The sequence below is a fragment of the Marmota monax genome, unplaced genomic scaffold, assembly GCF_021218885.2.
Source record: "Marmota monax isolate L192 unplaced genomic scaffold, Marmota_monax_Labrador192_F-V1.1 WCK01_AAM20220418_F8-fsc00223, whole genome shotgun sequence".
NCBI classification, from domain to species: Eukaryota; Metazoa; Chordata; class Mammalia; order Rodentia; family Sciuridae; genus Marmota; species Marmota monax.
This window is the reverse complement of record NW_026692990.1, coordinates 1,716,893-1,960,685: the sequence shown is the minus strand read 5'-3', so window position 1 is coordinate 1,960,685 and position 243,793 is coordinate 1,716,893. Positions and strand designations below refer to the sequence as shown.

The 243,793-nt window shown below is 37.9% G+C and overlaps 1 protein-coding gene and 1 non-coding gene across 16 annotated transcripts; one reads left to right on the top strand and one right to left on the bottom strand.

Moving 5' to 3' along the window:
- Window positions 1-388: 388 nt before the first annotated feature.
- Window positions 389-152,846, bottom strand: Huwe1 (HECT, UBA and WWE domain containing E3 ubiquitin protein ligase 1). Of its 15 annotated transcripts, XM_046452543.2 has the most exons (86): window positions 152,732-152,846; window positions 152,428-152,526; window positions 146,606-146,741; window positions 141,730-141,808; window positions 109,144-109,212; window positions 102,925-103,023; window positions 102,022-102,228; window positions 100,004-100,156; window positions 88,178-88,240; window positions 86,201-86,278; window positions 85,416-85,463; window positions 85,265-85,333; window positions 84,555-84,654; window positions 83,128-83,228; window positions 82,811-82,961; window positions 82,545-82,672; window positions 81,980-82,120; window positions 81,663-81,768; window positions 79,775-79,930; window positions 79,158-79,259; window positions 78,597-78,677; window positions 71,351-71,457; window positions 70,932-71,109; window positions 70,205-70,296; window positions 69,307-69,518; window positions 64,335-64,392; window positions 63,175-63,351; window positions 59,909-60,154; window positions 58,494-58,627; window positions 57,980-58,074; window positions 56,135-56,326; window positions 53,736-53,952; window positions 53,005-53,127; window positions 52,198-52,435; window positions 51,343-51,573; window positions 50,297-50,419; window positions 49,367-49,462; window positions 48,765-49,034; window positions 47,520-47,672; window positions 45,713-45,840; window positions 45,428-45,509; window positions 44,657-44,833; window positions 43,943-44,102; window positions 43,279-43,637; window positions 41,231-41,426; window positions 39,901-40,068; window positions 38,396-38,541; window positions 37,937-38,003; window positions 36,651-36,868; window positions 32,933-33,144; window positions 32,301-32,483; window positions 29,064-29,236; window positions 28,560-28,708; window positions 27,739-27,814; window positions 26,824-26,922; window positions 26,112-26,245; window positions 25,752-25,920; window positions 24,169-24,397; window positions 23,363-23,541; window positions 22,984-23,073; window positions 22,663-22,817; window positions 21,194-21,239; window positions 19,178-19,465; window positions 18,076-18,331; window positions 17,752-17,882; window positions 16,600-16,814; window positions 16,235-16,523; window positions 15,990-16,092; window positions 14,695-15,241; window positions 13,486-14,083; window positions 12,690-12,811; window positions 12,416-12,572; window positions 10,973-11,105; window positions 10,510-10,712; window positions 9,800-9,927; window positions 8,470-8,566; window positions 6,879-7,037; window positions 5,858-6,103; window positions 5,344-5,461; window positions 4,585-4,725; window positions 3,608-3,895; window positions 3,381-3,486; window positions 2,765-2,882; window positions 2,156-2,337; window positions 1,568-1,758; window positions 389-1,020 (listed from the first exon to the last, which is right to left on the bottom strand). In XM_046452543.2, exons 5-86 carry the CDS (start codon window positions 109,186-109,188, stop codon window positions 918-920), a joined length of 13,284 nt encoding a protein of 4,427 aa, XP_046308499.1. In that variant the 5' UTR covers window positions 109,189-109,212; window positions 141,730-141,808; window positions 146,606-146,741; window positions 152,428-152,526; window positions 152,732-152,846; the 3' UTR covers window positions 389-917. The 15 variants fall into 15 exon arrangements, with proteins under 15 accessions (XP_046308499.1, XP_046308497.1, XP_046308501.1 ...); XM_046452541.2 differs by lacking the exon at window positions 141,730-141,808; XM_046452545.2 differs by lacking the exon at window positions 141,730-141,808 and having other exon boundaries at window positions 6,879-7,034.
- Window positions 134,722-134,825, top strand: LOC124098068 (U6 spliceosomal RNA). The gene has a single exon (XR_006853462.1). It is a non-coding gene; the product is annotated as a U6 spliceosomal RNA (small nuclear RNA).
- Window positions 152,847-243,793: the final 90,947 nt, after the last annotated feature.

Genomic DNA, 243,793 nt, shown 5'->3' with positions numbered 1-243,793 from the left:
ACTATTATAAAGGCTCACCAAATAATAAAACCCTTGGGTCTCTGTAAGTTTTGTACAACCTGCTGCAGTTTGTTCTCCTTGAACTAGATGAGGCTTCTTCTGCCACTGTGATCTCTCTCACCATCACTATATCTAAGAACAGATCCCATTGTGAAAAGAAAAAAAAAAACAGACTCATCCCTCCCCAAATTCCTGGTGGCTGATGTTCTCTCCTAACTGTAGGGAAACCAACTTTGAAGGAGGAAGTTGAGCCAGTGGTGGAGGCAGGTGGGCAAGCTGGTAGGGCAGAGATGGTTTTCTGGAGAGTCCATTTGGATCTTTTCTCCAGATGTCTTAATATGTGCTTAAAGAGTTTTTTTAAGTTTGAAAAAAACTCCATTGTGAAAAGTGAGTTATGAAGAGTGCTCTTTATTTGAAACCTCCACAACACAGACGCCAATCTTGTCTCGCATTGAATCATTAGCTGTGCACATCAACACATTCCAAGCACAAATTAAGAAATGCAAACAGAACAAAAAAATATATATATATATAATTTTTCCCCTATCCAAAGGTTTCAAGTCTCAATGCAGCAAATCCTTCTGAACACAGAATCTGAGGAGCACACTGTTCAAACAGTTGGGACAAACAGGTCCCTGCAAAGGCTACTGCCTTTGTTAACACATGGGGTGGGGGTCATGGACGGCATGGAAAGGGGAGAGAGGAGGTGAGGAAAGGAGAGAGGAAGAAAAGAGAATGAGCAGGAAAAGGGGAACAGGTATGCATTGGGGAAGATGGGGTAGCTGGGACACACACATGGTGAGTTGGTGGATTTCATTTATTGGTTTTTGACATTTTCTTTCTGGTTCTTTTTAAATTTCCCCCCTCCCCAGGTCCAACAATGGTAGAAAAACCCCACAGAGGTGGGCAGGGCCTAATTAGGCCAGCCCAAAGCCTTCAGAGCACTCCTGGATGGCCAATAGTAGCATGTGGCGGAGCTTCTCAAAGCTCTCATAGGCAGGCAGGTCCAGCTGATTAAAACTAGGGGAAAAAAGATCAGTTTATAAGGAATGATATTCACTAAATCCCTGTGTTTCTACTGGCCCATCTTCCCTGAGGGAACCTACCCTACTTACTCTTCACTTCTTGCTAACTCTTTGATTTTGTCCTAGCCTGGTCTTCCTCTTTCTAATATGACTCCAATACAGGTTATTAGGCACCAGAAATATAAATCAGACCCTTTCACTCCTCCTTAAAACCTCTAAGGAGATATTCAGGGTCACTAGTGATCTGACCTCTGCCCAGTTCTTTATCCCTGCAACTCCTCCTTACTCCAGTCATGCAGAGCTCCAGAATGTACTATTCCCTCCTGTGTGTTCACCTACCAATGTCAAATACCCTACTATGAGTCTAGCCCATCCTCTCTTCTCAAACTATCACCTTCTCTGCAGAATCACCAAATTGTGAGTTACCTAAGGTCCAGAACTGGGCCAGACTTGTGTTCCCAGCCTTGGGTAGGGGCATGAAAGTCTGAGTCTGCAACTTCAATGTGGATGCTGAAAAAGAGAAATCAAACCTTCCCTCTTACCATGTGTGAGCTGAAGGCAGGCGATCTGTGGACCTGTCATCTCGATGGATCTGAAACTTCTGAATGCCGTTCATGCCTTCAAGGGCAGCAAAACCTTGCAGGGGCACCTTGGAAGTACCGGTGACAAACTGGAGGAACTTGGCACGGTCAGCTTGGTCAAAAGAACGCAATGCTCTCCAGAACCACTGGATCTGCAGGATTGGAGAGAAGCTAGTATTAGAAAAGAACTCCTAGGGTTGTGGTTGTGGCTCAGTGGCAGAATGTTTGCCTACCACAAATGAGACACTGGGTTCAATTCTCAGCATCACATTAAAAAAAAAGAAAAAAAGAAAAAGAAAACGAACTCCTAGAAGGTAGAGGAATGGAATTTGGAAAATAGAACTGGACTTGGAATCTTAGTCAAATCCCCTCCATGGGATTAGATTTAGTTCCTTCATTCATAAAACAGACATAATTATCACCTGAAAATACTCTCTTGAAGAATGAAAAATTAGGTACAGGTACATTGCCACTGACAACTCCCTTCTTCCAAGTGTACTGGTTTAGGGTAAGAGAAGCACGTGGAGAGGGATGCCAGCAGCAGCTCACCTGAATAGAGTTGGACTGGTACTTGTGGTACTCAGTGTTGGACTTCAAATCATCAATGTCAATGGTGGGCAGTCCTGATATGAGCAGTTCTAATTCCTGCTCAGTGAAGATAGAAATGAGGCGCTTTGGAATGATCTCATAGAAGCCTTCTAAGAAAGCTGCCAGCTGTTTGCGGATGGCTCCTAGAGAGAGAATAAAAAAGTCACATAGCTTATGAACTCACACAATTACTAAAGATCAGAGATCATCATTCTGGCTTCCGATGCTATTAGCATGCTGGTGGGTCTTGGCTGCTGCACCTACCACTCTGTTTTTAGGTCCCTATAAGAGTGAATAAAATTAGCTGGGGATACAGCTCAGTTGGCAGAGTGCTTACTTTGCATGCACAAGGCCCTGGGTTCAATCCCCAGTACCACAAAAACAAAACAAAGCAAGAAAGAGTGAATAAAGTTAAACATTTTTGGTCAGGGTTTTGTCTCCCTTTGCCCAAGACATTTGTGGTTGTGTCATAGGAGACGAGAACAAAAACAACAACAAAAATTTAAAAGGAATGAGAGCTGACCTTTTCCCATACTGAGGAACTGGAGGTTTAAAGGACATTTTTCCTACCTGTCATTCTCATCTGGCACACCAGGTGAACATATTCCTTCTTATTTTCCTCTGTTACCAAGATGTTGGCCCCATTGGGTTTGAGGTCACGAACTTCACAGACTCCAAACTCTTGGACCTGGAATACCCCAAAACACCAGCCATAAACATCAGGATTGGGCTAGGATGTAACTAACACAGAGACTAGGGAACACATTGTCAAACTGCTTGCCATGTCCTGGGCAAAGATGAGGCAAGTCCATAGCAAAATGACTTTTCTTAAAAACTTATTAGCTCGTAACTTCCCTTGATACAGAAAGGCTAAGGGCAGGAATGAAGGAAATTATTATGTATTTTTTCTACAGTGTACTATATTCAGGGATAAAGAATTATATTGAGGCATTTTTAAAAGGGAAAAACTAACTAGGAAACATTTTGGATTATTTTATTAATTCTGGTTTTTCTGTCTGTGATACAAATACCCACTACTGTCAGCCTAACTGGGCACAGGGTATTGGGCTTTATGGAGATGTGTCCTTAGAACTGTGAGAGATTGCCCAGTGACAATGCCAAGGTGATCTCAACATGGTCTCCTGGACTGGCTGGGATGTGCTATGGTCACAATCTCCTGACCTACCTCAGTGCTGAAAGTGAGGTCGTAGCCAAGTGTGGAGACATCATTTTCCAGCAGATAAACTAGTCCCTGGTAGAAGTGGTAATCTTCACTCTCCATATCCGTGTATCTAGAAAAACACAAACAGGGTTATGGGTTGGTGGTGGGAGAAGCAGCACAGGGATGGGATAAAAGTAAAGGACCTGACCCCGAGAGCTGAAGAAAGTATTAGGATTGCACCATTCCCTCACCTGACAGACTTGCCCAAGATGTGTTTGTAGAAGGATCGAGTAAAGTAGCACTCCAAGAGGCGGTTATCATATACAGCTTTGGCCACAATGCGTCCAACAAACTTGAAGTAGCTGAGGTGGTTGGGGTTGCAGTGGGAAGATGGATTGATGGTGTAGGTGACTCGATCACCAGGTGAGGTACGGAACAAGGCATACATAGGATTAAACATCTCTCGAGAGATAATCATATACCACTCTCGCAGGAGCCCCCCAGCATCCTGCCCTTCTTCTCCTTCAAATACTATATACCTGCATAAAAGAGCAGAAACAAGAACTGTGCAGAAAGCCCAGGACAGATGCATCTATTTGCATAGCATTATATGTGCAAGGGAGAGGGTGTGAAACAATCTGGGGAGTGTGGTGTCAGATGAAGAGGTGACCAGAGATTGCCAGGAGAACTCTGGGAAGACCCTCCGACCCTGTGTGATTACATGGATGGTAGATCCAGGTCATAAGAGAAGAATTATCACATAACTCATCTCTCATCTCACTAGCTCCTGTGACACTTGGTATTACAGAATACCAATCTCTGGGGTGGTCTAAGTGGCTTCAGAATCACCAGTGAGCAGTTACCCACTTGGTGGAAGCCATTCTTGCATATAGTCTTCCCAACCCAAGGTACCATTTGCTTAGCAGGCTCCCCATTCCTAGTGTAACAATGGTGAAAGCTCTCACTGCAAAACCTCAGGTGTATCCTTACAAACACCAATGACTTTCCAGTCTGTTTAAGAATTGTGCAGTTCAGCCAAAGGGCCAATCAGCAGGCCAGACCCAGAAGATGGAAGATGATTCAGTGAGATACTATAAGTCAGATTCCTATTGGGGAGGACAGGAATTCCCTAATTGCCCTAAAGTTGAGGCCAGAATAAGTCACTGTCACTGTGTAGAAAGAGCCCTGCCCACACCAATCTGGTCTGTTCTCTGTTCTGGGCTCTTACAATCGATTCTTCATTTCTTCAGGGGATTTGCGATGAAGCTCACGATAGGAATCTTCAAACACATGATCACGGCGGACATGCACAGCCATGTCTTCTTTCCGCAGCCCCTCATCCAAACGTTCCAGCTCTTGGCGGAAATATCTTGGGAGGTAGGAAAGGAAGGAAAATAGGATTTGGGGTGGCAAATTTCCATTTGTTTGATCAGAATGAAAAACCCCAAATGGCACTCTCTCCATCCTCCAAACACTCTAATTTCTGCTCCCATGTCCAGTAGGTGGGAGAAGTAAGTCATCTGTTATTTGGTTGAATTTTTTTCCTATCTCCACTGAACAAGGGCTCACTGAGATTATAGCATGGGATCTCTGTAGCAAGAAGGTAAGGATGTGAATATGCGTATGAAGGAGGAGAGGCACAGGGATGATTCCAGAGGCACCGTCCAAATGTGTACTACAGCCATATGCACCCTAGCACAACTCCAAAGAATGGTATGGGACTTTAGAAAATCATGTGGTTAAAAAGTCATGTGGCTCTCACTTCACTGATGAAGAATGGAGATGGGTGGGGGAGGAATGGAGAAGGCCAGGGAACATTTAGGGTACAATGAGCATCACAGCCGAGTCTCTTCCCTGCCCACCAGCACCATTTCATATGCTACCAGCAAGAGAAACTTCTGGGCCTAGGAGAAACTTTAGCTCCTTTCTGGGAGAGGAGATACACATTGGGGAGTTCCTCTCCCCCACCAAACTCCAGGGCACATACTTGCGCTTGACATCAAAGTCGAGGACACGAATGTAATCTACCAGGACAGCGAAAGGCCCATCGGCAAGGTGGGTGGTGGACTGCCGTAGGATTTGGTTTAACACAGTGCGGTGAGTCTCTGAGGGGAAAAACAATAACAGGATCAGTATATCATGAGTCTCAGAAAGGTGCAAAACAGTCCATCAGCAAGCAACTCTCATTTTAGGGGTCACAATTAGGAACCAGACAATGCCAGGGGCCAGTCCTGAGGTATGAACATCAATTTGAGCATTTCTATACCAGCCTGACTTGCCATGGATTCAGGATAAACTCTCCCCTCAGAGTAACATATAAGAGCTTCCAGACCAGATCCCTACTGAACTCTCTAGGGTCAATTTCTCCCATATACAAGATACAAACACATGCACACATTCCCTCTCTGCTGAACAGGCTAAGCATAAAATATATAAAACAACCCTGCATATAATAAAGCCTTTTGAATTTGGGGTGGTGGTGGTCTGAGAGTTCCCTGTACCTGCAAAGCGAAGGAACTTCTGTGTGTCAGGGGGTAGGCTTGAGGAGATGTGCATAGATGAGGGCTCCCGGGAGAAGAATGGGTCAAGGGAAGAAGGGGTGGCTGGGGTTAAGGGAGCAGGGGAGAGTGGAGGAGGTTCATCCTTGATGTGTGCCAGCTGGCTCTCACGGGTGTCCCGGACAGGAGGCTTGCTCTCCCGCTCTGTGGCATGAACCAGAAAGAAGGCCTCGACGGCAGGCTGTAGTACTGGGGGCAGAAATGAGAAGGAGGTGATGCTTTATTTTACAAACTTCAATATATAAGCTCTTTCACCTTTGTAAACAAACCATAAAAATATAGTATGGATGAGGAAATAAAAAAAACTTGCAGCGAAATATAATGATAGAATAAAGTCACAGAGGCCAGACAAGGTGGTGCACACCTGTAATCCCAGCAGCTCGGGAGGCTGAGACAGGAGAATCATGAATTCAAAGCCAGCCTCAGCAACAGTGAGGTGCTAAGTAACTCAGAGAGACCCTGTCTCTAAATAAAGTACAAAACAGGGGGTATGGCTCAGTGTTCGAGTACCCCTGAGTTCAATCCCTGGTACCCCCCATCCCGGCCTGCAAAAGAATAAAGCCACAGTGGAAGTCAGCGTTTTATTGAGGGAAAAAAAAAAAGGGATAGGCAACCAGTTATAAAGATTCCTCTGATTTAAAAAGTAAGAGACCCCAGCTCTTAAGAGAGAAATCAAATCATTTTTTTGGGGGTATGCTGAGGATCAAACCCAAGGCCTTGCATGTACTAGGTAAGCACATGCTCTATCACTAAGCTACACCCTCCGCCCCAAGAGATAAGGCAATCTTTTCATGATACTGAGAGCCAGAGGGGAAAAAAGCAACTCTCCTTTGAAAACACAGGGAAACTGAGAGAAAGGACTAACTTGAAAGAAAGAAGCTTAAGCTGACAGAAAGGATCCCAGATCAGACTGGAGGGTGAGGGGGGTGGGGATGATGACCTGGGCCCTCAGAACACAACTCACCTAGCACCGCATGCTGGTCATGAGATTCCTCCAGTTCCTTTAAACACTCCCCCAGCATGTCCCACAGCTCATCCAGGCTCAGCTGCTCACTGAGCAGGGGTAACTCAGGTGGCCTCTCCTCTTTTTCCTTCTCTCCCTGTGGGGTTCCATCTGAGGCTACTGGGCACACAGAAGATAGAGTTAGAAGGCCTTTGAGGTGCCTCTCCAACTTAAGAGTTGTTTCCCAGCCCAAATGCACAGGCTACTAGACAGATCAAGTAGACTGGACTGTTGGCCACAGAGTACTGCTCACTGAGCAACATCTTAAAGCAAGGTCTAGTCCTGCACTGGATGGCATTTAATAAAATAACAAATTCGGTTCCTTGGTTACACTAGCCACATTTAAAGTGCTCACTAACCACATGTGGCTAGCGGTCATCTAGTTTAGTCTAGTCATTGCCACATTAGCTTCCAGAGAACCTGTGGATAAGTTACCTGAGGGCAATGCAACAACGGTGGAACTCTGGATGGTTGCCTTCCAGTTCACAAAGTATGTTTCAGGACATTATCCTCATTAAATTCTGACAGCTGCGCTTGGAATCAGGCTGCTTTCTCCCTAATTTTTTCCCCAAGGGACAGGGCCAGGACTTAGAAAACATCTTTTTGACTCTAGTTCTATGCCTTTTGAATTAGTCATCTTGTCCTGGGACAGTTTAAAACCTCAAGAAGCCATGGTGCAACAGATGGATCCCCACGGCTGGAATGTTTCCTGGTACCCTTTGGGGGCTTATTCTGAATTCTGCTCAGTAGCCAAGCAGCAAGACCAGCCTCATCTTCTGGGTGGGAGAAAAGCAACTGCTTCCTCACCAGCCCTTCCCCCCTCCCTCTCCCTTTCTATTCCCACCCCCACCACACCCTTGCCCTGCTTAGGCTTCTTCCTGACCTTTGCTTTTCATCCTCTACCCAAATCCTGACTATTCTTCAAGGCTCTGACAGCCCTAGGTTTGAATCCTGGCTCTGGCACTTGCAGATCGTGTGACCTTGGGTAAAAGAAGATGGATAGAGAATATGGGAATAATATCTACCTCCCAAAGTCCTGATGAATAGTCAATGATTTAATACAGCATTTAAAAAAAACGGGTGTCCTATGAGAACACTATTCCACAGGAATGTGTTCAAACAGTGCCCAAAATTATTCTATGTACAAGTTTGAGAAATGTCACTAATAATAGCCTTTACCATGTGCCAGGTACTTCACTAAGCACTGTATATGTATTAACTCATTCAATCCTAACAACTGTGAATATCCCTATTATAAACAAGGAAAATGAGGCCAAGAAAGGTTTGCCTCAGATCCCAGAAACTAATAAATGAAGGAGCCAAGACTTGAAACATATGCTGTCTCCATGTGTAATACCCTATCATAGTTTCTTTACTCCTAATCTCAGGTGTCCTTTGGTTTTTAATACTTGTTTTAGTATTTACAGAGACCAGTGTTCACTGGAACTGGATAACACTTGAGGTTATATATGCTGGGAACAGGAGATCCAGCAGATATTATATAAGACTGGCTCTCCCTTCTGCTGGGCTGGAAAGAGGAAGTAGTACTGACCAATGGACTGAGTATCTTGAGCACTGGGAGACGGCTGATCCACATCCATGGGCGACTCCTCTCTCCGGACAGATGCCTCTGACTGGCTAGACTCCGACTGGATAAAAGGGAGACAAGGCCACTTTATAAAGGGTGCAACTTTGCTTTCCTCTGGGATAGGCTAAAGGTTGACTCTTCCACCTCTTATACATGGAGTTTGGAAAGTGGCTTCCCATATCTGGTGAGAAAACTCTGTAGTACTCCAGTACCAAAGAATGGCTTTTCAACCTACTTTGCTGGCCTTTACCCTGAGCTTGCAAATGTTCCAAACAGCTCCTGGGATGCCTGCATCTCCTACACTCTACTCCCATTGCTATGCTCAGTCAGAAACATATCTCCTGGATACACATTTCAAATCTTCTTCCTGGACAGGTTGTGTGGGTGTGTAAACTCATATGGGCTAAAGGGAAGGTATACATGCTACTTGTTCAAATATGGGAGTTAATGTGACCTCTTAGGATGGATTATTTAAAAAGTCAACATCTGTCTATCAGATGATGGGAATGAGACTAGGAAGAAAAATAGCTACTTGTCTCTTTCTATTTTCCTGGAGTTACTGCCCCCAAATTCTAGGCTATGCCTGGTGTGCTCAAAAAACATATTGTATAACAGTAATTCCACATAAAGAAAAATCAGGCCCCAGGACACCTTTAATCCCTGAATTCTGAGATGGTAACTTGCATGTTCCAAGACAGAGACAACAAGAGCATGCCATAAAATACTCTGATTCTAGGGCTTTTACTGAAGCCTGTGCTGGGATCCCAACACTGAGCCAGCTACTTTTGTACCTGAGGGTTCCTCCTAAAGTGCCTCAGTGTCTAGGTGCCAAGGATTACAGAGAACAGAGACAGAGGCCTGGGCAGAGAGATCAGCCATAAACACAAATGGCTGTGTGGGATATGTACCAAGCTTGGGGGACTTTCAAGAGTAGGATTCCTGAGATGCCTCTGATGTACCTGCATTATTCCATGAGACTGAAAAAAATCTTTACCCCACACCCCCCGCTCAGAACCCGACACTTAGCATTAGGCAGTTTGCAAAAGCGCCACTACTAAATGGATAGCTGGGAGTGGGTATGATAGCCAAGCTTTAAATCAAATCAAACCAAACCAATAAATCAATCAAACAGTAAAGGAAAACACCAACAGAAAATAACCCTATTGTCCAGAAGCATTCATATAGCAAACTTAAAGCAAAAGCATACAAGGTAAGGGCAATGGAACCCCACTGATGACATGGTGGGGGGAGGGGGAAAGACAAATGAATGAGGGGCCACAGGCATCATGCTAACCGTTGCTGCTTGTTGCTGTCTCCGCGCCCTTTGACCCTCACGTACCATTTGTATAATGGCATCAGCCTCAGCCTCCAGCTGCCGAACAGCTGCCTGGATGCTGCTAGCTGAGCCTAAACCGGAGGAACCTGGGAGAAAGAAAAAAGAGGAAGGCAACATATAAAATGTAGGAAGAAGGAATGCCCAATACTCTCTCCTATCTCCTGGGCTGCCACAGGGCATCTTGAGAATATTCATCATCAGGCACTAAGATCTACTGTTACAGATAGGACAGGGGGCATGGTGTTAGACAAACAGATGGTGGCATGTGAGGAGGGTTCTATGGGACAGGAGGAAAGAGGGAAATGATGTGGTAGGCTATGGCTGAGGCAGCATGGCTATAGTGTTTTAGTTAGGAGTGATCAAGGAAGCAGAAAGGAAGTGCACACCCAGTGAGTTAAATCTTATTCAGCAAAAGGTTGGTCCCCAATTTCCTTGCCAGATTCTATTCCCTTTAATTCCCACTTGCCTAAGCAATTTCCTATGTAGACAGCTTGAATGAGATATAAAATGCAGCCATCAACATTCTGACACTTATAAAAAAGGATTAGCAGTTTACTTTAGGAAATGTCAAAACAGGAAGGAAGCAGGACACTGAGCCCTGTCCTTCCAGGGATTCTGGGTTTTCCACCACCAACCGTGCCCCCAAACTAGACACTCTAGTTCCATACCTAGCCTGCCTGTCTGCTTGGCTTTCTTGTTAGCTCGGCGTGTGTCGTCCCGGAGCTGGATGATGACCTGTAGTACCCTCAAGAAGAACTTCTGAGTAGATGTCTTGGATGTCAACATGGACATAGAAGGCAGCTGGAGCTCCCGGCCACCCAAGGGTCGCTTCTGAGATGCCACAATTACCACATTCTCAGCCATGTCAAACCTGGATAGTATAAAGGTGGCTTGCGTACATTGACAACATAAAAGCATTAACAATTAACACCCAGAGCAAGTAGGTTGTCAACCAGGGGGTAAGAAAATCTTACAAATAGGGCAAATCAGAAAAAAAATCAGGTCAAGAATATATACAGGACTGATAGAAAAATTGCCCAGAGAAAGAATATAGAATAGGAAACCAGCAAGAGCCACCTTTCAGAATACCCCCGAGCCTAGCCCACAGCCAAAGTGGTGGTTTCCACCCACCTGCTCTGCATTTTGCCTTTCAGCTTGGTGGTCTGGGGCTGCTCTTCAGGCAGGCCATCAGGAGAAAGAGTTTCACACTGGGCTCGCCGTTGCTGTTCCAAATTGTATTCACGTAGTTCAGCCAGCAGGGTACCTGGGTAGATAAAGGAATTATCAAGTGTTCAGAGACTTCCCTAGTGCAGTAGCTGAAAGTCAAACCTTTCCAGAAAATCTGTGCAGGCCACCCTCTGTGCAAAGAACCCAGGATGAGCAGGAAACTTCCTCTGTTTAGTAGCTTTTTAAAAATTCAACAGCTCATTATGTGTGCTCATGATCAACCACATGGTGACTACTGACTTAGCTCGTCTCAGGAACCTATTCAATCTACACATAATGCAGCTTGATGTAGAAAAGAAAAAAAAAAAACATCACTTTTGGAGTCACAAAGATCATGGTCTATTGTCCTGTATATTTCTTAAACTTACTGAGGTTTTGTGGTGACTTCAGATAAATTCCTTGACTCCATTCCTAGTTTGCTTATGCATCTTAATAAAGCAAATAATACTGCCTAACCTCTTAAAGTGGCTGTGAGAATGAATTGTATGGTGAAGTGCCTAGATGATATCTGGCCCACAGCTGTTGAATAAGCCAAGAAAGGTCAGAGACTGGAGGCCAAATTCTTTCAGGAAGAACCTTTTAATTCTAATGTAAAAAAGAATACCCTGGGTTATACACGCTAGTCAACTCATCTCAGCTTCAGAAACATTTGTGGGAAGACAGATAACCAAGTATAACTAAGTAGGGTGACAAGATTTAGGTTGTCACCGAAATGGTTGGGATGGGAATGGGAAAAGATCAGAGGCTCTTCATGTTGAAGTAAAATCTGGTTTTACTCCTTCGTCCAATCACTATCATTCTGGGCTTTAGCTTTCTTCTCAGTAAAATAGGGAAGGCAATGTAAATAGACGATTTCCAAGTGTTAGAATTTTTGTATCACCAAAACTACACAAAAGCTGAGGGCATCGTTCTGCCTTCACAATTCCAGAGCCTGAATATAGTGCAGGCATATCTTTGAGATAGTGAAGCTGCCTTCACAGCCTCACTATGGGGCTTGTACAAGTCCTCAAGTAGGTTCTGTTGTTCCCATGCATTCACTTGTTCCTTTACTAAGCATGGATGGCCAACCACATACCAGAAACAGAGAGAGAGAGAGAGAGAGAGAGAGAGAGAATGTGTGTGTGTATATATATATATATATATATATATATATGGAGAGAGAGAGAGAGAGAGAGAGAGAGAGAGGGAGAGAGAGAGAGAAGCCCAGCTTTGCTTTCAAATAGGGGCTGTGCTGTGGGTGCCTAGTGTAATCTAATTCACACTGAGGGATTGGGGAATGCTTCCAGAAAAGGAAGACACATAAATGGAAGGTTTCAGAAAGACAAAAGGCTTTATTCCTGTTATTACCTATCTGTTTACAAAGGGTATATCCCAGATGACGTGCTCCATTCAGTAGCAGCTTGAGAACTGTGTCGCGGGTCCCAGGGTCCCCCCTAGAGAGCTGTAGTAACACATTTGCTGCATCCTCCAGGCCTTCTTCAGAACAAGAGTGAGATGTCAACACCTGGGGAAAAAAAGGGGGGGGGGAGAAGGAGTAAGCCCCAAGCTGAGAACCCAAACCATGTCCAACCTATCTATCCTTTCTTTCAAACCTTGGCAGGTCATAAGAGCCTGGACTCACCTCCACAGAGAGCTGTAATTGGTTTTCAGTGAGGCCAGAGGATACCATCTTGAAGTCTGTAGCACTGCTGCCTCCATCACCCACTTTTGCTGGAGATTTGCTGCTTTTAGTAGTAGTAGACGCTTTGAGGAAACAGAACAACATAAGTCTCTGTGACACAAGCCAGACTTTGAAGTGGCAGAACCAAGGAACTGCTGAATTGCCCAGAGCTTCAAAACAGAAAAGTAGTGAAAATGAAAATCCACCTACCAGAGCCAAATCTCAATGACCTGGGAGGACCTTATTTATGCCTTCTAAGGTGACAACCCCATGCATACTTTAACTATTTTCTTATCACCATAGCTACTCCCCCCACATTCTTTAAATCCTACTTCTGCAGATAATTCTCAAGTTATCTGCTACCTTCCTTGGGATGATCTGGCTACCCTGATTCACACTGCATCCAGCCTGATTTTGAACTATATCCTATGAGAAGTGGCCCCCTCAACCAGGCCCAAAAGGCTCAGAGTTCGTGAAGACAGAGGCTTTCTTTTTTTTCTCTTTTGGTGCTTAGCTTGGGAAACCACATTCAGTGAACACCGGTTGATCTTCACTGGAGTGTGTTTGTGTGAGAGGGAGGAAAAAAGAGGAAAAGAGAGATTCAGAGAAAACAAGGCAGATGAGGGTGAGAATGAACACATTGCTCTAATACATACAATCCATTTAGGGAGGATCACCTGGATAGGGGAGTGGGGGGGGGGGTGAGGTGGGAGACATAGTATACGCCCCAAAGCCCCCAGACTAAATCTAAACTTACTTGAAACAGTAGTGGTAGCAGTCGTGGGGGTAGTCACTGTGGTCGAAGCAGCTACGGTAATGGTGGAAATAGCTGTGGCAGCAACCAGAGCTGGAGCAGAAGTGACAGGGGTGGTTGCAGCAGGGGGTGTGGGTGTGGCGGTGGCAGTGGTGGTGGTAGAGGTGGTTGAGGTGGCAGTAGTGGTGGAGGAAGCACTGCTGCCAGAGTTAGCCTGTGCTTCCGACACTTTGTTTTCTGGGAGAGCAATTGAGATGAGAGAGAGGAGTCGGAGAAGTTTCTCCGTTAAGAGAGAGCTCCGGCGGATGACTGGGTGTGACAACATGTTCATGAGCTGCCCCAATGGGGAGGCCTCAAGGCTGTATGGGGAGGTTTCCCCCTCACCACCAGCGCTCACTGGCACTGACTTCACAGAGTTCTTGCCTTTCCGGCTGACATTCATGTTGTCCAGTTTTACCAGTAAGTCCCAGAAGTCTGTGCAAATGCCACTGCTAGTGGACTGTGAGGAGCACGGGCTGCAGGCCTGCTTACTGCCCCTCTCCCGATCACTCTCACAGTTTGTTTCTTTGGTCCGCTGCTGTGTGAAGTGGCTGGGAAACACCTGCCAGGAAAAGAAGGATAGGCTTGGTATAGGGGGTCTCTATAGAGGATTAGCCCTCCCAACAGGGAAGGACAACTAGTTCCCACACGCTCCTCTCCTTTGGATAGCTAGGGTAACAATGGGCAAAGGGCATACAGTTTTATCCAACAGATGGTGAAGCAGCCTAGAGAAACAAATAAGGGCTTTGTGCAAGACTGAATAGCAACTTGTTTGAGACTCCACACTTTTTGCACAGTGCCTAGGACAAGGTAGGTCCTCAATACATGGTAGCAATGTTTATTATTCAAAGAACAGTGACAAGATCAGCACTAAGTTCTAGGTCCAGCTCCATCACTTCCTAATCACATGACAAAGCCACTAAAATGTTCTGAATTCCAGCTTCTTCATCTGTAAAATGAGAATCACACCGCAGACAGCTGCTTTGATGACTGAATGAGATAATGCATAGAAATTACAAGATTAAAAAAAAAAACCCAAAATTATTTATTGGACAATTTCCCAATACAGAAACAATATAGGGCTTGACATAAGACTTGTGTCCGGATCTCAACAAGGCTGTTGCTGCCACCCCTCTCCCATTCCCAGGGATTGGGTTCCTTCAAGCTCCTCACCTTGGCCAATTGAATCAGTGTGTCCAGAACATGTCTGCAGACAACAGGAGCAGCCTGGGGATGGATGTGGACAGTGGAGCCACTGCTTGCATGCTTCTCTGTATGTTTGCGCCCCCCTGAACGCTGGATTTGGAATATATTAGTCCTACAGCCTAAGGCAGCATCCATGGATACTGAGAGCCAGGAAAGCTGATTGGAGCTCTTGGACTCCATCTTGTGAAGTAGGTCCAGGGGACGGTTTTCATGGCTGCTTGACCCACAGCTCTTGCTTGACTTTTTGCCCTTTTCCTCACTTGTGGAGAGCTTGGGTGTTTCAATGCATAACTCACTCTCACTGCTGCGTTGCAAGATGGACAGGAGGCTGCGGATCACCCAGTGGCGGGTCTGGGAATGATAGCAGAGATTTCTCAGTACTCGGTGTAGGCGGCTAGTATTGAGCTTTGGCTCATCCACGAAAAGTAGGACCAAGAGACAAGATAGGGCTTCATGGTCCAGAAGAAGCCGTCCTCGGAGGCGGAGAAGAGTGTCCACATTACTGCCAGAAGGCCTAGAAAGAGAGTATGGTTTCTGAGTAACACTTAAGCTAGAACTCTAGGATAAAACATAAGCCCAGGGGAATGGAATATGCTGGATATCTCCAGGAAGACTAAAGAAGGGATGGCGTCCACAACAATGTGTCAGCTGTATATGTACTTTTTCCCATAGGGCTGCTGGACAGCATAGAGAAACAGCCATTTTTGAGTTAATGAACTACAGGCTCAACCAAATTAAGTGACTACTACAGAGAAGAGATCCCCAGCCCAGGTCTGTATCATCCATTGATTGGTAAAAATTGGACTACATTGAAGTTTAGGAGATAATGCTTATTTTTGCCTTCTCTAGACTACTAGAGAGCTGCTTATCTTATAGGAGCTAATCTTTCCCTTCACCTTTTGGCATGTGGCGCCCACTCTACTTCAGCTCAATTATTAACTCCTCTCTACCTTCTCCAGCTTTGATGATACAATCTGAAGGGAAAAAGGTAGCCTGCCTTCTTATTAAAACCACTTCACTAGTGCCTATTGCCATCCTGCTTTTGAGATTCTGGTTTTTATAAGCTACACCAACTCAAAGGTATAACTTTATGAGAGGGGGAGTTCAAAGATCTTGGTCTCCTGCCCATGGAAGGAAGCAGCTTAAAAGTGGTCACCCAGCCTGCTTCTTGGGACTTCAGTTTCTCTACCTATAAAATTAAGGGAGTTGGACTAATGGGCCTCAGAGATGATATGGCATAAAGTGAAAGAAGAAAAAAATACCTGTTGTGGCTGCTGCTACCCCCCATTTGAAAGGTGCCACCTCTCTGCACAGCAAGGCGAGTATACTGGACCCCACGGTTGCCACTCAAGCGACTGGTAAAAGCTGGTAGAAAACAAAAAGGAAACTGAGATTGGGGAAGGGTGGTAGCAAGTTTGGTCTAGGTAATATAAAGAAAAGCAAAAAGAGCCTCATATCTAGCCAAAGCCAGATATCTCAGAGTCTTCCCACTTGCCTCCCTTTGTACCTGGGCTTCGGAGAATGGCAGAGAGTGCAGAGGTGCTGCTGTGCCCAAACAGACGTTCGTGCATGAGCTGTCGTTGACGTGCTTCCTGCTCTCGTCTCAGGGCTTGAGCCTCAGCTGCTATGTCAGGTGGCATTACAGCCAACACACTATCTTCCATGTCCTCCAAGACACTACGGCGCAGGTCTGAGGGCAGAGTCTGGATGAAGGTCACAGGGTCCATGGGGGTGTCAGAGTTGGCATTCTGGGCTAGTTCCCGTCGCTGCTGCTCAGCTCTTTGCTGTGCCAGCACCTATGGATGGAAGTTGTCAGTGGGGGCGTAACTCCTACCCAGGCAGCTTGGCCCCACCATCTCCCTGCTCACATACTTCCTCCTGAATGGCTGGAGGCAGGGCAGCCAGGAACTCAGGGCTCACTTCAGTCACACCAGGATTCCCCACCACTGCAGGAGCTGAGCTATTTGTGGAGGGGGCACTTCGGGTTGGTGGACGTATGCCCAACTGGTTCTGGAGGACTTCCCGACGGATGTCATCAGGAAGAGCAGCCAGAAAAGACGGGTCCACACCTTCAGGAAGACTAATACCTGAGAGGAGATATAAGATATGAAGGACTCACACTTCTACTGATAGCCAACATAAATCCATGCCACTGCTTGAAGAAGTCAGCTTTGTATTCCCTTTCCCTAAGCTTAGCATACCTCTCATATGCCAAGTTCTTTCCATATATAGTCACTGGACTTTAATAAAGACCTTACTATCTAAATATCTAGATTTTATCACCACCTTAATGGTTTGGACAACTGAAACCCAAAGATCCATGTATTAGAGGTTTGGTTCTCAGCCCATGGTGCCAGTGGGAGATGGCTGGATGTCACTGTGAGTTTTCTGGTCATATAAAAGTGTGCTTTTGAAGGGGATACCGTGATGCTGGTCCTTCCTCTTCCTTTTTCTGCTTCCAGGCACCATGTGGTAAGGAACTTGCTTTACCATGTGTTCCCACCATCATGTACTGGCCTCACCACAGGGCCTTAAGTAACGGGGCCCAAATGACAATGGACTGAAATCTCCAAAATAAACTTTTCCCTTTTTAAAATGGATTACCTTGGGTGTTTTTTTTTTTAAATTTTTAAAAAATTAGTTGTTGATGAATCTTTATTTTATTTATATGCGGTGCTGAGAATTGAACCCAGTGCCTCATACATGCAAGTGCTCTACTACTGAGCCACAACCCCAGCCCAGGTAGGTATTTTATTTTAACAGTAATGAAAGGCTAACAGATACCAATGAGGATCAGAGAAATTAAATAAAGGTCATATGTTGTAAAGTTAGGAAGTGTCATAGTGAGAGAATGAGTGAACTAAGTTAAATTGGCTCATTCTATTACATTATGTACCAGCATCCTCTCACTGCTAATCCTTTTCCCACATATACATGAAGTATTTGGCTGGTGGACATTCCCTTGCCAGGGGCTACTGGAAGCTGAAATAATCTCAGGACAGCCTGAGCACATAGGGAACTCACCTGCAAGGGGATCTTCTTCCTCACTGCTTGTTGAAGGCAGTGGCTCTTCCAGGATTCCTCGGGAGTCTGCTCCAGAAATGGCCACAGCAGAATCTCTGGTGGAAGAACTCTCAGAGGATGCAGGGGGAGAGCTGAGGGAAATCATTCTCAGTTTTTTCTTAGTGCCACACATTTTCCCATTTATAAAATACTCTTAACATCAACAGCCCTTTCTCAGCAAAACCAACATAATTTTCCCAGTACAATAAGCATACCTATTAGTTAACAGGTATGAATGTAACACCCAACACATCTCTATTCTCTTCTAGCCAATGCAGTGCTTACCTGTCCTCAGGTTGCTGGGTAGATTCCCCTGCCCCATCAGTCCTGCCTTGTACTTCTGCCACAACTGGTGGGGCATCCCCAGGAGTAGAGCTGCCTGCTGTGGGCTGCTCAGAACTGCCAGCTGCTGAAGTGTCACCTACAGCCTCCTCTAGAGTACAGGAAGCTAGGCTGCTGGTGTCCATGGGAGAGCCTTCCAGTTGACTGCTGACAGCAGTCAGTGCATCAGAATCTTCAGCTCTCTCTGGGGAAAGAGAAGCTAGGAGGAAGTCACAGGGAGAGGTTAGAGTTCTGCTTGGAATCAGGCCAACATCTTCATCCCCTGCTGGTCTGCTGTTCCTACTTTATTTCACCTGCTTTTTAAGGAAGGTTCAGCTCAAGTCTTTTCGTTCATTTCTTGAAGTTCACTGTTCTAGGCATGTTTGTGAAACAGCTTCCCTAGACACCCTAGATGAGGGATCCTGTCACTTTCCAAGATTTCCCTCAGGCATGGTTATCTAAATAAACTAGGTTCAAAGGGGAAAAACCCAACAGTCTTTCCAGGGCATATCACAGGCAGCTTATTATAGAGCACAGATGGTAAGCAGGTTTCAATTTACTCTGTTGGAATACTACTGTGCTGAGAATTTTGAGGCCCCATTTCAAGCCAGTGGGAAAGAGCATCATGAGATAAAGAGCATTTGCCAGGAGGATGTGAAAGCTGTGTATGTGGGGTTACGTGCTTGCCATCTGTGGAACTGTTGTTTAATCCCAGTTTAACCGCTTACTGGATGCCCTTGGGCTAATTATTTCCCTTCTGAGTTTCACTTTATTCATGGAGATATCACCAACTACGTTAATGAGTTATTTTCAAAGTTAAATAATAAACCTGACATGATAATCTATGAGCAGTCACTGCAGCTTACAGTTGATATCCTCATTAGAATTATACATGCTCAACTACAATCACTTCAAGTGATACAGAGAAGAAACCTCAACTTCACCTAAGCTAATGTGTGCACACTGAAGTCCTTCTTACTTCTCTCAAGAAATAGCAAAGTTACAAAGACATCCATTCTTCTCTCCTGTTCCATCCATCTCCATCAAAAGTTAAAATTTTACTCACTTATAGTGGGAGCTGGGGATAGCTCCATCTGAGTCGTTTCTGCTTCTCCACTTGGCCTCGTGGGTCCTAATTCCTCTGACTCTACAGGCATCAATAGCTGTGTAGAGCTCCCCCCTTCTCCAGTTGGGGATTGAAGATCTTGAGGAACCTCTCCTAAGGATGGTGGGGGTGGGAGTGCTGGTTGCTGCTGAGAAGGCTGCAGAGTGCCAAGGGTCTCCTTGGACTCAGATGTAGCTGCATCAGTTGAAGAAGGGGTTGTTGGGTAGCTGTCAGGCATTGGAGTCCCATCTTTCTCGGAAAGAATAATAATGGAGATTAAGGGGAAAATCAGCCAATGACCAAGGGAACAATCCTAATCAGCACATGTGGCTCGACCAATATTCCACTCAGACAGTGACATTATACCCCTTCCCACAATCAACCCTCCAAGGAACAGTTCTTGGCTCGTCTAGTATACCCAGGATGAGGACTAAAGCATGGTGCTGACACTGAACCAAGAGCTAGATATCTAATTCTGTGGATCCTAATAAAATCTTTTCTGTGCTGAAGGTGAAAGGGGAAGATTTTAGGCCACAGAGGTAGGGCGAGGCTAGATTTTTCTGAACCCAGAAAAATCTACCTCCCCAAAGCCTACAGAACCCCCATTTCCTTATTTACTTGAAGCAAGAAATGGTCAGAATTTACCTCAAAGCTCTTAAAGTACACTTTCTATTCCCTTCTGCATATTTTTGTTCTATTACTAAATAAATGAAGTTATCTTACAGTTGAAGAACACCACATTTGAATTTATGCCCACTGAGTTAACCAATTAATGCTTGAATCAATGGAAGTCAAGCTACTTTATACTGGTAATCTGCCTCACCCTAAATATCATCTCTACACTTTTACTCCCTGATTATCCAAGGAACACCTACACCTACAACTTAAATGGTAATAACATTGAAAGACTTGGTGTGAATATGCCACACACCAGGGAAAGTAGTAAGTTGTATAGTTATCTTCTTATTGGGGTCTAAAATCCCTACCCCACAACAATACAACTTACTACCTCACCCTGACATGAGCAGAATCCTCTAGTAAGGGTAGTAGGAAAAAGGACACCTACCCTCCTTCACTGCGTTAAAAAAATTGTGTAGGCTTTCTTTTCCCAACACAAATAAAAAAAAAAAAAAAAAAGAAAAAGAAAAAGAAAGTAGAAGACAGTTCTGAGAAAATTAATAGTGGGGGAGATAGAATACCACATGGACCATTTGTTAGAATCACAAAACTGGTACTGACCATTGTTAAGATAGAAGGATAGACAGCATATAGTCATACCATTTAGCCCACAAAGCTACCTTCCCCAAAAGCAGATGTCCAAGACAGTGTTCTTAGACTTTTAGATTCCACAGAACAATTGAGTTTAAGATTGAGAGAAAGACACACACACACACACTAAAGTAGGGGTTATTAACTTAGTTTCAACATGTAAGAAAAAAACATTTTATCAATATGATTTAATAAGAATATTTTGACACCGAAGAACTAGAAAGAATATAACCTCAAAAAACAACAGCTCTATGAATGGAATTAAATTCAGCTTCAGGAAAAACATATTAAACCTTTTAAATTTTGTTCATTTCCACTGAGGACTGCCATTTGAGTAGTATCATCAGGTGTTCTCATGAAGTGCCATCCTATGGTGTTTACCAAAGGACCAACTGTCTCAAGATATACATACTGAGTTTCAAGGGAAAGGTACAGGACACATAACCTTGTCAGAATGAAGCATTGCATAACCAGAATAGGAACCTAAACACAGCCAAGTGGGAGGGGAAGTGTACCACCGTGGGAAAGACAGTAGACTGTATAGTTATCTCCAAGATGGGGTATGACCCTAAAACTATACAATCTACTACCTCATCCCACAGAGCACCAGTGTCCATCTTCAGCCCAGGTGGGCCAGCTATTCAGAAGGGTCAGGAGAAAGAACATATTTATCAATTAGCAAGAAGGATGAAAGGGAGGGAGAGTTACCTGAGAGGTTCTGTTCAGTGGAGTCATTTGTCTTAGATGCAGTACACTGCAAAGAGAAGGGATAGACCAGTGTGGAAATGTTCTAAGGACACAAGATAAACTGTGTGAGTCACCATCCCTCACCTAGACCTAGACCAGCTAGGAGTTCAGTGATCTGATAGAAAATGATCTTGCTATGTTATCAAAAGAAGATGATCATTTCAGTATGCAAATATATGTCTAATTTCTCTATACATACTTAGAGTTTGTACTTTAGCAACAAAGCCTGGGTTTGAACGGATTGGGGGTGAAAGGGAAACTGTTGGAGGAGGTGCTACTGAACGATAATAAAAATTACATTAGGGATGGGCATAATCACCAGACTAGCCATAAATTTTTAGTTTCACCTAAACCCCTTTCTTGGGCTTATTTTGCGCACTCTAGCTTTTTTATTTTTCTTGCAGTGCTGATGATGAAACTTAGGGGCTTGGTTATATATACCAGGCAAGTGCTCTACTGTTGAGCTACATTTTCTAGTCCCACTCCAGCTTTTTTTTTTTTTAAGCAATATGCTACCTTTGCTTATCTTTCATTCCTTTTCATGTGTTCAAAACAATATTGTTTATTAGACCCAAAGTTCTATATAAAGATATATTAGATCAAGCTTATTATTATAACTGAACATCCAATGGCCTCTTTTTGCAGTGTTAGGAGATCAAACTCAGGGCCTTGGGCATGCAGGCAGGTGCTCTACCACTGAACTATACCCTCAGTCTTCAATGTCCCTTTTTACTCATCTATAAGTAAAAACCACATGAGTAGACCTTCTATCCAAGGTCACAGAAGTTTCTGAAAACAGGTAGCTTCTTTTTTTTTTTTTAACTTATTTATTACAACATTTTTTTTATTTGGTGCTGAGGATCGAACCCAGTGCTTCATGCGTGCCGGGCGAGAGCTCTACCACTGAGCCCCAGCCCCCCAGGTAGCTTCTTTTTAAAACTAAAATCATGTTAGATATAAATTTGAGCCCTAGAAAATGACATGGAGGTGACAGAATTCAAGATATGAACTTTTTCTCTGACACCTAAGTCAAACTTATTCAAATGATGGAATAGGGTCATTCTGGTAAGGCGCCCCACCACTGGCAGTCCACTAAGAAATGAAAATGAATAAGAATATGGGCTGATCAGGGTTTCTTCCTTGTCTAGCTGTAGTCCTTGGAGGTGGATTATGAGATGTGATTTTGAGGACCAATTGTGGTTCTGGCTCCAGTTTCCCCCATTGAGACACAGAGAAAAAAACATTCCCTCTGGGTTTCAATTTTTACCCCCCCAAATCAGGTATAATTAATTTGCAATGAGTGATTCCCATGTTCAATGTGAACACCCTGAGATTCTTTCAGTGAGTTATATACCATATTTATGCCCAAAACACAGGAAAGTTAAGGCAGATCTGGCCAAAGATGAACCCTCCCAGCCATTGGGAATCACCTGTGCACTCTGATCCCTGTTCTCTTTATCTTCTTTCCCTTTGTCAGTTATCTTTGTTTCTTCCTCAGCCAGTTGTTTCCTGCGTTTCTCTCGCCTCTCTTCCAGCTCCTCATCTCTCAGGAATTCCAGGTGATTGACAATGGGCACTTTAACCACTACATCAAAGAGGCAGAGATCAGAGGCTACTCTGTGGGGTGGGTGGGTTGGGAAGGAAGCCAAAAGGCAGAGCTTGTGGCCACAGAGAACCAGGGAAACAACTCTACACAATCGTCCTAGCCCTGGAAGGCTTACTACTGCCCTGATAACCAAGCTACCACACACCTGAAACACAGTCGTGCATGCTCTCAGCATCAAGAACTTTGCATTCCTCTGTCCAGCGGGTCAGGGCTGTGGGAATGCTGGACAGGGTTCCTGTAGGGGAATAAAGGGGAGTAAGATTTTTGGCCTTGTTAAGTGTCAAATGATCCAAAAAAAATGATCCATGTTAGTATTTTCCTAAAATGGCCTAAGGGCTATCACAAGGTTTGATATATAACATGTACCTAGACCATTTTGTTGTCCTTGGCTAAGTCACAGAATGGTCCTAGCTCCTATAAAATGTATTACCTCTAGGGTAGACACTGTTCTGCTTTACCTCAGCTAGGGAGAAAAAACCTGATAAACTCCCAAACTCTACTCTCTCCCTTACCACAAAACTTGCCTGCTTGGCTGGTAGCTGTGCTCTGGTCGTGGAAAAAGTCATCCAGCAGTTCGTCATCAGACCGGGCGATGATGTGGACGTCATCGTTGCCCACCAGGAGGCGGGCCCGACCCCGGCTTTGTAGGGGAAGACTACTGCTCAGCTGAAGGATGTCAGCAGCAGCTGAGGGACCAAGCAACCTAGAGTGATGGTGGAGTACCATGGTCACTGGTAAGTCTGCAGCAACCTGTTACCATGAAATCCTCCATCCAGATCCTCTACTAAAATTATAACATAATTATGGAACTTATCACACTGCATATAAGCCTTACTTACTCTTCTGATTACTGTATCAGTTTTATAGCTTTATTTGGGTTGAGATTGCATATTATTCTATCGTTATAAGCACAGACCGAGTACCACTGACAAGCTTTTACATGCCAGGCACTGTACTAATGCTTTTGTTGTACACCCTTTGTAGTTTGTACAGTGACCTTCAACACTTAACCCTTTACATTTTTAAAATTGTTTCTCCAACTAAACTGAACTGGAAGGCAGGGAGCTTGTGTTGACTATATTTAAACTGTTTGGACTTGCCACATGAGATGAATAATAATTGCTGAATGTCTGCATGGGACATATCACACAGTTTGGCACTCCTCTAAAAGCTGCACACACAACCTACAATAATCAGAATACACACACACCTTATTTGTGGTAATATTAAATGAATGACTATTCCCCTCTCCAAGTCAAACAATGCTGAAGCTCAGTAAAGATTTTTATGAGAGCTCTGGTAACTCCAACTGATCTTCTTTACAACTCACCTTTGAAGTATAAGAGGAGGATTGGGCTGGCGATTCCCAGGGTAGTGAACATGAATGGTGTGGCCCGTATTGGCCGTTAGCTGCCTTAGGGTCCTCTGACTGCGTCCAATGCCCTGGGTGAGACGAGTTGTGGAGGAGCCACTGCCCAGTGTCAGGGAACTGTGATCTGCATGGCGTACCATCAGTGGGTGGGTGGTAGGGATATTTCCTGGGGATGGGGGGATGTCTGCTGCAAGGACAATATGCAAAGGGATCAGTGCCAAAAAGAAATTTCTTCCATGATTGTTCAAGCAGAACCATGTCTCCTGGGCCTTACTTCCTCACACGGAAACCTGAGCTTTGTCCTTTCTCCCTCATTCCCACACCACCTCATCTACAAACACTGATACTACCATAGCTTATACAATCATCTCTCATCTAGATACTGCAACAGCCTCCTAAATTGTAACTTCTCCCAATTCACTCTCCAAATTACAGCCACAGTAATGCTTCTAGGACCCTCAGACACATGCTGCTCCCTTCATCTTGAAGACTCCTTCCTCTCCCTCATCTGCTTTTACTTCTGGCCTAAAATGTCACTTCCTCTGTGAAGTCTCACTTTGATAGACTGGGTTGGATAGTCCTGTACTCTGTGCTTTCTTTCTTACCATGTTACAATGTAATGCCTGTACTTATAATTCCTAATAGACCATAATCTCCTATAAGGGCCAAGGATTGCTTTCTTCTTTACTGCTTTATCCCCGGTACCTAGGACACAGCAGGCACACCTCAAATATCTGTCCAATTTGCTGAATGGACAGAGGCTCAACTATAAGACCGATGAAAATCACAAAAATTCAAACACCATCATAGATGATATCTCAAATATTATCAATCCAATCCAATTTTTTTTCCTTTTCATACTTTTCATTTACAGGTGATAAACTGAGGCTCAAAGAGGTAAGAGATTACTTGGCCAAGACAACAGACCAGACCAGACCAGTCCAGTGTTTTCTGCTATATTATGTTTGTGCTTTGAGGTCAAGACCTGTCCTATCAAGACAGCTTGAGTCTAAGAACTTGACTATCTAACTTGATGCTAAAAGGGAATTTTGACGTTGATGGGGGAGGAGGGAAGAGAGTCATTCTCTTCCCTGAAAAGATGCATCCTTGATGAACAGAGTGAATGTTCAAATCCATTCCCCAATTCCAAGCTCAAAGGTGTTCCATCCAAACCCTCAAGATCCAGTGTTAGAGAAAAAAAGATTATTGATTGCCCTATCCACTGTAGCGTGCATTCGGGTGCCTGATGCAGTCAGCTTTGGTTTCATTTTTTAATCAAGTAAATCATCAAGTTGTCCAGGCTCCAAAATGGCTGCCTGTTTACTGAGTTGGAGCAAACAAAAGCAGCCTCTTGCTATTCCTTCTTGTGAAATACGCTATTGAGAGAGATGGATTCAGATATCCCTTGCCCCAGGAAGTCAGCATAGGAAAAGAGTGCTGTTGGTATCAGATCAATAGCTGCTTTGGTTCACTGCTTGGCTTACCCTAGAGAAGGGTATAAGAATCAAGAGAGAAAACCCAGCTGAGCCCCTGTATCTTACTAGCACTGGAGAACATGTTGTCAAACTCAATGATGAGATCATCCTCCCGGTCAAAGCGCTCAAATCGGACCAAGGGAGAAGCGTTCATATCTGGGTAATCCTCATCCAATTCCATCTCAGAGCCATCGTCGTCATCGTCTTCATCTCCCTCTTCACCTTCATCATCCTCCTTAAGGGAAAATAGGAGATGGAGAATTGCTGGAGGTAAGGGTTTTCTGAAGCCTGGTGTCATTGGCCACATGTGCACATGAGGGAGGGAGGCGCTGAGGCTAGTTAGCAACCCAGACTGTTGGTTTTCTGCAGTTCTCTGTTCCCATGGAAGAGGTCATCTGAACCAACCCAAACACAGACCCCCCTCACCTGATCATCTTCCTCATCTTCCTCCTCCTCCTCCTCTTCATCCTGACTATCATCCTCATCCTCGTTACTGCCACTGCTGTCCTCTTCCTGAGTGTGCTCCTCCTCATCCTCAGGGTCCAGGATATTCATGGAATCTAAAACAAAGGGAGCACATTGGAGGACTAAACTGAGTAGCTAGAAAATGTGCAGGCCGGCAGACTGAGTGGGAAGGCGATGGGGTATCTGACTCTAGGAGAGGAAGAATCAGATCTGGGGTGATGTACAGACTTAGTGAGCCATCCCCGATTTCCTGAGAGTGCCAATCAATGCATCAACACGCTGAGCAGGGTGGCTGACTGTGGAGGCTGGCACCAGGCTGGTGCTTGAGGAGCCACGGTCTAGGACTTGGCCAAGTCTGCTGGTGCCCTCTTTCCTTTCCAGCCCTAATTTGCTACTGACTGCATCCTGTTGGTAAGAGGGAATCTGGAGCGATGACAGCAGGTGGGTGAGAAGAAAGCGAACCAAGTAAGAAGTGATAAACTTTGGGCAAGCAGTAGTAACATGTTATTTGAAAAACTGGCTGAGGATAAAGTGGATGGTGTATGTCAGCGCATGCAGACAGATGCTTCCTTATTCTGCACATGTGGGCAGCTGCCTCCAGGAAAACCCTAGTGTAGTGTCTGCCAGACGTGCAGGGCAAGAAGGGAGGCCTTTCTGGCCTCGGCACTCTCACCTTCTCTGTTGGCCTGCAAGGTGGAAGCTTGGCTGAGGTTGGAAGGAGCTTCATCCATCAGCACGTCCTCTTGTGATTCATCCTCTCCACTTCTGCTCACTGAAGGTTACAGAGCAGAGCCTTCACTGAACAACAGAGGACTTCCCTTTCCAGATTGGGTGCGCCTAAGTAGCTATGTACACCTAGCAGATATCCATTTTTTTTTTTTTGATGAGGGACAAGACCTGGATTCTCTGTCAACTAGCTAGGTGAGCTTGGCCAGTCACTTTACCTGTCTGAGTCTCAGTTTCCGCATCTGTAAAATGGGATGATCACATCTGTCTTGCCAATCCCACTAATTGTGAAACCACAAAGAATACTGGGTGTGAAAAAGCTTTGTAAAATTTCAGAATACATGTCTACTTCCATTTTTCCTTTGATTTCCTTTCTTTGATCAGTAAAATAAAGACAACACATACACCCTCAAAGCCAGGTGACAGTAAGGTACCTTAGCCACTTTCCCTGAGATTTAAAAAGGGCCACCCTTAGGGGATGATCACATTTTTTTTTTAAATATTACTGAGGCAGAAAGCCCCTGGACTTCACTGAAGAACTGAAAGGAAAGCACTTTTCTCACCCTACAGCCTCCTCTAGGCCTCCATGAATAAACACTCTTTTGATGTGCCTGATGTTATCATCTATACTGATGGTTACCCCCACCACCTCCCCCACACAGGCAATGCTTCAGACCTGCCACAGGCCTGTAGATGGCTTGTGAATTTCTCATCTGTGAGACCATCAACATCAAGACAAGCAGCAATCTAGGCTGGCTATGAGCCCTTAGGCAGAGCTGAGCAAGCAGATGATGAGAAAAAGGGTCCTCCCAAGAGAGACTGAGGCAAAGGAAGAGGCTATACTCAGTTCTGGGGCTCTCACCTATAATTGTACTGTTCCCAGATCCGCCATCCCTCTCAAGCAACTCATCTATCAGGTCCTCCAGCTCATTCTCAACCTGGAGAGAAATAGAACATACATATGGATACACACAAGTCTATCATTGTGCTAGCACCGAAACCCTAATAAAAGCCAGCAAGGGAGCGTACGTTTCTAGGATAATGTGTGACGGAGGAGGTTACATAAAAACCACACACTTGGTGCAAATAGCACGGAAACTACCACATGCTGCCAATCCACACTCAGACTGTCCATCAAATGGGTCCATCCCAGTTAGCTGATACCAGGTTAGTCTTTAGACTGTCCAGGAATACATGCAGATCTCCTTAGAGCCAGCAGCTAAGGACCATAGGCCCAGTTTTTTTACCCATTGCTACCAGCTCCAGAAATTACAATGCTTTCTCTATAGGGTCCGTAGAAGATCATTTTAATGGCCCAGCAAGAGCTGGTGCTATGGCATAAAATGGTGTTAAGGAGCTTCCATTAATCACCAGAGCCAAGTAAATCAAAGACCCTGGGCCCAAAGCCCTCAGGCCAGCTTTCTACATCAACATTTCACCTGTGCCTAAGTTTTCTGCTTGGGATCTATACCATTTCATAGTACATGGCGCCTTGGCCCTGCCCCCATCCCTCCTTTAATACAATTCAAACACATTTGCTGAGCATCTACTAAGCATATCATCTGTGCTCCTCTGCAAAGCAGACAGCATTGAGGTGAGGATCTAAAGTACTCACCCACCCACACCACCTGGGGGTTTGGTTCAGCGCCGCAACAGGGAATGCTGGATGATCTGCCTCCCTACCTGCATCTCTTGTGAACTGAGCACCTCAGGCTGCCCAGCAATCACCACTGAGTCGGTTTCAGCCTCCCCATCCATGATATCCCCATCTGCCACCTCTGTCTGAGTGACATCATGATCCTCCTCCTGCACTTCTGCTTCCCCAGGCTCGCCTGAAACAATCAACCAACCAGCAAAATAATCAAAGGGTGCCTATGTGCTGGGCACCATGAGGCAAGCATGAAGACAATAAGGTCCCTTCCTCGGGCAAGTTTACAAATTCTCAGAGAATAAACGAATGGGTGACAAAGGAAAAGACAAGGCTACGTGTGAGGATAGCCAAACAAGGCTGCAATTTGAAGGAATTCTTTGTGGGGCAGATTCCCACACCACTATGACAGATCTCTGGAAGGCCAGCAAGTTCCCAGGGAAACAACACCAAGCCAGAACAGCTGTAATCCCCATGCCCGGAAAGCAACTACAAATTCCCACCCATCCAGTTCTCCAGGCCATTGACTGATTCCCTACCTGGGTCTTGCTGGTTGCTATTAGAGTCCTGCGAAGCTCCTTGGGCATCCTGTTCAGTCTTGCTCTTGCTAGAAGCACTCTTGCTGCCAAAAAGGCTACTGGGCTGGTTCACAATGCGGGAAAGTGTTTCCAAAGGCTTCAAAGCAGCATTGACTGTGTTGGCCATGTTGGGGCTGAGTAAAGGAAGATAAAGTGATACACTGAGAACAGAAATACTAGGTGTCTTTTTGCAAAGCCCACTAAGGTTCCCACAATAGAAGCTACTAGGAGAGAAAGGGGCATGAGCTCAAAGAACTAATATTCTATTTATTATTTAGAAGGAAAAAAGTTTGACTTAAGGTCTTCAAAAGAACCCATCCCCAAAGCAAGGGTTAAATCAATGCTGTATTTCATAGGGCTGTGGTAATCATGTGAGGAACAAATTCTTGACTAGAAGCCAGAAAATATTCTACATATACGAACACATGCAAGCAGCAAACCACTTCTTAGATCCAGGATTTGCAATGAAAAGCACCAGCATTTAGTAACCAAATATTAAAAGGTTTCAAAGGAACATGATATAAGTTTTAAGTCCTGTGGATTTCAAACTATATAGGGCATTCTAGGATTTAGCAAGTGTCATGGGAACTGTAGTGGGGAAGTGTAAAATGATTTCTAAGTGTAATAAGGCATGTGAGGCCAAGCAAGTGCCCACCAAAATGAGCAGTTATGTTTTTAATCTCTTTTATATCATACACATAGATGTATACACGTGTGTGTATGCATGATCCCTAGTAGAGTCCTCTGATCCCAACAACATTAAAAAGGAACCAAGGCTCATTAGAATAACTGATCCCAGGGACAGGGCATAGAAGGCAAAAGGTAATCCTGGGATCTCATTGGTTTTCAAAAATGAATGGAGGGCTGGGGATCTAGCTCAGTGGTAGAGGGCTTGCCTAGCATGTGCAAGGCCCTAAGTTCAATCTCCAGTACTGAAAAAAAATTAACAGTGGAGGCTGAGGCAAGATCAAGGCCAGCTTGGGCAACACAGTATGCATGAGGCCAGGGTTTAAGCCCCAGCACCAAAACTAAAGCAGTGGCATGGGGTGGAGAGGGTTTAATGGGATTATTATCAGGGGGACCAATCTGAGTATCAAAGAGAATAACGGTAGCAATTAAAAAGTCTATATTGTCAGGTAAACAAAAGTGGGAGTAGGGGGTTCTTTTATTACAGAAGAATGCCAGTTGAAAAATAAGAACCAATCAGAAAATCAGTGGTATGGCCAGTAATGTAAATGATCTAGCAAGGATCACCTATATCAAAGAACTATTAAATTAAAAATCTTCAGGGTGGAGAGTATTTACTATTCTCATGATCTCAGAATACCACCTCACAAATGATTACAAAGCAGAAATCCAATACACACCACACTATGTGAACAAATTTAGCATCAACAATAATGGGATAAAATATATCATATATTTCCTGATGTGAGCTAAGAAGAGTAAATATCATCTATAAAGTATTTTTGCCAAAAAATGTTTAACCTGAACCAAACTGTGATTCTCACTTAATCCTGGTTTAAAACATTCTCCTCCTGGCTATAATACATAATTAAAACATTAGGGGTATTTAAAATATAAAATAAATAGAATATTATATTAATGGTAAATTTCTAGGATATAATAATGGAATTCTAGCCAAGTAAGATATTGTTTGCTCTTAAAAGACATTTGCTTAAGTGTCCGGAGGTAAAGAATCATGTTGTTTGTAACTAATTCTTAAAACACACACACACACACACACACATTAGTTGTAAATGGACCATTTATTTATTTATTTATTTATGGTGCTGAGGATCAAACCCAGGGCCTCACACATGCCAGGCAAGTGCTTTACCACTGAGCCACAACTCCAGCCCCTGTAACTAATTCTTAATGATTGAAGTCTGAAAGGGGATGAAAGTAGTAGTAAAGCAAATGGAGCAAAATGCATTGGTTAATACAGGTAGATACATTGTGTTCACCATAGTACTGTGAGTTTGAATTTTTTATATCCCACCCCTTTGCTTCATATATGCTATGCAAATAATTTTTTAATCACTGAGCCCCACCTCAGATGAGTTTGGAATTTTTAATTGTCACAAAAAATTAATAGGTTTGTATCAAAAAGCTAAAGATGCCTTGAAAGTGTCCCACAGGCCAAAAGTTTAATCATTTGGGCAAGTAAAGAATGACAGAAGTGAACTAAAGAATCCAGTCATTTGTTTTTAAAACTGACAAAAATTCATGAGTCTTTAATACTATTTAGCAAACAGAAAGCTAGAAAAAAAAACTTAAAATTAGTTTGTATCAGGAGGAACTATATTTCAGGTAACCAAACTTTCTCTTCAGGGCTATCTCACAGAAAAATGCCTAGCAAATAAACTAGAAGGAATAAAATGATGATTGTCATTAATTTAGTGGTCAGCCTTAAAAGGATTGCTAATGGCAAGTTCAAAGAGACCATGATTCCCCATAACGCAATATGGGATATAATACTTCACCTAAGTATATAGTTAGGTGAAGTATTATAAGTCACCTAAGATATACTTTCTAGGAAGAAAGATTTAAATTGCTCAAAAAAAGTCTCTACATTTAATTGCAAGTTTATAGAAAATATCAAGGAGTAAAATAATAACTTTAAACTCTAATGCAAGGAAGCAACTGGACCAAGTCTAGTAGGTAAAACCTTCTGTAGGAAAGCTGGTCTGGTTACTTAAGTTAGGATCATGAACAACAACAAAATAAAAAACTGAAACAATTAGGAGCTGTATTAGAATAAACACCCTCATACCACACAAGAGCATTTATAGTATAATATCATTTTAGCACAAAATACATTATGTTTGCGACAAAAACAAAAAACATGGAAAGATATCTAATAAGATAATGGTGGTATCTGGGTGCTGGAATAGTGTCTATGTACTTATTTTTGATGATCTATATTTCTCATAATACATATATAATGTTCTTATAATAAAAGATTAGTTATAAAGTGGAGGGAAAAAATCATCACTAACATAGTCCAACTCCTGAGTTTGTAGAGATAATAAAGGTATACAGAATGGCAAGTGCCTTTGCCTTGTTCAAAGTCAAAATACAAAGAATGTGGGTTTCCTATTTACATCCAAAGTTTTACCACCACAAACTGCCTCCTTGCCACTTATATGGATGAAGTCAACAAGGCAAAAACCTGGGGCTGACAAATGACTTTACCTGGACAGGTCCAGGCTATGAGGCACTCTGGCGAGGTCATTAACCAGCCCTTTCTTCAGGAAGAGTCGAATGATGTTGTTCATGCCATTGTGCTGAGTCTTGGCTGTGGCACTGCTATAGAAGCTGGAGGTGGAGGGGCAGGACTCCATGATAGTACTGATGATACACATCACTGCCTGAAGCCTAGGAAAAAAAGTATTATATCTCTATCATGTGAATAATATCCCATTCTTAAACCATTCCTAATTGTCTCAGATAACCCTCTTGTATCTTTTGTGAAAATATCTAAAGAAGTAAGAATTCACTCTCTGGGCATCAGCATTCATAATTTTATTTAAGAATAAAGCATATTTAAATTAAATAAAACTAAAGAACCTGCTTAATATCTTTCCTGAAGACCCTAGCAATAAAATGAAAACATCCCTTTGGTTTGTCTATGTTGTTTGCCCAATTCCTCCAAATATAATCAGTGCTCTAGGTAGGTATTTGAAGTACCAAAATTATTAGAATGGACCAAAGTATATGATGCCAGTATGACCAGAACTCTTGTTCAAGTGCAAGGAATTCCTGGACCAAGAATGGAATAAGGGAATGCTTTTGGTTATTAGCACTAGGTCAGGTATAGGTTTTACCTTGCATGCTTTTCTGTACTCTCAGCCATAGCCAGTGCCCGTCCCAGGGCTGCCTTAACTTCATTCACTAGGGCCACCTGGGCATCTGTGCCACTCCCTGCAGCAGCCAAGCTTGCAAGAAACAGTCGGGCCAGGGCAGGTGTGTCCTTGTCTTCTGCATTCTGGGTATGTGGGAGGAGGTGGTCCAGAACAAAAGCTAGCACACTGCAGTCCTGAAAAGTCATTAATTGTGACATTTACTAATAAGCACAATTATTCCACACAACTTGCACAGCAACAGGGTAGAAACACACTGAAGTTTTCCTTCAAGTCATTCAAGGTGTGATCATCAGGCCCACCTTATATATGGAAATCAAGGCCCAAAGGTACAAGCTTGGAAAGTAGCAAACCAATGACAAAGCTTTGGGAGCTTTATTAAAAACTTCCAAAACTTCATGTAGATATCATTACATAGATATCACTGATACTTCTTAATATTATTATGCATATTTAGTGGAACTGTTCACAACAAAACCTATAAAACGAACCAGGACACACTAAATACTTCCCTATCTGATAGATGGGTCGTCCGAGGCCCAAAGAAAAGTGGTTTGCACTAAAAAGTTAGTCAAGGGACAAGAATTCAACTCTTGATTTAATTGAAGGGCTATAATTCCTCCAAAATTAAATTATATTTACTGACATCTGCAATGTGCTTGGAACCCTGTGCTACAAACTACCAAGAGCTGAGTGAGAGATAGTGTAGCCAACAGACATAGATATGTAAAATTATTTAATGCAGGTTTACCTAAAGTAGCAAAGAAGGATCAAAACCAGGGGAAGTTAAATTAGGCCAAGGTCTTTTCTTTTTCTCTAATTTCTGTTCTAATAATTCTTATCTTAGGAAGCAATTAAGTTCTATCGTCACTCAAGCAGATTTGGCAACTATATGAAGGTGATGGCTGCACAACACTTTAAATGTATTAAATGCCACTCAACTGCATACTTTAATCTTTATTTTATTTATTTATGTTTATGTGGTTCTGAGAATTGAACCTAGGGCCTCGCATGTGCGAGGCGAGCGCTCTACTGCTGAGCCACAACCCCAGCCCCTCAACTGCACACTTTAAAATGGTCAATTTCATGTGAACTTTGCCTCAATTAAGAAAACATGATGAAGAATTTTAGAGTATGTAAAATTGGATCAAGTGAGCTTAGAACAATAATATCAGAAATAAAAATTAATTTCCAATAAAATACAAAGTTAAAACTGCTTTCTGAATGAAAGCAGTCAGGTTACAGTAAACACTAGAAAAAGCTTTACAGTTTGGGAAAGTAATATGAACAACTAGAAAGCACACAGCTTTAGAACCAGATGTGGGTTCTGGTTTCAGCCATGCTACTGTGTAGTGTAACCTTGGGAATATTTGAAAGCTTTCTTTCCTATATTAGAGAAAATACCAATAATCTACCACTGCGGTGAAGAGGACTATCATTTGTATTTATTTTTTATCATTTTTTTTAGTTGTCAATGGACATTTATTTTATTTACTTATATGTGGTGCTGAGAATTGAACCCAGGGCTTCACACATGCTAGGTAAGTGCTCTACCATTGAGCCACAACCCCAGCCCTCAATGGTATTTACTATATCTAAAGATAACCAGTATCAATAGGTGACTGGACACCTTTTATACAAAATACTTAACAACTAAAGACATTTATAACTAATAGGTCAAACTATTATAAACTATGACTACAAGTGGTATAAATGTGTAAAAGGCTTTAAAATAAAGCCTAGTGTATATATTTAATGTGAATGCCACAAAAGACTTATATCCAGAAAATACAAACAACATTATAGAAAACAAGAATAAAAGAAACCTGGCATAGTGGCACATGTCTATACTCCCAGCTACTTAGGAGGCTGGGAAAAATCACTTGTGCCCAGGAGTTTGAAGCCAGCCTGGGCAACACACCTAAGACCTCATCTCAAAGAAACAAAAAAGACTTCAATAGACACTTCCCATAAGAGAATATCCAAATTGGCCAATAAACACACAAAAAGATGGACAAGAGAAAACTGCAAATTTTAACCATAATACCACTATAATCCTGCTAAAATGAGTAAAATGAAAAAATACCAAGGGTTAGCATGGAGGCGAAACAATCACAACTTCCATATGCTGCTGGTGATAAAATAAGTTGATACAACCACCCTGGAAAACTTCTGGCACCATCTGCTAAAGTTTAACAAGCTCAAGAGCTTGGCAATTCTGCTCATAGTCATACATACCACCCAACAGAGATGTTTCTATATATTCACCAACTTGTATAAGAATGCTTATACTAGCCCTGTCTGTGATAGCTCCAAAGAGAAATCTACCCAACTGTTTATTAACAGTAGGTTGGAACAACAATGATGGTACATTCACACAATGGATTTCTAAACAGTAATGAAAAGAAATTCTAACTATACACAAAAGTGAATCTTGCCAATGCATTAAGCAAAAGAAATCTCAAAAGGAAGAATTCACATAATAATATTACATTTATATAAAGTGCAAAACCACTGTGTGTTTGAGAAGTCTCTGGGAGTTTGCATTATTTACTTGGGTGACAGTTTGCAGGAAAAAATTAACTGATCACTCACTTAGGATCTGTGTATTTCTAACATGGATTGAGGTAAAAATGGTTTTTAAAATGGAGCTGCGGGGCTGGAGTTGTAGCTCAGTAGTAGAGCACTTGTCTTACACGTGTGAGGTGATGGGTTTGATCCTCAGCACCACATACAAATAACAAATAAATAAATACATACATACATACATACATAAGTACATAAAAGTATTATGTCCATCTGCAACTAAAAAAAATTTTTTTAAAAATGGAGCTGTTTTCACATGCAAGTGCCCTTGCACATCCTCAGAATCCTCATTTACAAACCATAAAATATGATGTGTGACCCACAAAATGAGACCCCCTATATGGAAAAAAATCCCGGGACACTCACTTAACATATATGGTAACACGATACACTTTTTCAAAGTGCCTACTAACCTGAAGACAATTCCATATTGGGACATATAAAATATGACTTCATTCTCTTCCATAGCTCTATGATAGACATTTAGATGTTTTCTGTATTTTTATAACCAATATTGCTAGCACATCTGGTATTTTTGCACATGTGTAAATACACATGAAAGTCCTATATTTTTTATATATTTGATTCAGTCAATGCATTTATTTAGATGTACCAAGTATCTCTCAAATTCTATATTTTCTTCTCAACTTTCCCCCTTCTGTGCTCTTATCAGATGACCATCAAATTAAATAATAAAAAAACAAGAACTTCTTCCTTCATACTTCCAAATCCAATTCTTATTCATTTTTACCTTTAAAATATCTCTTTAACTCATTCATTTTCCACCAGCTTCACCAAAATCATGTATTACCTGGATTACTATATCAGATCCCTAACTGGTCTCTCTGAATTCAGCCTTACCCTTTGCAACGGAGACACTGTAGGCCAAGAGATTTCCAACAGAACGAGTCACATCAGATCATTGTCGATAGTGACCCTAATGGCTCCACATCACAGGGAAAAGACGCCTAACTCTGACTTATTCATCATTGCACAACCATTCAGCATGCAGGGGTCTTTAGCAAAGTGCCCAATGTATAGTAAGGTACCTAGGTAATGGGAGTATAACAGCTTAAGCAAAAACTGGAAACATTACCTCTTTTATTAGCTCAGATTGGCCCACGGTGTAGCTGTAGTTGGCAATCAGGGTAGCAATACCAACATAGGACCTCACCAACTCTGCCAGAAGACGAAGGATAGTGGAGGTAGGCATTAAAGGTTTGCTGCCCTTGCCTTTCTGCTTGGCTTCCTCAGAGGCCCGGTCCCCTTCTTTATCTTTCTTCCCATCTCGAGACTCCTCTGGAGTTGAAGCTCCTGAGAAAGAACCAAACATTGGTTCAACTCCACACTGGAATAATGCAAAGTCAAGACTTAGAATACAAGTTCTCTTCCAGTTTACGTCACTAGACACTTTTGTCACACTGTGGTTGAAGGACAAAGAACCAGGATGACTCTGGTCTCAGACTTGGCATGTAGACATAGTACACCAAGGAGGATTTGCCCAACTGTTAATATGTCCCTCACCATTTCCCTATGCTTATAATTTTATGTTCTAGTAATAGTGCACTAATAGTTCTCCCAAAATGCCCTGTACCCTATTTCATCTCTTCCTTCCCTTTTGTCTTCCTGGAACACATTTATCTAGTTCAGCTTGAATGCTGACTTCTATAAATTATCTAGATACATGAAGATCTTGCACGCCCACTATGCCTTATCTAAGAATGCCCCTCCAGCAGTTATCTTGCATTACAATTTGTGTAAGTCTCCCTCTTTAGACCAACTTCTTAAAGTGCAGGGATTTATTTTGTAATCTATTAGAGTTTGCCTGCATAGTGGGCACGGATATTTCCCTTGACTCTCATCATCACCCATACTATATATTTCACATGGGTAGTAAGCCTACTAAAATGAATCAACCACAATACACTAATTATTTGACTTACTTTTAAATTTATCTCTAGGGACTAGTTATGATATTAAGGAAAATATCTCCTAAATTAGGCCTTAGGAGATCTTAATTTTCCTGACATTATCATAAGGCAGGTATCCACCACAAATAGTATATGGCTAGAATGGTATCATAAGCATCAAAGTCAGCTTATGAAAACAACCAAAAAAAGTAAGGGGCTGATTTAAAGAGTAAAACTGAAGGATCTTACCACAGCAACCATTAACAGGTAATGGAAATTATAGTCCCATTACTTTAGTATATAGATATATTTTTAACTAAACACTGAGTGCATCCTTGACAAAGTTCACTTAGACAAGACAATCTGAGAGTTACACCTGTATTCGCCTACCCTCTGCCCAGGACACCCACAGTATCTTCAAAATGCCTTCTCAAGAAATAATAACATGAGAGGGAGGAAAGGAAACAATTACCCTCTCCTTGGGAAGTCCCAGATGCAGAAGTCTCAGCTGAGGCACCATCTGCAGCAAAGACCTGACTCTGTGGAAGAAGAAAATTCCTGAGCTATCATGAAATTCAAAGACAGTTGTCCCCAAATGACAGGACTCCTTTCCAGGGTATCATTTGCAAATGCTACAGATTCTCTTTGGCTAACATTTTAACTACATTTCCCCTCTACAATACACTCTGTGGGAAGCTGTCATTATAACATAGTGACTGGGAGATTAGGAGTAAGAAAAGGGGGAAGAGACTCAGGGAACATTCCAACCTAAGCAGGGAAAGCCAAGGAAGACTTCAATCTTCATTTTTAGGCAACAGGTAATTTATAAATGTATCATAATCAATACTTTTGAAATTCCCCTGGCATAACTCTAAATTCTGTGTACAGGCAATGGAAAAAGAGAAGATAGAGGCAGTTGGAATTGACTTACATTTAAGGAAAACCCAGACTGTGTATCAAAGTCACTGCTCTGACGAGTAAGTGACCGGTACTGCTGGTATACATCATCACCCATATCTTGCAGAAGCTGGCCAACCTCCTGGGTCATAGCCCCAGGTTTAGGATCAGATTTGTCTGCTAGAAAAGCAGAAAAAACATCTGTTTTATTGTCTAGGTGTGTAGTAGGCTTTAACATCTAGATCTGTGCAAGTATATGGTGTTTGTACAACAAAAACACATTTCTCATAATGTATCCCTGTCATTAAGCAATGTACGACTATATAAGAGCTTGGTTGACTGATATCCTCATTCTAATACTCACTAGTCTCATGATCACAGACAATTTACTTAGGCTCTTCACTTTCCTCAGATGTCACTACCAAGCCTAAATAAACACCTGGGGAGCTGGGGTTGTAGCTCAGTGGTAAAGTGCTTGCCTAACATGTGAGGCACTGGGTTTGATCCTTGGCACCTCATAAAAAAAAAATAAATATGAGATTGGGTAAAGGTTCTGTGGTGATAAGAGAAGCAAGGAACTCTTCTTAAAGAGTTCAGAATGTTGTAAGGATGAAAAGCAAAGAAAAGTCTCAGATTTTTAAAATTTACTATAGGCAATATTAATAAATTTTGAGCAATTCTGTAGACATCTCATTTAAGTATATCCTAAATAGAAACCAGAAGGACCTGATTAGAACAGAACCCTGGGTTCTAAGCAAGTCATTCATGCTTTTCTAAGTGCCTACATGAATTATATGTAGCCTCTTAACTAGGAATAAAGGTGGATTGGAATGGTGGTCTCAAAAGTGAGGAAGCCATGCCATACCCTCTAATGTTGGCCCTAGCTCTTTGGGCAATAAAGATGTTTTGCTTTTTAATATGAAAACATTAGAGAATTCCTGGTTTTTAAATTTTCAATCTGCTCACATGATGCTATAATCTCCACTGATTGACTGATTGCAGTACTGGGGATTGAAACCAGGGGCACTTTATTACTGAACTACTTCTCCAGACCTTTTTATTTTTAATTTAAAGACAGGGTCTCACTGAGTTGCTTTAGGGCCTTGCTAAGTTGCTGAGGATGGCCTTAAACTTGAAATCCTTCTGCCTCAACCTCCTAAGTAGCTAAGATTACAGTTGTGTGTCACCACACCTGGGCAATTATCTTTTTAAAAATCTTTGTACTCTCACACAATGAACCTTTGGCAATCTCTTCATTCTCCTGTCAGAACTGACTTATTCTAAGAAACTTTCTTACTTTGCTTACTCTCACAGAGTCAGCTGCTTTACCACAGGACTCAATACCCTAATATCTCTCAACACTATATTTACAGATATTATATCAGTTTCTTTAGAGATATGCCCTGTGTCTTCTTCATCTTGATACCCAGACTGAGCATATATACCCAGACTAAGCCATGACTTGGTTGAAATGACTCAGGCAAAACAATATATCTTAAAAGTGCCGAGTGAACATCTTGAGGTAGGCTAATCACATACCTTCCTCTGGAGCATGGTATGCAGCCAGAGCATTCAGCATATCATAGATCACTTCCTTAATTGTATCAGGAATAACAGGCAGAGAGGAAGGCTTCAAAGGAGTTGTCTTCACCAGTTGTACAGCATTAGGGCCTTTAATTCTAAGATTCTCAAATTCATCATCTGAAGCTAAGCCAAAATGAGAGGGGAAAAAAAAAATCAGTTAATAGTGAAACAGCACCTAAACTAGGCTGGCAACAAAGAAAGAGTCAAAAGATGGCTTGGATACTATACAAGTTAGGGAAAGGGGGGCATTTTCAACCACTGTTCAAGTAGTATACTACAAAATCTGGTTTTGGCCTTCCCTAAATTCCAAAGAATAGAGGAGTATAGGCTTTAGAGTTAAAGAAATTCTATTTTGAAATGTAGTTCTCTTTCTTCAACAAACCTCATGTTTTTTATTTTTAAATTTTGTTTATTTAGAGGGTTAAATGAAACACGCATGAGAAATGCTCAGTTTGGGGTCAAGTACATAGCTAGGGCTCCCCAAATAATTAGCCCTTTCTAAACTTTTTATTAAAAATACAATCCCATAAAACAGTGGAAAATTTCAAAGGACAGTAAAATAAACATCCACATACTGTTCGATTACCTTTAAATATGCCTATACGCACTTCCTAAGATCAAGAATATTCTCCTATTAAGTACAATACTGTTGTAACACACAGGAAACAACCATATTATCCACTACATATTATTCAGTTTTTCCCAAACCTCCTTTATCTGAATACAGAACACAATCAAAGTGATGGTGGCTATAATTGCTCTAGCCTCCTCTTATCTTAAAGAGATGCTTGCATTTTTTCCCTTTTCATGAAATTAATATTTTTCAAAGAGTCTGAGTCAGTTGGTTTATAGAACAATACACAACATGCATTCATATAATTTTTTCCATGATAATGAAATACAAGCTATAGCCTTTTGGCAGGAATACACAGCTGAGATTGCAAACTTCCAACTGCAATCCATATCTGCTTCATGTTTAATTATCATTTTATTTACAAATAAACTATAGGTAAGCTCTATTGTTCCACAAAGCTTCCAGTGCCTAGCCTCTCCCCTTTCAAAGCAAAGACTAGAGTGAATGAGTCCTTTATATTTCTAAAAGGGATTATTACAGGGTCCAGAGAAGCTACTTAATTACCTATTGAATTGACTGACTGAAAAGACCAACCAGCCAATATTCCAACATTTTTCTAAGTTATCATAGATCTCTTCATAGAAAAATCTCTGGAATTATACCAGGCCACAGATGTTAGTGTTTCAAAGGCCAGAAACAAATTAAACTCACCAGTTCCTGAACCTCGAGGGGCTGGAAGGGCAATGCGTATACAGCAGTTGGCCACTTCTGTGAATATATCTGGATTACGGCATGCAGCTGGCCCAAGGACACGAAGGATGTAGTTGATCTCCCGGGAGCCAAGGCTGCCAGACACAACACCAGAGGTAGTGCTTCCAGCTCCACTTGTAGCTGCTGAGCGAACAACCTAGCAAAGACACGGAGAAACACTGCTGACTAAATGCCACTTTCTTAAAATACAACTATAGCCATGGAAGGGTTAACAAAGACTAAAATACAAAACAAGCTCTGGCTCAAAACAGTGGATAGCTTTAGATTTTAGAGATAATGATATACTTGGTCCAACCCATCCCTTCAATTAAAAAATACAAAGTTACAATACATCTCAAAACTACCAATTCTTAGAGTGCATGTGATCTTTTACAGAAATTAGAAGATGGGTCTAGACAATAAATCCCACATTGCTTCCACATTTAAGTGTCAGCTCCTAGCCTCTCCAAATGCTATTGGAATTTTAAACAAGAATGGTTCAAGTATACAACACTGATAACCACTTAGTGTATAAGAACAAAAATCAAATGCTTTCTTTATGCCTAAAGTCAACCAGTCTGAGAAAATAATGACGGTATAGGACGTATCAAACTACAGATTGTTTGCTTTGACAGCATAGGGCTTAGACATAGCCATGATTTTGCTCTTCTAGTAAAATTACTTGTCAGCCATGGAGTGTATGAAGAAAATAAAAGTACTTCTTATTATCTATTCCTTTGTGAAAAGATTTTCACAAAGATAAACATCTTTTTGATGTCTTTTAGAGGGTACTGGGGACTGAACCCAGGGGCCCTTTTACCATGGAGCTAAAATCCCAGGTTCTTTTTATTTTTGAGACAGGGTCTTCCTAAATTGCTCAGACTGGCCTCCAACTTGTGAGCCTTCTGGGTTACTGGGATTACAGGTATGTGCCATTGTGACAGTCATCTTTTGATATGGTAAGACCTTTTTTTTAAAAAAACAAAATGACCCATGCTCTTTATGACATTATGGCCCTTATGTTCTGCCCATCTGGTCATAATTATAATTTTCATTTCTTTAACCATAATTTATTTATCTAGTTTTCTACTGCAGGACATTTGATCTCTAGTTTCTTGACATTATAAGCAAGTCCACAAAGAACATTCTTGTGCACTTGTTGGCATAGTCAATGTTAGTCTTCAAAAAACTCTTTATTTAGAGTTTCTAGATCAAAGGATATATTACACTGACAGCATCAAACTGCCTTCCAATGTGGCTGCACCAATTTCCAATGGCACCAAAAATAAGAGTATGGCTATTTCTTTACACCTATACCTACAATGAATATTATGAAGCATTTGTGCTTTGCTAATTTGATGTGTTAAAACTACAACTTATCTCTTCTTGTTCCCCGTGTCCCAAATACAAAGCTAGGTTCAAAAATGAGTATTTTAACTATTTATCAGCGTGGGAAACATTATCCCAAGACAGTGAAATGAAAATGAAATCTGCTCACAGTCATATGATGACTACTGACAAAGAATTACCAAGAGGACAGAGTATTTTATAAAGTACAGAGAGGAAAAGCTTTACTAGTAAGATATTTGTCTCCCACCTCTCTGCTGTTGTCTTAATGTTGATGTTCCAAACATTTTATTTTTTTCATTCTTATTCTTACTTTGTCATTTCTTCTACTGCTTTATAAATCTCCTAAAACATACAAACTTATTTTCTGATCTGCACAATAGGTTTTTAAAAAATGCCTATCACAGTGCCTGGCAAATCATAAACATTCAAAAAAACTTTACTTTTATACACCAAAATACAATATTTTGAAAACAGATTCTTGGGAGAATAACTCACAGGCATTCCTACAATGAATTTCAAGGCATGACCTTGGGAGGGTAAAAAAATATATGCAATATATCCAGCTAATTATATACCCTATGAGGAATCAAAAGCAGGTTCTGAGACCAAGGAGACCAAAGGTATGAGGTAAAGCAGCATCTGACACCAAAAGGACTCACTTTTTCCATAGTGTGACGGAGAGTGCATGGATCCTCAATGATGTGTCTTAAGAGAAGAGTGACCAGGGGAGTAAACCCATTGAAGCCTGAGCTCTGGGTTAAATTCAAGATCATGCGGGTACTCTTCAGCTCTGCAAACATCATGGCATATTTGTGGTCCCGGGTTAGCCTTAGGCAGAGGCGAAGGGTGGCATGCAAAGTGTCTGGGTCCACAGGTACTCCCAGCATGCTCACACAGGCCCGGATTAAAACAGTCACCATATCTTCTGTTAGGCCTTGGATCAAGATCTCCCCAATTTTTGTTTCTTCTAGGCTTGTTTCTTTTTCAGTATTTGTATTCTCTAGGGCCAAGGGGGTTTCTACAAATGGAAAAATAAAAGTTTAGACAGTTTAACTTGATGTTTCAACACCTCTCCCTCTGAAGTAACCAGCCAAGAACTTAGATCCTATTAGGAGAAGCACAGCAAAAACCAATTCTTAGGTAGGATGAAAATACATACATAAGGGAGAACTATGTATCTTTTGTTAAGCAACCTGATAGAGTATCACTTGCAATGAAATTGACCAGACCTTAAGTCACAAAAGCCACCCCAGTTTTAGCTTAAAACAAAAACCCCAAAATAACAAAACGCTCCTTAAAATATTCAAAATGAAAATTCCATACCGTTGACTTTATTTTCTTTACGTTTGATGTCCATTTCTTTGCTTTCTTCCAGTGTTTTCTCTAATTCCTGCCCACTGCTGTTTTTTGAATTTTTATTCAGCCGTGGTACCCTGAGGAGAGTCAGCATCACAGGTCGTCGGTTTCCAGTTTCTTCATTAACCTAAAAATTCAAACAGATTAAAAAAAAAATCTCACCAACTGTGGTAGCACATGCCTGTAGTTCTAGTAACTCTAGAGGCTAAGGCAGGAGGATCACTTGAGCCGAGTTTGAGTCAAACATGGACAAAATAGCAAGACCCCATAAAAACAACAACAAAAAGGAATTATAAAGGTGTATGGAAGGGAGACATTCCAGGTAAAATGCTACAATAGGAAGGAACCTTGGCAATTTATCCCATAATTTATAGAGAGAAAACACAAAGGTTCCCAGAGGTAAAGAGTTAAACACAGGCCCTTTAATGAATTCTAAACTTCCATCCCAATAGAGCAGAAACCACCCATTACCACTCTCTAACCTTTGATTAAACATTCAAAAAATAATTTTCAGGAAAGACAGCATCAAACTGCCACAGACCAATGATATAATCAATAGAGTTTAAGACTCACTTCTCTGAAAACTATATCCAAATTAGAAGTGTTACTTCTACTCCTTAATGCTGCTTCAGAGGAAGCAAAAGGCATACCCAATATAATCCCCTTTTCAATAAACTTTACCTGCACCATAGTAGTGAACTGGACAGTGTATCTTCTTCGGCCTGCAGTGAATCGCACACTTGTCTCTCCAGACTTCCAGGCAGAGTCAATAGTGCTGTTGTTGCTTGCACTGTAACTACACCAACGCCCAGAGCGGTCATCAAACCAGCGCCAGTTGTTGCTGTTGGACTGCAGGTACTAAATATAAAATACAAACTTTCTTTGTATTTCCTTCATGGTTGACTATTACCAGAAACAGTAACTTTATCAGTGCTCACTGTTAACACTAAGCCAGGAAAAAGAAACACACTGGACATTTAATAAATTCTGAAAACAGGCAGGGTTTTCATATTAATTTACCCTCTCATTGTCTAACATCTCTGTAGGCAAATAAACCTCCACCTTTATTTTCCTTTTGTTTCCCTCACAAAAAGAATGCTCCTTTGGGATGTATTGGAACAACAATTTTGTTTCTAAGAAGTTAGAAACATAATGTGGCATGTAATAATTTTCAAATAAGGAGCATTTGCTTTTGGTTACTCAGTTACATTGCTGATTGCTCAGTTCTTCAGGTATCATAAGAGCCATTTCCACAAAAAGTTTGAGGCCCTTAGTAAGCAGCTCCCTAAGAAAACAATTCTAACTCTCCATTTAGAAGAGAAGATTCCCCAAGATTTAAACCTTGGTCAGAGATCTTTATATCCTTCACTACTCTCTTATATTCCTTTCTGGTCTACTCTTGCTTCAAGGTAAAACTATCCTTTCCACTACAAGACACTATGTATCACACACCTTAGTCATCTGAGCTCTCCTTTTTGAGGAGATGGCTGTCTTTTCATAGAAATCAATCAGGAGCAACACTGGAGTGATCCACCTAAAAGGGAGAAATGATTTGTTTTGGGCAAGCCAGAAATCTGTTGCACACTGGGAAAAATCTGTCTTCATCAGGCATGTCATAAAAGTACTCAAGATTTGCCCCATATATGCCCCAGAAGAGTGCTGGATTTAGGCCTTGAGATCAATGGGCCAATACCTAAGGGAACAGAATGAAACCAAGATAGATACAGGATCACTCACTTTGGGGTCTGGACCTCCTTTTGTTCCTTGGCAGCCTGTAGGCAGGGCTGAACTACTTCCAAGAGCTTAATTAGGACATTAAGGATGCCACTTGATTCAACAACCCAAGCACAAGGTAGCTTCAACTCCTGATTGATTCATCAAAGGGGGAAAAAAAGACAAACAAATTTCCAACCAGTACCAACAACTAGCATCATATAAAACAGAATTTACGGAATTCAAATTCAACCTTTTAGCACTTACCAGTTTGATAATCTGAGATGAATTACTTACATTCTCTAGGCTTTGGTTTTCTCATGGTTCAAAGGGGCCATAATTTATATCTCTAGAATAATTATGATGATCAAACAATCTCCCCTCCCCCATATAATATATTCCAACATAATCTTTAGCACCTTTATATGTGCAAAATATGGAAATGGTTATTAACATCATTAGGGACTGTCATGTAGACTGTGTAGTCTTGGCTATGACTTTTTCTAAAAAAAATATTGTAGTTATAGATAGACAGTGTGCCTTTATTTTACTTCTTTATATGTGGTGCTTGGGATCAAACCCAGTACTCACACATACTAGGCAAGCATTCTGCTACTGAGATACAACCCCAGCTTCTTGACTACCTTTAAAGCTTTTGATTCGCAGATAAGCTTTATAATATTTTTTTATGTTTGTGTTACTGGGGATTGAATCCAAGGGTTCTATACTAACTAAAATCTATCCCAAGTCCTATATTTTATTTTGACACAGAGTCTCACCAAGTTGCTGAGGACACCTTGCCATTCTCCTGCCTTAGCCTCCTGAGTTATTGGGATTATGTGTGGGCCACTATGCCCATCTCTAAGGAAGATGAAATAATGTCCAACAAAAAGTGACTATTTAAACAAACCAAGAACATTGAAAACATACAATAATGTATGTATGATATGGGAGAAGTTATAATTACAATGTTGGACAAAACTGTCTACATACACTTATCTAAATTGTTTAAATGGATAGGAAACGGATTAGAAGAAAATACAAGACTTTACCTGTGATTCTTTATAGATAGGGACCCATGAGTGACTTAAATGTTACAGTCAGTGTTTTGAAACCTTTCTCACAACTACCTATTTAGAACACAAAGACCCATGAGAACTTAATACATATTGGATGTATCTCTTGAGTTGCTACAAAGGGTTTATTCCATTGAGTTCAGGTTGCTATCAAAACATGATGAGTTACAAATGAAGAACCAGGTGTTCAGGGTCACTGCTTCCTAAGGACTTTCTGTGTTTATTGGAATAATAATGTGTCTTGACCAAATCATTCTCTTAACTCAAATAATCTGCTGACTAGCCAGGGTAGGGAAAGGATAGACTAGTCTGACTACCTAATACCTATTAATACTGACAACATCTAATTTCCATAGTCTATCACACTAATGCTGCTGCCAGTTAGGTTTCCTAAGAGAAGCAAAAATAGTCCATGACTCAAGTATGATAATCATTTAAATATTCATCTTTTAAACTACCACCCCACAATCTGTTGATTCAACTAATTAAGACTTATTCTCTGAAGACCTTCTCATACTGTCTATAAGTAATGTGTAGTATGTCCTTCCTAAACTCACAAAAAAACCTAATGATACAATTTATGTATCCACAGAATAGTTTTATTTTGTTCTTAACCATGCACACTTAATTCTCAGGAGCTGGGTTCATGAGAAGCAGGTATCATAGCTTATACTTCTCCTTTGATGTCTTGTGTGGTGGTTGTTTGATAATTTTTTAATGAATGGATTATAGGGCCTGAAAGAACTAAATCTTACCTCAAAAAGTAGCGTTAAAAGCAAGATTCTAGTAGCCAAATTGGAGGCCTGGGGCAAGGTGGCCATCTGACTGATCCACTCTGACACAGTTTTTGTGTCACTTGTTGTTAGGGGAAGAGCAGCTTTGATCAATACATCAGCAGCTTCCCATACCTAGAAAAGCAGAAAAGTGTCCAAGTTATGCAAAGAAGCGAGGTTTGTGAAAACACCCTCAATCTTTTAAAATACTCCCTCCACCCCCAAAATGTTAACCGAGGAAAAGTAAATAAATAGTAACTTATTTACCACAGGGATTTAATGTCTAAGAAAATGTGATGTAGTCAGCACAAGGGCTTAATTTTAAGATGCCTACATTCTAAGTTAAAGGAAATCAATGTTTAAAATATTCTTGGGGCATAAAGTCAATAACAAAAAGGTCATACCAATTTATACTCTTATCAATAAGCTTTCATAATAACCCTCCCAGAATTATCATAAAAAAAAAAACTCGCAATGCTAAGAAATTTTAATTTGGTTTTAGTCTACTCCTTAATCTATTAAGGTTTTAAGTTTCCTTAAAATCATTTGTTAAGCTCTTGATACAGATTAAAAAACCCAAACCTTTCTGTGAAAATATCTTATGCAGTTTTTCTTTAGTTTTATGTTTTTATGCCTTAAAGTTATATAGTTCAAAAAGTTTTCCAATTTTGAGTTTTCCTCCTGATTCTAGAATTAGAAATCATACAAAAATTTTAATGATTTAAATATATACGCTGATTAAAATAATAAAGGAAATATAATGAAAACATTAACTGGCTATCTCTGGGTATGGGGATTTAGGATAATTTATTTCTTACCCTACTTCTACAATTAGCATATATTTTATAATGAGGGAAAACATTGTCTAAAAAGAAAAAAAAAAGCCAGGTAGGGGAAAGGATATGGTGGCTGAATAGGAAGAAAAAGACACTTATTTGTGAGGAGGGGGCACAATTAACTTGGTTCAAGAGTGAAACACATTTTGGACTGTTTAGATGAACCCAAGAGACAACTAGAAAAAGTTTTAATTTTCCCAAAGCTATTTTGGTAACATAATTAAATTCATAGTTGTAGGAAACATTCAGGCAAAAGCAAGATTATTTTCAAAACAATTCAAATAGAACCATATTTAGATTGCAGAAATCCTGGATTTCCAGAACTCGGGTTGTTAGATGGCAGGAAAATTATTTCACATACTTGTTTTCTTCTGGTCCCTTGAGAGCTCACCTGATTGACTACTTGCTTCAGAATCATGTCACGATAGTCTGCTCCATTACGTTTGATGGCTGTCATGATCAGATCACACACACGATACACTGTGTCTGGCAGCTCATCAAGAAGGTGGAAGCAGCCTGGCAACATGGTATCTGTAAATGTGTGGAGCTCATCTTGCTCCAATGGGTCAGCATCCTGGAACTTTTCTAGACATTTAGCTTCTTCCTCTTCTTGCTTTTCCCGAGCTTTTCGTTCCTCTTCCTCCTTTCGACAGGCAACTTCCTGGAGACAAGAGAGAAAAAAAAAGAGTAGTACATAGGACAGGTGAAGGAGGAAAGATATGGAGACCCTGGGAACACAGTTACCTTACAATATGAATATCCTTCTACCTTTTCTAGCAGTTGATATCTTAGTAAGGGTGTAGCAATAAGTACAAGGACAGCCACAGAGCTTGGGCCAAGACAGAGAAGGCTAAAGAGGATGACTCCAATACCCCAAAGCATTGCCAATTATCTGCAGTATCCTATAATATTGCCCCCAAATCATTTTTAGTACTGTCCTGTATTTTCTATAAGTGTAATAGACTGAAGTAACTGATGCCGTTTCCTGTTTACCTCAGGTGACTCTGCCCTTTGATCCATTGGAATATCCTGTCCTAGAGACATCGCAATTGCTCTCATCATCTGGTCCTCTTCGGACATGCTGAGATCCTAGAGTGACAACAGAAAACCCAATACTTACACAAAACCTAAACAAAGAAACACAAAAAGAGGCAACCCTGGGGCTGGGATTGTGGCGCAGTGGTAGAGCGCTTGCTTAGCATGTGTGAGGCATTGGGTTTGATTCTCAGCACTACATACAAATAAAGGTCCATCAACATGTTAAAAAAAAAAAAAGGCAACCCAACTCGCAAGGAATCAAGATAGTCTGTTCAAGCTTTAGAGTGAAGAGGCTCTGAATGTCTCAATAGTAAAGAATATAAAAAAACTAGGTAACTAGGTTTACTCAAACCACATAAGAACAACAATAGAGGTCTCACTTATAATCATATCACACTTGTAATCCCAGTGGCTCAGGAGGATGAGATAGGAGGATCGCAAGTACAAAGCCAGCCTCGGCAAAAAGTGAGGCGCTAAGCAACCCAGTGAGATCCTGTCTCTAAATAAAATACAAAATAGGGCTAGGGAGATGGCTCAGTGGTTGACTGCCCCTGAAAAGAACAATAGGGGAAATCACAATGAAAATTAAAAGCTTCAATGTAACTACATATTCTGTACACCATGAAAGAATGTATTTTGTGCTGGTCACTGACTCTTGGCTCTTCTACAAACAAAGTGTAATAATATGCATAGCTACGGGATAGGAAGCTTTTGACTATTACATTCAGAAACACTGAGTTATCATGAAATGAAAATATCGACAATGGAGAAGGATGAAAATGAGAAGCAGTTTATAGAAAGACCAGTGATGGAAGAATGAAGGAAAAAAGGACACCAACAGCCAAACTGTTACTCTGGCATATAAAAGCTCCTAAACCAACTCACCCGAACGACTCCTCCCATGATTGGAGGAGGGTGGGTTAGAAGGTACTCTGTGGCCTGCTCCATGGTGCTGGTGTTCAACAGGGCTTCCATGGCATGTTCTCTTGTGAAACCCATGTCCATGAGCTATAACAATAATTTAAGAGCTCAGTACCACAGTAATAGCAAAATCCAAATGTAAATAAAATAGAAAGGAACATTTTTAGGATGGAAACTCAAAAATTTTCTAACTTTATGATTCATACAAAGAAAAACAAGTGGATCCCAATTTTTCTGGAAAACTGGCAACAGAAGAAATAACTAAAAAAAACTTATCTAGTGATCATTACCTAAGAAAAATATATACCACAATTTTACAATAATAAGAAAATTAACATCCAAAAATTAAAGTAAAAGCAATTAGCAAAAATTTCTCAATGACAACAATGATTTAACATATTACTTGACTGTGCATATGTAAAAATCAGGCATAGAACTAAGTGACTGAAAGAAGCAATGAGTATCTTGGGAATGCGTTTAAAAATACTTTGCTATATTTTCTAAACATTCTAAAGTAAGCATTACTTTCACAATCAAAAGGGCATGTATATACAGAAGACAGATTTGAACAGGACTCTAGACTTAAAAGAGAACCTCCATATAATAAAATTCAGGGGGGAAATGCTAAAGTGGATCTACCCAATTTTTAAAATTCAAAAAAATGGCTCTTGTTGGAGAATAAATGATTTACAAGAATCCTTCCCTTTACAGATTAATCAGAAAGCAGCTGAGCAAAATTTGACTCCAAAGAACAGGCAAGTGTGAACATCAGAATGAACATGCTTAGGAGGACACAAATTTGTGTTACCTATGCCAAGAACAGAGACTATACTCCTGCTTCCCTCGGGAGGAAAACAACAACAACAAAATGTTAAGAAAGCAGGGAATTTAACCTACTTCCTGGTTAACAGAACCAGACACTAGTGGCATATGAGCATAGAAAACTCACAAGCATTGTACTTCATCTAGAGCAAAGTGGAGGTTCTAGAAGTGTGGGGCTAGCCATTTACCTGCTGCAGTTGCTGTTGGTTGACTTGAGGTTCCCGGCGAGATCCACCTTCTTCTTGCCCTGAATCCTCTTCTCCTCGAGACCCCTCTTTCTCTTTGCTTAGTCTTTCTCGAATCACAGGTTCTCCTCGGAGGATGTGGCACAGAATGGCCAGCATGGACTCAGCCATTCGCCCGCCATAGACTTTCAGGGGTTTGCGGTTCCACAGGTTCTTAATGCAAGTAAAGGCTGCCTGGAAGTCATTTGAAAAGTGTGTGAAGATCTTTTTTGCCTGAATTCAAAGTCCCAGGAGAAATATAGGTGACAAAATTTTGGGACAATCCTTCCACAATCAGTTAGTGTCCACAAAATTTTAGGTAAGTACTGCCAGAGCCCAAGTAATCATGGAGAAGGAGCATTTAATTTATCCTGGAAGTATCAAACTGAAGTTCATAGTTTATATGTACATAATAAAGAAAATTCAAAAATGGTCTCTATTACTTTTCTATAAACAGCCCTATCCGTGCCTAGAATCCAACGTTACTCAATAATCTTATTACTGGGGGACTGGGGTTGTGGCTCAGAGGTAGAGCATTTGCCTAGCATGTGTGAGGCACTGGGTTCGAACCTCAGCACCACATAAAGTAAAATAAAGACACCGTGTCCACCTATAACTAAAAGATAAATATTAAAAAAAATAATCACATTAATGGGCTGGCATACATGTGGAGGAGCACTTTCCCAGCACAAACAAGGCCCTGGGTTTGATCCCCATCATTGTGAAACAAAAACAAAACCTGATATTTTATTAAGGAGAGTGAGAATTATCCAGTTAGCACAAGAAATTCCTCTTGGCTTTAGAATGAGGAATACTCACTTTCTGAGTTACCACAAGGAAACGAAGAGCACTGAATTGTGGAAAGTTCTGGACACCTCCTGGCAATTTGGCAGGCAATGAATGTGGAGATTCAAGTACAGTAGTGGGATTCACCATCTTTTCCACAAGCATAAGCCAGGCATCTAGGAATTCTCCTGTGCCATCAGGTAAATCTGAATGTTCCAATCCCTCAGACACAGGAACTTTGCCTCCCATGGACAGAGCCCAGTTGAAAGTTCTAAATTCAGATATGAGAAAGTATGGGGATAAAATACTAGTATTTTAGATAAGGCAGAGGATTTACATTTAAAGGGTCCCCAATGTCTATATGAATATATGATCTTCTTGGAGTTACTACTTAAAATTTGTTCAACATTTATTAGCTCTACTTTCGAAAGCCTTAAACACATGTGCGCGCGCGCACACACACAGACACACATACACCCCACTCCACTAAAGCTCAGAATAGAAAACCTCTGATCAAGAAAAATAAAAAATTTTTATCATATTCAGAAAAACATAAACAGAAGTCTATTAAAAATATGTACCAGGAACTGGAAGCCAAATGAGTAAAAGCAGAAGGCCTGATGAACACCCCTAGGAACAGGCTAAATACCACCCAGCACCCTTCAAGGAAAATGGAGACACATGTGGTTGGTTCCCAGAATATGAAAGGGTGTAAACAATGGCTATTTTGATACATCACACTGTCACAAGATAGGTGACTCAGAAAGATGTGGGATAGCAAGGCACACAGAAAAGACCAAACTTCAAGAAATGCTTCTCTATGAAGAAAATGACCCTTACTCAAAAAGAGCATTGTGGCCTCCAGAGCAGAGAAATTTCTGCAACATGAGGTGGTAGGGATACTTCCTTTCATCAAACAGCATTGGGGAGGTGAAACCAACTGAACATATGAAGAATGTCAGCCTAAAAGAGGAAGAAAGAAAAAGTTTAACCTTTTCTGAGGCAGACAAAAAAGCAATTGGGAAATTCACATAAAAGCTAAGTGTAAAATTTAACAATGCACCAAAGTGACTGACTGAAAAGCAGGTGGGTAACTTGTATAGTTATTAAAATTTCAAAGACAAGAGAAGCACACTTGTAACCCCAGTGACTTGGGAGGCTGAGGCAGGAGAATCACAAGTTCAAAGCCAGCCTCGGCAATTTAATGAGACCCTGTCTCAAAATAAAAAAAATAAAATAAAAAGGCTAGGAATGTGGCTCAGTGGTTAAGTGTCCCTGGGTTCAATCCCCCAAAAGAAAAATGAGATACCAAACATGACACTTGCCACCTAATAAAGAATATAGGGTCACTGATGTGCAGTTCGATTGCAAATGGTTTTAAAATTTCCATGTTCTAAAACTAGGTACAACAAAAACAAGGGCCTTACAATTTATTTGAGGTACACATCTACAACAAACAAGGGACCTAGTCCATGTATTTAGTGGTTGACTCTCCATTTAAATAGAATAGGAACAAGTTATATTAGTTTTGACGAAACATTCTTGTCCCTGAATCTCATGCAGAACCTCACCTGAAGCGAGGAGTAGGTGTATATGGTGGGGGCTGCCAAGATAAGCCCTTTGTGAGGAGCTTAGTGAGGGCTGAAGCTGTTGATCGAGCAGCAGGTGTTGGTGCTGTAGTGGTGCTAGCAGCATGATGGCTCCTTCTCTGGCGGACAGGAGACCCCACACAAAGTTTAACAAGGAGTCCAAATAGCTCAGCAAGTGCTCGGCCTAATCGGGAGGAAGCTGGAATCCAGAAATCAGAATAAGGGTGTATAGTATTCTCAGAATAGTTTCATTCCAACAGAAACATTACTGTTAATACATTTTTATGACTGACCACTTACTCTGAACAACACCTAGGAAACTCCACATGACAATACAAAAAGTTCACAAGGGAAAAGTGCCTCTTTTGAAAGCAGGAGACAGAAGAATGCTGACATTCAATACATAACAAATGTGAAAGACAAGCACCCATACACTGTTATAGAAAGTATAAAATGAAACTGCCTTTGTAGAAGTAATATAGCAAGGTGCATGGATAAACTAAATGATACATCTACTGAGTTATGGAGTCACTTACAAGTCAACTTTATGCTGACAAAAATGCTTGAATGATTTGGAGCAGAAAAGATCACATACACTATATATTATCTGATCACAACATAAAACATAGGCCTAAAGGAAAAAAGATTGCTAGGAAAAGTGTAACAATTTTGAAACTGGATTCTTAAGGAATTAGATTATAGGCATTGCAATCTCCTTTATAGGACAGTTTTCAGATTATGTTTAAAAACACAAAAAGAGAGGAATACAAATAGAAACAAAAGTAAAAGGAAAAATGTATAAAAAGGTAAAGAAGGACTGAGGATATATAGCTCAGTGGTAGAATACCCGCCTACCATGTGTGAGGCCTTTGGCTCCATCCCAAGTACTGGGGGAATTTTTTTTTTTTAATTGTAAAGAAAAAAAGCCCAAATATTGCTTTCTTGCTTTTTTTTTGAAACATTTTTCTTTACTTTTTTCTATTTCTACAATGACTACTACTCTGAAAAAAACAATGCTGTTATAGCACCTTTGAAATAAACGTTATTTATCCAGCGCCAAGCAGGAGTAAGTCTGAATCAAACTAAGTCTTGTAAGGATGTATGTACACTTATGAACCTACTGTGTAGATTTTATTTGAGCTCATGTCACATATCATGTTCAAAACTTATCTCTGAGGTATACAGAATAGTAGGACAGGAAATAGTCCTAAATGGGCTAAAGATATATGCACTGCGTGGTTGGAGGCTGAGTATATTCAGACTCTTGAAAACCCAACAAATTCAAATAATAGGGAAATGCATACGCTTTCATGCCCCTGATTTCAGATAGCAAAGTGGCTCAAAGGTAGTTCAAGGATAAGAGGAAAATAAGCCAGTAACCACCAACAGACAGGTATCAAAAGCATGGACTAGGCCTAGGCCCACATAGAAACTCCAGAATACTCCAAGGTCCTATCAACAAAGAGTAACACAACAAGGACAACTATTTGGATGGTCAATTTTACTTCAATTTGGGGTAGATTTTCAAATTAAAAAATGAAAAAAATTACAATAAAGTATAAAACTCATAGGGATTTAAGATAACAAATGGAAAGAGAAAAACCAACACCAAAGGCCATTTTCTGCTTGCTTATTGGAAGGGCCCCAGACTCCCAAGAGCTATGTCTTTACTTTTCTTCATATTTGTATTAAGGAGTTAGAAAGTGGCAACTATTGAGGAACACACAAAATAGGTTCCCCAAATGCTGACATTACATTCACGGCAAAAGAGAGCAAAGACAGACAAGTACACATCTTTAATGAAGTTTTGTACTTTATCAATGTGTCTTCATGTAGATGACAAAATACAAAATATAGGCCATGTCACTTTCCAAAGTTTTCTTTAAGGGACAAAGAAAGGAAGATATCAGACTGGTAGAGTAGTCAGACAAGTGATCAGGAGAGCTTTGTAACAAAGCCAAGGGAACAGTTATTTCTACAAGGATATGGTAGGTCAGCTAACATGTGGCACAAAGGTAAAAGGTAACTAAGAATTATTCAGTGAACTCAGCAATAAGGAAGTTATAATAAGTACCTTGGCAAAATATTTCAGTGGAATGGTAGGAGCAAAAGCCATCTGCAATAGTTGAAGAGTGAGTAAGGAGAGAAGGAATTATAAGAAGGGAGGGTATAGATGGCTCTCGGAAAGAGATTCTCTCATCTCTGTATCCCTAGAAGCTAGTAAAGGGCGTATCATAGTAGGGTCATCAAACTACATGTGATTCACAGAAGTTTTATATTTCTTTACATGAAATGATACAGCCTTTGCAACTCAATTTGCTTGAGGGCTGGCTAAGCCTCTGAAAGCCAGAAAAGGAAGTAGAAAGGAATGAATCACTCACCTGACAACAACGGCTTGATTTGTTTAATTCTAGCTGCCATGGCTGGTGTGATTTTAGATTTGCCCTTAGAATCTGAAGCAGTAGGTTCATCTGTCTCCATGGGAGCCAATGTGTCACCATCTAGCCCAATGCCTTCCAATAAGCCCTGGGTAGAGGCATCCATACTTCCAGCTGTTCCATCCTGTTCCCCATCTGCAGACATAGAGGTGAGCAATAAGATCATGTACAGCCAGCACTTACCTGCTTCCTTGTTCTGAAGAATCCCAAGAAAGAGCTACCTATGGTGTTTGTTACTCTTCAAATTTTAATGACTTCCTAAATCTGGGGAAAAAAAAAAAAAAACACAACCAAAAACCTGCACTTATATGATATTCTCTATGAAACTCTACTAAGCAGCTTATTGCTGACATGGATAGTCTTAACCAATGGAATACCATTCACATAGACTACTGTTGTAGGCATGATGGTGTCATGTGGATGTCCCTTAGAATTTTGTAGTTTGTTCAATAACTCAAATTGGATATCATAGAATGTCACTAGAGAATTCTATTTCCTATTATTTACAAATTTTGAACATGAATGGGTGATATGTACTTAATTTTTGGTGTGTGCACTCTTAGGTTTAAGAATTAACTGTGAACTTTATAAAATAAGTCATTAAGTTTTCTTTTTGTTCTGGAAAAATTTACATAGAAACCAAGTACCATTTTTTGGTTGCTAAAGTGAGATATTATAAAAGGCAATTATTTTACCATGAATCTAATTTCATTCATAGTTCTTAACAAATTATTTTATTCTTTCACTGAGTTAAATTTGATATATTCTGACTAAATTTGAGAGTATCATTTTTGATTAAGTGGGTACATTTTCTCCAAAATTAACTATCAGAGGTGTGTATAATTCTTTTCCACTTCTCTAACAACAAGCTGTCATACAAGTCCTTGCTTATTGGTTCATCCTTGAAAGTTTTTTTCTCCTTACTAATTTCAGTATGAATTATTAAGCCTTTCAAATACAATTTTATATACAGAATGTGTTAAATTGCTTTCTTCATAGTTTCTATCAATTTTCATTTGCTCAAAATAGAATATAAGAGATCTTAAACTTTTTGAAAAGTTGTTTTTATTAATTCTAGGTTTGTTGCATTAGGGTCAGAGAATTTTGTGTGATTTCTGCTTACTGTGCTATGGAAATTTTATAGCAAGATAACAAAAAAATTTTCTAAAGCTGTACTGTTTAATAGAAATGTATTTTCAGTGGCCACAGTATAAAGTAAAATAGGTGAAGTTTATATTAATATATTGTTTAATCCAATATGGTCAAAATTTTTATTTCAACCTGTAAAAAATATTGGAATTTCATACTGAAAATTAAAATCTTTTGATGGAGTGAATTTTAGCAAATCAATATTACATTTCATGAAACTACCTACAAAAGATGTTCATTTTTCAAAATAACACATTATAAACTTAACAAGAAATGCCTGATTTTTGTACTTTTACATGACACTTAATTGTTAATTAAAAAGATCTATGAAAATGTTTTATCTAAGACTACTATAAATGTTCTCTGAAAAAAACAATCGGGCAGACATTCCAAAATGCTGTATGTGATTTTAGAGGCATAAATATGGGTTCTTGTTTCTACTGTATTTTCTAACTTTTTTTAGTTGTGTCTTTTAGTGAGAAAATGATAAAAATAGTTAAAATTTAATTAAAATAGTGAAAGGATAAAAACTGAGGTCTATGTATGAAAAGAGCTAACTAAAATTTCACAATAAACCTACAGACACAGGGACAGAACTTAGAAGAATTAATGACTAAGATTTTAGTTTCTTAGAGTTACCTGATCTTTTTCCGCCCTGGGTCGTACCTGCCTTCTCATCCTTTGGAACCAGTTTCTGCATGTCCGCTTGGCCAAATTCACACCCAGACGGTAGGCTGCAATAAGAGAAACAGTCAGCAAAAAAAGAAAAAGAACTACTTTCACTATGCATGGTCTCTAACTTGCTTGGCCAATATTATCCCTCCTTGGAGTACGTAAGTTATCCTTACTGTAATAAACCTGCAATTCCTCAGACAGCATTCAACAAAGTTTCTAGCATAATTTTTTTGTATCTGGCTAATAAAAATAAAATCAAATATTAAACACCTACTATACTGACACAAAACAGTTGGGACATCAAATCAAAGACGCACAAGATGGTATAATTTTTCAGTTGAGTGTGAAAGACAAGAAAGACTCAACATTTTATCATGCTGTCCACCCTTGACCATAGCTATCCCTCCATGCTTACTGAGCTTAAGTTGTCTGTCAGAAAATGTAATAGGGATATTAAGAGAGATGATCATTCTTTTACCTGTTTGGGGTACACAAGGAGAGGAGGACAGTGCTTTCCCACACCAGAGAACAGTATAACTGGCTCAGCTTGCTCAGAACACTCAACCCCAACTGGGAACCCCATTGGTTAACGGAGATGGAACGAATCTCACTCTGCAAACAAAGCAGAAAAAATTTCACATAAGAGATAGTCTTTCTGAACAATTATATACAAAAACCAACTTTCATCTGTTTTCGAAGGATAAGAAATTCTATTTTATTTCAATGCTATTCTCCCAGAATTGTACACTTCATCAAACTATCCCCATTTAAGATCACAGTTCCTTAAGGTATTCTCTTAGAGTACTTACATACGATTGTCTAATATGCCTTCTCATTGCTTTTTTGTAAAGTGAAAGACAGGTATCAAAGTAACTGTTCTAAACAAAAGAAACAGTTTAAAACTATTTTCTGATTTTTTTGGTTGGTGGGGGAGTGGGCTTATTATTTCTCTCCAATTTCTTTCCTTCAGCAAATATGTGGATTTATTTAATATGTTGAACTTTTTTGCTTAATTTCCATTTGATAAAGAAAATGAAAATAAATCATTAATCTTTTTTATGTAATAATCTCCTGAATAGTTTATAACTGTGTTTGTGATTTCTTATTTGACTGATTCATAGGTGACAGAGAATATATTCCTGCTCAACAGTATAAAACAGGGCTTTTGAGCTATTACAACACTAATTTTAAGAATCGGGGCTAGGGCTGTGGCTCAGCGATAGGGCACTTGCCTAGCATGAGTGAGGCACGGAGTTTGATTCTCAGCACCACATATAAATAAAAATAAAATAAAAGGTCTATCAACAACTGAAGAAAAAAAAAAAAAAGAAAACAATTACCTGAGAAATAAAGGTAGCAAAATTGTGAGTACACGCATGCACGCGCACACATAAACACTCTTTTAAGTAACCACAAGAGATATCATGGGTTGCAGGCACAGGGTTTTTTTTTTAGCAATTTGTTAATTACTACTGATTTAAATGTTCTGTATTCCATTCCATCATCAGGCTTACATTGACTTGCAGAAAGACTAGAAATGAGGCCTGATGAATATGTAATTGAGGTTTATGTGCTTTGGTAACTGACTACACATGCCAGTTGTCTTCTATTAATGCCTGGTGATTATTAAAACCTCTCAGTCTCAAGAAGGTCCAATCCAAATGATGACTTTTATGGTCACACAACTTCTAATAAAAAAAAAAACCTAAGGGAAAGTGAAATAGCAACTTGAAGCATAAATGCAAACCACCCACCAAATGGGCACCCTCCCACACCAAAAACAAAAAACAAAAAAAACCCCACCTCACTTTAAATGGGAATGCTTTTTCAGTTGCTAGGCTAAGTATTTCACTGGCTTTAAACCCACATGTTTGCCTCTATGATCATTCTTACCTGTCCAACTCTACAAGTATGAACAAACATCATGATGTAGGCATGGGCGGCAGTGAGTGCATGTAGTAGAGGTGTGGCCTGAGCTGAGAGGGTAGCATCAGCAACATTGCCAGCACATGCCAGTTCTCGCAACAAAACTGAGCCCCCAGGAGATTCAATGGGGCGATGTAAAGGCTCCAAGGAAGAGAGGATGGAGTCCAACTGAAGGAGACCCTCCTGAAGGACTTTGGGTTCATGTGACAGTGTCTGAAACAAGAACAATTAATGTGTTAATAATACATAAATAACTTCATATACATGTCTTTTAAGAGTCACAATGGAAGTGACTATTAAATGGAAGTCTTCCAAATTCAGACGCGGCCATGTCTCTCACTTGGTAATCAGTGGCACCAAAATATGAATCCGGGTATGACATACCCCAATACCTCCTCCTAGAGCAACAGATTACTTTCAATCTTGGTGAGTTAATCACTGTTATACTGATGACTATGTTATGATGTTAATTCTAAATTTTGCTCAACAAGGAGTGATGTTAAGTAAGTTTCCAAAGTATGGAAGTTAATCACTATTACAATGCTCTTTTTTCCCAAACCAAGAGAGATGATTCTGAGATTGGCATCAGCAAGGACATTTCTTCATTGGAATACTAAAGGATTATATATATAGCCCTTGTAATTTCTTTTGAAATCTGGAGAAAAATCTCACAGTAAAACCAATACTATTGTTTGCCATGAAAAGATAAGAGAAATCATGTGCCTTTCTATGGGTTTAAATAAACCTATATCTCCTCGCCTAACACCTGAGAGGTAGGATAAAGCTGGATCATACTTTAACTCTTAATACTACTTAATATTTACAAGTAAAACATTAAATGCATAAGTCTATATATAAGCCAGTCCCTTTGTTTAAGCAGAAATCATTTATCACTGTATAATCTGCTCAAAAAGGAGGTTCACAGATTTAAGGCAATCACCATTAAAAAAAAAAAAAAATCATGGGTGTGTGTGGGGGGGGGCACAGCTAGAATCAGGAAAATCCCTCCAAAATTCATATACAATCTCAACGGAATCTAAATAGGAACACAACCCTGAGGTTAAATTTGCAGATTTCACATTCCTGAATTCCAACATTACAAAGTTAAAGTAATCCAAACTGTGATATCAGCATAAAGACCACTGAAATAGAACACAGAGTCCAGAAATAAAGCTTCACATTTACAGCCAAATGATTTTTGATAATGGTGACAAGACCATTTAAAGAAGAAAGGATAGTATTTTCAATAAATGGTGCTGGGAAAACTGGGTATTCACATGTAATGAAGCTGTACCTTACCTCAATACCATATAAAGTACCAACTACAAATGGACCAAAGACCTAAAACTATAAAACTCCCAAAAGAAACCATAGGGCTAAAGCTGCATGACACTGAATTTGGTAACAATTTGTTGGATATGACACCAAAGGCACAGGCAACACAACACAACAAAAAAGGTAAATTAGACTTCATCAAAATCAAAACCTTTTGTGCATCAAAGGACATTGTTGACAGAGTACAAAAAGGCAATGAACCCAAAGAATGGGAAAAATACTTGCAACTCATTTATCTGCTAAGGGATATTCTAATATTCCACTATATAGAGAACTCCTATTACTAAAAAACAAAAACAAAACAAAAATAACCCAATTAAAAAAAGAGCAAAGGATGTAAAGACATAACTCAAAAGAAGGTATATATACATGGGTACAAGCACATGAAAAGAGGCTCAATACCAATAAGGATCAGACAAAGGCAAGGCAAATGAAAATGAGAAACCACTCTATATCCACTAGGATGGCTACCGTTAAAAAAAAAAAAGAAAGAAAAAAAAAAAAAGAAAATCATTAAGTATTGGCAAGGATGTGGAAAAATTAGAATCTTTGTGTATTGCTATTTGAGATGGTAAAATGCTCTAGCTTTTGTGAAAAAACACTATGAAGGTTCCTTAAAAAATTAAACCCAGAATTACCATATGACCCAGTTACTGTAATTCTATGTATGTACCTAAAAGAATTAAAAGAAGTTTTGTGGGTTTTTTTTTTTTTTGTGAGGAGTTGGTAATGAGGATTGAACCCAGGGACACTCTACCAGAGTGATATCCTCAGCCCTTTTTTTGATTTCGAGACACAGTCCATGAAGTTGCTCAGGCTGGGTTCAAATTTGTGATCCTCGTGCCTCAGCATTCCAAGAAGCTGGAATTATAGGCAATCTCCATCATACTCAACTAAAAGGGGGGTCTTAAAAAGAGATATGTGTACACCCATGTTAATAGCAGCATTATTCACGATAACCAAAAGGTGGGGTAATGTAAGCATCTATCAACTGGTGCACTGTGGTTCATACACACAATAAAATGTTATTTAGCCCTAAAAAAGAAGAAAATTCTGACACATAGTACAAAATGGATGAATCCTGAGAACATAACAAAATCTCAAATACTGTATGATTCTACTTATATAAGGTACTTAGAGCAGTTAGAGAAAGGAAATAGAAAGGTAGTTGCCAAGGGCCAAGGTGAGGGGAGAATAAGGAGTAATTACTTAATGGGTATGGTTACAGTTTTACAAGATGAAGTATTTTGCAAATTGCTTGTATAACAATATGAATACACTTAAATAGACTGAACTGTACATTTCAAAAGGTTGATGGTAAATGTCTTGTTACGAATAATTTACCACTATAAAAAAATTAAACAATGGAGCTTTTATGTTTTTTTTTTTTTTGTAAAATGTGAGCAATGAACTACAGGCCAATTCATGATGATCAAAGCTTAAAAAGGGGAGAAAAATACATCACTAACCATACCAAGATGTGTTCAAAAGCACCCAACCTAAATCAGGATGACACACTAATAAATCCAGCTACAAAGTCCCCCCCCCCGCCCCGGGCGGGGGGAAGGGGCGGTGAAGACAGACTTTCCCCTCCTATAAACTTAAATGATGTTAGAACTGCACAGCAAACTCAGGAACAAAGAAACAATACTTTGACTTTTCAATGAGAAATAACATGGCACACTAGGTATTAGTTACAAAATTCACTTGTAGAACATTGCTGGCAGCTGGAAGTTTGCTGGGGCCCCAGCAAACTTCCAGCTGCCAGCAGAACATAAAACAAATTTATTCATTATTTTTAGCCGAAGGTGAGACCACAGTGAAAACACACATACAGAACTATCGCAAAATTGACTTCTAAAAAAGGAAATGAAAATATTTGGCCGGATGCTTCTTACCAATATGGATTTGCAGACACCTGCAACAGCCTGACAGGCAGCAGATGTGGGAAAGTCAATAGGCAGATTGGGAAGACCCAAAATGGTAACCAAAGGCAAGAGTCCTTTCTGATTCACAAATTCCTGGCAGTGGTCATCTGTTGTATTGTTGCTCAGAATAGACTCCACAAATTTCATCTAGGTAATGAAAATTTTTTAAAAAAGTTAGAGCCTGACAGAACTAGAAGGCCAGCTGGGAGTAAGGAAAGGGGTGGCCTGATACTCCTGAACCCAGTATTTTCTCGACTACTGACCTGAAGTGAGCAGGGACAGATGTATGATCCAGGAAATAAAGAATAATTACAACTTCTTCCCACTCTACCTTTTTAACTACACCAGGAGTTGATAATTTGAGAGCAAAGAAGTTAAGTGACTTGCTCAGGGCCACACTATGAATTAGTGGCAGAATTCAGGTCTAATTTCTTAATTTGCTAAGTTAGTGCTCTTGCATGCCTCCCCCAGAGGCAAACATCATGTATACTTCCCCCAAATGTGCTTATAAAGCAAATAGAACACAGAACTCCGCAAGAGTGATTTTGACCAAACAAAGCATTTTTTTAAGAGTAAGAAATTAAAATGTGGGCAACAAACACAGAGGCACAAGAAAAACCATCTCTGGAAGTCTTCAAAGTGCTTAATATGCTAGAACAAATGTTAAGTGGGTAGAAAACAATTCTGGGAAAATTCAAACACTTCAAATTTTCCTGTGAAATTCTCAGGAAGGTAAAAGAAAAGGTCACATTGATTTAAAGAGTTGAGGTGTGTGGGGGAAGGTGGAGGGAAGAGAAGTTAATGGGAAAAAAATACATGTTGGATACATTCAGAAAACATAATACTGGACTAGCATAACAAAGCCCATGCTTTTCCTGTTTGGATTCTAATGGGGATTGGTAACAATGAACAGAAAATTAAGAATACTAAGGGGTATGGGTGCTGGCTGGATTTTGACAAATTAGTCTAACAGAACAAAAACAAAAGGACTGTAGTTTTGTACATCTTTCCCTTGTGCATTTTAAGGGCCCCAGAGAAAATAAATACACAAATTAGACTCATGGATAACCCCATACATTTTCCAGAAAAGAGCACACCTTTAACTCAGTTTGCCCTACAATGAATCTTACCACATTAAGGATGTAATCCATGAGGGGAATAGGAATACGTTCCTCTGTACCAACAACCCTGTTAAGGGAGAAAAGAGTGAGTTACACAGAAATTCACAATACCAGTGCAAGAGAACAAAGTGAGGAAAGGGAAACAGTGAAATTCTAGGCCCTTTTTTAAGTTAGAATCATAGCCTTTAGCCTATGAACCAACCGACTCATACCACAGGGAAAAAATAGAGCTGAAATCAATCCTGACGCTAATATTTCTGCCTAAGTTTAAGAGCATAAAGGGGAGGAAAAAAAAGCCTTCAAAAATACAGCCCATTTGTATGTATCAAAAAAGACAGTTACGTTAACTTCTTAGGAAAATTAAGAGGAATTCATCCATATAGAAATATTAAAAATAAGCCAGTTCACTTGAAAGATGATTTAAACATCTGCTTAAAAGAGGGGCTAGACAACAAACAAATATACCTTATCACATTCTTTCATCAAGGTTTAGAATTACAGAAAGTAGGAAAGGGGATTTACCTTGTTCGGAAATCCCTATTTAGATTGACAGGTCATATACTTAAAGCTGGTCAAACACTGAAGTCCTTCTCTAACAATATGTACCTGCAGCATGACAGTTACTGAACTTTTAAACAACTGATCAGGTGTTCTGCATTTTCAGATGCTTCACCTTTTCAGATGCTTCAATACAACACAGTAGATGAAAGGATTGCAATAATGCTTTAACTGCAGAAAATGAACTCTTTAGCTCAATGGATGTTATCTTGGCTTGTGCAAGAAAGCAACAGAAGGAATAAAAAAACACCACACAGTAAAATAAAATGAAACAAACTAAGATAAACTACAGGAAAAAAGATAAGCAGAAAATGGAACATTTTAGAGATAGGCCCTTGGAACAAATCTGAGCAGGGAGTGAAGGAAGAGGGGCAGAGACAGAAGTGAGAGGCAGGGGGAGAAGAGAAGGCAAGAACATTGGCAAGATGTTAATAGTTCTCACCTTGAAGCAATAAAAAAAATGTGAATGATGATATGGTAGGCATGAGAACATTGGCAGTGAAATGCAGAATAAGCAAAGAAAATGAATAGGTATCATGAATGGTTTCAGTCATAAAAATATCCAGGGTTTTCCAGGATTTAGGTAGGAGGTTGTGAATATCCTCAATGAAAAATGTGCGGAAGAGCTGTATATAAAGGAAGGGAGCTATAATACAGAACTGAAATGATTCCATGGGAAAACCACAAACATGTCTTTGACCATAATGTTTCTCCCCAGAATCAGTACAGCTAGCCTCTCCTGTTATTATACCAATGATCCATCCCAATTTCATCTCACCTCCTTGGGAAGAACCTAGAGATCTGCCTCTATAGTTTAGAAATGCAGATGAGGCTCCAGCCCATTGAAACATCTGCCCCTTTGCAGAAACCAAATATGATGGCAAAGAGCATAAGTGAGAATAATAAAATGAGATCTAGATGCTTCCCCTTCATTGCTGTAGAAAAGCAACAGAGAAAGCAAAACAATGGTGGTTCTTACTATAATATCAGGAACAAAGTTTTTCGGTAACTGCTTTTCTCCCTATCCTAACCTCATCTTTTGACTACCAGGCCCGAGAAGCCATATGGAATACTACATAAATTGTCAGCTTTCTCCAATAGTACTCCACCTACCAGCTGGTTTCAAGAGAACTGATTCTAATCTTATTTGAACAATGAGTCATAGCATCTTTGAAACAATAAAAAAGTAAATTCAAGACAAATGAAGTGGTTTACCAAACTTTTATGCCTTTTTTCTTCCCCCAAAACACATACACGTACCCCCAGCTCAACTTTATCCTGATCATCTTTACATGTGCTTTGGGGGGGGGGGTGTGAGTGTTTTTATCCAGCTCTTAATACAGACGCCTTTGGAAAAATAGTCCTCCCAGTGGGCCACATTTCAGGAACAAATGTTTCTCTACTCATTGCCTTTAAAACCTAAACAATTGCTATTCAAGTTCTAAAGACCATATGATAGTACATAATCCATTTCTTTCAAGTTACTCAAGAGAGGTGGATGATGAGCTAGGTACACTAAGTGGAACTGAAAACAAAATAAAAATTAATGTCCAAACTACAATGCCTGGTTACTTACTGAAAAAATATAATCTTTCCCAACAGTATCAAATTTTCTGAGAGCAAATAATTAAGAAGGCAGAAGAAGTCCAAAGACAAGTACTCAGAACTACCACAGCAAACAATCATGAATACAGAGCAGCACTCCTAGTACTAAGTATCTATGTTTCCTTATTTCAGATCTCTAAAACAAAATGATCTATTTCAAGAATACATACAAAGACCATTTTCATATAACAGCTGTTGGTGTAGGGAAAAATTAAGGGTAAAGAATACTGCCTATGCTTGAAAAACAAAAAACAAAACTGTAAACCCAAGACCATCAACAGGGAGAATGGATGAAAAATAGTGAACCATTAGATGCAAAAACATGGGTGAATCTCAAAAACATATCAAACAATTCAAATACAAACAAGTATATATACCAGATACAATATATGTTAAGAATCCATTCATATACTTTCTATTAATAGGAAGATCTTGAGTAAAATTATTATATGATGATAGAAATAAGGTCAATAGCTAGCTAACTCATTTTGGTGTGGAAAATGAGAAATCTGTGCAGTTTAGTGTGTGGAAATTGTACTTCAATAAAAATTAGGAAAAAAATTAGCTTACATGCACAAGGCATTGGAAAATGGATGAGAGCATGGGGAACAAGAATTTGGGAGCTTTTACTAAAGAGTTGTGTAACTGGGAGAGGGGATAAACAAAACTGGGGGTAAGAGAGGTGATACATATTCCAAATGGAATATTCCTATGGAATATTCCATTGGAAAATGTACAACTTCCAATATAAAAACTGTTTAGGATAAAAGTTTCCTTCTATTAGATTGGACTTTAAAAATGAAGGTTGAGTTTAGACAGATTCTTGCTTTTTCTTTCAGCCCTATTAGCTACTTGGTAACCCAAAAACTGGACTTTTAAATTACACACACACAGTATATGTCAATTGTTGTGCGATTGTTGGAGGTAGTGGCAAACTCCCATGCCACGGAGTGTAGAAAAACACTGATACTATGGTACAGAAACTAAGAGAGCCCTTTGTATATTAGAAGCTCCATTTGAATTGTAGATTATGAACGCTATGGTTCTAGATCTTTTCATTCTCATTCACATTTCATTAGACCTAGCTCTCTGGGCATTTAAGACTTAAGAAATCCTTAACTTAATGCTCTTTATTCTTTCCATTAAACAAACACTTACCTACTAAATATAGAGATAGAAATTGACTGCTGAATGAAACAATAACACAGTCCTTGAGAAGCTTAAAAGTTAGTGAGGAAATCCTTTAGCACATAAAACCATTTTGAGAATTTAAGATTCAGCTCCATTAAGTTAAAAAAAGGCTACTTGAAGAATAAGACATTTTACTAACCTTGAAGAAATTTGAAAGATGATAAAGGGGAAGATTATTTGGGAATGCGGGACATATGTGGACAGAACAAGACATCCCAAGAAAGGAATACAAGGTGAAGAAATAATGGCTATAGAAAAAAAATATCACTAAATAGTAACTACTTTAATTTGGGCAATGCAGCTCAAAGGTGTCTATAAGATGTCAAGAAGAGAAGTTACTGCAAATAAAAAGAATAAATGAAAACTTCTTTGTAGCCAGGGAAAGGAACTCAACTCAGCAGGGCCACTAACAATTAAGCATTAGGCAAAGGAAGTACTGAGACTTTGTAAAAAGTATCTTGCTTTTCTTCCAGGGTACTGTCTTGTTCCAGAAAGAGAATATTTTAAAATAAATAGAAGATGCTGCACAAAGGTAGGTTTGCTTTCTCAGAAAGAATAAGATATCTGCTCAACAAAGCAATACACTAGTAGTTAATGCCCCCCCCCCACCACCCAAATTACTGACACCAACAGGTTCATTGCTATCTAGAGTTCCCAGAGGACACATTGGTTTTGGCCTTTACCACTGCTATCCATTCCACCAGAATCTTTTAATTCCCAAGCCATCCTTCAGTACCAGCTCAAACCCACTCATAGTCACATCTAAAATGCATATCCCTTTCTCAGAACTAGTGATCTATATTCCAAAGAACACGTACTATGAGCGAATGCCTGTTCAGAGGAATCATTCTCACTTCTGTTATTATGGTGATAAAGTTTAACCACTAGAGTTGACACCAGATCTGCTGTATGTGCATCCTGAAAGCTGAAAGTGCCTAACAGACCACCCAGCAGCCTTTGAGTCCCATGCCCCATGGCATCCAGGTAGTCGGTCAACTCTTATGCAAAACAACCATTAGTTAAATAAAAATGAGAAAAAATTATTGCCTGAGTACAATCATGAACTACATTCCAAAGTCTTCTTATTAATCAACAAAATGAAACCTAAAAAATTTACCTACCAAAAAAACAAAACAAACACCAGTAAACAAAACATCCCCACAACTCTTATAAACTTCTTTGGAGACAGGCTTCAAAAGTGGGACATGTTTTATGTGCTCGAATCAACAAACAGTGACATGGAATATGAAATCAGTGACAATAAATTCTCTGTGCACAAAGTCCATCAATTTGACATACTGATTTTTGATTCAATTTCAAGAATAGCTTTTGAAAAGGACAGCTTCCTAAGGCAACCAACAGTATTAATGACCAAATACAAAAAAGACACTACAAGAGTGAAACAAAAACAAATTATGTACTCAAGGGTCAGAAAGATCTTATATAACTGTTTTTTAATAGATGAAAATTGACAATAAGATGGCTGAGGTTTAAAATCAGTGGTAGAGTCCTTGCACAGAATGTGCAAGGTCCTGGGTTCTATCCCCAGCACTGCAAAATATGCAATAACAGAGTGACTTAGGTGGTAACATGCCCAAGATCACAAACTGGTCTTGTGAACACTTACTGCTGATTGGGCTCAGTTTCATTTTGCTGGGTAGAATTAAAACTCTGCATGGCCTGTACTTCCTCTTCCTCCTCATCCTCACTAGAAGCTTCTTCTGCAGCATGATTAGATCTTGGGGGAGGAGCAGCAGCAGTGCCGTCTGCCTTCTGGATTGATGGCTTCTGACAGATATATTTCGGGTCTCTTCCAAGATTGCAGATTTCTTCAAGTAACTGAAAGGCACAGGGGAACAAGATCACTTGTTAGTAATTAAGGAAGTGTAGAGGATGACTAACATTTCCTGAGCATCTTCTATGAGCTATGTATTTGCAAAACACTTAATATACATGATACACCATTCCTAAAATGAATTAATTCCATTTTACAAACAAGGGAACAAAAATTCTACAACATCAAATTACTTGTTTAGGATCAGATAGCTGTTCAGTGACTGACTAGATTCCCTGTCCTAACTCACCAACCACAAGGAACTTGTAGTAGTCTCAACTAACCTCAAACACAACTGGCAGGGTTAATATATGCAGGAAGAAATGTCTATAAAGGGCAATATGCTTTTATAAACAGAACCCAAGTTTTGTCTGCTTACATATCATATATAAGAAAGCAATATATAGAAGCTTACATTAAACGAATGAGTTGTTGTTAAAAGGAAAATAATTCTCAATATGAAACACTGGAATTAACAGACTTCTTTCTGATTAGACTTGAACTAAAATAGCTTCATTTTCTTTTTCATTGCAAAAGACCAGCCCAAGAACGTGGAAAAACTGCATCAGACATTTTGCTCTTTAAACATAGTCTGAGAACCCAGAAGACCTCCAATAGGCCTAAACTTTTTCTATAAAGTCCCCTTTCTCTATTCTCTCAAGATCACGATGACAGCCTTATCATGTCCTACCTTAATGATGGCAGTTGTTGCATCCGTTTTGAGGGTGGGCTGATGTCTCATGAGCTCATCTACAGCACTCCCCAGGTTGGATGCAGTATCACCTAAAAGCAAAATGTGAATTGTTAGACTTAAAAAAAAAAATAAGATCTTGTGACTGCTTTCCTTTTTGAGAGGAAAACATGGACGTGTTAACAAGGAAGAGTCTCACTATGTTGCCCAGAATGGACTCAAACTCCTGTACTCAAGTGATCCTCCTGCCTCAGTCTCCTGAATAAGATATAATATCTTTGAAAACTAGAATCTTTCCAAGCCCTACTTTCTTGTTCATTGATGATATGTTCTTAAGCACACTGAGAAAGAAATCTATTTAATCTGTGCCAATGTTGTAGACTTGAATATCAGAAGATCGGATTACAAAGATCAATACCTTGGGACTCCAAATTTCTCATGGACTACACACTAGATGGTGGACTTGGAAATCCAACCCTGCTCCCTATCACTTGCTGCTTACTAGTGCCACAACAATATGACAAACAGGCAAACTGTTCTGAAGCATGGAAATATTATGAAAAGAGGCTCAAGTATTCCTTCTTACCTACAGCAAAATTTATGGTGATTCATTCTCAATAAGCTTAACATGTCTAGCTAGAGACAAGACGTGCAATCAAGGAAGGGTTTCTTGCCAAATGGATAATTTTCTATTATAAAATAAATAAAATAAATCCTAGCAACTCACCAAGGGGATCAGAACTCCTCCTCCTCCGCATGGCTGGGAGATAATCTGGAGAGAGAAGAACTTTGAAGAGACGTTCAAATGGCTGACACTGTACAAAAGACTGAAGACCACGGGCATTCAAGCAGAGTGCACTGAATACATTTGGGAGGGAGCCAAGGACTTCACGGGTAGCAGGAACCTAGAGAGAAGATTAAGTGAGCTTAGATGCAATCTAAAACAGAGTTCCTGTATATAGATTCTAAGAAAACCTGGCCATGGTTATTACACTGAGAAACAGAAGGAATTAACAACTAGACCCCACTCAGATTCAACATTATACAAAAGAGTTATGCAGTAAGACTGCTTAAGCATGTGCATGTCCATGTCATAGAGGAGTGGTATACATGGAATATTCTTTACAGAGAAACAGGGAGACTCACATCTTTGATAAGCAGTGCATGCAGCATGACATCTGTCAACCCATTGTCCTGGAGAGAGGAAAGCAGCGATGGTTCTTGGAATACAAACACAGTCACCACTTCAGTAGCTAAAAAAAGATGAGAAAAATATGGGAACCTGATATGCCTCATAAGTATTAAAAGCAAAACACCAACAAGTTTTAAAAAATAATATATAATAATTTAGTCTCTTGTGCTTACTATGAAATGAAAATTCCTAACACAACTACATTGGAGATAAATCACAATTAAGAATTTAGTAACTACCCTTCAAGATTTTTACAGGCATATTTTTACATATATATGTTATATAATTTCCTTTGTTTTCAATGGCAGTATACACAGTTCACCAACCCATTCAATTTTGAATACCTACATAGTATTCCACTAAATAAATGTCTTACTATGTATATAAATTGATCCAGTTAATGTGAAAACTGATAAGTCTAAATACAGATCCTTTGTCAGCACAAGTGGGGAAAAAGATTAAGATGCAAATTTGCTGAGTTAAAACAAATACAAATTTAACTGATTAACACATACAAAGCATACTGCAGAAAAGGTTGTTCAGACTAGCCACAGTGGCGCATGCCTGTAATCCCAGTAACTTGGGAAGCCGAGACAGGAGGTTTATAAGTTTGAGGCCAGCCTCAGCAATTTACTAAAGTCCTAAGCAACTCAGAGAAATCCTGTCTGAAAATAAAAAAGAAAAAAAAAAAGGGCTTCGGATATAAAGCACTCTTATATCCTTGTTATCAAAAAAAAAGTTATTTAGTAACATTCAGTAATTTTAAAATTACCAACAGCGCTTTTAAGAATCCTTGGAATACATATTAACCTAACCAATTCAACACCATAAAACTTACATTGTGTATACAATTAAGACCACCATACTTAAGATTTTAAAACCTAACAAAGTGCTTAAACATAACATCGATAAAACATATAATAAACGAACTTGTTTATGGTGAAGCCTAAAATCTAACAGAAACCATAGGATTTTCATTTCAAGATAGTTTCATTTATCACAAATTCCAGTGAAATAGCAGACACATGACAACTATTGGAAACTACCAATTGTCAATGGCCTTTGCGATTCTTGATTGCCTTTTTTATGTTTCTTTTTTTTCCCCCTCACATCTTTTTTAGGTTTCTACCAGTATTCAACACACCTTCTCATTGACTGTATAAATGCATGAACTTTATAATTACTAAAAGTGAGTATGAACTAAAATTAGCATTCTACTAGAGGTCTAGCCAGGCATGGTGGTGCACACCTGGAATTCCAGCTACTTGGGAGGCAGAGGCCAGAGGATCTAAAGTTTGAGGCCAGCCTTGGCAATACGGTGAAATTAAAAGGTGCTGGGGTGTATCTCAGTGGTAAAGTACCATTGGGTTCAATCCCCAGCATCCCCTTTGCCCCCAAAAAGGGATCCAACTACAATGATACCATAATGTATGTCATTTGTGGGACAGTTTATATTCTCTTTAAAAACTTGGGCTGGGGTTATGGCTCAGTGGTAGAGCACGTGCCTAGCATGTGTCAAGGCACTGGGTCCAATTCTTAGTACCGCATATAAATAAATAAAATAAACGATCCATTAACAATTTAAAAAATTATTTGAAAATATTACTAGTTCACCAAGAATTATAATTAAAAGTAAAGATGTACACATATACAAAGCAATCAAGACTGGGTAGAATCAAACATCAAAGTTGAAGAAAACTTCCAGAAGCATAAAAATATATTCAAAAATTATTTTTTAAAAAGAGTTTATCTAGTAATGCTCTGTGAGAGGAATGAAAACATAATGGCAGAACTAAATACATCCTGGTAAAATTTGTAAAGTCCAAGGATAAAGAAAAAATGCCAAAGATTTTTCAGAGAGAAAAGGCCAAGTACCCTACAAAAGAACAAGGACCAGTCTAAACAAGATGGTTATCTACAATAAGCAGCAATAGAAAATAGGTAAATTCTTAAAGAACAACATAACATTTTAAAATAACTCAAGGATGTATAATAGAATAAAATTAAAAATGAATCCAAGAGAGTGAAAGTTAAGGGCGGGGAGAGGGGGGAAGTAGTAATAGTATTAGTAGTAGAAGAGAGTTTAAAGGCAGGCTAAAGGTTTTATTTTGTCCTGTCTGGCAGAAGACATGGTAAGAAATCTAAAAAGTTTAAAGCCCCCCCCCCACCCCAAATGAGGGTAACCATTACAAAAAACTGGAATAAAAAGGCTCAGACAATGTGAATAAAGGAAAACACATTAACTTAAAAAAAATAGATTTTTAAGAGAAACATTGGAAATCATGAACAACACAACTATAGAAATTATCCAAGATAAAGAAACATATTAATATAAGAAGTTGTTCTGCTGGAAAGAACTTAAAGCTAGATTAAATACTTGAAAAATCTTAAAATGTGAAGAACAAACAAAGTAAATTATAGCCTAAGGCCCAAACTAAATGAATGGGGATTCAGTTTTATGCTTTTGACTTCAAAGGAGCCTTGGTGACTTGGGGGTTCAGGAGGGTTTCAGTATCTGGGCTGGACACAAAAGCAGAGGGATGTACCTTTATTGTATAGAAAATTCAATATAAAAACAAAGTCTGTTTATTTTACCTATGGCAATGACACCAATCACAAGTGAGAGAACTGAAGTAAGAGCTGCTGTTTTCTACAAGCAGATCTATAACCAGACTGGTATAGGTCAGTGAGCTCAGAATAGTTGTCAAATTCAGGATCATTTCCTTTAGTGCCTTCCACGCTGGGAATATATTGCTTCTCATACTTCACACATTCCAGTAAGTCTCCCATGTCTCAGCTCACATCAAGGCTCCCACAGAGGAAACTCATTTTAATGTCATAGCTGGACAATTGCTCACATTTTTCAGATAAACACATAAAATCTATCCTGGCCCTTGGTTCAATGGGTCCATGGAGATCTCTGGCCATCACATCCTGAGCCCTTAAATTCTGGACTAAATGACAATGGCATCCCCATACCATTGACCCTATCCAACCTTTAACCTCCCAATGTGATATTGTGCCATCCTGCCACTGAAAGAATTGCCAACAGGAATGTTTCAATGGGTAAACATCTCTCTCCTTTGCAAAACAATTTAATCAAGCCATTGCCCCAATACCCTGGCACAAATCACTATGCCCTCACAATTCGACTGCAACAAAGGTTCGTGCCAGTTGGACTTCCTGATCCCAATGACTCTGATCAGGGTACACACTTTCCTGTTCATTAAGTCTGTGCATGGGCCTTAAAACAAGGCATTAATTTGATCTATCTTACTGTCCACAGACAGCAAGCCTAACAGAGACATACTGTCCAATTAAGGACAGACACCCTTTAAATTTGCAAAATGGATAATGGTCTCCTAAATGGTTTCCTCCATTGCCCACTGCCTTAGTTACTGTGAACTCTCATTCACTTTAATGACACCTCTCCCTTCTTTTGCTTCTTTTGATTGTGTTTCAATCCATGATGTACTAGTGCTTGGACTGAGACTGGATAATAAAACTAGTCCCAATGAAAATTAGGGCCCTCACCCTACTAAGACTATTTTTTATGCCATGAGATATGTCACAGTCCTTTCCTAACATGTTAATTGTAAAGGTTTGATAACAGGAGCTTTCTACTTCTCAAGAAATGTAGGTCTTGATACCTGCCTGGTATCAAAAATTGCTTCTTCCAAAGAGGAAAGGAACAACTTAAATTACTTTCCTGCACCAACATTTCAAAATATTTTTGATGCTAGTTCTGGATCCAGTTTATTACACAAATTTTGAATGGGAAGACACAAGAGAAGCTGGAATGGCAAGACCTGTTAATACCCATGAGACACAGCACCTCTAGCATTCTAAAATCTATATACCACAGGCCTAAAAATATCACTGTGGAATATTTTGGCTCTGGTTCACCAGTCTATGCCTCACGGCCTAGGTCTGGGATTCTCGTTTGGCTGCTTTTTGACCATGTTGTGATCCCAGTTGGGTAAGAGAAATAAATTACTCCATAACTCTACAGCCAAAGGAGTATTCATCTTCGGCTACTTTTGTAATAGTTTCTCAAAAGTATAGAAATCTGCACCAAGGTTTTGGGCCTAGCCCAGGACTCCTATCAGCCTATCATACCAAAGCATTCTAGATGATGATTTCAGTACAACTATAGGGCCAACCTCCATGCTGACCCACCCCACAATGTTAACTGCTCCTAAACTGTTCCACATCACATATCATAACTCCAGTCATCAGCTCCAAATTTCACAGTTGAAAGCTCACAATTGACTCTCCCCACAATTCTATAATCACTACACACATCTACATTCCTTAACCTGACAAACATTATCTATAATAGTATCAGAGAATGTCATCTGAGCCTTAGACCTCCATCAATGTTAAAAGGTACCCTAGCCAAGGCAAGCACTTAATACATTCAAGTATTACCCCCTTGAAGTCTTTAATATTTACAACAAGTTGTCAATCTCTCAGGTTAAGGGATGTATAAAAACCACGATGGCAAGTGTCATAAATTAGGCTAGAAATAGCATAAGCAGACCTGAACAGACAATGTAAGGGGTAAGATTAGGAGGCAAGCAAAAGGCAGTTGGGGAGGTTAAAGAGAAAACAGTAAAGAGGATAAAGGTAGGTAGTGTAGAAGAGCCAGGGGTTGGGCATTAAGGAGAAGGAGTAAAATTTTTACTGGCTGGGTTTCAACACAAAATTATCACACCAGGACACTGAACTAACCATACACTTACTCATTAATTTCCTATTCCTGAACTCCAGGACCTTCCTATACTCTCCCACCAATTGATAACATAAAACAATGATGTCTCCCTATTGAGACAATTTTATCCTTGAATATCTATCCTAATATAAATTCACTCGCTAAAAACTAGACCTTCCCACCTGTATTGAGCTACCAATTCTGTGTCACAATTCCTGCTCAATACTGTCATACATGCTACTCATAAGAATACTCTTTCCTTCTAGCTTATACAACCTAACCTGTGTCTATAGCCATTTAGTACCTAGAACCCATTAGATCCAACTAGAAAGTATAGCTGTTTCATCATTTCTTGCCACAAAAGGGGCACTTGGCCATCTTTTTACCTATAACACTGGGAATAATCTCTATTTATTTATTTATTTATTTATCATGATGCTGGGGATTGAAGCAGGGCCTTGTGCATGCGGGAAAGCACTCTACCAACTGAACTATATGCAAAGCCCCTCATCTCTACCTTTGCAGTAATGGGCTCACAATCAAATTCTGTAACACACACTCACCTCATAGAGGTCACTCAGACAATGTCACAACTTCTGGTACATTGTATAAACCACAAAGTACAGGCCTTAGAAGCCCTCAATATGGGACAAAACAATAGATTTACTATGACAACTGAGAAAACAGACTGGCAATAGGGCGGGGGGGGGGGATGCAGCTCAGTGGTAAAGCACTTGTCTAGCATGCACAAGGCTAGGCAAAACAACAAAAAAACCACACTGGCAACAAATCACCCACTGGCATTTCAAGCTGGAACATGTACCTTAAAGGGACTTCCTCTTATAATAACTGAGAAAAGATGGTCTAAAAGTTCAATAAGTAAGACAACAAACCAAAACAGCTGATTATTAAAATATTCCAAGAGATTCACAGATATCCTTTTATTTCTCTTCCTGGCCATCTCTTCCTACCTATGTGAAGGGCTTTTTACTATCGTTATAGAGCTAAAACAACATCTACTAGAGAGAGAAGATGGGAGGGGAGGGGGGATAGTAGAGGATAGGAAGGGCAGCAGAATACAACATACACTAGTATGGCAGTATGTAAAAAAGTGGATGTGTAACCCATGTGATTCTGCAATCTGTATACAGGGTAAAAATGGGAGTTCATAATCCGCTTGAATCAAATGTATGAAATATGTCAAGAGCTTTGTAATGTTTTGAACAACTAATAATAAAAAAAAAAAAAAGAAAACAACATCTACTAGCCTCATTACTTTGAGTTGCCTTTGTAAATTTGGTCCAAGTATTATTTACAGGAGGGTTGCTGTAGTAATTCAAACGTCAAGAGATGAATTAAGAAGACCACATGGGGAGGAAATGTGGACCTTCAATAATATATTGGACTTGGTGCTCTAAGTTTCAATTTCCTCCTTCATTATCTTGATAGGACTCACATGCTCCATATTCACACCTAAGAAGCACAAGTGTCCTCTTACCACCTCTTAAACTTTCCATTAAACGAAAAAACAAAAGCAAAAACGACCATTACCCAGGCACTTACTTTCTCTCAGTTCTGGACATTCTCCCAAACCATGCCACCATCCCTGCCCCTGACCTTGAATTTCCCCACCTGTGTACTAAAAAAATTTTTTTTTTAAAAATCATAACAAAGGACTAGTCCTGAGTTTTGCCATCGAACCTAACCTTGGAGAGGTTCCATGTCCAGGTGGAGATGCTACAATATAAGAAAACTTCCTCAAACAACCCACAACTATAGTATAAGGAGACTTTTAGTATTTCCATATTTTCCCTAAATATCATTAGATGTTTTAAAAATATAATTTTATTTATTAATTTTTTTGGTACCAGGGATCGAACCCAGGGGCATTTAACCATTGAGACAGCCACACCTGCACACTTTTTCATTTTTAGTACCTTAATTTTTTAATGTGGCGCTAAGAATCAAACCCAGCGCCTCATACATGCTAGGCAAGTGCTCTGCCACTGAGCCACAACCACAGCTCCCCATTAGATTTTTACGGAGAATTCTAGAATTCTAGTACAACATCCCAAATATTTAAAATGCTCAATAAACATTTGTTATTTAAAAAAGTCAGATTTTAAGAGGAATGTCATGTCAAAGACTTTTTTGTTGGCAAATAACTAGGAAGTATCCATATACTCTAAAATTGCGTTTTCTATAGTGTGAAAAAATTTTCTCTATCACAGTTTGAGAGTCTGAAATTCAATTATGAGACTAGAATTATTCCATCTGGATTTCCCACACTAATGTTAGGAATTAATAATTAAATAGAGCCATGTTTTCTTTTTGTATAGCACACTAAAGTACAAATACAGCATAACATAAGCCAAATGTACAGTAATACTTTTTATTACAAGTGATTGCCTCTAAGTATATATGAAACAGAAAGAGTTCTGTCATGTTATCCCAGCTCAGTAAAACCAACTCTCAATTCCACTTACCAAGGAGGAAGAGTGATGGGCCATAGTATTCTGCATTGCTGATGATGTGTTTTAGGGAGGTAGGCAGAGAACCATCCATCACTAAGAAAAAAGTTAACATTAAAGAGTATATGATTAGTCTGGGAGTACTATAGGACTAGAGATAATTGAGAAATGTGTTAAACTGTGGTAAACAGAGTTCGTTTTGATTCTGACCTAATGTTCCCTACTTGTCTTCTCAAGCTATTATTTTTTTCATCATCCATGCAATCAACTTGCTAACACTGGGTCAAGAAGAGAACAAAGACATAGAGAATGTGAGAGATGGGTAGTGGAATGAAAGTGCAAAGCTAGAAAAAGAGGGGAAAAAAGGTGGTGTGGGAGTGTATGTTAATCATTATGAAAATAACTAAACAACTCTCAGATCTAAGAAAAGTGATACCAAACAACTAAAAGCTTCAAAATGATATGGCCTTTTCCTAAGCTTGCCATTTAGAGCAGGTGTCAGAAGAGTAGGAAAAAAAAACACAATCTTTTGTAAGAGACAAACATCCTTTGAAAAAAGCATCTAGAATCAAATACCATGCCGTATGCCATCTGAGAAAGCAGGGTCTTGAATGGCCTTCTTGAGGAAATTCAACATGGATTTGAGAAGTGCTGCTCTTTGTGGAATACACTGGACTCCTGATGAGGGAAAAAGGCAAGAGAATTATGCTGAATCATTAAACCATTATGAGCAGGCACATAACACAAGTTCTAAGAAACCTATATCTACCACAGCCAAAGTAGCAGGCATTAGAAGTGAAGTCACCACATTTTGGGAATAATATATTGAAAATGGAAAAGTTAATCACCAAGGATGGCATAAGAGCAGTATAAAATTAGAAGTCTAAGTAAAAAGGAAAAATTACCAAGTAAAAATATTCAATTTTGAGCCTTACACAGTTACCTTTTTGGATATTATCTGCCCTCCAACAGAGTTCATTTGATAATCAATGTGTGAACTGTTAGAAAACTATAAAATGCTATATAAGACACGTTATTATAATAAAATGGAACACCAGAAGGTGAAGTAACATGCACAGTCTTAGGAAGCTAACCTCTCAATGTACCACTTAATAAGCTCCCTCTAAAGCTTTCTTCTTGACTTGTTCAACAAATCAGTCACTGAAAGACTATGTATTTAAGTGCCTACGCACCAGGACGGGGGCCAGGGCCAGGACCGGAACCGGGGCCAGGGCCAGGACCAGAGATGCTAGTACTGCTGTTGGAACTTGATGCCCTTAATTCAATTTCCAGCCGGTGCTCCATAGATATGGAAGAGCCTGGACTGCTTTCCATAGTCACATCTGCAACTGAAGAACAAGTTAAGAAGGATTAGGATATTGAACCCCAAAACGAAAAAAGTTTGTGAAAAAAGTTATCCACAAATAGAAAGGTGTTTAACATCACAATTTATTCAAAACATACAAATTAAAAACAATCATGCAAAAGAAGTTTTTCAATATTTCTCACCAAATTGAGTTAGAGGGAAGTGACAGGTAAAACATGCAATTTCTTATACTACTTGTAGGTAGTAGATAATAAGTAGAGGTTTTTGAAGGAAGGTAATTAAAATAAAAGCCATTGGGACATTAATATTCAATATACTGATATGAAAGGAAGTCTATGATACACAGAATGAACAATGCAAATTGAAGAGTATATTTATGATCTCATCTTCCTGTGATTAAAAAAGCAAACATGGAAAGATAAATATCTGAAAAGAACACCAAACTTGTAGCTAGTTTCATTTATACTTTACACACCTGAACAAAATGATTTCAATGAGTAGAGATAATCATTTCTTACTATTTATATACATAGTAAAATTCCATTGTGATAAGCCACTGTTTATGTATAAAAATATTTGTTTACATTGTAAAATAATTTCTTCAAACATATGCACATAATATGAAAAGCAATAACTTCTTGCTTAGATATCTGTTTTTCACTGACTATATAAAGTTCTTCTAAGAGTACAGATCCAACTGAGGACTAGTTATTAAATATGTAGATTTCCAATTAGAAACCTATTGAATCATTGCAGATGGGGTCTGAAACTAAATTTAGCAAGCACTTATTATTATTCTGCTTACTAAATTTTGATAACCAGTGATATATAATGAACTGTGAACCTTAAAATAGTCACCTATAACATACCGGATGGTAGATGTAACACTTTACTCAACACTCTGGGATCTTACCCATGAACTATGAATGCCAACTTGCACCCAATAGACTAGAAAAAAAATGGGCAAGGGGGCTTTTAGCAACAGCAACAATGCAGATATAAAATCAGAAAAAAAGGGAACAGCATCCAATAGATATTTACTGTAAAATATGGAATCATTATGAATTCTAATACCTTTATCATAAGCATGGTAATAGATATATGTAATGACAACCCAGATAATTAAGACAAATTAATTTAAATTCTAATAAAGTAATTTTGGGGAAAAGTTTTTCTTTTTGGCACTAATTAAACTATGCATTTGGAGTGTTTTTAAAGATGCATAATAAATTAGATTAAGAATATCTTCTCATGTCTTTCTGATTTTATGATAAAAGTTGTTCCCTACCCAATAACATTTTCACCTCTTCTTTCTCTTTTCAAAATCGCCAGATGAAGGTCTCATTTTATAGTTTACATATTATGCATGCATCTTACAAAACACATTATTAAACTCCTAGGATATATCAGGTACTGTACAGCAGTGAACAAAAAGATACTCCTAGTCCCATAGAATATTTTAATGGGAATAATAATATAATGAACCAATAAGTAAAAATATTATTAGAACCACTATACAAGTCTAATGCAGCTCCCTATCTGCTTTACATTCCAATTCAACTTCAAATAACTTGCACTTTCCTTTTCTGATCATCCTTGTGAAAAACTACTTGCAAATCACTTTAAAAATTTTGCTGATGGAAATACATATGCAAGTGAGTTGTGTACTTTATAGTTTAGGAGAGAGAATTAAAATTAGAATGGTAATCAGGAAAATACAAAGAACAAAAATGTTGACTTAATAAGTTAATTACCATCCATATCAGTTTCCATTTCTTCTCCTTCTTGGGTGGTACTGGGTCTCTGGATCTTTGGCTTGATCACAAATGGACATTCTTTTCGGCATAAATCTACTTCATGCTACAAACAAGGAAAAATAAGAAAATTCTGTATGTTTTTTTTTTTTCAAGAATTAGAAAAAACAATAATGAAGAACACCACAGGCAGGTTACAGAATTGGTTTCTAAACAAAAAAGAGATAAGGTGGTTCTTTTAAGTGATTAGCATAATTTCTAGACTCAGTTCTCACAGTATACAAACCCTATGCAGAGTGCTCCTTGGATAACAGTACCTCAAGTCTATAAATGAAGATAGAAAGTCCACTATGGGACTGAAAAGCTGCCATGTCCAGGTTAGTGATGAGGTCAACCACTCTGACGGCTCTTGTGACAAATGTTATCTGGTCCTGTTCATCACCAAGAAACTTTATGACCTACCAGGGAGACATGAAGAGGGGAAAAAAAAATTAACAAAGCGGTAAAAACTGCATTCTTTTATAAACATGCACTTAGGGGGTATTGGGGGAAGGCATGTGTTCTACTTTTTGTTCTTGCCAATGATAGCCCCATTTCTTCAGGAACTCAACCTGCTTGAAGTAATGTGAACATCAATTAATTAACAGAATGAAATAATATAGGGAGAAAAAAGTTGGTGCCCAGTGCTCAGCACATACTAAAGGCTACTACTATTGCAGCACAATTTACAAAGTACCTTAAAATACATTCTCATCAGGGTATTTCCTAACATGATGCTAACGTGGCAATGTCTTATCTGATCTCAGTGTGAAACATTCAAAATGTACAATTCTATACTCTAAGTAGATTTCCTCACAAATGAATTTTTAAAAAGAAGAGTACCTTTAGTAAGGCTTCCATCATTCCACAGGAGACCAAGGCTTCACCACCAGCATCGTAGCTAGCCAGATGGTATAAAAAAGAGAAGAGAGCAGTGGCAAACTGGTGAGGGTATGGATCCATGGAAGGATCTACAAGGGAGTTTGAGAGAGGGAGACAAAGAATAAGCTCACAATTTGGTGTTAAGCTGGCAGAATGTTAAACCAAGCCAAAAAAAATCAAAGGGCAGGATCCTTTTCTTGCTTAGGGTAATCACCATCAAAACATACCAATCATGGCCTGGATACAGTTCCGCACAAGTACAGGTAAAAATCCATGGTAGGAGGCAGTTCCAGTACAGTCAATAATACTGCTGAGTTTGGGTGTTCTTTCCAAATGTACAATTGATGTTAATGTTCGTAATGAAGCAGCTTTGATCTCCTTTAAGAGTACAAAGTAAACAGAGGATGTGTCAAAAAGGTCATAAATAAAATATAATAATATCCTGAAATAAAGTACAATAATATCCCAAGCTCAAATCCCCAGGGAAAAACAAAAAGGCAAATTGTTATGAGGTTTATATGTAAAAGAGATTATTAATACTTACCATAAGCTGCTTATCTGTTATCTGAAGGACATCTACCAACTCCTCTATCAACCCATTATACAAGATACTGTTTGCTGATTCCTGCAAGGCATTGGAATACACTGCAAAGGGAGAAACAAACACTTTTAAGCAACAAGGCAGGGTTAAGGCACTGCTTAACAACAAATCTTCTGGAAAGGTTCTGGGAAAGAATTCTCTTTCAACAAATTCTGTGTCCTCAATGGAGGACAGAATCACTGAATTCAAGAGAACTGTATCAACTATGGTGAGATAAGCTCTACATATCTACCCTATCCATAGATCCCCCAATTAAAAAGTATCAGTGATCTTGAACAATGGGACATTTGGGGATGGAAGTAGGGAAAAGAGGGGTTAATTTTTCATAACATCACTATTTGATATAACTCCACTATGCCTTGAACACAGACTTCCATTTAGCCTTTTAATATGCTTCTGTTTTTACTGAAAACACTAATGTATGTTATAAAAAAGAGAATTAATGGACTATTGCAGAGTAAGTTATAAATTTATGTGATACTAAAGTAAAACTTGAGAATGCATGTAATCTACTTTCAATCAATTCCACAGCAAGGTAATACTGAACACAATCCCCTAAAGTTAAAACAAACATGATTTATTAGAATTCATTCATTTAGTTTTCAACAAACATTTCCTGAGCACCCATTAATATGCCAGAAGTTATGCTGGGTATGACTAAAAGTATGAGAGAAGAAATTTTATGGAAAGAAACTCATAGTTTATAAGAACAACAAGTAAAAACATAATGAAGGTAGGTAATAACTGCAGTTGTCTTTTTCTATATGCCTTGCCTGCATGAGGTTGTTTTCCAGGTTTTCATTTAAACCTCAGACCAGCCTATAACTTTAAGTATTATACAAATATAAAATAAAACTGAGGCTGAGAGGATAAACATTTGGCTAATAATCTGAAAAATCAGGGTAAAAGTCCAGGACTGGTTCCAAATGCCATGTTTTCCATCCTAGTACCCCACCATAAAAGCAGTTAGGTATACAGTATTAACTATTTAATGAATAATTTCTCACTTACTTTAAAATCGTACCACTATGAGGATGGGAGATAGGAAGATGAAACAGCATCAAGAAGAGCAGGGACCAGTGGGAGATGACTATGCATTTATACATTATTTTTTTTAAAAAAAGACAACACCTATGTGGCACGTCAACAAGGTTCATATCATATCCTATCTTCTTCTAGTACAACTTCAAGGAGTTCAACAATGATGAATGACTACAGTGAACCCTGGGAATGCTGGTGATTTTTCAATTAAAGCTGCCACCTAGGAAACTACAATTAAGCCTCATTGCAAAAAAGAGGGATGAAGTTCAAGGGAAACCAAGTTCAAACTGCTCAATTAGGATCAGTTAATTATAGTGTTTTTCTCTTACCTAATATAGATATCGCATGCAGTCTGGCCTGAACAGCTTGTAATCGCTTCCTGTGATTAGAAAAGCCATGGGCCAGCCGTATGTGTGTAAATAACAGCATCTACACAGAGAGAAGGCCTGTATTAGGAAATCACTGGGAAAGGTGAACATTCTTTCTGGTTTCTTTCCTAATGGTGTGGTTGGTAACATGGTTACTGTTGCTATTTTGCTAAAGTACCAAGCTGAGTTTACACCATCCAATTTGAGCTTAATAAAAAAACAAAACAAAAAACTAAAACAAACAAACAAAAAAAATGGGAATGACAAAACTGGGATTCACCAAAGTCTAACACCTCAAGGTAAGCCAAGAACCATCACTAAATCTATAGGTGATAAACAGGGGAAATCTAGCACAAGTATTTGACCCCTGCCAAAATGAGCAGAAAAAATTAACACAATTAACATTTTCTCATAAATACAAAATGTTGAGAAACGTACTACTATTTTGATATGCATAATGAGTTAGTTTACATTTTCCTCAAAATCTTCTAACTACTAATAAATTATTAAATGTTGGTCTTATAAAAGATGAGGAACCTAAAAGCACAGAGAACCTAATTAACTATGGTCTGACTCAAAAGATGACAGGCTTTCTGCTATGCATGACCCCTAGCACATGGTCTATTAGTCTATTTGGCCAACTAACACATGGACATTTTTTGGACATATACCTGCTTATCCTTAGGAATGTTGTACATTTTGGTAAGGGACTCCATGATTTCAGAAGGGCTTTCTGAAATCTGCATTAGGAAAAAAAAAATACAGTTAGAAATAAGAAGTCAGTCAAACAATAAACAACTAGCTACTGAAGATCCTTCTTACCTTGTCAAGTTGCTCTATGTGAATGTAATGTAGTGTGTTACTAGTTGTCTGAAATTAAAAAGATAAGAGAGCTGTCAGGAGTCGCTAAGCACTCTAGTTCTCTCCACCATGTTTCATGAGCCATTCATTCTTAAAAACTCAAGGTAACTTTCAAGTCCTCCAAAACACCCACTTTACATACAGAATATTAACAAGAAAGCTTCTTCAAAACCAATATATTAAAGAATAATGCCAAAATCCAGGCACATTTCATATTCTTCTTTCCTTATTAATCCTCAACTGGCTTAATCTCCACAGCTTTAGTATTCACAGCAAAGATTGTACCCATGAAACACACTTTGAGTTGTTTACAAGGCAACATTAATGTAGAAAGACTATTTATTAAATATTATAGGTAGAAGAGCATCCTATGTGTAACATAATAGAGAGACTTCTTGCGGATTGGCTTAAGTAGAGAAACCTGAACTATCAGTACTCTCTATTGGGGCTGTAAGAAAAACACAAGACACAGCAATATCCTATATAGGAGTCCTATCTTTTGGTCATATGAATTATGACCAAATAAATTATAGCCACTATGTAAGTTAAGACCCAATTCTATCAGAGCAGAGCTCTATAAGTACGTAATTACTTACTCCTAAAGAAGCTGCTAGATATACTTAGATTGGGAGGGCAACAATGCAACTCAACACATTTTCTTATTTAAAAAGGAGATGATCTAGAAAAGTCAAACTGAATTATGGTAGATTGCAGACTGTATCAGAACAAGTCTGAATGAGACTCACCCTTTTCTCGATTTTGACCTCGGCCCCAGGGTCTGCATAAAATTCAAAGTGTAGTGTAGTTGCACTGGGTGGGTATTTCTGTGCATAAAAGAACATCAAAGAATAAGATACTGAGCTTCAACTCTCCCTCAAACTCTAGCCATGTGTCCCAACTCATTTTGGCAGAAGAATGAGCAGCATATTTAGCACCTACAGTGCCTTTAACTCCTTGTCTTATACCAGGGCTCAAATGAGACTTGTCCAAAACAGAATCAGGAGTCTGGAGCCCAAAGCTCCAAAAATCACCTATATTTTTTACTTGTAAATTACCAGTAGCCCTTTTTTTCAGGAGATCAATTTATATTGCAGTTACTTTCCAGGGTGGCACAGGCAGAAGAGCAAATCGAAGCAATAATGAGTAAGAAGGGTTGGAGGAAGAAATACCAATGTCATCTAATGAATGCAAAATGACACGGAAACCTTCTGAAATAACTTATTTTAAGTATTTCTTCACAATACTAATTATTCTTTCTGTACTATTCTACACATCTCACGACATGTATTTTTCTGCAAAGGTACATACAAAGAAACCACGACAATACATCCTCTTTAATTCTAGAAAAACAACATGACTAACAAAATTGGTATCAAAATAGCATGCCCATTAAGGTGTCTCCTTGAAAGAAACCACTAAGAATAGTTGCCTCTGAAGATGAGGTAACCACTTGCATACCCCTTTATACTCTGATTTTTTAAACATGTCATGCATTACATTCACTGAAAGTACACATTATGCTTTTCAAAATTTCATGACATGTCAAATCTAAATAAATAAAAGGATGTACAATTCCTTTTTTTTTTCCCTCTTGCAGTGATGGGGTAGAACCCAGGGTCCCAAAGATGTTAGGCATGTGCTCTACCAACTGAGCTACATCTCCAACACAGGAGGTATAATTTCCCAACATAAGCTAAAATTAAAACGGGTAACACACATCGTGCAAGCCTACTATAGTATACCAGTGTTTTGCCTAAGTGGCAAAGAATAATTTCAAATATGCATAAGGAGATTCAGAATTAATCCTCTAAACTTTAAAAATGAAAAATTATCTTCTCAAAATTAAAATTCCAAACTCAGACAACATTCATCTCCTGTATTACTAATATCCATTCACAAAATACTAAAGAAAGTATACCAGATAATGTGGGAAACTAATCTGCTCTAATTTTTGGGTTTCTGTGACCAGAAAAGGAACCCTTATTCTGGAAGTTGGGGAGGCTTGGTATAATAATTTGCTTCATTTCACCACATTCATTTCTGTAAAACATGACAACTGTTGAGCTGGGGTTGTGGCTCAATGGTAGAGCACTTGCCTAGCATGTGCGACACTGGGTTCAATTCTCAGGACTGCATATAAATAAACGAACAAAATAAAGGTGTATCAACAGCTATAAAAATTAAAAACAAAAAAATGACAACTGTCAATATACACTAGGCACAGAACTGTTATCGAAAATCCAACTGTGTCTGTGAGTCCACAATAACATGTCTAAACAGAGGCGAGGATGCCCTGCACACACAACCTGAGCATGGATGAAAGATAGATGGGTAAACATGAATGCATAAAGGACAGTATTAAATTCTCAATAATCCTAAAAGTAGAATTGCTTTCCAAATAGCCCTTCCTAAATACTGCCCAGAGCTCTGATAGTTCCAGTGTGACAATTCAAGCAAGTGTACTTTCAGTGTTTTAAAAATCACTTTCAAACTAATTCAACAAATGAAACTTCCCACTCAAGAAATAGGTATGGGCATACAGAGCTGTATCTGAGATTCTTTATCTACTATCAGCACACTGAGAGTCCAAGCATTATTAGACTCCTTCCTGGTCTGCTATATCTCAACTGATTGCAGGTTCCTTAAGTCCTGATATCAAGTAGAGTATGGTGTAGAAAGACCACAGATCTGCCAAGACACCCACATCCTAGAAGGTTACTTACCATCATATGCAAGTCTCTGCAACATTCTGCAAGTCCAAATCCATTCTCTTTTCCACCCCAGCTCTTGGAAAAGGAAAAAGACAGTGTAAAGACAATGCATGTGGTCTTATGTGCTTATATGTACAAAATATTTAAGAGTACGCAGTTGTTTGCAGCATTCTATTGAGAAGACATCAAATGTGAAAGGTCAAACACAAAGAGGGAACAATATAAAAGCAAGAACTTAGAATTCAAAGCAAGATGGTCTATCTAAAGGAGATTCCTTCAGTGAGATAATTTCACAGTTCTATGAGGCTGCTCCTGGTAAGAATGCAAGCAGCAACAGCGAGCCATTGCATTCCACATGCCTCTACCCATGCCTGCTGAGAGTTCAGTAATATCCCAACAGGCCTACATTTACACACTGCCTTGATCACCTTCCTCACCAGAGTGAAATCACTCAATTTCTAGTACCTCTCTTTTTGAAGTGAGCTGAATTGGCAGAAGATTCTGCCTTGTTTATTGTTGTACTTTGTCACCAAAGTCTAAAAGCTCACCAACAAGACCCTGAAGTATTAAGGAGAATGGCTCAATTTCTTACAAATCCAAAATCCAGCCATATAATCTAACCAGACTACATCTTCAATGGCCTTTGAAATATCATTTTAGCATTTATATTTATTATTGTATTTTAAGCCTAAATATTTTCCAGTCATCATAGCTACAAATATATAAGTAAATCACTTCCATGCTTCCCTTACTTCTGTAGGTAACTCATACCTGCCATGGTTTAAGCAAAATTGCTCCTTAAATCCATGTCTTTAATATGTTCACTTGAACCCAGTGTGGGTCAATCACCTGGGATATCACTGCATCCTAATATGGTGTATATCCTCTCTACATCTAAATGTGTCCTCATTATGAAATGCTATTACCATATCATCACTTCTCAATGAAATCTTTAAAATAAATGGTGTTAAGTCCTGAAGCCGCCATTCACACAGGTCTCCATTATAGAATACTATTCTAAACCTGGGGGATAGGGGTCAAAACAATCTGCTTATCCACTGAGAAATAAGCTTTTTTATACTACTGGTAGCCTTTCTTGCTTCAGGTATCATATATGAAACAAAGAATAAACAGAAAAATGGTGACTATCTCATTAATTATCCAAAGGATGGTATACCACTAGTACCACTTTCAAGCACAGAAGACATTTTGTTACCTACAATGGATACATTACAACATTAGGGCTTTCTTCTCTAGTGGAAACCCTGGTTAGAAAGCCTGTCTAAACACAGGGAAATTCCTATCTCCCAGCTGGTTAACAATAGACTGTTCTGGGGGAGTGATGACAGTGAAAATGGCAGAGCAGGGGACTCCCAAGGAACCATTCATCCCTTCACAAAACTAGCGAATATACTGGCAAAAACTTTTGCCATCAACTTTATCACAACTCTGGAAACTCATCAAGTTTAGGGCAACCAGGAAATGCCTTATTAAATAAAACAAAAACAGCTGAATCTCAGTATGAGAGCTTTATGATAATTAACCCACACACCCCAGCTCACAGCAGCCTTAGAGAAAAGGACATATTCCTGTAGTAAGCAAAATGAAACTCTCAAATAATTGTGGTCGTTTTGGCTGGTCTGGTATACTCCGGAAGAACAAGCTCAAAGGGCTTGCCATTATTTAGCCTAATATGGAACTCTCTTACAGGTGGGGAAAAGGGAAGGAACTTGCTGAAAACATTAAGACATATAGTTCAAGCAAACAACAAACTGAAAAGGCTTGGGAAGAAAGGCTGAAGTATGAGATGCTTAGTGGAATGAAGGTTTTGGAAAGTTTCACGCATTACTGGGAACCTAAAAGGTTTCATGACAGGCCTAACACATTCTTGGCAAAGACCCCAGAAAGTCCCTGAGCTCCCACCTGTGACTGACTGACAGGCTCTATGAAAGTAAGGCTATCCCAGGGCTATAAGCTTTTCTGGCAAAAGCATGCCCAACAATCACACAGAGCTCACTACAAAGACCAGAAGATTTTAATTTATTTTTTAGTTCTAGGTGTTTAAAGCAAAATCACTAGATGATCACTAAGCTACTATAGCTTAATTCAGTGGCAATACATAACACATACTTTATGAAATTATAGATGCTCTGTGTTAGGATCATTGGCAATAACCCCAAGGTAAGGTGAGGAGTATCTGGAACCACAATGATTTTAAATTTATAAGGCATGCAAAGAAACAAGAGAAATGGCCTATACACAGAGAAAACAAATATAAACCATTCAAAAAATATGGACATTGGATACAATAGGCAAAGACAGAAAACAAATTACATTAAAATATGCTCAAGCAGATAAAGAAATCATTACACAGACACACACACACACACACAAACTAAAGAAAATGACAAGAATGATGTCTCACCAAAGAATATCAATAGAGAGAGAGAAATTGATATGACATAAATGAAAAATTTGTAAGGAGGTTCAGTGGCAGATTTGGGCAGGCAGAAGAAAAACAATGAACATGAAAATAGATCACTTCAGATTAAAGTATATAGAAAGGAAAAATCTAATGGATTAGTAGAACACTATCAAAAGTTCTGACGTATGCATCAGTATTTCTAGGAGGAAAGAAGAGAAAGGGACAGAGATGCCATTTAAAGAAATGATAGCTGAGATTTTCCCAAGTTTAACAAAAGATATATATGAATCTACAAATCCAAATAGTTCAATGAACTACAGGAAGTTCAAACCTAGAGAACAGTACATTATAATGAAACTGACAAAGGCTAAGGACAAAGAGTGTATCTTGAAAACAGCAAGGAAAAGTGACTTATTATTAAATTAAGCACAAGGGATCTTTAGTAAGGACAAACAACTGGTTTTCCTACAGAAACCATGAATGCCTGAATGCAGTGGGATGACATATTCAAAGGACTTTAAAAATTACCAACCAAGAATTCTATATTACACAACTATCCTTCTAAAATTGTGAGAGAAGCCACTACAAGCAGACCTGCCTAGAAGAAATGCTAGTCCTTCAAGCTGAAATGAAAGGGTACTAGACAGAACAAGAATCCACTCAAAGAAACTGAGAACCTAACTACATAGATAAATAGAAAAACTCCATATTAATGTACTTTTGGTTTAGAACTCCTTTTTAAAAAATGTGCTTTTAAAGATTACTACATAAAACAATAAACACGCAACTGCATTGATGGGCACACAATATACAAATATGTAATTTGGATGAAGACAACAACATAAAAAGGATGAAGTGAACCAGAGCAATGCAATAGCTAATACTTTATTTACAATTAAAAGCAAACAGGTATTAATTTGAATTAACACTTGCTGTAATTTCCAGGGCAAGCACAAGTAACTAGACAAAATCCAAACAAGGTAACAGAAGACTTAAAAAACACTAAATTAACTATACCTAGCAGACATATAAAGAATATTTCATCCAACAATAGAATATACTTTATCTTCAAGACATATGGAACATTCTAAAAGATAGACCATGTTAGGCCACAAAAAAAAACTCAACAAATTTAAAACAAATGAAATCACACAAAATATCTTCTCCAAAGAAAACAAAAAAAATCAGAAATCTGTAACGGAAATGTACAAGTACATTCTTAATCACCAATGGGTCAAAGAAAAAAAAAACATGGAAATTAGAAAATTCCTTAAAATGAATGAAAACAAAACACAATATGACATAAATTAAAATATGTACATTGACCTGTTAAGTCTCATTGTTCCACATCTAGGACACCTATTTAAAAACTTTATTTAAGAATAAATATACTACTTGCAGGCTATAATTGTGGCTCAGTGATAGAATGGTTGCCTATCATGTGTGAGGCACTGGGTTCAATCCTCAGCACCACATAAAAAATAAACAAATAAAATAAAGGTACTGGGCATACGATGTACAACTTTTTAAAATATATCACTTGCAGTATTTCTTGTTGAAAAAATGGGTGAACAATTAAAGCATTTGAGAATATATACAAAGGATTATACACTCCAGATTATGATTTCTAAACTATTTTAATGCACTTGTGTCAATTTTGTGAAATTTGCACAGAATTGAAATCATGGGATAAATGGGTTAAAATGAAATAAATCAGTAACTTAAACTCAATGAAGTAGAAAAAGAACTAATTAAACCCAAAAACAAGCAGAAAAAAGGAAATTATAAACACCAGAGCAAAGATAAATACAAAAGAATATAAAATAAACCATAAATTGGTTCTTTTAAATGATCTAACAAAAACAGACAAATCTTTTGCTAGACAGAGCAGGAAAAAAAAAAGATGTCTGCTCTTGCTTTCTCTTTCATTTTAAATATGCATATAAGTAGGAGGAATCAGTGAACCAGGAATGATTAAAGAGGGGGCTATGCTCATCTTCAAAACCAGGAACAAGTGACTGATTTCTATGATCTTTACTTCAAAACTGAGAAAATGATGCCTAAAGCATCCTTCTGAGAATTAAATGAGACAACAATGTGTAAAGTACAGGTCCAATATTCATTAAGAACTTAATGGAAAACACCGATTGTAAAATATTGTTAAATATTCATGCATTAAAGGTATTCACTACAGCATTATTCATAATAGAAAAATATTAGAAATTACCCAAATAATGAGAAATATGAAGAAACCTGAGATAACCACTGTTGACATCATTTGACAGTATTTAAAATATTCACACACAGAAGAGGGTCATACTGTAACAGAAAAAAAATTTTCTTCTGTCATGGTATTAATCTTGTTCCTGAAAAGATCTTCCCCATTCTGAACAACATAAAAGCATGCAGTTATACTTTATTTCTGTCAATGCTTTTATAGATTCATGTTTTTAAACACTGAACTCACTTAGTAGACCCTAATTTTACTTTGATGAGGTAGGATCTCTCTAAATTGCCCCCCTGGACAGTGAGCAAACTGTTAAAATATCATCCATCAGCAGTGCAAGCAATGTAATCCCAGTGGCTCAGGAGGCTGAGGCAGGAAGAGTTCAAAGTCAGCCTCAGCAATTTAGCAAGACCCAATGCAACTTAGTGAGACCCTGTCTCTAAATAAAATATTTTAAAATGGGCTAGGGATGTGGCTCAGTGGTTAAACACTCCTGGGTTTGATCCTTGGTACCTAAAAAAGAACCAAGCCACTCTAATTAAATGTTATAAGATTAAATCCTTAAAAAGGCCAACCCAAACTTGATTCACAAATGTTGGCCACTGTTAAATTTATGGAATAGTACCATTGTATTAAATATAAAAAATGGATTCTTACAAACTTACACAAAGTTTATATGGAGATAACACTGATGCTAACACATTTAGTAAATGAACCGGGATATAAAAGTATATATACCTGAGTCATTTAATGAAATATACATAAAGACTAAGAAAATGTACCAAAGTGATACAGCATGATTATAAATATTCTTCTGTGTATTTCTACATTTTTAAAATACTGAACACATTTTTATTAGAAGAAAAACTTACTTTGTCAACAAGATGAATCTAGGTAATGTTGATTATTATACGGTTCTACTCAGAGTAATACAAGATATTAGAGATTTCCAAGATAATATTACAGATACTACGATTTCCATTTTATACTTAGAGAAACCAATATTACCTTGATTTACTGACAGAATTAAGTCTTTATTTCTCAACATGCAAGTGAATGCATATTTGTTGCACAAAGCAGGGATAACAAAAAGTATTTCATATTCGGGAGGCTGACTAGAAGATGAAAAGACATAAACCAAGATTTCTATTAATATCACTGTTATAAGAACTGGAATTATATATCCAAAGATATAGGAAAGGCAGCCCACACCCATAAATTATACTTCTCGGGAAATTCTACATTTTAGAGAAACATTAAGGTTTTGAATTTTAATGAGGAGGGGTGGAGAAATGTAACAGTGCTTTATGTTTTGAATATAGCCCTTGCTGTTCTGCCACTGCAACTTATTTTTAAAATGGACATGTTTCTTTCTCTTCCTCTCTCCCTGCTCCCTGTTTCTCCCTCATCTCAGGGGAAACAGGATTACCTTTCTTTCCCAGCCTATCAATTATCTGTCCTTGAGCACACACCCCTGATCCTGCTCCTTCACTCGGAAAGGAATACAACTTTTTCCTTTTTCTATTAAAAAAAAAAAAAGAAAAGAAAAAGAAAATTTAATAAGGGGTATTAGGAATGGGAGCTACTGTTACTAAATTCATAGAATACTATCTTCCCTTAAACCTACAAGATTCTTTTACTATATTAGCACACCAAAGCATCAAACACACAAATATATTAGACCAAAGGCAACAATATACTACACATGTCAAGATTCCAAATTGTCCAGGACTAGAAAGCAACCTTGATCTATACTCTCTGTTAGCCAAACCAGAACAAAAAGCAGTGCACCTGTCAAAGGCTGAAGTATTGCAAAATGCAAAGGAACAAAATGGAACTACCTTCCACAAAAACTAAAGCTGACAAAAATTCATACTTTAATATTCGTGTGTGTCATTTAAAAGTACATTCTGCATCTTAACCCTTACTTTCTGAATTTTCAGAACATTCAATGTAACAAAGATATGAAATAGTGATAATCAGTTTCTAAAAGCAGGCTGAATTCTGTTGGGTGATATTGTGACTCTTACGTGAAGTACAAATTAACTGTAGAGTCCTCTTCTATTAAATGTAAAGCTTACTCTAAAATCTCAAAAACATCACATATGGTGCAGCCCTTGGAGAGGATATGGCCCGAGTAAGCAAATAAATCAGGATTCAAATCAGTTTCATCAATTCCTCATTGTGGAGATTTATAAGGAATTCACATCACCTTGGGAATTCTCACACTCATCATCTGTAAAATGGGGATAATTCCTACTCTCAGAATGTTAAGGAGTATATATTAATAGTATGAAATCAGGTAATGGTTTATTAAAAGAAAGTATGATGGAGCATAATAGTCATTAAAATATATCTGCACAGAGCCATCACCAATACTTATACATAACTGTAAAAGTAATATGTAATAGACACATTCTACCTAGAAAATATATTGAGAATATAAAAAGTGAAACTATCCTCTTCCCAAATGTACTTCCTTTTGTCTATATATATATATATATAGTTTTATTTTTGGACTTTCAAAAACTATAAATAGGAATCTTCAACTAGCAGTTTTTTTGCTTAGAGAACATTTCAGTCAGATCTTTCTATGTCATACATGGGATTACGCCACATAAATTTAAATAGGTATTTCAAAATGTTTTTAAACAAGGTTACAATATCTTTTAAGCATATGTTTTTGTGCGTATTTAAATACATCTGTAACACAGTTTCCTTAAGATGAAACTGCTGTATAAAATGTACACATTTTAAAATGAAAGATGCTGTCACAAAACCTTACAAAAGGTTATTCATATACCAACAGACCGTACTTGTTTCCCACAAACACAACCAATGAGATATTACTGCCAGTCTAAGGGTTAAACGTCACTTCACTGTGTATTTTACAATAATTTCTAGTGTGATCTTTTCATGTTACTGACTAAATTTAAATACTGAATACTCTTCTGTGAACTGTTTATATGCTTTTGCATACATTTTTCTGAATTACATCCATTTTATTGATTTGTAGGAGCTGTGTACATATTATTCCCTCATTGTATTAATTATCTAATCATAAAGAAATCCTATATTTTCACAAAATCAAATCTGTCAGCAATTGTAATATGGTTTCTGCCTCCCTTGAATTCCTTAGGAAAGCTTTCCTTATCAAAGATGTTAAAAAGTGACTAGTATTTACCTTTAAATAAATGCTTCCAGGATTTATGTGGTAGAAGAAAGGATCTAATATTTTCCCCTCAAATATCCAACTGTCCCACAATTTTTATCATAAGCAATATGAGGTTATTTCCTTCTGAAAATGTTTGTGTATTTCTGTACCATGTGTCAAACTTTTAAAATTGCGGTGGCTTTACATTTTGTTATCATATAACAGCAAACGAACCTGATTTAGATGCTTTCTGGTTGATGTAATAGATCTCCATTTAGCCAATTAGATCAAGTGCATTCTTCATGATGTCTGTTCAACATATTCACTGATGCAGGCATTCTTTTGCTCCTACCAATTAACTAACTGTATGGGTGTCAAGTCAGGTGTGTCTCCCCCCAATTCATGTTAGGTCTGTTTTATGTATTATAATTATATAATTTCTAGCACTTTGTAAAACAATTATTTAAATGGGAAAGGTATGTAAACTAAGGGGAATTATTTTATTAAGACCCAGAGCCTGGGTTAAATACCAAGCACTGGGAGAGGGAAAAAAAACTAAAAGACAAGGTACTAAATTTAAAAACAGTTGTCAAATTAAGGAGGAAATATTTAGGGGAAAAACATAAAAAAAATAAAGGATTCTGTATTCAGTTTCATTTACAAGTGTCTTTAGATTGTTACATCAGTTTTTTTGAGGTAACAGACTTTCTTACTCAAAGTCAAGTCTTTGGCCCTACACGGAAACTGCCATGTGCTTTAGACTTTAAAAAAAGTCTAAACAACAATTACTTTTAAACATTTCCTGCTATAACAAGATTTTTAAAATAATTAATCTACCACCTGTTGATTCTGGTTTCATCAGAGGCCTTTTACTATATTCAATCTTTCCATGCAAACAAAAAAAAAAAAATGGTATGTCTCTACTTAGATTACCTTAACAAAAAGCAAAGGTCTACTGCTCTAATAGAAATTAACTATTGCTGCTTAGATTTATTTTCTTTTACTTATTTATATAACCATCTAGCCCATTATTGATCATTCAGATTACTTTTCCCTGCCACTGGCAACACTTAACTTACATATTTTATGTATATACACACACTTTCAACTTATATATTTTATATAATATTGCTTCAGGTGCACATATTTTTAAGTTTCAGAAACAGTATGGAGCAGTAAACACTTTTTTTTTTGTTTACCAAGAACTTTAAAAGCTACTGAGGTTCCTATGTGTATTTGGTTTGCTACTTCTAACTGCTACATATTACCATGTCCATGTACCACTTTTTACATATTTAATCTACTTATGATAGATCCTAGGATAGATTGCAACTCCTCACTACCACGAACAATGACACAATATTCTGACATGTCACATTTATGGAATGATAAGAAACCATATTTGTGATATATACACCCAGAAGTATCAGTCTACATTCCTATCAGAAATACATAAGGGTTCCTATAGGCTCACAAAACTGTCAACACTGCCCATTATAAAGTTTTCTAATTTTCTCAAATCTGATGCTTTCAAAACATCTTGCTGTATTTTTATTTCCCTATTAATGAGTTTGGGCATGAACTCACATGCTGGATTTCCTGGTATATGAACCACCTATCTATATCCTTCGTTTACCCTTGTTGAATTGGAGGAATTCCTCAGATATACAATGTTAATAGTCCTGTGTCCGTTTTTAAACACTGTTAAACATCTCTCAAACTACCATGGGTCTGTTGACTTTGGTCTTTGACAGTACTGCTTAATTTTGTCCACAGAACAGCTGTGTTCAACTAATTGTTTGAATGTATTACCAGTCCATGATAAAATGAGTTTGTACCAGAATGTTATTTAACCACATCAATAAGCACACTATTAAGTACAAGTGACATTTTTCTCAATGAAGGTAGAAGGTATTGATTTACGTTCCCATCTAAGTGCCCAAGAAGTAGCACTAAGTAATGACATTTTTCACTGAAAAGGAAGTCTTTATTTTTTATTATAATATTCAAAATTTTACCTTTTGGTTTATTCTTTAATGATCTACATTCCTTCCCCAAGAATAGATCACACATCATCTTTTCTTACATTCATAAGTTTTTACCCAATAGAGCTTATTTCATAGATACTACTTCATACTGTGAATTTTTTTTTGGTAGTAGAAATTGAATCCAGACATGCTTAACCACTGAGCTACATTCTCAGCACTTTTTGTCTTTTATTTAGACATAGGGTCTCACTAAGTTGCTGGGGCTGGCTTTGAATTGTGATCTTTGTACCACCGTGCCCAGCTGAGTTGGGTATTTTTAACCAATCATTTCTTTATTGGTCATTACTAGTAATGCACAGAGAAGTTAATTGTTTCTATGTATTGATATTTTTCTTGGCTATCTCATTATATTTCTATTAATTCACATAATTTTATATTGTCTCACCAGGGAACCAAAAGACTTAACCCCAACACCTCTAAAGAAGAAATTCTATTAAGCAGTCTTCATTTCTTTCTTTTTTTTAAAGTATCTTTTTTTTATTATTTTTTAGTTGTGGATGGATAATGCCTTTATATATAGTGCATCATAGTCTTCATTTCTTTTCTCTTCTATTGGTTAGAACCTCTAATACAAATTTAGATGAAGAAAGAAATAATAACGAATAATAAATAAATTTAAAACTTCCTTTCTCAGAGTTGTGCTGAATTTTATCAAATGATTCTGAAGCATCAATTGAGGTATGGATTCTTCTGTTACTTGGAGATCAAATGTTGAACTGCCTTGCATTTTTAAAAATATGAGAAAATGTGTACTATATGTTAAGAAAACTGATTATAGGGGTAAGCATGTAACTCAGTGACAGAGTGCTCAACTAGCATGTGTGGAGCCCTGGGTTCAATTCCCCAGCACCACTAAAAACTTAAGTAAAATTTAAAAATATAAAAGGAAACATGGTGCATCCATATATACATTATTTATGAATTAAGTAAAAATGTTCAAATTTTAAAAGAGGCCATACTGGAGTGTATTATAGGTGACTGGTGTGGTATTTATACTTTCTCTCCTATGTCCTAGAATTTTTGCTATACAAGTTATATTCATAATCATACAAAAATGATTTAAGTCATCATAGCATCTTAAAATAGCCCCAAAATTGTGTTGTTAATTATGTCAATTGTGAGGTGACCATTAAGTTTACCTTTTAAAAACGAGCCTTTACATTTTTCTTTGAAGACACTATCAATGGCTATTTCTCAAACCCAAAGTATGAATTATCAATAAGCCTCTAGGAATATTGGAAAAAAGCTTGAAAGAATCGAACATTCCTGTAAAAGCTTTTGACTTCAATTACAAGGATTACAATTATAAACTAACTGCTAACCACAGCACTAATTACCACAAATTTATTCTAAAACAACTCTGAGGATAGATATACTACTAAGCTTTCCATAAGAAAACTGGTATCAGAGGTAATAAGCAGGGCTAAGACTCAAATTCAGATCTTGATTTATACTTTGTTATGTAGAATCTGATTCTAAAAGCTTTTTCCAGAATTGAAGCAGCCAGATTTGAAGAATCTCTGCTTTGCCTGCAAAAATTCACGAAATCCTTCAAAATTACTTCTTTTGAGTGGGGTGGGGTGGGGTGGTGTCAGGAAATGCACTCAGGGGCATCTGACCATTGAGCCACATTCCTAGCACTATCTTTGTATTTGATTTAGAGACAGGGTCTCACTGAGTTGCTTAGCACCTCACTTTTGCTGAGGCTGGCTTTTAACTTGCAATCCACCTGCCTCAGTCTCCAGAGCCATTGGTATTACAAGTGTATTCCACAAAATTACTACTTAATAACTGAGAACACTTAACTTTTGGGGGGATGGAGTGGGGTGGGAGGGATTTAGCTATTGCCCCAGATAGATCTGCTCAATTAAGCTAAGAAAGTTAACACAGAGAATTCTGATCCACTTTGATATTACATGAAGCACCTATTGAAAGGACTATATGTTCTAATTTTTGTGTTCTTCCACTCTTCACCCAAACTCACCTCTGCCAAATGTTGCAACCGTGTTAGCAGTGGGGTCCTCTTGTCAGATCCAAGACGTGTGATATAGTTTGATCTTTTGCTAAATACATATAGAAGGTTAAGGACTGCCAGCACCACTTGCATATCAGAAGAAGCCAACAAAGTTGTCAAATGCTATAGGGAGAAAACAGGGCAAAGTTCAAGGAATCAGGCACACACAACCCTGAAAACTTAAAATGCCAAACTTAAAATGCTAACGTAATGTTAATTGTCAACATTCACAAAGCAATCAAGAAGTTTGCTCACAATACAAATTATAAATATTTGAGAACCTACATCATCCAACCTTGTCCACAAGGAGTTTACAATTTAGCAGCTGGCCAGAAAGTACAAGAAAAGTAAAATCTGTAAATAGCAATTCAAAATTGCAGAGAGGTCCCTATAGAAAGGAAGAGATTACAAAAGAGACAAATGTGATATAATACACATGTGGAATTCAAGAACATTAAGTTTCCAACTGGACTGAAAGTATTATGATAATTCTATACTCCTACTAGATTTATGACAAGTATTAAAACATAGTGTCCTTCAAATAGAAGCAAAAGATATCAACACCTAGTGGTAATTATGTAAAATAAGACTATTAAGTTACAGTGTATGCTTAAAAGTAACCGGAGTAACTATTTTGCTTTTTAAACACATTAAATTTTATCATTATATTGAAGAATTTGGTCAGATATAAAGCCAGCATGTAATTTAGCTAGAAATGAATCAAGGTATTTTGATTTGCTGATTTCCCTGAAGACCATGGTCTTCCTTGTGTATCATACCTATTTCATCTTCAACAAATTGCTTATCCACTCCTTAGACCTGTGTTCTTGCTATTGTTTACTTATCCTAAAACTTTTCCTAAGCTATTTTCTTTCTGTTTATTTACTGATTCTGATTCTTTGGAAAAATTAACACACCTAAAAAATAATGGGGTACCTAACTAACAGAGATGAAAAGTCCAACGTTGAGCTACAGTGAAACAATTTCTTCTTATATAGTGATTTTTGACCAAATCAAAATTCCACTGATTTCTTTGCCTACTTCAAGGAGATAAAGGATGCTATGAATATGCATTTCATACATAGCTCTGGGTCCTGCATCCACTGATCAAATCTACCACAGATTAGAAATATTTTTAAAAAATGCATCTCTAGGGCTGGGACTGTAGCTCAATGGTAAAGTGCTTGCCTCGCATGTGTGAAGCATTGGGTTCGATCCTCAGCACCACATTAAAAAAAAAATATTGTGTCCATCTACAACTAAAAATATATTTTTAAAAAATGCATCTCTACCAAACATGCACACCATTTTCCTTGTCAGTATTCCCTAACAATACAGTGTAATAACTGTTTATATAAGGAACCTGAGAGACAGCAGATTTTGGTATATGCAGGAGCTCCTGGAACTAATCCCCTCCTAGGTACTAAGGGAGGACTGAATATATTTGGAGGAGAACATGGAAGAATGGAGAAATAATCAGAAAGCAGTATGAAGTTATAACCTAAAAGAATAGTAAATACATTAACAAATTAATAAAATTCAATTATTTCTAATAGTTTAAAAGTAATCTGGAGCTTTTCTAATAAATTGGAACAAAGATCAATTTCTGCAAATTCCCTTGAATACTTCAATACGTGTACTACATTTTTCACTCGTTTCTTGATTCTTGAAAAGGTAGGGTGAAGGCAACATTACAAAATCTTTCAATCAATCCTAAGAGGGGTGATAGCTATACCAATGAAACATCATACCATTCTCTCTCTCTCTCTCTTTTTTTTTTGGGGGGGGCAATGCTGGGGATTGAATCTAGGTAGTACACTACCATTGAGTTACACCCTCAGCTCTTACCATTATCTTTAATAATGAAAAAAAAACCCAGAGCTCCATAATTAAAAGGAAAGAAGTGAGCATCAGGGGAAAATAGCAATTCCCATGGATATACACAATTCTAGTTAAGAACATATTACACAGACTTGAACCTTTCCTACCTCTATGGAACTGTACAGATGCCGGGAAAAGCTGTACTCAATAAGCAAGGCTGTGAAGTTCAACACAGCCAAGAGCAGCATTTTTAGCTGCTCTCTTTCTGGCCTATCACATACAAGCATCCATGACATATTTTCCACTGTTTGTCCAGCATCTGCAAGAATTCCATCAAAGCGGTCCAACAGGTCCACCCAGTGATATAACTCGCACTGTAGAGAGAGGAGAAAAGAGTATTTAAGAATAAGAGAAAAGCACTGCATGGCTGCTTTGTTACAAGAAACTGCTAAGCATGATGCCTAGACAAGTTCACTTCCCATCTATGAGAATATCATACTCCGAGAGAAAATGGCCCAAGTTCCTTGTTACACACCCATCAAAATAATATACTACCAGCAGTAAACACCACCAAATCCCTAAAGACAGATATTCAAAGGAAGAATCCTGACTATCTACATTCTGAACCCATTTTATCCAAAGTTCATTTTTGGAGTCGTCTAAAGAATATTCCTGGGGATGGGGTTGTGGTTCAGTGATAGAGCACTTGCCTAGCATGCATGAAGCACTGGGTTTGATTCTCAGTACCGCATATAAATAAATGAATAAAATAAAAGGTCCATCACATATAAAAAATTATTGAAAAAAGAGAATATTCCTTTAATCTTCAAGTAAAAATCAAAGGACTCTCAAACTCTTTATATGATGCACAAGCATTCCTCATTTTCTGCTACAGAATTTTCTTGGCAACAATTCAGGATAAAAGCCACTGGTCTAGAGCTATGCTTGCTAGACACTACTTATTAAGTGCTGAATCGGACTATGCCATTGTCATTTCTCTTTACATAGTACACACAAAAATGATTTATCAGTACAGTGAGTCCTGTATTTTGGGAGCATAAATCACATACCTTTCCAATGTTCCATGTTTTGATTTGCTGTAGTTCCAAGAGAAGTTGCTCATCATTACAAACTTTGAGTTTGTCTATTAAGGCTCTGCAGTCTGCAGGCTGAGAAAAACAAGAAAGAATTCACAAAAGGTACTTTGGAATGAGGAAGACATAAGGGAAAATAGGGAAAAGTAACCCTTGAAGCCACACAGTTAACTTTTGCTTATATAAAACTGGAGATCTGCCAGATGATCACTTGGTTAAAATGGAAACCTTGTGAAGAAACACTACTTTCCTTTATGAAGAAATACTGTTTTCCCCAATAACCCATCTATCTATGCACTTAAAAAAATGGATAAACCTATAGATGTAGACAAACTAGCTTGAAGGATACAGACAACAGACAAAAGGAGACAAGCTAAACATCTACAATAAACAAAATTAATGAATCTGGACCATGGTCTGAAACAGTGTGCCTGGTGAGATATGTTGAAACTGAAACAATGAAAAGCCTGAGTTAATGGAGAAGAATGTCATGGACTATATTTTTATGCAACATTAAATCTCCCAACAGTTGGAGAGCAGAGTTTAAGAATTTTGTAAAGGCAAAGAGCTTCAGAATTTTGTAAAAACTAAGACTCTATTCTTACTTGGGATTCCCATTTACATACATTCCTGTTCTCTTGTATTGATGAATGCCAGGTAAGAAGGAGGGGATTGAGAGTTTAAAGTAAAGTTCCCAAAAATGGAAAGGAGAAATGAGATAGGGGCTGGCAGAGAGAAGCATTCCACTAATGAATGGCAGCTGAGAGAAGTGATTACATTTGTTCTTTAACTCTTAAAGGCAATATGATGTCCTGGGAACATGCCCACATTTGAAACCAAACAAATTTGGGTTCAGTTTTTCATTATATGTTTACTGTGCTGTTTGATCATGAGCAAGTCCAACCTCTCAGCCAGTATTCTTATCAGGAAAACAGATTTACTAGCTACCTTAGAGACAAAGTTCAAGTATCTGCCATATAAATAAAGTACTTATCTCATATAATAAAGAGCTTAAATGGTGAAAGGCAGCTTACTATTGCAAAAATCATGGGCTTTGGAATTAGGAAGTTGGTAAACTCCCTCTTTGAATCTCAGCATCCTTTTTTACAAAGTGAAATAATACCACTTACACATGTAGCAATGTACTGGTGAAATTTAAACTAAAGTAAATGTAATTTTGGCATCTAAAACAGAATGTGGAATATAAAAGGGACTTTAAAAATGATAGTTAATTCTTTAAGTCAAGCCCCCAACCTTTCCTCCCCCTAAAGAAAACATTAAGATTTATCTCAATTTTTTGTGACGATTAAATGTATATAAAATGTATGACAAAATTCTTCCAAAAGCCAGGCCTACACCTTTTCCTACAAGCTGGGGAAGAGGCAAAGAAGCAGAGACATATACCATGAGAAATGTGAACCATCTTCTCATGAGTTTCTTTGTGTCTTCTGGATTTACTTCGGCCCAGTATCAAATATACTGCTTCCTTTCTAATGGAATGCAGCTATGCAAATCCATTTTTATGATTATGTAAGTTAGATTATACCTTTTTCATGATGCATTATTATTGGTGTGTCCCATAATCAAGCACTGTTTTTAATAAGGCCCTGTAATAAGCCAGAAACTACTTTTAAGTGTAAAACAGATATTGGCAGAAAATAGTATGGCCAAAACTTAAGGGGTCTTAGCTGTGATTCTGGCAATGAGCCTTGCCAAAGGCACTATATAGCATCTTTGGCTAACACTTAAGTCAGGCATATGGGTCTACTTGGTCTTAATATACAACTGGCAGGGTACCTTGCATCATAGCCTGGACCTCTGGGCAGAAATTTTTTTTAGTTCCAGATTTCACTAACATTTCAGCATTGTCCACTAAATTATCAAGAAAGTAGACCAAAACAACAGGCCCAAAATGTTGGCTCCAAATCCAAAGAGCCACCCCAAATGCTATTTCTTTCTTTGTGGTGTGTGCAGCAACTTGTCACTCATTTTTGAAGAGACATTGCAACATTCCCCATACCCCAAGAATCTTACAATGTGGCAGGCCCTCAAGTTTTCACAGGGTTCATCTCTGATTCTAGCACAGGTCTGAGCATCTAAAGTACCTGTTTTTTCTGTTCACAACATCCAGTTAGCACAACAGCATATTTACCATCTTATCCATGCTATACAAATGCAAACAAGCCGGGTAACATGGTGCATGCATGTAATCCCCATGGCTTGGGAGGCCGAGGCAGGAGGACTTTGAGTTCAAAGCCAGCCTAAGCAACTCAACGAGATTCTAAATCAACACAGTGAAACCATGTCTCTAAATAAAATATTTTTTAAAAGGGCTGGGGGTGTGGCTCACTGGACAAGCACCACTGGGTTCAATCCCTGGTACCGCCTCCCCAAATCAAAGGAAGTGTGATTTTCTTATTTATGGTAATGACATTAACATTTGCTAGTTCAATAGCTGCATACCAGAGTTTATATTGACTTATGCCAATAAATATCAAACCTAGAGTAAAATTATCTTCATTGTTGCCAATATACAAAGTGATCAATTAAAAACTTTTCTAAAAAATAATACCAAGTATTGGCCACAGTAAGAGAAATTGGGCAACTTGAAAAAAATGGGCAACTAAAGCCTTAAAAGTACAGTGACTTGAGAATTCTACTTTTACTGGCTTTGTTTTGTTGTTGTTATTTGAAATGTCTCATGCCCATTTTGTCATTGGGATATTCATTTCTCCTACTGACTCAGTTACTAAACATAGGGTTATAAGTATTTTCTCCAGCTTATCATGTGCCCTCCTCCAGCCACATGAGCTCTACTGAGATATAAGTGGCATATAAAAACAGCATATAATTAACATATACATTTGGTGAGTTTAGATGTATGTATCCACTCATGTCACCATGACAACAATCCAGGTAATAGCCAAGTTTCTCTGAGTGCGATAAGAACACTTATCATCACATTTATTAGCCTCTTGACAAAATTCTAAGTACAAAATATCTTGCTGTTAATCATAGGCACTATATTCTGCAGCAAAGATCTGGAATTTACTCATCTTGCATAACTGTAAATTTAAATCCATTGAACAACTCCTCCCTAATTCCCCACTTCCCTGTTGCCTAAATCCATACTTCTTACTATTTGAGACTCTCTCTTTGTGATGGACTTATTTCACTTTTCATAATACCAGGAGTTAATTTTAAAAAATTCCCATACTCAATAACAAAAAAAAAAAAAAAAAAAACCTCAAATAACCCAATTTTTTTTAAATGGGAAAAGGCTGCCAGGAGCAGTGGTGCATGCCTATTCCAGAAACTTAGGGACTGAGGCAGGAGGATGAAAATTTCAAGGTCCTTAGCAACTAGCAAGAGCCTGGCTCAAAAGAAAAAATGAAAAAAGGATTGGATTGTAGTTTAGTGGTTAAGAACCCCAGAGGGTTCAATGCCCAGTACCAAAAAACAAACAAACAAATATAAGAAGTCAAAGCAATAACTAAAAAAAAAGATACCACAAAGGACTTGAATAGATACTTATCCAGGGAGGACATATAAATGTCCAACAGATATAAGATATTGCCTCGTACTTGTTACAATGGTTATGGGTCATTTGTCTTTTATCCAAAGTTATTTTTCATTTCCATTATGTTTTTTTCCATTTCCTTTAATTTTTGAAAAGGCAATCCCCACCCTAAGGCCAGGTAAACATTCACCAATATTTTCTTCTTCTCCTTTAACTTTTTTCTTTAAAAAATATCTGACTTTTGATTTATGTAGAATTTACTGCGGTGCAATAATCCTCATGATACACAGCCATACAATGACTAATACCATCGCTCCCCATAATATATAATCCCTATACTACCATATAAGTCTTCATACACACTAAGTCTCTTATTAGTGAATTCTAAAGCTGATGCCACTGTCTTTATTTTTTAATTTTCATTGCCTGAGAATTTTCTTCTTGCTCTTCAGGTTCCAAAGATATTTTAGTACACAGCTGTCAAAACTTCTAGATGCCAAAACATGAAAACCCAATCAAAAGTTAATGAAAAATATCAGCAACAGATGTGAAAATGAATCCCCCCTCCCCCCATATATATAAAGCATTGAGTAATAAGCACAGGTATTCTACTTTCAAATATGAAATGAAAGGAACAAGATGGTAAATTTAAAAATAGGTATTGAAGCAATCCAAGTTAGAAAAAATTAAATCCTTTTTCCCCCACCTAGTAAATTTACAAAAATTTTAAAAGACAATTCATAATACTGGCAAGGATGAGAAGAGAGTATTTATCATCCTCCTTAACACAACTGCCAAGTGAAAAGGGCAGAATGACTGTGAGTGTAAAAGCAGATTTTTTTAAGACTGTAAGAAATATAGCAAAATGTTTTCAGTGATACTTGACAGAGGTTAGACTTCTTAAAAACACCCAAGTGGCCTGTATTTTAGAAAATGATCTCATTTATTGTATGCCAGATACTAGACTAAGAAACTGTCTCAAATCAAAGAGGGAGGAATTACCAATCCTATTTTGTAGCTATGGATATGAGGCAACAGAAGCCTGGTAAGATTAAAACCCAGATCTGATTCCAAAGCTTGTGATAATTGTAATGGGAAATAGGGTATATGTGAGAATTTTCAAAAACCCTTCTTTAACCTCACAATGTGGTTGTAGATAACTGATGGAACACTGAACTAAAGCTGGAATTTCTACTCTTGACCTAGAATCAACTGACATGAATACCCAATACACAGGTTGAACTGAATTGTATGATGAAGAATCAGTAATAAGCTGGGAATAGTGGTGCATGCCTGTAATCCCAGCACCAAGGAGGCTGAGGCAGGAGGATTACACATTTAAAACAACTTAGGGAGGCCCTAGACAACTTCATGAGACCCTGTTTCAAAATAAAAAATAAGATCTGGGGATGTGGCTCAGTGGTTATGCGCCACTGAGATCAGTCCTTGGTACCAAAAAGAAACAAACAAAAAGAATCAGTAATAATACAGGTGAAGTGGCACACACCTGTAATTCCAGGAACTTGGGAGGCTGAGACAGGAGAAGCCCACAGCACAAGGTCAATCTCAGCAACTTAGTGAGATCCTAAGCAATCTGGCAAAACCATGTGTCAAAATAAAAACCAAAAAGGGCTGGGGCTTTAGCTCAGTGGTAAAGCATCCCTGGGTTCAATCACCAGTCACACCCCTCAAAAACAAATCAATATTGGGGCTGGGGTTGTGGCTCAGTGGCAGAGTACTTGCCTAGCATGTGAGGCACTGGGTTCAATTTTCAGTACCACGTATAAATAAATGAATACAATAAAGGTCCATCAACAACTACAAAATAAAATAAAGGACCACTGACAACTAAAAAGGTATTTTTTTAAAAAATCAGTAATAAAAAGAAAGTGAAAATGATGGCCTCGGGCTGGGGTCATGGCTCAGTGGTAGAATGCTTGTCTACTATGTGTGAGGCACTGGGCTCAATTCTCAGCAACACATATAAATGAATAAATGTCCATGAACAACTAGAAAAATATTTTAAAAATAAAAATAAAACACTGGCCTCAAGTCCTAATTAGAATAAGATATATTCCTTGCTTGTATAATTTTATCAAAATGGATTCTACAATCATATATAACTAAGAACAATCAATAAAAAATGGGAAAAATACCATTGACCTCAGAAGAAAATTAGTATGTATTGTCACTATCATTTTGTAAAAAACAAAACCAAGAATGGTCCAACAGCTATAGTCAGAAATTGAATCTATATCTGTTTTTTCCATTGTACTACACTGCCTTTCAGTGCATAGGTATAACAGCTTGAAAGCCTATGTAAGAACACACAGTTACAAAGTACTATGCCACTGGTGACATTCCATGGTCACTTGGCCATTTTTTTTTTTAACCAACAAAAGTTCCAAATGAAATCTGTTTCAAAAACAAATTACTGGGTTTTTTCTTTTTCTTTATTGTTGTTGTGATGGGACTCAAATCCAGGGTGTGATATATGCTAGGAAACTGCTCTACAATGGGCTCTTTATTCCCCCCAGCACCCCAAAAGTTGCTATTATAGTTTGTATGAGCAAAGACATTTTTAGAAGATCAACATGGGTGAACTGATCAAAAAGTTTTGTTTTTTTTTTTTCTAAAATGAAGAAAACTGGCAAAGCAAACATCTGGATACTTACAGCCTCAGTAGGTGTCTTTTTCAGTTTAGTCCTGTCTACTTTCATGTTTTCGATTTTCTGCTTTATGACCTGAAAAAAAACAATTCCAAAAGAATTTAGAATTTAAAAGTTGCAGTCTTGAGCTCTACAGGCTTACCCATATACAATATAGAATGAAGGGCATATGAAATGCTTAAAAGTAAAAACACTAAAGTTACAATGCTATGCCAACTCATATAGACACATCTATGAACATGAGAAGGGTAAAGAATCTCCTCAGATGAAACTAACCCATATCCCTGCTACATAAGCCTGAAGCCAAATTAAGCCAAAACAAAATTGTCTTTCTTTTACAAGGCTCTCAAACCATTAGTTGAAAATAAAAGTGTGCAATGTTTACAACAACTCAGGATGGAAGAATTCACAACAGTCCTGCAATTCACTGTAAAACTTAGCAATTCTTCCTCTATAAATTTATTCAAAGAAAGTAATAAGAATCCATATTGTATGATCATATATAATAGTAGAATATTGTAAAGGACCAAATATCCAAAAGAGAAATGGTTAAAAATGGAATTGTTATATAACTGTTAAAATATTACATAAATAAAATTCAAACAGAGATCCTTGCTACAAAATAAAAAGGTAGAATGTACAATATAAATATAGAATGCATAATATAAACTTCATCTGAAGAAAACAATTTAGAAAGGATATGCATCAAAATGTTAATTCATTGCAAAACAAGGATTGTGTATGTATATTTTAGCAATGCTTTATTTTATTTATATGCAGTGCTGAGAATCGAACCCAGTGTCCCTCACACATGCTAGGCAAGCTTTCTACCACTGAACTACAACCCCAGCCCTTGCCCTATGCTTCTTTTGTTGTTTTTACAAAGGCAATATGGTTATTTTTTTTTAATTAGTAAATGAGGTCTAAGACTCCTACCAGAAATGTCCTGAGCACAGAAAACAATCACTTTAGTAAAAAAGCAGAGAAATAGCCTGATGGGACCCACAGTATAATCTCTTCTGAGTGATTTCTGATGGTAGAGAAGTTTTCTACCATTAGAAAGTAGGACAAATGCACAGAGGTAGAGAGAGATTGCAGGTTCTTTATTTAAAAAAAAAAAAATCTGCAAGTAACAATGTACTCACTATAGCAATCACCAAAGGTCAATGTCCTCCTACAAAGAAGGTTGCCATAATATAAAGGTGACAGTTTAAGTACAAATTTCTGGCAGCCTTTGGTCTAAATTTAGTCCAATACATTCAGTACTGTGGAAATAGCTTGCATATGCTCACATAACCTGTGTTCATTCAATCAACAGGCATTCAGGAAGAGTTCGTGAAAAATCCAGAATATATTCTAATTCTAAAACATTTCAATTTTGTTTAATTACATTTATCTATTTCAGTACTAGGGATTGAAGCTATGGGGACTCTTAACATCAAGCTGCATCCCCAGTGCTTTCTTTAACAAAATTTTGACACAGGGTCTTGCTAAATTGCTCAGTCTGGCCTCTAATTTGCGATCCTTCCGCCTCAACCTCCACCTCCAAAGTCATCAGAATTACAGATGTGCATCACAAGCCTAGATAAAACATTTTGTTTTTAATCGATACAAGATAATTGTAGATATTTATGGAGTGCAGTGTGATATTTTGACACATGCACACAATGTGTAGTGATCAAATCAGGGTACTTAACATCCATTACTTCAAACATTTATCAATATAAAATGTTTCTATTGAGAAAAAAAAGACGCTGTCCCTCTATAGTTGGTATTTAGGGTATGTAATTCAGGATCACGTATGAATTTATACTGGGTGCAGCTGGACACACCTGTAATCCCAGCAACTCCAGAAGCTATGGTAGGAGGATCACAAGTTCAAAATCAGCCTCAGAAATTTAACAAGGCCCCAATCAACTTAGGCCCTAATCTGTCTCAAAATAAAAGATAAAAAGGGCTGGGGATGTGGCTCGTAGTTAAGCACCCCTGGGTTCAATCCCTGGTACAAAAACAAAAAAAAAAAGCTTACCTCAGCATCTAATACAGAATGAACAAAATGCCTGCTTCCAACAAGCTTGCTTTTTTTTTTTTCTCCTCCTTTGCTTAGAAAACTTCCTACACCCACTGTGGCTGTCACATTATTGGGACTACTGTCATTTGCAGGGAGGCAATTAAACTGCCTCTGCTGCATGAAATAGCAATCAGCCTCAACCCTACACCATCCAAATAACTGATGCTTTCCCTTTAAGATCAGGAATATGGCAATGATATCTTTTCAAACCACCTCTATTCAGCAGAGGTTTGAAGTTCTAGCCATTATAATACAGCATAAAAAGGAAATAACAGGCATACAGACCAGAAAGAATCAAAAATCTGCTCCTATTTGGATTATTTACATAGAAATTCCCCCAAACATCTACAAAAACAACCTCCTCAGCTAAGAAATGATCTCAGTAGTCATAGGACACAAGATAAAATGTAGAAAATGGATATGTGAGCTCCTAAGTTAAAGATACATAATCACTCAAAAACTGTGAAACACCTAGTTGTAAATCTACAAAACATGCACAGGAAGAACGTATGCACTGAAAACTACAAAGGCTGATTTAAAAAAAAAAAATAAAGATGATCTCAATATATGAAGCTATCTAAGACAGAACATAGCAGAAATGTCACCTCCTAAAATTTATGTGTGTTTCTGTGTGTTTAATATCTTTATCATACAAAACCCAGAAAATTTTTTGGTCAATAAACCTAGATTATACTACAGTGTATGTGAAATTACAAAGGAATAACAACAGCTGAATCAATTTTGTAAAAGAAAGAGGGATGAATCACTACACATTTGGGGGGCTTAAAAAGAGAAATTTATTATCTCACAATTACTTTTTAAATTGAAAAGCTGGCATAGTGTTGCAGAACTATAATACCAGCAAAATCAGGTCACTGAGGCAGGAGGATCTCAAGTTTGAGGCCAGCAAGGGAAACTTAATGAGACCCTGTCTTGAAATTTAAAAAAATAAAAGAGCTATGGATGTAGCTTAGTGTTAGCAAATAAAAAAATATATGTATTTATATGATGTTTAGAAATAAATACTACAAATTCTCTAAATCAAGCTAATTAATGCCTGTATACTGCCTCACATACACTTTTTGTGGTGAGAACACTTAAAATCTACTCTTGGCAGTTTTCATATATATAATACAGGGATATTAACTATATAATTGCTAAGTTGTCCAACAGATCTCTTGAATTCATACCTCCTGAAATGTATGCTTTGTATACTTTGACCAACATTTCTCTAACCCCAGCAAATACTATTCTATTCCATTGCTATGTCACTCTACTCAACTTATAATTATATACACATATACATGCATTTGTATATGCATACACACACACATATATATATATATGTTGAGAGCCACAGCCGAAGGGGCCCCAGCAAACTTCCAGCTGCCGGCTGATGATTGGCTCACAGCGGCCCCAGCAACATCTAGCTGATTGGCTCCTCGGCCCCAGCAACATCTAGCTGATTGGCTCCTCTGCGGTGATGCTCATTGGACTGTTTCCCTGCCCTTTCAGACCACGGAACTGCTCATTGGGGGACTTTTTTGGCTCCGCCCACGTGACCCAGCCAATCGGCCTCAAGAGCAGGAGGATTGTGGGAGGTGGAGAGAAGCTTGTGTGGGAGAGAGAGGCTTGTGGAAAGCCGGTGGTGGCAGTTGAGGCTCTGAGGGTTTTTCCTGAGAGGCTGTTTTGTTTGGCGTGCGTGGTTCTAAAAATAAAGTCAGTTTCTTTTGACAAGTGGCTCCTGATTGTGCCCAGCCAGACTGCGGCATATATATATAAATCAAGATTGTGTATTATTGGCTGAAGAATAGATAGCATATATCAATATGGCAAAATAGAGAACCCAGAAAGAGACCCATACAAATATGCTCAACTGTTTTTTTCACGTAGATGAAAAAGCCATTCAAAAAGAATATTTTATCAACAAAGGGTACCAAAACAAGAAATCGTCCATGGGTAAAAATATTAACTTTCACCTAAGTTTCATAGTTTACATACAAATTAACTCAAAATGGATCACAGAATTAAATGTAAAATGATAAAACTTACTAGAAGAAAAGATTTGAAAACCATACATAGAATATACAAAAAACTAAAAATTCAGTGGTGAAAAAACAATCTCAGTAAGCTAGGAAAAAAGGTAAAATACCTCAAACCAATATAGAGTAACTTTTTAAAAAAAGTACAAATAATACCATACCGTAATGGTGAGAAACTAGTTTTGCCCCCAAGATCAGGAACAAAACAAGGGCAACCCACCTTATCACTGCTTTTGACACTATATTGCAAGTCCTACTTAATGCATTAAGATGACAGAAAAAAATAAAAGGTACCTAGATAAGGAAGGAAGACAGAAAACTGTGCTTTTTCACAGATGACATAATCATCTATGTCGAAAATCTAAAGATACAAAACAAAAAAAATAGCAATGCTCCTGGAACAAGTAATTGATTATAGCAAGGTTGTAGGATATAAAGCTAATATACAAAAGTCAACTGCTTTCTTATGTACTATACTAGCATCAAACAAGTGGAATTTGAAATAAAAAACAATCTCATTTATATTAATGTCCAAAATACTTAGGCAAAAATCTACCAAATTTCGCACAAGATCGCCATAAAACAGTAATGAAAGAAATCAAAAAATAACTAAATAAAGCAGATTCCATGTCCATGGATAAAACGACTCAATACTAACAAATTCTTCCCAACTTGATCTATACGTTCAATGAGACTCTGACTAAAAATCTCAAGAAGTTATTTTGTTAATATTGACAAAATGATTCTAAATTTATACAGAGAGGGGCTGGGGTTGTGGCTCAGTGGTTGAGTGCTTGCCTAGCACACATGAGGCACTGGGTTTGATCCTCAGCACTACGTAAAAATAAAAAATAAAGGTGCTGTGTCCACCTATAACTAAATATATATAATAAAGCCACAGTAATCAAGAATGTGTGATATTAGTGAGAACAAACAGATAAATGGAACATAAAGCTCAAAACTAGACACATAAATATAGTCAATTATTCTTTGACAAAGAAACAAAGGCAACATAATGATGATGAAAGATAAGTATTCCCAACAAATAGTGCTGGAACAAGTCCACAACCATGTGCAAAAATAAACCTAGACCTTTACACTCAAATTATTCACAAAGATTAACTCAAAGTGCATCATGAATCTGAATGTAAATGTAAAATTAGATTTCTCCTAGATTACAAGGTTAACAAAGAAGAAAATCTAGATGACACAGGGTTTGGTGATGACTTTTTAGATATAACCGAGGCACTATCACCCATGAAAGCAAGAATTTTAAACACAAATTCATTAAAATTAATATCTTCTTTGCTGAAAAACACATTTTCAAGAGAATAAAATGACAAGCCCTGAGAGGAGAAAATATTTTCAAAGACATAGGACGGTTATCCAAAATACACAAAGAACTCTGAAAACAATAAGATAATAAGCCAATGAAAAAGTGGGTCAAAGATCTCAACAAACATCTCAAAGACATACAGATGACAAATAAGCATATGAAATCATGTTCCACATCATAGTCATCAGGAGAATGAAAATTAAAACAACAATGAGAAATCACTATACACCTATTAGAATGGGCAAATCCAGAACAATGACACTAATAACATCAAATGCTGGCAAGGATGTGGAACAACAGCTCTCATTCATTGCTGGTGGGACAGCTATTTTGGAAGATAGTTTTTTTTACAAAAGTAAACATAGTCTTACCATATGACTCAGTAATCACACTCCTTGGTATTTACCCAAACAAAATGAACTTGTGTCCACACAAACACCTGTGTGCAACTGTTTCTAGTAGCTTTATTTAATAATTGTCAAAACTTAGAAGCAACCAAGTTGTCTTTTGATAGATAAACAAACTGTGGTACAGCCAGACAATGTAATATTATTCTGCACTAAAAAGAAATGAGCTATCAAGTAAAAAACAGACATAAAGGAGATTTAAATTCATATTACTAAGTGAAATACATCAATCTGAAAAAACAAACTATGCATACATACTATATGCTTCCAACTACATGACATTCTAGAAAAGAAGTTATGGAAACAGTTAAAACTTCAGGGGTTCCCAGGGGTTAGGAGAGAGGGGGAGAGAGAGAGGGGGAGAGAGGGGGAGAGAGGGGGAGAGAGAGGGAGAGGGAGAGGGAGAGAGGGAGAGAGAGAGAGAGAGAGAGAGAGAGAGAGAGAGAGAGAGAGAGGTATGACTGAGGTGGAAAACCGAGGGTTTTTAGGGCAGTCCAATTATTATGTATGATACCATAATAGTGGATACATGTTGTTATAAATGTATCCAAACCCAAAAAGTACAATGGTGAACACTAATTTAAACTGTGGTCTTCACATGTCAATGTAGGTTCACTATTTATAACAAACACGTCACCCCAGGGAAGAAATGCTGATATTGGAGGAGGTATCCACATGGGGGGGCAGGAGGTAAATTTCTGTACCTTCTGCTCAATTTTGCTAATACAAATTAAAGCCACATGGAGATTTTATCTGACCCCAGTTGGAATGGCAATCAACAAGTACAAATAACAAATGCTGGTGAGGTTGAGCAGAAAAGGAACACACATTGTTGGTGGGACTGAAAAATTGGTACAACCACTATAGAAAATCCTCAAAAGACAAAGAATGGCCAGGTGAGGTGGCACATGCCTATAATCCCAGCCACTCCAGAGGCTGAGGCAGGAGGACCACAAGTTCAAAGCCAGCTTCAACAAAAGTGAGGCACTAAGCAACTCAGTAAGACCCTGTCTGTCTCTAAATAAAATACAAAAAAAAAGGGCTGGGGATGTGGTTCAGTGCTTCTAGGTTCAATCCCAGGTACCCAGTCCCCCCAAAAAAAGACAAACAATGGAACCACCATGTGATCCTGGTCTCCCATTCCTAGCTATTTATCCAAAGGAATTAAAATCCGCACACTATAGCAATATATGCACACCAATGTTTACAGCAGCACAACTTGCAATATCCAAGTTATGGAACCAGCCTGAGTGTCAGTCAACAGATGAATAGACAAAAAAAAATGCGGTATATAAATGCAATAAAAGTTTTAGTCAGCCATAAAGAATAATGAAATTATGGCATTTGCTGGCAAATAGATGGAACTGGAGAATACCATGTTAAACGAAATAAGCCTGACTCAGAAAGTCAATTGTCAAATATTTTCCCTCATGCAGAAGACCAAAAAAGGAATAAAAAGGGATCTCACCAAATAGGAGAGAGACTAGTAGAATATAGGAAGGGGATCAGGGAGAGGAAGAAAGAGATGGGGAGGTACTTGGGAGTGAATTTTGTCAAATTTTGGGCAGGTATGAATGTCACAATGAATCCCACTGCTATATGTAATTATAATGCACCAAGTAAAAATTATAAAAGTAAAATCTATTAAAAGATTCAATTCTCAATTCAATTAAACAAAAGCACTAAATAATATATGCACTGAGTTAAGAAAATCACAACCATTTTAATGGCTTACAAAACACAGATAAGGTTAATGGTAAATCTTCACACAAATAAACTTCTTGCTCTAGGTAGAGTTGTTTTGACTAAGAATAATGTACAAACAGCAAGACTGGCTAACTAAGGCAGAAAAGTAATTTACTAGGATATCTGATAGCTCACAGAATTGAGGGGAGGCTAGAGATCCACATTAGAATATGGGGTGGATTATTTGTTTTCTTGTTGTTTAATTTTTTGAGTTCTTTGTATACTCTGGATATTAAGGGTCTATCTGAAGTGTGAGGAGTAAAAATTTGTTCCCAGGATGTAGGCTCCACCTATTTACCTCTCTTATTGTTTCTCTTGCTGAGAAAAAACTTTTTAGTTTGAATGAGTCCCATTTGTTGATTCTTGTTTTTAACTCTTGTGCTATGTGTTGAGAGCCACAGCCAAAGGGGCCCCAGCAAACTTCCAGCTGCCAGCAAACTTCCAGCTGCTGGCTGATGATTGGCTCACAGCGGCCCCAGCAACATCTAGCTGATTGGCTCCTCGGCCCCAGCAACATCTAGCTGATTGGCTCCTCTGCGGTGATGCTCATTGGGCTGTTTCCCTGCCCTTTCAGACCACGGAGCTGCTCATTGGGGGACTTTTTTGGCTCCGCCCACGTGACCCAGCCAATCGGCCTCAAAAGCAGGAGGATTGGGGGAGGTGGAGAGAAGCTTGTGTGGGAGAGAGAGGCTTGTGGAAAGCCGGTGGTGGCAGTTGAGGCTCTGAGGGTTTTTCCTGAGAGGCTGTTTTGTTTGGCGTGTGTGGTTCTAAAAATAAAGTTAGTTTCTTTTGACAAGTGGCTCCTGATTGTGCCCAGCCAGACTGCGGCATTTGGTGGCTCGCACGGGGAGCGACTGAGGGTAAGTGAACTGCTCGCCCCTGAGGGCAGGGCGAGAGGATGGGTAGCCATTTTAAGATTCCTCTTTTATTTTGCTTCACTTTTGTTTTAAGTTGCCTGTCCCTGGAGATGAGTGAGACGGAAGAAAAACCGCTCACATCTGAGGAAAAACTATTTACGTCTGAGGAACAGATAGGGAGAAAGGACGGATGCACATGTCAGGAGGATAGAAAGGCTATAATGACTTTTTGTTCTTCCCTTTTTATTTCATTCTGTCTCGGTTTTGTTTGGCGTCATCTTGTTGGGTTGTATTATAGTAGAAATACGGGATCAGAAATTAGTAAAAAACAAAACGAAAAAGTGTTAAGTAAATTGTTAGAGGAAGGAGGCATCTCAGTAAAATCAAGAACAATCAGGGCATACGTTGATACAATACAAAAATGTAGCCCATGGCTTTTTAAGGAGGAGTTGTTAAATATATCACAATGGAACCATCATGGTGAAGATTTAAAAAGAATAGAAAAGAAAAGCCCAGGGACTCTGCCAGATGGCACATTGCCATAGTGGACGTTCATATCTTGTTTGCTTAGTCCAAAGCCTTCAGTTCAGACAATGGTAGAGGAAGGAGAAGACATATTGATTCAAGTAAAAGAGAAGGTCTCTCAAGTTAGTCAGACAGAGGAAAAGATTCAAGTAAAAGAGAAGGCCTCTCAAGCTGGTCAGACAGAGAAAGAAAGTGTAAAACAGAAAAAGCCATCAGGGGGAAAGTTACAACAGGAGACTGCTACTAACACCTTTCTATCACCAGAGGGTGTAAGTGTCCAACCAACAGCACCACCTCTACAGGAGACTGCTACTAACACCTTTCTATCACCAGAGGGCGTAAGTGTCCAACCAACAGCGCCACCTCCATATGCTGGGAGGCCCCCAACCCCTGCAGTTGATAGTTGGGATCCTGAGACAAGATCTCAAATATTAACATGCCCTGTATTTGAGGCAGGAGGGCAGCGATTTTACCAAGTTTTAAATTTCAAAACAGTGAAGCAGCTAAAAGAGGCTGTAACAACCTATGGTCCTCAAGCACCCTTCACTGTAAGCATGGTCGAATCCATTAACAACTTGAACATGACGCCAGCAGATTGGGCTAATATGTGTAAAGCTGTGCTAAATGGAGGACAATACCTGTTATGGAAGGTTGCCAATGAGGAATTTTGCAAGGAGACGGCTAGGCGAAATGCAGCAGCTGGTTATCCTCAGAGAAATCTAGATATGTTGTTAGGAAAGGGACCTTATGAGGATCAGCAGCAACAAATTGCATATGATCCTGGCGTATACGCACAAATTGCTGCAGATGCAATTAAGGCATGGAAGACTTTACAAGGACATGGAGGTTTACAAGGTCAATTATCTAAGGTAATACAAGGAGCTAATGAACCTTATGCTGAATTTGTAGATAGGCTTATTCAAACAGCTACCAGAGTTTTTGGGAATACAGAACAAGCAATGCCATTACTAAAACACCTGGCTTATGAGCAAGCGAATCGTTGGTGCAGAGATATCATTAGACCATGGAAACATGAAGATTTAAACACATATATTAAATTATGTAGAGACATTAATGAACAAGAGCAAGTCGTGGCAGCTGCAGGAAAACAGGCTTTAGATGCCAGAGACATTAATGAACAAGGGCAAATTGTGGCAGCTGCAGTAAAACAGGCTTTAGATGCCAGGCCAAGAACATGCTACAATTGTGAACAAACAGGACATTTTAAAAGGAATTGCCCCATTGGAGGAGGGTTTAACAAAACTAGGTATCAAAGGAGTAGAATACCAGGTATTTGCCCACGATGCCGTAGAGGGAGACATTGGGCTAATGAATGCCGTTCTCAAACCACCATAGAGGGTACTCCATTATCAAAAAACGAACAAGGACCAGGTGTTTATCCACGATATCGTGGAGAAAGGCATCGGGCTCCATTGCCAAAAAATGGACAGGGGGGCCCAATGCTCCGGGGCCCAAAACCACAAATATACGGAGCACTGGAGGAACCCAGCAACCCCATCAGGGTAGTGCCTAGGACACATTGTCCATCAGATCCCTCATCAGACAAACCAGAGGGAGCGCAGGGTTGGACATCTGCGCCTCCGCCAGAGCAGTACTAACTCCAGAGATGGGAGTTCAAATCATTCCCACAGGGGTGAAAGGACCTCTTCCCAAAGGAACAGTAGGCTTATTATTGGGACGCAGCTCTTCTACTCTAAAAGGACTTATGATAAGTCCTGGGGTAATTGATCCCGATTATGAAGGTGAAATAAAAATTATAGCCAGTTCTCCAAAGGGTATATCAGTAATTTCACCAGGAGATAGAATAGCACAGTTACTAATAATACCCAGCCTACATGATAAATTTTCCAGTCATACTGTAGAAAGAGGTTCCAAGGGATTAGGCTCCACAGGTGTAGATTGGGCTATGCTTCCTTTAAATTTAGATTCTCGCCCCATGCTAAAACTAAATATTCAAGGACATGAATTTAATGAGCTACTGGATACAGGTGCAGACCTTAGCATCATCTCTCGTCAAGAATAGCCAAAACATTGGCCATTACAACAAGCCACTCAAACGCTTCGAGGCCTAGAAGTGGCGACTAATCCCCATAGAAGTGCAATGGTATTAGATTGGAAGGATCCTGAAGGATGTGAAGGAACTATACAGCCATATGTATTGGATCATCTTCCCGTAAATTTATGGGGACGAGATGTCCTAGATCAATTAGGTTTGACATTAACAAATAACATCAACCAAAATGCACCCACTATTATGACTAGACAAGGTTTTAGGAAAGGAAAAAGATTAGAAAAACAAGAACAAGGTATAGCAGCACCAATACAAATAGATCAAGGAACAGAAAGACATGGGTTGGATTTTCAGAAAGGGCCACTGAGACAATAAAAATTACTTGGAAATCAGAAAGACCAGTATGGGTTCCTCAGTGGCCCCTGACTAAAGAAAAGATACAAGCAGCCCATGACCTGGTCAAACAACAATTAGCGGAAGGACATATACAACCTTCTGTATCTCCCCATAATACTCCCATTTTTGTCATCAAAAAGAAATCTGGTAAATGGAGATTATTGCAAGATTTAAGAGCCATTAATAATGAGATGGTTATTATGGGACCTGCTCAATCAGGGATTCCTCAGTTGTCTGCTTTGCCAAAAACCTGGTATGTTTTAGTTATAGATATTAAAGATTGTTTTTTTTGATTCCAATTCATCCTGAGGATAGTCCACGTTTTGCATTTACTATCCCTGCACTGAATCATGAAGGTCCTGATCAGAGATATGAATGGAAAGTACTCCCTCAAGGGATGGCTAACAGCCCAACTATGTGTCAAATTTATGTTAACAAAGTAATCCAGCCACTTAGAAATCAAAATCCTGAACTACAAATATTTCACTATATGGATGATGTATTATTAGCACACAAAGATAAAAACACATTGCTAGAATGTTATGCCACACTTACAAACTTATTAAAAAATTATAATCTAGAGATAGCAATAGATAAAGTACAAGTAAATTTTCCAATTAATTATTTAGGAGTTCTATTATCCTCAACCATGGTCCGTCCACCAAAAATTCAAATACGAGTAGATCAACTCAAATCACTTAATGACTTTCAAAAGTTATTAGGAGACATAAATTGGATAAGGCCTTATTTAGGTATACCAACAGGAGAGTTGGGACCTTTATTTGATATCCTAAAAGGTCCATCAGATCCAAATTCACCCCGAATGTTAACGCCTGAAGCAAGAAAGGCATTAAAAATCATTGAAACATATATGGAAAATATGCATTTGGATAGAATTGATATAAGTTTGCCTTTATTATTTATTGTACTACCAACAAAAAATATTCCTACAGGAGTATTTTGGCAAGAAGGTCCATTATTATGGATACATTTATCTTATTCTCCTAACACTATTCTTACTAGGTATCCTGAGGCTGTAGGACAGTTAATACTCAAAGGAATAAAAGCAGCAAAGGGAGTGTTTGGAATTTCTCCCAATAAAATTATTACTCCATATACTATGAATCAAATTGATGAGTTAGCTAATGAGTTAAATACTTGGGCAATAATCATGTGCAAATCAAATGTTTCATTTGATAACCACTTACCATCTAATCCTTTATTGTCTTTTTGGTCATTGCATCCTGTAATTTTTCCAAAAATGACAAGAAAAACACCTATCATGAATGCTCCAAATATATTCACTGGTGGGTCAAATAATGGTACAGCAGCAGTAGTTACCCCTGATCAAACTTTTACATTTTTAGTACCCAAACAATCAGCTCAAAAGGTAGAGCTTAATGCAGTTTTACTAGCTTTTGTGATGTTTAAAGATTCTGTATTTAATTTATTTTCTGATAGTCAGTATGTAGTTAATGCTATAGTATCTCTTGAAGATGCTGGTAGGATTTCCCCTTCTTCTACTGTTTTCTCTTTGCTTTCCACTATACAAAGTCTAATCTGGGACAGAAAAGATCCATTCTTTATAGGACATATCAGGGCACATACAGGATTGCCTGGAGCCCTTAGTTTGGGCAATGATTTAGCAGATAAAACTACACATGACATACATATTTTCTCTACACTAGAAGAAGCTATAAATTTTCATAAAAAGTTCCATGTCAATGCTAATACTTTACAAAAGCACTTTAAAATAACTAAAGAACAAGCTAGACAAATAATAAAACAATGTCAAAATTGTGTGACCTTTTTACCACAAGTTAATCTTGGAGTCAATCCTAGAGGATTGATACCTAACCATATTTGGCAGATGGACATCACACACTTGCCAGAATTTGGAAAATTAAAATATTTGCATGTTACAGTTGATACTTCTTCTGGATTTTTGATGGGCTCCCTTCATGCCGGAGAAAAAACTAAAGATGTTATAGCTCATTGCTTACAAAATTTTGCCACTCTGGGCATTCCAAAACAGTTAAAAACAGATAATGCCCCTGGTTATACTTCTACCTCTTTTAAACAATTTTGCTCATCATTTGGCATTACTCACATAACAGGAATCCCATTCAATCCACAGGGACAAGGCATAGTTGAAAGAGCTCATCAAACTATTAAAATGTACTTATTAAAGCAAAAAGAAGGAATTGGGAAGGGGTATATATTCCCCAAAGATAAACTTAAAATAACCCTTTTTACTCTAAACTTTTTAAATTTGGATTCATCAGGACTTAGTGCTGCGGAAAGGCATATGTGTCCAAAAAATGTACATAAGCCCAAGGTACTTTGGAAGGATATTCTAACAGGACAATGGAAAGGTCCTGACCCAGTAATTGTCTGGAGTCGGGGGTCTGTTTGTGTGTTTCCACAGGGAGAACAGCAGCCGATTTGGATTCCAGAGAGATTAACCAAGGTCCTGACCCAGTGATTGTCTGGAGTCGGGGGTCTGTTTATGTGTTTCCACAGGGAGAACAGCAGCCGATTTGGATTCCAGAAAGATTAACTAAAGCGATTTCTACAGACCAAAAAGAAGATGATTTGGCTCAAATCCATAACAACTGATATCCAAAACTCCAGTTTGGCTATTCTTACATCTGCAACAGAACCAGGATGCTTTTTTCAATATCTATTTTATTATTGCCCTTTGCCATATCATGAAGTTCTATTTTGTTTTTTGAGCTCATACAGACCTAGGTTAATGTTTTGCTGATCAGTTCTATTTTTTGACTATAGAGTTTTTAAACATTGCAATGGAGATTTCACCTGTAAAAAGTTATAAGGCCTTTACTATAATGTTATGTGTTGTATGTATTATATTATGTGTGCACACTTGTGTTTTGTGTTATATGTTTGAATGTACGTATGTCCATATATCATATATGATGAGCGCTCATGATAAAATGGATCCAAATATTTTTTTTTCACTTGATTTATATGGTTTAATTTAAATTGGGTAAACAACTGTTGAGGATTGTTTTAATATGTAAACAAAAAAGAAGGTTAACAGATCTGTTTGTTTACTTTCACCTTTCCTTTTCATTATATTTAATAATTCTCTTAAAGATAATGTAAATTGTTAAGAAAATTGTTTTCTTTTAGTGCCTTCTGTAATGTTACATAATTTTTTCTTTAGCCATTATTGCCAGAATTCCTATCTTCATCCCAGTGCTGGTGAAGACAATGTAAATTGTTAAGAAAATTGTTTTCTTTTAGTGCCTTCTGTAATGTTACATAATTTTTTCTTTAGCCATTATTGCCAGAATTCCTATCTTCATCCCAGTGCTGGTGAAGTCAAAGATAAAACCAATCTACAGCTTCTACAATAGCCATCACTGAACTGCTTGCAGAACTTGCCTGGACACATTGTGAGCTCACCTGTATGCATTGTGAACTATCTGTTGGTACAGCGAATTGTGGTAGTGCTAGAGTATTTTTGCTGATGGTGTCACCGGTGGTACAATTTTTCAAAGGAGCCCTCAATTGGCTTAATGTCATGGCATTTTGCATCCTCCTCTACTAGTGATGGTCTAAAATTTGGGGGCCAACAGAGGTGAGGCAAAGAACCTCACCCCCCCACAGGTGCAAAGGCCTATCCACAAGTATGGCTGTATGTTGGACCGGTAGTCAGTGACGGGTATGATCCAATTGCAGTGGTACCAACCTAAGACAGGAGGCTGACGCCTAGAGGTCAGTTCATCAGATGATGGGTAAAGACCATATGTTGAATTGGACTGCCTAACAGGCAGGGTCCCTAAGCCACATGCTTGTTGTTTAAACAGAGAGGGGGAGATGTTGAGAGCCACAGCCAAAGGGGCCCCAGCAAACTTCCAGCTGCCAGCAAACTTCCAGCTGCTGGCTGATGATTGGCTCACAGCGGCCCCAGCAACATCTAGCTGATTGGCTCCTCGGCCCAAGCAACATCTAGCTGATTGGCTCCTCTGCGGTGATGCTCATTGGGCTGTTTCCCTGCCCTTTCAGACCGCGGAGCTGCTCATTGGGGGACTTTTTTGGCTCCGCCCACGTGACCCAGCCAATCGGCCTCAAGAGCAGGAGGATTGGGGGAGGTGGAGAGAAGCTTGTGTGGGAGAGAGAGGCTTGTGGAAAGCCGGTGGTGGCAGTTGAGGCTCTGAGGGTTTTTCCTGAGAGGCTGTTTTGTTTGGCGTGTGGTTCTAAAAATAAAGTTAGTTTCTTTTGACAAGTGGCTCCTGATTGTGCCCAGCCAGACTGCGGCACTATGGGTGTCCTATTAAGGAATTTGGAGCCCGACCCCACAGTATGTAGATCAGAGCCAACTTTTTCTTCTATCAGACGCAGAGTCTCTGTTTTGATATCAAGCTCCTTGATCCATTTTGAGTTAACTTTTGTGCATCGCGAGAGAAAGGGATTGATTCATTTTGTTGCATATGGATTTCCAGTTTTCCCAGCACCATTTGTTGAAGATGCTATCTTTCCTCCATTGCATGCTTTTAGCCCCTTTGTCAAAAATAAGATAGTTGTAATTTTGTGGATTGGTCTCTGTGTCCTCTATTCTGTACCACTGGTCCACCCGCCTGTTTTGGTACCAGTACCATGCTGTTTTTGTTACTCTTGCTCCTGAACAGACACTTCTCAGAGGAGGACATACAAACAATCAACAAGTACATGAAAAATGCTCACCATCTCTAGCAGTCAGAGAAATGCAAATCAAAACCACCCTAAGATACCATCTCACTCCAGTAAGATTGGCAGCCATTAGGAAGTCAAACAACAACAAGTGCTGGCGAGGATGTGGGGAAAAGGGTACACTTGTACATTGCTGGTGGGGCTGCAAATTGGTGTGGCCAATTTGGAAAGCAGTATGGAGATTCCTCGGAAAGCTGGGAATGGAACCACCACTTGACCCAGCTATTCCCCTTCTTGGACTATTCCCTAAAGACCTTAAAAGAGCATGCTACAGGGACACTGCTACATCGATGTTCATAGCAGCACAATTCACAATAGCTAGTCTTGGAACCAACCTAGATGCCCTTCAATAGATGAATGGATAAAAAAATGTGGCATTTATACACAATGGAGTATTACTCAGCACTAACAAATGACAAAATCATGGCATTTGCAGGGAAGTGGATGGCACTAGAGCAGATTATGCTAAGTGAAGCTAGCCAATCCCTAAAAAACAAATGCCAAATGTCTTCTTTGATATAAGGAGAGCAACTAAGAAGAGAGCAGGGAGGAAGATAATGAGAAGAAGATTAACATTAAACAGGGACGAGAGGTGGGAGGGAAAGGGAGAGAGAAGGGAAATTGCATGGAAATGGAAGGAGACCCTCATCGTTATACAAAATTACTTATAAGAGGATGTGAGGGGAAAGGGAAAAAAAAAACAAGGGAGAGAAATGAATTACAGTAGATGGGGTAGAGAGAGAAGATAGGAGGGGAGGGGAGGGGAGCGGGGATAGTAGAGGATAGGAAAGGCAGAAGAATACAACAGACATTAGTATGGCAGTATGTAAAAACGTGGATGTGTAACCGATGTGATTCTGCAATCTGTATACGGGGAAAAAAATGGGAGTTTGTAACCCACTTGAATCAAATGTATGAAATATGATATGTCAAGAGCTATGTAATGTTTTGAACAACTAATAATAATAAAAAAAAAAGAATATGGGGTGGAACCAAGGAAGTTAGGCAGTCAGGAACTACAGCCAAGCACTTCTCACAAAGCAGCTTAGTTAGTGTTTCTGCTGCCAACACCAGACTATGGATGCCTACAAACTGCTGCTGGTTGCATAAGATTTATAAATTGTCTCAGGTTATCTACAACAGTGGCTCTATACTCTAAGCACCAAGTGTGAGCATCTGATACACCCAATTAAAAAAAAAATCAAGCCAAAACAAATGAATGAGCAAACACAAATGTCTCCCTAACAAGTACAAAGCTAAACTGGTTTCTATAATTCTATTATAAGAAATACTTAGTTTAAATTTCTATGCTGGTTTCACAGTGGGAGAGGAGAATATTTTTGAATGCCCCTATAATCCAGACAATACTGAGCTAGTTTTTTTTAAAGTGTGTTAGAGCATCTTGCTCTATAATTTGGGAAATGTTATGAACAGAATTTCCTTGCCTGTAGGACAGTCACATGGCTGACTGACATTATTAATAGTTCCAAGAAATCTTACGTAAAGAAAGCTTATTAGAAGATAGAACATACTTTCAAGTCTACCAATTCAAGTTTCCAAAGAATACACTGACTTGTTGCCCAGCAGGTGCATATGATATTCTATCATGCAGTCCTCAACCCTCAAGCCAAGTTTTGTCCCAATTTACAGAGAGCAAATTGAGGCTAAGAGAAAAGTACCTTGCCTGGTTAATAAATGCTGGCACAAAGTAAATATTTTCAGATGAAAATATAAATCTGTGACAGATCCTTATACACTGTTAGATCCTATTGTGCAAAAAATTATTTCAAGAGGGAAGAGACTGGGGTACAAAGTGAAAAGCTAAGTTATCAATCTCAATGAGGAAGGGGACTAATAGGAGAATGGGTTCTACCTTCTGGAAGTTAAACAGGTGAAAACTCCATTACATAAAAATCCTCAAAAAGTAGTTTGAAACAAATCCCCAAGAATGGACTGCTGCCTTTTGGGGGGTCAGAATCAGAACTCTAAGCACTTAGCAATCTGTATGGGTAATAAATATTTCTTCCTAAATTTAGGTTAGAAAGAAACTTAATGGGGCTGGTGCTGTAGCTCAGTAGTAGATAGAGCCCTTGCCTCACACCTGTGAGACACTGGGTTTGATCCTCAGCACCACATAAAAATAAAAAGGTCCATCTACAACTAAAAAAAAAATATTTAAAAAAGAAAATTAACCAGCTTTAAGAAAATGAACTATGACTCAACCATCCATAACTATTACCATTACTTGAATACTTCTATTTAATTGAGCATTTATTTTTTAAATTCCTCATTCCTCAACTTTCCCTTACCTTTAAGGTCTGAATTTTATTTTGCCATTTACATCAGGAACAAATGTGTACAACTAAAATATACCAAGGGAAGTCACTCTTTTAAAGGGTGACCTTATTCTGTAGTTATCACCTCTAACTGATAAAATCTAGTACTGAACCAGCTTAAGGGCGGAGGATACCCATAGTTCCAAAATCTGAGTCAGTAGCACATGAGTATAATGGAAGACTAGCTTTACTCCTCAAAGTGTGGCCCAAAGTCGGTAGCCCTATTTATTATCAAGACCCACTCACACCTGAGGATTCAGAATCTGCACTTTAACAAATCCTTAGATGATTCACATATTAAAGTCTGAAAAGCCTCAGATCAGGATCCAGGCTCAGAATCAGTACACCTGGGTAAGAATCCCTGCCATATCACTTACTCACTACATGACCATGGTCAAATTCACCTGTGTGCTTATTTTCTCAACTGAAACAGGAATAACTAATCTCACCAATTCCATTCTCAATCCATTCTCCAGACAGCAGCAAAAGTAATCTATTTAAAACATAGATCAGATCATGTTACTTCCATGATTAAAACCTTTCAATGGTTTCCCCAATTCTATACAAATTCTAACCATGACCCATGGGGGTCTGAGTATGATTTGGCTCCTGGAACTCTCTCCAATCCCTTCTCTCTGTACAACCACATTAGTCTATTTAATTTGCAGAATGTTCTAAGTCCTTTCTGGCCTATGCTCCACTACAAGTACTGTTTCCATTGGAATATTTTTTCCTCCCTCTCAACTAGTTCGATTTAAGGAGCTTACATTAAAACTAACACTCAGGCTTCTCAAGGCAATCCACCTAATGCTAGTCCCATTGTTATTTTTTCTTTTACAACACCCCGCCATCTCTTTCATAATATGTATCAACTGTGATTACTGGTTTGATTTCTTACAATGTTAACTTCTCAGCACTTAACACCTTATTTTCCACATGATAGGTATGCAAATGTTTGCAGAATGGAGTTCAGGAAAAAAGTATGCACTGAAAATTAAGCCTGTGACTCTCAGCATACAGGACAGTACTTGAAGCCATGGGTGTAGAAATGACTGCTCACAGAGAAGAAAGGTAGAAAGCCCACAAGTGAATTATTTGTTTTAACACTTAATGGGCAAGGCAAAGGAAGGAGAATCAGCAATAGAGAAGCTGGCAAAGAGCAAGACTAGTTAATCATGGTATCCTGAAAGACAATAGATGGTAAGAGTGATTAACTGCATTAAATGTCAAAATGAGATAAATTCGCAGAGAAATGTGCACTTGAATTGGACATAACCTGAAAAGTGATAGAGGGATATGGTAGAAAGAGAAGCTGGACTGGAGTCAGGTGAAGAAGTATAGATAGCATGTGTAGAAAAGTTTTTTTTGAAAAGGATGGCTATAAATAGAAGCAGAATACTATGAACTCATTGAAAGAAAGGAATTGGGGGGGGACACACTAGTACATCTTTTTAAATAGACCTAAAATATATTGTAGGGGAGGTAATTGAAAAGAATCCCTAAGAAACATATAGAAAGAGAAGCACTTAGCCTTTCATTATTTCTCCTTAAAACGGGTTTTGAATAACCCAAACACCATCCAGAATTAGCACAATCTCTCCCTAATCTCTTAAATCTTGACTGGGTAACACTTTGTATGCGTTTACACAGCACTCTGTACGCATCAGTTTCCAGATTATTAATGAGAAAATGTCTGCCAAAGGATATAGAAGGTGAAAAAACCTAAGGGCAGAAATATACATTATCAGTAGCTGCCTCTAGATGGCAGAACAAAACAGTTTTTATTTACACTTCATGCTTTCCAGATCCTTCCAAATTTTCTCTAAGTCACTTATAATCAGAATTCTTTCTTTTGTAAAAATTTTCTTAAGGAAGAGGACAGTGGCCCCTCAGCCTAAGGACATACACCAAACTGAAAACAGTATCATCTAAACAAAGGCTTGGATTAGCTGCCATCAGAGCTTGGTACACAAGAAGCAATCGATTTTTGAAGATGTGATAAATTATTGGTATCACACAGATGCATGGGAGTGAGGATAAATTAAAATCAGCCTCAAACTAGCACTGATATTGTGGAAAAGCATTAGGAGACTTTTCAAAAAAAAAAAAAAAAAAACACTTAGAGGACATTAAACTCCAATGTCCCACATAGCAAAATACTTGATTTTTTTTTTTTTGGGGGGGGTCTTGCAATGATTCCCTTTGCCTCTTGCAGTCTCCAAACGTAAACTCAGGTGGGAGCTGTCCCGACCATCCATTATATCAGAAAGAGACAAAGACATTATAATCACCTACATTAATATCCAGTCAGCAAATATTTTGAGAACCATTTATGATCATAGCAACAGGTAACTTTATTCTATACCTACCATGCATTGTCTCTAATCATTTTAACATGGAAATGAAGACTGTACCTACTTCACTGAGGCCAAAAGTGGCCACACAGCTAGTTAAATGGAAGAACTGTGTGTAAAAAACACAAATTTGTCCCACAGCTCTACAGTGCACATAATATCTATTTACACAGCCAACCCTACACCCCCTTCTCCTATAGACACCAGTCTCCCTATCCTCAGATACATAAAACATGACTCTCATTGGTGCCCTGAGGATTGCTGACCTAGTTTTTATTGGGAACTGACAGCAAGATGTAATGATAAAGCAACATTAGAGGGGCTGGGGATGTGGCTCAAGCGGTAACACGCTCGCCTGGCATGCGTGCAGCCTGGGTTCAATCCTCAGCACCACATACAAAAAAAAAAAAAAAAGATGTTGTGTCCGCCGAGAACTAAAAGAAAAAAAATTTAAAAATTCTCTCTCTCAAAAAAAAAAAAAAAAAAAAAAAAGCAACATTAGAATAACCTTGACTCACCCAAGACAAATCTGGAAATTATCTGCAGAAATACTATGACAGTCTCTCATTTAGAATCTGAACACCTCAGATTAAGTGTGCATGCTTGCTCAGGGTTCTTTGCACTGCAGTATTATCATGCAAAGAAAATATGGGAAGGGAAACCGACAAAGTAGAATCAGAAATTTTCAACATTGACTTTGGAGGTGAGAATGTTAACTGAGAACATATCCCAGCCATATCCTCTACTCTATAGTCCTGGAAAACTGCTACAAATGCGGGAATTATCCTTCTGGCCATTTACTCCCAATTACTTTAAAGAAACTGGTATCAAAACAACTAGGCAACAGAATAGGGCTCACCAACGTTGTAGATTATCAGTTTGTCAGGAGAGAGAATTTGTCTCACAACTCTACAGTGCACATAATATCTATTTACACAGCCAACCCTACACCCCCCTCTCCTATAGACACCAGTCTCCCTATCCTAATGCTAAGAAGTCCTTCTTAGCATTCTCAACAAAAAATAAAAACAGCAATGCCCAAGTTTTAAATTATGTGTATGATGGAGGAAAGGAAAAATTCCTGTTTACAAAACTTTAAATTGATGTTCCAAAACAGTCCCTTTAAGAATCTGTTTCCAATACTCTTCGTTATTTATGGCCAGACTTGGTGTAAAAGAGCAATTATAACATTGACTGGTATTTTTTATCTTATCACATCTGTTTCAAAGATACAAATGCTTTCTCCGCCTTCCCCATTTCTAACAGAAAATTAAGAAATCAGCTTTAAACCAATACTCTACTCAAATGTCAAAATCCCACAGAAAAGCTAGCTCCATTCTAACAGGTAAATTGGACCCAAAAGGCCATAGTCAGCATTCAGTGACTTCAGGAAAACATCTTCATCTGTCAGCATTCAAGTTACTTAAAAAAGATCACTTCACCTGAAACTTATTTTGAAAAATAAAAATGCCTGGTAAAACAAATATCTAACTCAGTTCTGAGGTAGGGATTTTTTTTTCCAAGCTGTACAGTTTATTTGTCTACACAGGCCAGCCTTGAGAGTGAATGCATTAGGAATTTGTTTCAAAATAATTGTTTCCAAATGACTGTTGAACTCAGGTGACAGCTACATGGGCATTCATTATACTGTTTTCTATTCTGGGATATGTTGGGCAATCTTGCATATGAAAGAAATTTTAAATTAACTTTATCCTGTCAGATCTTTCCATTCCCATCCTCCACACTGCTGCTAGAGCAATCCTTCTAAAACTCAAAATTTACCTAAACCAAATACAAACGCTTTACCTAGACCAGCATTTGAGAGTTATGGGACTTAGTTCCCTGCCTATTTTCTATCAGCAACATATTACATTATATTCCAGTAGGACTCCCTGCATGCTTTAGCCATGTCAAGCCTTTTAGTTTTCCAAACACTCAAGAGTTGATACCTTGACTCACTGCTCTCTGCTAAAATGGCTGCACCCTGGATATCCCTTAAGTTTAACTTAAGACACCTCTCTTCTCTGGGGCCTTTTGAGATTTTTCTCTCCCCCAGAGTATAACTGACCCCCTCGATAGTGCATCCATGGTATCCTGCAAATACAACCTCAATCAACACAACTTTTTACCTGACAGTCTCCCTACTAGTCTGAATTTTACTCAAGGGGAACTCATGTCATATCTGCCTTTATATTTCCTGTCACCAGCAGAGGTACTGTCAATTAAAAAAAAATGAATAGCTAGTAAATGTAAAACAAAGCTAAAAAAAATCCTAGTCACATTAAACTCTCTTGGTGAAATTTTCAACTGAAGAAATCAACTTACAATATTTATTTAATCCTCATTTTTCCACAATAGTTATGAAAATATTATATGCAGGACATTGATAGGTACTATGAGATAACCAGGTATATAGAAATGTAGAAAATAAGGGGAAATGGTTGACTAAAGACAACAGTACTACAAAGGAACAAAATTAGTATACAAAACATGAAGAAATTGCATCTTTCTTCTAGTGGCCAAAACTGAAAACACAAATCATAAGACTGATACAGTAATAAGATAAACCCTATCCCAACACAAACCATGATTCTCTTGCCTTTTAATATTTTGGGGTGCTGCAATTTACAATAGCCAAACTATGGAACCAACCTAGATGTCCATAAATGGATTTTAAAAACGTGGTATATAAAGTAAATAAAATTAAGGTACTGGGGCTAGGGTTGTGGCTAAGAGGTAGAGGGCTCACCTAGCACGCATAAGGCTCTGGGTTTGATCCTCAGCACTGCATAAAAATAAAGATATTGTGTCCACCTATAACTAAAATTTAAAAATAAAATGTGGTATATATACACAATGAATATTTTTCAGCCACAAAGGAAAATGAAATTATGGCATTTGCAGGAAAATTGATGGAAATAAAGACCATTATGTTAGGCAAAATAAGTCAAACTCAGAAGGTCAATGGAAGGATGTTTTTGTGCATATGCAGAAACTATAGAGGAAAATAAAGGTGGGTATAGATCTCAGGGAAATCAGTAGAAAAAGGGCTAGGAGGTGGGAAGAAAGGGGAAGTGCTGGGGAGTAATAATGGCCAAATTATATTGCCTATTGTGTGCATGTACTAATATGTAACAACAAATCCCATCATTATGTACAACTCCAATCCACCAATTAAAAAGCTGGGGAAATGTTTGGGGTGTTGGGAGTGTAGCTCAGTGGGAGAGCACTTGCCTAGCATGCATGAGACCCATGATTCCAACTCAGGCACCAAAGACTGAATTTTTATAGATGATATTTGCATAAAGCAGAGCATACCTTTAGCAAAACAATAAGCCCAGCTTTCACCTTGGGCCGAAGTATAGAAAAATATCTACTAGGAAATATAAGAACACACAACAAATCAATCTGGACATACTCTTAATGACACAGAAAAAAAATAAGTGTAGGGAAATCTTTAGAATTCATCATCTTTTATTGTAGGACTGCTACCAAAACCCTGAAATTATATGGATAATTTTGCATGCATATTTTTCCGTGAAGATGGTCAATAGTTTCATTGACTAAGGATCCATGACTTGAAACACCTGAAAAACAGCTAAGACACTGTATGTATTCTTAGCCATTACAATGTTTTCACTTGTTATATCCCTTTGATTTGTGAAGAACAGGTATAAGGTATGTTCCCAAAAGCTACACGATAAGCTACTATTAAATACAATAAAGAAAATACCGGGTACCAAAGAAACAGAATTCTAAACCTTTTGCAATATTTAGCTCCAATTCTCTTATGTTCTTAAGTTTACAGAGAAACAAGTAGCATCTCTAAAGATCAAGCGTCCTATATATAATGGGAGAATCTGTATGCCTAGATTAAGTCCTCTAGTCCTGTATTGAAAAAAGGTGGATAAGAAGCACAGCTCTTATATAACACCAAACAACAGCTGGACGAAATTAGATTTCTAAATCTAGACTTTGCATGCCTTAATGGATTCTAACAAAAGTTTTATCTATATGGATATATGGAAGGAGAACTTTCAGTGATTTTTTTTCTCTGTAATTTCAGTGATTTGCTTCCATCCACATGGATTTTTTTTTAAATAAATTAAAGGCAGAAAGTGAGGAACACTACTAGAAAAAAAGTGAAGCAGAGGACAACAGCATGATGGAAATGCCTGGGAAGCAAACAGACCTGGGCTTAAATTCCATGTTCTAGCTGTATATTCTCAGACAAATTACTGTTCCTAACTCAGTCACTTCTGTAAAATAACACAGTTTATGTCATAGGATTGTGCCTGGCAAAGAATAAGCCATATTGTTCCTTGTTCTGTTCCATTCAGCTCCACATTAATCTAAAGGTAGCAACTTTGCTAGATATTCTTTATTATTTTTTAGTTGTAGTTGGACACAATACCTTTATTTTATTTATTTATTTTTATGTGGTGCTGAGGATCGAACCCAGGGCGTCACACATGCGAAGCAAGCGCTCCACCACTGAGCCACAACCCCAGCCCTCTTTGCCAGATATTCTAGATATAAATACATACAGATCTAATCAAAAGCAAAAAAATAACTTTTTTTTTCAACCTTTCTACAAATTTACCACATATAAAGACATGGCATATGTGAATCTCCAGACTGTTAAGCACTGACATTAACTAAAAAGTTCAACTGAAAACAATGAGATTGGGTGGCTGCAGTCTCATCTTCAAATTACATTTCTGCAAAGGTAAATATTGCCTACTAAATAATGTGTAGGCTTTGTGCTCCCATCAGTAGCACGTATACTAAACTTCGAACAACACAGAGATTAGCGTGGACCCTGAGCAAGGATGACATACAAATTCGTGAAGTGTTCCATATTTTTAAATAAAAAAATAATGTGTAGGCCATGTGACAATAAAAAATATGAACCAGATCAACTATTTTGGGCTGGTACAAATGAATGTGGAAGGAAAAAATTCTTTTGCATTGTTTAAAAGAGCAAATTAGTTTTAGTAATTATTAATGAGGCAGCAAACTCTTCATTTTTATCAAAATAATTCCAACTTCACAGGATTGTTATGAGGATCAAATTAGTTCATTGATGAGAAATTTGAAGAACAAAGACTTTAAAATTAAACACACTGCCAGGCATTGTGGCATATGCCTATTCATCCCAGTAACAAGGGTGGCTGAGATGGGACAATCATTAAGGCCAGCCTCAGCAACTTAGCAAGACCCTGTCTCAAAATTATAAAAAACAAACAAACAAACAAACAAAAAAAAACAATAAAGGACTGGGGATATAGCTCAGGGGTGAAGTGTCTATGAGTTCAATTCCCAGTACCAAAAATAAATAAATAAGTATACACCCCAATATACAGTATAGACAAAATGGTTTTGTGTTACTAATTGAAGAGCACCATGCATAGCCTAGCACCTAGGTATTTCACATTTTTTAAAATATTCTTTTTTTAGTTGTAGGTGTAAACAATACCTTTATTTATTATCTTTATGTGTTGCTGAGGATCAAACCCAGGGCCTTACACATGCTAGGTGAGCACTGTACCACTGAGCCACAACCCCAGCCCATGTTTCATATCTTTTAAATAAACTATGCAATGTGACCAATCTGTCACTTTAAAATATTTATATTACATAAAAGGAGCTTGCAGTATGCAAAGATACTATAATTCTCAGCAATAATCAAGTAGAAACAATAATTAAGATCCCTTAAAATGGTATCTATATAATCTTAGCTTTCAATCCAAACAAATGTTGAGTATTAAACATAAACAATCTGACTTATTCTCAAAAACGAAGAAGCTAAAAAATAAGCAAGTTTTCTACCTAGCACAAATTCCAAACCTTAAAAAAATTACACTTTTCCATAATTCATTTTTAAGTGTAGTATATTTGACCAGTCCTTCCCAGAATAAAAAATAGGAGTTTGGGGCTGGGGATGTGGCTCAAGCGGCATCACGCTCGCCTGGCATGCGTGTGGCCCGGGTTCGATCCTCAGCACCATATACAGACAAAGATGTTGTGTCCGCCGAAAACTAAAAAAAGAAATAAATATTAAAAATTCTCTGTCTCTCTCTCTCAAAAAAAAAAAAATAGGAGTCAATAGGTGACCATTTGGACCAAAATAACAGTACATAACTAGTTTTCAACAGTACTTAAACAGAGAAAGTCAAATCTGAAAAGTATTAGAAGACAATACAGGAAAATATTCTTATAATCTTGGCAGGGAAAGAACCTTCCAAGAAAAGCCATGCAATAGAGAAATCATTAAAAAATAAGATCTGACTACACAAAAATTTCAAATCATAAACACAAAAAAAATTTTGCAAAAGGATAAAGAAAGGTTGTTTCTAATGTAAATGATTCCCCAAACCCAGACAAATAATCCAACTGAAAACCAAGTGAAGGGGCATGAATTTGCAAACTGCAGGTATAAACATTTGCTCACCCTCACTAGAAGTTAAAAAAATATGCTAATGAAAGCAAGGCAAGGAGGTGCTATTTCCCATTTACCAGACTGGATAAAATTAAAAAGATAAAAAAATATCCTGCTTTGGCAGGTAAAGGTGGAGAATAGGGCACTCAGAGACATTGTCAGTGGGAATGTCAATTCAATACAATCCTTTTTAAGGGTCATTTTTCAAGTACCTGTAAAAATTTAAATTGATGTCACACTCTGATCTATGAACAACTCTATTATTGTATGACTCAACAAAAGGGAATGATTAAATTACAGGGATTCATACTTTGGAGTGCAATGCATCCATTAAAGGAGGAGTCAAGCCATGTGTTCTAGCATATAAAAATGCATATAGTTCATACATGGATATGCAAGGTATATAAATGCTAGCAGATATAAAATCATATATACAAATTGTTAACAGACACTTCTGAAGCTTGATATAAATAAAAGTGGACTGCCATTTGGAGGGAGGACTAATTGTTAAGTGAACTATTTATTGTTTGACTTTTAAAAATCGTCATATTTACAAACAGCTGAAAAGGAAAGAGAAAAAGATGAGCTTAGAAAAGTTCTTTTTTTTCTGCTTGTTTTTTTTTTTTTTTTTTTTTGTCGTACTGAGGAATTGAACCCAGGGTGCATGCTAGGCAAACCCTCTACCACTGAGCTATATTCCCAACCCAGAAAACATCACTTAAATTTCAAAGTTTTACAAGCAAGAAATTCAATCCCATCTACTGGTTTATGGCATCCAAATTTATGCATGAAAACACAGAAACAAATCAAATTGTCCCAAGATAGAGTTCCCAATTGACCTCATGTTAGAAAGCTAAAAACCACAGTCAAAAAGGAAAAAAAAAAAAACTGATCATTCTTTGCACTTTTGCCTTTCTCAGGCAACTTTGTTTTTTAATTAAACTTTCCCTGTATTTAATTAAATTTTCTTACAGAAAGAGACCACTTATTCTGTACTTTTATGGATAACACCTGGTGTCACATTTAGAAATAGACACAAGTTCTGTACATTCATGTGTCACTTAACACTGGGGCTATGGTATGAGAAATATGCCATCAGGGGGATTTCATTGATGTGCAATAGTGTATTTACTACGATGGTTGCAATGTCAGAAGGCAATATGCTCTTATGGTACCACTATCATTGACTGAAACATTGCTATTCAGTATGTAGAGATCTGAATTCATCCATGAAGGCAGTCTTTTACTTTTTAAAAGCAAAAACACAAACAAAATGGAAAAAAGAAAAAAAAGTTGTTGATGTAAAAAATTGTTTTCAAATAATGTCTTCATTCTCCAGACTGTTTTTTTCCCCCCATGGTGATGGGTTTGAACCTGGGTCCTCTCCCATGCTCACTCTACCACTCAGCGTGCTCTTTTTTTTTTTGGGGGGGGGGGGTACTGGGAATTTAACCCAAGGGTGCTTTACCATTGAACCACATCCTCATCCCTTTTTATTTTTTTAATACCTTTTTAGTTGTCGATAGACACAATACCCCCATTTTATTTTTATGTGATGCTGAGGATCGAACCTAGCGCCTTCCACACGTGAGGCAAGTATCATACCACTGAGCCAAAACTCCAGCCCTCACCCCTTTTTATTTTGAGACTGGGTCTCACCAAGTTGCTTAAGGCCTTGCAGGTTGCTGAGGCAGGCCTTGAAATTGTGATCCTCTTTCCTCAGTCTCCCAAGCCACTGGGACTACAGGCGTGCGACACTGCTTACGGTCTGACTGTATCTTGATGAGAATAATCTCATCGAGATATATAAGGAAATCTGACAAGTAGGGACCTAGACTCCAGATTATGTGAAAACACTACAAGACATTCCGATCTGGAGGAGTCAAGCTAGCACCTGCAAAATATGGAATCAGATATAGGTGTACAGAGAGGCATCTATATAGCAATAACACTGGATATACCCAGGTTTATGTTCTTCCACAATACTAATTTACCAAGGTTTTTCTTGAGGTACTATTATACTGTAAAGCATTATATACTGAACACAGTGAAAAATGTAGAACAGCCTTTCTAAAAGGCAATGTGGCAATAAGTGTTAAAAGCCTTAAGTTTTATATTCCAGTTCTGGAAATTTTCTTAAGGAAATAAACATGAACCCCATATATTAGATATTGCTAAGCTTTGCTTATTGATTCAAGACTTATTAATTACCCACTATGTATGGGTAAGTACTGTTTAAGATGAAAAATTAGAACCTAAAGATTTGATCATAGGGAGCTAGTTAAATAAATTAAGAATCATTCATAATTCAGAATATAATGCAACCACTAAAATGCTATAGAAGTATACATAGTGGCATTGATAAGGAACAGATCATTATCTCAACTGGAAACAACAAATTTTAAAATGTATTTTGGGGGTGAGGCTATAGCTCAGTTGTAGAGCACATGACCAGCATGCCGTGTCCCCGGAGTTCCATATCTCCAATACCACAAAATAAGCAAATTCAAAAAATGAAAATAAATAAAAATACCATTTCTACAGTGGTCTGGAGGAAAATACTAAAAAGACATTTTGGGGACTACCAAGAAAATTTGAATGTGGACTGGACATGATATAATATTAAGAAAAATAAGTTCTCTAGGTAATAATAATATTATATTATGGTTTTATAAATGTTTATATGTGAAAGAATTAAAGGATGAAATGTCATCCTTACTTCATATGATTCAGAAAAATTAAAACCTATGTACAATTGGTGCTCTTTATACTTGGGTTCAGCAACCACAGAAAATATTTGAAGAAAAATATCTCCACGGAACATGTGCAATTATTTTTCTTGTAAATATGGTATAACTATTTACATATTATCAGATATTCTAAGTAATTTAGAGATGTGAGGATATGTATAGTTGACATACAAATGTCACACCATTTCATACAAGGAACTTAGGCATCTGTGAATTTTGGAATTCCAGGAGGGTGTGTACTGGAACCACCACCCGCCCCCCCATACAAAGGGGCAACTGTACATAAAAACCTAATACAGCAAATTCTTAACAGTTTCTAAAACTAACTGGTAATATGCAGATACTAATTTCAGGAAATTTATTATATATTTATCAGTATTTTCTCATCAATATTATGTTTACTTCTATGATCATGAAAAATGAAAAAGTCAGAAGTCTTTTCAAATAAGTTACTATAAAATGAATATACAAAAAGTCCCATTCCCAAAGCCTTCTTACTAAATGATTTCACAAACTCTAAGTACTATAAAAATGTAATGTTATTTAAGTAATAATAGATTTTTGAGGATACTAGTTTTTAAATTTTTACTTATATGAATAATTTATACCCTTCTCACACAGTATAAAACTTGTGTCAACTGATGGTAGAATGCAGGGGGTAGAGGAAATACTAGATATTAAATAGTATTCTCCCTTAGTACCTATGTTACCTCCTCAAAAAGACTTTGAGGCAAAAATAAATGTTAATAATGACCAATTCTGTCTGGGCTTGTTGGTATATACCTCTAAACCCAGCTACTAGGTGGACTAAAGCAGGAGATCACAATTGAGCCAGGCTTGGATGTTGTCCTGAAATAAAAAAAATAAAAAGGGCTAGGGATGTAACTCAAGTGGCGGATCACTCCTGGGTTCAATCCCCAGTACCAGGACAAAAAAATCTTCTGGAAGAGGTATGAATAGGAGTTTTTCTTATATTCCCCTTTGTACTTTTCAGTATATTTTAAAGTTCTCAGAAACAAAATGCAAACATTACAAAAAAAGCACAGTCCTCCTTGACTCCTCCCCTTCAAAAAAGTGTCAGTTTGCTCTAGTTACCCCAGCCACGGGTGCTGGGGATTAAACCCAGGGCTTCCTGCATACTAAGCAAGCACTCAACCACTGAGCCACAATCCCCAACCCCCTTCTCTCTCTCTTTTTTTTTTGTTTTTTTGTTTTTGATTATGTACTATCTTGCAACTTACTTAAACTACCTTGAAATTACCTGTACTCACTACTGTAGTAGTCATGGGCAGCACTATAAAACCAAACTCTTCCCTATATTCTTTGCCATGACTCGATACTATCAAATTATTTTGCCAATACAATGATTTTTTAAACCCAATTTTACTTTGCATTTCTGATGCTTGGTTTGAGTATCTTTTCTTGTTATTGAACATCTTTAGTTTCCTATTGTGAAAAAAGTCTGTCCCTAATTTTCTACTGGACTATCTCTTCTTATCTTTAAATGTTACCCTGATCATTAAGAGGAGGACATACCAAAATATGTATACATCTTCTAAAATTGATTTAGTGATACATTAGAAAATGATAACAAAAGGAATGGAAAATGTCCTTTTAAACAAGAACATTACTTTCAGAGTACTTTATATCAGGACTACATTAACATCCTTAATGATAAATCCAGCTCAAAGATAAAAATGCATTTAAAGTATATATCTTGTGACAAAATAATCGTTTATGCTATTGATTCATTTGGAATATACTTACTTAATTTCATGTACATAGCATTTTGCCCATGACATATTTTTCATATATCTTATTTAATAGTAACAAAATCCTATATTACATTCTCTGATACAATCCTGTAATAGCACATTCTGCTATAGCACAATCCTGCTATAGCACATTCTATTCATTCCTCATATTATTATACTGATCTTTTTGAGTGTGATTTACAAGTCTCCCCTAAAAGACCACCCTATTTGTCCACTGCGTAGTTGCTTATCTCTGTGTTCCAGGTATATGGCAGCAACGAGTATGTCCTCAATAAATATTTGTTGAATGACTATCATCACCCTCATTTAAAGAATGAGGAAACTGGCTCAGTGATGAAGTAATCTGCCCCAAGTAACATAGCTATTATGTATTTTTTTCACATAAATTATAATAAGCTTATCTTTGTACTGTATCATTTCAACATTTTAAAATACATCATTGTACTTAAATGTTCACAATATCCTATATATTAGGGTTTTTGAATATAATTTTGTAGTTAAGAATGGAAATTTTGCAATACATTCTAAGCCCACTCAAATCCTAATTTATAATATGAAGTACAGCTGTCTCTTCATAGGCTTGGTTGATCACTAACTGGGTATAGGAGCCTCTATAGGCAGAAAACATTTTTAGGGGAGAGGAGATAAAGAGGGAAGAGAGGAAGAACAGCAGCAGTTAAAACAACAGAGTTGAGGACCAGGTGTAGGTATATTCATCTAAAGACCATAAACAGCTCTTGTAGTATCGACTGCACATGCCACTTTGAAATCTAACCTTGGCCCAGAGGTTTTTCTCAATATTACCTGTATTCATAGAAGACAACTGCAGGCTTTCTCACATATCAACAGTCTCAAAGGCTGGGGAGGCACATAGAATTAAGAGCTGTGAGAAATAATAGATAGGCTATATCAATGCATGGACAGTGCAGTGAAAGAAATAATGACACAAAGAGAAAGGTTAAGAAACTTTAAACATGATCTTACTTACAGTCCTTGACTGGACTATGAGTTTCTCAAGGGCCAATATCAAGCTTCATTCATTTAATATCCCCAAGTCCTTGTACTTATAGACACTCAATAAATGCTTATTCAACTTAATGAAGAGAGGTAAGATGTGAGAAGGGAAAAGATAGATATAAATTTTAAAGTAACCATGGTTTTCATTTATTGAGCACTTGCTATATGCCTCACACAGTACTTTAGATACTATGTAAAATGTTAAAAGGGATAATATTTACCTCTTTTCTAACCTGCTATATGTGGTGCTACTCAAGTATGTTAATAGTGGTGACCTGATGACTATTGGGAAGACTCATTATGAGTTTCTAAGGTTACAGCAGAATCTTGAACATAAGAACCTTGAACAGTAGGGGCTGTATAGATGGAAAGAGATCAAGGCAACCCACAGAACTGGGTAAGACACTTCAGAGAGTATAAATGGGACTCCCAACATTTTGTAAAGTGAAAAGCTACTCTGGTGGAACATTCAGCTATCACTGGCCAGAGACTCAGATTCAAACTGACTGAAGAACAAACCCCATTCCTCCACACCACTGATGATTCGACACAGACCTTAAGGTCCTGAGACATGCTTAGTTAATTGGCCATCATTTCATCACCCTGACTGCCCACCTGACCTGTTGGAGGAGTAGATCAAACTAGTATATTTAATAAATTACCATTCACTTATTATTGCTTACTGGGTATTAAAATCTTACATTTCATCATTTATTCCAATAACCATAGGAATAAGGTATTTCTCCAGATGAAACAATTGGCAGAATTAAATTAACTTACCCAAACTGATAGAACTAATAAGTGACCAGTTCTTGCCAAATCTAGAACTGTCTAGGCTGCTTGCTCCTTCTAAATGGGCTGCATGGTCCTTCTACTCTTTTCAAAGCTTCTCAGACTTTTCTACCTAAATTCTAATAAAGATTTTATATTCACAAAAATAGGTTAAGATATAATGAAAAGGAATCCTGGGGAAATTAAGTAGAAAGAGAAAAGACGGACTGAGTAAAAAGCTCAAAGCTTCTACCCATGGCAAAAAGTTTCCTTTGATTTCACCCTTTATCTTAATTTCATTGGCTGATTCCAGTTCTACGACAGAAATGTACAAGACTAAGCCTGGAACATCCTGACACAGGAAGCTATCAAAGACTACTATACATCATGTCAAGAAGAATCAGGTGCCAATTTTCAGAGAGTCCCACATTAGCCAAAAGGGGGACAATTTGAACTTTAATACATCAGCTTCAAAAATGTATTAAAACTCATCAAGTGTTGATATCCATTAGTGCAAGGTTTTAGAGAGATACATTTATATGTAACCTTTGTGATGACAGGGAACCAATTCCTTATATTGAAAGCAATGTTTTTAAGTGAGCATTTATCCTGTCCTTCCTATATAAACTGTATTACTGAGTAACCAAATAAAAGAAGGGAAACAAAATTATTCTAGCTAAAAGATGAAAACAAAATGATAGCACTGAAACATCACTATTTGGCAGCCCACAATGAATTAATGGATTTTTAAAATCTAATCATCCAAACATAATGAATGTTGTTAATGAACACATCCCCACCATTATGCTTGCCAAAGGAAATGAACCTGAATTTATCAAGCCTCTGGATCCAGTTGCCAATATGCAGGAAATAGGAACACTGATTTAAAGACATTTTGAGGACCATTGTAATAAAGGATTTCAAAATTACTTCCAGCTGAAGGTAAAGCTAAACAGCACTGAAGAGTAAAGTGTTTAATTCTGAGAAAGTAGAGTCCAGAAAAAAAATAAATTGTGCCAACCATTATTTTATGCCAGTGGCAGTATATTCAAACTTACCAATCTTTAAAATCTACATTAAATCATTCTAGAATAATTTAAATCCTCCCTATGTTTAGTCACCACTTAATGACTTTTGAAAAGGAAAAACTTCTTTCAACTCTTAAGATTATACAACCAGAATCGAGGGGTTGGTTTTAACATTTATCTAATTCAATCAGAAATCCAAACTGAATCAGATCTGCAATACCAATCTCCATAAAGACAAATTCCCACTTTCTATGAAATCACATTCTGGGATCAATGTCACCACTGTTAATTTTAAAAGCCAAATGATTTAATCCCAGCCACTCGGGAGGCTGAGGCAGGAAAATCGTTAAGTTCAAAGCCAGCCTCAGTAATGTGGCAAGGCCCTACTTAGTGACTGTCTCAAAATAAAAAAGGGGCTGAGAATGGGGATGTGTATCTGTGGCTGTGCACCCCTGGGTTCAATCCTCGATACCCTCCCCACAAAAAAAAAAAAAATCAAAATGACTAACAACTTTAGGGAACTCAAAGTTGAAAATTTTCAGGTTAACTGCCCAAACAAAAGCTACAGTTGTTTTCCTCATATTGAGAGCCACTCCTTCACTATCTGAAAGCATTTCTATAACCAGAAAACCAAGCTAGTCAACAAGTACATCAAGTTTTAGCAACTCAATCCCTATGACACATCAAATAAGAGGGCTTCCAAAGAATCTTAAGAGCTGAATTATCCCGGACATTAACATATATAAACATCTGGTAACCAGTCATTGAAGAAAGAGTCAGAGAACAATACAGGAAAACACAAAGAGTCCAAGTGCTTGTGATTACCTTATATATGCTGAGATCATTGTAAAACAGCCTAATATGGTTACAGCTACACAACAGAATTCAACAACTTATCTTTCTCCAGGACAGGTAACATGGAATGCAAGAGCAAATATTTTCAAAGCTACCCAATTTTTCATTTCAATCATACTTTGAACTCTTGGTTGAAAACACACAGCAAAAGAAAAAAAAAAAAAAAAAAAAAAAACAACTGCATTTCCATTGTGAATGGCAGCTGTTAAAAAACTGTGAAAGGGGCTGGGGATATAGCTCAGTTTAAGGCCATGGGTTCAATCTCTAGCACTACCAAAAACAAACAAATAAAGTGGCTTGTCACTAATTCACTTTAAAACAAACAAACAAAAAAAACCTGTGGAAAACATTCAAATAGTGGAATGCTACTACACACAAAGTTCTATACAACTACTCTACAATTATCCTAGTTTCACAAACTTAGGCTACTACAGAAAATTCAAAAATATCTAATCACTATACCCAATATGCTCCAAACTGTTTTTACTGAAAGCATGATCTTGCTATAATTCCCCAAGAAAAGATCTGAGTGCATAATCCATAGATTGGTGATTCAATCATTTCATCTAAAAAAAATTAAAGATTTTCAATTGTGATGACCTCTCCCCTTTCTGTCCCTTCAACTAGAAAATACTCTTGTTTTAAAGATAGAAATAAGTAGCCTTGCTCTTCCCACATTTTGTGCCTCAGTCAAACACTGGCTAAGCCTGTGTGTTCAATTTCCATTCTCTGGTTTTGACCATGGAAGGAGTAGATCAAGGGATGGCTAATGCTGCATAAGAAATGAACAGTTTAAAGGACTTTATGCTGAAAGGACCATCATTTCCAGATGAAATAAAATGAAAAATAACAAGAATAAAAGTATACTTGTATTTAATAGCTGGGAATCAGAATATTAAATGGAAGCTCTCAAATATTGTTTTTGTATTGCAAATTCAAGAACAGTATGACAGCCAGAGGAACTCATCACTGTCTTAATAGCTTAGAAGTTATGGGTCAGAGCACCAGAGATAACATCATCAAAAGAATAAAAAGCAACTTTATAATGTCATATAAAAATAACTAAATCACCTAAGGACACTGAAACCATGCATAAAAAACCCCAAAGGCATAATCAGGTCATATCTAGGAAACATTAGCTGCTACTACCAAGAGGCCTACTTTTCATGTGTAACAGTAAACAAAGCCAAGACATGGAACTGAATTCAGATATCAAATCAGACTTTACCACAAAAAAGGAATCCATGACTAGTTATTTTAGGATAGTGATTAGGCCAGCAGTATCAACTCCAACAGGGATACAGGAGATTACTACCATTGTTTCATTATAATGGATCCTCCAGGGTCTTTAATTTAACAAGAATGGGTTAGACACCACTACTGGGCTAAAATTCCCAAATGTAGGGGAAACACTATAGGACAATTTCTTCAACAAATAAATTAGAACTAAAAAAATGACAGAACCTACAGACTAAATCATATATAAGAGCTCTACCAACTATTTTCAATAAATGATCTTTCTCTGGATCTGGAGTCAAACAAACAAAACCAAAGCTGAGAAAATCAGGGAAATCTGAACACTAGTTTGCATATTTCTTATTTAAAAAGAAAAAAAAAATCACACTTTTTTTCAGCTGTAATAATTTTGAAGTTATGTTGAAACAGCCCAATTCTTTTAAAGATATAAATATTTTTACAAATAAAATGATATGATAGCAAAGAGTTATTTCAAAGTAATCCAGGAAATGGGAAAAAAGTTGACTCAAATTTTTTTGTTTGAAATTTTTCACAACTGTTTAAAACTGATGACATAAAACCTTCCAATTTCATTTTTTGAATGATGCTTAGAATGATTTAAAAAGTCATATACAGAAATCCCACTTAAAACACAATAAGCAACCAGTGTCACATCAGATCCAGACAATGGAAGAAACCAAAGTAGCTCAATCACAGAATGGAAATATCCCCACCATCTCATACTACCCACAAAGATCTACAAAAAAACGAACCTAAAATCACAGCCAATCATACTCATCCTGGTGGGAAATCCCAACACGGCTCCAACAGCCTTCTGAACCTTCCTGACCAAGTTGGTCCACTGGTTCCTCTGGAGCACTAACCCCTCAGGTCAGGCTATTGAAGGACCTACAAAAAAAGGTGGGGTGGGGGAGAGATACACAATGCATTTATTAGAGAGTAGGGGAGTTAACCATTATATAAATGTTCAAACATAATCAATTATTACTTCTGAAGCAATAATCCTCACATATCAATTTGCATTTTTTAGGACCTGCTTTGAGCTGTAACTGAAGCCTTCAGAAACCAATAGCTATAACAATACCTACAAACTGACACTTAGAAAACACCTCTGAAAACTCAACTCAGTATTCAACCAAAATGAAATTACAGGACAGTGTTGATCTTATAGACAAAATTATATCCTCTCTATAAGCTGATACTAAGGAAATTTTAAATATATCTGTGAAAAAATTATACACATAAAAATTAATTTTCACCTTCATACATGCTTTTTGGCCATACTGGGAGACAAACGATAAACATCCTGGAAATTCAGGTTGAACTTTGCCATTGAACCTTAGACAAAAGTTTTTATTTGGTATTGCCACTCCTTCCTCTCTTCTCAGAGATCTACCTAGAATAATTTAAACCTTTTAGGTCATGCCTAGATGATCATTCCCAGATTTATTCTCATGCTGAATGCCAAAGAGTCAAATTGAAGATTAGTTAATTTGTGATCACTGTTTAACCCACTGTAAAAGGCACTAAGACAAAAATCTCAAAACAAAGTGATCACCTGAACTCAAATGAGAGGAATGTATTTGCCTCCAAAGTACTTCAAATTTAAGCCAACCTTGAAACTCAAAAATAGAGTACACACAGCTAATTATCAGATGATCACCCACTGTAAATTTTCAATCACTGTATACCTTTTGCCACCATATTCCTACTTCACCCATAATCCAACCAAAAATAATTGAAAATAATCACTCATTTTAATATTGGCCTAATCAAAATATTAACAGTAAGGAAAACTCCAAATCACATACTTATTAAGTATGCTAGAAAACACAAAATGACAAAAGCACAAAAGGAAGTAGTATATTAAAGAACAAGCAGTGATTCCATTTGGAAAAGAAGCTTGGTTTGCCAATTGACCTTTCTGACATCTCTAAGAAGTACCCTGCTCAGGTAAGGAGATACCAAAGAGCAGATCCCCACAGGGATCTTTAGGAACAAATAAATGTGCAGGAGAAAACAGCACAGGCACCTGAAAAGTAGCTAGCAGAAGTTTCCTTTACCATTGTAAAAGGCATGGCACCAAATTTCACTACTTTTGTAGAGTGACTTACAGGACAGATTGCTTTTGAAGGAGTAGGAGAAAGGAGTAGCTAAGGAATAAGGGACCCCTTCCAAAAGGTGAAACGGCTGGATGTACCACTTAACAAGAACATTATTAATGACTGGCGGTCATTCTAGGAGAGTGATTTTGCACTGAAATTCCTAGACTAGTGGAAGAAAAGAGCAGGGATTACAATGTTCAAACATTAGGAACCCCTGGAGATAGAATGGCTTATGAACTTTATTCTTTCCCAGGTAATAAAACTAGCATGACACAAGTGCATCTACCAAAATACTTTCTTTTTTTTTTTGGCAATACTAGGGATTGAACCCAGGGCCTTGCCCAGGCTAAGCAAGCATTCTACCACTGGGCTACATACCCAGCCCATACCAATGTATTTTTACACCAAGAAAAAGTCATCACAATTCACTGTGTGCCTACCATGAGCAAGGTACTTTACAAATTTGCTCATTAATTTTAGCAACAACCCTTATAAACACTAAGAATCTGAAAAGTAATTTGCCCAAGGTCGCAAAGTTCAACGTGAACCCAAAGCACACAATATTTCCACCATACCAGGCTGCCTCACACGAATAGGAAATGTTGGTGTCTCCTCAATCTATGCAACATTGGGGCTAAAAGAAAGCAATGCTGAACATGTAATCTATAAAGGAAACAAATGATAGGGAATTAATTGCCTCAGTTACAGTGACATGGAGAAGAGAGAAAATAGAGCAGAACAGGGCAATGTTTAAAGGGCAAGATATACCAATGCTATTTTCTAATACATGGAAGGAGGATAATGTAGCAGAACCTGACCCCTTATTAGGGGATTCAGTTCCTGGAAAAATAGCATGGGGAGCGGGCAGGGAACAGAAGGATTTAATAAGCGTGATGCAGGTAAGAAAGAAGTGATTAGCAGCAAAAATAGATATCCACAGACAAAAATGCTACAGAAATGCAGTGTAAGGCAGGGGGAAAAAGATGGGTGGCAGGCTTGCAGGAGGATTGGGAGAGGGACAGAGAACAGAAAGTTGGTTTAGTGGAGGGCCTTTTTATGGGGAGGGGTACGAAGAAGGGAATGCTAACAGCTGTGAAAGCAGCAATGGAAGACTGCAATCATCTAAACACTGACCACACTGAACATGAATGCACTGTTACGCCCAGGAGCAGTCTAGCAGCATGCAGTTGAAGAAATCAGTACCCTATGCTTTGATCAGGTCATAAAAGTGTGAGGATCCGAGGAAATGGAAGGTTACTATGACTCCATCCACAAAGATAGGAGTAAATGTAGGGAACGGGATAGGTTGGAGGACTCAGACTAGGCTCTAAATTGACTTCCCCCCTTAAATACGCGCCCCAACTATCCACATAAACGAGCGAGATTTGACAGGACGGCAGAATTTGTAAAGAGGGAAGAGTACGTCAGACACTATACAGCTTGACCCTAAACCTTAGCACGGGAGTTGGGTAGGTAGATAGAGCCCACTTCAACTCATGAAAAACTAGGGGATTCATCTAGGTCGTACCAAGGGCTGAAACCGGAGGCGGGCTCGCAAAAATGGTAGGGTGGAGGGTACAAGTCGCTGTTGGCTTGCCCCACATCTCTTCCACAGCCCAATCTAACCCCAATCCCACTACCCAACTCCAGACTCCCCTCCCACACTTCCCAATCCGCCCACTGCGGCGGTAACGGAGGCGTTGACCGATTGATTGGTGGGGCAAAGGCAGGCCCACACGCGGCTGAGGCCCGGGAAATGGTGTCGCCTTAGCCGACAAGAAACGGATGATCTTCCTGTCAGGTACGGTTTACCGGCACCTCGGCGTTTTGCCATTCGTCACTTCCTTAACGTTGGGTACCTGAAAGGCGTCACAAGCGCGGATAACCAACACCCCAGTCCCGGGTCCTAGCCGGACAGACATCAGCCTCCGCCGCCATCTTAACAGCAGGCGGACCGACCCTAGTCACTGCCCCCCCACTCCGGAGCTACCTCTGCCACCACCAACGGATCCCACGAGGACCTAACCCCGCTCCCGCGAGAACTCACCGGCTAAGAACTGCACGAGCAGAAGACGTTGCCACCGCCTCCGCGGCTGCTGCAGTCAGTAGCCGAACTGCTGCCGCCCGCGCAATCCCGCGAGAACCTCTACCGGACAGGGAAAAGCCTGAGCCCAGCCCTTCCCAGACCCCTCCTCCCACCAAAGCCGAAGTCGCTACAGCTCCGCTCTCACCCTACGCGAAGCTAAAAGCAAATGACGCACAACCGCACGAAGCACCACGGGGCGGAGCCAATCTACCGCCGCCGGCTCCCGCATGCGCTGTGAGAATTATCGCGATATTACGTTTGGCCTCGGCGAGACCTTCGAAATTCACCGCAGGATGCCGCCCGCGCCTCGCCTTTAGGAAACATGAGATCTCGCGAGACCTGCCGCACGCTCCTAAAAAGGAGAGAGGCGGGGCTTCATGAAAATGACTGGGAGTTTTTCGGGGAAAGGGAGGAAGCTCCGGTCCTGCAGGGATCTCGCCTACCACGAGGTTTCCGACCCACTGCGGAGCTGGCTGCCAAACCTCGCGATGACACAGCTCAGCGCCAAATCTCGGCCATGTCCTGAAAACTGCCTCCGCCCCCGATCTAGGTGTCTAGAGCTTGCCTAGTGCTTGAAGAAATTTTAAAAAGTCAACCTGTTTATTCTCACGCTTCCGGGCAGGGTTGTACCAATTAGCCAAACTCCATTCTGGAAGGGGAGCAATAGGTCCCCCATTGTTACCCACCTCCAGGAATAAAATATTATTCTGGACTAACACATAGAAGATGTTCGATCTCACAATAAGCACGCAAATGCAAATGAAAACAATGACATAACATTTTTTGCACATTAGAGCGGTAAAATTTCTAAAAGACCTATAACATCCAGACTCCTTCTCTCGCCGCACTGCAGGCTAACCTGAATCCATCTTAATCTAACTAAAGGTTCGGACCATTAGTTCTAGCTCCAAAGCCACCAATTTTAACTACTGAAGCTTTACCTTGGCATAACCAAAAAGACCCAATAAAGTGGTTTTCTCCAAACAAAGGAGTCTGCCCTCAAAGGCAAATTCAAGCTTGCGGGGGAGGGGGGCATTGAAGGGGGTGAGTGCTTGAAGCTTTTAATATGGCAGTTTTTCCACGTCCAGCCCACAATGTTTCTCCAATAAATCTTGGGATCCAATCTGGCTCGATTTGTGGGCTTTTCCATTCTAATGCATTGTTCTGTCCATTCTAATTTAAATATTATTCCCTTAGAGTAAATGTTAATAGACAGTAGTACAAATACCCCCATCTTATCTTTTAAAATATCTTCTTGGTTATTCTTAGCAATTTTTCGCCTGGATGAACTTTAGAATCATATTAAGTTCCAGAAACTTGGTATATTTATTGAAATTGCATCAATTGCATGTCAATATCACAAAATGGACATCACTACGAAATTGAGCCTTCTTATTCAGAAGCATGGTATCCCTTCTCCACTTGTGAAAACGCTTTTATTATATTCCTCAATAAAGTTTGATAGTTTACTTACAGGTATTTTTATTCGTTTTTCTTGCTATTGCGAGTGAGATTTTTCTTTAGTATTAAATTTTCAAAATTCTTATTGCTATAGATAAGAAGACTACTGATATTTGCCTATCCACTTTTGTAATCGAATAAAAATGTTGTATTTTACTAATGATAAGGAAAATGCAAATGAAAACAATGACATACAATTTTCATCCTTTATATTGGCTAAAATTATAAAGATTGATAACAATTCATTTTGGCATAGCTATAGAAAAATAGGCACTCTCTCACAACACTGGAGGGTGTAAATTAGTATAGCCTTTTGGGAAAGCAATTTGGAATAAATTTATCAGAATTCAAAATGCATACACACTTTGACCCAGCAATTACTATTCTAAGAATTTCTCCTACAGAAATACTGATACATGTGTATGAAACATATACACAAACCCATTCATTAAAGCGTTGCTTGCAATAATCCCCTCCCCCCCTAAAAAGGAAACAAGGCTAATGTACATCCATCCGGAAATAGTTAAATAAACTGTAGTACAATCATACAATGCAGCTGTTTAAAAGCTGGGATAAATTTTGATTCCCCGATATATAAAGATCTACAAGACATTGTTAAAAATTTTTAAATCATCCGAAATGAATGCGCGCCCGTGCGTGCGTGCGTGTGCGTGTGTGTGTGTGTGTAGTACCATTTAGATACCAAAACATATATATATATATATATATATATATATATATATATATATATATATATATACACACACACACACACACAACGCCTATTAGTTACCCGCGAAGCCTGCCTGCCCGCCCCTCACTTTCCCTTTGAGGCCGCCTTCCACGAACCCGTGAGAGAAACGCCTGAGGCCTGGCCTCTACACCCTCTCTAGGGCCACTTGGCCAAGGCTAACGCCGGTACCTCGCATCCCCACTGTCGGCCGCTCTCCGTTCGCGCTGCCAGCAGCTGCCCCGCTGTCCCTGAAGATGCGGCTAGCTCTCTACTGGCGCCGGCTGGGGCCTGGGGGAGGGGAGAGGAGGCGGGGTTCAGGGAGGGTTGGGGCAGACCGCCCGGCCCCTTCAGCAGCCTTTCCCGCAGGCTCCCCAAGGCCGCCACCTCCGTGCCTTCGCGCAGGGTCCCGTGAGAACTGCCCCCCCTACCCCCGAGGAACCAAAGACGGCGGCGCAAACAGAGCCCGTTTTCCTGCCCAGGGGTAGAAGCTCACCTTGGCCGCAATGGCTCCCCAGGGCCCGCAGGAGCGTGCAGGGTCCGCGGCCCTGCTTCAGCCCTGCTCCCCTCGCTCGCCCTCGGTCAAAAGCCTCCCCCCTGCGGCTCTGCTCACACTCGATTTGAGGCTCCACCCACCACACCAGAAGCCCCGCCTCTGGCCCTTGGGAGGGCACTCCCTCCGCGGTGAAGCTGGGTCTCCTGCAGGGGACCCCTCCTGTGTACTCACTGCCCAATAAAGGCAACCAAAAAGGATAGTAGGGTCGCTAAAGAACTGAGATTTGACTCTAGGCACACTGAACGCTGCTGAAAAGGACATGATTTGATTTGATTTACGTTTTAAAAATTAACGACCTCTCCAGCTGCCTTGAAGAATGAGGGATGGGGGGCAAGAGGGCAAACCCAGACTGCGGATGGCAGGACAACAACACCATAGTGAGATCACAGGGCAAACTCTTAAAATACTTCAGACACATAGTAAGTCCTCAAACATTCTCTTTTTCTCTTTGGTGTTATTTGGGGTAGTATAATTGGCCAGGAATCCATAGAGGATCGACATTTATAAATGCATTGGCATACAACGAATCTGGTAGGAGATCCCCTATTAATTGTGCTTCGTCTGGGAGTGCAGAATGAGATTGAGGGGTAAGAAGATGGAGGCTTTAATTTGCAACTCTACATACTTTTATTAAGGTTTGAACTATTTAAAAAAAAGGATGTGTTAATTTGATATCTTAAAGTATAAATTAAAAAGCACTAACCAAAGAACACTTGAAATATAAAGGAAATAAAAATTGTAATCATATCCTTCAGTTTTAATTCCATCCTTGCAAAACTGGCTCATGCCTGAAATTCGGAATCTGGAGTGGATCCACCACCACCACCACCTATGTAAACTTACACACTAAATTTTGTATACAAATCTCAGGAAATGTATAGAAGCCCTGTGAGATAGATTGTCTCATTGAATATACTTCTAATGTTATTATTAATGGGTAAATGTAATTCCACTCTAAGGCTAATTATTTATTTAACTAAAACCCTATATTTAGATCTTTTTTATTATAAAAAATGCAGACGTAGCTTCTGCAGCAGTCATTGAAGGCCAACAACCATAGCTCTGCCCTATGGCATCACCATGGGCCTCAAGAAGAACCATAGGGTAACCAAGACAAGCACACCAAATCTGTGCAGTACATGATTCAAGGTGTGTAGCTTTGCCTCATAGGAGGTGCATGAAATAGCACTGCTCCAGGTCTCCAAGGATAAATAGACTCATCAAGAAAAGGGTGGGTCACACACTCATGCCAAAAGTAAAGCTAGAGATGCTGAGCAACACACTGGCTGCCATGAGGAAAGCAGCTTGCAAGAAGAATTGAATCCCCTCTCCCCTCTATACATAATAAAATCTTTATAAAAGGAAAAAAAGAAACGCAGACATGAATGTCAATGTAACTAAACGCATATTTCTAAGATTTTTTTCTTAAGAAGAAACTTGTAGAAATGGAGTAGCTAGGGTTGAAAGGTCATTATTCCTCAAAATACAGAACAGGATCTCCAGAATAGTTTTAACAATATGAAATCCACCAGAAATACCCCCCAAAATTCGATTTATACCAATATTTCTATACCATCACCCATATTACTAGTATAGTTCTAAATTTTTTTTCAATTTAATAAACGCTTTAATTCTAATTCCCAACTCTCACAGCATCTGCTTTAATTTCAATAAGCCATGATCTCTACAGCTAACTCTAACCTCTACCTTTCTTCTGTTAACTCCTAGTCCCATAAAATCTAGTTCCCCATCTCTAATTCTAAAATCCCACATACCTCACAACCCTAGTTTACATTTAAATCTGCAGCAGTTGCTAGTTCTCTTGCTAACTCCATTGATCCAATCCTAACTCCCACCAATACTACACCCCCACAAACACAGACACCATTTTTCATTTCTCTTATTGTAAAATATTCAGAAAATATATGAAAGCATAAAGAAAATGCCAAAAGAAAAAAGGTTGGGACAGAGGATGTAGCTCTGTGGCAGAGCACTTACCTACCATGTGTGATGACCTGATTTGATCCCCAGTGCTGAAAAAAATAAAAAATGCGGTCCCATCACCCAGAGAGACAATGTTCTGGTTTAATGTCCTCCCAGCCTTTTCTATAAACACACACACACACACACATTTCTAAACAAAAATATTATCATGGCATATTGTTATTTAATAGCCAAGTATTTGTCATGTCACTGATTATTTGTCTATAACATTTTAATGGCAATATGAAACATTCCTTTTTTTTTTTTTTTTTGCAGTTCTAGGGATTGAACTCAGGGGCACTCTGCCACTGAAATACATCTCCAGCCTTTCCCCCCAGCCCTCTTTTTATTTTTATTTTGAGACAGGGTCTTGCTAAGTGATTGAAGCTGCCTCAGCCTCCTGAATATATGGGAATTTAAATGAGTACCTTGGTACCCAGCTAAGCAAGTCTTTCTTGGACATATAATTAACTTTGGTTTTGTTCTTTTTTTTATTTTAAAAATCTTCTCCTAAATTTATGTGAATGAATTATTATAAAACACTCACCACAGATAAATTTTAAATTCACCTAACATTCATACATACACAAACGGAAATACATAGTTTAGTATTATGTTGTTTTTTTTTTATATATAAATTGTATTTGATGTACTGTTCTGTTAATTGCTTTATTCGCTTAATTTACCTTAAAGATCTGTCCATGTCAGGATATAAAAATCTATTTCATTCACTTTACCTACTACATAACTATTTTATTGAATGAGTGTATGTAGTTAACCATTCACCTGTTGATAAACATGTCTTCAATCCTTTACTTTTACAGAGCTTTTTGTTATTATTAGCAGCCCTGTGATGAATATCTTTTTACATGATTTTTTGTGCATATGCTAAAATATTTCTGTAAAGTAAATACATAAAAATGAAATAGATCAAAGATCACATTCTGAAACTTTAATATATAATGCCAAATTGCCCTCTAGAAAACCTACTTCAGTTTATATCTCCTCAATGTTCTTAATGAAATTGGATATTAATGAATCATTTTAAAATTTTGCCATTGTAATGGATGAAAAAAATCTCTCATTGTTTGCATTTTCATGATTAGCAAGTTTAAGGAATATTTTGTATGTTTGTTGGCTATTTACTTACCTTATTTTGTGGCTTCCCTGCTCACACCCTTTAAACTATTTTCCAGCTATATTGTATGTCTTATTATTGAATTATGGAGTCAGGATGTAAATTTTTGTGACATGGGGGAAATTTTGTTGCAGCATTTTGCTTATTTTTAAATTTTGTTTATGAGGTAATTTGGGGTATAGATGCTTTAAATATATAAGCTGGGCATGATGGCTCCCACTTGTAGTCCCAGTGACTCTGGAGGCTAAGGCATGAGGAAGGCAAGTTGGAAGCCAGCCTCAGCAACTTAGCAAGATCCTGTCTCAAAATAAAAAAATTAAAAGGGTTAGGCGGATAGCTCAGTGGTAGAGCACCCCTGGTTCAATTCCCAGTATGGAAAAAAAAAGTATATTGATGCATACACATTTATCAATAGTTTTTTTTATGGCTTTTGCATTTTGGAATCTTGCAAAAGGAGAGAGAGAGAGAGAGAGATTGAGAGAGAGAGAGAGAGTGTGTGTGTGTGTGGTGTGCCAGGGCCTTGTGCATGTAAGGCAAGCACTCTACCAACGAGCTATATCCCCAGTCTGTCCTTTCTACTCTTAAGATTAGAAACATTGTCCTGAATTTCCTGATAATATTTTAGAATGTTTTATGTTTAATTCTTTAAATCATCTGAAGTTTTTGTTAACACATTCCTAAGTCAATAAATATTCTCATGATATTATCTTCTATAGATTAATATTATTCCATTACAATACTAATTACTTATTAGGGTCTTAAACTTTTACTGAGCAATCATTCTTTCCCTTTACCAAAAACCAAATTCCTGGGACTGGGTATGTAGCTCAATGGTAAAGTGATTGCCTAGCATGTATGAGGATCTAGATTCAATCCCTAGCACCAAGAAAAAAAAAATGGGGACGGGAATATAGTGCAGTAGTAGAACACATGCATAATATGTACATAATTCCTGACTCCATAATTCAAAAATAAACAAAAACAAAAATAAAAATTTTTATGACTATATACATGGACTTAAATATATAAAGCATCTATTTAATAGTCTTAAAATCCATACCAGCACCAACATCAAACTAGTTTTTAAATTGACAGACAATAATTATACATCTTTATCAGCACAATATAGTGTATTGATACATGTATAAATTGTGTAATTATCAAATCAAGATAGTTAGCATATCCATCACATGACACATCATTTCTTCATAGTGAAAGCATTCAAAAGCCTCTCTTCTAGCTATTTTGAAAGATGCCTTATTGTTATCTAAAGTCATCCTACTGTGCAACAGATCACCAGAACTTGTTCCTCCTATGTAATTGTAACTTTGTACCCATTGAACAATCTCTCCCAGCCTCCTTTCCCTCACCAGCCTCTGGAAACAGATATTTTACTCATTATTTCCACGAGATTAACTTTTTTAGACTCCTCATGAGTGAGGAGTATGCAGTAATTGTCTTTCCATTTCTAACTTATTTCACTGAACATTATATCCTCCAGGTCCTTTCAAGCTATCACAAATGATAGGATTTCATTCAGTTTATCACTATACATTATGCCATTGTGTGTATATATCATGTTTTCCTTGCACATTCATCTGTTGGTACATACTGAGGTTTATTTCCACATCTTGGCTATTGTGAAAAGTGCTGCATTTATAAACCTGAGAGTGCATTTGACATTTGTCTGTTTTGCTTGTTTCCTGTGTTGTTAGAATCTTGTCTAAAAAATCCTTGCCCAGACCAATATCATGTAGTATTTCCTCTGTATTCTTCTAGAAGATTCATAGTTTCAGGTGTTACATTTAAATCATATTTTTGTATTCATTAAAATTACACAAAATAGTGGGATTCATTGTGATATATTCATAAGTGCAGATAGCATAATTAGGTCAATTTCATGGCCCAGTATCTCCCTTTTCAATTCCCATCTCCCTCCCCTGAATATCCTTATCTACTCTACTGGACTCTCTTATATTTTCATGAAATCCCTTTTTATTTCATTTTTTCTCTCTAGTTTCCATATATGAGAGAAAACATACCGTTCTTGACTTTCTGAGTCTGGTTTATTTCATTTGACATGATGTTCTCCAGTTCCATCCATTTTCCTGCAAATGAAATAATGTCATTCTTCTTTATGACTGAGTAAAACTCCACTGTGTGTATATGTACCACATTTTCTCAATTCATTCATTCATTCATTGACAGGCATCTATACTGATTCCATAACTTGGCTATTTTGAATTGCACTGCTATAAACATGCGTATGACTATACTCTTCTGAGTAATTTTTTGAATGAACATTAAGTAATGGTATAGCTAGGTCACATGTGGTTCCTTTCCTAGTTTTCTGAGGAATCTCCTTATTGCTTTCTGTAGTGGTTACTGATGAGGGCCACAACCAAGTTAAGATGGCACCTGGCAGTATGCTAGGAGGAGTGGTTTCTGAGCCAACACCAGCGAGCCATTAAGATGATGGAGATTCCTTAATGACCGACTGCTGTGTCTAGATTATGCCAATTAAGTTAAGCTGTGTATAATTATTAAGATGACGAGGATTCCTTAATGACTGATTGCTGTAACTGGATGATGCTAAATTGAGTCAAGCTGTGTATTCAGTTACGTATATATACCTCTGCTGTACTACAATAAAGTGGCTCCCGCTGTATCAACCTTCACAAGTTGCTTGTCACCCCCTGGCTATTTTGCCCAGCCAGACTGCGGCAGTTACACTAATTTACATTCTAACCAAAAGTGTGAGTGTTCCTTTGTTAGAGTCTGTAAACAAGTCAAAATAACACCTGGCATTTAGCCAGGGGAATGTTAGAGTTCGTAAACAAGTCTGGATGGTGCCTGGCAAAATGCCAGAGGGAGTGGTTTGAGAAGTAACAAAAGCGAGCCATTAAGTGTGGAGATTCCTTATTGGTTGACTGATGTATCTAGTTTATGCTAATTAGATAAGCTGTGTGGAATGTATAAATACTGCTCCTGTCCTGCAGTAAACGGCTCCCACTCCTGCTGTATCAAGTACACAAGTTGTTCGTCTGATTTTTTATGTAGGCATTGTTAGCTATAAACTTTCTTCTTAGAGACTTCCCAATGTCCCAGAAATTCTGATAATGCTGTATCTCTATTCTTATTTGTATCTCTATTCTTATTTTTAAATTAATCCCTATCTTTTCTATGACTCATTCATTGTTCAAAAGTGTATTATTCAATCACCACGTGTTTCTATAGTTTCTATAGTTTTTCTTGCTGTTTCCTTACATTATATGTAAGGAATCATATAACTTTTTTGTATTTGGTAAGGCTTGCATTGTGACTTAATGTATTTTGGAGAAACTTCAAAGAGCAACTGAGGGAAAAGTGAATTTGGCTGATGTTTGATAAAATATTCTATAGACATCTGTTAGAGCCATTTGATTTATAATATGTTCTAGCTCTCAAGAGTCTTTACTGATTTTATGTCTGGATGACCTAACTATTGCGAGATAGGTGTATTAAAGTCATCCAGTATTATTGTATTTGTGTCTATCTGAGTCATTATGTTGAGTAGTGCCTGTTTTATGTAATTAGGTGCACTGATATTTGGGTCATAAATATTTACTGTACTTAAAACTTTTTGTAGGATTAATCCCTTTTGCAGTATGAGTTAAACTTGTTTGTCTCTTCTGATTAATTTTGGCTTGAATTCTCTTTTGTTAGATATGAATGTTGCTACTCCGGTTTGTTTTCAGGCTTCATTTGTATGGAATATAATTTTCCATCTTTATACTTTCAGTATGTGGCTGAATTTTCCAGCAACATGTGTATCTTACAAACAACATTAAGTTGGGTCTTCTTTTGTAATCCATTCTGCCAGTATACATCTTAACTGGAGAATTGAGACCATACACATTCAATGTTATCATAGATGTTTATTAACTCCTGCCACTTTTATTTTTTAATATTAATTGAGTCCTGTTTCTTATTAGCTCAGCTACCCTTCTGATGAGATTTACCCATTCTTGAGATGTTTATTTAATTCCTTCTCTATGTAGTATTTCCTTAAGTATTTTCTGTAGTGCTGACTTAGTAGTCATTAATTCTTTTAATTTATGCTTATCTTTTTTGGCAGGAGAGTACCAGGTATTGAACCCAAGGGTGCTTAACTGCTGAGTCACATCCCCAGCTCTTTTTTGTATTTTATTTAGAGACAGGGTTATTCTGAGTTACTTAGGGCCTCACTAAGTTGCTGATACTGGCTTTGAACTCATGATCTTCCTGCCGCAGCCTCCCTAGCTACTGGGATAATGTGTGCTTATCTTGACAAGTTTTTATTTATTCTTCAATTCTGAAGGATAGCTTTGTGAGATATATATATATATATATATATATATATATATATATATATATATATATAAATCTTGATTAGCATTTATCTTTTCCTGCATTTTAGATCTGGTACTGAGAAATCAGAACTAATTTTGATTGGCTTCCCTGTAAATGTAACATAACAGTGTTCTCTTGAGGTTTTAAAATTCTAATCTTGTTTATATATTAGTCATTTTAATTATAATCTTTTTTGTGGAGAGGTTCTTTTTTATCTTATCTACTTGGTGTTCTGAATGCCTTCTGTGTCTAGATGTTCATCTCATTCCCAAGAAAACTATGCATTTTTTTAGCAGTTTTTTTCATGGAGTCTTTTTTTAAGAGAGAGAGAGAGAGAGAGAGAGAGAATTTTTTAACATTTATTTTTCAGTTTTCGGTGGACACAACATCTTCATTTTATTTTTATGTGGTGCTGAGGATTGAACCCAGCGCCCCACGCATGCCAGGCGAGCGTGTTTACCGCTTGAGCCACATCCCCAGCCCAGTCTTTTTTTTTCATGGAGTTTTCTATATATGAAATCATGTTGTCTGCAAATAGGTACAATTTGCCTTCTCCTTTCCAATTTGGATGCCTTTATTTTTTTCTTGTCTAATTGTTCTTAATAGTATTTCCAGTGCTACACTGAATAAAACATTGAACATGGGCATCTTTGTCTGCTTTCAGATCTTAGATAGGAAGGGTTCAACTTTTCCTATTCAGTAATGCCAGCTGTTGTGACATCATATATGGCCTTTATTGTGTTGGGATACATACTTTTTATAGCTAATATTTGAGGGAAAAAAGTATCATGAAGGGATATTGTATTTTGTCAAATATTTTTCTGTGTCTATTGAAATAATCATAAGGTTTTTGTCCATTATGTTAATGAGAAATATAATATTTATTCATTTGTGTATGCTGAACTATCCTTGATTTCCTAGGATAAATTCTATTTAGTGAATGATCTTGTTAATACACTGTTGTATTTAATAGTCTAGGTTTTGGCTGGAAGTTTCCTCTTTGCATGTATCCTTGTTGGGTTTTGTATTAGGGTAATGCTATCTTGAAGAGTTAGTTTGGAAGTATTCCCTCTTCTACAATTTTCTGGAATAGTTTGGGAAGAATTGGCATTAGTTTTCCTTCAAATATTTAATACCAAACTATTTTAATTACCTAAGATTTAAGTTAATATTTCTATATCTTCTGTGATAAGCTCTTTTTTTATCCCCCAAATTTCTTGACTGTTCTCATGAATTTTCTTTTCCAGATGGATCTTAAAATTAACTTGTATTTTCTAATACAAGTCCAATTTATATTGGACTTTTGGTTGCATAATTATTTCATCAAATGGGCATAATGTATTACATTTGACAACCAATCTCCTATTGCCATTCATTTATGTTGCTTCTGTTTGTCCACTGTTATATGCAACTCTGTGATAGACATTGAGAAAATTCTTGCTTACCACTATGATTATTTAACTAAAATGAATTTCAGTAAGTCAAAGCATATCCATATTTAGAGAGGGATTGGCAAGTATTACTCAATTTACTTTGAGTAAAATTTTTACCAATTTACACTCCCATGGGGCATGGTGTGTCCCATAATACTACTGAATCATTAACTGGTTTTGAAATTTGGTACATCTCATTGTTTTGATGATGTATTTTATGTTTTTTATTGGTACACAAAAATTATCACAAATTCAGCAGCTTAAACCCCACTTATTATCTGATATTTCTGCAGATCAGAAATCTGATGAGCTTGTTTGAGTTCTGTGTTTAGGGTCTCACAATACCTAAACCTAGGTGTCACCAAAGTAGGCTTTTATCTAGAGGCTCTGGAGATGAACCTACTTCCAAGCTGATTCACACTGTTGGTAGAATGCAGTTCCTTATCATTGTAGAACTGAGGTCCCCCACTTCCTTACTGGGGTTACCCGCATTTTTTCTCATGTAGTCACTTCCATCTTCTAACCAGCAGCTTGACTTGTTCTCTTGCTTTGAATCTCTCTGACGTCTCATTTTGCCCCTAGCCTGAGAAAATCCTCTGCTTTTAAAAAGTTCATGTGATTAGATTAGAATCATTGTGACAATCCTGAATAATCTCCCTATTTAAAAGTGAACTGATATGTGACCTTAATTATATCTTCAAAATTTCTTTTGCCAGATAATGTAAGTTATCCTGTGCATCATATATCATCACATAATCAGAACTAGAAATTAGGGCATGAAATCTTGTCATTTCAGAATTCTGCCTACCACTGTTTTATTTTCCCTCTTTCAAGAAACTACATGAATACATTCTTGTTGTGCAAATATCAAACATCACAGAAGTACTATATGTGGAACTAAACAAAAGCTGTCTTTCACCACTTTTGTCTTCACTATCACTCCTGCTTAGAAGCAGCCCTCAATATTTTTTGTGCATAGCAAGAAATCTTTTTGTAACTGGTCATCCTACTTAACTTTCTTTTCAGTTCTAATAGATTTTCTATTCATAATCTTTGGTTTTCCAGATAGGTAATGATACAATCTGCAAATAATGGTTTGTCCCTTCTTATAATATTTGTATTCCTAAATGCATTTACTTGATGTGTTTTATTAACAAGAAAAATGTTCAACAGTAGAGGGAATAGTGAACATCTTTGTCTTTCTCCTAGTTTGAATGAACTTCTAGTGCAATATTTCCAAAATTGATATTTTGGATGAGAAGGTTTTTTTCTAAATGTTTTCTTTTTTATTTATTTTTATTTATTTGTTTTTATGTGGTGCTGAGGATCAAACCCAGTGCCTCACCTGGGCAAGGCAAGCACTCTCCCACTGAGCCACAACCCCAGCCCCTGATAAGTTTTTTTTAATCTATCTTATTATGAACCTTTCAAACATACATCAAAGTTCAAAGAACTTTACACTGCCTACCCTGTTCTACTATATTTGCTTTATTATAGATCTAGCATCTATTTACCCAACAATCAAATCATCTTATTTTTTTTGATGCATTTTTTCACATTTAACTAGACTTTTTAAGGGTTTCTCTATCTTGTCAAAATTTTCAAAAAAATATTTTTAATTTATTTTTCTATTCTGCCATTTTCTCCTTATTCTTGACTTAATACATTATTTTTTAGCTTTCATGTTTATCAACATTTCTCCAGTTTTTGTTAAGTTTGTTTTGCTTTTTTCCTTGTGATGGCTTGTATAAAATGATTTACTTATTTATTTTCAGTCTTTCTTATTTATTTTTGAAAATATATAAATTTCTGTATTTGACCTGAATATGTAGTGATTTCATTCTCAATTATATCCAGATTATAATTTTAGTTTAGATTTGTTCTTTGACCATGAGGTATTTAAAAGTGTATTTTATTTTTGAGGTGACTCTATTTTCATTTTTGGCTGTTTTTGTGAGTAGCAGTTAATTGTATTGCACTTTTTTTAAAAAAATATTTTTTTAGTTGTAGATGGACACAATATCTTTATTTTTATGTGGTGCTGAGGATTGAACCCAGTGCCTCACATGTGTGAGGCAGGCGCTATACCACTGAGCTACAGCCCCAGCCCCTGTATTGCACTATTATCTAATACTGTGACTTTTATGATTTCTAGTAAATGTGCTTTGTCTTGTGACTCAGTATATGATCAATCTTTTCGAAGGTTTCATAGCCATTTAAAAATTTTTATAGAGTACAATTTATCTTATTTTTAAATAGTTTATTTATATGTAGTATTTAATGGAATATTGTTTGGTGTGTGTATTTAAGACAGAAGATATTTGTGTGTGTATGTGTGTGTGTTACTGAGGGTTGACCCAGGGACACTCTACCACTGAGCCACACCCCCAGACTCTTTTATTTTTTATTATGAGATAGGGTCTCACTAAATTGCCTAGACTAGCCTTGATCTGTGATCCTCCTGCCTCAAACTGCCACTAGGATTACAGATATGTCCCACCATGCCTGGCTCAGAAGATATGCTTTGTAAATAATATATTTTATCAGTATCTCTCTTTATTCTAAAGAATTTTGCCTCAAATACTAATTTTTCTAATGTTTAATGCCATCATATAAGTTTTGTATTGATTACAGAATGTCAAGTTAACCCATAAATTATTCAATTAAACAACAGTTAATGGTATAGTATATATTTTTCCAGATCATTTTCTATCTATACATTTATAAATATTTGCATTTAAATATAGTTTTTAGGGGCTGGGGATGTGGCTCAACCGGTAGCACCTTCACCTGGCATGCGTGCGGCCCGGGTTCGATACTCAGCACCACATACAAACAAAGATGTTGTGTCCGCCGAGAACTAAAAAATAAATAAATATTAAAGTTCTCTCTCTCTCTCTAATATATATATATATATATATATATATATATATTTTAATTCAAAAGGGGACATAAATATATATGTAAGCTTACATTTTGTTTTATTGACTTCAGTGGTTTTTGCTTGTTTTTCTTCTTTTTTTTTTTTTAATTTTTTGTGGTGCTGAAGATTGAACCCAAGACCTCATGAGTTGCTAGGCAAGTACTCTACTACTGATCTACATCCTCAGTCCTAGACGGGTTCTTTCATCTAGGAACAGTCCCTGGCACAAAATAAGTACCTTGTATTTTTTAGTATTTATTATTTAAATTTTGTATTGTTTTATCAGTTTTCACAGTAAATTATCACATAATCTGCATACAATGGTATTTTATAACAATTCTAGTTATCCTCCACCATCATATTGTATCCAAAGTAGGCATCTTAACTCTAGGCAATTAGGAAGGGATAGAAAGGAGAGGAGCAGTGAACAAAATAAAACCATTCCTTTTCACAAATGGCATGATTGTTTGCACAGAAATCTCAAATACCACACACGTTTACACACACAGATCCTTAGTCAATTTAGCAAGGTTGTAATATACAATGTCAATATGCAAAAATCAATCACATTTTTATATAATAGCAATAAACAATACTATTTATAGTAGTTCCAAAAATATGAAATAAGTAAAAATCTAACATAACATCTACAGGATCTTTATGCTCAAGACTACAAAGTGTTGATGAAAGAAATCTCCAAAGACATGAATAAATGAAGAGACACCTCATGTTCAGGGATTGAAATAGTCAAATATTAGAGATTCAAGTTCTCCCTAAATCGATCTATAGATTTAGTATAATTCCTATCAAAATTACAACAAGGTTGTGACCTGTCAACTCTAAAATTTATATGAAAAGGCAAAGGACTTAGAATAACCAAAATTATTCTGAAAAGATTACTAATGTGGGATATTAAGATTTGTTAAATAGCCACAATATGGTATTTTAGAGGAGATACACAAATAAACCAATAAAACAGAATGAAGAATGAAAAAATAGACCCCAAAAAAATCTTGATCAAAATTTTACACTTTATATAAAAATTTAATCAAGATGGGGGTTGGAACATACCTCTGTGGTAGAACATGTGACTAGTATGCATGAGTCCCTGGGTTCTATCCCTAACACCCAAAGCAAAAAAAAACAAACTCAAGATGAATGATAGAAGTGAATGTAAATCATAAAAATAGAAGTTTTTTTTCAAAGAATGCATAAGGAAAAATCTGAAACTTTCATATATTGCTGGTGGAAATGCCAAATGGTACAATAATTCTGGGAAGCACTTAGACAGTAACAATACTATGTGACCTGCCAATCTCAATCCTAGATATTTACCCCAGAGAAAAGTTATACTTAAATAAAACCTGTACATAAAAGGTTATGAAGGCTCTATTAAAAATTGTCAAAACTCAGAAACAACTCAAATATCCTTCAAGGGGTGAGTGAATAAACAAACTGTTATATACATGCAATGGAATAATAATCAGCAATAAAAAGTATTGAACATGCAACAACTTAGCTAAGTGTCAAAGGCATTATATGGAATGAAAGAAGATGGTCTTGAAAGGTTACATTGTTTCCATTTATAGGACTTTTTTTAAAGTTACTTCTTTTAATTTTATCTATCTGTCTATCTATCTATCTATTTATTTATATGTGGTTCTGAGGATTGAACCCAGGGCCTCACATGTGGTAGGCGAACATTCTACTGCTGAGCCACAACCACAGCCCTATAGGACATTTTTCTAAAGACAAAACTAGTGATTGAAAACAGATCAGGGATTAGAAGTGGGGGCTGTGACTTCAAAGCAATCACATGATGAAGGTTTAGTGGGTAATGGAACTGTCCTATATTCTGATTGTGGTGGTTCTGCAAATACATGCATGTGTTAAAATTTATGGAACTATACACACACACAATCAGATTTGCTATATACTGATAAAAATAAATAAAGCAGAATAAAAATAGATTCTAGAAATAGAATGATACCTGTTATGATTGGTGGGCCAGTATATTATACAGCTTTGTCTAACCATTTCTTCTCCTTACAATTTTTTTTTCTGGGAATTCTAAGGTCACTGTAAAATATCCTAAATTCAAGGAAGTCTGTGTGCCCAAATTAGTTAACCCTGATATGTTCCTCAAGGTATATCACTTAGAATTATTTCAGTGGAAAATAATAGCAAAGTCAACACAAAGAGAATCAATCAATAAGTCATTTTACTATTTTCTATAAGTGCAGATATTGAGAGACTCCAGAATAAGTAATTTATCTAGCAAAATCATTAAGCACCCAGTTTCCCTTTATCCTATTCACACTCTTTAGTCAGTTGGTCCTTCACTTTATGATCACAAGATCACTACAGCTACTCAGGCATGCCATAGTCATAAAATAACATCAAGAGGCTAGAAGAAAGAATATAACTGGGGCTGGGGTAGTAACTCAGCAGTAGAATATTCACCTAGCACATTTAAGGCCCTGGGTTTGATCCTCAGCACCACAAAAAAATAATAAATAAAATAAAGGTATTGTGTCCAACTAAAGTAAAAAATAAATATTAGAAAAAAAGGATATAACTGTTCCTTATTAAGACTAAGAGAAACTTTTCCCTATGCCTCCAGTAGAGATCCCCTCTTATTAAATAGAAATCATGTCTCATGCTCATGCCTAAACCAATCATTGGGCAAGGGAAATGGAATCAGCATGATTAGTTAGCTCAGACCAGTGCCACTTATAGTGCATTCTCTGGACTGGTGCCAGTCTAAAAAACTGACTGTGACAAAAATTGGGAATACATACATTTAGAAACTTTTATAACAAGTTCACTGAGTGATTGTTAAATCTTTTTAATTTGATAAAAAGTTGAGGCTTGTATTTTGTAGATCTTCATTAGAGAATCCCAATTGCTTTGATGCACAGGGTTGCCCTGTATGAAAACAAAAATCAGGTCTCCATTAGGAAGGAAGAAAGTAAGGGATGGCCATTAGGTAGGGAATCAACAATGTGGGCCATGTAAAAACAAACAAACAAAAATGGTGAGGATGGCCAGGCGAGGTGGAGCACACTTGTAATCCCAGTGGCTCAGGAAGCTGAGGTAGGAGGATTGCGAGTTTAAAGCCAGCTTGGCAACAGTGAGGCACTAAGCAACTCAGTGAGAACCTGTCTCTAAGTAAAATACAAAATAGGGCTGGGGATGTGGCTCAGTGGTCAAGTGCCCCTGAGTTCAATCCCCGGTACACATACATGCAAAAAAAGAAAAATGGTGGGGATGCTGCTGTTCCATAAAACCCTGGAAATTTTCTGACAAGAATTAATTTGGGTTGAGCACTGAACAGCAGACTCTCCTTTTGGCTTTACTTGCACTCACCTACAGTTCCACCACTCCCAGGGAGTACAGTCACCTCTTTGAGAAGCCACACCCCAAAACCTGTTTCCCAGTTGGCCCAACATTACCTGTGTTTTTTCTTGATACCTGAGAGTTACTCCTTAGAAAGGCATGATTGGCTTATATCTGTCCATCTTGCTCACAACAACAATAAAAACAAAACAAAAAAAGAACAAAAAATTCACTAGACATGCCAAATTAGGCACATCCAGTCAGTTGGACATGGTGACTTTGTGGTCTGAGACACCATCTTTCAAATGTTTTTGAATTCAATTCACAGAATAAGAAACATTTGACATCACAACTCTGCATAAAGCACACACACACATACATACCTGAAACCAAAGTCTCACAAAACATTATTTACCTTTTTTATGTAAATGAACTGCATTTTTTCAAAAAGCCTACCTTTGCCTAGTATGCATGAGGCTCTGGGTTTGATCCCCAGCACTGCAAAATAAATAAATAAATTCTAGTTATATTTCACTTTTCTATTCATTTTTTAAATGTTGGTTTCATCCTTCTAAATTAATTTCACAGTCCACCAATGCTTTACAACCTGCAGTTTAGAAAGAACTGCCCTAATGGGTGAGGTGTGATGATTCCCACTTCCAGAGGCCTTTAGAATGGCCACCAGTAGCCCTGTGTGGGATGTCATAGCACCATTTTCATCAGTTTCAGGACCTGAGCCCCAACTCAGAACAATGTTTCTGCAACCTTATCTTTTTCCTCATCAGCTTCCCTGACCTCAGAGCTAAGGCCAGAGGCCCCTCAGGCTGTGCATGTAGCCTGAGTTGCCCTAGCAACACTTGGCTGTAATTGACTCCTGCAGTCACCTGCTCCTGCCTAGCCTGCTTCTCTGCACTGTGGGATGTGGCCCCTTTTCTCCTGCTTTTCATAACAATTTCTTCATCCTTGTTATATAGACATATGTCTCCTTATTCATCCCTCCCCACCCCTATGAATGGTCAGATTCTTGGCACATACCTCCCTGGTACTGTCCACATTGCCAAAAACTTGCTCTGACATGATTAAACACTAGCAGAGATGGATGATTTGCATTTCTTTCAGATCACAAACAACCTCTAGTGTTGGTCAGTTTAACTCAAAGATCACAAACTCAAATGTAGGCAAGGACTAAACAGGTCACACAAAAGTCTAGGTAGGAACTGTACCCCTTACAAAAAGAAGCAGTGGCTACTCTGTCCCTCTGAGTCTGCCATACAGAAAGGCATATTCACATGGCAAGAATCTTTGAACTTTTCCAGGGGAACCATAAAATCTGCATCTTTATGTGAACTCTACCAAGTTTTATATGCTGACAAATAATTGCAAAAATATTTTTGAAGAATTTTATGGGCAAAATCAAACACATCTGTGGATTGGATCTGTTCACCAGGCTACCAGTTTACCAGCTCTGCTTTAAGCTCTCTTTTATCCTCTGTCTTGCATTTGGACTTGATGTCCTCTGCCATCTGGGGCCAACAAAAACAAAAACAGTAACTGCTTAAATTAGCTCTAAATCTCTCTCCCTCTCAGATGGATGGCCACATTAATCAGGCTAGACTTTTAAGAGACGTTCATGGGGCAAAACCAGTTTGATCCACTATCCCTTCTGGGTACTGTGAACCCAATTCTACCCATTATTCTGTCCCCAGTTTGTTCTAGTCATACAATGAAAATGTAAGGTCTACCAGAAATCCCTGCCTTCTCAGGAAAGGGATACTTCTTTTGGTTCTTCCCTTTGAACACATCCATCAGTTAAGTAGTATTTCAGTTTTTGTACTCCTACTTGTCCATGAAATAGAAACTTCTGCCCTTCAGAAGTATTGGAAAGAGAGTTTCCCAGCACCCACCTCCCTGACTTTTACTCCTCACTTCCTCTCCACAATGAATTGATTGGTGAACTCTCCAAAATGCAACTGAGTGCTTGTTGCTCAACCTCTGCTGAGTTCTCTTGCCCTTAGCATACCTGTGTTTCCTCTCCATCCTCTTTGTGGTCAGCTCACAATGGTAGAGAGACTTGCAGGTAGATGAGTACCCTTTCTGCCATTGGAAAGGTGAGGATCTGCTTTAGAGATCCATGAATCTTCTGAGAAGGGTGCAGAAGTTGAGGCTTGGGATGAACAAGTTGGAAAACTGATTCAGGCTGCAGACCATGGACCTATTCTCTAAGCCAGCCTTGTCAACAGTCCATCTCAATATTCTTATCCTTCTTTGAATTCTTGCCTATATCTCAATTCGTTCCAAATTCAGGGAAGATAGTAGAGTGATTACATTACCTTTAGAGAGACTCCACTGTGTATGGCTGCAGAAATCTTGGTAAATGGATCCAATGGCTGGCATTTGAGGGAGACAATTATCCTTATGAGAATGTGGTAACTAATATGTACAGGTATTATGGCTGCCTTTTTCCCCCATAAGGGCAGGAGCCATATAAAGTACTGGCCATGCACATCATTGATTTTGAGGGTTTACAGTAGTTTATATGATGATTGTTGTCTATGGTGTCTACAGTGTCTACCTTTTTTGTACAGGTATGGGTCTCATTATGTTGCCCAGGCTGTGTTTGAACTCCTGGGTTCAAGCAATCCTCCTGCTTCAACCTCCCAAGTAGCTGGGACTACAGGTGCACACCCAACTAATAGCTGCTTTTAATAGACAGCAGCCTTAGAAAGAACAGTTCTCAGACTTTTTTGACCTTACACTTTGGTTGTTGTCTAAAAGCAGCCAGGCCTATCTGGACTCAGAGTAAGAACAGACTGTCCATGCTTTTGTGGCTTAAGGCAGGGCTTGGAGTATTAGGAAAAGAATATTTTAGTCTTGTTTAAGGTTCACCTCAAAAAGAGCTTCAATAATCAGGACTTTTCACCATCGGAAGACTGAATAATTTTTTTTTCCTATTTCTCAGCTAGGATTATAGGTTGGAACTTTAAACTGCCAAATTAGTCAAACTCCATGTGAACCACAGAATATTAAAGAGTAAGATTATATCTCTTATGTTCTAATAGGTGGCATTCTACCTCTATTTTGTTCTGAATTGTTGCCTTTTTTTTTTTCAGTGCTGGGGATCAAACTCAAGGCCTTGTACATGTTAGGTAAGTGCGCTACCACTGAGCTACTTTCCCAGGCTAGCTCATTCTTGAGGAAAGCAAAAAAGCTATGAAGGAGCTGCCTTCTTGAATTTTTGTGGCATATCTGCAGAATCCTAGACTCACTCCCCTACTATCACCTTCACATAGACACAGGTTGGCTCTAGATTTATTAGTTACATAAGCCATGACAATGATTTTGGAATTTTAAAGACCTAGACTATGGGCTTAATTTAGTAAGAGGGGTGATTTTTATCAGGTACAGATAATGGGATGGGAGAACTTATACAAAAGATATATCAATTTATTGCATCAAGGTGGAGAAACAAGTCATAAAATTATTAAAATTCCAAAAGCTAAGCAAGAAAAAAACTTTAAACACCACCTTCTCTAGGAATATGGTTTACTCATGAAATCAAGAAAGTAATATATTTCTTTTAAAACAATACTTTGTGTTGACTTATCTGTGAAGGAGATAATATAGTGTCTGGGATTTGCTTTAATATTCTCTAGAAAAAATGCATAAATAGATGAATTAAAATTGGCAAGGTGCTGATAATTGTTGAAGCCAAGTGCTTGATTCATTATACTACTACACATTATAGTAGTTCATATAGTATCTTCCTTAATTTTGTGTATGTTTGAAGTTTCCCATAATAAAATGTTAGGGAAAAAAGTAAGCTTTGGTCTTACTGTTAGAACAAAGAACAGTGAGAGAATGAAAGGAAAAACATACAGAAAGATATGCTGTTTAAATTGGAGAACAAGAGGGGTTCTCATACAAAAAAGTGATTTTGGGGAACAGGCTAAACATAGATGAAGGGCAAAGAAGATACACCAAGGTCTAAAGGGTCTTAAAGATCTAACTATAGGGCTAGGGATGTGGCTCAAGAGGTAGCGCACTTGCCTGGCATGTGTGCGGCCCAGGTTCGATCCTCAGAACCACATACAAACAAAGATGTTGTGTCCACCGAAAACTAAAAAATAAGTATAAAAAAAGATTTAACTATAAAGTGAGGAGATATTTAAATTGTTACCAGGTCATAGGGTTTTTTCTGGGTCTCAAAGGGACCAAGAAAAGATAGGGAAAAAAGCCCAATTATTTTACTAATGAGAGTCGATATCTAAAATGCTGTTGAGCCATATGCTTCTAAAGGTGCCATTTACAGAGTCCACACTTAAATCAATTGGGCAAAATCACATGGTAGGCACCCCACCCATAACACATTCAAAGTCTAATCTTAGAACCTGTGAATATGCTATATTACATGACAAAGAGATTCTGCAGATATAAAAAAAGATAGAGATCACAACTTTTCAATCATTCAATCTTAATGTGTCAATTAGTAATGATTTTGTTTCCTTCTTCTAAAGTTTTTACCTTTGATGCTCTCTGTTCTATTAAATCAGTACATCTAAAGAGTGTTGATAGCTGTCCTAGTAGATACCCATGACTTGTTTACTTGTCAATGGAAATTCCTTATCAGTTTTCTCACAACGAAGAACAATGTTCATCTGTCTTCATATATTCACATACATATTTTATATATATGTTCATATACATGTTATGGATGTTTGTATAGTTACAATGTTAAGAAATAACCACTGTCCCCACTTTATTAAACATTTAAATTTGGAAATAAATGTCAATATTTTCAAAAGTAAAAGAAAGACACAGACTTTAAAATAGAGAGATTATCCTGGATTATCCACATAGGCCCAGTCTCATTTTAGCCTGAGCCCTTAAAGGCAGAGAAAGTGATATGGTAGAAGGAGAGATTTTGAGTGTAAAATGAAGAGACCAAGTGCCAGGATGGAGAAGAAGCCTCTAGGCGTTAAAAATGGTCCCCAGCTGACAGCCAACAAGAAAACTGGGCCCTCAGTCCTATCAACATAAAGAGTGGATTTGAACAACAACTCAAACTCCCCATGAGTGCCCAGATGCCTGATATCTTGATTATTGCTTTGTGAAACCAATAGTAGAGAAACCAGTCAAGCCATATTAGTTTTCTGATTTATGGAACAATGAGAGAACATATTTATATTTTTAGGCATCTAAGTTTGTGGTGATTTATTGCAACAGCAATAGGAAACTATTACATAACATCATAGTCAGTGGGTACACAATATTTAGACATATTTAGGAAGGGAAGACTTAGGAGATCTTTGTAAAGCATCATGCATATCAAGGCAACTCAATAATGAGTGGAGAAGCAAGTATGGCATGTCTTTATGGATACGTTCTCATGACATGTATGGGGTTAGGACTCTAAGAGAAAGTAACAGGGAAGATGAGACTTGTTACAGAGGAATCAAACAAGCCAATTATGGATTAAGCCTGGGACAGATATTGACTAGTGGGAGAATACCTCTTGGTGGGATGATCCAATTCTGCTTAGGTGAAAAGTAGACAAGAATTGTTGAACAGTGGATGTTTTTGTGGGATTCAGAAATTTCTTCATTGCATAACTGTCACTATGATTAACTTCACAATACAAAATATAGAGGAGTTAGGAAAACAAACGGCTGGGTCTGAAAACAAAATTAAAGAAAAGGTATATGGAGTATAGTCAGTGATAGAGTGCATGCTGAGCATGTGTGAAACCCTAGGTGCAATCACCAGCACCTAAAGCAAGGAAAGAAAGAAAAAGAAAGGAACACACTGTGATTAAAAATAGTTGTAGTCATCAGGTCAGACATTCCTAATTATTTTCTCATATCTGTTCTCATCTTCTTTCAAAGTACAGATGGTCCCTGACTTATGGTGATATGACTTAGGGTTTTGTTTGTTTTTTTAGCTTTATGATAGTGGGAAAGCACTATGCACTCAGTAGAAACTATACTTGAAGCTTGAATTTTTTATGGTGTTAGGGATTGAATTGAGGGACTTGGTCATGATAGGCAAGCACTCGACCACTGAGCTACATCCCCAACCTTGACTTTTGAATTTTGATATTTTTCTGGGACAGTGATATGTGATATAATTCTCTTGCCATGCACATGACCACAATGGTAAACAATTGATACTATACAGTATACTGTGTTGCTAGCATTTTTTAAAATACATTTTTATAACTTTATTTTATTTATTTATTTATTTTAATGCAGTGCTGAGGATTGATCCCAGTGCCTCACTTGTGCTACGCAAGTGGTCTACCACTGAGCTATAGTCCCAGCCCCAGCATTTTTGTTTTATATCAAGTTATATGTTTTCTCATACTATCATGTCCAAAAAAGACCATTTGTGTCTCCTGCTTCTGTAGAGAAGAGGAAGGTGATTACTCTTGAGATGAAACTCAAATAATTGGCCAGCCTGAAAGCGAAGCCAGGAATGACTATTGCCTGAGTTAAGGATGTTCACAACTGATGATCTCAAACATATTAAATGATAAGAAGTGAATCCTTCTTATGAATGTGATGCAGTGAACTCATCAGTATTAGTTAAATCCACTGTCGTCATAAAGAGCTAGGCTGGTCAATAATATAGAAAAATGTTGTGTCATGTGGATACATGACAGATACATAAGAACATATCACTTAGTCTACTGATGACCCAGGCAAAGGTAAGTTTTTGGTATGCTAAAAACATGTTTATGATCCCATGTTTATGAAAATGTTTACAGCAAATTATGCATGGTTCCAACATTTCAAAATGCATTGTGACTTTCCTAAAGTGAAGGTCAGCTGTGAGTCAACAAGTGTCAGTACTGAAGGTGATGAGCCTTTTAAGGAATAGCTGAGCAGGATAATTGTGGATGAGAAAAATTCACCAGAAGAAATATTTAATGTCAATAAAATGACCTTGTTATGGAAGCATATGCTGGAGTGTTCATACATCCACGAAGAATCCAAGATAATGTTAGGATTCAAACACAGTGTAACACTGCTTTGGGGTGAAAGTGTTTCAGGGTTCAAATTAAAGTCTTTCTTAGTCTACCTTTCAGAGAATTCTAGAGCATTCAAGAATGTGAGCAAGCGTACACTTTCCATTTATTATCATCATAACAAGAAAGCTTGAATGACATCAGCCTTCTGCAGTCAAGAGAGTATTGCAGGCAAAACCGCATCACATTCAAGATTCTTCTGATCCTTTATATTGTTCCAGGGCAAACACAGCATATCAGTGACATGCATCCTGTGTAAAGGTTGTGCATTTGCCACCGAATACAACTACACTCATTTGACCAATGGACCAAGGTACACTAGCTGTGTTCAAAGGATGACAAACATTTGCACAGGCTATTGAAGTGGCTGAATCTGGCTGAATATTCTGAGAGTTTTGGAAAGGTTTTAACATTCAAATTGCTATTTGGAACATTGCTGCAGCATGGGAAGAAGTCATACAGCATTACTTGAGAAGAATTTGGAAGAAAGTTTTGAAGACATATGTGAACACATTCAAGGCTTTAACAAAGATTCTGCTGTTAATTAAATAGCAAACTAGATATTAGGGCTTGGGAACATCTAGGGTTGGACATTAACAAAGAGATTCATGAGCTTGTTGGCATTGAAGCTAACAAAGATTTCCAATGAGAAACTGATCAAACTAGAAGAAAAACCAGGCATGGTGGTGCATGTCTATAATTCCAGATACTTAGAGGACTGAAGCAGGACAGTAAATTTGAGACCATCCTTGGAAACTTAGTGAAACAATATCTTAAAATAAAATTTTAAAAGGGGCTAGGGATGTATCTCAGTGGTAAAGTAGTTGGCTAGCACTAGCACCTCAAAATTTTAAAAAAGAGAAAGAAATTAAAAAGTTGAGACCAAGAAAAAAGTTATACTGGAGGCATCAAGAAAGTTTACAGCAAATCAGGTATAGTGGCACACTCCTGTAATCCCAGTAACACAGAAGTCTGAGGCAGGAAGATGGCACATTCAAGTCCAGCCTGTGCTACTTAGTGAGATACTATCTCAAAATAAAAATGAAAAAGGGCTGGAGATTTGTAGCTCAGTGGTAGAGTGCCCCTGGGTTCAATTCCCAGTACCAAAAACAAAAACAAAAAGCAAAAGAATTTATAGGAGGGGTGTGGGGGAGATGTTTGCTACTATCAACAGTGGCCTACAGTGTTACAAGAAGAGGAAGTCAATTGCAACAGACTCACAAAAGCTGACAGGTGGATACAGTGTTATTTCTTTTTTTTTTTTTTTTTTGTTTTTTTTTTTTTGAGAGAGAGAATTTTATATTTATTTTTTAGTTTTCGGCGGACACAACATCTTTGTATGTGGTGCTGAGGATCGAACCCGGGCCGCACGCATGCCAGGCGAGCGCGCTACCGCTTGAGCCACATCCCCAGCCCCAGTGTTATTTCTTGATATAGATAAATACATAATGAAAGGAAGAAACAAACTGTCCAGTCAAAACTTGTTATCTTCCTGAAAAATATTGTGCCTATGTCCATCAACAAGTGTTGATGACCCTATGCTTTCTACCAGCTGTTCTCAAGGTCCAAAAGAGTAATTGATGAACCTGTCACTGTAGCATCCTTGTCCTCCAGCAATTAATTTTAGTTCAGTGCTTCAAACATTCTTCAGAATCAGTCTGCTTTCAGCAGTGTATGTCAGTGATGAGTACCCATACAACCATTCTGTTTTTCACTTCAGTACATTATTCAATAAAGTACATGAAATATTTAATACTTTATTACAAAGTAAACTATGTGTTAGATAATTTTGACTACTGTAAGTGTTCTGGGCACATTTGAAGTAGACTAGCTGTGATGTAGGAGAGGGAAGGTATATTACACACATTTTCAACTACTAGCAAATGCAAAAAAAAAAAACCCATATGATCCTTTATATCTTATCAGATCACGATGGAACAAAATTAGAAATGAACACAAAACTCTATAGGAACTATATAAGTCCATGGAGACTGAACAATACACTTTTGAATAATGGATGGATGATGGAAAAAATCAGGGGAGAAGTTTAAAAATTAGACTGAAATGAAAATAGCCATACAACATCTCAGAACCTCTGGGACACTATGAAGGCAACTTGAAGAAAAAAGTTTATAGCTATCAGTGCCTACGTAAGAAAATCAGAAAGATCCCAAATAAATAACCTAATGATGCATCTCAAGGCCCTTGGAAAAGAAGAACAACCCAATTTCAAAACTAATAGAAGGAAGGAAATAATTAAGATCAGAACAAAAATCAATGAAATTGAGAATAAAAAAAATACAAAGGACCAATGAGACAAAGAGTTGGTTCTTTGAAGAAATGAACAAGATTGATAAGTCCTTAGCCAACCTAACCAAAAGAAAAAAATCCAAATGATGAAATTAGAGATGAAAAAGAAAACATCACCACAGACATCACAGAAATCCAGAGGATCCTTGGGGACTACTTTGAAAACTTATACTCCAATAAATTGGAAAATCTAGAAAAATAGATACGTTTCTACATACAACCTGCCAAAATTGAATCGAGAAAACAGAAAACTTAAACAGACCAATAACTTAAATTGAGATCAAAGCAATAAAGAAAAGCTTCAAACAAAGAAAGGACCAGGACCAGATGGATTCTCAACTGAATTCTATCAGACCTTTAAAGAAGAGCTAATGCCAGGGCTGGGGCTGGGGATCAGTGACAGAGTGCTTGCCTAGCATGCATGAGGCACTGGGTTTGATCCTTAGCACCACATATAAAAAAATAAGCAAATAAAATAAAGTCATGTTGTCCATCTACAACTACAAAAAAAATTTAAAAAGAAGAGCTAATGCTAATACTCCTCAAATTATTCCATGAAATAGGAAGGGATGGAACACTTCCAAATTCATTCTATGAAACCAGTATCATACTCATACCAAAACCAGAGAAGGGTACATCAAGAAAGAAAACTACAGACCAATATCCCTGGTGAACTTATATGCAAAAATCCTTAATAAAATATTAGCAAATCACATTCAACAACATATTAAGCAGATTGGCTGGGATGTCACTTGGTGGTACAGTGCTTGCCTGGCATGTATGCTCTCCAGCACCACAATAAACAAAGAAACAAATAAATAAATAGGAGAAGAAGAAGATTTTATATCATGACCAATTTGATTTTATTCCAGATATGGAAGGATGATTTAACATACACAAATGGATAAATGTAATTCATATAAATAGAATTAAAGACAAAAATCACTTAATCATCTCAATAAATGCAGAGAAGGTCTGCAACAAAATTCAGCACCTATTCATGATAAAAAAACTGAAAAAACTATGGATAGAAGGAAACTACTTCAACATCTTCAGTCTATATATGAAAAATCAAAAGCCAACTTCATAGCAATTGAGAAAAACTGAATATATTTCCTTTAAATTCTGGTAAAAGACAAGGATGTTCATTCTTGCCACTCCTATTTAATATATGCTAGAAATTCTAATCAGAGTAGTTAGGCAAGAGAAGGAAATAAAAGTTATAAAAATAGGAAAGGAAAGGGCTGGGTTGTAGCTCGGTTACTAGAGTGTTTGCCTTGCATATGTGAGGCACTGAGTTCGATCCTCAGCACCACATAAAGCAAATAAATAAAATAAAGGTTAAAAAATAGAAAAGGAAGAAGTCAAATTATCATTGTTTACAAATGATATGATGCTATACTAGAATATCCCAAAAAATTCCACCAAATTGCTAGAGATAATAAACAAATTTGGCAAAGCAGCAGATTGCAAAATCAAAGTACAAAAATCATAGCATTCCTCTATAACAAAAATGAATCTGCTGAGAAAGAAATCTGGAAGACAATTCCTTTCACAGTAGCCTCAAAAAACAAACAAACAAACTCATCTACGAATAAATTTAACCAAAGAATGAGAGATTTCTACAATGAAAACTATATAACAATGAAGAAAGAATTTGAAGAAGACCTCAGAAACTTGAAAAACCTCCCATGTTCACAGATAGGCAGAATGAATATTGATAAAATGGCTATACTATCAAAAGCATTATATAGATTGAATGCAATGCCCATCAAAATACCAATGACATTCTTCACTAAACTAGAAAAAAATAGTGCTAAAAATTCATTTGGAAAACCAACCTAACAAGCAGATTAAACTGTTAAAAAGTTAGGTGAGTTTCTGGTTCAAAATGGTGATTTGGCCATTTACTAAAACCTGCCATCAGCCCTATTTCTAATACCCAGAAATCTAGTGTAAAATGTCCCCAAAAGAAAAAAAAATGTCCTAACTTTTTATTGTGAAAAAATATCAAACATATAGAAAAATTCAAACTAGTACAATGAATATCATTATGCCACCACTCAGTTTCAACAATTGTTAACATTTTGTCATGTTTTTTCTAACAGTATTGAAAAAACAAACCACTTTTCCATGACTCTCACACAAAATTTACAGAGTTCTGTGACCCTAAAAGGTGTGGGGATTTCTTTCCATTAGCAGCCAAGCAATTCTGAAACGGAGGATACAAGCTGAGTGTTCTTTAATTTAATTCTGATGCTGTCTACCTAGAAATAGCATCAGATCCTATTGAAAGATTGCATTTTTGAAGACTTGGTCCTTAAGATCGCCCCCCCCCCCTTTAGATGCCAGTTGAAAGTCCCAAGTGACTTTATCTGTGATTATGGGCAATTTGATATAAGTCAAGTTTCTCACAGTCACCTCCTTGGATTTGATTAATTTGCTCCAGTGAGTTATAGAACTCACAGAAATACTTATTTAAATTTACTGGTTTCATATAAATGGTATTACAGAATGTATAGATGAAGAGATACTAGGGCAAGGCATGGGAGAAGGGGTGTGGAGCTTTCATGCATTTTTCATGTGTGCCACCCTCCAGGAACTTCTGCAGCTATCTGAAAATCTCTGAACCCCAGAGGCCTCCATAAGAATCAATCATTACTTAGGCCTGATTGGTTAAATCATTGGCCATTGACAATCAACTTAACCTTCAGCCCTCCCCGTTCCTCAAAGTTGAGGTGTGGGAATGAAAATCTCAACCCTATAATCCTAACTTGGTCTTTCAGGTGACCAGCTCAGATCCTGAAACCACCTAGAGAGTGCCAGTTATCAGGCAGTCTATTAGCATATCAAGACACTATCACTTCAGAGATTCCAAGTATTTTAGGAGTTGTACACCAGGAAATGGGGACAAAGACCAAATCGACACCATGACACTATCAATCTATCTAATTTTTTAAACTACTCTAATTTTTTGAAAGAGGATTGACTGTATCACCCCTAAATACTTCAGTGTGCATCTTGAGAGGGCATTCTCCTATATAACTACAAAACCATTATCACATCTAAGACATGAACAATAATGTTATCAATAATATTTTAATATCATCTCCTATTATCCTCCAAACCATATTTAGATTTCTGTAATTGTTCCCCAAATGTTTTCTTATAGATTAAAAAAACATGATTAAATTAAAGTTTTTGCATTGCAGTTTGGTTATTTTTTTTAGTTTGTTTGAATTTACAACACTTTGTTCTATCTTTTCATGAAATATTTTTGAAGTTAAAAAATGAACATCCACACTTGAAAACATATGAAGAAGGATGTTTTCAGGAGTTAGAAACATAAAAAGAATTCATAAAGGAGAAAAAGACATGGGTGAAGATAAAAAGGGAGTCAGAACTGACATGGGGTCTACGGGTTTGAGTTTCAGTTCCTGCTTAGCCTGGGGAGCCACAGAACTTCACGTGTCAGGAAATAAGCTTAAAGTGAGCAATACTTCCCACATGAACATTAAAACAATAATGATGTATCATTTCTTACACATTAGACTGACAAATATTTAAAATCTCCCAGAAGTGTTGGAGAGAATGGGATGAACTAAGCACACTCCTACAGTGCTGGTGGAAATATTGACTTGTTTGACCATTACGGAGAGCAATATGTCAAAATGTTGTAAAAAAATAAAATGGGATGATATCACACAATGGAACAACATAGAGGTGGTGCTGGATCTACATATAGCAATATGGATAGGTATCAAAAGAAAGCATAATATTGAACAAAAATGACACAATTATGTAAATGGATATGCACAAAAATACTACATATAGTTTATGGACATATATATGTTTATAAAATGCAAAAATGGATAAGAGTACACTCCAGGTCACAGTGGGTGCCTGAGGAAAGGATGACAATGCAGGTAGTGGTTAAATGAGAAATTTTAGCTTTATATCAGATTTTTTATTTGTAGGAAGCAAATATGACAAAGTATGTACAATTCTGAGTGATGGGAATATGGGTTTTGTTATAATAGTCTTTGTACTTTTTCAGTAGCTTTTACATTTCTCACAATTAAACAGCTAAGCCTGCTTCAAAGGAAAATGGGAGCCACAGAGTGGACAGAAAGAACTGTTTCTGCTATTGTTAAAGTTCTACTTAAGGCCTGGAAAATTCAAAGAGCTTTCGCAAGGGCAACAAGCCCAAAACAGAGGCATTTTTCCTCACTAGGACCCGAGGGCAGAAGCTTCTGAATGTAGGTTTAGGACTCCACTGAGGGTAATTCATCAAGTAAAATACATTGGATGTAGAGAGGAAACCACCACTAAGACGCAGGCTTCAAGAAATTCCAGAGCAAGAGGAATTGGCAGCAATCACTGAGGCACAAGACTGAATGTGAGAAATGTTGATCCAAGATCAAAAGAAGACTATGTGCGGAGAATGCAGTGTAGTAGGCATATTAATGATTCCCCAACGTTGGCCAAGTCCTGATCCCTGGAACCTGTGGATATGTTACCTTACACAGCCAAAGAGAATCTATAGATCTGAATTAAGATTAAAGACCTTGAGAAGGGAGAGATTATCCAACCAAACCACAAAAAGTCTTTAAAAGTGGACAACAATGGAAGAAGATTGGGTTGTGTGAGAAGCCATGTGAGAGGATTCAACCTATGGTTGCTGACTTTGAAGACGGAGGAGGGCCCCAAAGATGAGGAAACATAGGGAGCCACAGTTTCAAGCCAGAAAGAAAATGAGGACATTGGTCCAACAATCATAAGGAACTACATTCTGGTAATGGAGCAATTGAGCATAAAACAGATTCTTTCTTCAAGCCTCCAGAAAGGAAGAAGACCATCTTGATTATTGCCCCATAAGACTTGTGTCCTTCTGACCTCAGATGTGCAAAACAATAAATGTGTGTTTTTGAGCCAACAACTTTATGATCATTTGTTAAGGTTGCAATAGAAAACTACAACAGCAAGATTTTGAACCATGCTTGGAGCTATGCCTACTCCAAAAGGGTGTGGATGCTTACAGGAGGATATGAAGGCTGTGTCACCAAACCAAACCCATCCTCAGGGCAGTGTTTGGATGACAGGAGCAAAGAGTTCAAGATGGGGATTTAAGAGGTTTTAAATAGACTGGATGTTGAATAAGGAAGCTTTGAGGATGACCTGAAAACTAGGGGTATCACCTCTCTAACTTTCCCAAAACACAGAAATGTTCCTAGTTCCCCTCTCTGAGAGAAGGAATAGTAATAATGGATAGAAACCACTCATATCCCCTATATGGCAAACTGAGTGGCATACACAATGGAGTATTATTCAGCCATAAAGAAAAATTAAACCTTGTCATTTGCAGGAAAATGGAAGTGTTAAATGAAATAAGCCAGAGTTAGAAAGACAAGTATGGCATATGTGGAAACTTTTAAAAAGTGACCTGAAAGTAGAAGAGGGATTACTAGGGATTGGGAAGGGGGCCAAGGGAGAGGGTCAGAAGAAGGGTAGATGGACACGATCAACTCACAATGTATGCATGTATGGAAATATCAGAATGAACTCCATTGATTTGTACAATTAATAGGTGTTAACAATTATACTTTAACCAATGTGATTCTACAATATGTATACTCAGAAAAATGAGAAATTATATCCCATCTATGTATGATACACCAAAGTATATAAGTGCATTCTACTGTCATGTATAACTAATTAAAACAAATTTTAAAAAAGAAAAAAAATCTACGAAAAATAATTATACTTTAAAAATAAAATAAATGAAACTCATAGATATTTCTTATGAAACAAACAAACTAATCCAGGCAGAGTTAAATCTCAGAGGTTGCAAACAATTAGACAACTAACACAACCCAACTTGTCACCTGTCAAAGCTTGCTATGGTTTGCATAAACTTTGTGTCTACAAAGGTTCATGTCTTAAAAGTTTGATCCCCAGTGTGGAGATATTGGGAGGTGGTGGAAGTTTTAAGAAGTGGGTCTTAGTGCAAGGTAATAAAGTCATTGGGGATATTGCTCTTAGAAGGAATTAATGCTGGTTTTGGGGAGTGAGTTAGTTTTCATAAGAGTGAACTGTTACGAAAGAAGGAGTCTGACCCCTACACTCTCTGGCTTCCTGTCTTACCATGTGACATCTCCCTTTCACATGTGGTCCTGCCATGATGCTGTCCATCATGTGGCCCTCACCAGAGGCTGAACAGATGGGGCCTCCAGAGCTTGGACTTTCAACCTCTACAACTGAGCTAAATAAATTCCTTTTCTTTACAAATTTCCCATTTCGGGTATTTTATGATAGCAATAGAAAAAGAAAGGCAAAAAAGAAAGTAAGGTAACTTCCTCTTTCTCTCACATTTGCTATGTTTACCCTTCTTTTCTCAAGATTTCACTGCATGCACTGTAAAATTTGCTTTCTGACAGCACCACGGGTCTGGACTATATTTTATACTAGTTTCTAGTAATATAATTTTGTTTGGAATAACTGCTTCAGGGAGTGAGGTTTGTTGGTGACTAATAAGAATTTTTTAAATAACCTTTTATTAACACAAGAGCAATACATATTCATTGTAGAAAATTAGAATATATAGACAAGCACAAATACAATACATAACTGAATAAACAAAATTTCCATCACCCAGAGATCAACCCTGTAAGACCTTAGTGCATAATTTAGAGTGTGTGCGTGTTTGTGTCTGCATGCTTTTATTTTATTACCAAATGGAAAACATACTATGCACAATGTTCTTCAGCCTGATTTTTTTTTAGTCATCAACCTTCATTTTGCTATTTCAGTAAAATTTCCACTTGTCTAACACCCAGCTTCTATTCATATTTCTCCAAATGACCTAAAAATGTCTCTCACAGTTTCATACAAATCAGTACCCAACCCAGACCAGGCATTGTATCTATCTCTTATGTCCTTTAAATTTCTTTTAATCTAGTACAGACACCATTTTTAATGATACTGACTTGCCAAAGATACCAGGCTAATTGTTCTGCAAAATGTTCTACATATTGGATTTGTCTGGTTCCTTCTTGGACTTATTTTCTTCAAAGTTCTGTGCATGTGCCACTGGTACTGGGGAAAGATTATGTGCCCAACTAACTTTTTGAACTCTTAGAAAGTGGGACATATGAGAATCTTAGTGTTGGGTTATTTTTGTCTTGGAGGTCCTGCAACAACATCACCAATTCCAGTGGTCATCAGCCCAGGTTGCAGTTGCTAAGGGAACTTTGACTCTCCCCACATCTCAGAGTAAAATCCTCCTGAGACTGAGCAGAAACAGAACTGGGGAGAAAATAATTTTGAACTTAAATTTCTCTGGAATTTTGGAGTTAATCTTTCTCCTAAAAATCTCACAATTGGAGAGATTTCATATTGCTCAAATTTTGGACACTTATATATTATTTGGAACATGGTATGCTATCATTTGGGCTGAACACGCAACTTCTGCTGAACTCTATTTGGATAATGTGGCCAGGCATAATTTAGCATGAGAAATACCATGGGGATAGACTTTATAGCCTGAGATTTAGCAAGGAACTTGGAGTTAATTTAATTAATTTCCTATTATGATTCACTTTGGAGCTTTCTGGAGGCAAAACAGAATTACCCAACAATGGTCCTAAGAGGAACAGTAATTGGTATTGGGAGAAGAATCTCATGAAGATGGAACTTGGGCTGCCCTGTTAAACTCCAGTCTTCTACTCCTGAACCAAGCAGCTACAGCTACACCCCATGTGTTAAACCTGATAGGTTAAGTTTTAAAAGGCTTGAAGAATATTAGAGGAACTATGACTTCCCTAGTTATGGGCTGAATTATATCCTTCCAAACTTCATATGCTGAGACCCTAAACCCAATACCTCAAAATAAAACTATATTTGGAGATAGGACCTTTAAAGTAGTTCTAGTGAGATTTCATTTGTACCAAACTCAACTTTGAAAGCCTTTCTGCCAGCACACTCTGGAGCAGCCAATACCAAGCACTTATTGCATCATCTCAAAAGAAACACTCATAATCAATTAAATTCATTACATTTGAATATTCAGTTCCTGCCAAAGAACAATTTAAATCCTCATTTCAAAATAATACGTTCACAGAGATCAAGTCTACTATATAAAGAACATCATGAATCTATTGATTTCAAGAATCATTACAAAGTCTTTTACCAGTGCAAGGACTCTTTGAAAGGGGCTTTCCAGCATTGCTCAGAACATACATGCTCACGGGTGCTAAAATAGATACTGCAGGAAAACAGTGGGTAGCCATACAGTCTCTATGTTTAGTATTCATAACAGAATGGACATTTGCAAAGAATCCCCTTCGATGTTAAAAAAAAAAAAAAAAAAAAAAACAACAACAAAAAAACTGTCCCTGGGGACAAAGTCCTGCAGAACTTTTCAGAAGTAAGCCAAATTCTTAAAGGAGGTATAGCTGTGCAGCAGTCTAGAACCTTGATTGTATGCAACAGAATTGGAATCTGGATGATTTAGGCAGAAAAGGAATGCATTAAAAGGATACTGGGCAGCTTCCAGAATCAGTAGGTGGGCTGGAGAAGCAGGTTTATAGCCAGGAACAACACTTAAACCACGCTGTAGAACTTGTCTGGTGAGGAGCCCACTGTAGCACCTCAGAGCAATCCAGTCTCCAGTTTTCACTGCTGTCACCCTGCAGGGAGCTCTGTCTTGCTGCAGCTGCTAACACTTCCTGAGAAAGACTTTCTGAGTGCTCAATTCTTTGCCTGTAACTCCTAAGACAAAGTCTAGGGTGACTTGATTAGGTTGTACTCCAGAATCCTAGCTTTGGAGAAAAGTGAATGTGGCACTCTTGTCTGTAGAGAGAGATGGGCTCTGCCACCTTCCAAGAATCATAAGATGGGGAAGTCCCCAACCAGAGGAAGTGGGTTCAAGTGCACACCCAAAATGAATAGCAAATAACTTCTGTCGACAGTTAGGGCTGCTTGGTGTCACGTGGTATCAAGTTAGTCATTGCTACCTCATTTTAGGGGCAAAGTAGAGGAAGGCAAAGTGGGTTGAGCCAGAGCTCCATTTCCCTGCAGGGCCCTAATATTTTGCTGCAAGATTGGAGCAAATTAGAAATGCCTGAAGAGTGGAGAGACTGTACTGGGAACTTCATGGAGCAGTACAAGGCAGAGAAAGCAATTGGTGTTGTCCCTGGAATATACCTTCCTACCTTCCTTGTCTAGAGAGCCTGGTGTTATCACTTGGGTGATCTGTGGGCAAGCAGGTAGTAGTGGTGGTTGGAAAGAGAGACTTTTGGAGTGCTTCATACTTTTCTCAGCATGTTATTGCTTTTGATGTCTTGATGAGCTACACCTGAACATAACTGGGGATTAAAGACAGGAACCACAGTGTATTTCCTGGCTGTAGCCACTTGGTTCCAAAGATACGAAGACTAAGAAAGCTCTAAATTCTACAGAACTTCTGCCTAAAAAGTTCAGCATATAAATTCCCCCCTAAATTTACTTTTTTTGAGGTGTTGAGAATCAAACCTAGGGCCTCATGCATGTTAGGTAAGTGGTCTTTCCCTGAATTACATCCCAGCCCTGCTAGGTTTACATTTGCTGACAATAGTATTTCCATCAAATGGAATGCAGAAGTTCAGGAGTCTTACCATTCCTGGGGAGACCCACACTCAGAGGAGTTTGACTGACTTTTATTAAACATATTTGGGATACTCAGGCCAGATCAGAAATGGTGATGGAAACCATATGAGATATTCTTGGTATATACCAGAAATATGACCCAAATGAATGAATGCTGTAGGGTTTTTTTACTGCTTCTTGGTGTGTGACTCTTACATTAGCAATTTACTAATCTCTAATTTGGAATGGGTGAGGAAGGCAAGACTATAGGAATTTCAATTCAGTATCCTGTTACCCTGAATCCTACCAGGTAGCCACTACTGCTGCTCATTATAAAATAGAAGAGAACAAAAAACAAGGGTAACAACAGGAAAAGGGGACTGAGTATTGCTGTGAAACTTGGGGCTACCCTGTGAGTGATCACTAAATAGCTACTTCCTAGCATGTGGTAAGGAAACTTGGGCCCCTCTACTATAAACAAAGTGTAGTTAGAAAGTGGGGCAAGTCCAGATAAAATAATCTACCAAGGTAACTTTCTCATAAGGAATTAGTTTAGAAAGCTATCCCCACATACTCCAGGGTAGAGAGGGAACAACCTGCCTTACACCAACCCATACAAAAGAGAAAGAAAGAACAAATCCCTTGAAGGATACAGCTTTGTTCAAAATGGGACCTGAGAGGAAGTCTCCTAGGTGACTTTTGGGAAAGGTCTTTCTCAGAAATAAAAAGAGATGTATAGGAGGAAATCCCCTCTTAATACGTTGTCAAGTCTGCATGTAATGCCTGCACTGCTCTAGCCATCTTATAAGCAGGAAGCAAGACAAGCTGTTAGCAGAGAAAGGCAGAGAAAAAAAAAGAATGAAAGCCCCTGATGATGTCATTTGACTGCTGATTCAATCAGCCCCGAAACCACCAAACAGAATTTTTTGTTCCAGTTATAGAAAATGACCCATTCCTTTTGATCTTGGAAAGAGTTGTGTGATGGGGAGTGAGAAGTGTGTGTGTGTGTGTGTGTGTGTGTTTAGACCTGCCACTGAATGTACTAACATAGATGGTTAGTAGCCTGAGAAGGACCATGCTGATGAACCAGGAGGATGAGTGCTGTGAGAAGCATTGGTTTGGACCAGAGAACCAAACCCAGTATCATGGGCAAGGGCTGTCTCAAGGTCATCCAATTAATGAATGGAAATATCACCTTACTTGTGCTTGAAGACCTATCCATCCTAAGCATTTGCATTGTATGAGGGAACAGTGGTCCTGGCTATACCCCAGGACCTTGTCTCCTCACTACCCTCTTGTCACATAAATGGAAATATCCTGTTTGTGCTTCAAGACCTTACACCATAATCAGCTAGCCAATGTGTGAGAACCTTTATCTATAGAACTTGAAAGGTCATTTTCAGGTCACCCTAGACATTTACTGGTGTCAGAGAGGAGCTCCTATACCTATACTTTGAGACAAGGACTGGGACATGTTAGTACATCACTAGCTAGAGACAGAGGGGCATAGACATTGTTATACTTCTAACAACTGAAATAATATGCTTTGGTACCAACCTTATTATAAAAAGCAACAGCAATGTGGGTACTAAAATTATACGGCTGTACCGGATTATAAGGTAGTCATCCAAATCTAGAATATGCTTGTAATTATTGTATTTAGATTATCATTGAAGGAAAAATACAAAATTAAAATTCTTCATAAAGAATTTATGGACAGCTGAGATTACATTTTTGAATCCCCAAAAGACTGTGGATCCTAGTTTGAGAGACATTAGGTTAGAGCAGTCTCTAAAGAGATTTATCAGTATGAGATGAAATAATATTAAAGCCTAAATTGGACTTTCTTTATATGTCATAAGGCATGACATACAACTTAAGGTTAATCCATTGTTGTTGTTTTAACAGAAGTATGCCTTAACAAAAGAATTTCCAAAAATGCTTGGCAAAATGTAGATTCTTAGGCCCTACTCCCATTCATTCAGATTCTGTAGTTCAGGAGTATATATTTTAAACAAGTGATTTGGATTAAAATTCAGGTCATATTTTCTGAAGTTCTGAATCTGCAAAGAAGATATAGGCTAATAGTGCTGGATGCAGTGGCACATGCCTAAGTAATCCCAACTGCTCAGGAAGCTGATGCGGGAAAAGATTTCAAGTTCAAAGCCAGCCTCAGCAAGTTAGCAAGGCCCTAAGCAACTCAGCAAGTCCCCCCTCTAAATAAAATAGAAAAAAGAGCTGGGGATGTGGATCAGTGATTCATTGCCCCAGGTTCAACCCACAGTACAAAAAAAGAAAAAAGAATGAAAGAAATAGGTCAATAAAGTGACATAATCCCAAGGAGGAGAATTCTCCCCAACAATCATTTCCCATGCAATCAACGGGGACAACAGGCCAGAGAAATTCTCCCAAGACAGACTCAAAGATGGGAGCAGATGGATTAATCAATGTACTCATTCTACCACTAGGGAAAGTGGGTTCTTTAAGTGTATCATTTAAATATTGTTTACCTAACATGAGGACTGCATCTATTTAATTTTTTTCTGTTAAAAGTGATAGAAACCCACAAACTTGTTTAAGCAAAATTTTGTTTGCAGTACTGGGAGCTGAACCCAGGGCCTCATACATGTTAGGCAAGCACTGTATCACTGAACTTTTTCAAATTTTGAGAGTTCAGTTTTGGCTAATCAATAAATAAGTATATATATTTATTTATTAAGTATATTATCTACTTGCTAAATAAATCTATATTTAATAAATATTTATATATTATTAAATATATAATTATATCAAATATATATATATTTATTAAGTAGCTCAGGCTGACCTCCCTCAAATTTGCCATCCTCTTGCCTCAACCACCCAAGTAGCTAGGATGACAAGTGTGTGGCATCATCCTCAGTATAGATTTGTGTGTGTGTGTGTGTGTATGTGTATTTAGTTGTAGATGGGCACAACACTTTTATTTTTATTTATTTGTCTTTGTAGGGGTGCTAAGGATATAACCCAGTGTCTCACATGTGCTAGGCAAGTGCTTTATCACTGAACCACAGACCCAGCCCAAGATTTTTTTAAATTTAACAGTTTTCTTGAGATCTAATTGACACATAATAAACTGCATGTATTTTGAGTGCACAATTTGTTAAGTTTTGACGTATACATACATATCAAAATCAAAATAATGAGTATATCCATCACCATCCAGAATTTCCTTTTACTGTTTATAATTCCACCCTCCCACCTTTGCCACCCTGCCCCCATCCACAGGCAGCCACTGATCTGTTTTCTGTCACTATAGATTAATTTGCACTTTCCAGATTTTTCAATAAATGGAGCCATGTGGTATGTAATTTTTTTTGTTTTCTTCCATTCAGCATACTTTGAGATTCATTCATGATGTTTTATCAGTAGTTCATTAAATTTTTGGTTTTTGCTGAGTAGAATTCATCATATGTACATATTACAATTTGTTTATCCTTTCACCTATTGATGGACCTTTTGATTGTTTCTAATTTGAAACTGCTAAAAGTAAAGTGCCTATAAATATTCTTGTGCAAGTTTTTGTGTGGAAATATACTTTCATTTTTCCTTGGGTAAATTTCTAGGAGTAAAATAGTTGAATCATATGGCACGTATATATTTAAGTTTTTATTTCACCAGGCATAGCTGTTTATTATTAGGTCATAGAAAAAAGGATAGTCTTTGTCTCTTCGGTATATATTTTTCCTAACATTCTGATTGCATTCATTTAACATTTTTATGGTGCTGGGGATTAAACCTAGGACTGCATGCATAATTTAACTTTTTAAAAAAACTACCAGAACTGGGTTTGTAGCTCAGTGGTGGAGCACTTGCCTAGCACATGTGAGGCACTGGGTTTGATTCACATCACCACATAAAAATAATAAATAAGTAAAATAAAGGTATTGTGTCCATCCACAACTAAAAAAAATAGAAAAAAAAGAAACTACCAAACTCTTTTCCAAAGTGACTATACCATTTTACTTTCTACAAGTAATGTATCAGAGTTCCAATTCTTCTGCATCCTCCAATAATTGCTTAGTCTTTTTAATTTTAGCCATTTTAGCTAGGGAGTATTAGTATCCCTTGTAGTTTTAGTTTGCATTACCCTAATGGCTAATGACATTGAGTACATTTTCATGTACTTATTTGCTATCTGTATATCTTCTTTGGTGAAGTGTCTGTTAAACAATTAAAATTTGCTTATCTTTATTTTTTTAATTTTTAATTTAAAAAGCTTTTTGCAGTGCTGAGGATTAAATCTGTGGCCTCGTACATGCTAGGCAAGTGTTCTACCATTGAATTATGCCTCAGACCCCATTTTTATTTTTATTTGGGTTGTTTATTTTTTATTGAGTTTTGAGAGTTCTTTATATATTCTGGATTTAAGTCCTTTATCAAGTGTATGATTTGCAAATGTTCATTCCTTCTCAGTGACATGACACTTTGTTCTTTCAACAGTGTCTTTCAAAGAGCAGAATTCATGTTGAAGGTGTAGCTCAGTAATAAGCACAATTGTGAGGCCCTAGGTGTGATGCCCAGCACAGTGGTAAAAAGTGTCTTTTTTGTTGTGGTGGGTCTGGAGATTGAACCCAAGGACACTCCACCACTGAACTACATGCCCAGTCTTTTTATTTTGAGACAGGTGTTGCTAAGTTGCCCTGGTGGCCTCAAACTTGAGATTCTCCTACCTCAGCCTCCTGAGTAGATGGGATTACAGGTGTGTGTCAACAAGCCTGACAAAAGATAGGTCATTTCAGAAGTCATAGCTATTATATTTTGTTGAAGTGAAAGAGATTTTTAACTTATTATTTAAATAATTAACTTATTTATTATGGTGCTGGGTGACTAGATCCAGGTTTTTGCTCATGCTAGGGAAACACTCTACCACTGAGCTACACTACCAGCCCTTGACTCATTATTTTAGTTAGAATGTTTTACAGAAAATAGAACTTACAAGAAGATAATAATTCATGATAATAAAATTTTATTATATCTAACTTATTTTAGAAGTAGGATGGCCCCAGTGTTTGTTATTATAGCTGCTCAAAAATGTCATAAAGGATTCTGATTCCTTTCATCTTTCTACTCTGCCATCCTCAGCTTCCTGACTTCTTCCCCTGAAGAGAACTTTAGGCTCTTTGCCTCATGGTTGCAAGGTGGACAGCTGAAGTTCTATGAATTACATCCAGAGAGACATCACCAAAAGGAAAAATCTGGACTTCCTTTTGTAAGTGTTGCGCGTTAAGAATGAGGACACTGTTTTGGAAGATCCTCAGCAGACCTTTCCTGACATCTCATTGATCAGCACTGTGTTATATGATCACCCAGAAACTAGCATGACATCAGAGGTTGGCAAACTACTGTTAATAGGCCACATCCAGCCTCCTGCCTGTTTCTGTACAACTCATGAGATAGCAATGTTTTTTCACCTTTTTAAGTGGTTGAAAAAAAAAATTTTAAACTATTTTATGATGTGAAAATTGTATGAAATTCAAATTTCACCATTCAGAGAACTTCCCATTTCAACTTGGATACGTAGGGAAGCAGAAAGATATTGTTCCTAATGTAATAAGAAGTAAAAACTCAACCTCCTGTTCATGAACCCTTCTGAGATTTGAGGTCATAGGCCAAATAACTTAGAGAAAGACAGGAGCCCTCAGGGAGACAGAAGACTCAAGCATTTGCTTACCTGAGGCAGATTCTACATTAAACTGGAAATTTTTCTTTTGCTGTGCTCAGGATTAAACCCTGGCCCTTGTTCATGCTTGGCAAGCACACTACCACTGAGCTACATCCCCAGCCCCTAAATTAGAAATTTTTGACAAATAGCCAGAGGTGATTGCTGGAGTGTGAGCTAGCTTGAGAGTATGAATCTGGGAGCTGAAATGACAGGGACATTCCCAACCTTCCAGGAACCTGTCCATTCCAGGCTCTTTCAGGTAGGATGGGATGAATCCTGAGAAATTTCCCTTCCTCTTAGCTCCCTCTCCATTGTGCTAAGATAGGAGCACAGTAGTTACTGGGAGATCTGAAATCCATCCAGACTCTTTCTACAATCTCCTTTATAGAAAAAATAAAATAAAATAAAAGCTTAATCTGCACTGGAAAGGGACCCAACAGAAGGCCCTGAGAGGGGAATCACAGCTGAGACATTTTTAAGGTATTGGAGAAAAGTTGTGCCCTTTTTATCAAGCCCTGATCTCCTTTTGTAGTAACATATCTGGGTTTGCTTTGATGGAGATTCAATGCCTGCCTCTAGGACACCTTGAGGCATACAATCTAAGATACCTTTCATGAATCTTTTCTGATCTACCAAGTGATAAAATATATCACTCATCTGTATACCATAATGAGAGGGGAATAAATACAAGATTTGGCTCAAGTGGACCTTGGAGGCACAAATAAGTTGCATGAATAAGTAGTTCATGCTCCCTGGATTCCATACCTACTAGATCATGAAGAATTACCTCTGTCCAGATTATATGGGAATTTAGAAAATCTACTAGGTTGGGTGTAGCAGCTTGCACCTGTAGTCCCAGCTACCTGGGAGGCTGAGGTAGAAAGATCCATTAAGCCTAGGAGTTTGATGTCAACCTGAGCAACACAGCAAGTCCCTATCTCAAAAACAAAACAAAAACAAGGAAAACCAATTGGGCCAAGTTGGCATTGGTCAGAAATAAACTGCTGTAGTATTACAGTTTCACTCAGGCATAGCTCCAAAGAATCTTGGTGAAGGGATATCTACTTAGTGGGCATAAAATTAAGGAACAAATCTGGTTGTCCATTTTGCCAGGATGAGAAATCGAAGTGTGGATCTACATGGGTTTATAGGCAATTTCTAAGGGTTTGGTTGGAGGATCAGGAACTGAGAAGGAAAAAGGTTAGAGGTTTGATGCCATAGAGATCTGGAGATAAGGCATGAATATGGAATTATTACAATGATCCCAGAGTTTGAGATTATTTATTTTTTATTTTTAAATTTTGAGACAGGGTCTTGCTAACTTGTCCAGGCTGGCCTCAATCATGTGATCCTACTGCCTCAACCTCCCAAGTCTCTGGGACTACAGTTTTGAGCTTGTGTGCTAGGTACCTGAGATTGTTTCTGTAACTTGAGAATACTCACCAAAGTCCCCAACTATGGAAGATGTTTTCAATAATCAGGTAGACAAGATGACCCAGCATAAGATGACCCTTTCCTTGCCACCCTGTGCTTGCTTAATGGGCTCATCAACAAAAGACCAACTTCTCATAAGGTTGAATTGGTTTTTGCTGAGTGACCAATTTGTTAATCATAGTCACTTGTCATGAGCTTCCAATGAGAGATTATGGCTTGACAGGATAAACCAGCTCTATGGTGGCATGTTGATTATACTAGACTCCTTCACTCATGGAGAAGGCAATGATTTATTGTCACTGGAATGTCTCTCATTATTCTGGGAATGAATTGACCTTCCTTTCCCACCACAGTTCTCCAAATCTCATCATCTGTAGACTTGTCAAATAACTCATTCACCATTATGATTGTCCAAGGAACTCCCTGCAGAAACAAGTAATAAACCAATGTTTATAGAATTTGCAGGTCTTGCCACATATTCTAGCACCCCAAAACAATTGGTCTTATGGAATGGAAAGGGCAGTTATGATACCAGTTGAGAGAGAACACCTTGAAAGGTTGGGGGTGCTATCCTACAGTAACTGATATTACATGGTGCTTTTTCTTTCATAGCCACAACGTGTGGATTGAGGAATCAAGAGATGAAATGAGGAGCAATCAATCCCCCTCCCTATGACCCTTAATGTATCACTTGGAAAAATGTTGCTTCCTATGCCTGTGAGTCTGAACTCCTCCAGTTTAAAGGTTTTAGTACTTAAGAGAGTAATGCTCCACATGAAGTACATTTGACAACAGCCATCTAATTATTTCAACTTCTCATGGTACTCAGAAAATAGGCCAGAAGAAAAAGGAGGGAATTACTGATTAGATTAGCATAATTGGCTCTATCAAAGGGAAATAGGGTTGCTACTGCCCAGTTATGCAGGGATGAGTATGGAAGTCTTTGTGTTAGTCATCCTTTTGTCACTGAGACCAAAATACCTTACAAGGACAACTCAGAGAAGGAAATGTTTATTTCAGACATGTGGTTTCAGAAGTCTCGGTCCATGGTTGGCCAACTCCATTACTTTGGCCCTAGGAGTGGCAGAACATCATGGTGGAAAGGCATGGTAGAGGAAAGCTGCCAGTTTATGGCAGCTGGAAAGTAGGAGGAGGAGGAAAGAGAGAGAGAGAGAGAGAGAGAGAGAGAGAGAGAGAGAGAGAGAGAGAGAAACCAAGAGGCCAGGGTCAGATATAGTCCAAGATCCTACCCCACTGACCTACTTCCTCCAGCCATGTCCCACCTGCTACAGTCATCACTCAATAGTACATTCAAATGATTAATTAATCCATCGGGTGGATTAATCCACTGATGAGATTACACCTCTCACAGTCCAATCTTTTTAGCTCTGAACATTGCTACATGGCCTAACAACACATGATCTCTCTGGGGACATTTTAAGATCCAAACTGTAATAGGAAGTCACTCAGAGAATCAATCCTCTGAGGTACTTCCTGCTGCTACTGTATTCATAAGTAAAAGTTAATGTAAGACTAGAGCAATACCTTACAGGCAGGACCACTAAAGGCTCTGAATTTAGAATGGATAGTGGAGGAAGAAGTCATAAATACCAACTACAACCTCCTAACCAGTTACAGAAATGAAGATTTCCACTTGAATATTTTCACTGTGTGTGTTAATTATAAGTGTGTATATACTTATATGTTTAAAATTACTTTTTAAAACTCTTTCCATTGTTTTTTAAGATGTGATTAATGTGGTGGTGAACTTTATCATTTAGTCCATAAATTATAGAAAATAGGGATCAGGATGGAGCTGGAGAAGAAAAGGACATCACCCAAAGACCCTAGATGCAGTAACATTTGAGAATATTGTTGACTTTCTATGATAAAAGGGTGAGTGTTCTTTCAGCTGGAGTGTTCTTTCACATGGCTAGAGGAAGTAGGTCACTTTCAGCAACAATTCACATGGAATTGTTGCATTAGGAGGCATTTTTGAAACTGTATGCATAAGAAAACTATCAGGCAGAAAAGGAATGGCCTGTGATGGACAATGTTGTTTTTGCCTAAGTGCAAAAGTGACATGTATTCTTCTTTTTGTGACAACTCCTTTTTCCTCTACGAACTACCCACTCAGATAATTGCACACACTCTTGATGGATCTGCCCAGTAAGTTTTCTTATTTTCCATGGTGAAGGGATGAGCATATGACCCAGTTTAGGCCAATAAGAATCTCTCAGGAACTTGAAACTTGAATGTAATGACACAAGGGGGTGGATATTTAGAACTGATTCATCTCAACAATGGTATCCTTTCTATTATACCTAGACCCCAGAAGTTGTCCTGATTTATGTCCTTTCTAAGGCTCAATTGTTCAGTTTTTTAATTTGATTCTGTGAGTTATTTCATACTTCTTCCAGTAAATTCCATTTGTTCTTTCATTAGAATAAATCAAGTTTTGTTTCTTGCAATAACTAATATTCCAGTATATATTTATGAATGAAAAGACAAGTCAAAAAACCCTGTGGAGGAGAGTAGATGAAAGTGGAGGACTGAGCATGTTCTAGCATCCTGTTTCTACCCAAATATTTGGAAGTAACAGAAATGATATATTTTTAGAAATATAGTACACCCATCATTCCAGCAACTTAGAAGGCTGAGGTAGGATGATTGCAAGTTAGAGGACAGCCTGGGAAACTTAGTGAGAACCTGTCTCAAAATAAAAAAATAAATTTAAAAAGGTTGGGGATGTAGCTCAAAGGCAGGGTGCCACTGGGTTCAATCCCCAGTACTGCAAAGAAAAAAAAAATAGAATTAGTAATACAGTACTTGCAAACTAAAAGAGTTACTCCATTAGACTTTGAATTGAAAGGAATCTATGACAGAGGGGGAAAGGCAGATATGATTGAAAAGACAAAGTAAATGTAACCCTTAAAGTACACAAGTAGGCAAAATATGTTACAAAATATGAAGGCATCTTGAAGGAGAGGTTGTTCCAAGCTTAGAGATAATAGAAATATGTAGCAAAAGAGAGCTGAGGGTTTTTGCCTAAAGGATAAAATAAGGGCAAACATGTGAGGAGAAGTCCTTGGACTGCAGAAACAAGGTGGTATCTAAGAAACTATGGCCCCTGAAACAAAATAAATTCTCCCACCTTCAGAAGGCCACCTACAAGTGTGCTCTGTTGTGAACACCACTCCCAATATAGGGCACAGGCTTTGGTTAACACAATGAAGCACTCATACAAGGCTCAGAAAAAAAAAATCAGCATTTAGTACAATTCCTCTGTTTGATCATTGTGAGAAAGAATTAAACCTCACCAAACTTATTCATTGAGATAATATACACATTCTGCAAGCATAACAAAGGGTCTGAAAGAATGTACAGCAAACTATTAACAATAGCTACTCCTAAGAGGTGGATATGAAAACTACTTCTACTTTTTACTTTATGGGATCTTTATTGTTTAGATTTCTTCTTCTCCTTCTCCTTCTCCTTCTGTCTCTCCCTCTCTCAGAACAAACATGTGTTTTAAATAATTCTATCATTATTTATTTTTTCTCATACTTTTTTTATCCAGATATAATTCACATCCCATACAATTTACCATTTTAAAGTGCATAATTCAATGTTTTGGGTGTATCTACAAGGTTGTACAATAATCACCAATCCTTAGTTTTAGCTATTGAATGTTCTAGAACATTTTTATCATCCCATAAAGAAACTCTGTATCCCTTTAAAGTCACTCCATATCTCCTTTCCTCCAGTCCCCAGCTACCACTTCTTATCTCTATGTATTTCCGTCTTCTGAACATTGCATACAAAGTAAATCTTACAAAATGTAGTATTTTATGTTAGTTTCTTATTTTTCTTCCAGTAGTGGGATTGAACATTTTACTAAATTGGACATTTTACTACTGAGACACACCCCAGATATTTTATTTCTTATTTTGAGACTGAATTTTGCTAAATTGACCAGGCTAGCTACAAATTTGCAATCCTCCTGCCTCAGCATCTTGAGATTACAGATGTGTACCACCACATCCAGTTTACGTTGGCTTCTTTTACTTAACATATTTTAAAGATTTATCCAATTTGTGGCATACATTGGTACTTCCTTCTTTTTCATAGCTAAATAATATTAAATTATTAAATATATACTTTACCTGTTCATCAATTCATGAACATTTGGAAGATCTGGGAATCAAAGCCAGAGCCTCATGCTAGGCAAGTGCTCTACCACTGAGGTGCATCCCAAACTTTTCTATTTTATCAATTTAATTTTTTTTACTTTTTATTAGTTCTTTTTAGTTATATATGACAGTAGAGTGTATTTTGACACATCATACACACATGGAGTATAACTTCCTATTCTTGTGGTTGTACATCATGTGGATTTATATGAGTCATGTATTGACATTTCCACCAACTATGTGAGGGTTCTGATTTCTCCATATCATCACTGCATTTGTTATTGTCAATATATTCATTTTTGGAACTAAAACAATCCCAAACCTGCTTTGGTTTGGATATGATTTGAATGTATCCCACAAAGTTTCATCTGTTGGAAACTTGGTCCTCAGCGTGGCTATATGGGAGGTGGTGGAGCTTTTAAGAGGTGGGGCTTAGTGCAAGGTAATTAGATCACTAAGAGTGCTACCTGAAGAAGGAATTAAGCCAGCTTTTTTGGGGGAGCCCTGAGTTCTCTGTAGAGCAAGTTGCTATAAGAACAAGGCTGATCTCTGAATCACTCTTCGGCTTCTTGTTTTGAGATGGCCTGCTACAAGCACTCCTGTGTTATGATGCTCTCTCCCAAGAACTCCTTACCAGAGTTGAGCCAATGCTGGTGCCATGCTTTAAACCTATAGAACTGAGAGCTAAATAAACTTATTTTCTTTATTAAGTTAGCCTGCCTGAAGTATTTCATTTTTAGAAATATAAAATGGACTAATACAATGTCTCTTAGGAGAGCTTTGGACTGGCCTTGGATCCACAGGTGTGTCATCCCAGACTCCAAATTTGTACATATATCCTTGTTCTCTGAACACAGATGATTGGACTGGGAATGAGCGTCTAATACAAACAGAACCAATAAGTCCTTTCTCTGGGGCCCTTGGTATTGAGTCTAATAGATTCCAGTCTTTTAGTTTGAGAGCTGTCTTAAATGTTGGAGCAGATGGAATCTCTAAATCTGTTGGTAATAATTTTAGTAATCACCTTGTGGACCAGAAGCATTGTAAATTGACAATAGGAAGTAGAAAATGAAGAAATATTTATAGAGAAGCAGATATTGGAAATGGAAAAAGACATCTTCCTGGGTTCTCTACAGTGTTTAAGACCATAGTCCCTTCCTGAATCCCAGTTTCTTCCTGTATTTGGATTCCCCATGCCACTCATGTATCCTTATATAGTCTCTTTTTTGCATAAATAAATCTTAATTTGTTTCTGTTACTCGAACTTTAACAACACTAACCAATATAGAAATAAAACATGAAATGTGACAAAAAGGGGTTCCATAAAGCAAATGCAACATACAACCTCTGTAGACAGCTAAGGACAGGAAAGAAGTATTGTCTGTCTTTTTTTCTGTCTCTGGATTGGCTCTATTCTGCTTCTTTCTGCAAATCAGATTTTCCCCTCTCAGAACTACACAGTTCTATCATAATTTCAACTTTCAGGTTGAGTTGGAAGATCAAAACTAAACTCACAACACAGATCACTTCTGATTCCAGATGGGTAGGGGGTTTTCTCCACAAATCTGTCAATTAATTCAGCAGCATTGGACACCAGCCAGGTATCCTCTTATCTAATTCAATTCTGGCACTATCTATAGAGAGATAGTGTCAGATCCTACAGGTTGGGGGCTCAGTCCCCAATACTGCCTCTCTCTCCACTTTAAATGCCAGTTACAAGCCCCTCGTGTTTTCCTGTGCATCTGACCCATCAACTATACTTCAGGGTTCTCACAAACCCCTCCTTGGGTTTGATTAATTTGCTTGAGAAGCTTACAGAACTCAGGGAAACATTTACATTTATTATTTTGTACAGAGTATTAAAAAAGGATACAGATGAAGAGGTCAAGGTAGGTCAAGATATATGTGAAGCGGTGCAGAGCTTTCATGTCCTCTCTGGGCATGCCACCTTCCAAAAACCTCCACGTGATAACTATCTAGAGGATCTCTTAACCCTGTAATTTTGGGTTTTTATGGAGAATTCATTGCATATCTAATGCTGGTAGACTGGGTAGGGAAACTCAGAAAAGCTATCTGTTCAGATTCTTCTTATCCTGTTTGTGCAGCATTCCTTCCTCTTAAGTATGGGATAGAATTTCTGAAATAGGGGTCTTATCATCAACTATCAATCAGACAAGGTAGCTCAGAAAAGGGTGGGGAAGATCAGAGTTTCTATGACCTGCCTTGTGGAGGGAGTTATGAGCCAGGATCCAAGGACAAAAAATACATACATACCCACACCTGTATGTATGTATATATATAGAGATATATAATCTCATTGGTTTACAATGCAGTGACTCTCTGCCTGACACTAAATAACCTTTTAATTTAAGTGCTCAGAGATGTTTTCTTGATCAGTCCCTCAGAGTCTTATTTTGAGTTCTCAGGATACTCTGACTTAATTCGGGGCATGTGTTCAGCATTGGTCCAAGAAGCTGTAGCCAGGTGTTTGGGGATACTTTCTATGGCCTGTACCCAGGAAAGTTTCTCTACAAAGAATGAGTGGGCATAGAGGAAATGAATGTGTATACTACCTGGATCCCTGTATGTCTGAGTATCTTTTATCTGCAATCATCTGTGAGTGACATCTTGGTGGGATATACAATTCTTGGGTCAGAACCTTGGATCTCCCTCACAATTCTTACGTATTTCTCAATTATCTTTTTACATTTAGTGGCATGGAAGAGAAGAGGGTGACCTGATTTCTTTTCCTTTGTGGCTAACCTGTTTTTTTTTCTGCCTAGATTCGTATAGGAAAAAGTTTTCCTTACCCACGAAATTCTTTAATGTTACCTTTATTTTGGCTTGTTATCTTTGCCTCTTTGTTTTTTTTAACTCAAAATAATTTCTTGAACCTGTGTTCTACCTAAGTGACTTGTTTTGTGTCAGTATCCAATGTACTGTTCACTATCTCTATTGAATTTCCAAATTCAGTAAGCACAACTTTCATGTGAAACTAAGTCTCCTCTTCAGAGATGAAGTAACCTCTTAAATCTCATCAAGAGTATTGAGTTACAAATTTCTAAAGTTATCACCTACATATTGAAGCAAGTCTATTTTAAAGGTAAATATTTCCTCAGACTGGTCTCCTCCCTTAAATTTTTGTCTTTTCATGAACTCATGATTTGTCTCTGACTGCTCATCCTGAAGAAGGTGCTTCTGTTCATCTGTTACTGGCATTAGAGGCAGATTCTCTCTGAATGGTATTTCATACAAAAGGGAAAAGAAGAAATTTATATATTACATTTTATTTTGCCTTGCTGAGGACTTCAACTGGGACATGAGGAATATGAAATGAGCTACCAAAAGATAGTCATATGCCATGAAGTTTAAACTGTTTTGTCAAATAATCAGTATCCAGTCCCCTCTACTTACTCCATGTGCCAGTGCCATGGTGTGTAGTTGTCAATGTCTGTCATGACTTGAAATTTCTTAGTAAAGTGACATTTCATTACATTCTTGCTTCAGGCTCCTGCTGTCTGAGGTTTGGAGCTCCTGTGTCAGGTCATAAATGTAATTGCCTGCAGAAAACAGAGCCCACGGTACAAGAAGGACATTCCTGATGTTCCAATGTTTATTATGCTAGCCTGCAATAAATTGGGGCAGAGTATCACTTTTCTACCTGGTTCAGTGATCTCCTTTATGATCTTCTGTGTTGATGCCTTCCACTTTTTATATCATCTGCAGCAAATAGGAGCAGGGATCAGTCAATTGGCTCACTTGTGGAACCTGGGACAGTTGCTATAGTCTTTTGGCTTGCTCCCTGGCATTGGTCTTGAGGGCCTTCTTCTGATCCAAATCCCTGATGCTGTCTTTGGACATTTTCATATGTCTTCTGGGGAATATCTTTTACTTTTTATATGAGCTCCTATTTTGCTTCTATTGAATTGTAAGCTAGTCATTGCTTTTACCAAACTGTCTTGTACATGTTTTAAAGTTTCTGATCTATTCATTGTTAACTGATAAAGACTTTTCCTATTTTATAGTTCTTTACTCATTTCAATGGGGTTATGACAAGAAGGGGCTTAACATGTACTAAAATCACTATCTTTTCTGCATAAGGAAGTACTTAGGAATAAAATATATTAATGTCTCCAACTTACTTTGAAATGCATAAAAATTAGATAGGTTGATGGGTAGATATGTGTGATAAAACAAATATAGCTGAATATTAGTTCTAGAACCCAGGCAGTGGGTATATAAGTGTTTCCTCTTGGAATTAACAAACTGTGAATAAAATACAACAAGCATAGAAAGTTTCTGAAAGGAGGAAAAAGAAAGTAGATGGCTTAGGAATCTTGGGACTTGAGGAATGACACAGTGGTGTGTTCCTAGGGTCTCCTTAGTGCTCCCCATATGTCTTCATTGTCCAGGGCACTGCTGAAGGCTCCAAGCCTGAATTTTCAACAGGCATACAAAAACCTGCAAGAAAAGTCTTTTTTTCCTATACAAAGGACCAGGCAAATGGTGGCCTAACAGGATAAAATCCTTTTATATTCTGCTTGGTCTTCTTAGGTGGTTGTCATAGTATCAGATATCAAACTCCCATAAACCACACCCCAAAATAGGAAAGACAAAAATTAATTTTGCATTTCTATCAGGGAATAAACCTTTCCAATTAGGCTCACAACAGAATTCTTAGATCCCATTGGCCAGTATTGGGTCACATGCCCACCCTTTTATTGCAAGAGAGGCTGGAAAAGTGAGTGTTTAATTTCTCAGCCTCTGTGGTGAAAAATGGTATCTGTTAACAAGGAAAAAGGATGACGATGTTTGGGGCAGAAAGCCAGTTGTGACTGTCACATCTTCTAAATGAGGTTCTCCCATGTTATTCTGAATCATGACTACTTGTTTCCTTTATGAAATTTATCTCAGTTTTAAAATATTTCTTCATATATATGGAATATAGGCCAGTTTTTTAATTGTAGTTGGACACAATACCTTTATTTTATTTATTTATTTGTATGTGGTGCTGAGGATCAAACCCAGTGCCCCGCACATGCCAGGCAAGAGCTCTACCACTGAGTCACAACCCCAGCCCCTCTTCATTTGCTTCTTTACTTACTTATTGGAAGTCCACCTTATAAAAATTTTGGGGGGCTTCATAAGGTCAGAAAACATATCTGCATTGTTCACTGTTTTATCCCTAGCATGTTGTCTGGCACAGAGTAGGAGTTCAAAATATCTTGTAACATAAACAAATGAAACTGAACACATCCTTCTGTTTCCTTCACATATGAAAGACAATTTTCTTCTTTTTTTTAAATAAAATTCTTGCATCAACCATTTCCATTCAAAACCAATGACATCATTCTATTGTCTTTTGGCATTTAGTGTTACAAGGAAGGTCAGCTTGATTCATAAGCCACCAGTTTTATTTTTTTAAAGAAACTTTTTCTCTTGGAAGAACTGTAGATTCAGTGGAATTTTAAAAGTTAGTATAAAGAGATCTTTACTCAGTTTCCCCCATTGACATTGGCATAAAATATGTAGATATGTATAGCCATCACTGCTAAAACATACAGTACTGAGATCAATATATAGTATTATTCCATGACCACAATGGCCCCCTGGTGCTATGACTTTTTAATCACACCCAGTGCTTCCCCATCCCCTAACATCTCATCTGTTCTCCATAACTATACTTTCAATCTTTTCAAAAAGGTTACATAAATGGAATCATATTGGGTGACCTTTTAGAACTGACTATTTTTCATTTAGCATAATGATTTTGATATCCAACAATTTGTTGTATGAATCAATAATTCATTCTTTTTTATTCTTGAATATTATTTCATTATATGGATGTAACAGAGTTTGTTTATCCATTCATTCATTGAAAGATGTTGGGATTGTTTCCAATGTTCTTGCTATAGAAATAAAGATGATATGAACATTTGTATACAGGTTTTTATGTGAACATAAATTTTCATTTCTTTGGCATAAATATCCAAGAATAAAATTCCCGAGTCATGCGAGAATTGCATGTTTACCTTTATAAGAAAGTTTCAAACTATTTTCCAGAGTGGTCACAGCCACTTTACATTCCTATCAGCAATGCGGGTATGATTGTTTCTCCACATTGTTGCTAGTACTGGTTTGTCATTAGTTTTTGTTTTAGATGTTTTAATAGGTGTACAGTGCTATCTGTTCATGGTCTTAATCCGCATTTCCCTAATGGCTAATAATTTGAACATCTTTTCATATATTTATGTGCCCTCCATATATCTTCTTTAGTGAAATGTCTCTTCATATCTTTTATTTCTTAATTTTAATTTTTGGTGCTGGAGATTGAACCCCAGGGTGCTTTACCACTGAGTTTCATTCCCAGTCCTTTTATTTTTTATTTTGAGACAGCATCTCACTAAATTGCTTAGGCTGGTCTTGAACTTATGATCCTCCTGCCTCAGCCTCCTGAGTCATTGGGATTACAGGTGTGTGTGTGCCACCATGCTCGGCTGTCTCTTCATGTCTTTGGCTATTTTTGTATTGGATTATCTACTTTTTACTGCTGAATTTGGAGATTTCTTTATAACTTCTAGATATGTCTTTAGCTGATATACAGTTTGTAAATGTTTTCTTCTAGTCTATAACTTGTCTTTTCATCCTCTTAATAGGTGTTTTGCAGAGCAAAATTTTTAATTTTGATGAAATCCAATTCATTGATATTTTCCTTTTATGAAACATGCTTTTTGTTTCAAGTCTAAAAATACTTCATCAAGCTCCAGATTTTGAATATGTTCTATTATGTTTTCATCCAAGATTATTATTTTATATTTTGTTTAAATCTCTGACCCACTTTAATTAGCTTTTGTGTAAGATTTGAGGTTTAGTTTGAAGTTCAATCATTTACTTATGCATATTCAGTTGCTCTGGCACTGTTTGTTGAAAAGGCTCTTTCCATCATTGAATTGTTTTTGCATCTTTTTCAAAAATCAATAGGCAGGAATTGTGTGGATCTGTTTCTGGGTCCTCTTCAATTTTTTTTTTTTTTTTTTTTTTTGCATTTGGCTCTGGTTCTAGGATCTCTGGGTAATGTTCAGTCCTTCTCTAGTTTTGATGCAATACTATGTCATTCTGCTAAGTGTGGAATAAGTTATAATATTCATTCTCACTACCAACATCCTCCACTTGAAGTAATGGGGGGGCAAGAAAGAAGGAAAAAGGATTTGTTAAAACATATGTGGCATAACAGAAAGCAAATGCAGGTAGAGCCTACAATTATTGCTTTTATATGTGGCCACAAGACTATAACTGGTAAGTATCTTCATTTTCTAGTCATTTTGTGTTCCTCTTAACCTTGGAACAGCAAATCAAATAGTAGGGTGACTCAACTTTTATTCCTTGGTGGTCCTAAACTTATTGGGTTGCTATGGATTTTTAAAATTAATTTTTACTTCTAAATATAACAATTCCTGGGCAACCCCAGATATGTCTGCTTTTGATAATCAAGATTGATCATCCAAGTGAACACCATAAACTGCTCTTTTTTATGTCTGCTTGTTCAATAGCATAAAGAGCCCAAAATTGTCAGGGAAATTCAGCTTCCAATTGGTAGAAGCATCACCTTTGGGAATTAACATCTCTAAAAAAATCAGAGCTGTAAGTATCAAGGAACAGCAAGGAAATGCTTTGGAAATGCAATTAAGTATATCTGTGAGAAATACCACTTCCACCTAGGTTCCATTCCTTCATTCTAAGACCAGTTCTGGGGATGGTGGGGAGGGGAGGGATACTGCATTGTAAGATAGACCTCAGGCAATTTAAGATTCCAGAGCATCCAATTGGTGAAACTAGGTCATGTGCCTGCAACTCTAGCTTCCAGGGGGATGGGAGAGGGGGAAAATTTGTTCTTTTAGCTTTTGCTAAAGATGCTGCTGATGCCTTGTCTTGGTTTCAGCTGATGGTAGTTGCATATAAAGGTGTTGTTTGGCAATGATGCCAACTGTTTGGCATCACAGATATTATAAAAGTATCTACTTACCTGCTCCTAATTTTAAAGTTATCAATAAGGGGCTATTGAAGCTTGTGAGCTTAAGAATTGAGTGAAGTTTGCAGATAGAAGTGGGCTAATCTCACCTTATTACTCATTCACAAAAGCTTCTTTGTTCTTTCCCACACTAATATCAGATGTCTCTGAAACTCAAATTTTAAATAAAAGCATAAGGAAAAAAGGGCAAACTTGTTCTCTGATGTTTTTGGCTAATTTTGCATTTTTACTGTTGCATGATTTGGTGCCAACTACCTTTCAAGAAATCATATTCTTTTTGGTGGGGGACAGTGGAGTTGAGCTAAAATCTACATAGTAAAGTACACACTAAGCATAACTACTGGTTGTTGATGGGGCATAGTAGGGGATTCTTTGGATGGATATGTTGGTGAAGGAGTAGGAACAGGTTAAAATGTTTTAATGTTTATGTTTCCATTTTGCCCATACAGAAGACATTTCATTGATTTTTAAGGAGCGTATAGGGGTTAAAAATACCACCTGTCCATTTCATATTATACATGCTGTACAAATATTTTTTACTGGATATTTTTGGTACAGACAAAGTTTTAATTTGTATATAGTAACATCTATCAAAAATTTTCTTTTTAACCATAGCTTTTGAAAAGCAATTTGGTATGAAATATATTATATATATAAAAGCATGTAAACCATATAAATGGTTTAAAAATCATAATAAAATGAATATCTATGTGCCAACAACCCACTTTTGTGTGCTTATTATGAAGACCCATCTTTCTTTTGACAATGTAGTTAAATGTACTATAAACTAACACTAAAACAATGTTGCAGTTTTACATTTCCTCGATAAATGCTGCTCCCTTTATGTATTAGTCTATTTTGTGCTGCGAAAGCAAAATATCACAGACTGGTAGGTGTGATGGCAACTCAGCAACTTGGGAGGCTGAGTGTCTTGTCCACGGCCCAGTTGTGTCAGGGCAGTGGGATACATTGCTGACAGGCTAAAGAAAGTGCCTGGAGATAACATGGGTGACATGTAATTTATCAAGGAAAACTTACAAGAGATCAGAGACTGCTTCAAAAATTCAGTGTCATCAGGCTGACAGCACCTCTGCCTCTCAGGGTATTTTGCCAAGCAGTACCTCCTCTTCTTCATATTGTTTTGTCCTGTGGTGGCCAGTTGAAGGAGTGAGATGTATCCTTTCCACAGTGCCCTCAGTTCTGCATCTATCCCCACTCAAAGAGGGGTTTTATATCTTAGACTGCAGAAGTAGTGGCATCATCAGCATTAACTTGCTTGGTTTGCTTGTACAGCCAGCATCCCAAAGAGCAACTGTCCTGGTGTAAATGCAAGAAAGTAGCTTTCTAAAGATAACACTAACTTGCCCTATTTCCCAGTGTGCATAAGAGAAAGCCAGTGTCCTTCAAGATAATATGTATCTAGAATTTCCGGCCCAGGCTTCATCTCCTTGTTGCTCCGTTTGGGGAACAAACCTAGGGCATTTAGGGACATGGTGTCTTACTGCCCCCTTTGCTTTTGGGATGAAACACAGAATTAGGAGAATCACAAGTTTGAGGCAAGCCTGGGCAACTGGGTGAGAACTTGTCTCAAAATCAAAAATAAAATGGGCAGAGGGTGTAGCTCAGTGGGTTCAATCTCCAGTACCATAAAACAAAACAAAACAACCCCAGACTGAGTAACTTATAAAGAACCAGAAAATCAGTTTCTAATGGTTTTGAAAGTTAGGAAGTACAAGATCAAGTTGCCAGCAGCCAGCAGGTTCACTTTTGTCCAGTGAGGGCTGCGCTCTGCTTCTAAGATGTTGCCTTGTTGCTGCCTTCCCGGAAGGGAGGAACACTGTGTCCTCACATGGCAGAATGTGGAAGGGCAAGCTGGCTGAATGCTGTGTGAAGCCTGTCTTATAAGCATTTTGATCCTGTTCACAGGGGTTAAAACCATCATAGCTACCTACTCACCTCTTAATACCATCACAGTAGCCATTAATTTCAATACCTGAATTTTGGAGGAAACACATTCAAACCCTAGCAGCTTCTTACATTGATTTATTATAGTTTTAAATTTTGGGGGCTGGGGATGTGGCTCAAGCGGTAGTGCATTTGCCTGGCATGCACGGGGCGCTAAGTTTGATCCTCCATACCTCATTAAAAAAAAATAAAGATGTTGTGTCCATCAAAAACTAAAAAAAGTGAATATTAAAAAATTCTCTCTCTAAAAAAATAAAAAATAAAAAATTTTGCTTGCTAATGTTTTGTCTAGGATTTTTGCACCTATGTGCATAAGTAAAGTTAATCTATAATTTTCCTTTTTTGTCTTCATTTTGTTTGGTGATCAAGATTATCTTAGCCTCATAAAAAGAGCTGGGGAGTGTTTCTATGATTTAATCCTCTGTAAGACTTTCAATAAAATTAGAAATATTGTTTCTTGAGTGTTTGTTAGTATTTCCCCATAAAGCTGTCATGACCTGGTATTTATGTGAAGATTTCTAAACAACTCTTTGAGATTTTCAATGGTTTAGTGCCATTTATGTTTTACATATCTTCTTGAATAAAGTTTGGTGAGTCATGTTTTCCTAGGGACTTATCTATTCAATTTAAGTTTTTATATTTATTGTCAAAGGTTGTTCATAATATTATCTATTTGCTCTCTGCCCTCTAGAGTCATGTTCTCCTTTTTCATTTTTAATATTGTCTGTGTCACTTATTTTTTTTTCTTGACCAATTGTGCGAGATGTTTGTATATCCTTTTCTTTTAAAATTATCAGTTTGTGGATTTGTTCATCCTCTCAGTTGTATCTTTATTTTATTAATTTTTGCTCTTCAATATTTTCTGGGTTTTGCTGTATTCTTTTTCCCTTTGGTCTTTCTTGTTCTTTTTTTCTAAGTTTTACCATTTTAAATATTCTAATGTAAGCATTTATGGCACATATCAATCTTTCAAAACTTACATCTAGCTGGAGTTGGGGCTCAGTGGTAGAGTACTTGCCTAGCATGTGTGAGGCTCTGGGTTCAAGTCTGAGCACTACATATAAATAGATAAAAATAAAGGTCCATTGGCAACTAAAAATATTAAACAAACAAACTTACATCTAGCTTTTTTTTTTTTTTTTTTTTTTTCGGTACCAGGGATTGAACACAGAGGTGCTTAACCACAGAGCCACATCCCCAGTCCTTTTGATATTTTTTATTTAGAGACAGGGTCTTGCTAAGTTGGTTAGGGCCTTGCTAACTTGTTGAGGCTGGCTTTGAACTCACGATTCTTTTGCCTCAGCTTCCCAAGTGCTGAGATTACAGAAGGGCACCACTGTGCCCAGCCACATATTTTGATATAGTATTTTCTAATTCTCATAATTTGTCTTTGACCCATGAATTAATAGTATGGTTTTAAATTTACACCTGTAGCTTAGCAATAAGAACCTTCATACAGCATGTGCAAGGCCCTGATTTTGATCCTCAGCACCATAAATAAATAATAAATAAATAAATAAATAAATAAATAAATAAATTTTTTAAAAAATTTACTTATGTGTAGGGTTTTTCTAATTTTTTAAATTGATTTCTAACCAAAATTGTGGCCACAGAATGTGCTTCTATGACAAATCATTTAAGCTTTGTTGATGTTAGTTTTACAATTTAGAATTTGGCCAATTTTTTAAATGCTTCAGGTGAGCTTGAAAAGTATATTCTCTAGTGGTTAGATGCAATGTTCTAGCTAAACTAATTAGAACCAGAGTGTTAATTGTGATGTTCAAATTTTCTATTTCCTACTGCTTTTTTGCCCATTTTATCTATAATCACCAAGATAGTGTACCATTCCCACACAGTACCATCTCACTATGATTGGAAATTTGTCTATTTCTCCTTTTAGATTTGTCCATTAAAAATTTTTTTTGTTCTTTTTAGATATACATGAGAGTAAAGTGTATTTTTACATATTGTATTGCTTTATGTATTTTGGATCAATGTTGTTTAAAGCAAACAAGTTTAGAATTGAGCTATCTTCTTCATGAATTGAACCTTTTATCATTTTGTAGTGATCTTCTTTAAATCTAGTGTCATGGTCTATTTTCGGTTGCTGCAATTGCAAAGTAAGTAATTTATAAGGAAAAGAGATTTATTTGGCTTATATTCTGAAGGCTAGGAAATTCAAGATTGGGCAGCCCTGTCTGGTGAGGTCTATTTTTTTTGCGGGGGTGGGGAGGTACTGGGGATTGAACTCAGGAGCCCTCAACCACTGAGCCACATCCCCAGTCCTATTTTGTATTTAGAGACAGGATCTCACTGAGTTCCCTAGCAGCTTGCTGTTGCTGAGGCTGGCTTTGAACCCCAGATACTCCTACCTCAGCCTCCTGAGCTGCTGGGATTATAGTCATGTGCCAACACGCCTGTCTGGTGAGGTCTTTCTTACTGGTGGTGACTACTTTCAGAATCCTTTGGAAGTATCTCTCCATATTTTTTCCTATATATGTGTACCAATGTAAAGTTTAATGTATAAATTAGGCACAGTAAAACATGAACAATAATATCTAATAATAAAATAGAACAATTATAATAATATACTATAATAAAAGTCAATCAACTACCTGATATGGCTACTAATTGACTGTTGGGTAGCATAAACAATGTGAATACATTGGGCAAAGGGATGATTCACCTCCTGGGTGGATGGATCTGGACTGTGCCAGTTTTTATCACACTACTCAGAACAGTATGTAATTTAAAACTCATGAATTGTTTATTTCTGGAATTTTTTTTGTTTGATATGTTTAGACTGTGATTGCCTGCAGGTAACTGAGTCTACAATAAATGAAACAATATATAAAGGAGGTTTACTGTATAACTTTTTCCATCCTTGGATTTTCAATCATTCTATGGGCACCTATATGGACTTCAAAAAACTTGAGTGTGACTTTTGTTCTTTAAATGAAGGGCTTATTTTATATTTCAGCCATCAATTCATTTACCTTTTACGTGTCCTGCTTCTTTTTCTTTGTCATTTTTCCATTCTTTATATTTAGGGTTTTTTTTTTGGTTTGTTTGTTAGTTTGTTTCCAGCACTGAGAATTAAACCCAGGGCCTTGTAAGAGCTAGACAAACACTCCTCCACAAATCTGCATGCCCAACCCTGAATTTAGGTTTTTTTTTCCAATCTTTTTGATATTTATTTTCCCTGTACTTGTTTAGAAATTTTACATTCAGTGTTCATTCTTTCAGTGCTTATGCTAAGTATTTTTAAAATCTGAATTTTAACAAAATTCAAGGTTTATAGTATCTCTAATCCTTCCCTAAACATACAGAATCTTAGAGCACTTAAAATCCCAATCATACTTCAATGTAAATGCAATATTTTGTGTGGTGTTTTGTTTTTTATGTACTTTGTTTTCTCCCACAAATTAGGAATTGTTTTGTTTTATATAATCAATATTTATTAACCTTTAGCTTTATTCATTTGTTAACGTTATATTTATCCAACATTGATTTTTCACTCCAGACCCTCTGTGTGGCATTCATCTTTCTTCTGCCTGAGGTATATCCTTTAAAATTTTCTTTAGAGAGAATCTATTGGTGAAAAAAGAAAACAACTCCGTTTTGGTTTGTCTGAAACTATCCTTATCTCATTGTTTTTCTTGAATGACAGTTTTGTTGAGTTAGAATTCTAGGTAGCCAATTATTTTTATTCACCCCAATGAAAATATTATTTTACTTTTCTCTGACTTCCAATGCTGCTATTAACAAGTCAGAAGTCAAACTACTTGGCATCCCTTTGTAGTTGGCTTATCTTTTCTCACTGTTTTCTTTTAAGATCTTCTCTTCTTGTTTAAGTTTCTTTTTACTTGTCCTGTTTGAAATTTGAAGAGTATTCTAGATGTTGATGTTAATCGTCATTTTATTTTTCAGTGCTGGGATTGAACCCAGGGCTTCTTTATCACCAAGCTTCATCTCCAGCCCTTTTTATTTTATATTTGAGACAGGATCTCTCTACATTGCTGAAGGCTTCTGAGTTGCCCAGACTGGCCTGAAACTTGCTGTCCTCCTGCTATCAGCCTCCGGAGTTGCTAGGATTACAAGCATGGTGGCACATGCCTGGCTGTTTATCATCACTTATGGAAAATTCTCCGTTATTATCTCTTCAGATATTGCCTCTTTTGTAGTTTCCCAAGTATCTCTGGAATTCCAATTAGAAATATCTTAGACCTCACTGTCCTCCAGGTCTTTTTTAACTTTGTAGTATTTGTAACCTCTTTCTCTCTCTCTATGCTATACTGTAAATATTTTCTGCTTTTCCTTTTTTTGGGGGGGGGGTACCAGGGATTGAACTCAGGAGCACTTGACCACTGAGCCACATCCTCAGCACTATTTTGTGTTTTATTTAGAGACAGGGTCTCACAGAGTTGCTAATCTCCTTGTCATTGCTGAGGCTGGCTTTGAATCCCTGTCCTCCTGTCTCAGTCTCCTGTGTTGCTGGGATTACAGGCATGCACCACCATGCCTGGCTGCATATCCCTTTTGATATCCAATTCTCTAAACCTCTTTGTGCTATGTTTAACATGCTGTAAAATCATATAATTGAGTTTTTTTTTTAACTTTTCTGGTATTGGGGATTGAGCCCAAGCTAAACACATGCTCTACCATTGAGATATACCCTCAACCCTATTATTGAGGGGTTTAAAAAAATTTTAAAGTTGTTGAAGGATCTTTATTTTATTTATTATTATGTGGTGCTGAGGATTGAACCCAATGCCTCACACATGCTCTACCATTCAGTCACAACCCCAGCCCTTATTATTGAGTTTTTAATTTTTTACCTTGATAAAATTTGGGGACTAGTACTGGAAATTGAATTCAGGAGCACTCAACCACTGAGCCACATCCCCAGCCCCATTTTTTTTTTTTTTGCATTTTATTTAGAGACAGGGTCTCACTGAGTTGCTAATCTCCTTGCTATTGCTGAGGCTGGCTTTGAACTTGCAATCCTCCTGTCTCAGCCTCCTGAGCTGCTGGGATTACAGGCATGCACCACCGCGCACAGCTTGATAAAATTTTGAAGTTACAGAGAAGTTGCAAAAAATACAAAGAATTCTGTATACCCTTCATTGAGATTCCCCAAATGTTAACATTTTACCATTTTATTTTTTACTATCTATGTATCTATTTATCTAAAATCACACACACACATACACACACCCTTGAAATGTTTGAACATAAACTTCAGGCCTGGGGCAACTTTATCCCTAGATAGCTCAGTGTATATTTCCTAGAAATTAGAACATCTACGAATACATAACCAGAGTACAATTATCAAAATAGAAATGAATATTGATATAATACTATTATCCAATCAACAGACCTAACTCAAATTTTAACCAATTGTCCCACTAATATTACTTATGGGAAAAAGAAAACACAGAATCAAGGATTACATTTAATTATCATCTTATTAGATTTAAAAATTTATAACAGTTTCTCAGTGTTTCTTTATCTTTCATGACATTGACATTTTTAAATAAACAAAGAAGGTCACTATTAATATTAAGGACTTTCTACTGCCATCTTGTTGTTTTCTGATTGTTATATATATCTTTTTTCTTATTTTGTTGTTTTTCTCTGTGATTTGATGTTTTCTTTAATTCCTCTTGGTGTTGGGTCTGACATGGCCTAAAAGCATCTGCAGTGGTAATGGGTTCAAGGGCACAGGTGTTCAGAACAGCTGTAGAGCTGTGATCCCAGGCTTAGGGTCTCATAAATGTATTGTGGTACCTTGGTCTTGAGTTATAGATTCACTCTCTGAGGCCAAATTGAATGTAGATTGCTGACAGACTCTGTGACTCTGACCCTGGAAGGTGGCACAGTACTAGCCTGAATCCAGAGAAGAAAGAGCACTCTGGAAGTTTCGGTGCAGGGAGCAGGTTATAGATGTAATTCAGGAACCAGAGCCAATATGGTACAGTGGAAACTTAGGTCCCAAGGGATAAAGCACTTTGTAGTGATGACTGTGGGCCCTGGGATAGTGGTATATAGGAATATCCCATATTCTTTAAGGTCAGGTGCAACAACAGCAAGGCCCCACTCAGCAGGGATCTGGGGTCCAAGGAGAAGCACAATGACTCAATGACTCTGCTCCTTGGGGAGTGGGTTGCCTCACCAGCTTAGACTTCATAGGGCTAGTTCATTACAGGGATGTTATTTGGCTTGTAGAGTAGAGTGTCTCAGCTTAGGTAATATTCTGTTTCCCTAGACATAGGGTAGCATGATAGTTCAGTCCCAGGATGCCTGGCTGCTCAACTCAGCCAAGGCCCCAATTCCTCAGTAGGCAATACGCCATTTCAGCTCAGGATCAGGAGAGCAAGACTGCTTTGGATGGTCAAGGCACCATTTCCCTGAGATGTAGGGCTCGACCTCACCTTAGACCCAGGGGAGTGTGACTGCTTTGCATGGCCAAGCTATTTCTAGGAGACAGGGTGCTACTTCAACTCAAGCACTAGGATGGGCATGATTGCTCAAAGCTGTCTTAATTAATATTAGAGTAACTTATTCTCTACAGCTCTTCAATAGAAACACTCTAAATGATGCCTGTAGTGTAAGAAATTCTCACAGCTGTTAGGCTTCTTTCAAGTAGGCCCACACTTCTGCTTTCATGAAGTAGATTGTATGATTACCAAGAATCAGTTCTGTTATTCCCAAAACTGTGAGTGCCATTGCACTTCTAATTGTAATAACATAATGTAGTTAAATAGTACATAAACTGATAATATGAAAAGAATGAGCCCAGGTGTGGTGGCACATGCCTGTAATCCCAGAGGCTTGGGAAGTTGAGACAGGAGGATCGTGAGTTCAAAGCCAGCCTCCGCAAAGTTGAGGCCCTAAGCAACTCAGTGAGACCTTGTCTCTAAATAAAATACAAAATAGGTCTGCGGATGTAGCTCAGTGGTTGAGTGCCCCTGAGTTCAATCCCTGGTACCTGCCCACCCCCCCAAAAAAAAGAATGAGAATAGTAGTTTCTATGAAAACTAAGTTGGCTGCTTTGGAAACACTTGAAAAAAGCAAATCCATTTTTTTTTAAATGGGGTCATACTAAATGTGGGTTAGACAAATGCAAGATTTATAAAGAAATCTCAAAACTCATCAGGGAAAAATAGTCCAATTAGAAAATAAACAAAAGAAGAGACATTTCACTGAAGGAGATGTATGGATAGCACATAAGCATATGAAAATATTTAATATTACTAAACATTAAGTAACTTAAAATTCTGAAAGAATTATACTCTCAAATTGCTTTAGAATCCTTGTGAAGTTCTATCTCAATTTTGAAGAAATAAAAACTATAACTCATATTTAATCCACAATGGATATGATTTATGCAGAAAAAATGAGGCCAAAGGCCAATCAGTGAAACCTTACAGAAAGAAAAGGCCTTGATCTTTAAATAAAGATTGATGAGTGATGTACATTTAATGTTTAACAAAATGAAAAATATAATTCATTAATGCGTCACATCTATTACTCTATCCTTTGCTGACTTTTCCATTAGCTGTATCAGATAACAGGGCTTCTACTCTAATAAGTACCCTCTTGGAAATTGTTTAAATATGCAAGGTTTTCAATAATTTTGCATATATGTATTTTATCTTCCTATAAAGTTTGACATTTTTATAAAATAGCTGCCCAGAACCTGATAATTTTGTCCTCACAGAACACATAGGAATATTAATGGTGTATTAGTCATCTCATCATATCATTTTGAGCTTTGAGAGAACTAATATGATTTGCAAATAGAAAAGAATACTTGAGAAGCGTGTCCATGGGAACAGTGTGGTGATTATGCATATCATCTTCTTTTCCTTTTGTTCCCTTTACACTTTTGGTTGCTGCTCAGCACAAACATCCTGCAATTGGCTCCAAAATGTGACCCTCTCTGTCAGCATCATTTGGGAAGAATCTCTAATTTTGTCTTCTATGACAATATTTTATTTTATAACTTAAAAAATACACAAAAGTACAAAGAACAATATAAAACCATGTATACACACCACCCAAGGTTCTCAGTTATTGTTATCTTATCACCTTTACATCAAATCTGTTTTTTTTTTAAATGAGAAAATCAATTAATTTGTGTGGCGAATGTCTGTAATCCCAGCTCCTAGGGAAGCTGAGATAGGAGGATCACAAATTTGAGGTCAACCTAGGCAACTGAGCAAAACCCTGTCTCAAAATAAAAACAATATAAAGGGCTGGGGGGCTGTAGCTCAGTATTAAAGCACCTGCGTAGAATGTGTGAGACCCTGGATTCAATTCCTAATACTGAAAAAAGAAAAAAAAGCCATTAGAGTAGCTGCCCCCATCCACAGATTTGCTTTCTGTAGTTTCAGTTTCCCATGGTCAACTGTTATCCGAAAATATTAAAAGGAAATTTCCTGAAATAAACAACTCATAGATTTTAAATTACATGCCATTCTGTGTAACATGATGAAATCTTGCACCACCCTTCTCCCACTGGCCTGGAAAAAGAATCATCCCATTGTCCAGCATATCCGCCCTGTCTACATTACCTGACCCTTAGTCACTTAGAAGCCATCTTAGTTATCATATTAGACTGTCACAGTATGATAGTGTTTATGTTCAAGTAACCCTTATGTTAATTAATAATGGCCCTAAAGTGCAAGAGTAGTGATACAAAGGTGGCAGCATGGCATAAAACATGGAAGGACAGATTAAATCTGGTACTATGTGGCAACACTTTAGGGCATATAGGGAAAACATAGTTTATACAGGGTTTGGTACTCTCCGTGGTTTCAGGCATTCAGTGGGGATCTTTGCACATATCCCCTGCAGATATGTTGAAGCATTCTTTTCTCTGTCTTTAATACTATTCCACGGGGCTGGGGATGTGGCTCAAGCGGCATCACGCTCGCCTGGTGCCGCAGTCTGGCTGGGCACAATCAGGAGCCACTTGTCAAAAGAAACTAACTTTATTTTTAGAACCACACACGCCAAACAAAACAGCCTCTCAGGAAAAACCCTCAGAGCCTCAACTGCCACCACCGGCTTTTCACAAGCCTCTCTCTCCCACACAAGCTTCTCCCCACCTCCCACAATCCTCCTGCTCTTGATGCCGATTGGCTGGGTCACGTGGGCGGAGCCAAAAAAGTCCCCCAATGAGCAGCTCCGTGGTCTGAAAGGGCAGGGAAACAGTCCAATGAGCATCACCGCAGAGGAGCCAATCAGCTAGATGTTGCTGGGGCCGAGGAGCCAATCAGCTGGATGTTGCTGGGGCCGCTGTGAGCCAATCATCAGCCGGCAGCTGGAAGTTTGCTGGCAGCTGGAAGTTTGCTGGGGCCCCTTCGGCTGTGGCTCTCAACATCTCCCCCTCTCTGTTTAAACAACAAGCATGTGGCTTAGGGACCGTGTCTGTTAGGCAGTCCAATTCAACATATGGTCCTTACCCGTCATCGGATGAACTGACCTCTAGGCGTCAGCCTCCTGTCTTAGGTTGGTACCACTGCAATTGGATCATACCCGTCACTGACTACCGATCCAGCATACAGCTATACTTGTGGATAGGCCTTTGCACCAGTGGGGGGGTGAGGTTCTTTGCCTCACCTCTGTTGGCCCCCAAATTTTAGACCATCACTAGTAGAGGAGGATGCAAAATGCCATGACATTAAGCCAATTGAGGGCTCCTTTGAAAAATTGTACCACCGGTGACATCATCAGCAAAAATACCCCAACACTACCACAAGTCGCTGCACCAACAGATAGTTCACAATGCATACAGGTGAGCTCACAATGTGTCCAGGCAAGTTCTGCAAGCAGTTCAGTGATGGCTATTGTAGAAGCTGTAGATTGGTTTTATCTTTGACTTCACCAGCACTGGGATGAAGATAGGAATTCTGGCAATAATGGCTAAAGAAAAAATTATGTAACATTACAGAAGGCACTAAAAGAAAACAATTTTCTTAACAATTTACATTATCTTTAAGAGAATTATTAAATATAATGAAAAGGAAAGGTGAAAGTAAACAAACAGATCTGTTAACCTTCTTTTGTGTTCACATATTAAAACAATCTTCAACAGCTGTTTACCCAATTAAATTAAACCATTTAAATCACGTGAATTAAAAAAAAAATTTGGATCCATTTTTTCATGAGCGCTCATCATATATGATATATGGACATACATACATTCAAACATATAACACAAAACACAAGTGTGCACACATAATATAATACATACAACACATAACATTATAGTAAAGGCCTTATAACTTTTTACAGGTGAAATCTCCATTGCAATGTTTAAAAACTCTATAGTCAAAAAATAGAACTGATCAGCAAAACATTAACCTAGGTCTGTATGAGCTCAAAACCAAAATAGAACTTCATGATATGGCAAAGGGCAATAATAAAACAGATATTGAAAAAAGCATCCTGGTTCTGTTGCAGATGTAAGAATAGCCAAACTGGAGTTTTGGATATCAGTTGTTATGGATTTGAGACATAAGGTGTTTTTCTTGTCATTTTTGGAAAAATAACAGGATGCAATGACCAAAAGGCAATAAAGGATTAGATGGTAAGTGGTTATCAAATGAAACATTAGATTTGCACATGATTATTGCCCAAGTATTTAACTCATTAGCTAACTCATCGATTTGATTCATAGTATATGGAGTAATAATTTTATTGGGAGAAATTCCAAACACTCCCTTTGCTGCTTTTATTCCTTTGAGTATTAATTGTCCTACAGCCTCAGGATACCTAGTAAGAATAGTGTTAGGAGAATAAGATAAATGTATCCATAATAATGGACCTTCTTGCCAAAATACTCCTGTAGGAATATTTTTTGTTGGTAGTACAATAAATAATAAAGGCAAACTTATATCAATTCTATCCAAATGCATATTTTCCATATATGTTTCAATGATTTTTAATGCCTTTCTTGCTTCAGGCGTTAACATTCGGGGTGAATTTGGATCTGATGGACCTTTTAGGATATCAAATAAAGGTCCCAACTCTCCTGTTGGTATACCTAAATAAGGCCTTATCCAATTTATGTCTCCTAATAACTTTTGAAAGTCATTAAGTGATTTGAGTTGATCTACTCGTATTTGAATTTTTGGTGGACGGACCATGGTTGAGGATAATAGAACTCCTAAATAATTAATTGGAAAATTTAATTGTACTTTATCTATTGCTATCTCTAGATTATAATTTTTTAATAAGTTTGTAAGTGTGGCATAACATTCTAGCAATGTGTTTTTATCTTTGTGTGCTAATAATACATCATCCATATAGTGAAATATTTGTAGTTCAGGATTTTGATTTCTAAGTGGCTGGATTACTTTGTTAACATAAATTTGACACATAGTTGGGCTGTTAGCCATCCCTTGAGGGAGTACTTTCCATTCATATCTCTGATCAGGACCTTCATGATTCAGTGCAGGGATAGTAAATGCAAAACGTGGACTATCCTCAGGATGAATTGGAATCGAAAAAAAACAATCTTTAATATCTATAACTAAAACATACCAGGTTTTTGGCAAAGCAGACAACTGAGGAATCCCTGATTGAGCAGGTCCCATAATAACCATCTCATTATTAATGGCTCTTAAATCTTGCAATAATCTCCATTTACCAGATTTCTTTTCGATGACAAAAATGGGAGTATTATGGGGAGATACAGAAGGTTGTATATGTCCTTCTGCTAATTGTTGTTTGACCAGGTCATGGGCTGCTTGTATCTTTTCTTTAGTCAGGGGCCACTGAGGAACCCATACTGGTCTTTCTGATTTCCAAGTAATTTTGATTGTCTCAGTGGCCCTTTCTGAAAATCCAACCCATGTCTGTCTGTTCCTTGATCTATTTGTATTGGTGCTGCTATACCTTGTTCTTGTTTTTCTAATCTTTTTCCTTTCCTAAAACCTTGTCTAGTCATAATAGTGGGTGCATTTTGGTTGATGTTATTTGTTAATGTCAAACCTAATTGATCTAGGACATCTCGTCCCCATAAATTTACGGGAAGATGATCCAATACATATGGCTGTATAGTTCCTTCACATCCTTCAGGATCCTTCCAATCTAATACCATTGCACTTCTATGGGGATTAGTTGCCACTCCTAGGCCTTGAAGCGTTTGAGTGGCTTGTTGTAATGGCCAATGTTTTGGCCATTCTTGACGAGAGATGATGCTAAGGTCTGCACCTGTATCCAGTAGCCCATTAAATTCATGTCCTTGAATATTTAGTTTTAGCATGGGGCGAGAATCTAAATTTAAAGAAAGCATAGCCCAATCTACACCTGTGTAGCCTAATCCCTTGGAACCTCTTTCTACAGTACGACTGGAAAATTTATCATGTAGGCTGGGTATTATTAGTAACTGTGCTATTCTATCTCCTGGTGAAATTACTGATATACCCTTTGGAGAACTGGCTATAATTTTTATTTCACCTTCATAATCGGGATCAATTACCCCAGGACTTATCATAAGTCCTTTTAGAGTAGAAGAGCTGCGTCCCAATAATAAGCCTACTGTTCCTTTGGGAAGAGGTCCTTTCACCCCTGTGGGAATGATTTGAACTCCCATCTCTGGAGTTAGTACTGCTCTGGCGGAGGCGCAGATGTCCAACCCTGCGCTCCCTCTGGTTTGTCTGATGAGGGATCTGATGGACAATGTGTCCTGGGCACTACCCTGATGGGGTTGCTGGGTTCCTCCAGTGCTCCGTATATTTGTGGTTTTGGGCCCCGGAGCATTGGGCCCCCCTGTCCATTTTTTGGCAATGGAGCCCGATGCCTTTCTCCACGATATCATGGATAAACACCTGGTCCTTGTTCGTTTTTTGATAATGGAGTACCCTCTATGGTGGTTTGAGAACGGCATTCATTAGCCCAATGTCTCCCTCTACGGCATCGTGGGCAAATACCTGGTATTCTACTCCTTTGATACCTAGTTTTGTTAAACCCTCCTCCAATGGGGCAATTCCTTTTAAAATGTCCTGTTTGTTCACAATTGTAGCATGTTCTTGGCCTGGCATCTAAAGCCTGTTTTACTGCAGCTGCCACAATTTGCCCTTGTTCATTAATGTCTCTGGCATCTAAAGCCTGTTTTACTGCAGCTGGCATGACTTGCTCTTGTTCATTAATGTCTCTACATAATTTAATATATGTGTTTAAATCTTCATGTTTCCATGGTCTAATGATATCTCTGCACCAACGATTCGCTTGCTCATAAGCCAGGTGTTTTAGTAATGGCATTGCTTGTTCTGTATTCCCAAAAACTCTGGTAGCTGTTTGAATAAGCCTATCTACAAATTCAGCATAAGGTTCATTAGCTCCTTGTATTAGATAATTGACCTTGTAAACCTCCATGTCCTTGTAAAGTCTTCCATGCCTTAATTGCATCTGCAGCAATTTGTGCGTATACGCCAGGATCATATGCAATTTGTTGCTGCTGATCCTCATAAGGTCCCTTTCCTAACACATATCTAGATTTCTCTGAGGATAACCAGCTGCTGCATTTCGCCTAGCCGTCTCCTTGCAAAATTCCTCATTGGCAACCGTCCATAACAGGTATTGTCCTCCATTTAGCACAGCTTTACACATATTAGCCCAATCTGCTGGCGTCATGTTCAAGTTGTTAATGGATTCGACCATGCTTACAGTGAAGGGTGCTTGAGGACCATAGGTTGTTACAGCCTCTTTTAGCTGCTTCACTGTTTTGAAATTTAAAACTTGGTAAAATCGCTGCCCTCCTGCCTCAAATACAGGGCATGTTAATATTTGAGATCTTGTCTCAGGATCCCAACTATCAACTGCGGGGGTTGGGGACCTCCCAGCATATGGAGGTGGCCTTGTTAGTTGGACACTTACGTCCTCTGGTGATAGAAAGGTGTTAGTAGCAGTCTCCTGTTGTAACTTTCCCCCTGATGGCTTTTTCTGTTTTACACTTTCTTTCTCTGTCTGACTAGCTTGAGAGGCCTTCTCTTTTACTTGAATCTTTTCCTCTGTCTGACTAACTTGAGAGACCTTCTCTTTTACTTGAATCTTTTCCTCTGTCTGACTAACTTGAGAGACCTTCTCTTTTACTTGAATCAATATGTCTTCTCCTTCCTCTACCATTGTCTGAACTGAAGGCTTTGGACTAAGCAAACAAGATATGAACGTCCACTATGGCAATGTGCCAACTGGCAGAGTCCCTGGGCTTTTCTTTTCTATTCTTTTTAAATCTTCACCATGATGGTTCCATTGTGATATATTTAACAACTCCTCCTTAAAAAGCCATGGGCTACATTTTTGTATTGTATCAACGTATGCCCTGATTGTTCTTGATTTTACTGAGATGCCTCCTTCCTCTAACAATTTACTTAACACTCTTTCAGTTTGTTTTTTTACTAATTTCTGATCCCGTATTTCTACTATAATACAACCCAACAAGATAACGCCTAACAAAACTGAAACTGAGTGAAACAAAATTAGAACAACACAAAATCATTATAATAGCCTCCTGAAATGTCCATCCGTCCTTTCTCCCTATCTGTTCCTCAGATGTGAGCGGTTTTTCTTCCATCTTACACATCTCCAGGGACAGGCAACTTAAAACAAAAGTGAAACAAAATAACAAAAGAAGAATCTTAAAATGGCTACCCATCCTCTCGCCCTGCCCTCAGGGGCGAGCAGTTCACTTACCCTCAGTCGCTCCCCGTGCGAGCCACCAAATGCCGCAGTCTGGCTGGGCACAATCAGGAGCCACTTGTCAAAAGAAACTAACTTTATTTTTAGAACCACACACGCCAAACAAAACAGCCTCTCAGGAAAAACCCTCAGAGCCTCAACTGCCACCACCGGCTTTTCACAAGCCTCTCTCTCCCACACAAGCTTCTCCCCACCTCCCACAATCCTCCTGCTCTTGATGCCGATTGGCTGGGTCACGTGGGCGGAGCCAAAAAAGTCCCCCAATGAGCAGCTCCGTGGTCTGAAAGGGCAGGGAAACAGCCCAATGAGCATCACCGCAGAGGAGCCAATCAGCTAGATGTTGCTGGGGCCGAGGAGCCAATCAGCTAGATGTTGCTGGGGCCGCTGTGAGCCAATCATCAGCCGGCAGCTGGAAGTTTGCTGGCAGCTGGAAGTTTGCTGGGGCCCCTTCGGCTGTGGCTCTCAACAGCCTGGCATGCGTGCAGCCTGGGTTTGATCCTCAGCACCACATACAAACAAAGATGTTGTGTCCGCCAAAAACTAAAAAAATAAAATAAAATATTAAAAAATTCTCTCTCTCTCTCTCTCTCAAAAAAAAAAATACTATTCTGCATTTTCTACCTGAAGGCAAACACTACTGTGAATTTAGTGCTCATATTTTAATACTATTAACACATATTTATGTCTCTAGAAGCAATAAAATATTTCATTGTGTGTTTTTTAATTTTACAGAAATAGTTTTAGATTATAAACATTATTGCATATATGTATATATTAATATATGTTATTGTGAAACTTTTTTTAATAAATGTTGATAATATATTGGGGCTGGGGTTGTGGCTCAGCGGTAAAGTGTTTGCCTAGCATGCATGAGGCCCTGGGTTTGATCCTCAGCACCACATAAAAAAAATAAAATAAAATAAAAAGGTATTGTGTCCAACTATAACTAAAAAATAAATATTTAAAAAATATTGATAATATATGGATCTGTTTCATTTTTTAACTGTTGTATAGTATTTGATTATAGGTCTCTACCACATTTTTATTAATCTTTTCACTTATTGAAAGGCATAGAACACATTATCCAATTTTATACTATTATAATACTGAAGTGCATATCTTCATATATTCTCCTTGATCACATGTAGGAGAGTTTTTCTAGAGAAAGTAACCAGGAGCAAAATTATATGTCATAAAACATGGAAGGTCATATGGCAAATACACCTTTTGTGTTAACAAATAATGGCAAACTGCTCTCTGAAGTGATTCTCAATTTGTAATTCTACCAGCAGTATGTGAAGGTTTGTATTGTTTCACATATCCTGTATTAGAAGACTTAAATTGTTGCCAATGTGATGGATATGAAATGATGTTTCATCATTTTAATTTATGTTTTCTTTTGGAATTGGGGATTTAACTCATGTGCACTTTACCACTAAGCTACATCACCAGTCTTTTTTAATTTTTTTAAATTTTGAAATAGGGCCTCACTAAGCTGCTGAGGTGGGCCGGGAACATGCAATCTTCCTGCCTCCACCTCCCAGTTTGCTGGAATTACAGTTGTGTACCATCCTGCCCAGTTTAGATAAGTTTTTTGATGTCCTTTAATAATGTTTCATAGTTTCCTCAAAAAAAATTTTGCACATTTTTTGTTAGATTTATTCTTAACTATGCAGATAGAATTCTAAGATGACTTCAAGATTTTCACCCCCTGGATTCTATCCCCCATATAATTCCCTTCCCTTGAGTGTAGACATGAGTACTCTCTTGATTAGATTACATTATATGGCCAAAGTAATAGATAATCACTCTTGTGGTTATATTACATTATATAAGATTCTGTCAATGTTGACTGAACTGAAATTCTCCTGTTGATTTTTGAAGAAGCAAGCTTCCATGTTGTGAGACGGCTACATAGTTAATACCCGAGAATGGCCTTTAACTGCTTAGAATGAGTGCCTGGCTGATAGCCAGAAAGAAAACAGGGGCCTCTGTACTCTAACAGAAAGGAACTGAATTCACCCAACAACTACGTAAGCCTGAAAGAAGACTCTGGGCCTGAGATGAGACCACAGGCCCTGCTAACACATTGATTACGGCCTGTAAGACCCTAAACTGAGGATCTAGTAAGCTATGCCCACACTCCTAATTCATGGGTCATGTGATGAATATTTTTTTAAGACTCTAAGTTTATCATAACTTATTATGCAACATAGAAAACTAATATATGGGATATCTGTTTTCTCTTCCTTATTACTGGAAATAGGTTTGTTTTACCACTGTGAATCAGTCTCTTTAAAAATTTAATCTTTAATTGCTTATTAGTAGTTATAAGGGCACTATTTTTATATATTGATCTTTATCCAGTAATCCTGGTGAATTATCTTATTAGATCTAGTAATTTCTCTGTGGATTCTATTGGTTTTTCTACATAAACAATCTTATCAAACAATAAGTGACAAGTCTGTCTTTTATTTTCTGATTCTGTACACTTTATTCCTTTTTCTTTTTTGTTTTGTATAGGTCAAACCCTTTGCTACAATATCAAGATGGAAGAGAGAAGCATCCTTATTTTGTTCTTGACTTTAATGAAATAAAGTTCCATTAATTTTCCATTAAGTATTATATGTACTGAAGGTATTTGGAGATCACTGTATCAGATTAGAGACTTCATTTTTTATTTTGTTTTGTTTTGGGATTTTTGTTTATATGTTTTATCCACATAATTTTTATCCCTTAACTGAAACATATAAGTCTATTTATTTTTAAAGTGGCTACTGATATATTGGGATTTAAATCATTAAATTTATTTTGTATGCTCTCTTCAGAAACAATTGTTTCTTTTAAACTCATTCTTGTCTTTTATTCCTATTTAATTAAATTTTTATTACTCCATTTTCCTCTCTACTTGTTTGGAATTATGGTCCTGTTTCTGTTCTTTTACTGGTTACCCTGTATCTCATCAAAGACAAAAATCAAACTAAAAAAACTTAACACCAATAAAACAAATAACCCAATTAATAAATGGGCAAAGGAACTGAACAGACACTTCACAGAAGAAGAAATACAAATGGTCAACAAGCATGTGAAAAATGTTCATCATCTCTAGCTATTAGAGAAATGCAAACTAAAACTACACTGAGATTTCTTCACTCTCCAATCAGAATGGCAACAATCAAGAACAATAAATGTTGCAAGCAATAATAAATGTTGGTGAAGATGTGGGAAAAAGGGTACACTTGTACATTGTTGGTGGGACAGCAAATTGGTGCAACCCCTCTGGAAAGCAGTATGGAGAATCCTTAGAAAACTAGGAATGGGACAACCATTTGACCCAGCTATTCCATTCCTTGGCAGATATCCAAAGGACTTAAAATTAGTATGCTACAGTGATGCAGCCACATCAGTATCTATAGCAGCACAATTCACAATGGCTAAGCTATGGAACCAACCTAGGTACCGTTCAATAGATGACTGGATAAAGAAAATGTGGTATATACACATAATGGAGTATTACTTGGCCTTTAAAAAGTATGACTTTATAACATTTGCCAGTAAACAGATGGATCTGGAGCCTATGATACTAAGTGAAATAAGTCATTCCCCAAAAACCAAAGGTAGAGTGTTCTCTAATATGTGGAAGCTAATCCACAACAAGGCCTGAGGAAGGGAGGAATAGAAGTTAATTGGATTAGACAAAGGGGAATAAAGAAAAGGGAGAGGGAAAATGAATAGGAAAGACAGTGGAATGAGTCTGACATAATTTTCCTTTGTACATACATGAATACACCACAGTGAATCTCACCATCATGAACATCCACAAGACTGGGTCCTAATTAGAATTAGATACATTCCATGTTTGTATAAATATATCAAAATGGATTCTACTAAAAAGATGTATAATTAATCACAAATAAAGATGTATAACTAAAAAGAACCAATAAAATTGATCAGACCTTTACCCTTGTTCCAGATCTCTCCCATGATTCCCTCCCAACATACATACAATTATCTGGTACTTTAATTTTTAACCCAGATATCATTATTACCATTTAGTGTAATCAATGGTTACATATATTTGTCCACACATTTGCCCCTCACTTGATTTTATTTCTTCTTGCACCTCAGATTTTTCCATTGGTGTTTCTTCCTTTCTTCCAGAAGCACATCCTTTAGCATTTTCTTTAGTCAGAGTGTGATGGTAGTTAACTGTCTCAGTTTGTCATTTCTGTGAAGATGTCTTCTTTGCCCTTGATCTTGAATTAGAGAAGAGCTAGACATCTACTCATTTGTCAACAGGTCACTGTGGCCTCTTCCCCACCCCTGAGGTTTAAGAAAGGAATTTAGTTTTTATTTGTCATCACCTTGATGCTATAGATAGTTGAAGTCTACAGTTAATGTGAGAAGGGTCTCTTCTGGTCTCACCACCCCCAGAGACTGGAGCAGAGTCTTCACTTCCATTCCCTTCACCATTGAACAGAAGCCCAAGTGTGACTGTGAGGAAAATCCTCAGAGCAAAAACCTCTCTGTTGTTTGGAAATCCTCCTTATCTCTCTAGGTTCTATGATAAAACATAAAGATAGATGATAGGTGTGTGTGTGTGTGTGTGTGTGTGTGTGTGTGTGTGAGAGAGAGAGAGAGAGAGAGAGAGAGAGTGAGAGAGAGAGAGAGAGAGAGAGAGAGAATAACGTATACTTTCTGTTTACCTTAATTTCAGTAGAAAAGTTGCTTCAAATAGCCTATCCTGGCATTGTCAGAACTAGGAAATCAATATTGCCTCTTTCAGACTCTCCATTTTCTCTTTCTGAGATTCAAAATATTAGTTAGACTATCTCATTTTATTCTCAATGTCTCTTAAACTCTTTTTAATATTTTACATGTCCTTATCTCTCTATGTTATTTTGGAATAAATTTTTCCAGTATATCATTTAATTCACTAATTATGTTTTCAACTCTTTCTAATCTGTTCTTTAATCAATGGATTTTGTCCATTTTTTTTGTAGTTGGAGATGGACAGCATGCCTTTATATTATTTTATTTTATTTTTATGTGGTGCTTAGGATCAAACCCAGTGCCTCACACATGCTTGGCAAGTGCTCTGCCACTGAGCTACAGCCCCAGCCCTCAACACACTTTTTTGTATTTCTACAGTTATGTTTTTCATTGTTCGAAATTCAATTCAGTTTTTCAAGTCTGCTTGTTCATTGCTTATTGATTTTTATGGTATGCTTATCTTTGCAAACATATCATTTAAGAAAACATTACGTACATTATTATGACTGGATAGTTCCAATTTCTATTGTCTTGAGGATTTCCAAGTATTTTTCTCTCGTTTCTATTAATTCTCACCAGTGGAGGGGATGTTTGGTAATAGTGAGGTCATGTTCCATTTATCTTTGTGATATCTATGGGTCTACCTTTCTTCCTCAAATGGTTTCCTACAAATCTGCCGGTGGAAGTGAGTATTCCCATTCTAGCACCACCTAAACTTCTCTCTCCCATGTTGTTGCTCTGAGTTATTTTCAGACTTAGCTTTCCTATGTATTATTGTTCCAATAATCAATATCTATAGAAATCATTGCTAGAGGACTCAGGCTTCATGGTAACTCAATCCCTCCCAGTTCCCTGCCACTTTTGCTCCATAGCTGTTGGACTTCTTGTTCTGGCCAGGCTCCCCGACACTGAGGTTTTTGCCCTTAGTGGATGACTCCTAGATATTCACACAATACTACCACCCAGAATGCTACTTTCCTGACTTTATCCCATGCCAACCTTACATTATTTGGCAGTGGTGGTAGTGACAGGAAAGCTCATTTACCTATTGTGAGAAGTACAATGCATAATATCTGGAATCTTTTTTTTTTTATTTTTGAAGAGGGCCCCTAAAGAACTTGTACTCACCTATGCTACTGGAAGTGTAAGTCTATTCATTCATTTTTAGATAAAAATGCTTTTTAAAATATTTTTATTTATACATGGACACAATATATATATATATATTTATTTATTTATTTTTATGTGGTGCTGAGGATCAAACCCTCATGCATGCGGCACTAGATAAAATGTTAATGTTCATTTTGAAATAGATTCAGATTTATCAAAAAGTTGTAAAATCAATACAAAGAATTTCCAAATACATTTCACCCTGTTTTTCCAAATGATAACATCTTACATGGCCACAATACAATTCAGGAAAACAAGAAATTAACATTGATGCAATACTATTAACTAATCTACAGCATTTATTCAAAATTTGTTAATGTCAGGACCAGGATCCCATACTGTTTAGTCGTCATGTATTCTTAATCTCCTCTGATCTTTGTATCTCTTTTATTTCATTATCTCTTTATATGTACAACCTTTATACTTTTGAAGAGTACTGGCTGGTTATTTTATGGAATGTCCCTAAACTTGGGTCTCTCTGATGTCTCTTCATGTTTAAATACAGGTTATGCATGCTTAGCAAAAATTCCACAGAAGTGATGTTATGCCCTCTTCAGTACATCATTATTAGAGATTAAATGCTGTCCATCTGCCTAATTCTTTTGATCACTTGGTTAAGGTGATGTCTGCCAGGTTTCTCTACTAAAAAGTAGTTTTTCTTTGTTATTACTGAATATATTGCACAATACTTTGTGTCTATTAAAATGTCTTGTTCTCTATCATATTTTCATTCATATTAGCATCCATTGAGGAACCTAGCCTGAAATAATTATTCCTGTGGTATTTGTCAAGTGATAGTTTCATATTTCTGTTATTGTGTATATATTTATTAATTGTATATATTTATTAATATTTATGTTATTGTATATATTTATTTATTTATTTATTTATTTTTATTTTGAAACAGGGTCTTGCTAAATTGCTGAGGCTTCCCTCAAAGCCTCCTTCCCGAGTCACTGGGATTATAGGCATGTGCTACCACATCTGGTTATTATTTAGCCTTAAAAATGGAGGAGATTCTGCCATTTGTCACATTTATGGACCTGGAGGACATTATCCTAGGTGAAATAAGCCAGATACAGACAGAAAAATGCTTCATTATCTGACTTATATGTAGCATTTTTAAAGGTCAAATATATAGAAACAGAGAATTAATGACTACCACTGATTGGGGGCTGGGGGAAGGAAATGAGATGTGGGTTAAAAACTACATAGTAGCAAATATGTAGGGTGATCAAATCAAGAGTTAATATGCAATATGAGGGCTATAGTTAACAATAATGTATTGCATTTAAAATTTTGACTAAAAGAGATTATACCTGCTCTTCCCATATGGAGGAAAATAAGTGATTCTGTGAGATGATGGATATGTTAATTTTTCCACTATAGTAACCATTTCACTATATATGTAGTTTATAATATTGTGTTGCATGCCACACATATATGCAGTATAATTTATTCAAAAAATAAAATTCGTATGGAAATACAGAATGCCCAGAATAGCAAAAATACAATTTTGCAAATATGAATTTACACATCTCTATTTCAAAACTTACTGCAAAATTACACTAATCAAGACTATGTGCTACTGGTTAAAAGATAAACATATAAATCAATGATATAGAATTGACAATTCAAAAATAAACCCTTGGCCTGGGGATGTAGTTCAGTGGCAAAACACTTGCTTAGCATGAATGAGGACCTAGGTTCAACCTACAGCAGTACAATTAAGAAAAAGAAATAAACCCTTATATGCTCAACTGATATGTTTTTCAATTTTATTTTTGATAGACACCTAATTATTGTTCATATTTATGGGGTACAATGTAATGTATACATTATGAAAATGATCAAATCATGGTAAATAACATATTCATCACCTTAAAAGTTCATCATGTCTTTGTGGTGAGAACATTAAAAATTCTCTCTGGTACTGGGCATGGGCATGGTGGCATACTCCTGTAATCCCAGCAATTTGGGAGGCTGAGACAGGAGGATCACAAGTTCAAAGTCATCCTCAGCAACTTAGTGAAGCCATAAGCAATTTAATGAGACCCTGTCTCAAAATAAAAAAAATAAAAAGAGCAGGGGATGTGGCTGAGTGGTACAATCCCCAGTACCAAAAAAAAAAAAAATCATCTTTGTTTTGCTAGCTATTTTGAAATATACAATAAATCATTGTCTATAATCACCCTACTGATCAATAAAAAGTCAGAACTTATTCCTTCTAACTTTAACTTTGTAACTGTTGACCAACCTCTCCCCATTTACTCCTCCCCTTCTTACTCTCTGAAGCCTCTGGTAATCACTATTTTACTCTCTACTGCCATGTGATCACCTCTTTAGATTCCATAAGTGAGTGAGATCATGCAATTATTGTCTTTCTGTGCCTGGCTTATTTCACTTAAAATGATGTTCTTGATTCCAACCATGTAGCCACAAAAAACAGGATTTCATTCATTTTTTAATGCAGAATATTTCATTGTGTTACATACCACATTTTGTTTATCCAATTATCCATAGCCAAACATTTTGGTTTATTCCATATCTTGGCTATCATGAATAGTGCTGAAATAAGCATGGGAATTCACATATGGATTTCATTTCTTTGGCATATATACCCACTAGTGGAATTGCTAGATCATATGGTTGTTGTGTTTTTAATTTTTGAGGAAATTTCATGCTATTTTCCATAATGGGTGTGCTAAGTTACATTTCCACCAACAGTGTATGAGAGTTCCCTTTTCTTCCCATCTTCACCAGGATTTGTTACTTTTGCATTTTTTTATTGGCACATAGTAATTATGTGAACAGTAATAGCCTTTCTAACTGGGATGAAGTGATGTCTAATTTGGGTTTTGATAGCACTTTTACAAACTTGTTTGCCATTTGTATATCTTCTTTTGAGAAATGTCATTTATCACATTTGCTCGTTTTCCAGTCACATTATTATTATTACTATTATTATCATAACTTTTGATATTAAGTTGTTTGGTTTCTTTATATATTTTGGATACTAATTCCTTGTCAGATGAAGAGTTTGAATTTTAAGCAACTTTTTCTGTTGCCATAACCAAAAGACTTGACAAGAACAATGTAGAGGAGGAAGTTTATTTGGCACTTGTGGTTTCAGAGGTCCTGGTCCATAGAAAAGTGACTCCAGTGCTCTAGACCTGAGGTGAGGCAGAATACCATGACAGAAGGGTGTGGAAGAGGAAAGGAGCTCAGGACATGGCAATCAGGAAGAAGAGAAAAAGAGAGCTCCACTCACCAGGGACAAAATATAAATCCCAAAGCACACCCCCAGTGACCTAACTCCACCAGCTACACCCTACCTGCCTTCAGTTACCACCCAGTTAATCCCTATTAGGATATTCATCCACTTATTGAGTTAAAACTCTCATTATCTAATTATTTCACCTCTGACCCTTTCATTGTCTCTCACATGAGATTCTGGGGTCACCTCATATTTAAACCACAACAGTTTGCAAGTGTTTTTTCCCATTCTGTCCTGATTTTTCCTCATGGCATTTAATTAAGAAGAGCAATTGTTTTCTAATGTCCTTAGTCTTTGATTTCTTTATGTTCTTCTTCAAATAAAGTTAATTCCTTTGGGGAGAGCTTTAGAACTCATTTTCTTATGAATTGACCTTCCCCTTAGGAAAAAAAATCTCCAAGCCACTACTCTGGGTACACAGCAGGACAGAATGCTTGTCTTCTCCGCTTGCCTCTCCCAGTGTGAAACTTCTGCCCCATGAGTGGACTTTTATGCCTGGAAGATGTGTCTACTCTATAAGTTGAAGAAGAGAGCCCCCTTGCCTTTTGACTACATGTTCCTCTTCAACTCAGAATTGGAAGGGATGAAAAATGTTGCTAGCCTGTCTCTCCAGGTGAGATATGGTAATATTTTGTTACATATGGCAATTTTTGATGGTCACAACCATCCCCCCACTCTCTGACTAGTAAATCTTGAGTCCGGGAGAAGGAGGAGGGAGAGGGTTATAGCTTAAAAAATACAGACTCTCACTGTTCCTACCTTCTCTTAGTAGATTTTCTTGAATAAAGGCATCTTCATTTAATGCTTATACAAGTGAAGAAGGACAATTTCTGGAGATTTTAAATAGTCTTTTCATCAGGTTTGCTTATATGCTGGAAAGTGGTCCATGGAGTTCCTCACCCTACTGTCATAAAAATGGACTCTAAAACTTCCAATCTTTCTTTCTTTCTTGTACTAGTCTGACATATAGTGTGGAGCTGGGTCAGTTCTTTGTCTCTAGAATTCAAAGAAAGAGATTTATGAATGGCAGTGGGTGAAAGCAAAGTATAAGAATTTATTAAAGCAAAGAAAAACAAAGCTCTCACGACTGGGAGGGGACCAGAGAGAGTTACCAGTGAATAGCTATTGTCTAAAAGTTTATATGAATCTATACGTTTAAGGAAGTCAGCCCCTGCCCAATCCTGGGTAAGGCATTCAGTGTCCATGAAATATTCATGCAATCTTTAGTGTAATCAAAGTATTGATAAGGCATTTTCCTTCTTTGGAGAGACTCCAAGTCTCTCTCTTATGTCTTGAATTCCTATGGACTCTAGGTCACGTAGGTCCTGATTTTAAAAAATATATATATTTTGTAAGTTTCCCAGCAAAAACTTGCAGCTGCTGTTTATGCTCTGCTGCCCAGGAACTTGCCCAGGAACCCATTTTCCTATCTGCCTCTCTTTATCTCTTCCTTTGTATTTCTCCTGAACTCACTAGGGATTGAATCCAGGGGCACTCTATCACTGAGCTACTTCCCAAGCCTGGTTTTTATTTTTTAATTATGAAATGGTCTCACTTAGTTGCCAAGGCTGGCCTTGAACTTGTGATCCTCCTGCCTCAGCCTCCAGAGTAGCTGGGATAACAGGTGTGGACCACCATGGCCAGCTTATTGGTGTTTTTTAAATATATAATTTCTTTTGCATTATCTCTATTATTTTCCATATTTTATTGATGCATTAAAATTATACATATGGTGTGATTTATTGTTACATATTTGTACATGCACATGATATAACAATATAATTTAGCCAATATTATTCCCCAATATTTCCCCTTTCTTCCCCTCCCCCATTTCACTTTCCTCTACTGGTCTCCTTTCAATTTTCATCAAATTTTCCCCTAACCTTTCTTTCCCTTTTTTCCTCTATAGCTTCCACATATGAGAGAAAACATACAATTCTTGGTTTTCTGAGTTTGGATGATTTTGCTTAACATAATGCTCTCAAGTTCCATCCATTTTCCTGCAAATGGCATAATTTCATTCTCCATTGTGTGTGTGTGTGTATGTGTATATATATATATATATATATATATATATATATATATATATATATATATATCACATTTTCTTTATTCATTCATCTGTTGATGGATACCTAGTGTAGTTCCATAAGTTGGCTACTGGGAATTGTGTTGCTATAAACATGGATATGCATGTATCATTAAGAGTATGCTGAATTTAATTCTTTAGGATAAATACCAAGGAGTGGTATAGCTGGGTCTTAAGGCAGGTCCATTCCTACTCTTTTGAGGAAACTCCAAACTGATTTCTACAGTGGTTATACAAATTTACAGTTCTACCAACAGTGTGAAAGTGTTCCTTTTTCTCCACATCCTCTCCAGCATTTATTATTGTTTGTATTCTTGATGACTGCCATCCTGACAGGTGTGACAGGAAATCTCAGTATAGTTTTGATTTGCATTGCCCTAATTGCTAATGATGTTGAACATTTTCACATATTTGTTGGTCATCTGTGTTTCTTCTTTTGAATGATGTCTGTTTAGTTCATTTTTGGCAGTTTTTTAAATAATTCAAGATAAATGAACATATTTAAAGGCTGAGTCGGGAGAAAGGGAGTAGCTAAAGATATAGGAGTGAGAGAGGTAACTGATATATCAAGGTTCCTAATGATGTATCAGGGAATAGGGAACAGAACACTGATGGAAGGATTAGTCAACAGGAAAAAAGGGCACCTCTTACACTGTGTCTAAAGGGAAGAGTGATAATAGGACAATTAGAGATGCTCATGAATTTGTAGGTGGTTTACCACAAGGAGTTGAAGACATTGCTGTCTGTTGTCTTTCTATTTTCAGTGCACTAGGAGATGAGGAGATGGTGAGGTGTAGGTATGAGAGGGTTAAGAATGAGGATTTGGCAAGACTGCTGTGGAGACTTGGGCTAGAATTTCTTATTTCCTCTGCTTCTAAAGTGAGATGCTCAGAATAAACCTTTGAATAAACCTTTTGCTGTCCCATGAAATCACAGATGAATTTATGCTCCAGGATAGGTCCTGAGCTGGTCACAAGATCAATTTCCCTGGAATTTTAGTCCAAGGTAAGTGTGCACTTAGACATGTCTGTGAGCCTCCTTTTATCCAGAAAATGATAATTTGGGAATTCTGCTACCCTACCTCTCTGTACTATACAGCTGTCAGGAAGCTGAGGGACAAACTGAGCCCCCATACTCTCTGAGGCACCTGCTCACATACATTCCCTGGGCTTCCTTCCTTTCAGAGCTCTTTGTTCTCTTTTATCCCCACAGGATTGGTTCTATCCTCTGTTTTAGCCTTTAAGGGGAAGGGGGAGGGAGCTGCCATTTATAGCTTAGGGTTTAAGAGTGTAGGCTGCAACATTCAGATGGCCCTTGGGCCCAGGTCTCTCCTGCTGCCCTGTGTCCCTGGACTTTTAATCCACTCTCTGTAAGCGTAGGTCTTCTTATCTCTAGCACAGAGATCATAATTGCCCTGATTCATAGACAGTGTTTATGAGAATTAAATAATAGCATTTATGTAAAGCATTTTGATCTTCATGAATGCTAAATAAATTCTGTTTACAATTCTCGTCAAATTTTTATCACTGTGCACCAAATAATTTGGAAGGAATGATTTTCTCACATTCTCACCAATGATCCTGGACCTTTGCTATGGTTTGGATGTGCTTGGAATACTATTCAAGGGTCTATTGTGATTGAAGGCTTAGTTCCAAGGGTGGTAATATTGAGAGGTGGTGGAACCCTCAGGAGCTGGAGGTTAGTAAAATCCTTAGCTCACTGGGCATATGCCCTGAAAAGGGTTAATGAGAGGCCAATCTCTCTCTCTCTCTCTCTCTCTCTCTCTCTCTCTCTCTCTCTCTCTCTCTCTCTCTCTCTCTCTCTCTTCCTCTCTCTCTGGTCTTTGGCTTACTGTTTGAGATGTAATTGCATGCTCCTGCTTGTGCTCAAGGGGCAGTGTGTGCCAAGTTATGCCATTTGGATTTGAGTTTCCAAAACTGGGAGTTAAATAAAGCTAAATAAACTTTTTTCTCTTTATAGAGTTAGCTGCCATAACACACACACACACACACACACACACACACAGAGTTAGCTGCCATAGGTTTTCACTATGGTGAGGCAAAGCTGACTAACACAGCTGTGGACTAACACATTTCCTCTGTTTTCAAGATGGGGTAGTAAAAGTAGAGCATGCAGTGACTTACTTTGATGATCCCATCTTTGGGGAACATCAAGCCCACAATTTGAATGCAGTCTGTGTGTCTCTCTCTCCACTTTGTCCCCCACCCCGCCTCTCCGGGTCAGCAGGTTCAAATCAACCAGGACCTCCAATGCTAAACAGATCTGTGATGGTGGCCCCTTGAGCTGGGGGACTTCTCTGTGCCTGTCCACTCACATCTCAGCAGATCTGTACAGGTCTGCTCAGTGGTTTCCAGCCTGGTTAGACGTTGAGTCCAGAAGCTGGTTAAGGATTAAGATTCATGGGCCCTACCACAACCTAGTGTACCTGGTGCCAGAAGTTTGAGGCCCAGGAATCTGTTTCTGAAAGCTCCTGCAGTGATTCTGATGAAGCCAGCCAGGCCTTCCTAGTCTTCTGGATGAAATCTGAAGCAAGCCTGGCAGCCAGGTTGCCTCTCTGCCCCAAGGGTCCTGCAAAGGTACCCTCCAGGGCGCCTATGCTCCCTGTCTTCCCATGGTCCTTCCACTCTCAGCAGTGATCCTGGGGAAAGCCGGATTTGGCCAGTGTGGCTTCACTGCCCTCAGAGAGATAAAAATGGAAAGTTTCACACATTGACTCTTTCAGTCATTCCCTCATTCACACTCTTTACTCATCCATTCATGCATTTACTCACATTTCATTCACTCACTATTTCCTCTACTCACACATTTACTCCTTCCTTTTTTTCAGTGACATTCACTCTCTGTGACAGTCACATTGCTATTAAAAGCAGATGGCCATCTCAATGGGAAAACTGCAGACACATTAATGAGGATATAATACATAGAAGTGAGCAGTGTTAAGGGAGTTGAAGGGAATGGTCAAATACCCCACGACTGCATCTGCTAAAAGATATTAAACCTCTAACTACTAAAAGGTCAAGGAGCAGTAGAGGTTATTAGAATGTGGTGAGAGTCACAGCCATGGAAAGAGGTTACCCACATCAATATATGGACATGTTAGGAGAGTTTTGAAGCCAGAGCACAACCCAGCATATAGGGAGGCATGGGAATAAATACCCCCACATTCTTGCTCTGCCCACAGTCCATCTAATACCAATACCTATTTACAGAACAAGGGAGCCCACATGATGCAATAAACAAGGCTCTCTCAGTTGAGATGCAGAGTGAGGATCTAAAGGAGCAAGTAGGCACCACAAAAGAACCCCCCCCCACCATTAGCACCTAGGATGCCCTTTCTTAGCTTAGGTCTGGCCTAGCCACCTAACTTATGTCAAGATCTTTAATGCAGCTGGGCAAAGTGGTGCATGCCTGCAATCCCTGGAGGAGGCTGAGGCAGGAAGATTGCAATTTCAAGTCTAGCATTAGCAAATAAACAAGACCCTCTTATTTTTTTAAATGAAAAGGTGTAGGGATGAAGCTCAGTGGTAGAGCACCCCTAGATTTAATCCTCATTGTCACACACAAAAAAATCTTTGGTGTGGACACATGCTACATAGTGAATCAAATTCAGGACCACATTCAGAGCCAGACAGTCTATCCCCTTATGAACATCCACAGTACACCATGCTCCATCTACCTATGCCAACACAGTAAGAGGAAAATCAACCTCAGAGACTTCATTGAAGGTGACTCTGGCCTCTCATATTGGGGCTAGTAAGTAGGGAAGGCTCGACACATTCAGGTAAGCTGACTGAGGTGGTCCAGGCAAGAGAGCCACTGCCTGTGTTCTGAGTAGGTGGAATCCAGTGATAGGATGTAATCAGACTCTGAGCACCCCTGCTCTTCTGCACTGCCAGATACTCATTCTTGACACAGCCACTTAATAGTTCCCATAAGCCAAGTGCTCCTGCAACCTAGTAGCTTCATTCTGGTCCTCCAGGCCCAGCCATATCTGTCCACTTCTTCAGCACATCACAATGACCACCCTTTGCCCCTGATTGACAGGTATCTTCATCATTGTCATGACTCTTTGCCTTTGCTCTTACCCACCTTGCTGCCCTCCTCTGTCCCTCTGTCATCTGGCGACCATCCTATGCACAGACAGTTCCCCTGAGAGATCCACCCTGAGTCCCTGTTCTCCCCAACTCAGGGCTGATGCTGCCCCTGACCCTGCACTCATGGCAGGAATCACACTGGCAGCTTGTGTCCTCACCCTTTAATGCATCTTTCTGTCTCCCCAACTCCCTTCCAAAATCCAGCTCCTGCTCCAAGATCTTGTCCAGGAAGGCCTCCCCATCCATTCCTCCTTATAGTCAAGTCACCAAGCCTAGACTCCATCTCTCTCTGTTCTGGCTAATCTCTGACTCTCACAGGGCATGAATCTCTTCCCAGCAGCGGGGTATAGTCTCCTGCACATTCTACGTGCTGGCTGCATAAAGGGATACATTTTTCCAGCATCTGGCCCTGTGTCTGGGCTTGTTAGCACAGGTATTGCTTGCTAGGAGGATCACTTGGGAAATGGAATGCAGGAAAGACATTCATTGTCATTATTGTCATTTATTAGACTACTATGCACAGTCACGGTGCCATCTGCTTCCACATGTGTAGCCTCATTTAATTTTCACAGTAGCTGAGTGGGGTGGCCATTGTCATCACTGGTTTATAGATGAGGAAGATGAAGCCCAGAGAGAAGCAGAATGTTCCCAGGTCACACAGTTGATACAAGACAAAGCCAAAACTGAAAATAGGCCTTCTTGCCTGGCTTCAGTGTTCCTTCTGTACAGGTGGGAAGTGTCCCAGGCATAGTGCTGCCCCAGAAGGCCTGGAACTCAGGCTTCCTTCTATTACTTCTATACTGGCAGCCTCCCCTTGAGGTAGGCTCTGATCTGATTCTGACATCTGCTTCTCAGAGTAGAGGCAGAGGCCACTGGACATGTCACCCTGCCCCATGGTACTACCTGTGCCAAGAGTCTCTTGGCTGAAGCTGGCCCCTGTCCTGCCCTCAAACCCAGAGCCCAGTTTGACATGTGGTCATCTCCACATGTGTGCCTCCTGCATACACAAATGGGCCCCCATAGATGTACATGCCAGGCTTCAACCCTCATGCTTATGTGTACAGTGCACCAGGCCTGGTTTAAAAGCACTTTTCCAGGGGCTGGAGTTGTAGCTCAGTGGTAGAGCTCTTGCCTCGCATGTGTGAGGCCCTGGGTTCCATCCTCAGCACCACATAAAAATAAACAAATAAAAATAAAGATAAAAAAAAAAATTAAAGGTACTTTTCCATTGAATGTCACCCCATTCCCATCACTGTAGCTGTCGTTCATGAAGCACCTACTATGTACCAGGTATGACCTGGGTGCTCCACACTCACCATCCAAAGTGATGCTTACAGAAACCAGGCCACTGAATGAATACTGCTCGCATCTTACAAGCAGGACACAAGGCCAGAGAGGGGGCGGGAATGTGTCTGAGGGCATACAGGAACCTTGTAAGGGAGCTGGTGGGTTAAACCATATCTCCGACTTCCGAGGCACAGGCTTCTTCCACCCACACACACTGACTGCTGACTCATATCCATTATCAATCGTAACATAAAATGCCTATATTTGTAGGTATAAATGCACCTGCATGCATTTGTGTGGACATTTCTAGCATACACCATCTGTGATTAATTACACTTATTCATAGAGGGAGAGCTGATCTCTTGCTCCTCTGGGCTCACACAGCCATTTGTGGTTCTTCAGGGCTGTCATTGCTTCCCTCCCCAGACTGGCCATGTCTTGGGAACAAGAACACCCAGCACCCAGCACAGCGCATGAATACTGTAGTCACTAGGACATGTTGGTTGAATGAACAAATACACATCTGAATGTGTCGAGTGACAGATTAGGATGGTGTATGAAGCCCATGACAAGCCCCAGCTGGAGAATCAAGGCATAAACTCCTAGCATTTTGGCGCAAAATCCTTGCTCTCTTCATCAAATAACTACTCTTTTTTTGAGAAACAACTGCTGCCACCTCACAATCAATTCAACAAAATTAAATTACTGGGTCTTTGTAGAATTTGAACACAGAGTGATGAATCCCAAATGACCTTGCAACCTGAGCCACCCATCCTGAGCATGTGCCAGCTGATTCACCAAAGATAAGTTTGGCAGGCAATGACAATGTTCTTTCACCAAAGGGTTGACTGAATTGCTTAGCTCCCTAGGCTCATCCCTTAGGCCTTATGTGGAGTTCCCAGATAAACAACTTCTTGAGAAAGAAAAGAATTCCAGAGCAGGCATGATAACTAAGAACTGGTCAGAAGTTGATCTATGGCACTACAACCCCACTGATGTGACCCTGATAGGAAGTAAAGATCTTTGTATCCAGAAAGCAACCTAGCCTGGGGCACTGATCAATATCAATTAAGTCAGGCCAGATGGTCAGAGACCAGGAAGAAACAAGATTGGAGAACTGATAGCAATAACAATAATGCAATGAAATACATAGTGAGCACACATTGTGTTTAGGACACAGTTCTAATTGCTTTGCCCGTGTATATATTGAGGAGTAAGTGAACAAATCTCACAGAATGGGCTGTGTGGGAATATTTGGGTCCCATGTGAATGCTTACCAAAAAGACCATGATGACCCAGTGTGTGGAATTGTGTTAATCTTGTTCTGCAGATACCAGAGTGTCTGTTTAATGAGCCAATGAGCAAAATTGCCACAGTAGAAGTGATGAGTGTTATGCATGGGCTCAACATGGATTTACCTTCTATTAATTTGACTTGGTTACCAGCAACACTGAGTGCCTCAGGAGTAGAAGCTCCAATATATTGCCATTCCTTGTGAAACAAGTCCTTCAATGACATGGGTATTAAATTGGACCCCTTCCATCACGTTGTTAGTATAATTTATTTTTGCTAAATTAATAATGCATTATGGAATATATTTGCTTTCCATGCTTATAGGGTTTCTACAAGCACCATCATCCTTAAATTTTCTAAATACCTTATATGTCATTGAAATATCACATATATATTTTTTTCAGATGATGGAACATATTCACAGTGAAATAAATAATGGTCTCATGACTATGGAATTCCCTGTTATTATCACATACACAATCTACACAAAAACAATTGACCTTACAAAATGGTGGATGGCTTATGAAAGATTAGTGATGATGACCGAGAACAACATTTTATGTATTCTCAGGGCCATTTTAGAATTCAGTACACTCCCTGCATTAATGACCAATACATGATACGGCTTTAAAAAAATTTACTTGTTCTAATTAGTTATACATGAGAGTAGAATGCTTTTTGACACACCATGCATAAATGGAGTATATCTTCTCATTCTTCTAGTTGTAAATGATGTAGAATCACACTGGTCATGTAATCATATATGCACATAGGGTAATAATGACTGATTCATTTTACTATCATTCTTACCCCATGCCTCTTCCCTCCCTTCACTCCCCTCTGTCTAATCTAAATTAACTCTATTCTTCCCTAGCTCCCCTTATTGTGAATTAACATCCGCATATACATGATACTGTTTCTTTCATAAACAGGACACATACGTCTAAGAAACAAATGGTATAAATGGAGGTGACACCTCTCATGATTTTAGCAAAACTTTGCAAACATTTTGATTCATAAGAGGGTGAAACTTCCACCAGGTCATTTGGTGAACTTCATGGCTTTGAATCAATGCCATGTTCGGGACCTAGAAGATTCACTGGATGATCCTAGCATTGCCATGTCCAGTAGCAAAAATTATGGCAGATTACACAACCCAATGAAGTTGAGATATCAGATTCCACTAAAATACTTCGGAGGTGAGTTCTTGGGTCCCTTAGGAGAATAAGGCACAACTTGTCTGAAAAGGCATGCTTGAGATTATTGGACATGGTGAAGCAGGGCTCAATTTACCTTCTATGTGAGTTCTAGGCTATGACCTGGGTGCTTTCATCCTGACAATGTCCAGTAATAAATATTAATTAAAGAATACAGTAGCCATATACATGCAGAACCCTAAAGGGCCTCACCCTACCTCAAAAGTGACTATGACCAGCTTATTAAAGGCAAGAGGCACATATACATTCAATAGAGAGAAAGGAAAGTTATAAACACAAACTCTGTTCTTTGAACTGGTTTTTGTAACAAGAACTATAATCATTCTTAGTATCTCCTTTCATATGAGTATGTGTGATTTTAAAAAAATTTGGATACCTTTATTATTCAATTTATTTTTTTATGTGATGCTAAGGATCGAACTCAGTGCCTCACATGTGCTAGGCGACCACTCTACCACTGAGCCACAAACCCAGCCTGAGTATGTGTGATTTTTTTTATGCAGATGTATACATTTATTTCCATTCTCTTCATTTTCACCCCATAGTAGAATATATAGCATTTGAATGGTGGAGAAATGTATAATTTAGTTCATAGCCTGCAGCATATCTGGAAGGGGTTGCAAAGAAATATAAAAGGAAATTCCTGGCCTTGGACTGGAAATAATATGTAACATTTAAATAATATTGTTTTTGAGTAGTGAACAATGAGCTGACTAACTTTTGAATAACAAGGAATTCACAACATAATGCTTTAGTAGTGTTATGTTGGACAAAGACATTTTTGAAATTGTTAGTTTAGGGAAAAGCTTGCTATCTATCCATTCTGTTGTCAGAAAGGGCTGGTCTCTAGTAAATACTTCTGGTTTTTCTTCCCCATCCCCACCCCTCAGCATGCTAGCATTTATTCTAACTTACTGTATTCACTCAAAACTAAATTACTCTAGGGCAAGCATTCTCAACAGAGGTCATGTTGTCCTCAAAGGGGTGAAAGTTTGTCCTTCATGAGAAAAAAGATCTTAACTTACAATGGTGTGTGACCCTCTAAAGCTCAAACTTACTCAACAAAATCTTATTTTTGAGTATTCAATTTGTCTAGCTGGGTTGTCTTGGGTATTGCATGAATAACATTGACATTGAATTTGCAGAAGACACATGAAATATATGCAAGATCAGTGCTATAAAGCCAAGATAAATTAGAGAGGAAGATCTTTCTTCCTTCTTTCATTTCTTCCTCTGTTCCTCCCTCCCTCTCATCCCTTCCCTTCCCCTTCCACTTATCCTTTCCTTCCTTTTCTTTTTTCTTTTTGTTGTTGTGGATAGAACCCAGGGTCTTGCATATTCTAAGAACATGCTCTATGTTGGGTATAGTTCGCATGCCTGTAATGCCAGCAACTCAGGAGGCTGAGGCAGGAGAGTTGCAAGTTTGAGCCCAGCCACATCAACCTAGCAAGACCCTGTCTCAAAATTGAAAATAAAAAGGATAAGGTGTGTGGCTCAGTGGCAAAGTGTCCCTGGGTTCAATTCTCTATACCAAAAAAAAAAAAAAAAAAAAAAAAAAAAACCCAAAACCAAAAATCTCAAAATCTCTACCACTGA

Excerpts from the sequence above, each read along its gene's own strand:
- Huwe1 (XM_046452543.2), bottom strand. The coding sequence starts at position 109,188 with ATGAAAGTAGACAGGACTAAACTGAAAAAGACACCTACTGAGGCT. Across the intron at positions 50,420-51,342 it reads ACCAACAGCAACTGCAGCAG|CTCATGGACATGGGTTTCAC; the intron begins GTAAATGGCTAG and ends TTATTGTTATAG. Across the intron at positions 6,104-6,878 it reads TGACCAGCATGCGGTGCTAG|TACTACAGCCTGCCGTCGAG; the intron begins GTGAGTTGTGTT and ends TTCTGCCCCCAG.